The sequence below is a fragment of the Petromyzon marinus genome, chromosome 13 (genome assembly GCF_048934315.1).
Source record: "Petromyzon marinus isolate PM22_M1 ecotype Great Lakes invasive population chromosome 13, UKy_Petmar_22M1.pri1.0, whole genome shotgun sequence".
In the NCBI taxonomy this organism is placed as follows: domain Eukaryota; kingdom Metazoa; phylum Chordata; class Hyperoartia; order Petromyzontiformes; family Petromyzontidae; genus Petromyzon; species Petromyzon marinus.
Genome location: NC_133679.1, coordinates 15,578,138 through 15,866,495, shown reverse-complemented (window position 1 = coordinate 15,866,495; position 288,358 = coordinate 15,578,138). Strand labels below are relative to the sequence as shown.

At 53.8% G+C, this 288,358-nt stretch overlaps 5 protein-coding genes across 7 annotated transcripts; 2 read left to right on the top strand and 3 right to left on the bottom strand.

Moving 5' to 3' along the window:
- Positions 1–26,708: 26,708 nt before the first annotated feature.
- Positions 26,709–72,250, bottom strand: LOC116938304 (semaphorin-6B-like). The gene is made up of 18 exons (XM_076066913.1): positions 71,874–72,250; positions 63,958–64,108; positions 59,607–59,739; positions 58,601–58,661; positions 55,979–56,041; positions 54,736–54,855; positions 47,085–47,175; positions 46,378–46,530; positions 44,036–44,124; positions 40,717–40,934; positions 40,202–40,333; positions 39,901–40,056; positions 36,055–36,222; positions 34,250–34,384; positions 33,455–33,529; positions 32,872–32,930; positions 30,199–30,219; positions 26,709–29,009 (listed from the first exon to the last, which is right to left on the bottom strand). Exons 2-18 carry the CDS (start codon positions 64,091–64,093, stop codon positions 27,973–27,975), a joined length of 2,847 nt encoding a protein of 948 aa, XP_075923028.1. The 5' UTR covers positions 64,094–64,108; positions 71,874–72,250; the 3' UTR covers positions 26,709–27,972.
- Positions 72,251–79,323: 7,073 nt separating this feature from the next.
- Positions 79,324–85,904, bottom strand: LOC116938306 (beta-1,3-galactosyl-O-glycosyl-glycoprotein beta-1,6-N-acetylglucosaminyltransferase-like). The gene is made up of 4 exons (XM_032945408.2): positions 85,345–85,904; positions 84,779–85,078; positions 82,446–82,631; positions 79,324–81,105 (listed from the first exon to the last, which is right to left on the bottom strand). The coding sequence occupies exons 1-4, from the start codon at positions 85,699–85,701 to the stop codon at positions 80,464–80,466; spliced, it is 1,485 nt and encodes a 494-aa protein (XP_032801299.2). The 5' UTR covers positions 85,702–85,904; the 3' UTR covers positions 79,324–80,463.
- An 8,744-nt stretch (positions 85,905–94,648) lies between these two features.
- On the bottom strand, positions 94,649–166,462 carry LOC116942149 (proprotein convertase subtilisin/kexin type 6-like). 3 transcript variants are annotated; one of them, XM_076066909.1, is made up of 23 exons: positions 165,666–166,462; positions 164,402–164,506; positions 163,755–163,865; positions 162,110–162,253; positions 160,395–160,471; positions 160,159–160,247; positions 152,827–152,999; positions 148,276–148,488; positions 147,715–147,815; positions 145,469–145,572; positions 143,630–143,747; positions 142,887–143,075; positions 141,913–142,049; positions 141,286–141,477; positions 139,822–139,915; positions 106,860–107,125; positions 106,592–106,679; positions 105,060–105,160; positions 104,575–104,710; positions 103,583–103,692; positions 101,485–101,587; positions 100,702–100,820; positions 94,649–95,627 (listed from the first exon to the last, which is right to left on the bottom strand). In XM_076066909.1, exons 1-23 carry the CDS (start codon positions 165,828–165,830, stop codon positions 95,188–95,190), a joined length of 3,375 nt encoding a protein of 1,124 aa, XP_075923024.1. In that variant the 5' UTR covers positions 165,831–166,462; the 3' UTR covers positions 94,649–95,187. The 3 variants fall into 3 exon arrangements, with proteins under 3 accessions (XP_075923024.1, XP_075923025.1, XP_075923026.1); XM_076066910.1 differs by lacking the exons at positions 94,649–95,627; positions 100,702–100,820; positions 101,485–101,587 and adding an exon at positions 102,114–103,076 and having other exon boundaries at positions 165,666–166,458; XM_076066911.1 differs by lacking the exons at positions 94,649–95,627; positions 100,702–100,820; positions 101,485–101,587 and adding an exon at positions 102,756–103,072 and having other exon boundaries at positions 165,666–166,449.
- A 22,725-nt stretch (positions 166,463–189,187) lies between these two features.
- Positions 189,188–224,537, top strand: LOC116942099 (ciliary neurotrophic factor receptor subunit alpha-like). The gene is made up of 12 exons (XM_032953684.2): positions 189,188–189,313; positions 199,922–200,003; positions 210,196–210,334; positions 210,628–210,757; positions 211,300–211,409; positions 214,057–214,174; positions 214,411–214,625; positions 215,517–215,680; positions 215,991–216,129; positions 220,696–220,779; positions 220,988–221,090; positions 221,556–224,537. The coding sequence occupies exons 3-12, from the start codon at positions 210,196–210,198 to the stop codon at positions 221,728–221,730; spliced, it is 1,377 nt and encodes a 458-aa protein (XP_032809575.1). The 5' UTR covers positions 189,188–189,313; positions 199,922–200,003; the 3' UTR covers positions 221,731–224,537.
- Positions 224,538–235,518: 10,981 nt separating this feature from the next.
- On the top strand, positions 235,519–247,096 carry GOLPH3 (golgi phosphoprotein 3). Its single transcript, XM_032953689.2, has 4 exons — positions 235,519–236,008; positions 242,323–242,454; positions 243,655–243,769; positions 244,671–247,096. Exons 1-4 carry the CDS (start codon positions 235,772–235,774, stop codon positions 245,093–245,095), a joined length of 909 nt encoding a protein of 302 aa, XP_032809580.2. The 5' UTR covers positions 235,519–235,771; the 3' UTR covers positions 245,096–247,096.
- Positions 247,097–288,358: the final 41,262 nt, after the last annotated feature.

Genomic DNA, 288,358 nt, shown 5'->3' with positions numbered 1-288,358 from the left:
CTTCACCCAGCTCTTGTACAGTAGCTACACCCGGCTCTTGTTTAGTAGCTACACCCGGCTCTTGTCCAGTAGCTACAGCCGGCTCTTGTCTAGTAGCTACACCCGGCTCTTGTTTAGTAGCTACACCCGGCTCTTGTCCAGTAGCTACACCCGGCTCTTGTCTAGTAGCTACACCCAGCTCTTGTCCAGAAGCTACACCTGGCTCTTGTCTAGAAGATACACCCGGCTTTTGTTTAAAAGCTACACCCGGCTCTTTTCTTGAAGTTACACCCGGATCTTGTCTAGTAGCTACACCCAACTCTTGTCCAGTAGCTACACCCAGCTCTTGTCTAGTAGCTACACCCGGCTCTTGTTTAGTAGCTACACCCGGCTCTTGTCCAGTAGCTACACCCGGCTCTTGTCTAGTAGCTACACCCGGCTCTTGTTTAGTAGCTACACCCGGCTCTTGTCCAGTAGCTACACCCGGCTCTTGTCTAGTAGCTACACCCAGCTCTTGTCCAGAAGCTACACCCGGCTCTTGTCTAGAAGATACACCCGGCTATTGTTTAGAAGCTACACCCGGCTCTTTTCTTGAAGTTACACCCGGATCTTGTCTAGTAGCTACACCCAACTCTTGTCCAGTAGCTACACCCAGCTCTTGTCTAGTAGCTACACCCGGCTCTTGTCCAGTAGCTACACCCAGCTCTTGTCCAGTAGCTACACCCGGCTCTTGTCCAGTAGCTACTCCCAGCTCTTGTCTAGTAGCTACACCCAACTCTTGTCCAGTAGCTACACCCGGCTCTTGTCTAGTAGCTACACCCGGCTCTTGTCCAGTAGCTACACCCGGCTCTTGTCTAGTAGCTTCACCCAGCTCTAGTCTAGTTGCTACACCCGGCTCTTATCTATTAGCTACACCCAACTCTTGTCCAGTAGCTACACCCGGCTCTAGTCTAGTAGCTTCACCCAGCTCTTATCTAGTAGCTACACCCAGCTCTTGTCTAGTAGCTACACCCGGCTCTTGTCTAGTAGCTACACCCAGCTCTTGTCTAGTAGCTACACCCAGCTCTTGTCTAGTAGCTACTCCCGGCTCTTGTCTAGTAGCTACACCCGGCTCTTGTCCAGTAGCTTCACCCGGCTCTTGTCTAGAAGATACACCCAGCTATTGTTTAGAAGCTACACCCGGCTATTGTCTAGTAGCTACACCCAGCGATTGGCCAGAATCTACACCCGGCTCTTGTCTAGAAGATACACCCGGCTATTGTTAAGAAGCTAAACCCGGCTCTTTTCTTGAAGTTACACCCTGCTCTTGTCTAGTAGCTACACCCGGCTCTTGTCCAGTAGCTACACCCGGCTCTTGTCCATTAGCTACACCCGGCTTTTCTCTAGAAGATACACCCAGCTATTGTTTAGAAGCTACACCCAGCTCTTGTCCAGTAGCTACACCCGGCTCTTGTCCAGTAGCTACACCCAGCTCTTGTCCAGTAGCTACACCCGGCTCTTGTTCAGTAGCTACACCCGGCTCTTGTGTTGTAGCTACACCCGGCTCTTGTTCAGTAGCTACACCCGGCTCTTGTCTAGTAGCTACACCCGGCTCTTGTCCAGTAGCTACACCCGGCTCTTGTTCAGTAGCTACACCCGGCTCTTGTCCAGTAGCTACACCCGGCTCTTGTCCAGTAGCTACACCCGGCTCTTGTTCAGTAGCTACACACGGCTCTTGTCTTGTAGCTACACCCGGCTCTTGTCCAGTAGCTTCACCTGGCTCTAGTCTAGTTGCTACACCCGGCTCTTATCTAGTTGCTACACCCGGCTCTTGTCTAGTAGCTACACCCGGCTCTTGTGTAGTAGCTTCACCCAGCTCTTGTCTAGTAGCTACATCCGGCTCTTGTCCAGTAGCTACACCCGGCTCTTGTCCAGTAGCTACACCCGGCTCTTGTCTAGTAGCTACACCCGGCTCTTGTCCAGTAGCTACACCCGGCTCTTGCCCAGTAGCTACACCCGGCTCTTGTCCAGTAGCTACACCCGGCTCTTGTCTAGTAGCTACCCCCGGCTCTAGTCTAGTAGCTACACCTGGCTCTTGTCCAGTAGCTACACCTGGCTCTTGTCTAGTAGCTACACCCGGCTCTTGTACAGTAGCTACACCTGGCTCTTGTCTAGTAGCTTCACCCAGCTCTTGTACAGTAGCTACACCCGGCTATTGTTTAGTAGCTACACCCGGCTCTTGTCCAGTAGCTACACCCAGCTCTTGTCTAGTAGCTACACCCGGCTCTTGTTTAGTAGCTACACCCGGCTCTTGTCCAGTAGCTTCACCTGGCTCTAGTCTAGTTGCTACACCCGGCTCTTATCTAGTTGCTACACCCGGCTCTTATCTAGTAGCTACACCCGGCTCTTGTCTAGTAGCTACACCCGGCTCTTGTCTAGTAGCTTCACCGAGCTCTTGTCTAGTAGCTACACCCGGCTCTCGTCCAGTAGCTACACCCGGCTCTTGTCCAGTAGCTACACCCGGCTCTTGTCTAGTAGCTACACCCGGCTCTTGTCCAGTAGCTACACCCGGCTCTTGTCCAGCAGCTACACCCGGCTCTTGTCTAGTAGCTTCACCCAGCTCTTGTCCAGTAGCTACACCTGGCTCTTGGCTAGTAGCTACACCCGGCTCTTGTACAGTAGCTACACCCGGCTCTTGTCCAGTAGCTACACCCGGCTCTTGTCCAGTAGCTTCACCCGGCTCTAGTCTAGTTGTTACACCCGGCTCTTATCTAGTAGCTACACCCAGCTCGTCTAGTAGCTACACCCAGCTCTTGTCCAGTAGCTACACCCGGCTCTTGTCTAGTAGCTTCACCCAGCTCTTGTCCAGTAGCTACACCCGGCTCTTGTCTAGTAGCTTCACCCAGCTCTTGTCCAGTAACTACACCCTGCTTTTGTCCAGTAGCTTCACCCAGCTCTTGGCCAGTAGCTACACCCGGCTCTTGTCCAGTAGCTACACCCGGCTCTTGTCCAGTAGCTACACCCGGCTCTTGCCCAGTAGCTACACCCGGCTCTTGTCCAGTAGCTACTCCCGGCTCTTGTCTAGTAGCTACACCCGGCTCTAGTCTAGTAGCTACACCCGGCTCTTGTCCAGTAGCTACACCCGGCTCTAGTCTAGTTGCTACACCCGGCTCTTATCTAGTAGCTACACCCGGCTCTTGTCTAGTAGCTACACCCGGCTCTTGTCTAGTAGCTTCACCCAGCTCTTGTACAGTAGCTACACCCGGCTCTTGTTTAGTAGCTACACCCGGCTCTTGTCCAGTAGCTACACCCGGCTCTTGTCTAGTAGCTACACCCGGCTCTTGTTTAGTAGCTACACCCGGCTCTTGTCCAGTAGCTACACCCGGCTCTTGTCTAGTAGCTACACCCAGCTCTTGTCCAGAAGCTACACCCGGCTCTTGTCTAGAAGATACACCTGGCTATTGTTTAGAAGCTACACCCGGCTCTTTTCTTGAAGTTACACCCGGATCTTGTCTAGTAGCTACACCCAACTCTTGTCCAGTAGCTACACCCAGCTCTTGTCTAGTAGCTACACCCGGCTCTTGTTTAGTAGCTACACCCGGCTCTTGTCCATTAGCTACACCCGGCTCTTGTCTAGTAGCTACACCCGGCTCTTGTTTAGTAGCTACACCCGGCTCTTGTCCAGTAGCTACACCCGGCTCTTGTCTAGTAGCTACACCCAGCTCTTGTCCAGAAGCTACACCCGGCTCTTGTCTAGAAGATACACCCGGCTATTGTTTAGAAGCTACACCCGGCTCTTTTCTTGAAGTTACACCCGGATCTTGTTTAGTAGCTACACCCAACTCTTGTCCAGTAGCTACACCCAGCTCTTGTCTAGTAGCTACACCCGGCTCTTGTCCAGTAGCTACACCCAGCTCTTGTCCAGTAGCTACACCCGGCTCTTGTCCAGTAGCTACACCCAGCTCTTGTCTAGTAGCTACACCCAACTCTTGTCCAGTAGCTACACCCGGCTCTTGTCTAGTAGCTACACCCGGCTCTTGTCCAGTAGCTACACCCGGCTCTTGTCCAGTAGCTTCACCCAGCTCTAGTCTAGTTGCTACACCCGGCTCTTATCTATTAGCTACACCCAACTCTTGTCCAGTAGCTACACCCGGCTCTAGTCTAGTAGCTTCACCCAGCTCTTATCTAGTAGCTACACCCAGCTCTTGTCTAGTAGCTACACCCGGCTCTTGTCTAGTAGCTACACCCAGCTCTTGTCTAGTAGCTACACCCAGCTCTTGTCTAGTAGCTACTCCCGGCTCTTGTCTAGTAGCTACACCCGGCTCTTGTCCAGTAGCTTCACCCGGCTCTTGTCTAGAAGATACACCCAGCTATTGTTTAGAAGCTACACCCGGCTATTGTCTAGTAGCTACACCCAGCGCTTGGCCAGAATCTACACCCGGCTCTTGTCTAGAAGATACACCCGGCTATTGTTTAGAAGCTAAACCCGGCTCTTTTCTTGAAGTTACACCCTGCTCTTGTCTAGTAGCTACACCCGGCTCTTGTCCAGTAGCTACACCCGGCTCTTGTCCATTAGCTACACCCGGCTCTTGTCTAGAAGATACACCCAGCTATTGTTTAGAAGCTACACCCAGCTCTTGTCCAGTAGCTACACCCGGCTCTTGTCCAGTAGCTACACCCGGCTCTTGTCCAGTAGCTACACCCGGCTCTTGTTCAGTAGCTACACCCGGCTCTTGTCTTGTAGCTACACCCGGCTCTTGTTCAGTAGCTACACCCGGCTCTTGTCTAGTAGCTACACCCGGCTCTTGTCCAGTAGCTACACCCGGCTCTTGTTCAGTAGCTACACCCGGCTCTTGTCCAGTAGCTACACCCGGCTCTTGTCCAGTAGCTACACCCGGCTCTTGTTCAGTAGCTACACACGGCTCTTGTCTTGTAGCTACACCCGGCTCTTGTCCAGTAGCTTCACCTGGCTCTAGTCTAGTTGCTACACCCGGCTCTTATCTAGTTGCTACACCCGGCTCTTGTCTAGTAGCTACACCCGGCTCTTGTGTAGTAGCTTCACCCAGCTCTTGTCTAGTAGCTACATCCGGCTCTTGTCCAGTAGCTACACCCGGCTCTTGTCCAGTAGCTACACCCGGCTCTTGTCTAGTAGCTACACCCGGCTCTTGTCCAGTAGCTACACCCTGCTCTTGCCCAGTAGCTACACCCGGCTCTTGTCCAGTAGCTACACCCGGCTCTTCTCTAGTAGCTACCCCCGGCTCTAGTCCAGTAGCTACACCTGGCTCTTGTCCAGTAGCTACACCCGCCTCTAGTCTAGTTGCTACACCCGGCTCTTATCTAGTAGCTACACCCGACTCTTGTCTAGTAGCTACACCCGGCTCTTGTCTAGTAGCTTCACCCAGCTCTTGTCCAGTAGCTACACCCGGCTCTTGTCTAGTAGCTACACCCGGCTCTTGTCCAGTAGCTTCACCCGGCTCTTGTCTAGAAGATACACCTGGCTATTGTTTAGAAGCTACACCCGGCTCTTTTCTTGAAGTTACACCCGGCTCTTGTCTAGTAGCTACACCCAACTCTTGTCCAGTAGCTACACCCAGCTCTTGTCTAGTAGCTACACCCGTCTCTTGTCCAGTAGCTACACCCAGCTCTTGTCTAGTAGCTACACCCGGCTCTTGTCCAGTAGCTACACCCGGCTCTTGTCCAGTAGCTTCACCCGGCTCTAGTCTAGTTGCTACACCCGGCTCTTATCTAGTAGCTACACCCAATTCTTGTCCAGTAGCTACACCCAGCACTTGTCTAGTAGCTACACCCGGCTCTAGTCTAGTAGCTTCACCCAGCTCTTGTCTAATAGCTACACCCAGCTCTTGTCTAGTAGCTACTCCCGGCTCTTGTCTAGTAGCTACACCCGGCTCTTGTCCAGTAGCTTCACCCGGCTCTTGTCTAGAAGATACACCCAGCTATTGTTTAGAAGCTACACCCGGCTATTGTCTAGTAGCTACACCCAGCGCTTGGCCAGAATCTACACCCGGCTCTTGTCTAGAAGATACACCCGGCTATTGGTTAGAAGCTAAACCCGGCTCTTTTCTTGAAGTTACACCCTGCTCTTGTCTAGTAGCTACACCCGGCTCTTGTCCAGTAGCTACACCCGGCTCTTGTCCATTAGCTACACCCGGCTCTTGTCTAGAAGATAAACCCAGCTATTGTTTAGAAGCTACACCCAGCTCTTGTCCAGTAGCTACACCCGGCTCTTGTCCAGTAGCTACACCCGGCTCTTGTCCAGTAGCTTACCCGGCTCTTGTTCAGTAGCTACACCCGGCTCTTGTCTTGTAGCTACACCCGGCTCTTGTCCAGTAGCTACACCCGGCTCTTGTCCAGTAGCTACACCCGGCTCTTGTCTAGTAGCTACACCCGGCTCTTGTCCAGTAGCTACACCCGGCCCTTGCCCAGTAGCTACACCCGGCTCTTGTCCAGTAGCTACACCCGGCTCTTGTCTAGTAGCTACCCCCGGCTCTAGTCTAGTAGCTACACCTGGCTCTTGTCCAGTAGTTACACCCGGCTCTAGTCTAGTTGCTACACCCGGCTCTTATCTAGTAGCTACACCCGGCTCTTGTCTAGTAGCTTCACCCAGCTCTTGTCCAGTAGCTACACCCGGCTCTTGTCTAGTAGCTACACCCGGCTCTTGTCCAGTAGCTTCACCCGGCTCTTGTCTAGAAGATACACCCGGCTATTGTTTAGAAGCTACACCCGGCTCTTTTCTTGAAGTTACACCCGGCTCTTGTCTAGTAGCTACATCCGGCTCTTGTCCAGTAGCTACACCCAGCTCTTTTCCAGTAGCTACACCCGGCTCTTGTCTAGTAGCTACACCTGGCTCTTGTACAGTAGCTACACCCGGCTCTTGTCCAGAAGCTACACCCGGCTCTTGTCCAGTAGCTACACCCGGCTCTTGTCCAGTAGCTTCACCCGGCTCTAGTCTAGTAGCTTCACCCAGCTCTTATCTAGTAGCTACACCCAGCTCTTGTCTAGTAGCTACACCCGGCTCTTGTCTAGTAGCTACACCCAGCTCTTGTCCAGAAGCTACACCCGGCTCTTGTCTAGAAGATACACCCGGCTATTGTTTAGAAGCTACACCCGGCTCTTTTCTTGAAGTTACACCCGGCTCTTGTCTAGTAGCTACACCCAACTCTTGTCCAGTAGCTACACCCAGCTCTTGTCTAGTAGCTACACCCGGCTCTTGTCCAGTAGCTACACCCAGCTCTTGTCTAGTAGCTACACCCGGCTCTTGTCCAGTAGCTACACCCGGCTCTTTTCCAGTAGCTTCACCCGGCTCTAGTCTAGTTGCTACACCCGGCTCTTATCTAGTAGCTACACCCAACTCTTGTCCAGTAGCTACACCCAGCTCTTGTCTAGTAGCTACACCCGGCTGAGTCTAGTAGCTTCACCCAGCTCTTATCTAGTAGCTACACCCAGCTCTTGTCTAGTAGCTACACCCAGCTCTTGTCTAGTAGCTACACCCAGCTCTTGTCTAATAGCTACACCCTGCTCTTGTCTAGTAGCTACTCCCGGCTCTTGTCTAGTAGCTACACCCGGCTCTTGTCCAGTAGCTTCACCCGGCTCTTGTCTAGAAGATACACCCAGCTATTGTTTAGAAGCTACACCCGGCTATTGTCTAGTAGCTACACCCAGCGCTTGGCCAGAATCTACACCCGGCTCTTGTCTAGAAGATACACCCGGCTATTGTTTAGAAGCTAAACCCGGCTCTTTTCTTGAAGTTACACCCTGCTCTTGTCTAGTAGCTACACCCGGCTCTTGTCCAGTAGCTACACCCGGCTCTTGTCCATTAGCTACACCCGGCTCTTGTCTAGAAGATACACCCAGCTCTTGTCCAGTAGCCACACCCGGCTCTTGTTCAGTAGCTACACCCGGCTCTTGTCTTGTAGCTACACCCGGCTCTTGTTCAGTAGCTACACCCGGCTCTTGTCTTGTAGCTACACCCGGCTCTTGTCCAGTAGCTACACCCGGCTCTTGTTCAGTAGCTACACCCGGCTCTTGTCCAGTAGCTACACCCGGCTCTTGTCCAGTAGCTACACCCGGCTCTTGTTCAGTAGCTACACCCGGCTCTTGTCTTGTAGCTACACCCGGCTCTTGTCCAGTAGCTTCACCTGGCTCTAGTCTAGTTGCTACACCCGGCTCTTATCTAGTTGCTACACCCGGCTCTTGTCTAGTAGCTACACCCGGCTCTTGTCTAGTAGCTACACCTGGCTCTAGTCTAGTAGCTACACCCGGCTCTTGTCCAGTAGCTACACCCGGCTCTTGTCCAGTAGCTACACCCGGCTCTTGTCTAGTAGCTACACCCGGCTCTTGTCCAGTAGCTACACCCGGCTCTTGCCCAGTAGCTACACCCGGCTCTTGTCCAGTAGCTACACCCGGCTCTTGTCTAGTAGCTACCCCCGGCTCTAGTCTAGTAGCTACACCTGGCTCTTGTCCAGTAGCTACACCCGGCTCTAGTCTAGTTGCTACACCCGGCTCTTATCTAGTAGCTACACCCGCTCTTGTCTAGTAGCTACACCCGGCTCTTGTCTAGTAGCTTCACCCAGCTCTTGTCCAGTAGCTACACCCGGCTCTTGTCTAGTAGCTACACCCGGCTCTTGTCCAGTAGCTTCACCCGCCTCTTGTCTAGAAGATACACCCGGCTATTGTTTAGAAGCTACACCCGGCTTTTTTCTTGAAGTTACACCCGGCTCTTGCCTAGTAGCTACACCCAACTCTTGTCCAGTAGCTACACCCAGCTCTTGTCCAGTAGCTACACCCAGCTCTTGTCCAGTAGCTGCACCCGGCTCTTGTCCAGAAGCTACACCCGGCTCTTGTCCAGTAGCTACACCCGGCTCTTGTCCAGTAGCTTCACCCGGCTCTAGTCTAGTAGCTACACCCGGCTCTAGTCTAGTAGCTACACCCGGCTCTTGTCTAGAAGATACACCCGGCTCTTTTCCAGTAGCTTCACCCGGCTCTTGTCTAGAAGATACACCCAGCTATTGTTTAGAAGCTACACCCGGCTATTGTCTAGTAGCTACACCCAGCTCTTGTCCAGAATCTACACCCGGCTCTTGTCTAGAAGATACACCCGGCTATTGTTTAGAAGCTACACCCAGCTCTTTTCTTGAAGGTACACCCTGCTCTTGTCTAGTAGCTACACCCGGCTCTTGTCCAGTAGCTACACCCGGCTGTTGTCCATTAGCTACACCCGTCTCTTGTCTAGTAGCTACACCCGGCTCTTGTCTAGTAGCTACACCCGGCTCTTGTCCAGTAGCTACACCCGGCTCTTGTCCAGTAGCTACACCCGGCTCTTGTCCAGTAGCTTCACCCGGCTCTAGTCTAGTTGCTACACCCGGCTCTTATCTAAGTTGCTACACCCGGCTCTTATCTAGTAGCTACACCCGGCTCTTGTCTAGTAGCTACACCCGGCTCTTGTCTAGTAGCTTCACCCAGCTCTTGTCTAGTAGCTACACCCGGCTCTTGTCCAGTAGCTTCACCCGGCTCTAGTCTAGTAGCTACACCTGGCTCTAGTCTAGTAGCTTCACCCAGCTATTATCTAGTAGCTACACCCAGCTCTTGTCTAGTAGCTACACCCGGCTCTTGTCTAGTAGCTACATCCAACTCTTGTCCAGTAGCTACACCCAGCTCTTGTCTAGTAGCTACACCCGGCTCTTGTCCAGTAGCTACACCCAGCTCTTGTCTAGTAGCTACACCCGGCTCTTGTCCAGTAGCTACACCCAGCTCTTGTCCAGTAGCTTCACCCGGCTCTAGTCTAGTTGCTACACCCGGCTCTTATCTAGTAGCTACACCCAACTCTTGTCCAGTAGCTACACCCAGCTCTTGTCTAGTAGCTACACCCGGCTCTAGTCTAGTAGCTTCAGCCAGCTCTTATCTAGTAGCTACACCCAGCTCTTGTCTAGTAGCTACACCCGGCTCTTGTCCAGTAGCTTCACCCGGCTCTTGTCTAGAAGATGCACCCAGCTATTGTTTAGAAGCTACACCCGGCTATTGTCTAGTAGCTACACCCAGCGCTTGGCCAGAATCTACACCCGGCTCTTGTCTAGAAGATACACCCGGCTATTGGTTAGAAGCTAAACCCGGCTCTTTTCTTGAAGTTACACCCTGCTCTTGTCTAGTAGCTACACCCGGCTCTTGTCCAGTAGCTACACCCGGCTCTTGTCCAGTAGCTACACCCAGCTCTTGTCTAGTAGCTACACCCGGCTCTTGTACAGTAGCTACACCCGGCTCTTGTCCAGAAGCTACACCCGGCTCTTGTCCAGTAGCTACACCCGGCTCTTGTCCAGTAGCTTCACCCGGCTCTAGTCTAGTAGCTACACCCGGCTCTAGTCTAGTAGCTTCACCCAGCTCTTATCTAGTAGCTACACCCAGCTCTTGTCTAGTAGCTACACCCGGCTCTTGTCTAGTAGCTACACCCAGCTCTTGTCCAGAAGCTACACCCGGCTCTTTTCTTGAAGTTACACCCGGCTCTTGTCTAGTAGCTACACCCAACTCTTGTCCAGTAGCTACACCCAGCTCTTGTCTAGTAGCTACACCCGGCTCTTGTCCAGTAGCTACACCCAGCTCTTGTCTAGTAGCTACACCCGGCTCTTGTCCAGTAGCTACACCCGGCTCTTGTCCAGTAGCTTCACCCGGCTCTAGTCTAGTTGCTACACCCGGCTCTTATCTAGTAGCTACACCCGGCTCTTGTCCAGTAGCTACACCCAGCTCTTGTCTAGTAGCTACACCCGGCTCTTGTTTAGTAGCTACACCCGGCTCTTGTCCAGTAGCTACACCCGGCTCTTGTCTAGTAGCTACACCCAGCTCTTGTCCAGAAGCTACACCCGGCTCTTGTCTAGAAGATACACCCGGCTATTGTTTAGAAGCAACACCCGGCTCTTTTCTTGAAGTTACACCCGGATCTTGTCTAGTAGCTACACCCGGCTCTTGTCCAGTAGCTACACCCGGCTCTTGTCCAGTAGCTTCACCCAGCTCTAGTCCAGTTGCTACACCCGGCTCTTATCTATTAGCTACACTCAACTCTTGTCCAGTAGCTACACCCGGCTCTAGTCTAGTAGCTTCACCCAGCTCTTATCTAGTAGCTACACCCAGCTCTTGTCTAGTAGCTACACCCAGCTCTTGTCTAGTAGCTACACCCAGCTCTTGTCTAGTAGCTACACCCAGCTCTTGTCTAGTAGCTACTCCCGGCTATTGTCTAGTAGCTACACCCGGCTCTTGTCCAGTAGCTTCACCCGGCTGTTGTCTAGAAGATACACCCAGCTATTGTTTAGAAGCTACACCCGGCTATTGTCTAGTAGCTACACCCAGCGCTTGGCCAGAATCTACACCCGGCTCTTGTCTAGAAGATACACCCGGCTATTGTTTAGAAGCTAAACCCGGCTCTTTTCTTGAAGTTACACCCTGCTCTTGTCTAGTAGCTACACCCGGCTCTTGTCCAGTAGCTACACCCGGCTCTTGTCCATTAGCTACACCCGGCTCTTGTCTAGAAGATACACCCAGCTATTGTTTAGAAGCTACACCCGGCTCTTGTCCAGTAGCTACACCCGGCTCTTGTCCAGTAGTTTCACCCGGCTCTAGTCTAGTTGTTACACCCGGCTCTTATCTAGTAGCTACACCCAGCTCTTGTCCAGTAGCTACACCCGGCTCTTGTCTAGTAGCTTCACCCAGCTCTTGTCCAGTAGCTACACCCGGCTCTTGTCTAGTAGCTTCACCCAGCTCTTGTCCAGTAACTACACCCTGCTTTTGTCCAGTAGCTTCACCCAGCTCTTGGCCAGTAGCTACACCCGGCTCTTGTCCAGTAGCTACACCCGGCTCTTGTCCAGTAGCTACACCCGGCTCTTGCCCAGTAGCTACACCCGGCTCTTGTCCAGTAGCTACTCCCGGCTCTTGTCTAGTAGCTACACCCGGCTCTAGTCTAGTAGCTACACCCGGCTCTTGTCCAGTAGCTAAACCCGGCTCTAGTCTAGTTGCTACACCCGGCTCTTATCTAGTAGCTACACCCGGCTCTTGTCTAGTAGCTACACCCGGCTCTTGTCTAGTAGCTTCACCCAGCTCTTGTACAGTAGCTACACCCGGCTCTTGTTTAGTAGCTACACCCGGCTCTTGTCCAGTAGCTACACCCGGCTCTTGTCTAGTAGCTACACCCGGCTCTTGTTTAGTAGCTACACCCGGCTCTTGTCCAGTAGCTACACCCGGCTCTTGTCTAGTAGCTACACCCAGCTCTTGTCCAGAAGCTACACCCGGCTCTTGTCTAGAAGATACACCCGGCTATTGTTTAGAAGCTACACCCGGCTCTTTTCTTGAAGTTACACCCGGATCTTGTCTAGTAGCTACACCCAACTCTTGTCCAGTAGCTACACCCAGCTCTTGTCTAGTAGCTACACCCGGCTCTTGTTTAGTAGCTACACCCGGCTCTTGTCCATTAGCTACACCCGGCTCTTGTCTAGTAGCTACACCCGGCTCTTGTTTAGTAGCTACACCCGGCTCTTGTCCAGTAGCTACACCCGGCTCTTGTCTAGTAGCTACACCCAGCTCTTGTCCAGAAGCTACACCCGGCTCTTGTCTAGAAGATACACCCGGCTATTGTTTAGAAGCTACACCCGGCTCTTTTCTTGAAGTTACACCCGGATCTTGTCTAGTAGCTACACCCAACTCTTGTCCAGTAGCTGCACCCAGCTCTTGTCTAGTAGCTACACCCGGCTCTTGTCCAGTAGCTACACCCAGCTCTTGTCCAGTAGCTACACCCGGCTCTTGTCCAGTAGCTACACCCAGCTCTTGTCTAGTAGCTACACCCAACTCTTGTCCAGTAGCTACACCCGGCTCTTGTCTAGTAGCTACACCCGGCTCTTGTCCAGTAGCTACACCCCGCTCTTGTCCAGTAGCTTCACCCAGCTCTAGTCTAGTTGCTACACCCGGCTCTTATCTATTAGCTACACCCAACTCTTGTCCATTAGCTACACCCGGCTCTAGTCTAGTAGCTTCACCCAGCTCTTATCTAGTAGCTACACCCAGCTCTTGTCTAGTAGCTACACCCGGCTCTTGTCTAGTAGCTACACCCAGCTCTTGTCTAGTAGCTACACCCAGCTCTTGTCTAGTAGCTACTCCCGGCTCTTGTCTAGTAGCTACACCCGGCTCTTGTCCAGTAGCTTCACCCGGCTCTTGTCTAGAAGATACACCCAGATATTGTTTAGAAGCTACACCCGGCTATTGTCTAGTAGCTACACCCAGCGCTTGGCCAGAATCTACACCCGGCTCTTGTCTAGAAGATACACCCGGCTATTGTTTAGAAGCTAAACCCGGTTCTTTTCTTGAAATTACACCCTGCTCTTGTCTAGTAGCTACACCCGGCTCTTGTCCAGTAGCTACACCCGGCTCTTGTCCATTAGCTACACCCGGCTCTTGTCTAGAAGATACACCCAGCTATTGTTTAGAAGCTACACCCAGCTCTTGTCCAGTAGCTACACCCGGCTCTTGTCCAGTAGCTACACCTGGCTCTTGTCCAGTAGCTACACCAGGCTCTTGTTCAGTAGCTACACCCGGCTCTTGTCTTGTAGCTACACCCGGCTCTTGTTCAGTAGCTACACCCGGCTCTTGTCTAGTAGCTACACCCGGCTCTTGTCCAGTAGCTACACCCGGCTCTTGTTCAGTAGCTACACCCGGCTCTTGTCCAGTAGCTACACCCGGCTCTTGTCCAGTAGCTACACCCGGCTCTTGTTCAGTAGCTACACACGGCTCTTGTCTTGTAGCTACACCCGGCTCTTGTCCAGTAGCTTCACCTGGCTCTAGTCTAGTTGCTACACCCGGCTCTTATCTAGTTGCTACACCCGGCTCTTGTCTAGTAGCTACACCCGGCTCTTGTGTAGTAGCTTCACCCAGCTCTTGTCTAGTAGCTACATCCGGCTCTTGTCCAGTAGCTACACCTGGCTCTTGTCCAGTAGCTACACCCGGCTCTAGTCTAGTTGCTACACCCGGCTCTTATCTAGTAGCTACACCCGACTCTTGTCTAGTAGCTACACCCGGCTCTTGTCTAGTAGCTTCACCCAGCTCTTGTCCAGTAGGTACACCCGGCTCTTGTTTATTAGCTACACCCGGCTCTTGTCCAGTAGCTTCACCCGGCTCTTGTCTAGAAGATACACCTGGCTATTGTTTAGAAGCTATACCCGGCTCTTTTCTTGAAGTTACACCCGGCTCTTGTCTAGTAACTACACCCAACTCTTGTCCAGTAGCTACACCCAGCTCTTGTCTAGTAGCTACACCCGGCTCTTGTCCAGTAGCTTCACCCGGCTCTAGTCTAGTAGCTACACCCGGCTCTAGTCTAGTAGCTTCACCCAGCTCTTATCTAGTAGCTACACCCAGCTCTTGTCTAGTAGCTACACCCAGCTCTTGTCTAGTAGCTACACCCGGCTCTTGTCCAGTAGCTACACCCGGCTCTTGTCCGGTAGCTTCACCCGGCTCTAGTCTAGTAGCTACACCCGGCTCTAGTCTAGTAGCTTCACCCAGCTCTTATCTAGTAGCTACACCCAGCTCTTGTCTAGTAGCTACACCCAGCTCTTGTCCAGAAGCTACACCCGGCTCTTGTCTAGAAGATACACCCGGCTATTGTTTAGAAGCTACACCCGGCTCTTTTCTTGAAGTTACACCCGGCTCTTGTCTAGTAGCTACACCCAACTCTTGTCCAGTAGCTACACCCAGCTCTTGTCTAGTAGCTACACCCGGCTCTTGTCCAGTAGCTACACCCAGCTCTTGTCTAGTAGCTACACCCGGCTCTTGTCCAGTAGCTACACCCGGCTCTTGTCCAGTAGCTTCACCCGGCTCTAGTCTAGTTGCTACACCCGGCTCTTATCTAGTAGCTACACCCAACTCTTGTCCAGTAGCTACACCCAGCTCTTGTCTAGTAGCTACACCCGGCTCTAGTCTAGTAGCTTCACCCAGCTCTTATCTAGTAGCTACACCCAGCTCTTGTCTAGTAGCTACACCCAGCTCTTGTCTAGTAGCTACACCCAGCTCTTGTCTAATAGCTACACCCTGCTCTTGTCTAGTAGCTACTCCCGGCTCTTGTCTAGTAGCTACACCCGGCTCTTGTCCAGTAGCTTCACCCGGCTCTTGTCTAGAAGATACACCCAGCTATTGTTTAGAAGCTACACCCGGCTATTGTCTAGTAGCTACACCCAGCGCTTGGCCAGAATCTACACCCGGCTCTTGTCTAGAAGATACACCCGGCTATTGTTTAGAAGCTAAACCCGGCTCTTTTCTTGAAGTTACACCCTGCTCTTGTCTAGTAGCTACACCCGGCTCTTGTCCAGTAGCTACACCCGGCTCTTGTCCATTAGCTACACCCGGCTCTTGTCTAGAAGATACACCCAGCTCTTGTCCAGTAGCCACACCCGGCTCTTGTTCAGTAGCTACACCCGGCTCTTGTCTTGTAGCTACACCCGGCTCTTGTTCAGTAGCTACACCCGGCTCTTGTCTTGTAGCTACACCCGGCTCTTGTCCAGTAGCTACACCCGGCTCTTGTTCAGTAGCTACACCCGGCTCTTGTCCAGTAGCTACACCCGGCTCTTGTCCAGTAGCTACACCCGGCTCTTGTTCAGTAGCTACACCCGGCTCTTGTCTTGTAGCTACACCCGGGTCTTGTCCAGTAGCTTCACCTGGCTCTAGTCTAGTTGCTACACCCGGCTCTTATCTAGTTGCTACACCCGGCTCTTGTCTAGTAGCTACACCCGGCTCTTGTCTAGTAGCTACACCTGGCTCTAGTCTAGTAGCTACACCCGGCTCTTGTCCAGTAGCTACACCCGGCTCTTGTCCAGTAGCTACACCCGGCTCTTGTCTAGTAGCTACACCCGGCTCTTGTCCAGTAGCTACACCCGGCTCTTGCCCAGTAGCTACACCCGGCTCTTGTCCAGTAGCTACACCCGGCTCTTGTCTAGTAGCTACCCCCGGCTCTAGTCTAGTAGCTACACCTGGCTCTTGTCCAGTAGCTACACCCGGCTCTAGTCTAGTTGCTACACCCGGCTCTTATCTAGTAGCTACACCCGCTCTTGTCTAGTAGCTACACCCGGCTCTTGTCTAGTAGCTTCACCCAGCTCTTGTCCAGTAGCTACACCCGGCTCTTGTCTAGTAGCTACACCCGGCTCTTGTCCAGTAGCTTCACCCGGCTCTTGTCTAGAAGATACACCCGGCTATTGTTTAGAAGCTACACCCGGCTTTTTTCTTGAAGTTACACCCGGCTCTTGTCTAGTAGCTACACCCAACTCTTGTCCAGTAGCTACACCCAGCTCTTGTCCAGTAGCTACACCCAGCTCTTGTCCAGTAGCTGCACCCGGCTCTTGTCCAGAAGCTACACCCGGCTCTTGTCCAGTAGCTACACCCGGCTCTTGTCCAGTAGCTTCACCCGGCTCTAGTCTAGTAGCTACACCCGGCTCTAGTCTAGTAGCTACACCCGGCTCTTGTCTAGAAGATACACCCGGCTCTTTTCCAGTAGCTTCACCCGGCTCTTGTCTAGAAGATACACCCAGCTATTGTTTAGAAGCTACACCCGGCTATTGTCTAGTAGCTACACCCAGCTCTTGTCCAGAATCTACACCCGGCTCTTGTCTAGAAGATACACCCGGCTATTGTTTAGAAGCTACACCCAGCTCTTTTCTTGAAGGTACACCCTGCTCTTGTCTAGTAGCTACACCCGGCTCTTGTCCAGTAGCTACACCCGGCTGTTGTCCATTAGCTACACCCGTCTCTTGTCTAGTAGCTACACCCGGCTCTTGTCTAGTAGCTACACCCGGCTCTTGTCCAGTAGCTACACCCGGCTCTTGTCCAGTAGCTACACCCGGCTCTTGTCCAGTAGCTACACCCGGCTCTTGTCCAGTAGCTTCACCCGGCTCTAGTCTAGTTGCTACACCCGGCTCTTATCTAAGTTGCTACACCCGGCTCTTATCTAGTAGCTACACCCGGCTCTTGTCTAGTAGCTACACCCGGCTCTTGTCTAGTAGCTTCACCCAGCTCTTGTCTAGTAGCTACACCCGGCTCTTGTCCAGTAGCTTCACCTGGCTCTAGTCTAGTAGCTACACCTGGCTCTAGTCTAGTAGCTTCACCCAGCTATTATCTAGTAGCTACACCCAGCTCTTGTCTAGTAGCTACACCCGGCTCTTGTCTAGTAGCTACACCCAACTCTTGTCCAGTAGCTACACCCAGCTCTTGTCTAGTAGCTACACCCGGCTCTTGTCCAGTAGCTACACCCAGCTCTTGTCTAGTAGCTACACCCGGCTCTTGTCCAGTAGCTTCACCCGGCTCTAGTCTAGTTGCTACACCCGGCTCTTATCTAGTAGCTACACCCAACTCTTGTCCAGTAGCTACACCCAGCTCTTGTCTAGTAGCTACACCCGGCTCTAGTCTAGTAGCTTCAGCCAGCTCTTATCTAGTAGCTACACCCAGCTCTTGTCTAGTAGCTACACCCGGCTCTTGTCCAGTAGCTTCACCCGGCTCTTGTCTAGAAGATGCACCCAGCTATTGTTTAGAAGCTACACCCGGCTATTGTCTAGTAGCTACACCCAGCGCTTGGCCAGAATCTACACCCGGCTCTTGTCTAGAAGATACACCCGGCTATTGGTTAGAAGCTAAACCCGGCTCTTTTCTTGAAGTTACACCCTGCTCTTGTCTAGTAGCTACACCCGGCTCTTGTCCAGTAGCTACACCCGGCTCTTGTCCAGTAGCTACACCCGGCTCTTGTCTAGTAGCTACACCCGGCTCTTGTACAGTAGCTACACCCGGCTCTTGTCCAGAAGCTACACCCGGCTCTTGTCCAGTAGCTACACCCGGCTCTTGTCCAGTAGCTTCACCCGGCTCTAGTCTAGTAGCTACACCCGGCTCTAGTCTAGTAGCTTCACCCAGCTCTTATCTAGTAGCTACACCCAGCTCTTGTCTAGTAGCTACACCCGGCTCTTGTCTAGTAGCTACACCCAGCTCTTGTCCAGAAGCTACACCCGGCTCTTTTCTTGAAGTTACACCCGGCTCTTGTCTAGTAGCTACACCCAACTCTTGTCCAGTAGCTACACCCAGCTCTTGTCTAGTAGCTACACCCGGCTCTTGTCCAGTAGCTACACCCAGCTCTTGTCTAGTAGCTACACCCGGCTCTTGTCCAGTAGCTACACCCGGCTCTTGTCCAGTAGCTTCACCCGGCTCTAGTCTAGTTGCTACACCCGGCTCTTATCTAGTAGCTACACCCAACTCTTGTCCAGTAGCTACACCCAGCTCTTGTCTAGTAGCTACACTCGGCTCTAGTCTAGTAGCTTCACCCAGCTCTTATCTAGTAGCTACACCCAGCTCTTGTCTAGTAGCTACACCCGGCTCTTGTCTAGTAGCTACACCCAGCTCTTGTCTAATAGCTACACCCAGCTCTTGTCTAGTAGCTACTCCCGGCTCTTGTCTAGTAGCTACACCCGGCTCTTGTCCAGTAGCTTCACCCGGCTCTAGTCTAGTAGCTACACCCGGCTCTAGTCTAGTAGCTTCACCCAGCTCTTATCTAGTAGCTACACCCAGCTCTTGTCTAGTAGCTACACCCGGCTCTTGTCTAGTAGCTACACCCAGCTCTTGTCCAGAAGCTACACCCGGCTCTTTTCTTGAAGTTACACCCGGCTCTTGTCTAGTAGCTACACCCAGCTCTTGTCTAGTAGCTACACCCGGCTCTTGTCCAGTAGCTACACCCAGCTCTTGTCTAGTAGCTACACCCGGCTCTTGTCCAGTAGCTACACCCGGCTCTTGTCCAGTAGCTTCACCCGGCTCTAGTCTAGTTGCTACACCCGGCTCTTATCTACTAGCTACACCCAACTCTTGTCCAGTAGCTACACCCAGCTCTTGTCTAGTAGCTACACCCGGCTCTAGTCTAGTAGCTTCACCCAGCTCTTATCTAGTAGCTACACCCAGCTCTTGTCTAGTAGCTACACCCGGCTCTTGTCTAGAAGATACACCCGGCTCTTTTCCAGTAGCTTCACCCGGCTCTTGTCTAGAAGATACACCCAGCTATTGTTTAGAAGCTACACCCGGCTATTGTCTAGTAGCTACACCCAGCTCTTGTCCAGAATCTACACCCGGCTCTTGTCTAGAAGATACACCCGGCTATTGTTTAGAAGCTACACCCAGCTCTTTTCTTGAAGGTACACCCTGCTCTTGTCTAGTAGCTACACCCGGCTCTTGTCCAGTAGCTACACCCGGCTGTTGTCCATTAGCTACACCCGTCTCTTGTCTAGTAGCTACACCCGGCTCTTGTCTAGTAGCTACACCCGGCTCTTGTCCAGTAGCTACACCCGGCTCTTGTCCAGTAGCTACACCCGGCTCTTGTCCAGTAGCTACACCCGGCTCTTGTCCAGTAGCTTCACCCGGCTCTAGTCTAGTTGCTACACCCGGCTCTTATCTAAGTTGCTACACCCGGCTCTTATCTAGTAGCTACACCCGGCTCTTGTCTAGTAGCTACACCCGGCTCTTGTCTAGTAGCTTCACCCAGCTCTTGTCTAGTAGCTACACCCGGCTCTTGTCCAGTAGCTTCACCCGGCTCTAGTCTAGTAGCTACACCTGGCTCTAGTCTAGTAGCTTCACCCAGCTATTATCTAGTAGCTACACCCAGCTCTTGTCTAGTAGCTACACCCGGCTCTTGTCTAGTAGCTACACCCAACTCTTGTCCAGTAGCTACACCCAGCTCTTGTCTAGTAGCTACACCCGGCTCTTGTCCAGTAGCTACACCCAGCTCTTGTCTAGTAGCTACACCCGGCTCTTGTCCAGTAGCTTCACCCGGCTCTAGTCTAGTTGCTACACCCGGCTCTTATCTAGTAGCTACACCCAACTCTTGTCCAGTAGCTACACCCAGCTCTTGTCTAGTAGCTACACCCGGCTCTAGTCTAGTAGCTTCAGCCAGCTCTTATCTAGTAGCTACACCCAGCTCTTGTCTAGTAGCTACACCCGGCTCTTGTCCAGTAGCTTCACCCGGCTCTTGTCTAGAAGATGCACCCAGCTATTGTTTAGAAGCTACACCCGGCTATTGTCTAGTAGCTACACCCAGCGCTTGGCCAGAATCTACACCCGGCTCTTGTCTAGAAGATACACCCGGCTATTGGTTAGAAGCTAAACCCGGCTCTTTTCTTGAAGTTACACCCTGCTCTTGTCTAGTAGCTACACCCGGCTCTTGTCCAGTAGCTACACCCGGCTCTTGTCCAGTAGCTACACCCGGCTCTTGTCTAGTAGCTACACCCGGCTCTTGTACAGTAGCTACACCCGGCTCTTGTCCAGAAGCTACACCCGGCTCTTGTCCAGTAGCTACACCCGGCTCTTGTCCAGTAGCTTCACCCGGCTCTAGTCTAGTAGCTACACCCGGCTCTAGTCTAGTAGCTTCACCCAGCTCTTATCTAGTAGCTACATCCAGCTCTTGTCTAGTAGCTACACCCGGCTCTTGTCTAGTAGCTACACCCAGCTCTTGTCCAGAAGCTACACCCGGCTCTTTTCTTGAAGTTACACCCGGCTCTTGTCTAGTAGCTACACCCAACTCTTGTCCAGTAGCTACACCCAGCTCTTGTCTAGTAGCTACACCCGGCTCTTGTCCAGTAGCTACACCCAGCTCTTGTCTAGTAGCTACACCCGGCTCTTGTCCAGTAGCTACACCCGGCTCTTGTCCAGTAGCTTCACCCGGCTCTAGTCTAGTTGCTACACCCGGCTCTTATCTAGTAGCTACACCCAACTCTTGTCCAGTAGCTACACCCAGCTCTTGTCTAGTAGCTACACTCGGCTCTAGTCTAGTAGCTTCACCCAGCTCTTATCTAGTAGCTACACCCAGCTCTTGTCTAGTAGCTACACCCGGCTCTTGTCTAGTAGCTACACCCAGCTCTTGTCTAATAGCTACACCCAGCTCTTGTCTAGTAGCTACACCCGGCTCTTGTCCAGTAGCTTCACCCGGCTCTTGTCTAGAAGATGCACCCAGCTATTGTTTAGAAGCTACACCCGGCTATTGTCTAGTAGCTACACCCAGCGCTTGGCCAGAATCTACACCCGGCTCTTGTCTAGAAGATACACCCGGCTATTGGTTAGAAGCTAAACCCGGCTCTTTTCTTGAAGTTACACCCTGCTCTTGTCTAGTAGCTACACCCGGCTCTTGTCCAGTAGCTACACCCGGCTCTTGTCCAGTAGCTACACCCGGCTCTTGTCTAGTAGCTACACCCGGCTCTTGTACAGTAGCTACACCCGGCTCTTGTCCAGAAGCTACACCCGGCTCTTGTCCAGTAGCTACACCCGGCTCTTGTCCAGTAGCTTCACCCGGCTCTAGTCTAGTAGCTACACCCGGCTCTAGTCTAGTAGCTTCACCCAGCTCTTATCTAGTAGCTACATCCAGCTCTTGTCTAGTAGCTACACCCGGCTCTTGTCTAGTAGCTACACCCAGCTCTTGTCCAGAAGCTACACCCGGCTCTTTTCTTGAAGTTACACCCGGCTCTTGTCTAGTAGCTACACCCAACTCTTGTCCAGTAGCTACACCCAGCTCTTGTCTAGTAGCTACACCCGGCTCTTGTCCAGTAGCTACACCCAGCTCTTGTCTAGTAGCTACACCCGGCTCTTGTCCAGTAGCTACACCCGGCTCTTGTCCAGTAGCTTCACCCGGCTCTAGTCTAGTTGCTACACCCGGCTCTTATCTAGTAGCTACACCCAACTCTTGTCCAGTAGCTACACCCAGCTCTTGTCTAGTAGCTACACTCGGCTCTAGTCTAGTAGCTTCACCCAGCTCTTATCTAGTAGCTACACCCAGCTCTTGTCTAGTAGCTACACCCAGCTCTTGTCTAGTAACTACTCCCGGCTCTTGTCTAGTAGCTACACCCGGCTCTTGTCCAGTAGCTTCACCCGGCTCTTGTCTAGTAGCTACACCCGGCTCTAGTCTAGTAGCTTCACCCAGCTCTTATCTAGTAGCTACACCCAGCTCTTGTCTAGTAGCTACACCCGGCTCTTGTCTAGTAGCTACACCCAGCTCTTGTCCAGAAGCTACACCCGGCTCTTTTCTTGAAGTTACACCCGGCTCTTGTCTAGTAGCTACACCCAGCTCTTGTCTAGTAGCTACACCCGGCTCTTGTCCAGTAGCTACACCCAGCTCTTGTCTAGTAGCTACACCCGGCTCTTGTCCAGTAGCTACACCCGGCTCTTGTCCAGTAGCTTCACTCGGCTCTAGTCTAGTTGCTACACCCGGCTCTTATCTACTAGCTACACCCAACTCTTGTCCAGTAGCTACACCCAGCTCTTGTCTAGTAGCTACACCCGGCTCTAGTCTAGTAGCTTCACCCAGCTCTTATCTAGTAGCTACACCCAGCTCTTGTCTAGTAGCTACACCCGGCTCTTGTCTAGTAGCTACACCCAGCTCTTGTCTAATAGCTACACCCAGCTCTTGTCTAGTAGCTACTCCCGGCTCTTGTCTAGTAGCTACACCCGGCTCTTGTCCAGTAGCTTCACCCGGCTCTTGTCTAGAAGATACACCCAGCTATTGTTTAGAAGCTACACCCGGCTATTGTCTAGTAGCTACACCCAGCGCTTGGCCAGAATCTACACCCGGCTCTTGTCTAGAAGATACACCCGGCTATTGTTTAGAAGCTAAACCCGGCTCTTTTCTTGAAGTTACACCCTGCTCTTGTCTAGTAGCTACACCCGGCTCTTGTCCAGTAGCTACACCCGGCTCTTGTCCATTAGCTACACCCGGCTCTTGTCTAGAAGATACACCCGGCTCTTGTCCAGTAGCCACACCCGGCTCTTGTTCAGTAGCTACACCCGGCTCTTGTCTTGTAGCTACACCCGGCTCTTGTTCAGTAGCTACACCCGGCTCTTGTTCAGTAGCTACACCCGGCTCTTGTCTTGTAGCTACACCCGGCTCTTGTCGAGTAGCTACACCCGGCTCTTGTTCAGTAGCTACACCCGGCTCTTGTCTTGTAGCTACACCCAGCTCTTGTCTAGTAGCTACACCCGGCTCTTGTCCAGTAGCTTCACCCGGCTCTTGTCTAGAAGATGCACCCAGCTATTGTTTAGAAGCTACACCCGGCTATTGTCTAGTAGCTACACCCAGCGCTTGGCCAGAATCTACACCCGGCTCTTGTCTAGAAGATACACCCGGCTATTGGTTAGAAGCTAAACCCGGCTCTTTTCTTGAAGTTACACCCTGCTCTTGTCTAGTAGCTACACCCGGCTCTTGTCCAGTAGCTACACCCGGCTCTTGTCCAGTAGCTACACCCGGCTCTTGTCTAGTAGCTACACCCGGCTCTTGTACAGTAGCTACACCCGGCTCTTGTCCAGAAGCTACACCCGGCTCTTGTCCAGTAGCTACACCCGGCTCTTGTCCAGTAGCTTCACCCGGCTCTAGTCTAGTAGCTACACCCGGCTCTAGTCTAGTAGCTTCACCCAGCTCTTATCTAGTAGCTACATCCAGCTCTTGTCTAGTAGCTACACCCGGCTCTTGTCTAGTAGCTACACCCAGCTCTTGTCCAGAAGCTACACCCGGCTCTTTTCTTGAAGTTACACCCGGCTCTTGTCTAGTAGCTACACCCAACTCTTGTCCAGTAGCTACACCCAGCTCTTGTCTAGTAGCTACACCCGGCTCTTGTCCAGTAGCTACACCCAGCTCTTGTCTAGTAGCTACACCCGGCTCTTGTCCAGTAGCTACACCCGGCTCTTGTCCAGTAGCTTCACCCGGCTCTAGTCTAGTTGCTACACCCGGCTCTTATCTAGTAGCTACACCCAACTCTTGTCCAGTAGCTACACCCAGCTCTTGTCTAGTAGCTACACTCGGCTCTAGTCTAGTAGCTTCACCCAGCTCTTATCTAGTAGCTACACCCAGCTCTTGTCTAGTAGCTACACCCGGCTCTTGTCTAGTAGCTACACCCAGCTCTTGTCTAATAGCTACACCCAGCTCTTGTCTAGTAACTACTCCCGGCTCTTGTCTAGTAGCTACACCCGGCTCTTGTCCAGTAGCTTCACCCGGCTCTTGTCTAGTAGCTACACCCGGCTCTAGTCTAGTAGCTTCACCCAGCTCTTATCTAGTAGCTACACCCAGCTCTTGTCTAGTAGCTACACCCGGCTCTTGTCTAGTAGCTACACCCAGCTCTTGTCCAGAAGCTACACCCGGCTCTTTTCTTGAAGTTACACCCGGCTCTTGTCTAGTAGCTACACCCAGCTCTTGTCTAGTAGCTACACCCGGCTCTTGTCCAGTAGCTACACCCAGCTCTTGTCTAGTAGCTACACCCGGCTCTTGTCCAGTAGCTACACCCGGCTCTTGTCCAGTAGCTTCACCCGGCTCTAGTCTAGTTGCTACACCCGGCTCTTATCTACTAGCTACACCCAACTCTTGTCCAGTAGCTACACCCAGCTCTTGTCTAGTAGCTACACCCGGCTCTAGTCTAGTAGCTTCACCCAGCTCTTATCTAGTAGCTACACCCAGCTCTTGTCTAGTAGCTACACCCGGCTCTTGTCTAGTAGCTACACCCAGCTCTTGTCTAATAGCTACACCCAGCTCTTGTCTAGTAGCTACTCCCGGCTCTTGTCTAGTAGCTACACCCGGCTCTTGTCCAGTAGCTTCACCCGGCTCTTGTCTAGAAGATACACCCAGCTATTGTTTAGAAGCTACACCCGGCTATTGTCTAGTAGCTACACCCAGCGCTTGGCCAGAATCTACACCCGGCTCTTGTCTAGAAGATACACCCGGCTATTGTTTAGAAGCTAAACCCGGCTCTTTTCTTGAAGTTACACCCTGCTCTTGTCTAGTAGCTACACCCGGCTCTTGTCCAGTAGCTACACCCGGCTCTTGTCCATTAGCTACACCCGGCTCTTGTCTAGAAGATACACCCGGCTCTTGTCCAGTAGCCACACCCGGCTCTTGTTCAGTAGCTACACCCGGCTCTTGTCTTGTAGCTACACCCGGCTCTTGTTCAGTAGCTACACCCGGCTCTTGTTCAGTAGCTACACCCGGCTCTTGTCTTGTAGCTACACCCGGCTCTTGTCGAGTAGCTACACCCGGCTCTTGTTCAGTAGCTACACCCGGCTCTTGTCTTGTAGCTACACCCGGCTCTTGTCCAGTAGCTTCACCTGGCTCTAGTCTAGTTGCTACACCCGGCTCTTATCTAGTTGCTACACCCGGCTCTTGTCTAGTAGCTTCACCCAGCTCTTGTCTAGTAGCTACACCCAGCTCTTGTCCAGTAGCTACACCCGGCTCTTGTCCAGTAGCTACACCCGGCTCTTGTCTAGTAGCTACACCCGGCTCTTGTCCAGTAGCTACACCCGGCTCTTGCCTAGTAGCTACACCCGGCTCTTGTCCAGTAGCTACACCCGGCTCTTGTCTAGTAGCTACCCCCGGCTCTAGTCTAGTAGCTACACCTGGCTCTTGTCCAGTAGCTACACCCGGCTCTAGTCTAGTTGCTACACCCGGCTCTTATCTAGTAGCTACACCCGGCTCTTGTCTAGTAGCTACACCCGGCTCTTGTCTAGTAGCTTCACCCAGCTCTTGTCCAGTAGCTACACCCGTCTCTTGTCTAGTAGCTACACCCGGCTCTTGTCCAGTAGCTTCACCCGGCTCTTGTCTAGAAGATACACCCGGCTATTGTTTAGAAGCTACACTCGGCTCTTTTCTTGAAGTTACACCCGGCTCTTGTCTAGTAGCTACACCCAACTCTTGTCCAGTAGCTACACCCAGCTCTTGTCCAGTAGCTACACCCAGCTCTTGTCCAGTAGCTGCACCCGGCTCTTGTCCAGAAGCTACACCCGGCTCTTGTCCAGTAGCTACACCCGGCTCTTGTCCAGTAGCTTCACCCGGCTCTAGTCTAGTAGCTACACCCGGCTCTAGTCTAGTAGCTACACCCGGCTCTTGTCTAGAAGATACACCCGGCTCTTGTTTAGTAGCTTCACCCGGCTCTTGTCTAGAAGATACACCCGGCTATTGTTTAGAAGCTACACCCGGCTCTTTTCTTGAAGTTACACCCTGCTCTTGTCTAGTAGCTACACCCGGCTCTTGTCCAGTAGCTACACCCGGCTCTTGTCCATTAGCTCCACCCGGCTCTTGTCTAGTAGCTACACCCGGCTCTTGTCTAGTAGCTACACCCGGCTCTTGTCCAGTAGCTACACCCGGCTCTTGTCCAGTAACTACACCTGGCTCTTGTCCAGTAGCTTCACCCGGCCCTAGTCTAGTTGCTACACCCGGCTCTTATCTAGTTGCTACACCCGGCTCTTATCTAGTAGCTACACCCGGCTCTTGTCTAGTAGCTACACCCGCCTCTTGTCTAGTAGCTTCACCCATCTCTTGTCTAGTAGCTACACCCGGCTCTTGTCTAGTAGCTACACCCGGCTCTTGTTCAGTAGCTACACCCAGCTCTTGTCTAGTAGCTTCACCCGGCTCTTGTCTAGTAGCTACACCCGCTCTTGTCCAGTAGCTATGCCCCAGATTTATGAGCCCCATGCCCTCCGCACGTGAGGCCGTGGCCTCGCTACGCAAGCGTTGTAATTAACGGTGCCAGTTGCACGCACGACCATCAGTCCCGATTCCCTACATCGCGTCTCATGTGGAGCGGCAGAGTAGCCAACTAGGGGATGGGGGCGAGTTTAACATCAGGGGTCATGTGGGACCCACCATTTTGTGCCAGTGACATATCACACGTGTGTCATACCACTTTGGGAGTGGGATTACAGTGACATCATTATTGTGCCATGATAACGTGAGAGACAATCACGTTTTTTTTTTATTAAAGATGCTTTAGACTTGTGTGCTCGACACAGCTACAAGAGCTGCCCGTCTTTCAGTGCCTCGAATCACGGCACTCTTCCATACACCCCTCCCCTTATCGCAAGGGGGATCCGACTTGACCGCTATTGTGAACCCCATATCTCACAGGATCGCTGGGGTCTAAGAGTCGGACTTCAGGTGGTCTGGCATACCTTTTGACCCTCAATAAATCGCAATGATCGATAATAAATTAATTAATTACTACATAACCAACAAAGAGGGCTCACAGTGGGGGATTAAAAACAGGGTCCCCACACATTGGGGTCAGTGAGTCCCGGGGGGACCCAGGCCCCCCCAGCATAATTTTTCACTGAATGTTTTTTAGGTTACTGGTAAACTGAAGTCGTCATGCAACTGACCAGTCCTAGCCACGGCCGAAGTGAGAGGCAAACTGGATGTCATGTTCTGGGCAAGTAAATGTTTTCTGGGTCGCCAAACCCCCCAGGGGGCCCCAATGGAGGAGGTGCTGACCTTGCTAGGGTCTCAGCCCAGAGTAGTCTCAATTTTGCTAGGATAGTCCTGGTAGTCTCATAATCGTAGTCTCATAATGGCCATGTTCTGGCCTCGTGCCAGATTCATGACCACTCAGACGAAGGGCGGAGTTGCCTGAGTAGTGGGCGGAGTTACCTTAGTGGGCGGAGTTACCTGAGCAGTGGACAGAGCGACGCGAGCAGTGGGTGGAGCTACCTGAGTAGTGGGCGGAGTTACCTGAGTAGTGGGCAGTTACCTGAGCAGTGGACAGAGCAACCGGAGCAGTGGGTGGAGCTACCCGAGTAGTGGGCGGAGTTACCTGAGCAGTGGACAGAGCGACACGAGCAGTGGGTGGAGTTACCTGAGTAGTGGGCGGAGTTACCTGAGCAGTGGACAGAGCGACCCGAGCAGTGGGTGGAGCTACCTGAGTATTGGGCGGGGTTATCCGAGTCGTGAGTGGGCTAGTGGTTGAGTGGGCATGGCTATGTAAATGTGAGCAGGAGCTGACAGAGGAAGATCGGGGGCTGCCAGCTCACCCCCTTGTGTCCTGGTTGAGTTTCACAGATACATGGCAGCCTTACACCAAAACCTCCTGGGTCCGTGAGTCCACAGCTCCTCCTGAACAGCTCGCGGATGAGACCAGATTTGGTCAAGTTTAGGCTTGAGTCCAGGTCTCCCTGAGTGAGTCCCTCTGTCACCGTTACACAAATGCCTGACCCCCCTGGGTTCCCTCAGGGGTCTCCTCGAGGATCTGAGTCTAACATTGGTGTTTGTGTTGTGGGGTGGGAGTGGAGTAGGCGGGTCCGGGGTTTGGGCTTAGGGGGTGATTGGTTTGGGGGGGTGTGAATGTGGTCACTTTTGGAGTCGAAGCTGGAGTCAGGGGCAATTGTGGGGTCAGGATCGAGATTGGGGTCATTATTGGAATGGAGGTCAGGATTGGGGTCAGAGAATAGGTTAGGGTCAGTGTTTGGGTCGAGGTCGAGGCCAGGTGAAGGGTCGCCCCTGTGCCGCTGGATGGGAGTGATGAGGGCGCACGGGACACGACGGAGATGTGGCCGTGGCGGACACCCGTTTGGGGACACGGGTCGCTCCCCTTCCTCCCCCTCCTCATCTTCTCTTTGCTCCTCTTCTTCATCATCACACCCTCCTCCTCCTCCTCTCTGCTTCTCATTGTTTCTCACTTCCAAAGAGGTGCCAGGATGTGGGTCTTCTTGCCCATCGTCCCCCTCCTTCTCATAGCCTCCTCCACCTCCTTCTCCACATCCTCCTTCACCTTCTCCACCTCCTCCTCCCTCCTCTACCCGTGTACGGGGGGCCCCTCCCTCCACGCCGGCCACAGGGCCCTGACCCCGCTTGGGGTTGGCACCGGGGACCCCCTTGGGCCGCATCTCGGGGGTAGCATCCGGCGTGGGGAGCCCCAGCAGCAGCAGCTGACGCAGGGGCCCCGCGGCGGGGGGAGTCCAGGGCGAGCCGGGGTCCGGCCGGGGTTCTTCTAGAGAACCTTGGGGCCCATTCTCGGGGGTTCCCCCCCCACCTCCTTGACGTCTCCACAACCGGAGCCGCTCCCCCCAGGGGCGGCTGCGGGATGGGGGGGGGCACCGGCGAGGAGGGCGGCGGCGGCGGCAATGTCGGGAGGCGACGGGCAGGGCCAGGGCGACCCCCAGGAGGAATGCGCCCAGCGAGCAAGGGACCAGCAGGGAGGCAGGGACCCTGAGGGGGGGGCCCTCCTCTCCCAGGCCCCCCGATACGCGGCGCTCCCGGATGAGACCTGCAGTGACCACGTGACACCGCCGCCCGTTAACAAAGATAGACGCTTAGTTGGGATAGTCAGCCATGCCTACGAACCGCAAGTATGTTTTACACATCCCGTCTACCACGCATGAAGGAGGCACCACATCGTTTAGTTATTGCGTTATTCATTCTCCACAATGAGAATACATTTTCTTCGACTGATTATTCTGCGTTATGAATGCAGAGATTTTAGTTGAGCCAGGGACCCATGTCTAACAGATGGGGCTTTTGCCAGTAACATCTGGCAGTTCAAGAAAGGTGGCTCTATTGATGAGGCACTGAATGTTGAAACTGGTCCAGAGAATGCTTGCACTGGGATTATGCACTCCCAGAAAGAAGGCCGTGTGGCTGGTGGAATGTGTAAAACATGCTTTTGTTTTTTGACGTGCAGTGAACCCATACAGGAAGCAGGAGGTGGTGTAGCGCCTGCTGGTTTACACGTCGGTGACCTTCACCCAGTGTGGAGTTCACGGCCACCATATGCCCGGGGCCTGTTCTGCACGTGCCGTGTCCTGGCAACTCATCGTATTCTCCAGAGCGACAAACCCCAAGGACCTGTGACTGGAACTCTGTGAACTGGACGGGGGTGCCACATGACCATGGGGGCAAACTGTGGGACACAGTGCTGTTGTTAGTTTTCATTGTTGCCCTGACACACCTCGCCATTCAGGATAAGGGACTCCCCACTGACGCCCCACTCAGTTACTTTTGGTGGTATTGGTGGGGTTAATCAAGGGGGATTTTTTTTCAGCTGAGTTTTGGTATTTTATGTGGGGTGCGCACAGGAAGGACCGTGTGGGTGGACGTGGCGGAATACTAAAGGGGGAGACCTATACCCCCATTTCCGCCACAGATGGAGCACACGGTGGCTGAGAATGCTTCAGAACCCAAATACCCCAGCCTAGAGTCCACTGTTACGCCACAAACGTAACCAAGCGATGGGCCGCTTTGTATCGATATTCTTGGGCTTCCCTGCTCCCTGTCCCACTGGATCTCCGGGCAGCAGTACACGACCCCACGTGACTCCACATAACCCCACCAATTAACACAGACACCAGACTGTCGCTTTTGGGTGCTCAAATAAGGGTCACAGGGTCACAAGAGGGGTCATGAAAGGTCACATGGTCATGTGAGGGTGGTGGAGACTGGTGCAACTGCTGACTAACCCGTCTCTGTGATGCATTCATCTGTAACACGGACACACACACACATTGAGGCATTAAACACACACAAAGGCATGAACCATTAAGAGAGAGACATATGCAAAAATATAAATAAATGTGTACACATCCCATCAGCCACCAGGGCCTTCCTTTTATGAGTGCAAAATCCGAGCAGAGTCAGGCTTGCTCAATGGTGGAGCCAGTATTTTCAGGTAAGGGGGGCAACCCCTCCAGCAATAAAAAAATGAGTTGTTAGTAAGTAAGGACTTGTCCCTTGCTTTTTAATCGACGCGTGTGTGGCGATGGCGCAGCCATCAATCGAGGGTCGAATTCGAACCGCGTTGTGTGATCGGCATCGCGCTCGCTGAAGGTGTTGATGCCTTCAGGGAAGTCGTGTACTGTATACGCAACTGCGCACAATTCTGAGTCACTTATATTTGCTTTGTCGTTACCTATTGCCAATTATGGACTCAGGCTATTGTCCTATCATCTCATAGAGTCCCTGGCACATAATATGCTACACAGTGGCAGTGGGGGTCACAAAATGCCGATTTATTACTAATAAACCCCAATGATCCGATCGAAATGAGGGATTTCGATTGGATCATTGGGGGGGGCACGTGCCACCTCCCCCCCCTCCCATCCCACTTGCTTGAACCAATGCTGGTGAATTGCCAGATGCTTATCAGCAAAGATCCTCTCCGTTAGATGTGGGTCCGAGTTGGACGCAAAGCTATACAATATAGCAATTACATGTTATATAAAACAATGATGTGATGTGGTTATAATCAGCATCAGCCATGATCAATCCACCCCTAGATGAAGGCCTCCCCCCAAGTATGTTTAAGGTTCTAAAGTGTGGTATCTGTGTCTGGCTGTCTCTGCGAGTCTGCTCGGGGGTAGTGCTTAGTGTGAGTCTCTGTATGGCGAGTACGCTGCACCCTCTAGCACGGTGCCCCCCTCCGATTGCCAGATGTGGGGGGAGCGAGGGAGGCGGGGGGGGCGTTCGTCCCGTGTTTGCGTTCCCCTTGTGGAGCCACACAGCAGCAGCTGCCAGTGTCACTGGGTGGGAGGGACTCCGGCGTCTACACACGCATAGAGACAATGATCCCCCGTATAGCCTCAACAGACTGCTGGGGCAAGTGCTCTTGGTGAGCAACTATGAAGGCCGGTGCGGTAAATGGGTGGGTAGGTGGCCAAAGCTGCGTCCGGCCGCCTTTGTCTCCCCAGTGCCGATGTTCACACACTGCACCAGGTGCTCATTGAGACTGAGTCGACCTCGGAGAGGCATAGAACTGGTGCAGATAATTACCACCACTATTGGTGGTGGTGAGTAGGAATGATAATCTTTGTTTATCCTAGATAAATCGAACTCGGCTAACTGGTTTTGTAGTGCAGCGCGCTAATAACACTGTACCACCATTTACCCTATAAATAGAGATAAACACAATGACGCAAATAGACACGCACACTCACATACATAGACAGAGAAATACATGGAGATACAGAGAGATACAGACACATACTCTAACACAAAGACCCCCCCATACAGCCTGAACAGACTTTTAACTTTTAGTGCAAGTGCTGTTAGCAAACACCTATAAAAGCCGGCACGGCAGATGAGGGGGTGGGTGGCCAGCACCACGCATGACCGTCTTTGTCTCCCCATTGGCGATGTTTACACACCGCACCAGGTACTCAACCTAGGGGAGGCCCAGAACTGGTTCAGATAATCGCCACTGGTGTTGGTCGTGAGCGGGTTTGTAGCACGGCGCGCTAACCGCTGCACCATTGCTCCCCAGCACACAGACACACACACACAGACACATACCCGAACACACAGACACAACAACAACAACCGCCATTCGCCACTAAGTGGCGGTGACGTCACCACGACGCTTGTGCCAGGCTATGTGCACCCTGAGGCCACGTGAAGTGTCGAACGCCCGCTGGCAGAAGGTCACAGGGCAGACCCAGGTGCCACGGGTCGACTGAGATGACTGGCTGATGCACCACCTGTGCCCCCTACTGTGCCAACCCGCTGTGCTTCAGCCACCCGGCGCTCTGCTCGTTGTTCTGAGCGTCGCTCCTCCGCCCTCCGTTGTTGTTGGAGGGTGACTATCTCCAACTGCCCAGTAGCGTCCTTCACGAGCCTCCTCCACAGAGGCCGATCTTGACACCGCTGGTACCAGTCATCGGCAAGTCCACTCAGCTCCACGTCCTCCTGTACCACATCACTCCATCTCTTCTCTAGCCCATGCCGCGCCCGCTTAGCCCCCTCAATCCGGCCGAACAAAAGCTGTTTCGGCATGCGGTGGCTGGGCATGCGGGCTACATGACCCAGCCATCGCAGCCTTCCCCGCCGGAGGAGCTCACCGATGGGACCTTGCCCAGATCTTTCAAGGATTTGTGAGCTCCTCACACAATCCAGTCTGGTTAAACCCAGGATGGATCGTAGGGAGGGAATGACCGTGGCTGAGAAGACCTGAAGCTTCGTGCGGAGCGACAGACCAGGTAGCTTCGACACAGCGTTACGCAGCCGATGAAAAGATATTGCCGCTCGACTGATTCACACACAGACACATACACTAACACACAGACACACACACATACAGGCACATACCCTAACACACAGACACACACACAGACACACGCACAGATGCACAAGTACCCTACCTGCACACTCCTCCATTCCGCTTGTGTCACCATAGGCAACATCCTGTTCAAATGCCTCCCTGGTGGGTCCAGCAACACACAAAGATAAAACAAAGATCCCCCATATAGCCTGTAACAGACTGTAGGGGCAAGTGCTGTTAGCGAGCACCTATGAAGGCCGGAACCGTACACGAGGGGGTGGGTGGCCAGCACCACGCCCGACCGCCTTTGTCTCCCTAGTGGCGATGTTTACACACCGCACCAGGTACTCATTTGAGGCTGAGTCGACCTAGGGGAGGCCCGGGACCGGTTCAGATAATCGTCACTGGTGTTGGCCGTGAGCAGGAATCGAACCCGGGTCACCAGGTTCACAGCGCAGCGTAGCGCTAACCGCTACACTATCGCTCATAGACACACATACATAAGGACATGATGTAGATGTTGGTCAGAGCTGTGATGGTATTGATGGTGATGGTGGTGCTGGATGTGATATCGATTGTGGTGATGATAAAAGTTGTGGTAGCGGTGGTGGTGATGGTAGTGGTGAGGATGGTGATGGTTAGGGTGGTGATGGAGCCCCGTCGCTGCACGACACCCCCCTCACCTGGTCTTGGGGTCCAGGCGCTGGCACGACCCCCTGACCCAGCCGCAGTAGGGGTCCCGCGCAGCCACACACGCCCTGCACACCCCCAAAGCACAGAGCCCCCCCCCCCCCCCAAACACAACACGGAGGTCATTCTGCACTTCCTCATTCACTGCTCCCTCAGCCATCACTCACCCCTCACTCCTCCATCTCTACTCAACGCCCAGATTTCTCCTACCCATCCCATCACTGCCCCTCACTAACCAACATCCCCACATGCCCCATCACCACATGCCCATCACTGCCTTCATCACCACACGCCCCATCGCCGCCCCCATCACTGCCCCACATCGCCCCATCACCACATGTCCCATTAGCACATGCCCCATCACCACACGCTCCATCACCACAAGCCTCATCACCGCCCCATCACCACACGCCCCATCACCACAAGCCTCATCACCGCCCCATCACCACAAGCCTCATCACCGCCCCATCACCACATGCCCCATCACCACCCCATCACCACATGCCCCATCACCACCCCATCACCACAAGCCTCATCACCGCCCCATCACCACATGCCCCATCACCACCCCATCACCACAAGCCTCATCACCGCCCCATCACCACATGCCCCATCACCGCCCCATCACCGCCCCATCACCACATGCCCCATCACCGCCCCATCACCACACGCCCCATCACCACACGCCCCATCACCACAAGCCTCATCACCGCCCCATCACCACAAGCCTCATCACCACAAGCCTCATCATCACCCCATCACCACACGCCCCATCACCGCCCCATCACCTCCGGCAGGTGGCGTGGCGCTCGCAGCGGCTGAGCGGGAGCCGCACGAGGCACGAGGAGAAGGCGACGAGCAGCACGTGGGACGCAGCGTCCACGGAGAGCGCAACGATGCGCGCACCCCCAGACTCCCCGCACCTACGCACGCACCCACGCACATACATGCACACACACACATGCACACACACACACGCACACACACGCACATACATGCACACACACATGCACACACACGCACATACATGCACACACACACATGCACACACACACATGCACGCACATACATGCACACACACACATGCACACACACACACGCACACACACGCACATACATGCACACACACATGCACACACACGCACATACATGCACACACACACATGCACACACACACATGCACGCACATACATGCACACACACGCACATACATGCACACACACGCACATACATGCACACACACGCACATACATGCACACACACGCACATACATGCACATACACGCACATACATGCACACACACGCACACACATACATGCACACGCACATACATGCACGCACACGCACATACATGCACACACACACATACATGCACACACACGCACATACATGCACACACATGCACATACATGCACACACACGCACATACATGCACGCACACGCACATACATGCACACACACACATACATGCACACACACATACATGCACACACACATACATGCACACACACGCACACGCACATACATGCACGCACACGCACAAACATGCACGCACACGCACAAACATGCACGCACACGCACACATACATGCACACACATGCACACACACATCAACAACAAGAAGCGCCATTCACCACTCGGTGTCGGTGACGTTACAACAAAACGTGTGCCAGGCTGTGCACGTTGAGGCTGTCATGTGATGTGTGGAAGGCTCACGAGCAGGGGGTCATGGGACAGACCCAGGTACCATGGGTTGACTTACTGAGACGACTGACAGATACAACACCTACACTCCCCACTGTATTTTATCTCTACTGTGCTAACATTTTTCATCACGGGACCTCCCTTGCCAGTATCAAAATATAAGAATAGATTTCGATTTAAAGCTTTCGTGACTGCAGGGATTCATCTTCTTGGTTCTTTCGGTAAAGTCACGTAGAATGGAAATAAAATAATAAAAATAAAACATAAAAAATAAAAATGTTTTATTTTTATTATTTTATTTCCATTCTACGTGACTTTACCGAAAGAACCAAGAATATATGAGAATAGGTTTTACCTATTCTCATGTATTTTTCCTTGCAAAAGATTTCAGTTTGGCGTTTTAACATCTTAACACCTGTTTTATTGCGAGAAAGGGTAAAACCTATTCTTGTATTTTGCTGCATTGTAACTGCCCGGTGCTCTGCTTGTTGTTGTGTCGGTCCTCTGCCTTACGTTGTTGTTGGAGGGCAATTGCCTCCAACTTGCCCAGTAGCGTCCTTCACGAGCCTTCTCCACAAAGGCCAATCTTGACACCGCTGGTACCAGTCATTGGTAAGGCCAGTCAGCTCCATATCCTCATCAGTCCATTTCTTCTCTAGCCCATACCGAGACCATTTAGTCCGCTCTGTCCGGCCAAACAGAATCTGCATGGTCATGCGGTGGTTGGGCGTGCAGCCTACATGATCCAGCCAACACAGCCTCACCTGCCAGAGGAGCTGACAGATGATGGGACTGTGTACAGATATTTCAAGGATCCGAAAGCTCACACAGACACACAGACACAGTCAGAAGTTGTGGCCCCGTTCTGGTGTTGAGCGATGACTCTCACACTCGGGGGTTGAACGCCTCCAGCTGTTCCAGCACCACAGCCGAGCCCTCCAACTCCAGGGGGGGCAACGCCTTGATCACGTGGCCGCCCTCTGAACCCACGAACAGCACCGTCTCATTGCCGTAGGGACCCGCACTCGTATCCACGGCAACGTGGGTCAGCCTCCACCTGCGCCACGGCAATAGGTGGGTACCCAGACACACGGAGACAAATATACCCCAGGAAGCCCACACAATGTTGGGGCAAATGCTGTTAGCGAGCACTTATTAAGGCTAGCATGGCACATGAGGGGCGGTGTGGCTAGAACCACATACAGTCCCGTCATCCACACAGGAACACCGATACACCTCTACACGCCCCTGCACACCCCTATACTCCCCTACGCACCGACACCTACACACCCCTACAAACCCCTACAACAACCGCCTTTCGCCACTAAGTGGTGGTGACGTCATCACAACGCTTGTGCAAGTTGAGGCCACGTGAAGTGTCGAACGCCCGCTGGCACAAGGTCACGGGGCAGACCCAGATGCCAAGGGTCGACTGACTGAGATGACTGGCTGATGCACCACCTGTGCCCCCTACTGTGCCAACTTGCTGTGCTTTAGCTACCCGGCGCTCCGCTCGTTGTTGTGAGCATTGCTCCTCTGCCCTCCATTGTTGTTGGAGGACGACTGCCTCCAACTGCCAAGTAGCAGCATCCTTCACGAGCCTCCTCCACAGAGGCCGATCTTGACACTGCTGGTACCAGTCATCAGCAAGTCCCACTCAGCTCCACAGCCTGCTGTACCACATCACTCCATCTCTTCTCTAGCCCATGCCACGCAAGTTTAGCCCCCTCGATCTGGCCAAACAAAAGCTGTTTAGACATGTGGTGGCTGGGCATGCGGGCTACATGACCCAGCCAACGCAGCCTTGCCTGTTGGAGGAGCTCACTGATCGGACTTTGTCCAGATCTTTCAAGGATTTGTGAGTTCCTCACACAATCCAGCCTGGTTAAACCCAGGATGGATCGTAGGCAGACCAGCCTAAATGTTTCTAGCCGGTGAAGATGTTCCATGAAGAGGGTCCACATTTCGCAAGTGGAGAGAAGGGAGGGAATGACTGTGGCCGAGAAGACCTGATGCTTCGTGCGGAGCGACAGACCAGGTAAACTTCCACATAGCGTTATGCAACCGATGAAAAGATAATGCCGCTCGACTGATTTGGAGCGAGACTTCTGCTGTCAAACCGGAGCCAGTCATGAGTACACTGCCCAAGTATGGAAAACTCTCCACTGTCTCCAAAACTGCCCCATTACCAATTTGGAGTTGTGGGGGTGGAGTGTCCGATGGTACAAAATATCCAGGCAGGTGCTTAGTTTTGGCAGGGCTGATGGTAAGGTCCCACCTCTTAGTGGCAAGCTTCAGGTTCAGCAGCAGCACCTCCAACCCCTCTGAGTGAACAGCAATTACCATATCATCGGCATACATAACATGGTTGAGCAATAGGGAGCCATCCCTTGACCACACCCGGGCATCGATCAGCTTCCCATTGTATCTGTACCAGGTGGAAATTCCTCCGGTACAGTAATTGAAGGCTTCACAAACTACATGGTCGAAATAGATGTGAAATAATGTAGGAGCCAGAGGACATCCCTGTCACACCCCAAGGTGTACAGGGAATGGCTCCGACTCCAGGCCACGTAGGTTTACCCGGGCCTGCTCACCATCATGAAGATCCTTAATCATCGTGAGCAGAGGGTCAGGGACTCCGAAAGCACCCCAGAGCCCAGGCCTACTGATTGTATCATAGGCCTTTACCAGGTCAATAAAGCAGAGATGTAGGTCTTGTTGGAATTCCCTACACTTCTGCTGTAACAGACGGACAAAAAATATGGCATCTGTGCAGGACTGCCCTTTCCTGAAAGCGCATTGGGGCTCCGCAAACCTCTCCTCCTAGCAAGGCGATGTTGAATAGTCCTTGCCAGTACCTTTCCCGGCACACTGAGGAGTGAGATGCCCCTGTAGTTGTTACAGTCTGTGCGGTCCCCCTTCTTAAAGAGGGGGACCACCAGGGCATCCTTCCCATCCTGCGGAACCCGTCCAGTGGTCCAAACTGTTGTTATGATGTCACCTCAGCCAGCCACTCACAGCAGGTGACTTCTTCTTCCAATATTTGTTACACCGCAGCCTCAGCAGGGTCATCCCCACTTTGTCCCACGCAGGCTGAGGGATTTCCCTTCCCCCAGGACCTCACAGAAATGCTCAGCAAATATGCAAACCTGTTCCTGGGGGTCAGAATGATGGTAATAGGTATGGCACTGCAGGTTACTTTTTTGATGGAGTTAAAGAGCGATTTGTGATCGTGGGCCATTGAGGCAGACTCCATCTCCTCAGCAACCAGTGACCACTACCCATCCTTGCAGCACCTCACGGCTCTCCGAACCTCCGAGCGAAGGCTGCGGTAAGCCTCCTTATTCTCCAACGTGGGATGCTGTAGCCAATGAGAGTGGGCCTGTCGCTTTTTCTCAGCCAGCCTGAACACCTCCTCTGTCAGCTAGGGTCTCTGGCGAGGTCTGGACCGTGTACGCAAAGCAGCCATTGCAGCTACATGAGCCACAGTCCTAAATCTCGCCCATTTCCCCTAGACATCAGGAGGAGTGGGGGGCGATGCCAACCCCAGCCGCAAGCGATGATGGAATTCTCACTTGCAACTTTCATAAGCTAGCTGAGACTAGGCCACTTTAGGTTGAAATGGGGTCCTGGGTGTACACCCACCACCGGTGTGGGAGAATGGCAGGTGCATCTTACAGATGACAAGTCGATGGTCAGTGGGCAGATCAGCTCCACGGTTAGGTCCTGGTGTCAAGGACATGGGCCCACATCCGCTGTTCCGTCACTATGTAGTCCAGCAGATGTTCTTGCTTAGACCCGGCATGCATCCATGATGTTGTGTGGATGCGCCGATGCCGGAACAGCGTGTTGGTAATTACAAGCCCATGGGGCTGCACAAAAATCTAGCAGCCTCCTACCGTTGTTATTGAGTTGATCTGGCCCATGCCCTCCAATCACTCCAGACCAGGTGCCAGCATCATGACCAACTCGGGCATTGAAGTCACCCAACAAGATGACTCTATCCCGAGAGGCCACTTTAGCTAGCACCTGTGACAGGAGGTCATAGAAGGCATCTGACTCATCGGCCTTGCCTGCATCCCTCCACGGATGTTCGTGTTCGGTTGGGGCATAAGTAACCACGACCACCACTCCTCACCTCTGGTTGATGGGAAGGTGAGCCCAAAGTAGCCTGGGGCTTACAGCTTCCCACACCTCACCGCCATGCTCCCACGCCCCCTTCCTTCTTTTGTTCAGAAGAAGAGCCACTCCCTGTTGTTTAGCAGTCTCCTGCCCCAAGTAGAGGACTGTCCACCCCTCATGGTGGCAGCAGCCAGAGCCGGTCCACCGGACCTCCGGAATACCACAGAGATCCAGGCGGTACCGGTTCAGCTCCCAACAGAGGAGTGGCAGCCTCTCCTCCGCAGTGAGCATTCCAACATTCCCCATGGCGACCCATAGTGTTTTTTTGTTGTTTCTGGAGGAGCCTTGATGGTAAGGATTCAGTCTCCTGGCTCCGCCAAATGGGGTTTGGCCAGGAGACGTCAAAGATGCCTGTCTCCCCAGGGCCTCCGGCACAAGCTTATTAATTACATTTTTCAGTCGTGGTTTTGTGGTAATTGATTGAAGGTGGAGGGGTTACCAGCCCCTTCACTGCCCTACACACAGCTGCCCGCACTCACCTACACTCCCCTACACACCCCTACACACCAACACCTGCACTCTGCCACACACTGACAGCTGCTGCACGCACCGGTCGATGGAGCGGATGAGCCAGGGGCGTGAGCCCAGGCTAGCCACGGTCTCATCCAGCAGTGGATGGGACTTGACAAACTGGAGCGTCTCCTCGGGGAACTCGGCAGAACTGCGGAATCCCCTCGCGCATGGGTCCCCTATGCAGCAGCCGGGCCTGGGGTGGGGGTCGGGGGGGAGGACAGAGGGAAGCCCAGCGGGTGAGTCCAGGTGTGTTCCAGATGGGTGGCAGGGTGAGCCTGCGTGAGCGCAGGTGAGCCCTGGAGTGTTCGCAGAGTGCAGGTGAGTCCAGGAGAGCTCACCTGGGCGTGGGAAGCTTCTCCTCCGGCACGGTCGTCCAGCCGTGGTCTCCGGACCTCGGCTCCTTGAAACGGCCGGAGAACACACGGGCAACCTCCTCCATGTGGAACGCACACACGGCCGAGCCGGTGATGCTGCATGCAGACACACACGTACGCACACACCAAAGACAAAGGTCCCCCGTATAGCCTGAATGGACTTCTGGGGCAAATGCTGAGGGAAGACCTACGAAGGCCGGCACGGCAACGAAGGGGTGGTGATGTTTACACACCACATCAGCTACTCATTCGAGGTTGAGCAGACCTAGCGGAAGCCCAGGACCAGTTCAGATAATCGTCACCGGTGTTGGCCAGAATCAAGAATCAATCTCGGGTCATTGGGTTCGTAGCGCAGCGTGCTAACCGCTGCACCACTGCTCCTCACGTGCACCAAAGACACCTGTGCGCCTATTCAAAGAGACGCTAGAGGGGGCCCCCGTCTGCTAGTACCCCGCTGTGGGCGGTGGGGAGGGTCCCACCTGTTTGCCGGGGTGGTGAAGACCCCGACGAGGAGGTGGGGGCCCCCCGCGGGCTGCATCCCAACGAGGGCGTGGAGCTCGGGGAAGGGGAAGGGGGGCTCCCCGGGCACGGCACAGGCAAGCGACGCCTTCACGAACGAGCTCCAGTGGCGGTGCAGCACGCGCGGCGAGCCCCCCGAGTCGCTCCGGCACACGCGCGCCACTCGTGACACCACCGCCTGCAAAGACACCGCGGTGACCCCGGTATACGGGAGGAATTGGAGTCTGCATGTCTCTCTCTCCCTGTGGCAGCATGGATTTTCCTGCGGCTCCTCAGGTACCCCCCTCCTTTGCATCCCAAATGCTGTTGCTGAATACCGCACCAAGTACTGGACTCATTTAAAGCTGAGTCGACCTTGGGGGGAACCCAGGACAAGTTCGGATATCAATCACCATTGCTGTCAGGTGTCCACTTGTGCTGTGGTAGGGCAGCATCGTCCCACTGTCAGATATCACCATGAGATATCATAATCGGATATCATGCTGTGTTGGTCGCACTGCTGGGATTATTATCGTCACCATTCCGCCTGGTTACCCAGGAAACTCAGTCTCGTGACTATCTCCTGTATACCAGGTGAAATGTTAACTCCCTCGCCTGGTATACAGGAGGTCGTAGGTTCGACCTTGGCCCCGATGCCTCTATATTTGGAGTTTCTGGTCTCTTCTCTCTCCACGATTGTTCTACGTGTCCTCCGGTTTCCCCTCCCACATTTAAAATCAACATGTGGTTAGAGAATTTAGCTGGTATATATGTACAGTGAGGGAAAAAAGTATTTGATCCCCTGCTGATTTTGTACGTTTGCCCACTGACAAAGTAATGATCTGTCTATAATTTTAATGGTAGGTTTATTTGAACAGTGGGAGACAGAATAACAACAACAAAATCCAGAAAAACGCATGTCAAAATGCTATAAATTGATTTGCATTTTAATGAGGGAAATAAGTATTTGACCCCCTCTCAATCAGAAAGATTTCTGGCTCCCAGGTGTCTTTTATACAGGTAACGAGCTGAGATTAGGAGCACACTCTTAAAGGGAGTGCTCGCAATCTCAGCCTGTTACCTGTATAAAAGACACCTGTCCACAGAAGCAATCAATCAGATTCCAAACTCTCCACCATGGCCAAGACCAAAGAGCTCTCCAAGGATGTCAGGGACAAGATTGTAGACCTACACAAGGCTGGAATGTTCTTTGGTTCTTTCGGTAAAGGCACGTAGAATGAGAATAAAATAACACATTGATAAAATGAAATAACACAATAATATTCTCACAAAGTTTCGGCCTATCCTCCAGACAGTCTCGTCCCCTTCACCTGATGAAGGCCGCTTGTGTTGTGGCCGAAGCGTCGTGAGAATATTATTGTGTTATTTTATTTTATCAATGTATTATTTTATTCTCATTCTACGTGACTTTACCGAAAGAACCAAAGAAGATTAATCCTTGCAGTCACGAAAGCTATAAATCGAAATTTAAGGCTGGAATGGGCTACAAGACCATTGCCAAGCAGCTTGGTGAGAAGGTGACAACAGTTGGTGCGATTATTCGCAAATGGAAGAAACACAGAAGAACTGTCAATCTCCCTCGGCCTGGGGCTCCATGCAAGATCTCACCTCGTGGAGTTTCAATGATCATGAGAACGGTGAGGAATCAGCCCAGAACTACACGGGAGGATCTTGTCAATGATCTCAAGGCAGTTGGGACCATAGTCACCAAGAAAACAATTGGTAACACACTATGCCGTGAAGGACTGAAATCCTGCAGCACCCGCAAGGTCCCCCTGCTCAAGAAAGCATATATACATGCCCGTCTGAAGTTTGCCAATGAACATCTGAATGATTCAGAGGACAACTGGGTGAATGTGTTGTGGTCAGATGAGACCAAAATGGAGCTCTTTGGCATCAACTCAACTCGCCGTGTTTGGAGAAGGAGGACTGCTGCCTATGACCCCAAGAACACCATCCCCACCCTCAAACATGGAGGTGGAAACATTATGCTTTGGGGGTGTTTTTCTGCTAAGGGGACAGGACAACTTCACCGCATTAAAGGGACGATGGACGGGGCCATGTATACCGTCAAATCTTGGGTGAGAACCTCCTTCCCTCAGCCAGGGCATTGAAAAAGGGTCGTGGATGGGTATTCCAGCATGACAATGACCCAAAACACACGGCCAAGGCAACAAAGGAGTGGCTCAAGAAGAAGCACATTAAGGTCCTGGAGTGGCCTAGCCAGTCTCCAGACCTTAATCCTATAGAAAATCTGTAGAGGGAGCTGAAGGTTCGAGTTGCCAAACGTCAGCCTCGAAACCTTAATGACTTGGAGAAAACCTGCAAAGATGAGTGGGACAAAATCCCTCCTGAGATGTGTGCAAACCTGGTGGCCAACTACAAGAAACGTCTGACCTCTGTGATTGCCAACAAGGGTTTTGCCACCAAGTACTAAGTCATGTTTTGCAGAGGGGTCAAATACTTTTCGAGTTAAAGCTTTCGTGACTGCAAGGATTCATCTTCTTTGGTTCTTTCGGTAAAGTCACATAGAATGAGAATAAAATAATAAAATAATAAAATAAAATATGTGGCCGAAACGTCGTGAGAATTTCATTGTGTTATTTTATTGATTTATTATTTTATTCTCATTCTACGTGACTTTACCGAAAGAACCAAAGAAGAAGGGTCAAATACTTATTTCCCTCATTAAAATGCAAATCAATTTATAACATTTTTGACATGCGTTTTTCTGGATTTTGTTGTTGTTATTCTGTCTCTAACTGTTCAAATAAACCTACCATTAAAATTATAAACTGATCATTTCTTTGTCAGTAGGCAAACGTACAAAATCAGCAGGGGATCAAATACTTTTTTCCCTCACTGTACACATAAGCCACTTAGTTGAGCTGTCATTTGTGTCCAGGTCACTTGTGAAAAAGAGCTATATAGCTCAGTGGGCATAACCTGGTAAAATAGAAAGTTTAAAGTTTAAAGACGAATAACCCCTGTGCAGCCCACACAATCTGTTGGGGCAAGTGCTGTCAGTGAGTAGCAGCACCTAATGAAGGCTGGCACGGCACACAAGAGGATAAGGTGGCCAGCACCACACCCCAGGACCGAGTCAGATAATCGTCACTGATTTTGGGGGCCGAGCAGGAATCGAACTCGAATCGCTGGGTTCGTAACGCAGCACACTTCACGGCTGCGCCACCACTCCCCACAAGACACACACTCCTATTACCCCCCCCAACGCCCTCTGACCACCCCCTCACCGCACCACCCCAGCCGCCCCCTCACCGTCTCGTGAGCACCCATCTCCACCCCGAGCTCGCGGAAGAAGAAGAAGACGTGGGCTCCATGCTCCAGCACGTGGACAAAGTGTGGCTCTGTGCCACGCCACACCGCACACACAGAGACACCGCACCGTGGGACTCCGCGCCACACACCATGACACACCAAACACAAAAACACACACACCACACCACACACAAACACACACACCACACCACACACACAACACACCACACACACAAACACACACCACACCACACACAAACACACACACCACACCACACACAAACACACACACCACACCACACACAAACACACACACCACACACAAACACCACACCACACACAAACACACACACCACACCACACACAAACACACACACCACACCACACACAAACACCACACAAACACACACACCACACCACACAAACACACACACCACACCACACACGAACAAACACACCACACCACACACAAACACACACACCACACACAAACACACACACCACACACAAACACACACACCACACCACACACAAACACACACACCACACCACACACAAACACAACAACCGCCATTCGCCACTAAGTGGCGGTGACGTCACCACGACGCTTGTGCCAGGCTATGTGCACCCTGAGGCCACGTGAAGTGTCGAACGCCCGCTGGCAGGAGGTCACGGGGCAGACCCAGGTGCCACGGGTCGACTGACTGAGATGACTGGCTGATGCACCACCTGTGCCCCCTACTGTGCCAACCTGCTGTGCTTCAGCCACCCGGCGCTCCGCTCATTCTTGTGAGCGTCGCTCCTCCGCCCTCCGTTGTTGTTGGAGGGCGACTACCTCCAACTGCCCAGTAGCGTCCATCACGAGCCTCCTCCACAGAGGCCGATCTTGATACCGCTGGTACCAGTCATCGGCAAGTCCACTCAGCTCCACGTCCTCCTGTACCACATCACTCCATCTCTTCTCTAGCCCATGCCGCGCCCGTTTAGCCCCCTCAATCCGGCCAAACAAAAGCTGTTTTGGCATGCGGTGGCTGGGCATGCGGGCTACATGACCCAGCCATCGCAGCCTTGCCCGCCGGAGGAGCTCACCGATGGGACCTTGCCCAGATCTTTCAAGGATTTGTGAGCTCCTCACACAATCCAGTCTGGTTAAACCCAGGATGGATCGTAGGCAGGCCAGCCTAAATGTTTCTAACCGGCGAAGATGTTCCATTAGGGGGGTCCACGTTTCGCAAGCGTAGAGAAGGGAGGGAATGACCGTGGCCGAGAAGACCTGAAGCTTAGTGCGGAGCGACAGACCAGGTAGCTTCCACACAGCGTTACGCAACCGATGAAAAGATATTGCCGCTCGACTGATTCGGAGTGAGACCTCTGCTGTTAAACTGGAGCCAGTCATAAGCACATTGCCCAGGTATGGGAAACTCTCCACTCTCTCCACAACTGCCCCATCACCGATTGGGAGTTGTGGGGGTGGAGTGTCCGATGGTACAAAATACCCAGGCAGGTGCTTAGTTTTGGTGGTTCTGATGGTAAGGCCCCACCTCTTAGTGGCACGCTCCAGTCTCGGCAGCAGCGTCTCCAACTCCTCCTCTGAGTGAGCAGCTATTACCAAATCATCAGCATACATAACGTGGTTGAGCAATACGGAGCCATCCCTTGACCGCACCTGGGCATCGATCAGCCTCCCATTATATCTGTACCATATGGAGATTCCCCCGGTACAGCTATCGAAGGCTTCACGAACTACGTGGTTAAAATAGATGTTAAATAATGTGGGAGCCAGAGGACATCCCTGTCGCACCCCAAGGTGTACAGGGAATGGCTCTGACTCCCGGCCACGTAGTTTTACCCGGGCCCGCTCACCATAATGAAGGTCCTTAATGATCACACACGAACACACACACCACACCACACACACCACACACAAACACACACAGCACACCACACACAAACACACACACCACACCACACACAAACACACACCACACCACACACCACACCACACACACCACACACACACACCACACCACACACGAACACACACAGCACACCACACATAAACACACACACCACACCACACACGAACATACACACCACACCACACACACGGTGTGTGGCATTGTCGCTGTGCTGTGAGTGTTGTCGTTTCAGGCGGCATGTCTTGGTTTTTGTGTGCCGTGTTATGTATTGCAAGGTGCCGTGTTGTGCTGTGCCGTGGCACGTTGTGCTGTGTTGTGCCGCAGTGTGCCGTACTGCGTCATGCCCTGATGCGTTGTGCTGTGTTGTGGTGCGGTGTGTCACGGTGTGGCCGATGTTGTGTGCCGCGGTGTGGCTGGGCGCACCCTTGAGCCACCTGGAGTCGTGCTTCACGCTACGCAGCGTGGTGGTGGTGGTGGTGCTGGTGTTGGTGGTGGTAGTGCCATTGCCCAGGCTGCGGTAGAGAACGGCGTCGATCGCCAGGAAATCCGTGACCGTGCCCGAGTACAGGTGTCCGTCTACAACCACCACAACCATCACAACCACAATAACCACAACCACAATAACCACACCGTGCCCGAGTACAGGTGTCCGTCTACAACCACCACAACCATCACAACCACAATAAGCACAACCACCACAACCACAATAACCACACCGTGCCCGAGTACAGGTGTCCGTCTAAAACCACCACAACCATCACAACCACAATAACCACAACCACCACAACCACAATAACCACATCGTGCCCGAGTACAGGTGTCCGTCTACAACCACCACAACCATCACAACCACAATAACCACAACCACCACAACCACAATAACCACACCGTGCCCGAGTACAGGTGTCCGTCTACAACCACCACAACCATCACAACCACAATAACCACAACCACCACAACCACAATAACCACACCGTGCCCGAGTACAGGTGTCCGTCTACAACCACCACAACCACTACAACCACAATAACCACAACCACCACAACCACAATAACCACAACCACCACAACCACAACAACCACAACCACGACAACCACCAGGCTGCCCCCCCACCTCCCCCGGCCTCTCACCGGCAAACAGCGCCACGTTGCTGTGTGCGGGGTCGTACGGACACTTGGCCATCCCGCTCACATCGACCCCGCGCTGCTGCAGAGACCTCAGCTGGGGGTGGGGGGGGGGGGAGACCGTCACACACGTTGGTCTTGGTGTGTGTGTGTTGCGTGTGTGTTGGTGTATATGTTGGTGTGTGTGTGTTGGGGTATATTGGAGTTGGTGTGTTGGGGTATGTGTGTGTATAAAATATCTAACTAATAAGCTTGTGTCGGAGGCCCCGGGGGAACAGGCGTCTATGACGTCTCCTGGCCAAACCCCAATTGGCGGAGCCAGGAGATTGAATCTCTACCCTCGGGGCTCCTCCAGAAACATCGAAAAGCCACTTCGTGTGGCCAAGTGGAATGTTCGAATGCTCACTGCGGAGGAGAGGCTGCCACTCCTCTGTCAGGAGCTGGACCGGTACCGCCAGGATCTCTGTGGCATTCAGGAGGTCCGGTGGACCGGTTCTGGCTCCTGCCATCATGAGGGGTGGACAGTCCTCTACTCGGGGCAGCAGACTGCCAAACAACAGGGTGTGGCTCTTCTTATGAACAAAAGAATGAAGGGGGCGTGGGAGCGTGGCGGTGAGTTGTGGGAAGCTGTAAGCCCCAGGCTACTTTGGGCTCGCCTTCCCATTAATTGGAGGCGAGGAGTGGTAGTTGTGGTTACTTATGCCCCCAACGAAGACGAACATCCGTGGAGGGATGCAGGCAAAGCCGATGAGTCAGATGCCTTCTATGACCTCCTGTCACAGGTGCTGGCTAAAGTGGCCCCTCGGGATAGAGTCATCTTGTTGGGTGACTTCAATGCCCGAGTGGGTCATGATGCTGGCACCTGGTCTGGAGTGATTGGAGGGCATGGGCCAGATCAGCTCAATAACAACGGTAGGAGGCTGCTAGATTTTTGTGCAGCCCATGGGCTTGTAATTACCAACACGCTATTCCGGCATCGGCGCATCCACACAACATCATGGATACATGCCGGGTCCAAGCAAGAACATCTGCTGGACTACATAGTGACGGACCAGTGGATGTGAGCCCATGTCCTTGACACCAGGACCTACCGTGGAGCTGATCTGCCCTCTGACCATCGACTTGTCATCTGTAAGATGTGCCTGCCATTCTTCCGCTCCGGTGGTGGGTGTACACCCAGGACCCCATTCCAACCTAAAGTGGCCTGGTCTCAGTTATCTGATGAAAGTTGCAAGCGAGAATTCCATCATCGCCTGCGGCTGGGGTTGGCATCGTCCCCCACTCCTCCGGATGTCGAGGGTAAATGGGCAAGGTTTAGGACTGTCACTCATGCAGCTGCTTTGGGTACGCGGTTCAGACCTCCACAGAGACCCTGGCTGACAGAGGAGGTGTTCAGGATAGTTGAGAAAAAGCGACAGGCCCACTGTCATTGGCTACAGAATCCCACTTCAGAGAATGAGGAGGCTTACCGTAGCCTTCGCTCGGAGGTTCGGAGAGCCGTGAGGCGCGGCAAGGATAGGTGGTGGTCGCGGGTTGCTGAGGAGATGGAGTCTGCCTCAGTGGCCCGCGATCACAAATCTCTATTTAACTCCATCAAAAAAGTAACCTGCAGCGCCACACCTATTACCATCATTAGGGGAAAAACGGTGATCCAATCTCCGACCCACAGGAACAGGTTTGCAGATTTGCTGAGCATTTCTGTGAGGTCCTGGGGGAGGGAAAATCCCTCAGCCAGGAAAACATCATGGCACAAAGTGAGGATGACCCTGCTGAAGCTGCGGTGCCTCAAATATTGGAAGAAGTCACCCCTCGTGAGTGGCTGGCTGAGGTGCCATCTGTTAAGGAAGTACTGAAGGCGATCCGGAGTCTGAGACCAGGAAAGGGAGCGGGCAGAGATGATCTCCCAAGCGAAATGCTGAGGGAGGGTGGCGTTTGTGCACAGATTGCCCTATATGACATCATAACAACAGTCTGGACCACTGGACGGGTTCAGCAGGATTGGAAGGATGCCCTGGTGGTCCCCCTCTTTAAGAAGGGGGATCGCACAGACTGTAACAACTACAGGGGCATCTCACTCCTCAGTATGCCGGGAAAGGTCCTGGCAAGGATTATTCAACATCGCCTTGCCAGGCATGCTGAGGAGAGGCTTGCGGAGCCCCAGTGCGGTTTCAGAAAAGGGCGGTCCTGCACAGATGCCATATTTTCTGTCCGTCTCCTACAGCAGAGGTGTAGGGAATTCCAGCAAGATCTACATCTCTGCTTTATTGACCTGGTCAAGGCCTATGATACCATCAATAGGCCTGGGCTCTGGGTTGTTCTTCGTGCTTTTGGAGTCGCTGACCCTCTGCTCACGATCATTAAGGACCTTCATGATGGTGAGCGGGCCCGGGTAAAACTACGTTGCCGGGAGTCAGAGCCATTCCCTGTACACCTTGGGGTGCGACAGGGATATCCTCTGGCTTCCACATTATTTAATATCTATTTTTACCACGTAGTTCGTGAAGCCTTCAATAGCTGTACCGGGGGAATCTCCATATGGTACAGATATAATGGGAGGCTGATCGATGCCCGGGTGCGGTCAAGGGATGGCTCCCTATTGCTCAACCACGTTATGTATGCCGATGATTTGGTAATAGCTGCTCATTCAGAGGAGGAGTTGGAGACACTGCTGCTGAGACTGGAGCGTGCCACTAAGAGATGGGGCCTTACCATCAGCCCCACCAAAACTAAGCACCTGCCTGGGTATTTCGTACCATCGGACACTCCACCCCCACAACTCCCAATCGGTGATGGGGCAGTTGTGGAGAGAGTGGAGATTTTCCCATACCTGGGCAGTGTGCTTATGACCGGCTCCAGTTTAACAGCAGAAGCTACCTGGTCTGTCGCTCCGCACTAAGCTTCAGGTCTTCTCGGCCAAGGTCATTCCCTCCCTTCTCTACGCTTGCGAAACGTGGACCCCCCTAATGGAACATCTTCGCCAGTTAGAAACATTTAGGCTGGCCTGCCTACGATCCATCCTGGGTTTACTCAGGCTGGATTGTGTGAGGAGCTCACAAATCCTTGAAAGATCTGGGCACGGTCCCATCGGTGAGCTCCTCCGGCAGGCTGCGTTGGCTGGGTCATGTAGTCCGCATGCCCAGCCACTGCATGCCAAAACAGCTTTTGTTCGGCCGGATTGAGGGGGCTAAACGGGCACGGCACGGGCTAGAGAAGAGATGGAGTGATGTGGTACAGGAGGACGTGGAGCTCAGTGGACTTGCCGATGACTGGTACCAGCGGTGTCAAGATCGGCCTCTTTGGAGGAGGCTCATGAAGGACGCTACTGGGCAGTTGGAGGCAGTCGCCCTCCAACAACAACGGAGGGCGGAGGAGCGACGCTCACAACAACGAGCGGAGCGCCGGGTGGCTAAAGCACAGCAGGTTGGCACAGTAGGGGGCACAGGTGGTGCATCAGCCAGTCATCTCAGTCAGTCGACCCGTGGCACCTGGGTCTGCCCTGTGACCTCCTGCCAGCGGGCGTTCGACACTTCACGTGGCCTCAAGGTGCACATGGCCTGGCACAAGCGTCGTGGTGACATCACCGCCACTTAGTGGCGAATGGCGGTTGTTGTTGTTGTGTTGGTGTGTGTGTGTTGGGGTGTGTGTGTTGGGGTGTGTATGTTGGTGTATGTGTTGGTGTGTGTGTTGATGTGTGGCGAGTGGTCGGGTAGTGGTTAGCGCGTTGCGCTATGAACCCGGCGATCTGGGTTCGATTCCCGCTCACGGCCAACACCAGTGACGATTATGTGAACCGGTTCTGGTCGACTCAGCCTCAAATTAGTACGTGGTGCGGTGTGTAAACATCGCCACTGGGGAGACAAAGACGGTCGGGCGTGTTGCTGGCCACCCACCCTCTCGTGTACCATTCCGGCCTTCATAGGTGCTCGCTAACAGCAGTTGCCCCTACAGTCTGCTAAGGCTATATGCGGGATTTGTCTTTGTTGGTGTGTGTGTTGGTGTGTGTTGGTGTGTGTTGGTATGTGTGTTGGTATGTGTGTTGGTATGTGCGTGTTAGGGTGTGTGTGTTAGGGTGTGTGTGTTAGGGTGTGTGTGTTAGGGTGTGTGTGTTAGTGGTGATAGGGCATTTGTGGAGAGAGTGGAGAGCTTCCCATACCTGGGCAGTGTACTCATGACCGGCTCCGGTTTGACAGCAGAGGTCTCACTTCGAATAAGGCGAGTGGCATTATCTTTTCATCGTTTGCTTAACGCTGTGTTGAAGCTACCTAGTCTGTCGCTGCGCACGAAGCTTCAAGTCTCCTCGGCCACAGTCATTCCCTCCCTACTTTATGCTTGCGAAACGTGGACCCCCCGAATGGAACATTTTCGCCGGTTTGAAACATTTAGGCTAGCCTGCCTACGATCCATCTTGGGTTTAACCAGTCTGGATTGTGTGAGGAGCTCACAAATCCTTGAAACATCTGGACAAAGACCCATCGGTCACCTCCTCCAGCAGGCAAGGCTGCGTTGGCTGGGTCATGTAGCCCGCATGTCCAGCCACCGCATGCCTAAACAGCTTTTGTTCGGCTGGATCGAGAGGGCTCAACGGGCGCGGCACGGGCTAGAGAAGAGATGGAGTGATGTGGTATAGGAGGACGTGGAGCTGAGTGGACTTGCCGATGACTGGTACCAGCGGTGTCAAGATCGGCCTCTGTGGAGGATGCTCGCGAAGGACGCTACTGGGAAGTTGGAGGCAGTCGCCCTCCAACAACAACGGAGGGCGGAGGAGCAATGCTCACAACAACGAGCGGAGCGCCGGTTGGCTAAAGGGCAGAAAGTTGCCACAGTAGGGGGCACAGGTGGTGCATCATGCAGTCATCTCAGTCAGTCAACCCGTGGCACCTGGGTCTGCCCCGTGACCTCCTGCCAGCGGGTGTTTGATACTACACGTGGCCTCAACGTGCACATGGCCTGGCACAAGCGTCGTGGTGACGTCACTGCCACTTAGTGGCAAATGGCGGTTGTTGTTGTGTTAGTGTATGTCGGTGTGTATGTTGGTGTGTGTGTATTGGGGTGTGTTGGTGTGTGTTGGTGTGTGTTGGGTGCGTGTGTGTTGGTGTGTTTTGGTGTGTGTTTTTGTTGGTGTGTGTGTTGGGGTGTGTGTTGGTGTGTGTGTGTTGGTGGGGGTCTTACCACAAGCCCCACCAAAACTAAGTACCTGCCTGGGTATTTTGTGCCCCCAAACACTTCACCCGCTCAGCTCCTCATTGGTGATGTAGCAGTTGTGGAGAGATTGGAGAGTTTCCCATACATGTGTAGGGGTGTTGCGGGAGGGAAACACAGTTACATAGCGGTGGCCACAAACACGTCCGCTACAGCCACCACCCTGGGGGGCTGCGGGTGGATGTTTCGATACCTCACAGCCCCGCCACTCGGTGGCAAATTGGTATAAAAGGCGGACAGCTCGAGGCAGTGTGTTGGGGAAGCCAAGAGCGAATAACCCTGACCCGCTGTCCTTCTGAGGGCCGGGCAGGGCAAGCCAGTGGTGCGGTCCCAGAGCCTTTCAAGGGCTGGTCTGTCTGGATGGATGCCGTGATCTGTGCCATGACCAAGGCCAGGTCAGATAGCCTCCTCCAGCGCCTGTAGCGGAGGACCTGGGAGTATAGTAGTTAGGCTGTTAGCCTAGAGGGTGTCCCAGTGTGAATACGGATGAAGGGGCCATTACCCCTTCTCAGTGTAACCCTGCCAAATTGAAATAAATAGTGCTGCCTCTACTACACCGTCTCTGTGTTCCGTGAACCCCCTACACATGGGCAGTGTGCTTATAACCACCTCCGGTTTGACAGCAGAGGTCTCACTCGAAATCAGTCAAGTGGCATTATTTTTAATTGGCTGCGTAATGCTGTGTGGAAGCTACCCGGTCTGTCATACCTTCCCTTCTCTATGCTTGTGAAACGTGGACCCCTCTAATGGAACATCTGCCCTGGTTAAAAACATTCAGGCTGGCATGCCTATGATCCATCCGGGGTTTAACCAGGCTGGATTGTGTGAGGAGCTCGCAAATCCTTGAAAGATCTGGACACATTCCCATCAGTGACCTCCTCCGGCAGGCAAGACTGCGTTGGCTGGGTCATGTAGCCCGCATGCCCAGCCAATCCAACGGCGGAGCCAGGATTTTCAGGTAGGGGGGGCAACCCCTCCAGCAATAAAAAATGTTCGGAGTTGTTAGTAAGTAAGGACTTGTCCCTTGCTTTTTATTCGACGCGTGTGCGTCGATGGCACAGCCATCGATCGAGGGTCGAATTTGAACCGTGCGTGATCGGCATCGTGCTTACTGAAGGTGTTGATGCCTTCAGGGAAGTCGTGGACTGTATACACAACTGCGCACAATTCTGTGAGTCACCTATAACTGCTTTCCCGTTACTCATTGACAATTATGGACTCAGACTATTGTCCTGTCATCTCATAGAGTCCCTGGCACGTAATAATATGCTACATAGTGGCAGTGGGGGTCGCAAAATGCCGATTTATTACTAATAAACCCAATGATCCGATGAAAATGAGGGATTTCGATCAGGTCATTGGGGTGCCACGTGCCACCCAACCCCCCACTGGCTCCGCCAGTGTGCCCAGCCACCGAATGCCCAAGCAGCTTCTGTTTGGCCGCATAGAGGGGGCTAAACGGGTACGAGATGGGCTGGAGAAGAGATGGAGTGATGCGGTACAGGAGGATATGGAGCTGAGTGGAATTGCCCACGGCTGATACCAGCGGTGTCAAGATCGGCCTGTGTGGAGGAGGCTCGTGAAGAACGCTACTGGGCAGTTGGAGGCATTTGCCCTCCACCAACAACGGAGGGCGCAGGAGCAATGCTCACAACAACGAGCGGAGCGTCGGGCAGGTAAAATGCAGTGAGTTGGCACAGTAGGTTGTACGGCTGGTGCATCTACCGATCATCTCAGTCAGCCAACCTATGGAACCTCGGTCTGTCACGAGACCTCATGTCAACGAGATTTTTGACACTTCATGAGGCCTCAAAGTGCGCCTGGCCTGGCACAGGCGCCGTGGTGACGTCACCGTCACTTGGTGGCGAATCGCGGGTGTTGGTATTGGTGTGTTGGTATGTGTGTTGGTGTGTGTGTTGGTGTGTGTGTTGGGATGTGTTGGTGAGTGGGGGGCAGTGGTTCATGCTCTTGCTATGAACCAGGAAATCCGAGTTCGATTACTGCTAATGGCCAACACCAGTGACGATTATCTGAACCAGTGCTGGGCCTCCCCTAGGTCGACTCAGGCTCAAATTCATACCTGGTGCGTTGTGTAAATATGTTCACTGGGGAGACAAAGGCGGCCGGGTGTGGTGCTGGCCACTCACCCCTTCATGTACTATTGCCAGCCTTCATAGGTGCTCGCTAACAAGCTACACAGGGGCTCTTCATCTTTGTTGGTGTGTGTGTTCGTTTATGTGTGGGGAGCGGTGTTGCTGCCGTGAGAGTGCTGGGCTGGGAATCCTCCCTTATCCGGTGAGAAACTCGGGGTCCTGGGGTAATCGTGGCCGCGAAGCCCCAGCGACCGCGAGGTCTGTCGCTTCAATGAATGGATGAGGGAATTATTGATGGCACGAATGACTGACGGGACGATGTACTCGTGGAAGGAATGAAGGAATGACCGGTGAATGAAAGTCACCTCATAGTCGCGACACGTGGGGTTGAAGGCGTTGGTGCCACAGATGAAGAGGGTGGCCCCCTGCCCATCCCCGCTCCTCGGGCGGAGCAGCAGCACCTTGATGTAGTTGAAGCAATCGCGCTGTGTAGAGGGGGGAGATTGGAGAGGCGGTGTGGGATTAGGGGGAGGGCGAAGGGTTGAAGTGGGGGGGAGCAGTTCGTGAGGTGACAGTTGGTCACGACCACGTGGTATCACACAGATACCCATAGACTCACACAGAGACTCATAGACTCACACAGAGACTCATAGACTCACACAGAGATTCATAGACTCATGCAAAGACTCAGACTCACGCAGAGACTCATAGACTCACGCCAAGAAATGTAGACACACGCCGAGACACGAAGACTCACGTAGATACCCACAGACTCACGCAGAGACTCATAGACTCACGCCAAGAAACGTAGACTCACGTAGATACCCAGACTCACACAGAGATCCATAGACTCACACAGAAACCCACAAACTCACACAGGGACGCATAGACTCACACAGTGACCCACAGACTCACACAGTGACCCATAGACTCACACAGCGACGCATAGACAAGGGGTCATTACTCTGCTGCTGGTATGGTCATTGTCCCTGGGGCTCCACTCGTTGAGGTCTCTCTCTCATCCAAGGCCGTAATTATAATATATATTTGGGGACACACATCCCCCCCAATATTCCAATATGCTCAAAATCTCCCCCCCAATATATTGCTATAAAAATGAAATAATTGCTATACTATGTAAATAAAAAGAAACAATTTACTAAACCTTGGCCACAATATCTGAACTTGTCTTCATATAAATGAATGCATAGATTTCTGTTTATATTATTGTGGTTATGGTTGTACTTTATGAATCCCTAATCTCTGCCATTACATACAATGAAACAAGAAGTGGTAAAAAAGTTAAAACAGAGCAATGTAATACAATACACTAATAGACATTGTAAAAAATTAATTTAAAAAACTCCATCACAACTGTTAGTTATTTTTTGAATATTTTAGGCAGGAAATTAGTTATCAAATGTAGATATTTTTTCTGGGTTGGGACCCCCAGACACCCTGGAAGATTTGGTCCCCCCCAATGTTGACTCCATGGCTACGGCCTTGGTCTCACCACACTCTCACCACACTCTCACCACACTCTCACCACACTCTCACCACACTCTCACCACACTCTCACCACACTCTCACCACACTCTCTCTGCTCACCGCTCTCTTCCCCTTCCACGCGCACGGTCGCTGCTCGTCGATGCTTGCTCTCCATACGAGTCTCTGTGTGACACGGGGAGGACGTGTTGAGACCCACACCCTCACACCCTCACTCACACACTCAGTCACTGGCGGAGCCAGTGCGGGGGGGGGGGTGGCACGTGCCCACCAAATTATCCGATCGAATTCCCTCATTTCGATCAGCATTTTGCGACCCCCACTGCCACTGTGTAGCATATTATTATTATGTGCCAGGGACTCTATGAGATGATAGGACAATAGTCTGAGTCCATAATTGGCAATAAGTAACGGCAAAGCAGTTATAAGTGACTCACATAATTGTGCGCAGTTGCGTATAGAGTCCACGACTTTTCCTGAAGGCATCAACACCTTCAGCGAGCGCGATGCCGATTACGCGCGGTTCGAATTCGACCCTCGATCGATGGCTGCGCCATCGCCGCACACGCGTCGAGTAAAAAGCAAGGAACAAGTCCTTACTAACAACTCTTTACTCACTAACTACTTACTAACAACTACTTACCAACAACTACTTACTAACAACTACTTACTAACAACTACTTACTAACAGCTATACTCACTAACAAGTCCTTACTCACTAACAGCTCCTTACTAACAACTCCTTACCAACAACTCCTTACTAATAACTCCTTACTCGCTAACAACTCCTTACTTGCTAACAACTCCTTACTTGCTAACAACTCCTTACTTACTAACAACTCCTTGCTTACCAACAACTCCTTACTTACCAACAACTCCTTACTCACAAGTAACTCCTTACTAACAACTCCTTACTTACTAACTCCTAACTCACTAACAACTCCTTACTTACTAACAACTCCTTACTTTCTAACAACCCCTTACTAACAACTCCTTACTCACTAGCAACTCCTTACTAACAACTCCTTACTCACTAACAACTCCTTACTAACAACTCCTTGCTTACTAACAACTCCTTACTAACAATTCCTTACTAACAACTCCTTACTAACAACTCCTCATTACCAACTCCTCACTAACAACTCCTCACTAACAACTCCTTACTCACTAACAACTCCTTACTCCCCAACAATTCCTTACTAACAACTCCTTACTCACCAACAACTCCTTACTAACAACTCCTTACTTACTAACAACTCCCTACTAACAACTCCTTACTAACAACTCCTTACTTACTAACAACTCCTTACTTACTAACAACGTCTTACTTATTCTTAGTTTTTTCCGTTAAAGTCACGTTGAAGAGAAACAACAAAATAACAAAATATATATAAAACAATAAAAAATTCTCACGACGTTTCGACCATAACTCAAACGGTCATCATCAGGTGATATATATTTTGTTATTTTGTTGTTTCTCTTCAACGTGACTTTACCGAAAAAACTAAGAATATGAATTACTGCAGTCACGAAAGCTTTAAATCAAAACGTCTTACTTATTAACAACTCCTCACTAACAACTCCTTACTTACTAGCAACTCCTTACTTACTAGCAACTCCTTACTTACTAGCAACTCCTTACTTACTAACACGTCCTTACTAACAAGTCCTCACTAACAACTCCTGACTAACAACTCCTAACTAACAACTCCTTACCAACAACTCCTTACTAACAAGTCCTCACTAACAAGTCCTTACTAACAAGTCCTCACTAACAAGTCCTCACTAACAACTCCTTACTAACAACTTCTTACTAACTAACAACTCCTTACTAACAACTCCTTACTAACAACTCCTTACTTACTAACAACTCCTCACTAACAGCTCCTTGCTTACTAACAACTCCTTACTTACTAACAACTCCCTGCTTACTAACAACTCCTTACTTACTAACAACTCCCTGCTTACTAACAACTCCTTACTAGCATCTCCTTACTAACAACTCCTTACTTACCAGCAACTCCTTACTTGCTGACAACCCCTTGCTTACTAACAACTCCTTACTAACAACTCCTTACTTACTAACAACTCCGTACTAACAACTCCTTACTCACTAACAACTCTTTACTCACTAACAACTCCTTACTCACTAACAACTCCTTACTTACTAACAACTTCTTACTTACTAACAACTCCGTACTAACAACTCCTTACTAACAACTTCTTACTTACTAACAACTCCGTACCAACAACTCCTTACTAACAACTTCTTACTTACTAACAACTCCTTACTAACAACTCCTTACTAACAACTCTATCATTTTTCATTGCTGGAGAGGTTACCCCCCCCCCCCCCGACCTGAAAATGGTGGCTCCGTCATTGCACTCACTCATTCACACTCTCACTCATTCACTCTCACTCATTCACACTCTCACTCATTCACACTCTCACTCTCACTCATTCACACTCTCACTCATTCACACACTCACTCATTCACACTCTCACTCATTCACACTTGCACGCTCACTCACTCACTCGCACGCTCACTCACTCGCACGCTCACTCGCCCTCTCACTCACTCACACTTTCTCTCACACTCACTCCATCACTCCAAGAACTCCCCAGCACTCTCACACGCTCATGAACACATGAACCCCCCTGTCCCCCCTGTCCCACCCCCTCCTGCTCACCCCCCTGCTCACACCCCCCGCCCCTCCCCTCACTTTGCTGAACCCGATTTCTGCTCCGTGCCGCGCGTCCAGATCCAGGCTGTACACGTGATCCCTGTGAGACACAACCAGGTGAAAACAACCACGTGATCTCAACCAGGTGAACACAACCAGGTGAACACAACCACGTGAACGCGAACACGTGATCTCAACCAGGTGAACACAACCAGGTGATCTCAACCAGGTGAACACGACCAGGTGATCTCAACCAGGTGAACACAACCAGGTGAACACGACCAGGTGAACACGACCAGGTGATCTCAACCAGGTGAACACGACCAGGTGAACACAACCACGTGATCTCAACCAGGTGAACACGACCAGGTGAACACGACCAGGTGAACACGACCACGATCTCAACCAGGTGAACACAACCAGGTGAAAACAACCACGTGATCTCAACCAGGTGAACACAACCAGGTGAACACAACCACGTGATCTCAACCAGGTGAACACAACCAGGTGAAAACAACCACGTGATCTCAACCAGGTGAACACAACCAGGTGAACACAACCACGTGATCTCAACCAGGTGAACACAACCAGGTGAACACGGCCAGGTGAACACGACCACGATCTCAACCAGGTGAACACAACCAGGTGAACACAACCACGTGATCTCAACCAGGTGAACACAACCAGGTGAACACGGCCAGGTGAACACGGCCAGGTGAACACGATCTCAACCAGGTGAACACAACCAGGTGAACACAACCACGTGATCTCAACCAGGTGAACACGACCAGGTGAACACAACCACGTGATCTCAACCAGGTGAACACGACCAGGTGAACACAACCACGTGAACACAACCAGATGAGCACAAAACAGGTAATTTGAGGATGAAAGGAGACGAAGCACGTGGAGATGGCACCTTGAGATGGACAGAGGGGCGGGGCTGTGCGGAGGTGTGAAGGGCGGGGCTAGGGGGGCGGTGCTTTATGGGGGTGTGAGGGGCGGGGCTCTGTGGGGGGAAGAGGGGCGGGGCTCGGGTCCCCACCTGCCGCCCAGGAGGAGCTCCCTCCCCACCTGCGCCATCAGCTGCAAGTGAAGCGAGGGGGGAGCGCCGCCCCCCTCCGGGGTCGACACCCCCGGGGCTGGGCCCCCCACGAACACCGGGTACCGCGCCGTGTCTGCGCAGTACACACACAGCACACACACAGCACACACACACAGTATACACACAGTACACATTGCACACACACACGCAGTACACACACACACAGTATACACATAGTACACATTGCACACACACACAGTACACACACACACAGTATACACACAGTACACATTGCACACACACACACAGTATACACACAGTACACATTGCACACACACACAGTACACGCGCAGTACAAACACAGAGTACACACACAGTACACATTGCACACACACACAGTACACACACAGTACACACACAGTACACACACAGTACACACAGTACACATTGTACACACACAGAACACACACACACAGTACACACACCACACACACAGTACACACACACAGTACACACACAGTACACACACAGTACACACACACACAGTACACACACAGTACACACACAGTAAACACAGTACACATTGCATACACACACAGTACACACACACAGTACACACACACAGTACACACACCACACACACAGTACACACACACAGTACACACACCACACACACAGTACACACACACAGTATACACACACCACATACCCAGTAAACACACACACAGTACACACAGTAAACACACAACAACAACCGCCATTCGCCACTAAGTGGCGGTGACGTCACCACGACGCTTGTGCCAGGCCATGTGCACCTTGAGGCCACGTGAAGTGTCGAACGCCCGCTGGCAGGAGGTCACGGGGCAGACCCAAGTGCCACGGGTCGACTGACTAAGATGACTGAGATGACTGGCTGATGCACCACCTGTGCCCCCTACTGTGCTAACCTGCTGTGCTTTAGCCACCCGGCGCTCCGCTCGTTGTTCTGAGCGTCGCTCCTCTGCCCTCCGTTGTTGTTGGAGGGCGACCGCCTCCAACTGCCCAGTAGCATCCTTCACGAGCCTCCTCCACAGAGGCCGATCTTGACACCGCTGGTACCAGTCATCAGCAAGTCCACTTAGCTCCACGTCCTCCTGTACCACATCACTCCATCTCTTCTCTAACCCGTGCCGCACACCCCGTTTAGCCCCCTCGATCCGGCCGAACAAATGCTGTTTCGGCATGCGGTGGCTGGGCATGCGGGCTACATGACCCAGCCAACGCAGCCTTGCCTGCCGGAAGAGCTCACGCAAGCATAGAGAAGGGAGGGAATGACCATGGCTGAGAAGACCTGAAGCTTAGTGCGGAGCGACAGACCAGGTAGCTTCCACACAGCGTTACGCAACCGATGAAAAGATATTGCCGCTCGACTGATTCGGAGTGAGACCTTTGCTGTTAAACTGGAGCCAGTCATAAGCACACTGCCCAGGTATGGAAAACTCTCCACTCTCTCCACAACTGCCCCATCACTGATTGCGAGTTGTGGGGGTGGAGTGTCCGATGGTACAAAATACCCAGGCAGGTGCTTAGTTTTGGTGGGGCTGATGGTAAGGCCCCATCTCTTAGTGGCACGCTCCAGTCTCAGCAGCAGCATCTCCAACTCCTCCTCTGAATGAGCAGCTATTACCAAATCATCGGCACACGTAACGTGGTTGAGCAATAGGGAGCCATCCCTTGACCGCACCCGAGCATCGATCAGCCTCCCATTATATCTGTACCAAATGGAGATTCCCTCGGTACAGCTATTGAAGGCCTCACTAACTACATGGTCAAAATAGATGTTAAATAATGTGGGAGCCAGAGGACATCCCTGTCGCACCCCAAGGTGTACAGGGAATAGCTCTGACTCCCGGCCACGTAGTTTTACCCGGGCCCGCTCACCATCATGAAGGTCCTTAATGATCGTGAGCAGAGGGTCAGGGACTCCAAAAGCACGAAGAACAACCCAGAGCCCAGGCCTACTGATGGTATCATAGGCCTTGACCAGGTCAATAAAGCAGAGATGTAGGTCTTGTTGGAATTCCCTACACCTCTGCTGTAGCAGACGGACAGAAAATATGGCATCTGTGTAGGACCGCCCTTTCCTGAAACCGCATTGGGGCTCCGCAAGCCTCTCCTCAGCGCGCCTGGCAAGGCGATGTTGAATAATCCTGACCAGGACCTTTCCCGGCACACTGAGGAGTGAGATGCTCCTGTAGTTCTTACAGTCTGTGCGGTCCCCCTTCTTAAAGAGGGGGACCACCAGGGCATCCTTCCAATCCTGCGGAACCCGTCCAGTGGTCCAAACTGTTGTTATGTCATGTAGGGAAGTTTGTGCACACACGCCACCCTCCCTCAGCATTTCGCTTGGGAGATCATCTCTGCCAGGTGCCATTCCTGGTCTCAGAATCCGGATCGCCTTCAGTACTTCCTCAACAGATGGCACCTCAGCAAACCACTCACAGGGGGTGACTTCTTCTTCCAATATTTGAGACACCGCAGCCTCAGCAGGGTCATCCCCACTTTGTCCCACGTTGTTTTCCAGGCTGAGGGATTTCCCTTCCCCCAGGACCTCACCGAAATGTTCAGCAAATATGCAAACCTGTTCCTGCGGGTCGGAGATTGGATCACCGTTCTTTCCCCTAATAATGGTAATAGGTATGGCACTGCAGGTTACTTTTTGATGGAGTTAAAGAGCGATTTGTGATCGCGGGCCATTGAGGCAGACTTCATCTCCTCAGCAACCAGCGACCACCACCCATTTTTGCAGCACCTCACGGCTCTCCGAACCTCCGAGCGAAGGCTGCGGTAAGCCTCCTCATTCTCTGACGTGGGATTTTGTAGCCAATGACAGTGGGCCTGTCGCTTTTTCTCAGCCAGCCTGAACACCTCCTCTGTCGGCCAGAGTCTCTGGGGAGGTCTGGACCGTGTAACCAAAGCAGCCATTGCAGCTGCATGAGTCACAGTCCTAAACCTCGCCCATTTCCCCTCAACATCAAGAGGAGGGGGGGGCGAGGCCAACCCCAGCCGCAAGCAATGATGGAATTCTCACTTGCAACTTTCATAAGCTAGCTGAGACTAGGCCACTTTAGGTTGGAATGGGGTCCTGGGTGTACACCCACCACCGGAGTGGAAGAATGGCAGGTGCATCTTACAGATGACTAGTCAATGGTCAGAGGGCAGATCAGCTCCACGGTAGGTCCTGGTGTCAAGGACATGGGCTCGCATCCGCTGTTCCGTCACTATGTAGTCCAGCAGATGTTTTTGCTTAGACTCGGCATGCATCCATGATGTTGTGTGGATGCACCGATGCCGGAACAGCGTGATGGTAATTACAAGCCCATGGGCTGCACAAAAATCTAGCAGCCTCCTGCCGTTGGTATTTAACTGATCTGGCCCATGCCTTACAATCACTCCAGACCAGGTGCTAGCATCATGACCAACTCGGGCATTGAAGTAACCCAACAAGATGACTATCCCGAGGGGCCGCTTTAGCTAGCACCTGTGACAGGCAGTCATAGAAGGCATCTGACTCATCGGCCTTGCCTGCATCCCTCCACGGATGTTCGTCTTCGGTTGGGGCATAAGTAACCACGACCACCACTCCTCACCTCTGGCTGATGGAAAGGTGAGCCCAAAGTAGCCTGGGGCTTACAGCTTCCCCCACTTCACCGCCATGCTCCCACGCCCCCTTCATTCTTTTGTTCATAAGAAGAGCCACACCCTGTTTTTTGGCAGTCTGCTGCCCCGAGTAGAGGACTGTCCAACCCTCATGGTGGCAGCAGACAGAGCCGGTCCACCGGACCTCCGGAATACCACAGAGATCCAGGCGGTACCGGTCCAGCTCCCAACAGACGATTGGCAGACTCTCCTCCGCAGTGAGCGTTCGAACATTCCCCATGGCCACCCGTAGTGTTTTTTTGTTGTTTCTGGAGGAGCTCCGAGGGTAATGATTCAGTCTCCTGGCTCTGCCAAATGGGGTATGGCCAGGAGACGTCAAAGACGCCTGTCCCCCCAGGGCCTCCGGCACAAGCTTATTAATTTAATTTTTCAGTCGTGGTTTTGTGGTAATTAATTGAAGGTGGAGGGGTTACCCGCCCCTCGCACCCATCCAGAGCCCCCGTTTAGCCCCTGTGGTGGTCACAGACGCCATGAGACGAGGAGCCGATGGGAATTGGCCCTCCCCCCACAGCACTGTCCACGACAGAGTTCCCCGTCCGGCACCGCGAGGAGGTAGGGGGTTGTTTTGCATGGACAGTACACACACAGTACACACAGTACGCACACACAGTACACACACCACGCTGTACATGTGGTGGAGGTCACCACTCACACGAAGCCTCCACCAGGGAGATGGGCTCCACGTCGCGGGGGAAGGAGCCCCTCCCCTCACCCCCCCGCGGGGGCAGCAGCAGCAGCAGCGCCCCTGCCGGCAGCAGCCGCAGGAGGAGGGGGGGCGAGACCCCCATCGAGTCCAACGGCACCTGCAGGAAACAACTCAAAATTACTCACCCACACACTCACCATCACTCACCATTACTCACCCACACACTCACCATCACTCACCATTACTCACCATTACTCACCCACACACTCACCATCACTCACCATTGCTCACCTACACACTCACCATCACTCACCATTACTCACACACTCACCATTACTCAACATTACTCACCCACACACTCAACATTACTCACCCACACACTCACCATTACTCACCCACACACTCACCATTACTCACCCACACACTCACCATTACTCACCATTACTCACCCACACACTCACCATTACTCAACATTACTCACACACTCACCATTACTCAACATTACTCACCCACACACTCACCATTACTCACCATTACTCACTCACACACTCACCATTACTCACCATTACTCACCTACACACTCACCATTACTCACCATTACTCACCCACACACTCACCATTACTCACCATTACTCACCCACACACTCAACATTACTCACCCACACACTCACCATTACTCACCCACACACTCACCATTACTCACCCACACACTCACCATTACTCAACATTACTCACCCACACACTCAACATTACTCACCCACACACTCACCATTACTCACCCACACACTCACCATTACTCATCCACACACTCACCATTACTCACCCACGCACTCACCATTACTCACCATTACTCACCATTACTCACCCACACACTCACCATTACTCAACATTCTCACCCACACACTCACCATTACTCACCCACACACTCACCATTACTCACCCGCACACTCACCATTACTCACCCACACACTCACCATTGCTCACCATTACACGCACACACACTCACGCTTACTCACCATTACTCACCCACACACTCACCATTACTCACCCACACACTCACGCTTGCTCACCATTACTCACCCACACACTCACCATTACTCACTATTACTCACCCACACAATCACCATTACTTACCATTACTCACACACACACTCACCATTACTCACCATTACTCACCGACACATCCACCATTACTCACCCACACACTCACCAATACTCACCATTCTCACCCAGACACTCACCATTACTCACCCACACACTCACCATTACTCACCATTCTCACCCACACACTCACCATTACTCACCCACACACTCACCATTACTCACCCACACACTCACCATTACTCACAATTACTCACCCACACACTCACCATTACTCACCCACACACTCACCATTACTCACCATTAATCACCCACATACTCACCATTACTTAACATTACTCACCCACACACTCACCATTACTCACCATTACTCACCCACACACTCACCATTACTCACCCACACACTCACCATTACTCACCATTACTCACCCACACACTCACCATTACTCACCATTACTCACCCACACACTCACCATTACTCACCCACACACTCACCATTACTCACCCACACACTCACCATTACTCACCATTACTCACCCACGCACTCACCATTACTCACCCACACACTCACCATTCCTCACGATTACTCACCCACACACTCATCATTACTCACCATCACTCACCCACACACTCACCATTACTCACCATTACTCACCCACACACTCACAATTACTCACCATTACTCACCCACACACTCACCATTACTCACCCACGCACTCACCATTACTCACCCACACACTCACAATTACTCACCATTACTCACCCACACACTCACCATTACTCACCATTACTCACCCACACACTCACCATTCCTCACCCACACACTTACCAATACTCACCATTACTCACCCACACACTCACCATTACTCACCATTACACACCCACACACTCACCATTACTCACCATTACTCACCCACACACTCACCATTACTCACCATTACTCACCCACACACTCACCATTACTCACCATTACTCACCCACACACTCACCATTACTCACCCACACACTCACCATTGCTCACCATTACTCACCATTACTCACCATTCCTCTCTCACCCACACACTCACCATTACTCACCAACACATTCACCATTACTCACCCACACACTCACCATTCTCACTCACACACTCACCATTACTCACCCACACACTCACCATTACTCATGATTACTCAACCACACACTCACAATTACTCACCATTACTCACCCACACACTCACCATTACTCACCATTACTCACTCACACACTCACCATTAATCAACATTACTCACCCACACACTCATCATTACTCACCCACACACTCACCATTACTCACAATTACTCACCCACACACTCACCATTACTCACCATTTCTCACCCACACACTCACCATTACACACCCACACACTCAACATTACTCACCATTACTCACCCACACACTCACCATTGCTCACCATTACTCACCCACACACTCACCATTACTCACCATTACCCACACACTCACCATTACTCACCCACACACTCACCATTACTCACACTCACCATTACTCACCATTCTCACCCACACACTCACCATTACTCACCCACACACTCACCATTACTCACCATTACTCACCCACGCACTCACCATTACTCACCCACACACTCACCATTCCTCACCATTACTCACCCACACACCCACCATTGCTCACCATTACTCACCCACACACTCACCATTACTCACCCACACACTCATGATTATTCACCCACACACTCACAATTACTCATCATTACTCACCCACACACTCACCATTACTCAACCACACACTCACCATTCCTCACCATTACTCACCCACACACTTACCATTACTCACCCACAACACTCACCATTACTCACCATTACACACCCACACACTCACCATTACTCACCATTACTCACCCACACACTCACCATTACTTACCATCACTCACCGACACACTCACCATTACTCACCATGACTCACCCACACACCCACCATTATTCACCATTACTCACCCACACACTCACCATTACTCACCATTACTCACCCATACACTCACAATTACTCACCATTACTCACCCACACACTCACCATTACTCACCATTACTCACCCACACACTCACCATTCCTCACCCACACACTTACCAATACTCACCATTACTCACCCACACACTCACCATTACTCACCATTACACACCCACACACTCAGCATTACTCACCATTACTCACCCACACACTCACCATTACTCACCATTACTCACCATTACTCACCCACACACTCACCATTACTCACCCACACACTCACCATTGCTCACCATTACTCACCATTACTCACCATTCCTCTCTCACCCACACACTCACCATTACTCACCCACACATTCATCATTACTCACCCACACACTCACCATTCTCACTCACATACTCACCATTACTCACCCACACACTCACCATTACTCATGATTACTCAACCACACACTCACAATTACTCACCATTACTCACCCACACACTCACCATTACTCACCATTACGCACTCACACACTCACCATTACTCACCCACACACTCACCATTACTCACCATTCTCACACACACACTCACCATTACTCACCCACACACTCACCATTACTCACCATTACTCACCCACGCACTCACCATTACTCACCCACACACTCACCATTACCCCCACACTCACCATTACTCACCCACACACTCACCATTACTCACCCACACACTCACCATTACTCACCCCCACACTCACCATTACTCACCCACACACACACCATTACTCACCCACACACTCACCATTACTCACCCACACACTCACCATTACTCACCCCCACACTCACCATTACTCACCCACACACTCACTAATACAACCCCCACACTCGCCATTACGCAACTGCACACTCCCAATTACTCACCCACACACTCACCATTACTTACCCTCACACTCACCATTACTCACCCACACACTCACCATTACTCACCCACACACTCACCATTACTCACCCACACACTCACCATTACTCACTCCCACACTCACCATTACAACCCCCACACTCGCCATTACTCACCACCACACTCACAATTACTCCCAGCTCGTCAATCACACACTCTTACCCTCACCCCTAAACTCATTCATACCCTTACACTCACCATCGCTCACCCATACACGATCACTCCTCCCCACCCTTACACTCACCCACTAACAACCACCGTTAGCCCCCACCCACCCATGTGCCCCCTCGCCGCCCCCCCCCCCGTCAACCCCGCCCCTCGCATCCATCACTGGATCGATCCGAAATAATCATGAATACAGACACGGGCACTCGCGTGCACAAAGACAAAGATCCCCGTATAGCCTGCAACAGATTACTGTGGCAAGTGCTGCTAGCCAGCACCAATGATAGCTGGCACGGCACACGCCCGGCCGCCTTTCTCTAGTTTCCACATCGCACCAGGTACTAATTTAGTGCTGAGTCGACCTAGGGGAGGCACATGACCTGTTCAGATATTCACCACTATTACAGTATTTGCTCTGTGAGCGGGAATCGAACTTGGGTCGTCGGTTCCGTTGCGCTAACAACTGCGCCACCGCTCCCCACGCACGCGTGCACACACTCATGAGAACACACACGTGTACACGAAGGCATGAACAACACACGTGTTCATGTGTACATACATGAATGCTCCAACAAGGCACAGGTGTACATATACACACGTGAACACATGGGCATGAACGCAATACGGATCCTCTGTTTACACGGGAAGCCTTACCCAATCTCAAGACTGTTTTCAGGAGGGTGCTGATACATTGGGGATGTTTGGCCATGAATTATATTATTGAGTGTGGGTCTCACTGCGAGTATGAGTCTCTATGTTGAGTCTGGGTCTCCTTGTGAGTATATGTGTGTCTATGTGTGTCTATTTTTCTCTGTTTGAGTCTGTGTCTCTGTATGAGTCTATGGGCCCCTGAGTCTATGGGTCTCTGTGCTAGAATTTGGGTCCCTGTGCGAGTCTCTGAGTCTCTATGGATTCTATGAGTGACTTTAACTTCGTGTAGTGTATACCAGAGAACCTGGAGAAAACCCAGCGCCACGCTGCTGTATACGAGGGGGTAACTCTCAAAGCTCCGCACAGATGGATTCAATCATTTATAGCTGTACTGACATCGCCTGTGTTGCCACTTTGCAACTCAAGCCTATAACATCTGGTATTCCCTGCAGGAATTCTCCCAAGTAACAACCATGCTCAACGTCTTGCCGAGCTTTCAGGAGTCAAAACTCTCTGACACGGACAGCGCCCAGTCGCTCACGAACCCACGTGGTGTACTGCCACCTCGCGGCCGCCACCCCCCGGGCAGCCCTGCTTGGCTTTCCTGGGCTCAGATCCAGCGCCGCGAGCCCACGGGTCGATAGGGCTCACAGACGCACGTGGCTCTGCCCAGACGGACATGGGGTCAGCGGGGGAGGGGGGTAGCGGGTGGCAGGGAAAGCGGTGGGGGTCGCCCCCCGACCGCCTTATCCCCTTTCCTTTCCAACCCCCACCCCGTCCATGTGTCGCCCTGAACGCCCTTGGCGCCCGGATGAATAATGAATGAGATGGGGGCAGGGCGGGGCCTGGAGTTATTATCGACTCAGCAACCTGCATCCATCACTCAACATCCTGCATCCATTACCCAGCACCCTGCATCCATTACCCAGCACCATGCATCCTCATCACCGAGCACCCTGCGTTCAGCACCCTGCATCCATCACGCTGCATCCTCATCACCCTGCATCATCATCACCCAGCACCCTGCGTCCTCATCACCCTGCATCCTCATCACCCAGCACCCTGCATCCATCACGCTGCATCCATCACGCTGCATCCTCATCACCCTGCATCCTCATCACCCACCACCCTGCATCCTCATCACCCAGCACCCTGCATCTATCACCCTGCATCCTCATCACCCACCACCCTGCATCCTCATCACCCTGCATCCTCATCACCCAGCACCCTACATCCACCACTCAGCACTCTGCATACATTATTCAACAACATCACCCTGCTCCCTGCATCATCATCATGACTCAGCCTCCTGCATTAATCGTTCTGCACCCTGTATTAATCACCCAAGATCATCACCCTGCCTCTTCTATCATCACCATTCTGCATCATAGAATGTTTACTCCCCTCTCTGAGTCATCATCATCACCACCGCTCAGCGACCTCCATGCACCACAGCACCATCACCCTGCCAGCCTGTATTAGCACGCACACCGCCCCGCGTTCATCGCCACGTACAGTGCATTCATTATTCAGCGTTAACAAAACATGTGTTGAATCGTCTAGGGGCCAGAGGACATCCCTGTCGCACCCAAGGTGGACAGGGAATGGCTCTGACTCCCGGCCACGCAGCTTTGCCCGGGCCCGCTCACCATCATGAAGGACCTTAATGATTGTGAGCAGAGGGTCAGGGACACGGAAAGCACGAAGAACAACCCTAGCCTACTGATGGTATCATAAGCCGTGGCCACGTCAATACAGCAGAGATGTAGGTCCTGTTGAAATTCCCTACACCTCTGGCGTCGCAGGCGGAGAGATAATATGGTGTTTGTGCAAGACCGCCTCAGTCTGAAACCACATTGGGCCTCCGCAAACCTCTCTTGAGCATGCCTGGCAAGGTGATGTTGAATAATCCTTGCCTGGACCTTTCGCGGCCTCACACTTAGGAGGGATCTGCCCCTGTAATTGTTACAATCAGCGTGCCCCCCCCCCCCCTTCTTAAAAATGGGGCTACCAGGGCATCCATCCAATCCTGCGGAACCCGTCCTGTGGGCCAGGCAGTTGTAATTACTGTATGTCAGAGGAGAGTTCACTCACCTACCCATTCACCCCCTCATTCACAAGTTACTCAGTCACTCACTCACCCACCCACTCATTCACCCGATCACCCACCCACACACAATCGCCACACTCCCTCAGCATTTCGCTTGGGAGGTCATCTCTGGTCAGCGCTTTACCTGGTCTCAGGCTCTGGATCGCTCTTCGTCTCCTACCAACAGATGACACCAAAGCTAGCCACTCACTACTCACAAGGGTGGACCCTCAGGGGGTGACTAGTTCCCCCAATATTTGAGGCTCCTAACTGGGTCAATCCTGCAGAGGTGTCACCGCCTATACACGCAACTACAAAGAACCCCCCCGTGTAGCCTTAACTGGCTGTTGGGGAAAGTGCTGTTAGCGAGCACCTATGAAGGCCGGCATGGCAGACGAGGGGGTGGGTGGCCAGCACTACGCGCGACCGCCTTTGTCTGCCTAGGTATTAATTTGAGGCTGCGTCGACCTTGGGGAGGCCAAGGACCGGTTCAGACAATCGTCACTGGTGTTCGTCTGTGAGCAGGAATCGAACTCGGGTCGCCAGATTGGAATCCACGTGCGCTAACCGCTGCGAGAACTGCTCCTTCACACACACGTGAACACGCGCGCACGCACGTGAACACACGTGAGCACGCACCCCCACGGCTGTGTATTTTAACGACAACCGCACCTGCCCCACGCAACGCGGATGTCATGGATCTGGTTAATCTTACACCGACAGCACACAACCCACACGCACACACCCACACACACCCACACACGCACACCACACACTCACACACACAGTACACACACACAGTACCCACACACAGTACACACACAGTACACACACACAGTACACACACGCAATACACACACACAGTACACACACACAGTACACACAGTACACCCACACACAGTACCCACACACAGTACACACACACAGTACACACACACAGTACACACACACAGTACACACACCCCACACGCATACCCCGTACCTGTCTGTCGACCCCACGCAGAGTCCCAGCGGGTTCCGGGAGCGACTTCCTCGCCACCAACGCTCACGGGATAAGTCGAGGAGGTGACGAGGTGAGGGATGGGGAGAGGCGAGGAAGGTTCCTCCTGCTCCTCGCGAATGAGCTGATGGCACGGGGGATATCCCCCCTCCCCTCCCCTCTCCCCTCCCCTCTCTCCTCTCCCCTCCCCTCTCTCTCTACCTCGGGGCTAGCTCGCTCTCTCCCCTCCCTCTCTGCTCCTTTTTTTTACGATCAGAAGAAACAAGAAGATGCTCGGTGTAGTCGGCACTTTGCTCCGTTCATCATTTCGTTTTTTTTATGCTTTGCTTTATGTAACCCCCCCCCCCCCCCTTTTAAATGAAAGACCCAATTTTTTTTCCCTTCCCTCTCTCTCTACCCCCCTCTCTGCCCCCCTCTCTCTCTCTACCCTCCTCTCTGCCTCTCCTCTCTCTCTACCCCCTCTCCGCCCCCCCCCCTCTCTCTGCCCCCTCTCTTCCTAATCCATTTGGCTCTCTCTCGCTCTATCTTTTTTCTTTATAACTACGACAAGTGTTGCATCTGCACGCTGCCCTTCCCACAGTCAAACGGCCTCCGACGGGTAGCTTAGATCTGCATGCAGAGCTCTCCGTCATCTGCCACCGAGCACACGGCCTCCTCCAGCGCCCACTGCTCCTTGAAGGCCGGCACGGCGTGGGTCAGCCGCGCGTGGCGGAACTCCGGCCACACCCTGGCTCCGACCAGAGCGCGGAAGATGCCCAGGCTGCTGGCTGGACGTTGCCCCTCCAAGGCCACCTTCCTCGCCCTGTATATGGCGAGCTTGGCGTAGCCGAAGAGCACGTTGACCAGCCCCTGAAGATGTTGGGGTCCGTCGCCCTTCGCTCCTTTATCCTCTCTCCTCGCCCTCCTCTCCGCGCTCCTGTTCCTCCCCTCTTACTCCCCTCGTTCCTGCCTCTCCCCTCCTGCGCTGAGGGTCCGAGCTCTCCTCGCTCCCACCCCTCTCTCCCCTCTCCCCTCCTCGCCTCCCTCTCCCCTCCTCGCCTCCTCCATCTCTCGTCTCGGCCCGCCCCGAACCAATTACGAGCCGCGTTTAATCATTCATCAGTGCGGGGTGGGGGGGTCGCACGCGTGTACACGTGCGCGCACGTACACATGTGCAGAGACAAAGTACCCCCGTGTAGCCTCAACACGCTGTTGGGGCAAGTGCTGTTAGCGAGTATCTAGGAGTGACGGCCACAGCACACGAGGGCGGAAGGGTGGCCAGCACCACGCCCAGCCGTCTTTGTTTTTTTTTCTCGTGACGTATATTTACATAACGCTCCGGGTACTTGTTTGAGTCTGAGTCGACCTAGAGGAGGCCCAGGATTGCTTCAGACATTCTTCGCCGATGTTGGCCGTGAGCGGGACTCGGAACTCCGGACCGCAGGGTTCGTGACGCAGCGCGCTAACCGCTCCACCACCGCTCCCCACGTGCGCGCAATGCGTTTACGCACCCGAGTTCGAGTCCCGCTCACGGCCAACACACAGTGAGGATTAATCTGAACCGGTCCTGGGCCTCCCCGAGGTCAACTTAGCCTAAAATGAGTACTGTTCTCAGTGCGGTGTGTAAACATCCCCACTCGGGAGACAAAGGTGGTCGGGCGTGAGGCTGGCCACCCACCCCCTCATGTGCCGTGCCAGCATTCAGTGTCACGGTGCTCGCTAACAGCACTTGCCCCAATAGCCTGTTAAGGCTGTAGGGCCCATCTTGATCTTGCACACCGTGTCTGTGTGCATTTGTAGACACATTACAACACCGTGACATACACACAATGTAATGCCAGTGCACATTACACACCCCGAGAACACGCAATTCATATACAGCCGCACAGCCTGCTGAAGGCTGTGCGGGGTGGGGGGTCTTTGTCTTAGTGTGTACCGTTTTCAATGTACCCCCCCTGTTTTTGCGCGGGTTTCCTCGGGGCTCTCCAGTTTCCTCCCGCACAATGAAGCGGGCTCCTGGTCATAAGGTGCGCGAGTCTTGAAACTCGGCCTCTGCTGCGTCAACAACGCGGCAGTAACATTGCAAGCAGCCTTGGCGCCTCCAGCCCGTGTAGCCCACGCAGACTCTTGGGGCAAGTGCTGTTAGCGAGCAGCAATCAAGGTTGGCACGGCACACGAAGGGGTTGGGTGGCCAGCACTACGCCCGGCCGCCTTTGTCTCCCCAGTGTTGATGTTTACAGATCGCACCAGGCTGAGTCGGCACTCGTTTTAAGGCTAAGTCGGCCATCAAACAGGAATGGAACTCAAGTTCCGAGTGCAGTGCGCTAACCACTGCGCCACCACTCCCGACCAACTGCACACGCGCGCGCGTGCTCTGCACGTGCGTAGCGCTGACAGACGGATGGCATCGCCTGGCTGGGGCAAGTTCAGCAACAACAGAGAACACGTGTGTGTGTGTGCGCGTGCGTGTGGCACATTGCATCTGCCAGTTATCTCAGTCAACCCATAGCACCTGGGTCTGGCCCGTGACTTGCTGCCAGCAGCGGCAGCCTTCCACGCACCTAGTCTGGCACTAACGCCGTGGTGAATGGCGGCTGTTGTGTGTATGTATGCGAGTGTATATACGTGTGGGGAGTGGTGGTGTAGTGGTTAGCGCGCTGCGCTTTAAACCCCACGAATCGAGTTATATTCTCGCTCGCGGCTAACACCAGTGACGATTATCCGAAGCGGTCATGAACTTCCCCTAGGTAGACTCAGCCTCAAATGACTACCTGGTGCGATCTGTAAACATCGCAACTGGGGAGACAAAGGCGGCCGGGCGTTGTGCTGGCCACCCACCTCCTCACGTACCGTGCCGGACTTCATAGGTGCTCGCTAACAGCACTTGCCCCAACAGTGTGTTAAGCAGGGACGTGCGGTCAGGGGAGGCAGAGGAGGCAGAGCCTCACCTGTCATACTCCAATGAAAGTAGCTGTTATGAAAAGTAAAAAAAAAGAATAATCAAATAAAATAAATATTAAGATTTTTTCCACTGATCTGTATTATAAATGCCATTTCTGTACGATTCCAATCATTTTTAGAGTCAAAATCGCCAAATTTGCGGAGCTCCGCTACAAATACAGGAAGAGACGAGACATGAGGCAGCGGCGAGCTCAGCCTCCCCTCTGATTGTGCAACCGCTCAGTAACTGGATGGAGCGCGGCCAATAAGCGCGTGCCTGTTACTATCTCAGTATGTCACCAATGTAATATTTGTAGACCCCTTCATTTCATGTCCTCGCCTTCCATACTCCAGGTAACTTATTTCACGTATGTGTATAAAGATATTTAGGCTCGCTGGTCTCGTCATGCAACTGCAATGAAAAAGCACCAGGGGAGGCAGCTATCACATCTGCCTCACTGAGGGGGACGTGCCTAACACGCCCCCCTCCGTGAGGACACGCCCCCTCATTGAGGCCACGCCCCCTCCGTGAGGCCACGTCCCCCTCCGTGTGTGAATCTGGCTCTGACACGAGCCAGTGCCTCCCCAGCCGCCATTGCCCTCACCGCACGTCACTGTTGTGTTCAGGCTATCGGGGGGATTGTCATGCGTGTACGTGTGTGGGTGTGTGGTGTATCTGTGTACTGTTTATTTGGAGTATGGATGTTCTCCCCATGGTCGGGCTGATTTTTTCTCCGGATCCCAGAGTTTTTCCCTCCACATTTCGAAATATGCGTCGAGATTATTTTGTTGCTGTGGATTTCCACGTGATACGCCACTTTGTTGAGCTATCATTTGTGGCCAGGTCGCTTCTGAAAAATAAGCTAATGGCTCAGTGCGCCTAGGCGAGTAATATTTTAAAAAAATAGTTTAGTTGTATTTGTACAAATTGTAAAAGTGATTTGTATTGTAACTAGATTCGAAGCTTTCGTGACTGCAGGAATTACTCTTTGGTTCTTTCGGTAAAGTCACGTGTAGAAATAAAATACGATGTTTCGATTGCAACACAAGCAACCATTATCAGGTACGAATGAAGGAGAAAATAAACATAGCAAACTTAGAAAGATAATGCAATACAACCCAGACAGTCGGCTAACACAGCAGTCAACATCCTACTTGGTTGATTAACGTTCTTCCAAAGAATGCTAAATTTGAGAGACAAAACACAGACACGGAGACACAGACAGACACATAAGTAGAGACAACACACAGAGAGGGGGGGGGGACAGAGGGGGTCGAAAACAATGATAGAGTTGCGTGGAATTCCTGCCCATAGCGGCCGGAGGAGAGACAATCGACTTACAGACAAGTACGGAGAAAGCAAGTTTAGTAAAATTAGGAAGTGTAATGCAATGCAACACAGAGAGTCGGTTAGCACACAGTTAATGCATAGCCTGGTTGATTACGTTCTTCCAAACATTGCTAAATGCGAAGTGTGAAATAAACACGGCAATTCCTCCCCGTAAAGGTGGTTCAAACTAGATTCGAAGGTCCATCTCTCTATTTAAGGCCTCGACACAGGTGTTGTCTTTCTGTGTGTCTGTGTGTGTCCCTTTCTGTGTCTCTGTGTGTCCCTCTCTGTGTGTGTCTCTGTGTGTGTCCCTTTCTGTGTCTCTGTGTGTTCTCTCTCTGTGTGTCTCTGTGTGTGTCCCTCTCTGTGTCCCTCTCTGTGTGTCTCTGTGTGTCCCTCTCTCTGTGTCTCTGTGTGTCCCTCTCTGTGTGTCTGTGTGTGTCCCTTTTTGTGTTTCTGTGTGTTCTCTGTGTGTGTGTCTCTGTGTGTGTCCCTCTCTGTGTCGTCTCTCCGTGTGTCTCTGTGTGTGTCCATCTCTGTGTGTCTCTGTGTGTGTCCCTCTCTGTGCGTCTCTGTGTGTGTCCATCTCTGTGTGTCTCTGTGTGTGTCCCTCTCTGTGTGTCTCTGTGTGTGTCCCTCTCTGTGTGTCTCTGTGTGTCCCTCTGTGTCTCTGTGTGTGTCCCTCTCTGTGTGTGTCTCTGTGTGTGTCCCTCTCTGTGTGTGTCTCTGTGTGTGTCCCTTTCTGTGTCTCTGTGTGTGTCCCACTCTGTGTGTGTCTCTGTGTGTGTCCCTCTCTGTGTGTCCCTCTCTGTGTCTCTGTGTCCCTCTCTGTGTCCCTTTCTGTGTGTCTCTGTGTGTGTCCCTCTCTGTGCATCTCTGTGTGTGTCTCTGTGTGTGTCCCTTTCTGTGTCTCTGTGTGTGTCCCACTCTGTGTGTGTCCCTCTCTGTGTGTCTCTCTGTGTGTCCCTCTCTGTGTGTCTCTGTGTGTGTCCCTCTCTGTGTGTCTCTGCGTGTGTCCCTCTCTGTGTGTCTCTGTGTGTTCTCTCTCTGTGTGTGTCCCTCTCTGTGTGTCTCTGTGTGTCCCTCTCTGTGTGTGTCTCTGTGTGTGTCCCTCTCTGTGTCTCTGTGTGTGTCCCTCTCTGTGTGTGTCCCTCTCTGTGTGTCTCTGTGTGTGTCCCTCTCTGTGTCTCTGTGTGTTGTCTCTACTTATGTGTCTGTCTGTGTCTCCGTGTCTGTGTTTTGTCTCTCAAATTTAGCATTCTTTGGAAGAACGTTAGTCAACCAAGTAGGATGTTGACTGCTGTGTTAGCCGACTGTCTGGGTTGTATTGCATTATCTTTCCAAGTTTGCTATGTTTATTTTCTCCTTCATTCGTACCTGATAATGGTTGCTTGTGTTGCAATCGAAACATCGTATTTTATTTCTACACGTGACTTTACCGAAAGAACCAAAGAGTAATTCCTGCAGTCACGAAAGCTTCGAATCTAGTTACAATACAAATCACTTTTACAATTTGTACAAATACAACTAAACTATTTTTTTTAAAATATTACTCGCCTAGGCGCACTGAGCCATTAGCTTATTTTTCAGAAGCGACCTGGCCACAAATGATAGCTCAACAAAGTGGCGTATCACGTGGAAATCCACAGCAACAAAATAATCTCGACGCATATTTCGAAATGTGGAGGGAAAAACTCTGGGATCCGGAGAAAAAATCAGCCCGACCATGGGGAGAACATCCATACTCCAAATAAACAGTACACAGATACACCACACACCCACACACGTACACGCATGACAATCCCCCCGATAGCCTGAACACAACAGTGACGTGCGGTGAGGGCAATGGCGGCTGGGGAGGCACTGGCTCGTGTCAGAGCCAGATTCACACACGGAGGGGGACGTGGCCTCACGGAGGGGGCGTGGCCTCAATGAGGGGGCGTGTCCTCACGGAGGGGGGCGTGTTAGGCACGTCCCCCTCAGTGAGGCAGATGTGATAGCTGCCTCCCCTGGTGCTTTTTCATTGCAGTTGCATGACGAGACCAGCGAGCCTAAATATCTTTATACACATACGTGAAATAAGTTACCTGGAGTATGGAAGGCGAGGACATGAAATGAAGGGGTCTACAAACATTACATTGGTGACATACTGAGATAGTAACAGGCACGCGCTCATTGGCCGCGCTCCATCCAGTTACTGAGCGGTTGCACAATCAGAGGGGAGGCTGAGCTCGCCGCTGCCTCATGTCTCGTCTCTTCCTGTATTTGTAGCGGAGCTCCGCAAATTTGGCGATTTTGACTCTAAAAATGATTGGAATCGTACAGAAATGGCATTTATAATACAGATCAGTGGAAAAAATCTTAATATTTATTTTATTTGATTATTCTTTTTTTTTACTTTTCATAACAGCTACTTTCATTGGAGTATGACAGGTGAGGCTCTGCCTCCTCTGCCTCCCCTGACCGCACGTCCCTGCGCTAACCACTACACCACCACTCCCCACACGTATATACACTCGCATACATACACACAACAGCCGCCATTCACCACGGCGTTAGTGCCAGACTAGGTGCGTGGAAGGCTGCCGCTGCTGGCAGCAAGTCACGGGCCAGACCCAGGTGCTATGGGTTGACTGAGATAACTGGCAGATGCAATGTGCCACACGCACGCGCACACACACACACGTGTTCTCTGTTGTTGCTGAACTTGCCCCAGCCAGGCGATGCCATCCGTCTTTGTCTCCCTAGTGGCGATGTTTTTACACACCACACCAGGCACTCGTTTGAGTCGACCTAGGGGAGGCGCAGGGCTGGTTCAGATCATCGTCACTGGTATTGGTCGTGAGCGGGAAAAGAACTCGGGTATCCGGGTTCGTCGTGCAGTGTGCTAACAGTTGCGCCACCACTCCCCACGATCGGCTTCACACAGCAGCAGCAGCAGCAACATGGTCCCCCTGCTGCTAAAACGTGGCAGGACCCTCCTGAGAGAGGACTGAGCCCCGGTGAGGCTTTCCTGGGTCAACAAGCAGAGGGATAATTATACATAGATGGAAATTAGGTGGTTGACAAGGCGGTTTTACTGAGGTGGAACTGATGAAGTGGTAAGGAGGTGGTTGGGGAGATGTTAGGATGAGGTGATGATGGAGGAGGTGGTTATGTGGATGGGACATGGTGGATATGTGGTTGTGTTTACGAAAGTTTATTTAAACTGGATAATAGCAGCGTAATCAGTCACTCTTATGAAGACAAACCAAAGATTCCCCGTGTAGCCCACACAGGCTGTTGGGGCAAGTTCTATTAGCGAGCATCTATGATGGCCAGAAGGGCACACAATGAGGGCCGGTGTGGTCAGAAGCGCGTCACGCCCGGCCGCCTTTGTCTCCCTAGTGCTGATGTTTAATACCGCACCAGGTAAGATTTTAAAAGCGGAGTAGAACTAGGGTAGGCCCAAGATATCGGTCCTGATATCGATGGTGGCCGTAGACGGGATTCGAATTTGGGGTGGCCGGATTCGTGACGCAGTACGATAACCACTGGGCCACCGCTCCTCCACAATGCGTAATCTCTGCACAAGCCACGGTGACCTCCTGCTGCTCAATGAGCAGAGTCACTGGCGCTCATCTCCAGTCCACAACCTTGCAAAGCCACGTTTCCATGGCGGAGGCGAGTCTACCAATAGGACTCACATTAAGCACACCTGTAAACGCGTGTAAGCGCACTCGCTCACGTAAACATACGACACGCGGTCTGGCGAGTTGTTAGCGAGCGCCTATTAAGGCCATCACGGCTCGAGGTGGTGGTTGCCGGGCCACAAAACTGATAAAAAATCACCACAGTCACACGGCTGAGCGGACCAACGCTCGTGCCTGTCCCTCGTCCCACACGCTCCGCATTTGGCTCTGTTGATCTCACCATCACCGCCACCACGACCACCACATGGGGTGAACGCGTGGATCTCTTTCGAAGCCCAGCGGACCTAGCAGTGGTGAGGAGATTTGATCTCTCTCGCCGGGTGCGCAGGAGGTCGTGGGTTCGATCCCGACACCTGACCCCTCTATATTTGGAATCCGCGTGGTCTCTCTCTCCGCGTAGTGGTCGTGTGGATTGTTCTCCGGGTTCCTCCGGTTTTGCCTTTCTCCTCCACATTAACAATCAAAGCACGCTTAAATTATTTGGACCCTACTATAAATTATTCCCACGTGTGGTGATGATATCAGCCACTGCGATGAGCTGTCATCACGTGGGTCCAGGTCGCCTCTGAAACCAAGCCGATAGCTCAGTGGGCTTCACCTGGTAATAGAATAGTCGAGCTCTAGTCGAGCTCTAGTCGAGCTCCCGTTGCCGGATGGCAGTGCCCCGCACATGCTCCTCCAAGCACTGCACGGCCGCGGGCTCGACGCGGGAGTCCAACTTGTTAGCGAAGAGGTGCGGCTGGCGCAGCGCCCACGCCAGGTCTCCGGCGCCGAGCACGCACACCGAGCGCCGGTGGCGCCCCCTGCACGGGGGGTACGCGGCGGCCCCCATAGACTCGTCGCCCTCCAGGTAGCGCCACTTGACGAGGCGCGCCAGCGCGTTCATGTCGGACACGTCGTACTTGGGGTGCGCGGGGACCCCGCCGGGGGCCCCCGGCAGGCGGTGCAGCGTGGCCCACAGCTGCTCGTCGGGGCTGTATGCGTCGCTGAGCCACGACGACAGCGCCAAGGCCGCCGGCGCCCGCAGCGCGAAGCGCACGAACGCGCGCGTCCCCGCGAAGTACGCCGAGCCCGAAAAGACGGGGCCGGCGGGGGGCTCCTTGGTGACGTTGGTGGGCACCATGCGCGGGGCCCCGCGCACCAGCCCCTCCACGTGGCGGTAGCGCCAGCGCCGTTGCTTCTGCGGTGGCACGCGCTCGCTCTCAAGCGAGTTGCGGCCACGCAGGGCCCGCAGGGCGCGCACCATCTCCAGGTTGGTCTTGAGCGGCAGGTCCTTGAGGAGGGAGGGAAAAGGCAGGAGGTTGGAGGGAGAGTTCCACTCCCACACGACCCGCGGGCGGCACGGTGACCTCGGCTGCATCATCACCCACGGCAGCGTCACCGTCGTCGTCACCCATCGGGATCGCACGCAGCAGCAGCAGCAGCAATGATCGCCCCCTACTGACAGGAGACTCACGCCCGTTCGCAAGGCCAACTGCCGAGCCACCTCGTGCCGCACAGGGACAGCTGCCACTCCACACACCTCCACCTCTCGACTTCGGGCCACACACACCCACACGCGTGATGCTGTTGTTGACGCGGAGCGTGTCGAGTCGGCGGTGTTCGCTGTTGCGCGAGAAAGAGATCGCCGCGCCTGAATTTTGTTGAAGCGCCACGGGGGTCGGGCAGCAGGGTCCGGGCCGAGGGGGCGAGGGCGGTCAGGCCGGGCCCCGTGGGCCGAGCTCCAGGGTTGAGAGGGCGCGCGTCGTAGAGAGAGGGAGAGGAAGCGGTGGGAACGAGGGTGGAGGCGTACTGATGAGCTAGAGGTGAAGCGAAGCCCTGTCATTGAGAAAATTCAATTTGGAGATCTAGATTGTGTGACTATGTAGGGGTGGTGCCTGGTGTAAAACATTCGCTCTCTCTGTGCTGCTGTGAGAAAGTGCGCCTCTGACCCTCGGGTTGTCACTGTGCAGTAGTGTTGGGAGCCTGTTCGTGCCTGCTGTGTGCTGTTGGAGTTGGGTGAGGATTGAACTCCCCCCCCCCCCCTCGAGTCTCGAAGCCAGAGCCACCACCCCCACGTCTCCCCCATTCCGCCTCTGACAGCCTCAGTCAGCTGCAACCGACGGCTCTACTCTGAAAATCCCAAACCAGGTGCCACTTTAGGGGCTGTCCATAATGACGTCACGCGATTTTGGACGATTTTTGACCCCCCCCCGTCACACTGCGTCACAAAAAGTCAGACCCCCCCTCAAATATGTCGTCACAAAGCTCTGCCCCCTCCCCCCCCCCAAAAAAATATAAAACATGCTTCAAATCGCTTTAAACTATTGTCATTGTAATGTGTATTTAATGTGCCGCTGCACTCTGATGTTGTAGGAGAAAACATTTACTAAAAAGTCTATTTAATTAAGTAGAACGTGTTGTCTATGTTTATTTAAAGTTGCGCATTTTTATGTGACGTCACATTTCTCACCCCTCCCTCGTCACAAATCGTCACAAATGTCTGACCCCCCCCCCCCCCCAGGTGCGTGACGTCATTTATGGACGGCCCCTTACCCGTACTAACCATCCTCCTCACCCCCTTCTCCCCTTGCCCCCACCCCCTCCGCTCGGCCCTCCCCACCCACGCCTCACCTGTCCGCACAGGTTGATGAGATACTTCCAGGGCGTGGGGTCGGCGTCCAGCGCCTCCATGCACGCGCGGTCGGCCTCCACGCGGCTCCAAGCCGTGTAGGTGACGCGCACGCGGCGCGGCGCGGCCCGCAGCGCCGGGAGGCAGCGCGACAGCGCCTCCACAGTCGAGTACACGGCCTCCTCCGCCTGGCCGCGGGGCACGGGGCACGGGGGGGCACGGGGGGGGGCACGGGGGGGGCACGGGGGGGGAGAGGGGGGCACGGGAGGGGGGCACGGGGGGGGGAGAGGGGGGCACGGGAGGGGGGCACGGGGGGGGAGAGGGGGGCACGGGAGGGGGGCACGGGGGGGGGGAGAGGGGGCACGGGGGGGGGAGAGGGGGGCACGGGAGGGGGGCACGGGGGGGGAGAGGGGGCCACGGGGGGGGGGGGGCACGGGGTGTCAATCCCCGCCACGCGATGTAAGCGCGCGAGCCGTCGTTTAGGTTTGGCTGACTCGTGCGGCAGGCACCTCGATTGGTCGGTTACCGGCCAATGAGCGTTGGGCCGTGGTGGCCCAAGTTGCTCACTCTCCCCTTAATAATATTTAACGTTCATCTCCCAGCCTGCTCCATGGCTTCTCCCGTCTTGCCGTAAAATCCCCCCCCCACCAACCCACCTCGTCCACCTCCCCACCAACCCACCTGCTCACTCACCTCCCCACCAACCCACCTGCTCACTCACCTCCCCACCAACCCATCTGCTCACCCACCAACCCACCTGCTCGCCCACCTCCCCACCAACCCACCTGCTCACTCACCTCCCCACCAACCCACCTGCTCACCCACCAACCCACCTTCTCGCCCACCTCCCCACCAACGCACCTTCTCGCCCACCTCCCCACCAACCCACCTGCTCACCCACCTCCCCACCAACTCACCTGCTCACCCACCTCCCCACCAACGCACCTTCTCGCCCACCTCCCCACCAACGCACCTTCTCGCCCACCTCCCCACCAACCCACCTGCTCACCCACCTCCCCACCAACCCACCTGCTCACCCACCTCCCCACCAACTCACCTGCTCACCCACCTCCCCACCAACTCACCTGCTCACCCACCTCCCCACCAACGCACCTTCTCACCCACCTCCCCACCAACGCACCTTCTCGCCCACCTCCCCACCAACGCACCTTCTCGCCCACCTCCCCACCAACGCACCTTCTCACCCACCTCCCCACCAACGCACCTTCTCGCCCACCTCCCCACCAACCCACCTGCTCACCCACCTCCCCACCAACCCACCTGCTCACCCACCTCCCCACCAACCCACCTGCTCACCCACCTCCCCACCAACCCACCTGCCTATGCATACCCAGGTCCCTCTTACAAATGAGACTTCATCCTGTCCGCTCTAGCTCACCTGGTCGAACAAGATCATCTTGCACCCTGAACAATTTGGCGCTGCTACTACATTCGGCAGTCACGGCGCACAAATAAACACTCATCGCGTTCCGTGTCAAGTACAACGCCACGTGCGTGGCCTTAAAAGGAAAATAACTATTCAATAATAGGTGACGTTTCAGGCAATCGCCCTTCTTTCACGGAACAAAGAGAGAGGTCAAATTTTCACTCGAGGCGGACCCTACCCTGTCTGGCCTGTGTACTGTGAAGAATAAGAATAATTGCCCGAAACGTCGTCCTATTTCTATGCACTATCCCGAGGGGCCACCCTAGCCAGCACCTGGGACAGACGGCCATAGAAGGCATCTGACTGCAGCCTTGCGGCCTGAGTCCCTCAACTGCTGGAGGTATAAAAGCCACCACCGCCACCGCCACCAGCAGCAGCAGCATCGCTGACGCGGGTCGAGGCGAGCTCTCGCCGGGAGCCACCCAGCGCTGTATCAAGGAACCGGAGAGGCGCTCCAGACGGTGGAGAAGCAGCCCGTGTTGGCCGTCCATAAATGACGTCACGCGATTTTGGGACGATTTTTGACCCCCCTCCCCTCGTCACACGGCGTCACAAAAAGTCAGACCCCCCCTCAAATATGACGTCACAAAGCTCTGCCCCCCCCAAAAAAACATATACATTTTGAAAATAAAACATGCTTCAAATCGCTTTAAACTATTATCATTGTAGTGCGTATTTAATGTGGCGCTGCACTCTGATGTTGTAGGAGAAAACATTTATTTAAAAGTCTAATTAAGTAGAACGTGTTGTCTATATTTATTTTTAAAGTTGCGCATTTTGATGTGATGTCACATTTCTCACCCCCCCTCGCTCGTCACAAATGGTCACAAATGTCTGACCCCCCCCCCCAGGTGCGTGACGTCATTTATGGACGGCCCCTTGGTGCACCTTGGCGTCCACGTGAACGCAGTAGCGGTTGTGCGGCAGGTAGAGGAGGCGCAGCAGTCGCTCGACGGCGGCCGGGTCCTCGTGAACGACCACGGAGAAGGCGAGCGGGAAGTCGCGCTCCTCGGCGCTCGCCGACCCCGCGCCCGCGTAGCGCCGCGCGCGCACGAAGCGTTCGCATGCCGGGGCCGTGTCCGTCCCCGCGCGCAGGGCGGCGGAGAGCTCCTCCTGCAGGCGGGAGAGAGCCGCGCCCTGCCGCGCTTGCGAGGCGAGCAGCGCCGTCCGGTAGCCCGCCGTGCGCTCCTGGCCCGGGGGGAGAGGGCGGGGACGCGGGGAGCAGCGCGATCAGATGAGGAGGACGCGCACCATGCCTCGGCCCCCTCACACTTTGCAGGCCTGAGTTGGAGCCCCCGCTCTGGGATCAAAAACACTTCACGTCGCGACTACATCACTGGACCCCCTCCCACCTGGAACCCACTTCACCTGGAGCCCCCTGTTCCCTCTGACCTCACCTGGATCTCCCGCTCGTTACCTGCAGACTCCCCCCCCCACCACCCCCCGGCTCTCACCAGGCGCTTCGCTTCCTCCACGGCGGTCTCGTCGCCACTGACGATGGCCGCGCAGGGGAGACGCAGCGCGGGGTCTTCCTCCCGCAGGTCCGGCAGCCCCCCCGCAGGAGCCCCGCGGGGGGCCTCGGTCCCGGCGTAGGGACCCCCGTGGTGGCGCCTTCCCGCGTGGGGGTCCCAGGGTCCGTCGCGGGAGGCGAGCAGGTAGAACAAGGAGAGGAGGAGGAAGGCGATGAGTAGCAGGAGGCTGGAGGCGCGCGTGTAGAGAAGGCGGTGGCGGCACCAGCGGAACTGCCGATGCAGCCGTGAAGGCGAAGCCGATGAGGAGGGAGACGAGGAGGAGGGGATGCGAGGCGCCATTGCGGCCAGGAGGGCTCAGGGTCAGAGGTTCAGCAAAGGGGGTCAGTATAGGGGTTCACGAGAGCGGGTCTCGGGGTGTCGCGGTGTCCACGGAGCTACAGTGGATGGCGGGAGACCTACGCCCGCGTCTCCCCCTCGCTCCCCGCTGCTCCTCCTGCTCCCCGCGACTCCTCCTGCTCCCCGCTGCTCCTCCTGCTCCCCGCTGCTCCCCGCTGCTCCTCCTGCTCCCCGCGACTCCTCCTGCTCCCCGCTGCTCCCCGAAACTCCTCCCGTTCCCCGCGACTCCGCCTACTCCCGCCGTCTCCCAGAGCGGTGGCGCCCGCACGCACTCCAGGCACGCGCAGTGCACCGCTTGCAGGAGAGTGACCATGGCTGGCGGTGGTGGTGGTGCTGGTGGTGGTGCTGGTGCTTCCGCACCTGAGAAGAAGGGGGGAAGACGGGGGGGAGGGGCGGTGCGGGGGAAGGGGGGGGTGAAGGGCGGGGTTTGGCGCCCAGGTGAGTTCAGCTGCCGTCACGGGTCCATGGCCCGCGGCTTCCCACGTCCCCAGCGCCAGGTAGAACAGAGTGAAGCCCTCGGGGGAGGGAGGGGGATAAGTGGGAGTATGTGAGTGGGGGTAGATGAGTTGGGGTAGGTGAGTGGGGGTAGATGAGTGGGGGTAGGTGAGTGTAGGTGTGTGAGTGTAGGTGTGTGAGTGTAGGTGTGGAGTGGGGGTAGGTGAGTGGGTGTAGGTGAGTGGTGGTAGGTGAGTGGGGGGTAGGTGAGTGGGTGTAGGTGAGTGGAGGTAGGTGAGTGTAGGTGTGTGAGTGTACAGTGAGGGAAAAAGTATTTGATCCCATGCTGATTTTGTACGTTTGCCCACTGACAAAGAAATGATCAGTCTATAATTTTAATGGTAGGTTTATTTGAACAGTGAGAGACAGAATAACAACAACAAAATCCAGAAAAACGCATGTCAAAAATGTTATAAATTGATTTGTATTTTAATGAGGGAAATAAGTATTTGACCCCTCTGCAAAACATGACTTAGTACTTGGTGGCAAAACCCTTGTTGGCAATCACAGAGGTCAGACGTTTCTTGGAGTTGGCCACCAGGTTTGCACACACCTCAGGAGGGATTTTGTCCCACTCCTCTTTGCAGATCTCCAAGTCATTAAGGTTTCGAGGCTGACGTTTGGCAACTCGAACCTTCAGCTCCCTCCACAGATTTTCTATGGGATTAAGGTCTGGAGACTGGCTAGGCCACTCCAGGACCTTAATGTGCTTCTTCTTGAGCCACTCCTTTGTTGCCTTGGCCGTGTGTTTTGGGTCATTGTCATGCTGGAATACCCATCCACGACCCATTTTCAATGCCCTGGCTGAGGGAAGGAGGTTCTCACCCAAGATTTGACGGTACATGGCCCCGTCCATCGTCCCTTTGATGCGGTGAAGCTGTCCTGTCCCCTTAACAGAAAAACACCCCCAAAGCATATTGTTTCCACCTCCATGTTTGACGGTGGGGATGGTGTTCTTGGGGTCATAGGCAGCATTCCTCCTCCTCCAAACACGGCGAGTTGAGTTGATTCCAAAGAGCTCCATTTTGATCTCATCTGACCACAAACTTCAGACGGGCATGTATATGTGCTTTCTTGAGCAGGGGGACCTTGCGGACGCTGCAGGATTTCAGTCCTTCACGGCATAGTGTGTTACCAATTGTTTTCTTGGTGACTATGGTCCCAGCTGCCTTGAGATCATTGACAAGATCCTCCCGTGTATTTCTGGGCTGATTCCTCACCGTTCTCATGATCATTGCAACTCCACGAGGTGAGATCTTGCATGGAGCCCCAGGCCGAGGGAGATTGACAGTTCTTTTGTGTTTCTTCCATTTGCGAATAATCCCACCAATTGTTGTCACCTCACCAAGCTGCTTGGCAATGGTCTTGTAGCCCATTCCAGCCTTGTGTAGGTTTACAATCTTTTCCCTGACATCCTTGGAGAGCTCTTTGGTCTTGGCCATGGTGGAGAGTTTGGAATCTGATTGATTGCTTCTGTAAACAGGTGTCTTTTATACAGGTCACAAGCTGCGATTAGGAGCACTCCCTTTAAGAGTGTGCTCCTAATCTCAGTTCGTTACCTGTATAAAAGACACCTGGGAGCCAGAAATCTTTTTGATTGAGAGGGGGTCAAATACTTATTTCCCTCATTAAAATGCAAATCAATTTATAACATTTTTGACATGCGTTTTTCTGGATGTTTTTGTTGTTATTCTGTCTCTCACTGTTCAAATAAACCTACCATTAAAATTATAGACTGATAATTTCCTTGTCAGTGGGCAAACGTACAAAATCAGCAGGGGATCAAATACTTGTTCCCCTCTCTGTAGGTATGTGAGTGGGGGTAGGTGAGTGGGGGTAGGTGAGTAGGTGTAGGTGAGTGGTGGTAGGTTAGTGGGGGTGGGTGAGTGGGTGTAGGTGAGTGGTGGTAAGTGAGTGTAGGTGTGTGAGTGGGGGTAGGTGAGTGTGGGTGTGTGAGTGGGGATAGGTGAGTGGTGGTAGGTGAGTGGGGGTAGGTGAGTGGTGGTAGGTGAGTGGGGGTAGGTGAGTGGGGGTAGGTGAGTGGGGGTAGGTGAGTGGTGGTAGGTTAGTGGGGGTAGGTGAGTGGGTGTAGGTGAGTGGTGGTAGGTTAGTGTAGGTGTGTGTGGGGGTAGGTGAGTGGGGGTAGGTGAGTGGTGGTAGGTGAGTGGGGGTAGGTGAGTGGGGGTAGGTGAGTGGTGGTAGGTTAGTGGGGGTAGGTGAGTGGGTGTAGGTGAGTGGTGGTAGGTTAGTGTAGGTGTGTGTTGGGGTAGGTGAGTGGGGGTAGGTGAGTGGTGGTAGGTGAGTGGGGGTAGGTGAGTTTAGGTGTGTGTGGGGGTAGGTAAGTGGGGGTAGGTGAGTGGTGGTAGGTGAGTGTAGGTGTGTGTGGGGGTAGGTGAGTGGGGGTAGGTGAGTGGTGGTAGGTGAGTGGTGGTAGGTGAGTGGGGGTAGGTGAGTGGGGGTAGGTGAGTGGGTGTAGGTGCGTTCTGGAGGAGGGAGCGGGCGTTGTTCCGCCGCTCGGGTTTCCTCCCACACGAAGCCGAAGCTTTCATTCACCGATTTACATACAGGAGTGAAACATCCAGGCTGCGAGACGGCCAGGGGATTCTTGAATCCATCTGTGCAGGGGCTTTGTCACCCGCCTTCGTACGTATTGTTTTGGGGGGTCCCCCCCCCCCCGGGGTCTTCGCTTCCCCCCGCTCCACCAGCTCCGCACACAAGAAACCAAACGCTCATCACGAATAGAAATCGTCAAACATCGCAGCGACAGCGCCACCACTCTCCTGAAAACGAATCTTCATCCTCAGTGACGTTTTCCCGGGGTAAATAAACGAACGCGTTATTTATTCACGAATGAATCACTGATGTTCAGTCGTGCAGTGGATTGAGCATGGCCGACTAGGCTGGCGATGATGACAAATCACTGCGCAATGGCAACGCGACCCTGGGGGGTGGGGGGGGGGCACGGAGGCGGCCTCCAGGATCCTGCCAGGCCGGGCGACTCCGGCCCCTTCCCCTCTCTCTGCGCTCAGGGTGAACTTTGCCCTGGACAAAGCTTATCTCGGGCCCGCTGACGGGGCAAGGTGCACCGAGCCACCTTCGCTCAGTGGGAGGTCGCTCATTCTTCGCTTTGGAGCCCCCCCCCCACCACGGCCGTCCGTGCTGTCGACTTCGTGCTGCTGCTGCTCGAGTCCAAGCTCCCGTCCGTCCTCTTCTCCTCTTCCTCCGCCTTTGACTGCCTCTGTCGCTACCGGAGACTCACATGGAGAGCCGTAGACTCACTCCAACGGAGAGCCATTGACTCACACGGACAGAGAGCCACGACTGCTTTGCTCCATTAAATCAACACTACTGTTTCTGCTCAGCGCCTTCAAACGCTACAACACACTGAGTGCATCCCAACACAGTGAGTGCATCCCAACACAGTGAGTGCATCCCAACACAGTGAGTGCATCCCAACACAGTGAGTGCATCTCAACACTGAGTGCATCCCAACACAGTGAGTGCATCCCAACACACTGAGTGCATCCCAACACAGTGAGTGCATCCCAACACACTGAGTGCATCCCTACACAGTGAGTGCATCCCAACACAGTGAGTGCATCCCAACACACTGAGTGCATCCCAACACAGTGAGTGCATCCCAACACACTGAATATATCCCAACACAGTGAGTGCATCCCAACACAGTGAGTGCATCCCAACACAGTGAGTGCATCTCAACACACTGAGTGCATCCCAACACAGTGAGTGCATCCCAACAGAGTGAGTGCATCCCAACACACTGAGTGCATCCCAACACAGTGAGTGCATCCAAACAGAGTGAGTGCATCCCAACAGAGTGAGTGCATCCCAACACACTGAGTGCATCCCAACACAGTGAGTGCATCCCAACACACTGAGTGCATCCCAACAGAGTGAGTGCATCGCAACGCAGTGAGGGCATCCCAACACACTGAGTGCATCCCAACAGAGTGAGTGCATCCCAACACAGTGAGGGCATCCCAACACACTGAGTGCATCCCAACAGAGTGAGTGCATCCCAACACAGTGAGTGCATCCCAACACAGTGAGTGCATCTCAACACACTGAGTGCATCCCAACACAGTGAGTGCATCCCAACACAGTGAGTACATCCCAACACACTGAGTGCATCCCAACACAGTGAGTGCATCCCAACACACTGAGTGCATCCCAACACAGTGAGTGCAACCCAACACACTGAGTGCATCCCAACACAGTGAATGCATCCCAACACACTGAGTACATCCCAACACAGTGAGTGCATCCCAACACACTGAGTGCATCCCAACACAGTGAGTGCATCTCAACACACTGAGTGCATCTCAACACACTGAGTGCATCCCAACACAGTGAGTGCATCCCAACAGAGTGAGTGCATCCCAACAGAGTGAGTGCATCCCAACACAGTGAGGGCATCCCAACACACTGAGTGCATCCCAACAGAGTGAGTGCATCCCAATACAGTGAGTGCATCCCAACAGAGTGAGTGCATCTCAACACACTGAGTGCATCCCAACACACTGAGTACATCCCAACACACTGAGTGCATCCCAACACAGTGAGTGCATCCCAACAGAGTGAGTGCATCCCAACACAGTGAGTGCATCGCAACGCAGTGAGTGCATCCCCACAGAGTGAGTGCATCCCAACACAGTGAGGGCATCCCAACACACTGAGTGCATCCCAACAGAGTGAGTGCATCCCAACACAGTGAGTGCATCCCAACACAGTGAGTGCATCTCAACACACTGAGTGCATCCCAACACAGTGAGTGCATCCCAACACAGTGAGTACATCCCAACACACTGAGTGCATCCCAACACACTGAGTGCATCCCAACACACTGAGTACATCCCAACACAGTGAGTGCATCCCAACACAGTGAGTGCATCCCAACACTGAGTGCATCCCAACAGAGTGAGTGCATCCCAACAGAGTGAGTGCATCCCAACACAGTGAGTACATCCCAACACACTGAGTGCATCCCAACACAGTGAGTGCATCCCAACACAGTGAGTACATCCCAACACAGTGAGTACATCCCAACACACTGAGTGCATCCCAACACACTGAGTGCATCCCAACACAGTGAGTGCATCCCAACACACTGAGTGCATCCCAACACAGTGAGTGCATCCCAACACAGTGAGTGCATCCCAACACACTGAGTGCATCCCAACACACTGAGTGCATCCCAACACACTGGGTGCATCCCAACACAGTGAGTGCATCCCAACACAGTGAGTGCATCCCAACACACTGAGTGCATCCCGACACACTGAGTGCATCCCAACACAGTGAGTGCATCCCAACACACTGAGTGCATCCCAACACACTGAGTGCATCCCAACACAGTGAGTACATCCCAACACAGTGAGTGCATCCCAACACACTGAGTGCATCCCAACACAATGAGTACATCCCAACACAGTGAGTACATCCCAACACAGTGAGTGCATCCCAACACAGTGAGTGCATCCCAACACAGTGAGTGCATCCCAACACAGTGAGTGCATCCCAACACAGTGAGTGCATCCCAACACAGTGAGTGCATCCCAACACAGTGAGTGCATCCCAACACACTGAGTGCATCCCAACACAGTGAGTGCATCCCAACACAGTGAGTACATCCCAACACACTGAGTGCGTCCCAACACAGTGAGTACATCCCAACACAGTGAGTAGCGCGTTCACCACTGTTCCTTGCAGAGATTCGCGGTTCAATTGCAGAATGCCGCTCTGGTTAATACTGCCGTGTGTTGAATTAACCGTGAACATTTGGACAACCGGGTCCAGAGAGGACGTTAAAGATCCGGACGTGACGTCATTCGAAACAAGCAGGACATTGTGTGCCGGCGTCTCGGTTCGAATCCACGCCCCCCCCCGACCCCGACTGACCAGGTGCTGCGTCACCTTATGCCGCACAGGGACAGCTGCCACTGGGGGAAGGGGGGGGGGTGTCTAGGAATGGTTGATATGAGTCGCGAAGCGTGGTGCAGACATCGTTGTGAGCGAGGTGACCATGTCTCCGCCCGATCAGTACCGTCACGCATTTTATGACTGAGAACTCGGCTCGTCGTGCACGCGACCTTCGTCGTCAACGAGCCGAGCCAGCACGCCTGCCAGCGGCCGTGGAGACGCGGCACACCGAGCCGCGTGACGCCACCATCGTGGCCCAGACTAGCGGGCAGACAAAGACGCCTCCTCCTCCTCCTCTGTCCGCTGAAAGAATAAAATGAAAGCATTTTTTTGGACATCCCATCAGCAGCCCGGCCTTTCTCCTGGGCGTGTATTGCTTCAATAAAAGCAAAACAGGCTGGACCGGTTTCGACATTCGGCGTCTCATCAGCAGAGTCGCGACACCGGGGACGCGCGGCACGCGCGCGCGGGGTCGTGGCTGGGAGGGGGAGAGAGGTGGAGCCACGGGGGAGATGAACCGGTCCAGCCACTGGGGAGTTCCGTGGGGGGTTAGAGGAGTGGACATCGTGGTGGGGGTACGAGATGGAGGAAAGGGGCTGTTTAGGGTGGGTGTGGTGGGGGAGTCTACTCCGCGAGGGTTATGGGAACTCAATACCCAACCCAATTACTGCAACGCGCACAGTATGCTCCCACACAAAGACAAATATCCCCCGTATAGCCTAAAATACTGTAAGGGCAAGTGCTGTTCACGAGTAGCACATATGAAAGCCGGAACAGTACACGAAGGGTTGACTGGCCAGAACTACGCCCGACCGCCTTTGTCTCCCCAGTAGCGATGTTTACACATCACGCCGGGTACTCATTTGGGACTGAGTCAACGGAGGGGAAGCCCAAGACCTGTTCAGATAATCGTCACTGGTGTTGGCCGTGAGCGGGAATCGAACTCGGGTAACGGGGGTTCGAAACGCAGCGCGCTAACCCCCACGCCACGGCTCCCCCAAAATCCACACACACACCCTCGGTCATGCACACACACACACCCAACAACAACAACAAGAATAATTCACACACACCCACCCAACAACAACAACAACCACCATTCGCCACTAAGTGGCGGTGACATCACGGCGCCTGTGCCAGCCCAGGTGCACTCCGACGCCACGTGAGGTGTGGAAGGGTCGCTGACAGGTCACGGGACAGACCCAGGTGCCGTGGGCTGACTGCCTGAGATGACCGGCAGATGCACCACCAGCTGCGCTGCTCCCCACTGTGCCAACTTCTCTGTGCTTTGTCCGCCTGGCGCTCCGCTCATTGTTGTGAGCGTCGCTCCTCTGCCCTCCGCTGTTGTTGGGGAGCGACTGCCTCCAACTCCTGCACAGAGGCCGACCGTGTCTCCGCTGGTACCGCGGTCATCCGCAAGTCCAATTAGCTCCACATCCTCCTGCACCACTTTCATACATCTCTTGACCCTCACACACACAGGCACCCTCAACAACAACAACCGCCATTCGCCACTAAGTGGCGGTGATGTCACCACGACGCTTGTGCCAGGCCATGTGCACCTTGAGGCCACGTGAAGTGTCGAACGCCCGCTGGCAGGAGGTCACGGGGCAGACCCAAGTGCCACGGGTCGAGTGACTGAGATGACTGAGATGACTGGCTGATGCACGACATGTGCCCCCTACTGTGCCAACCTGCTGTGCTTTAGCCACCCGGCACTCCGCTCATTGTTGTGAGCGTCGCCCCTCCGCCCTCCGTTGTTGTTGGAGGGCAACCACCTCCAACTGCCCAGTTGCATCCTTCACGAGCCTCCTCCACAGAGTCCAATCTTGACACCGCTGGTACCAGTCATCAGCAAGTCCACTCAGCTCCACGTCCTCCTGTACCACATCACTCCATCTCTTCTCTAGCCCGTGCCACGCCCGTTTAGCCCCCACTCACTCTATCCTGCCGGAGGCTGGGCATGCGGGCTTCAGGACCCAGCCAAAGCAGCCTTGCCTGCCAGAGCTCACCGACGGGACTTTGTCCAGATTTGCGAGCTCCTCACACGATCCAGCCTGGTTAAACCCAGAATGGATCGTATGCAGGCCAGCCTAAATCTTTATAACCGGCGAAGATGTCCCATTCGAGGGGTCCACGTTTCAGTCACCCTCCCATATACACACACACACCCTTACATACACACCCTTACATACACACACACCCTTACATACACACACACCCTTACATACACACACACACCCTTACATACACACACACACCCTTACATACTCGCAGTGTACCGGTGCAACACGCACACACGATGTAAATCACGCAGCCATCTCTCACCGCGATTCAGCAGAAACACTTTGGGGCCTTTAATTACATCCACGGCAATCCCCCGAATTACTCATTCACCTAACACCCCCCCCCCCCACCAGAGGAACCAGCACACACACTGCCCCCCCCCCCCCAATCTCTCCCCTTACGGATCACAACATGAGAGCCTCCCCACCGCCCCCGATGATACTCGGCCTATTCGTCCACAGAACTTGCGCCCATTCTTTTAACTGCCGCTCCGGGATATGGGGTCGAACCGACACATCCAGGTCGCAAGTTCAGTGCTAGCGCCTGATCGTTAGGCGGTCCCTGGTGTGACGGACGTTGTGGGTAGTTTCATGAGCGGTCTCCGTGCTTCCACACGGCGGCCTAGCCCGCGCCGGCGCCTGGGCCAATCGGCTGAGCGGGTGCTCGGCCGGGGAACGGGGGGGGTGCAACCCAGGGGTCTCCGCCACCGTCCGGACGGCGTGGATGCGACGGTGGGTGGCGTCAAAGATGGCCGCGGTTCCGTTTGGGGGCCGGGCGGACGGGCACGGACCCCCCCGGTGCCGGTGGTGAACTCCAATCCACGGCGGTGGTGCAGCCAGGCGATGAGCTCCCACCTTGCTCTCGCCACTGCCTCCGACTCAACGCTCCTCTCCCCCCACCCCGTCCTCCTCCTCTTCCTCTTTGTGCTCACAGATCCTCCACCGCGCCTTCGTCGTCCGACCCGTAGTAGAACTTGCGGTAGACCTTCCCGTCGCCGGACACGTACATCACTTTGAACCCGGTCCCCGCCTCGTCCCCGCTGTCCCCTCCGTCCCCCTCCTCGGCCCCCTCCTCGGCCCCCACCAGCGTGACCCCCTCTCCATTCGCCCTGAACTTCAGGGGGGCCTCACTGATCCGCGAATTGGCGTGGCCCCCCCCCACGGCAGTCCGGAGGCGCCGGTAGCCAACGGGGCAACAATCACGAGAGAGCGGGGGGCAAGGGGGGCAGGCCCCCCAGCCACCGCGGCGGCACCGGGAGAAGATGAGGACCGCCGCGATCGCTGCCAATCCCAGGGCCAGCGAGACGATGACGGCGGCGTTGACGACGGAGCGATGGCGGGTGTCGGCGTCGTAGGCGGCACACGCATCTGGGATAGGGTTAAGGTAGCGTTAGGGTTATGGCACTCGGGGTAGGGCTAAGGTACCGGTTTGGGTTTGGTTACTAAGGTTACGGTATTAGGAGTAGAGTACCAGGGGTAGAGTACTAGGGGTAGAGTACTAGGGGTAGGGTACTAGGGGTAGAGTACTAGGGGTAGAGTACTAGGGGTAGAGTACTAGGGGTAGGGTACTAGGGGTAGAGTACTAGAGGTAGAGTAATAGGGGTAGAGTACTAGGGGTGGAGTACTAGGGGTAGAGTACTAGGGGTAGGGTACTAGGGTTAGTGTACTAGAGGTAGAGTAATAGGGGTAGAGTACTAGAGGTAGAGTACTAGGGGTAGAGTACTAGGGGAAGGGTACTAGGGTTAGTGTACTAGAGGTAGAGTACTAGGGGTAGAGTACTAGGGATATAATACTAGGGTTAGTGTACTAGAGGTAGAGTACTAGGGGTAGTGTTAGTGTACTAGGGTTAGTGTACTAGGGGTAGGGTTAGTGTACTAGGGGTAGGGTTAGGGTACTAGGGGTAGTGTTAGTGTACTAGTAATAGGGATAGTGTACTAGGGGTAGGGGTAGTGTACTAGGGGTAGGGTTAGTGTACTAGGGGTAGTGTTAGGGTACTATGGGTAGAGTACTAGGGGTAGGGTTAGGGTACTAGGGGTAGTGTTAGGGTACCAAGGGTAGGGTACTAGGGGAAGTGTACTAGGGGTAGGGTTAGTGTACTAGTGGTAGGGTTAGTGTACTAGGTGTAGTGTTAGTGTACTAGGGTTAGTGTACTAAGGGTAGGGTTAGTGTACTAGGGGTAGTGTTAGTGTACTAGGGATAGTATTAGTGTACTAGGGGTAGGGTTAGGGTACTTGGGGTAGGGTATTAGGGGTAGGGTTAGTGTACTAGGGGTAGTGTACTAGGTGTAGTGTTAGTGTACTAGGGGTAGGGGTAGTGCACTAGGGGTAGTGTTAGTGTACTCGGGGTAGGGTTAGTGTACTAGGGGTAGTGTTAGGGTACTAGGAGTAGGGTACTAGGGGTAGGGTTAGGGTACTAGGGGTCGAGGTAGTGTACTAGGGGTAGGGTTAGTGTACTAGGGGTAGGGTACTAGGGGTACGGTACTAGGGGTAGTGTTATTGTACTTGGGGTAGTGTACTAGGGATAGTGTTAGGGTACTAGGAGTAGGGTACTGGGAGTAGAGTACAAGGGGAAGGGTACTAGGGGTAGGGTGAGTGTACTAGGGGTAGTGTTAGGGTACTAGGGGTAGGATACTATGGGTCGGGTACTAGGGGTAGTGTTAGTGTACTAGGGGTAGTGTACTAGGGGTAGTGTTAGGGTACTAGGGGTAGGGTACTAGAGGAAGTGTACTAGGGTTAGGGTACTAGGGGTAGGGTACTAGGGGTTGGGTACTAGGGATAGTGTTAGGGTACTAGGGGTAGGGTAATAGGGGTAGGGTACTAGGGGTAGTGTACTAGGGTTAGGGTACTAGGGGTAGGGTACTAGGGATAGTGTTAGGGTACTAGGGGTAGGGTACGAGGGGTAGGGTACTAGGGGTAGGGTACAAGGGGTAGAGTTAGGGTACGAGGGGTAGGGTACTAAGGGTAGGGTGCGAGGGGTAGGGTACTAGGCGTTGTGTACTAGGGATAGTGTTAGGGTACTAGGGGTAGGGTACTAGGAGTAGTCTTCTAGGGATAATGTTAGGGTACTAGGGTTAGGGTACTAGGGGTAGGGTACTTGAGGTAGAGTACTAGGGGTAGAGTACTAGGGGTAGGGTACCAGGGGAAGTGTACTAGGGTTAGGGTACTAGGTGTAGGGTACTAGGGGTAGGGTACTAGGGGTTGTGTACTAGGGATAGTGTTAGGGTACTAGGGGTAGTGTTCTAGGGATAATGTTAGGGTACTAGGGGTAGGGTACTAGGGGTAGGGTACTAGGGGTAGTGTACTACGGGTAGGGTACTAGGGGTAGGATACTAGGGGTAGAGTACTAGGGGTAGAGTACTAGGGGTAGGCTACTAGTGGTATGGTACTAGGGATAGCTTACTAGAGATAGTGTTAGGGTACTAGGGGTAGGGTACTAGGGGTAGTGTGCTAGGCATAGTGCTAGTGTACAAGAGGGAAGGGTACTAGGGGTAGGGTCGTAGGGGTAGAGTTAGTATACTAGGGGTAGTGTTAGTGTACTAGGGGTAGTGTACAAGGAATAGTGTTAGGGTACTAGGGGTAGTTTACTAGGAGTAGAGTACTAGGGGTATGGTTCTAGGGGTAGGGTACTAGGGGTAGGGTACTAGGGGTAAAGTACTAGGGGTAGTGTACTAGGGATAGTGTTAGGGTAATTAGGGTAGGGTACTAGGGGTAGGGTACTTGGGGTAGGGTACTAGGGGTATGGTACTAGGGGTAGTGTACTAGGGGTAGGGTACTAGGGGTAGGGTACTAGGGGTAAAGTACTAGGGGTAGTGTACTAGGGATAGTGTTAGGGTAATAGGGGTAGGGTACTAGGGGTAGGGTACTTGGGGTAGGGTACTTGGGGCAGGGTACTAGGGGTAGGGTGAGTGTACTAGGGGTAGTGTACTAGGGGTAGTGTTAGTGTACGAGGGGTAGTGTACTAGGGATAGTGTTAGGGTACTAGGGTTAGGGTACTAGGGATAGTGTTAGGGTACTAGGGGTAGGGTACAAGTTGTAGGATGCGAGGGGTAGGGTAATAGGGGTTGTGTACTAGGGATAGTGTTAGGGTACTAGGGGTAGGATACTAGGCGTAGTGTTCTAGGGATAATGTTAGGGTACTAGGGGTAGGGTACTAGGGGTAGTGTACGAGGGGTAGTGTACTAGGGGTAGGGTACTAGGGGTAGGGTACTCGGGGTAGAGTACTAGGGTTAGGGTACTAGGGGTAGGGTACTAGGGATAGTGTTAGGGTACTAGGGGTAGGGTATTAGGGGTAGGGTACTAGGGGTAGGGTACTGGGAGTAGAGTACAAGGGGTAGGGTACTAGGGGTAGGGTGAGTGTACTAGGGATAGTGTTAGGGTACTATGGGTAGAGTACTAGGGGTAGGGTACTAGGGGAAGTGTACTAGGGTTAGGGTACTAGGGGTAGGGTACTAGGGGTAGGGTACTAGTGATAGTGTTAGGGTACTAGGGGTAGGGTATTCGGGGTAGGGTCCGAGGGGTACGGTACTAGGGGAAGTGTACTAGGGGTAGTGTACTAGGGGTAGGGTACTAGGGGTACGGTACTAGGGGTCGAGTTAGGGTACTAGTGGTAGAGTACTACAGGTAGAGTACTAGGGGTCGGGTAGTAGGGGTAGAGTTAGGGTACTAGGGGTAGGGTACTAGGGGTAGGGGACTCGGGGAAGGGTTAATGTACCAGGGGTAGTGTTAGGGTACTAGGGGTAGGGTACCAGGGGTAGGGTACTCGGGGTAGGGTTAGTGTACTAGGGGTAGTGTTAGGGTACTAGGGGTAGGGTACTAGGGGTAGGATTGATGTACTAGGGTTAGGTTACTAGTGGTAGAGTACTAGGGATAGTGTACTAGGGATAGTGGTAGGGTACTATGGGTAGGGTAGTAGGGGTAGGGTACTAGGGGTAGGGTACCAGGGATAGTGTTAGGGTACTAGGGGTAGGGTACTCGGGGTATGGTTCTAGGGGTAGGGTACTAGGGGTAGAGTACTAGGGTTAGAGTACTAGGGGTAGTGTACTAGGAATAGGGATAGGGTACTAGGGGTAGGGTACTAGGGGTAGAGTACTCGGGGTAGCGTATTACGGATGGTATTAGGGTACTAGGGGTAGGTTACTAGTGGTAGGGTACTAGGGGTAGACTACTAGGGGTAGTGTACTAGGGATAGTATTAGGGTACTAGAGATAGGGTTCCATGGGTAGGGTACTAGGGGTAGGGTACTAGGGGTAGAGTACTAGGGATAGTGTTAGGGTACTAGGGGTAGGGTACTAGGGGTAGGGTACTAGGGGTAGGGTACTAGGGGTAGAGTACTAGGGGTAGTGTACTAGGGATAGTGTTAGGGTACTAGGGGTAGTGTACTAGGGGTAGTGTACTAGGGGTAGGGCGCTAGGGGTAGGGTACTAGGGGTAGAGTTAGGGTACTAGGGGTAGAGTACTAGGGGAAGGGTATTAGGGGTAGAGTACTAGGGGTAGTGTACTAGGGGTAGGGCGGTAGGGGTAGGGTACTTGGGGTAGAGTTAGGGTACTAGGGGTAGAGTACTACGGGTAGAGTACTAGGGGTAGGGTACTAGGGATAGTGTTAGGGTAATAGGGGTAGGGTACTAGGAGTAGGGTACTAGGGGTAGGGTACTAGGGATAGTGTTAGGGTACTATGGGTAGGGTACTAGGGGTAGGGTACTAGGGGTAGGGTACTAGGGGTAGTGTACTAGTGGTAGGGCGCTAGGGGTAGGGTACTATGGGTAGGGTACTAGGGGTAGGGTACTATGGGTAGGGTACTAGGGGTAGGGTACTCTGGGTAGGGTACTAGGGATAGTGTTAGGGTACTAGGGGTAGGGTACTATGGGTAGGGTACTAGGGGTAGGGTACTATGGGTAGGGTACTAGGGGTAGGGTACTATGGGTAGGGTACTATGGGTAGGGTACTAGGGATAGTGTTAGGGTACTAGGGGTAGGGTACTAGGGGTAGGGTACTATGGGTAGGATACTATGGGCAGAGTACTAGGGGTAGGGTACTAGGGGTAGGGTACTATGGGTAGGGTACTATGAGTAGGGTACTATGGGTAGAGTACTAGGGGTAGGGTACTATGGGTAGGGTACTATGGGTAGAGTACTAGGGGTAGGGTACTAGGGGTAGGGTACTAGTGGTAGGGTACTATGGGTAGGGTACTATGGGTAGGGTACTATGGGTAGGGTACTAGGGGTAGGGTACTATGGGTAGGGTACTATGGGTAGGGTACTAGGGGTAGGGTACTATGGGTAGGGTACTATGGGTAGGGTACTATGGGTAGGGTACTAGGACTAGGGTACTATGGGTAGGGTACTAGTGGTAGGGTACTATGGGTAGGGTACTAAGGGTAGGGTACTAGGGGTAGGGTACTATGGGTAGGGTACTAGGGGTAGGGTACTAGGGGTAGAGTCAGGGTACCGGTTCGGCAGTTCAGGCATTCCGGCGGAGTGGTGCGGTCCGCACATGCGATGCAGCGGGCCCCCCACAAGAACGTGTCCCGAGGACACGAGTACACGCACTGCCCCTCCCACAGGCTCCTGGGGGGCGCGGGGCAGGGGACAAGGGGGGGCGGCGGAGGGTGTGCCGGGGCATTCACGTGGTACCCCCGCAGGGCAAGAGGATGATGGGCATCGTGAGAATCTTCATGATGGTGGAGGTGGTGGCTTGACTCGTGGTGATTATCGTAGTTTTCCTGTGTGCTGCTCTTTCCCCAGGAAAGCCTCGCCGAGTCTCAACACTCGTTGTCAGGAGGGTCCTGCCCAGTTTGGTGCCAATGGCACACGATGGCCTACCTCTTGCCAGTGACGCCACGGGATCTTTAACGTCCCTTGTGGGTGAAGCGGACGGCACGTAGTCTAGTTGTTACGCTTCAATACGGCCGCAGTATGAACCAGGTGGCCGCTGGATTCGAACCATGAAGCTCTGCACCGTTTATATTGAGGGAAGATGGCCACTGTTGGCCATGACGGCATCACTGCTGCTGCTAGTGTCAGTCGGTCACATTCGGTTCCATTTGGTGTCAGCGAATGTGAAGTTTCTGTATCCTGCTTAAATTCATGGTGATGATAATTGGCAGTGACGATGGCGGAGATGGCGATGATGGCGACGATGGTGGCGATGGGGGTGATGGTGACAATGTCAATGATGGCGATGATGGCGGTGATGGCGGCGGGATGGTGCGGTGCTGTGCGCGTCACTCACGTGCCCTCGCAGGACGTGCAGGAGTCACGGCCGCTCCCCGAACACGTGCGGCACGCGGCATCACACAGGTGGCAGCGCCGCTGCTGCTGGTCCCAGTACTCGACTGCGCCACGCACCGCGTGGCCAACCACCACAACCACAATTACCAGAACTAGCATCACCACAACCACCACAATTACTACAAACACCACCAGAATTACCACCACCACAAACACCACCACCACAATTACCAGAACTAGCATCACCACAACCACCACAATTACTACAAACACCACCAGAATTACCACCACCACAAACACCACCACCACAATTACCACAACCACCACCACTACCACCACCACAACCACCACAATTACCACACACAACACCACAATCAGCATCACCACAATTACCATCACCACAACCAGCAAAGTTAGCACCACAACCAACACGACCACAACCACGACAAACACGACCACAACTACAACAACTCGAATAACCACAACCTCTACATAACCACCAAAACCACAATAACAACCAACACAACCACAACGAACGTAACATACAGCACCACCGTTGCAACAACCAACCCTGCCACATCCACACAAACGCCCACCACTACTGCCACCACCGTTGCCTCACACACCATAGCGAGTTGAATTATTTATTCAACAAGTACTTTTTACAAAAAAGAAATCGGGAGCACAAACTCGTGACGTCGTAACCCCGTGACCTCGCCGTGTGCTCCCTGATGTGCGCGGTTGTGCACAGAGCGGAGGAGTACGGAGGTCAGGGTCACAGGGGCCAGGGTTGGACAGGGCAAGAGTGTCGGGGGTAAAGGTCACCTGGCCGAGGGTAATATTGGACAAGGCACCAGGGGCCAAGGTCATAGGGGGACTGGGGGCGTGGGGGTGAGGGTCAGGGTGAAGTCACGTGTCAGGGTCGTTTTGAGGTCAGGGGTCAGGGGTGATTGGGGTTAAGTGCTCTTGAGTTGGGGGTGGGGTCATGGTTTGGGGGTCACACCTTAGGTCGTGGGTAGGGGTCATATGGGGTCACGTGTGCTGGGCGCGGGTCGCCAGGGCCAGGGGGTGAGGAGGTTGAGCAGAGTGAGGAGGAGGAGGGTGAGGAGGCTGAAGATCTGAAGGGAGTGAGCAGGGTGAGGAGGTGGAGGGCGAGAAGAGTGAGTAGCGTGAGAAGGGTGAGGAAGGAAGAGGAGGTGAGGAAGGTGAGGAAGGTGATCAGGGTGAGAAGAGTGAGGAGGTGAGGAAGGTGAGGAAGGTGATCAGGGTGAGAAGAGTGAGGAGGTGAGGAGGGTGAGGAGGGTGAGGTGAGGAAGGTGAGAAGGGTAAGGAGGGTGAGAAGGGTGAGGAGGTGATGAGGGTGATGATGTGGGGCAGGCTGGGAGCTGGGGGCGGTCACAGCGGAGACGCCAAGGGGGCTCCGCTGTGGACCCCTTTGGGTCCTTTTTGTCCCCCTTGAGTCCTTGTGGGCCCCTGGGCAGGGGTCCGGCAGGACTGGCAGCACAGATTCTGGAGCAGGGCGTGCCCACACAGACCGCTGCGCTTCACCAGCGTGCAGAAGCCCCCACCGTCCCAGCTGTCGTCGTCCACTGCCTCGGGGTCACGGGGCCACGGGGTGCGGGTGGGGGTTGGGAGCAGGCGGGTCGCAGGCGAGGGGTCACGGGTGAAGGGTTACGGATGAGGGGTCACGGGCGAGGGGTCATGCAGTGGAGGGTCGTGGCGGGATGGAGTGGCGTTGGACGGTGGTAAAGCGGGGAGTTAAAATGAGAGGGGAGCAGTGAGCAGCAGGTCATGAGCAAGAAGGGAGTGAGACACGCACAGAGGGACACACACAGACACACACACGCAAACACACACACGCAAACACACACCATCGCATAATCACAGACACACACAAACAGGTGTCATTTGATTTGATTTTCACTTCAGATGTCACCGTTGCGACTCAAATCACCGTAAATCAAACACTGAAACACGAGACACTGAGACAAAGACACCGAGACACAAGACAAGAAGAGGAGGCTGCAGTGCTGGGTCCTGAGCGTTTATCAACGTCCTAACGTGTCCCCTCCACGTGTCCCGCCCCCGAGTCCCCGTACCGTCCAAACACGGAGTGTTTTTCTCGCACTTGTTCCCGTGCAGCTCGTGGTCTCTCTCGCAGAGCAGGCAGCGCTCGGCAGACTCGCAGCGCAAACAGTGAGCAGAGCAGCTGAGAGACACGGGGAGAGGAGTGAGACACGGGGGCAGTGAGACACGAGGACACGGGGCGAGTGAGACATGGGGACATGGGGAGAGTGAGACACGGGGACGCGAGGAGAGTGAGACACGGGGACACCGGGAAAGTGAGACACGGGAAGAGTGAGACACGGGGACACGGGGAGAGTAGGACACGGGGCGAGTGAGACATGGGGACATGGGGAGAGTGAGACACGGGGACATGGGGAGAGTGAGACACGGGGACACCGGGAAAGTGAGACACGGGAAGAGTGAGACATGGAGAGAGTGAGACACAGGGAAAGTGAGACACGGGGAGAGTAGGACATGGGGAGCATGAGATACGGGTATATGGGGAGAGTGAGACAGGGGGACACTGTGAAAGTGAGACACGGGGAGAGTGAGACACAGGGATACGGGTAAAGACACGGAGGGCGTGAGATGCGGGGAGAGTGAGACACGGGGACACAGGAGGAATGAGACACGGGGACACGGGGGGAGTGAGACACGGGGGAGTGAGGCACGGGGGGAGTGAGGCACGGGGGGAGTGAGACACGGGGACACGGGGGGAGTGAGATGCGGGGAGAGTGAGACACGGGGGGAGTGAGACACGGGGAGAGTGAGACACGGGGACACGGGGGGAGTGAGACACGGGGACACGGGGGGAGTGAGGCACGGGGGGAGTGAGGCACGGGGAGGGTGAGACACGGGGAGAGTGAGACACGGGGACACGGGGGGAGTGAGACACGGGGACACGGGGGGAGTGAGGCACGGGGGGAGTGAGGCACGGGGAGGGTGAGACACAGGGGGAGTGAGACACGGGGACATGGGGGGAGTGAGGCACGGGGGGAGTGAGGCACGGGGAGGGTGCACTTACCTGCTGCAGCAGCGCTGCTCGGGCGAGTCGGGGCAGGGTGCAGGGTAGAGCCCAGTCCCACACTCCTGCACGCACTGCCAGCCATCCCGCAGCACGTACGTGGGGGCACAGCGCGAGCAGTCCTGCTCCCGGGGGCCTGCGCAGGGGTTGGTGAGGGCAGGGGACGGCAGGAGGAGACATGCGGATATGTCGGATGTAAAAATAAAGTATTGTATTATCAGCCATGCTCAATCTGCTGCTGGGCAGTCGGAAGGCAGTCAACCCTCCGACAACAGCGGAGGGCCGAGCAGCGGCACTCACAAAGACGAGCAGAGCGCCGGACAGATAAAACACGGCGAGGTGGCGCCGTTGGGAGCACAGGTGGAGCTTGTGTCGGTTGTCTGGCACATGGGTCTGTCCCGTGGCCTGACAGTAGTCTTCCTCACTTCACGTCATGGCCTCACAAAGTGCACCTAGCTTGGCACAAGCACCGCGACGTGGCTCACCCCCACACACGCTGCACGTCTTGTGGCACGGGAGGCACTGCTGGTCTGCCCCGGGGAACGTTCCATCGGGGCAGGTCACGTGACACGATCCGGCCTGCACACTGGGCCACGCAGCACCAACACTACCATCACCACCATCACCACCAACACCACCATCACCACCAACACCACCATCACCACCAACACCACCATCACCACCAACATCACCACCAACAACAACAACCGCCGTTTGCCACGAAGTGGCGGTGACGTCACCATGGCACTTGTGCCAGGCCAGGTGCACTTTAAGGTCACCTCAAGTGTTGAATACCCGCTGGCAGGAGGTCATGGGACAAATCAAAATGCCATGGGTTGACTGACTGAGATGACTGGCAGATGCACCACCTGTGCCCCCTACTGTGCCAACTGGCAGATGCACCACCTGTGCCCCCTATTGTGCCAACTCGCTGTGTTTTTAGCCACCCGGCACTGCGTTCGTAAGCGTCGCTCCTCTGTCCTCCGATTTTGCTTGGGGGGTTCAGGAGTGGCGGTCGCAGACTCCAAGATTCAGTTGTTTACTCGGCACCATACACGACCTGAATATGTCATGTGATCACCACGTGCAGAACATAGTCAGGTCCTGCAAATTCCATATCAGGGCTCTACGACACATTCGACCACGATTGAGTTGTGACATAACCAACACGGTGGTTTGTAGCATCGTATCGACAAGGCTCGATTATTGCAACTTACTACTCTACGGGACGTCTGACAACAACATTACCAACCTGCAGCGTGTATAAAGCTGTTTGGCACGTGTCGTGACGGGTACTGCAAGATCCGACCATGTTCGTTTAGTGTTCACTAAGCTGCCGAACTAATACATTACAAGGTTGCGCTCATTACACACAAAGCGCTTGACACATATGAACCACAATACCTTAGAGATCTCGTCATGCGAACTCCGGTCATCCTCGCATCGGCTTTTGGCTGGCCATCGAACTAAGATGGTCACTGCACCGCGTGCTTTCAGATGCACTTTCAGATGTGCTTCTACGGCCGTCTGGAATGCTCTTCCGTCTGACATTAAGAAGCCACGGGAGCCATGCACTTTTAAATTTTGATTTAAAGCTTTCGTGACTGCAGGAATTCATATTCTTGGTTGTTTCGGTAAAGTCACGTAGAAGGGATGATGATTGCTTGTGTTGCAATCGAAACGTCGTGAGAATTTTATAGTTTTAGTTGTATTATTTTATTATTTCCATTCTACGTGACTTTACCGAAAGAACCAAGAATATTTTAAAATTTTGATTGAAAACTATGTTTTTTAACCTCCGATTAGCACGGTTGGCTATGTACGGTGCGAAAGAAGTTCAACATACATACACACATTATCACCACCACCATCACCACCACTCACATCCACGTAGCAACACCACCATCACCACTTACACCAACATCACCACACACACCGAGTCCCTATACCTGCGTGCTCCGGTATCTGTGTTCACCTGCGTGCTCCGGTACCTGTGTTCACCTGCGTGCGCCAGTACCTGTAACCCTCGGAGCACTCGGAGCATGAGTTGGGACCCCCCGAGCACCGGGTACAATTTGGTCGACACGATAAACAGCTGGAGGTGGCTGCGGAGAGGAAACGCACGCACAAAGACAAAGATCCCCCGTGTAGCCTTTAACAGACTGCAGTAGCAAGTGCTGCTAGCGAGCGGCACATATAAAGGCTGGCACGGCACACGAGGGGGTGGTGTAGCCGGAACCACGCCCGGCCGCCTTTGTCTCCCCAATGTGCACGTACGCACGCACCTGTGTCTTTGTAGAAGCCGTAGCCGCAGGAGGTGACGCAGTCGCGTGACCCGGGCAGCAGGAGGGTGCCGTTGATGCAGCGCGTGCAGGCGGGGGGCCCCGAGGGGGGGGCTTTGGTCACGTTGGTGGACCCTGTGGAGGGCCCCGCGGGGGGCCTCGTAGAGTGGGGGGGGGGCTCGCACGCCAAGCAGAAGTTCCCGCAGCGGAGGCAGCGCTTGAGAGCGATGTTGCCGTAGAAACCGTGCGGGCATGAGCGGACACAGACCCTGTACACAGGGGCACGGAACACGGTGACACAAAGACACGGTGACACGGTGACACTGAGACACGGTGACACGGTGACACGGAGACACGGGGACACTGAGACACGGTGACACGGTGACACGGTGACACGGAGACACGGTGACACTGAGACACGGGGACACTGAGACACGGGGACACTGAGACACGGGGACACGGTGACACGGTGACACTGAGACACGGTGACAAGGTGACACGGTGACACGGAGACACGGGGACACTGGGACACGGTGACACGGTGACACGGTGACACGGAGACACGGTGACACTGAGACACAGGGACACTGAGACACGGGGACACGGTGACACGGTGACACGGAGACACTGAGACACTGAGACACGGTGACACAGGGACACTGAGACACGGGGACACGGTGACACGGTGACACTGAGACACGGGGACACGGGGACACGGTGACACTGAGACACTGAGACACGGTGACACGGTGACACGGAGACACGGTGACACGGGGACACGGTGACACGGTGACACGGTGACACGGAGACACGGTGACACGGGGACACGGTGACACGGTGACACTGAGACACGGGGACACTGAGACACGGTGACACGGTGACACTGAGACACTGAGACACGGTGACACTGAGACACGGTGACACGGAGACACGGTGACACGGGGACACGGGGACACTGAGACACTGTGACACGGAGACACGGTGACACTGAGACACGGGGACACTGAGACACGGGGACACGGTGACACGGTGACACGGAGTCACTGAGACACGGTGACACTGAGACACGGTGACACGGAGACACGGTGACACTGAGACACTGAGACAGGGAGACACTGAGACACTGAGACACGGAGACACGGAGACACGGTGACACTGAGACACGGAGACATTGAGACACTGTAACAGGGTGACACGGTGACACGGAGACACGGTGACACGGTGACACGGAGACACTGAGACACGGGGACACGGTGACACTGAGACACGGGAACACGGAGACAAGGAGACTCAGAGATACGGTGACACTGAGACACTAAGGCACGGTGACACGGTGACACTGAGACACGGTGACACTGAGACACGGTGACACTGAAACACGGAGACACTGAGACACTGAGACACGGTGACACGGTGACACGGTGACACTGAGACACTGAGACAAGGTGACACTGAGACACGGGGACATGGTGACACTGAGACACGGTGACACTGAGACACGGTGACACTGAGACACTGAGACACGGTGACACTGAGACACTGAGACACGGTGACACTGAGACACGGTGACACTGAGACACTGAGACACGGTGACACTGAGACACTGAGACACAGAGACACGGTGACACTGAGACACGGTGACAGTGAGACACTGAGACACGGTGACACGGTGACACGGTGACACTGAGACACTGTGACACGGTGACACGGTGACACGGAGACACGGTGACACAGTGACACGGAGACATGGAGACACTGAGGCACTAAGACACTGAGACACTGTGACACGGTGACACGGTGACACTGAGACACGGTGACACTGAGACATGGAAACACGGTGACATGGAGACACTGAGACATGGAGACACTGAGGCACTAAGACACGGAGACACTGAGACACGGGGACACGGAGACACGGTGACACTGAGACACGGTGACACTGAGACACTGAGACAGTAAGACACGGAGACACTGAGACACTGAGACACTGAGACACGGTGACACTGAGACACGGTGACACGGAGACACGGTGACACGGGGACACGGTGACACTGAGACACTGAGACACGGTGACACGGTGACATGGAGACACGGAAACACTGAGACACGGGGACACGGAGACACTGAGACACGGTGACACTGTGACACGGTGACACGGTGACACTGAGACACTGAGACACTGAGAAACGGTGACACGGAGACACTGAGACACGGTGACACGGTGACACTGAGACACGGTGACACTGAGACACTGAGACACGGTGACACTGAGACACGGTGACACGGTGACACGGGGACATGGTGACACGGGGACACTGAGACACTGAGACACTGAGACACGGTGACACGGAGACACTGAGACATGGTGACACTGAGACACTGAGACACGGTGACACTGAGACACGGGGACACGGAGACACGGGGACACGGTGACACTTAGACACGGTGACACTGACACACGGTGACACTGAGACACTGAGACACGGTGACACGGTGACACGGGGACACGGTGACACGGTGACACGGTGACACTGATACACAGTGACACTGAGACACGGTGACACGGTGACACAGTGACACGGTGACACGGTGACACGGTGACAGGGTGATACTGAGACACGGTGACACTGAGACACGGGGACACGGTGACACGGTGACACTGAGACACGGAGACACTGAGACACGGTGACACAGAGACACTGAGACACGGAGACACTGAGACACTGAGACACGGTGACACTGAGACACGGTGACACTGAGACACTGAGACACGGTGACACTGTGACACTGAGACACGGTGACACTGAGACATGGAGACACGGTGACATGGAGACACTGAGACATGGAGACACTGAGGCACTAAGACACGGAGACACTGAGACACGGTGACACGGTGACACGGTGACATGGAGACACTGAGACACGGGGACACGGAGACACGGTGACACTGAGACACGGTGACACTGAGACACTGAGACACTAAGACACGGAGACACTGAGACACTGAGACACTGAGACACGGTGACACTGAGACACGGCGACACGGAGACACGGTGACACGGGGACACGGTGACACGGTGACACGGTGACACTGAGACACTGAGACACAGTGACACGGTGACACTGAGACACGGTGACACTAAGACACGGTGACACTGAGACACTGAGACACGGTGACACGGTGACACGGTGACACTGAGACACTGAGACACGGTGACACGGTGACACTGAGACACTAAGACACGGTGACACGGTGATACTGAGACACGGGGACATGGAGACACGGAGAGACGGAGACAAGGAGACATGGAGAGACGGTGACACGGAGACACGGTGACACTGAGACACTGAGACACTGAGACATGGTGACACGGTGACACTGAGACACTGTGACACACAGTGACACGGTGACACGGAGACACGGTGACACTGAGACACGGTGACACGGAGACACTGTGACACTGTGTCACTGTGACACTGTGTCACTGTGACACGGTGACACGGGACACTGAGACACTGAGACACTGAGACACGGTGACACTGTGACACAGTGACACTGAGACACGGAGACACGGTGACACGGTGACACTGAGACACTGAGACACGGTGACACGGGGACATGGGGACACAGAGACACGGTGACACTGAGACACGGCGACACTGAGACACGGAGAAACAGTGACACGGGGACACGGTGACACGGTGACACTGAGACACGGTGACACTGAGACACGGGGACACTGAGACACGGAGACACGGTGACACGGGGACACGGTGACACTGTGACACTGAGACACGGTGACACTGAGACACGGCGACACTGAGACACGGTGACACGGGGACACGGTGACACGGTGACATGGGGACACTGAGACACGGTGACACTGAGACACAGTGTCACTGTGACACTGTGACACTGTTTCACTGTGACACTGTTACACTGTGTCACTGTGACACTGTGTCACTGTGACACGGTGACCCGGTGACACTGAGACACTGAGACACGGTGACACTGTGACACAGTGACACTGAGACACGGAGACAGGGTGACACGGTGACACTGAGACACTGGGACACGGTGACACGGGGACATGGGGACACAGAGACACGGTGACACTGAGACACGGCGAAACTGAGACACGGAGACACGGTGACACGGGGACACGGTGACACGGTGACACTGAGACACGGTGACACTGAGACACGGGGACACTGAGACACGGAGACACGGTGACACGGGGACACGGTGACACGGTGACACTGAGACACGGTGACACTGAGACACTGAGACACGGTGACATGGTGACACTGAAACACGGTGACACTGAGACACTGAGACACGGAGACACTGTGTCACTGTGAAACTGTGTCACTGTGACAGTGTCACTGTGATACTGTGACACTGTGACACTGTGACACTGTTTCACTGTGACACTGTTACACTGTGTCACTGTGACACTGTGTCACTGTTATACGGTGACACGGTGACACTGAGACACTGAGACACGGTGACACTGTGACACAGTGACACTGAGACACGGAGACAGGGTGACACGGTGACACTGAGACACTGGGACACGGTGACACGGGGACATGGGGACACAGAGACACGGTGACACTGAGACACGGCGACACTGAGACACGGAGACACGGTGACACGGGGACACGGTGACACAGTGACACTGAGACACGGTGACACTGAGACACGGGGACACTGAGACACGGAGACACGGTGACACGGGGAAACGGTGACACGATGACACTGAGACACGGTGACACTGAGACATGGTGACACTAAGACACGGTGACACTGAGACACGGGGACACTGAGACAAGGAGACACGGTGACAGGGGGACACGGTGACACTGTGACACTGAGACACGCTGACACTGAAACACGGCGACACTGAGACTCGGTGACACGGGGACACGGTGACACGGTGACATGGGGACACTGAGACACGGTGACACTGAGACACAGTGTCACTGTGACACTGTGTCACTGTGACACTGTGTCACTGTGACAATGTGACACTGTGACACTGTGTCACTGTGACACGGTGACACTGTGACACAGTGACACTGAGACACGGAGACACGGTGACACGGTGACACTGAGACACTGAGACACGGTGACACGGGGACATGGGGACACTGAGACACGGTGACACTGAGACACGGTGACACGGGGACACGGAGACAGGGAGACACGGAGACACGGTGACACTGAGACACGGCGACACTGAGACACGGAGAAACAGTGACACGGGGACACGGTGACATGGTGACACTGAGACACGGTGACACTGAGACACGGGGACACTGAGACACGGAGACACGGTGACACGGGGACACGGTGACACTGTGACACTGAGACACGGTGACACTGAGACACGGCGACACTGAGACACGGTGACACGGGGACACGGTGACACGATGACATGGGGACACTGAGACACGGTGACACTGAGACACAGTGTCACTGTGACACTGTGACACTGTTTCATTGTGACACTGTTACACTGTGTCACTGTGACACTGTGTCACTATGACACGGTGACACGGTGACACTGAGACACTGAGACACGGTGACACTGTGACACAGTGACACTGAGACACGGAGACAGGGTGACACGGTGACACTGAGACACTGGGACACGGTGACACGGGGACATGGGGACACAGAGACACGGTGACACTGAGACACGGCGACACTGAGACACGGAGACACGGTGACACGGGGACATGGTGACACGGTGACACTGAGACACGGTGACACTGAGACGGGGACACTGAGACACGGAGACACGGTGACACGGGGACACGGTGACACGGTGACACTGAGACACGGTGACATGGTGACACTGAAACACGGTGACACTGAGACACTGAGACACGGAGACACTGTGTCACTGTGAAACTGTGTCACTGTGACAGTGTCACTGTGACACTGTGACACTGTGACACTGTTTCACTGTGACACTGTTACACTGTGTCACTGTGACACTGTGTCACTGTTATACGGTGACACAGTGACACTGAGACACTGAGACACGGTGACACTGTGACACAGTGACACTGAGACACGGAGACAGGGTGACACGGTGACACTGAGACACTGGGACACGGTGACACGGGGACATGGGGACACAGAGACACGGTAACACTGAGACACGGCGACACTGAGACACGGAGACACGGTGACACGGGGACACGGTGACACGGTGACACTGAGACACGGTGACACTGAGACACGGGGACACTGAGACACGGAGACACGGTGACACGGGGACACGGTGACACGATGACACTGAGACACGGTGACACTGAGACACGGTGACACTGAGACACGGCGACACTGAGACACGGGGACACTGAGACACGGAGACACGGTGACACGGGGACACGGTGACACTGTGACACTGAGACACGGTGACAATGAGACACGGCGACACTGAGACACGGTGACACGGGGACACGGTGACACGGTGACACTGAGACACGATGACACTGAGACACGGTGACACTGAGACACGGCGACACTGAGACACGGGGACACGGTGACAGGGGGACACGGTGACAGGGGGACACGGTGACACTGTGACACTGAGACACGGTGACACTGAGACACGGCGACACTGAGACTCGGTGACACGGGGACACGGTGACACGGTGACATGGGGACACTGAGACACGGTGACACTGAGACACTGTGTCACTGTGACACGGTGACACTGTGACACAGTGACACTGAGACACGGAGACACGGTGACACGGTGACACGGTGACACTGAGACACTGAGACACGGTGACACGGGGACATGGGGACACTGAGACACGGTGACACTGAGACACGGTGACACGGGGACACGGAGACAGGGAGACACGGAGACACGGTGACACTGAGACACAGAGACACGGTGACACGGGGACACGGTGACACTGAGACACGGTGACACTGAGACACGGTGACACGGGGACACGGAGACAGGGAGACACGGAGACACGGTGACACGGTGACACTGAGACACGGTGACACTGAGACACGGTGACACTGAGACACGGCGACACTGAGACACGGTGACACTAAGACACGGTGACACTGAGACACTGAGACACGGTGACACGGTGACACTGAGACACGGTGACACGGTGACACTGAGACACGGTGACACTAAGACACGGTGACACTGAGACACTGAGACACGGTGACACGGTGACACTGAGACACTGAGACACGGTGACACGGTGACACTGAGAGACTGAGACACGGTGACACGGAGACACTGAGACACGGGGACACGGAGACACGGAGAGACGGAGACAAGGAGACACGGAGAGACGGTGACACGGAGACACGGTGACACTGAGACACTGAGACACGGTGACACAGTGACACTGAGACACTGTGACACACAGTGACACGGTGACACGGAGACACGGTGACACTGAGACACGGTGACACGGAGACACTGTGTCACTGTGAAACTGTGTCACTGTGACAGTGTCACTGTGACACTGTGACACTGTTTCACTGTGACACTGTTACACTGTGTCACTGTGACACTGTGTCACTGTGACACGGTGACACGGTGACACTGAGACACTGAGACACGGTGACACTGTGACACAGTGACACGGAGACACGGTGACACGGGGACACGGTGACACGGTGACACTGAGACACGGTGACACTGAGACACGGGGACACTGAGACACGGAGACACGGTGACACGGGGACACGGTGACACGGTGACACTGAGACACGGTGACACTGAGACACGGTGACACTGAGACACGGCGACACTGAGACACGGGGACACTGAGACACGGAGACACGGTGACACGGGGACACGGTGACACTGTGACACCGGGACACGGTGACACTGAGACACGGCGACACTGAGACACGGTGACACGGGGACACGGTGACACGGTGACACTGAGACACGATGACACTGAGACACGGTGACACTGAGACACGGCGACACTGAGACACGGGGACACTGAGATACGGAGACATGGTGACACGGGGACACGGTGACACTGTGACACTGAGACACGGTGACACTGAGACACGGCGACACTGAGACACGGTGACACGGGGACACGGTGACACAGTGACATGGGGACACTGAGACACGATGACACTGAGACACAGTGTCACTGTGACACTGTGTCACTGTGACACTGTGTCACTGTGACAATGTGACACTGTGACACTGTGACACTGTGTCACTGTGACACGGTGACACTGTGACACAGTGACACTGAGACACGGAGACACGGTGACACGGTGACACGGGGACACGGTGACACTGAGACACGGTGACACTGAGACACGGTGACACGGGGACACGGAGACAGGGAGACACGGAGACGCGGTGACACGGTGACACTGAGACACGGTGACACTGAGACACGGTGACACTGAGACACGGCGACACTGAGACACGGTGACACTAAGACACGGTGACACTGAGACACTGAGACACGGTGACACGGTGACACTGAGACACTGAGACACGGTGACACGGTGACACTGAGACACGGTGACACTAAGACACGGTGACACTGAGACACTGAGACACGGTGACACGGTGACACGGTGACACTGAGACACTGAGACACGGTGACACGGTGACACTGAGAGACTGAGACACGGTGACACGGTGACACTGAGACACGGGGACACGGAGACACGGAGAGACGGAGACAAGGAGACACGGAGAGACGGTGACACGGAGACACGGTGACACTGAGACACTGAGACACGGTGACACAGTGACACTGAGACACTGTGACACACAGTGACACGGTGACACGGAGACACGGTGACACTGAGACACGGCGACACTGAGACACAGTGACACGGGGACACGGTGACACGGTGACACTGAGACACGATGACACTGAGACACGGTGACACTGAGACACGGCGACACTGAGACACGGGGACACTGAGACACGGAGACATGGTGACACGGGGACACGGTGACACTGTGACACTGAGACACGGTGACACTGAGACACGGCGACACTGAGACACGATGACACGGGGACACGGTGACACAGTGACATGGGGACACTGAGACACGATGACACTGAGACACAGTGTCACTGTGACACTGTGTCACTGTGACACTGTGTCACTGTGACAATGTGACACTGTGACACTGTGACACTGTGTCACTGTGACACGGTGACACTGTGACACAGTGACACTGAGACACGGAGACACGGTGACACGGTGACACGGGGACACGGTGACACTGAGACACGGTGACACTGAGACACGGTGACACGGGGACACGGAGACAGGGAGACACGGAGACGCGGTGACACGGTGACACTGAGACACGGTGACACTGAGACACGGTGACACTAAGACACGGTGACACTGAGACACTGAGACACGGTGACACGGTGACACTGAGACACTGAGACACGGTGACACGGTGACACTGAGACACGGTGACACTAAGACACGGTGACACTGAGACACTGAGACACGGTGACACGGTGACACTGAGACACTGAGACACGGTGACACGGTGACACTGAGAGGCTGAGACACGGTGACACGGTGACACTGAGACACGGGGACACGGAGACACGGAGAGACGGAGACAAGGAGACACGGAGAGACGGTGACACGGAGACACGGTGACACTGAGACACTGAGACACGGTGACACAGTGACACTGAGACACTGTGACACACAGTGACACGGTGACACGGAGACACGGTGACACTGAGACACGGTGACACGGAGACACTGTGTCACTGTGAAACTGTGTCACTGTGACAGTGTCACTGTGACACTGTGACACTGTTTCACTGTGACACTGTTACACTGTGTCACTGTGACACTGTGTCACTGTGACACGGTGACACGGTGACACTGAGACACTGAGACACGGTGACACTGTGACACAGTGACACGGAGACACGGTGACACGGGGACACGGTGACACGGTGACACTGAGACACGGTGACACTGAGACACGGGGACACGGTGACACGGTGACACTGAGACACGGTGACACTGAGACACGGTGACACTGAGACACGGCGACACTGAGACACGGGGACACTGAGACACGGAGACACGGTGACACGGGGAAACGGTGACACTGTGACACCGGGACACGGTGACACTGAGACACGGCGACACTGAGACACGGTGACACGGGGACACGGTGACACGGTGACACTGAGACACGATGACACTGAGACACGGTGACACTGAGACACGGCGACACTGAGACACGGGGACACTGAGACACGGAGACATGGTGACACGGGGACACGGTGACACTGTGACACTGTGTCACTGTGACACTGTGTCACTGTGACAATGTGACATTGTGACACTGTGACACTGTGTCACTGTGACACGGTGACACTGTGACACAGTGACACTGAGACACGGAGACACGGTGACACGGTGACACTGAGACACTGAGACACGGTGACACGGGGACATGGGGACACTGAGACACGGTGACACTGAGACACGGTGACACGGGGACACGGAGACAGGGAGACACGGAGACACGGTGACACTGAGACACAGAGACACGGTGAAACGGGGACACGGTGACACTGAGACACGGTGACACTGAGACACGGTGACACGGGGACACGGAGACAGGGAGACACGGAGACGCGGGGACACGGTGACACTGAGACACGGTGACACTGAGACACGGTGACACTGAGACACGTTGACACTGAGACACGGCGACACTGAGACACGGGGACACTGAGACACGGAGACACGGTGACACGGGGACACGGTGATACTGTGACACCGGGACACGGTGACACTGAGACACGGCGACACTGAGACACGGTGACACGGGGACACGGTGACACGGTGACACGGTGACACTGAGACACGATGACACTGAGACACGGTGACACTGAGACACGGCGACACTGAGACACGGGGACACTGAGACACGGAGACATGGTGACATGGGGACACGGTGACACTGTGACACTGAGACACGGTGACACTGAGACACGGCGACACTGAGACACGGTGACACGGGGACACGGTGACACAGTGACATGGGGACACTGAGACACGATGACACTGAGACACAGTGTCACTGTGACACTGTGTCACTGTGACACTGTGTCACTGTGACAATGTGACACTGTGACACTGTGTCACTGTGACACAGTGACACTGTGACACGGAGACACGGTGACACGGTGACACGGTGACACTGAGACACTGAGACACGGTGACACGGGGACATGGGGACACTGAGACACGGTGACACTGAGACACGGTGACACGGGGACACGGAGACAGGGAGACACGGAGACACGGTGACACTGAGACACAGAGACACGGTGAAACGGGGACACGGTGACACTGAGACACGGTGACACTGAGACACGGTGACACAGGGACACGGAGACAGGGAGACACGGAGACGCGGGGACACGGTGACACTGAGACACGGTGACACTGAGACACGGTGACACTGAGACACGGCGACACTGAGACACGGTGACACTAAGACACGGTGACACTGAGACACTGAGACACGGTGACACGGTGACACTGAGACACTGAGACACGGTGACACTAAGACACGGTGACACTGAGACACTGAGACACGGTGACACTGAGACACTGAGACACGGTGACACGGTGACACTGAGAGACTGAGACACGGTGACACGGTGACACTGAGACACGTGGACACGGAGACACGGAGAGACGGAGACAAGGAGACACGGAGAGACGGTGACATGGAGACACGGTGACACTGAGACACTGAGACACTGAGACACGGTGACACAGTGACACTGAGACACTGTGACACACAGTGACACGGTGACACGGAGACACGGTGACACTGAGACACGGTTACACGGAGACACTGTGTCACTGTGAAACTGTGTCACTGTGACAGTGTCACTGTGACACTGTGACACTGTGACACTGTTTCACTGTGACACTGTTACACTGTGTCACTGTGACACTGTGTCACTGTGACACGGTGACACGGTGACACTGAGACACTGAGACACGGTGACACTGTGACACAGTGACACGGAGACAGGGTGACACGGTGACACTGAGACACTGGGACACGGTGACACGGGGACATGGGGACACAGAGACACGGTGACACTGAGACACGGTGACACTGAGACACGGAGACACGGTGACACGGAGACCCGGTGACACGGGGACACGGTGACACTGTGACACTGAGACACGGTGACACTGACACACGGTGACACTGAGACACGGCGACACTGAGACACGGAGACACTGAGACACGGAGACACGGTGAAACGGGGACACGGTGACACTGTGACACCGAGACACGGTGACACTGAGACACGGCGACACTGAGACACGGTGACACGGGGACACGGTGACACGGTGACACTGAGACACGATGACACTGAGACACGGTGACACTGAGACACGGCGACACTGAGACACGGGGACACTGAGACACGGAGACAGGGTGACACGGGGACACGGTGACACTGTGACACTGAGACACGGTGACACTGAGACACGGCGACACTGAGACACGGTGACACGGGGACACGGTGACACAGTGACATGGGGACACTGAGACACGGTGACACTGAGATACAAGTGTCACTGTGACCCTGTGTCACTGTGACACTGTGTCACTGTGACAATGTGACACTGTGAAACTGTGACACTGTGTCACTGTGACACGGTGACACTGTGACACAGTGACACTGAGACACGGAGACACGGTGACACGGTGACACGGTGACACGGTGACACTGAGACACTGAGACACGGTGACACGGGGACATGGGGACACTGAGACACGGTGACACTGAGACACGGTGACATGGGGACATGGAGACAGGGAGACACGGAGACACGGTGACACTGAGACACAGAGACACGGTGACACGGGGACAAGGTGACACTGAGACACGGTGACACTGAGACACGGTGACACGGGGACACGGAGACAGGGAGACACGGAGACGCGGTGACACGGTGACACTGAGACACGGTGACACTGAGACACGGTGACACTGAGACACTGAGACACGGTGACACGGTGACACTGAGACACTGAGACACGGTGACACGGTGACGCTGAGACACGGTGACACTAAGACACGGTGACACTGAGACACTGAGACACGGTGACACGGTGACACTGAGACACTGAGACACGGTGACACGGTGACACTGAGAGACTGAGACACGGTGACACGGTGACACTGAGACACGGGGACACGGAGACACGGAGAGACGGAGACAAGGAGACACGGAGAGACGGTGAAACGGAGACACGGTGACACTGAGACACTGAGACACGGTGACACAGTGACACTGAGACACTGTGACACACAGTGACACGGTGACACGGAGACACGGTGACACTGAGACACGGTGACACGGAGACACTGTGTCACTGTGAAACTGTGTCACTGTGACAGTGTCACTGTGACACTGTGACACTGTTTCACTGTGACACTGTTACACTGTGTCACTGTGACACGGTGACACGGTGACACTGAGACACTGAGACACGGTGACACTGTGACACAGTGACACTGAGACACGGAGACAGGGTGACACGGTGACACTGAGACACTGGGACACGGTGACACGGGGACATGGGGACACAGAGACACGGTGACACTGAGACACGGCGACACTGAGACACGGAGACACGGTGACACGGGGACACGGTGACACGGTGACACTGAGACACGGTGACACTGAGACACGGGGACACTGAGACACGGAGACACGGTGACACGGGGACACGGTGACACGGGGACACGGTGACACGATGACACTGAGACACGGTGACACTGAGACACGGTGACACTGAGACACGGCGACACTGAGACACGGGGACACTGAGACACGGAGACATGGTGACACGGGGACACGGTGACACTGTGACACTGAGACACGGTGACACTGAGAAACGGCGACACTGAGACACGGTGACACGGGGACACGGTGACACGGTGACACTGAGACACGATGACACTGAGACACGGTGACACTGAGACACGGCGACACTGAGACACGGGGACACTGAGACAAGGAGACACGGTGACAGGGGGACACGGTGACACTGTGACACGGAGACACGGTGACACTGAGACACGGCGACACTGAGACTCGGTGACACGGGGACACGGTGACACGGTGACATGGGGACACTGAGACACGGTGACACTGAGACACAGTGTCACTGTGACACTGTGTCACTGTGACACTGTGTCACTGTGACAATGTGACACTGTGACACTGTGACACTGTGTCACTGTGACACGGTGACACTGTGACACAGTGACACTGAGACACGGAGACACGGTGACACGGTGACACTGAGACACTGAGACACGGTGACACGGGGACATGGGGACACTGAGACACGGTGACACTGAGACACGGTGACACGGGGACACGGAGACAGGGAGACACGGAGACACGGTGACACTGAGACACGGCGACACTGAGACACGGCGACACTGAGACACGGGGACACTGAGACACGGAGACACGGTGAAACGGGGACACGGTGACACTGTGACACCGAGACACGGTGACACTGAGACACGGCGACACTGAGACACGGTGACACGGGGACACGGTGACACGGTGACACTGAGACACGATGACACTGAGACACGGTGACACTGAGACACGGCGACACTGAGACACGGGGACACTGAGACACGGTGACACGGGGACACGGTGACACTGTGACACTGAGACACGGTGACACTGAGACACGGCGACACTGAGACACGGTGACACGGGGACACGGTGACACAGTGACATGGGGACACTGAGACACGGTGACACTGAGACACAGTGTCACTGTGACCCTGTGTCACTGTGACACTGTGTCACTGTGACAATGTGACACTGTGACACTGTGACACTGTGTCACTGTGACACGGTGACACTGTGACACAGTGACACTGAGACACGGAGACACGGTGACACGGTGACACGGTGACACTGAGACACTGAGACACGGTGACACGGGGACATGGGGACACTGAGACACGGTGACACTGAGACACGGTGACACCGGGACACGGAGACAGGGAGACACGGAGACACGGTGACACTGAGACACAGAGACACGGTGACACGGGGACAAGGTGACACTGAGACACGGTGACACTGAGACACGGTGACACGGGGACACGGAGACAGGGAGACACGGAGACGCGGTGACACGGTGACACTGAGACACGGTGACACTGAGACACGGTGACACTGAGACACGGCGACACTGAGACACGGTGACACTAAGACACGGTGACACTGAGACACTGAGACACGGTGACACGGTGACACTGAGACACTGAGACACGGTGACACGGTGACGCTGAGACACGGTGACACTAAGACACGGTGACACTGAGACACTGAGACACGGTGACACGGTGACACGGTGACACTGAGACACTGAGACACGGTGACACGGTGACACTGAGAGACTGAGACACGGTGACACGGTGACACTGAGACACGGGGACACGGAGACACGGAGAGACGGAGACAAGGAGACACGGTGACACGGTGACACGGTGACACTGAGACACTGAGACACGGTGACACGGGGACATGGGGACACTGAGACACGGTGACACTGAGACACGGTGACACCGGGACACGGAGACAGGGAGACACGGAGACACGGTGACACTGAGACACAGAGACACGGTGACACGGGGACAAGGTGACACTGAGACACGGTGACACTGAGACACGGTGACACGGGGACACGGAGACAGGGAGACACGGAGACGCGGTGACACGGTGACACTGAGACACGGTGACACTGAGACACGGTGACACTGAGACACGGCGACACTGAGACACGGTGACACTAAGACACGGTGACACTGAGACACTGAGACACGGTGACACGGTGACACTGAGACACTGAGACACGGTGACACGGTGACGCTGAGACACGGTGACACTAAGACACGGTGACACTGAGACACTGAGACACGGTGACACGGTGACACGGTGACACTGAGACACTGAGACACGGTGACACGGTGACACTGAGAGACTGAGACACGGTGACACGGTGACACTGAGACACGGGGACACGGAGACACGGAGAGACGGAGACAAGGAGACACGGAGAGACGGTGACACGGAGACACGGTGACACTGAGACACTGAGACACGGTGACACAGTGACACTGAGACACTGTGACACACAGTGACACGGTGACACGGAGACACGGTGACACTGAGACACGGTGACACGGAGACACTGTGTCACTGTGAAACTGTGTCACTGTGACAGTGTCACTGTGACACTGTGACACTGTGACACTGTTTCACTGTGACACTGTTACACTGTGTCACTGTGACACGGTGACACGGTGACACTGAGACACTGAGACACGGTGACACTGTGACACAGTGACACTGAGACACGGAGACAGGGTGACACGGTGACACTGAGACACTGGGACACGGTGACACCGGGACATGGGGACACAGAGACACGGTGACACTGAGACACGGAGACACGGTGACACGGGGACACGGTGACACGGTGACACTGAGACACGGTGACACGGTGACACGGGGACACGGTGACACGGTGACACTGAGACACGGTGACATGGTGACACTGAAACACGGTGACACTGAGACACTGAGACACGGAGACACTGTGTCACTGTGAAACTGTGTCACTGTGACAGTGTCACTGTGACACTGTGACACTGTTTCACTGTGACACTGTTACACTGTGTCACTGTGACACTGTGTCACTGTTATACGGTGACACGGTGACACTGAGACACTGAGACACGGTGACACGGTGACACTGAGACACTGAGACACGGTGACACGGTGACGCTGAGACACGGTGACACTAAGACACGGTGACACTGAGACACTGAGACACGGTGACACGGTGACACGGTGACACTGAGACACTGAGACACGGTGACACGGTGACACTGAGAGACTGAGACACGGTGACACGGTGACACTGAGACACGGGGACACGGAGACACGGAGAGACGGAGACAAGGAGACACGGTGACACGGTGACACGGTGACACTGAGACACTGAGACACGGTGACACGGGGACATGGGGACACTGAGACACGGTGACACTGAGACACGGTGACACCGGGACACGGAGACAGGGAGACACGGAGACACGGTGACACTGAGACACAGAGACACGGTGACACGGGGACAAGGTGACACTGAGACACGGTGACACTGAGACACGGTGACACGGGGACACGGAGACAGGGAGACACGGAGACGCGGTGACACGGTGACACTGAGACACGGTGACACTGAGACACGGTGACACTGAGACACGGCGACACTGAGACACGGTGACACTAAGACACGGTGACACTGAGACACTGAGACACGGTGACACGGTGACACTGAGACACTGAGACACGGTGACACGGTGACGCTGAGACACGGTGACACTAAGACACGGTGACACTGAGACACTGAGACACGGTGACACGGTGACACGGTGACACTGAGACACTGAGACACGGTGACACGGTGACACTGAGAGACTGAGACACGGTGACACGGTGACACTGAGACACGGGGACACGGAGACACGGAGAGACGGAGACAAGGAGACACGGAGAGACGGTGACACGGAGACACGGTGACACTGAGACACTGAGACACGGTGACACAGTGACACTGAGACACTGTGACACACAGTGACACGGTGACACGGAGACACGGTGACACTGAGACACGGTGACACGGAGACACTGTGTCACTGTGAAACTGTGTCACTGTGACAGTGTCACTGTGACACTGTGACACTGTGACACTGTTTCACTGTGACACTGTTACACTGTGTCACTGTGACACGGTGACACGGTGACACTGAGACACTGAGACACGGTGACACTGTGACACAGTGACACTGAGACACGGAGACAGGGTGACACGGTGACACTGAGACACTGGGACACGGTGACACCGGGACATGGGGACACAGAGACACGGTGACACTGAGACACGGAGACACGGTGACACGGGGACACGGTGACACGGTGACACTGAGACACGGTGACACGGTGACACGGGGACACGGTGACACGGTGACACTGAGACACGGTGACATGGTGACACTGAAACACGGTGACACTGAGACACTGAGACACGGAGACACTGTGTCACTGTGAAACTGTGTCACTGTGACAGTGTCACTGTGACACTGTGACACTGTGACACTGTTTCACTGTGACACTGTTACACTGTGTCACTGTGACACTGTGTCACTGTTATACGGTGACACGGTGACACTGAGACACTGAGACACGGTGACACTGTGACACAGTGACACTGAGACACGGAGACAGGGTGACACGGTGACACTGAGACACTGGGACACGGTGACACGGGGACATGGGGACACAGAGACACGTGACACTGAGACACGGCGACACTGAGACACGGAGACACGGTGACACGGGGACACGGTTACACGGTGACACTGAGACACGGTGACACTGAGCACACGGGGACACTGAGACACGGAGACACGGTGACACGGAGACACGGTGACACGATGACACTGAGACACGGTGACACTGAGACACGGTGACACTGAGACACGGCGACACTGAGACATGGGGACACTGAGACACGGAGACACGGTGACACGGGGACACGGTGACACTGTGACACTGAGACACGGTGACACTGAGACACGGCGACACTGAGACACGGTGACACGGGGACACGGTGACACGGTGACACTGAGACACGATGACACTGAGACACGGTGACACTGAGACACGGCGACACTGAGACACGGGGACACTGAGACAAGGAGACACGGTGACAGGGGGACACGGTGACACTGTGACACTGAGACACGGTGACACTGAGACACGGCGACACTGAGACTCGGTGACACGGGGACACGGTGACACGGTGACACTGAGACACGGTGACACTGAGACACGGCGACACTGAGACACGGTGACACGGGGACACGGTAACACAGTGACATGGGGACACTGAGACACGGTGACACTGAGACACAGTGTCACTGTGACCCTGTGTCACTGTGACACTGTGTCACTGTGACAATGTGACACTGTGACACTGTGTCACTGTGACACGGTGACACTGTGACACAGTGACACTGAGACACGGAGACACGGTGACACAGTGACACGGTGACACTGAGACACTGAGACACGGTGACACGGGGACATGGGGACACTGAGACACGGTGACACTGAGACACGGTGACACGGGGACACGGAGACAGGGAGACACGGAGACACGGTGACACTGAGACACAGAGACACGGTGACACGGGGACAAGGTGACACTGAGACACGGTGACACTGAGACACGGTGACACGGGGACACGGAGACAGGGAGACACGGAGACGCGGTGACACGGTGACACTGAGACACGGTGACACTGAGACACGGTGACACTGAGACACGGCGACACTGAGACACGGTGACACTAAGACACGGTGACACTGAGACACTGAGACACGGTGACACGGTGACACTGAGACACTGAGACACGGTGACACGGTGACGCTGAGACACGGTGACACTAAGACACGGTGACACTGAGACACTGAGACACGGTGACACGGTGACACGGTGACACTGAGACACTGAGACACGGTGACACGGTGACACTGAGAGACTGAGACACGGTGACACGGTGACACTGAGACACGGGGACACGGAGACACGGAGAGACGGAGACAAGGAGACACGGAGAGACGGTGACACGGAGACACGGTGACACTGAGACACGGTGACACAGTGACACTGAGACACTGTGACACACAGTGACACGGTGACACGGAGACACGGTGACACTGAGACACGGTGACACGGAGACACTGTGTCACTGTGAAACTGTGTCACTGTGACAGTGTCACTGTGACACTGTGACACTGTGACACTGTTTCACTGTGACACTGTTACACTGTGTCACTGTGACACGGTGACACGGTGACACTGAGACACTGAGACACGGTGACACTGTGACACAGTGACACTGAGACACGGAGACAGGGTGACACGGTGACACTGAGACACTGGGACACGGTGACACGGGGACATGGGGACACAGAGACACGGTGACACTGAGACACGGAGACACGGTGACACGGGGACACGGTGACACGGTGACACTGAGACACGGTGACACTGTGACACGGGGACACTGAGACACGGAGACACGGTGACACGGGGACACGGTGACACGGTGACACTGAGACACGGTGACATGGTGACACTGAAACACGGTGACACTGAGACACTGAGACACGGAGACACTGTGTCACTGTGAAACTGTGTCACTGTGACAGTGTCACTGTGACACTGTGACACTGTGACACTGTGACACTGTTTCACTGTGACACTGTTACACTGTGTCACTGTGACACTGTGTCACTGTTATACGGTGACACGGTGACACTGAGACACTGAGACACGGTGACACTGTGACACAGTGACACTGAGACACGGAGACAGGGTGACACGGTGACACTGAGACACTGGGACACGGTGACACGGGGACATGGGGACACAGAGACACGTGACACTGAGACACGGCGACACTGAGACACGGAGACACAGTGACACGGGCACACGGTTACACGGTGACACTGAGACACGGTGACACTGAGCACACGGGGACACTGAGACACGGAGACACGGTGACACGGGGACACGGTGACACGATGACACTGAGACACGGTGACACTGAGACACGGTGACACTGAGACACGGCGACACGGAGACATGGGGACACTGAGACACGGAGACACGGTGACACGGGGACACGGTGACACTGTGACACTGAGACACGGTGACACTGAGACACGGCGACACTGAGACACGGTGACACGGGGACACGGTGACACGGTGACACTGAGACACGATGACACTGAGACACGGTGACACTGAGACACGGCGACACTGAGACACGGGGACACTGAGACAAGGAGACACGGTGACAGGGGGACACGGTGACACTGTGACACTGAGACACGGTGACACTGAGACACGGCGACACTGAGACTCGGTGACACGGGGACACGGTGACACGGTGACATGGGGACACTGAGACACGGTGACACTGAGACACAGTGTCACTGTGACACTGTGTCACTGTGACAATGTGACACTGTGACACTGTGACACTGTGTCACTGTGACACGGTGACACTGTGACACAGTGACACTGAGACACGGTGACACGGTGACACGGTGACACTGAGACACGGTGACACGGGGACATGGGGACACTGAGACACGGTGACACTGAGACACGGTGACACGGGGACACGGAGACAGGGAGACACGGAGACACGGTGACACTGAGACACGGCGACACTGAGACACGGAGAAACAGTGACACGGGGACACGGTGACACGGTGACACTGAGACACGGTGACACTGAGACACGGGGACACTGAGACACGGAGACACGGTGACACGGGGACACGGTGACACTGTGACACTGAGACACGGTGACACTGAGACACGGCGACACTGAGACACGGTGACATGGGGACACGGTGACACGGTGACATGGGGACACTGAGACACGGTGACACTGAGACACAGTGTCACTGTGACACTGTGACACTGTTTCACTGTGACACTGTTACACTGTGACAGTGTCACTGTGACACTGTGACACTGTGACACTGTTTCACTGTGACACTGTTACACTGTGTCACTGTGACACTGTGTCACTGTTATACGGTGACACGGTGACACTGAGACACTGAGACACGGTGACACTGTGACACAGTGACACTGAGACACGGAGACAGGGTGACACGGTGACACTGAGACACTGGGACACGGTGACACGGGGACATGGGGACACAGAGACACGGTAACACTGAGACACGGCGACACTGAGACACGGAGACACGGTGACACGGGGACACGGTGACACGGTGACACTGGGACACGGTGACACTGAGACACGGGGACACTGAGACACGGAGACACGGTGACACGGGGACACGGTGACACGATGACACTGAGACACGGTGACACTGAGACACGGTGACACTGAGACACGGCGACACTGAGACACGGGGACACTGAGACACGGAGACACGGTGACACGGGGACACGGTGACACTGTGACACTGAGACACGGTGACAATGAGACACGGCGACACTGAGACACGGTGACACGGGGACACGGTGACACGGTGACACTGAGACACGATGACACTGAGACACGGTGACACTGAGACACGGCGACACTGAGACACGGGGACACTGAGACAAGGAGACACGGTGACAGGGGGACACGGTGACACTGTGACACTGAGACACGGTGACACTGAGACACGGCGACACTGAGACACGGTGACATGGGGACACGGTGACACGGTGACATGGGGACACTGAGACACGGTGACACTGAGACACAGTGTCACTGTGACACTGTGACACTGTGACACTGTTTCACTGTGACACTGTTACACTGTGTCACTGTGACACGGTGACACGGTGACACTGAGACACTGAGACACGGTGACACTGTGACACAGTGACACTGAGACACGGATACAGGGTGACACGGTGACACTGAGACACTGGGACACGGTGACACTGGGACATGGGGACACAGAGACACGGTGACACTGAGACACGGCGACACTGAGACACGGAGACACGGTGACACGGGGACACGGTGACACGGTGACACTGAGACACGGTGACACTTAGACACGGGGACACTGAGACACGGAGACACAGTGACACGGGGACACGGTGACACGGTGACACTGAGACACGGTGACATGGTGACACTGAAACACGGTGACACTGAGACACTGAGACACGGAGACACTGTGTCACTGTGAAACTGTGTCACTGTGACAGTGTCACTGTGACACTGTGACACTGTGACACTGTTTCACTGTGACACTGTTACACTGTGTCACTGTGACACTGTGTCACTGTTATACGGTGACACGGTGACACTGAGACACTGAGACACGGTGACACTGTGACACAGTGACACTGAGACACGGAGACAGGGTGACACGGTGACACTGAGACACTGGGACACGGTGACACGGGGACATGGGGACACAGAGACACGGTAACACTGAGACACGGCGACACTGAGACACGGAGACACGGTGACACGGGGACACGGTGACACGGTGACACTGGGACACGGTGACACTGAGACACGGGGACACTGAGACACGGAGACACGGTGACACGGGGACACGGTGACACGATAACACTGAGACACGGTGACACTGAGACACGGTGACACTGAGACACGGCGACACTGAGACACGGGGACACTGAGACACGGAGACACGGTGACACGGGGACACGGTGACACTGTGACACTGAGACACGGTGACAATGAGACACGGCGACACTGAGACACGGTGACACGGGGACACGGTGACACGGTGACACTGAGACACGATGACACTGAGACACGGTGACACTGAGACACGGCGACACTGAGACACGGGGACACTGAGACAAGGAGACACGGTGACAGGGGGACACGGTGACACGGTGACACTGAGACACGGTGACACTGAGACACGGTGACACTGAGACACGGCGACACTGAGACACGGGGACACTGAGACACGGAGACACGGTGAAACGGGGACACGGTGACACTGTGACACCGAGACACGGTGACACTGAGACACGGCGACACTGAGACACGGTGACACGGGGACACGGTGACACGGTGACACTGAGACACGATGACACTGAGACACGGTGACACTGAGACACGGCGACACTGAGACACGGGGACACTGAGACACGGAGACACGGTGACACGGGGACACGGTGACACTGTGACACTGAGACACGGTGACACTGAGACACGGCAACACTGAGACACGGTGACACGGGGACACGGAGACAGGGAGACACGGAGACGCGGTGACACGGTGACACTGAGACACGGTGACACTGAGACACGGTGACACTAAGACACGGTGACACTGAGACACTGAGACACGGTGACACTGAGACACGGTGACACTAAGACACGGGGACACTGAGACACTGAGACACGGTGACACGGTGACACTGAGACACGGTGACACTAAGACACGGTGACACTGAGACACTGAGACACGGTGACACGGTGACACGGTGACACTGAGATACTGAGACACGGTGACACGGTGACACTGAGAGACTGAGACACGGTGACACGGTGACACTGAGACACGGGGACACGGAGACACGGAGAGACGGAGACAAGGAGACACGGAGAGACGGTGACACGGAGACACGGTGACACTGAGACACTGAGACACTGAGACACGGTGACACAGTGACACTGAGACACTGTGACACACAGTGACACGGTGACACGGAGACACGGTGACACTGAGACACGGTGACACGGAGACACTGTGTCACTGTGAAATTGTGTCACTGTGACAGTGTCACTGTGACACTGTGGCACTGTGACACTGTGACACTGTTTCACTGTGACACTGTTACACTGTGTCACTGTGACACTGTGTCACTGTGACACGGTGACACGGTGACACTGAGACACTGAGACACGGTGACACTGTGACACAGTGACACGGAGACAGGGTGACACGGTGACACTGAGACACTGGGACACGGTGACACGGGGACATGGGGACACAGAGACACGGTGACACTGAGACACGGCGACACTGAGACACGGAGACACGGTGACACGGGGACACGGTGACACGGTGACACTGAGACACGGTGACACTGAGACACGGGGACACTGAGACACGGAGACACGGTGACACGGGGACACGGTGACACGGTGACACTGAGACACGGTGACACTGAGAAACGGTGACACTGAGACACGGCGACACTGAGACACTGAGACACGGTGACACGGTGACACTGAGACACGGTGACACTGAGACACGGCGACACTGAGACACTGAGACACGGTGACACTGATACACGGTGACACTGAGACACTGAGACACCGTGACACCGTGACACCGAGACACTGTGACACTGTGACACTGTGTCACTGTGACACTGTGTCACTGTGTCACTGTGACAGTGTCACTTTGACACTATGACACTGTGACATTGTGTCACTGTGTCACTGTGACACTGTGACACTGTGTCACTGTGACACTGTGTCACTGTGACTCTGAGACACGGTGACGCTGAGACACTGAGACACGATGACACTGTGACACGGAAACAGGAAGACACTGAGACACGGTACACAGACACACGGTGACACGGAGACACTGAGACACTGAGACACGGAGACACTGAGACACGGTGACACGGTGACACTGTGACACTGTGACACTGAGACACGGTGACAGGTTGACACTGTGACACTGTGACACTGAGACACGGTGACACGGAGAAACTGAGACACTGAGACACGGAGACACTGAGACATGGTGACATGGTGACACGGTGGCACGGTGACACTGAGACACTGAGACACGGTGACACTGAGACACGGAGACACGGAGACACGGAGACACTGAGACACTGAGACACGGTGACACTGAGACACTGAGACACTGAGACACAGTGACACGGTGACACTGAGACACGGTTACACTGAGACACGGTGGCACGGTGACACTGAGACACTGAGACACTGAGACACGGTGACACGGAGACACTGAGACACTGAGACACGGTGACACGGAGACACGGTGACACTGAGACACGGAGACACGGTGACACTGAGACACTGAGACACGGTGACACGGAGACACTGAGACACGGGGACACGGAGACACGGTGACACTGAGACACTGAGACACTGAGACACGGTGACACTGAGACACGGAGACACGGTGACACGGTGACACTGAGACACGGTGACACGGTGACACGGTGACACTGAGACACGGGGACACGGAGACACGGTGATACTGAGACACGGTGCCACGGTGACACGGTGACACGGAGACACTGATACACTGAGACACGGTGACACTGAGACACTGAGACACGGTGACACTGTGACACAGTGACACTGAGACACGGTGACATGGAGACACGGTGACACGGTGACACGGTGATATTGAGACACTGAGACACTGAGACACGGTGACAGGGTGACACGGGGACACGGTGACACGGGGACACAGAGACACAGTGACACGGAGACAATGAGACACGGTGACATGGATACACTGAGACACGGTGACATGGATACACTGAGACACGGTGACACGGAGACACTGAGACACGGTGACACTAAGACACTGAGACACGGTGACACTGTGACACAGTGACACTGAGACACGGGGACACGGAGACACGGTGACACTGAGACACGGTGACACGGTGACACTGAAACACGGTGACACTGAGACACTGAGACACTGAGACACGGAGACACTGAGACACTGAGACACGGTGTCACTGAGACACTGAGACACGGAGACACTGAGACACTGAGACACGGTGACACGGTGACACGGTGACACTGAGACACTGAGACACGGAGACACGGTGAGACTGAGACACGGTGACACTGAGACACTGAGAGACTGAGACACGGTGACACTGAGACACGGTGACACGGTGACACTGAAACACGGTGACACTGAGACACTGAGACACTGAGACACGGAGACACTGAGACACTGAGACACGGTGTCACTGAGACACTGAGACACGGAGACACTGAGACACTGAGACACGGTGACACGGTGACACGGTGACACTGAGACACTGAGACACGGAGACACGGTGAGACTGAGACACGGTGACACTGAGACACTGAGAGACTGAGACACGGTGACACTGAGACACTGAGACACGGGGACTCGGTGACACTGAGACACTGAGACACTGAGACACTGAGACACGGTGACACGGTGACACGGAGACACTGAGACACTGAGACATGGTGACACAGTGACACGGGAACACGGGGACACGGTGACACGGTGACACTGAGACACGGTGACACTGAGACACGGAGACACTGAGACACTGAGACACTGAGACACGGTGACACTGAGACACTGAGACACTGAGACACGGTGACACTGAGACACTGAGACACGGTGACACGAAGACACTGAGACACGGTGACACAGTGACACGGTGACACGGTGACATGGGGACACTGTGACACGGTGACACTGAGACACGGTGACACGGGGACACGGTGACACGGTGACATGGGGACACGGAGACACTGAGACACGGAGACACTGAGACACTGAGACACGGTGACACTGAGACACGGTGACACGGTGACACGGTGACACTGAGACACTGAGATACGGTGACACGGTGACACTGAGACACGGGGACACGGAGACACGGAGAGACGGAGACAAGGAGACACGGAGAGACGGTGACACGGAGACACGGTGACACTGAGACACTGAGACACTGAGACACGGTGACACGGTGACACTGAGACACTGAGACACGGTGACACTGTGACACAGTGACACTGAGGCACGGAGACACGGTGACACGGTGACACGGTGACACTGAGACACGGTGATACTGAGACACGGTGGCACGGGGACACTGAGACACGGTGACACGGGGACACGGTGACACTGAGACACGGTGACACTGATACACGGTGACACTGAGACACGGTGACACTGTGTCACTGTGTCACTGTGACACTGTGACACTGTGTCACTGTGTCACTGACACTGTGACACTGTGTCACTGTGACACTGTGTCACTGTGACACTGAGACACGGTGACACTGAGACACTGAGACACGGTGACACTGTGACACAGTGACACTGAGACACGGAGACACGGAGACACTGAGACACGGAAACAGGGAGACACTGAGACACGGTGACACAGAGACACGGTGACACGGAGACACTGAGACACTGAGACACGGAGACACTGAGACACGGTGACACGGTGACACTGTGACACTGTGACACTGAGACACGGTGACACGTTGACACTGTGACACTGTGACACTGAGACACGGTGACACGGAGACACTGAGACATGGTGACATGGTGACACGGTGGCACGGTGACACTGAGACACTGAGACACGGTGACACTGAGACACGGAGACACGGTGACACTGAGACACGGTGACACTGAGACACGGAGACACTGAGACACTGAGACACGGTGACACTGAGACACTGAGACACGGTGACACGGTGACACTGAGACACGGTGACACTGAGACACGGTGACACGGTGACACTGAGACACTGAGACACTGAGACACGGTGACACTGAGACACGGAGACACGGTGACACGGTGACACGGTGACACTGAGACACTGAGACACGGTGACACGGGGACATGGGGACACAGAGACACGGTGACACTGAGACACGGTGACACGGGGACACGGAGACACTGAGACACGGTGACACGGGGACACGGAGACAGGGAGACACGGAGACGCGGTGACACGGTGACACTGAGACACGGTGACACTGAGACACTGGGACACTGAGACACGGAGACACGGTGACACGGTGACACGGTGACACGGAGACACGGTGATACTGAGACACGGTGACACGGTGACACGATGACACGGAGACACTGAGACACTGAGACACGGTGACACTGAGACACTGAGACACGGTGACACTGTGACACAGTGACACTGAGACACGGTGACATGGAGACACGGTGACACGGTGACACGGTGACATTGAGACACTGAGACACTGAGACACGGTGACACTGAGACACGGTGACACGGTGACACTGAGACACTGAGACACTGAGACACGGTGACACTGAGACACGGAGACACGGTGACACGGTGACACGGTGACACTGAGACACTGAGACACGGTGACACGGGGACATGGGGACACAGAGACACGGTGACACTGAGACACGGTGACACGGGGACACGGAGACACTGAGACACGGTGACACGGGGACACGGAGACACGGTGACACGGTGACACGGTGACACTGAGACACGGGGACACGGAGACACGGTGATACTGAGACACGGTGCCACGGTGACACGGTGACACGGAGACACTGATACACTGAGACACGGTGACACTGAGACACTGAGACACGGTGACACTGTGACACAGTGACACTGAGACACGGTGACATGGAGACACGGTGACACGGTGACACGGTGATATTGAGACACTGAGACACTGAGACACGGTGACAGGGTGACACGGGGACACGGTGACACGGGGACACAGAGACACAGTGACACGGAGACAATGAGACACGGTGACATGGATACACTGAGACACGGTGACATGGATACACTGAGACACGGTGACACGGAGACACTGAGACACGGTGACACTAAGACACTGAGACACGGTGACACTGTGACACAGTGACACTGAGACACGGGGACACGGAGACACGGTGACACTGAGACACGGTGACACGGTGACACTGAAACACGGTGACACTGAGACACTGAGACACTGAGACACGGAGACACTGAGACACTGAGACACGGTGTCACTGAGACACTGAGACACGGAGACACTGAGACACTGAGACACGGTGACACGGTGACACGGTGACACTGAGACACTGAGACACGGAGACACGGTGAGACTGAGACACGGTGACACTGAGACACTGAGAGACTGAGACACGGTGACACTGAGACACGGTGACACGGTGACACTGAAACACGGTGACACTGAGACACTGAGACACTGAGACACGGAGACACTGAGACACTGAGACACGGTGTCACTGAGACACTGAGACACGGAGACACTGAGACACTGAGACACGGTGACACGGTGACACGGTGACACTGAGACACTGAGACACGGAGACACGGTGAGACTGAGACACGGTGACACTGAGACACTGAGAGACTGAGACACGGTGACACTGAGACACTGAGACACTGAGACACGGGGACTCGGTGACACTGAGACACTGAGACACTGAGACACTGAGACACGGTGACACGGTGACACGGAGACACTGAGACACTGAGACATGGTGACACAGTGACACGGGAACACGGGGACACGGTGACACGGTGACACTGAGACACGGTGACACTGAGACACGGAGACACTGAGACACTGAGACACTGAGACACGGTGACACTGAGACACTGAGACACTGAGACACGGTGACACTGAGACACTGAGACACGGTGACACGAAGACACTGAGACACGGTGACACAGTGACACGGTGACACGGTGACATGGGGACACTGTGACACGGTGACACTGAGACACGGTGACACGGGGACACGGTGACACGGTGACATGGGGACACGGAGACACTGAGACACGGAGACACTGAGACACTGAGACACGGTGACACTGAGACACGGTGACACGGTGACACGGTGACACTGAGACACTGAGATACGGTGACACGGTGACACTGAGACACGGGGACACGGAGACACGGAGAGACGGAGACAAGGAGACACGGAGAGACGGTGACACGGAGACACGGTGACACTGAGACACTGAGACACTGAGACACGGTGACACGGTGACACTGAGACACTGAGACACGGTGACACTGTGACACAGTGACACTGAGGCACGGAGACACGGTGACACGGTGACACGGTGACACTGAGACACGGTGATACTGAGACACGGTGGCACGGGGACACTGAGACACGGTGACACGGGGACACGGTGACACTGAGACACGGTGACACTGATACACGGTGACACTGAGACACGGTGACACTGTGTCACTGTGTCACTGTGACACTGTGTCACTGTGTCACTGACACTGTGACACTGTGTCACTGTGACACTGTGTCACTGTGACACTGAGACACGGTGACACTGAGACACTGAGACACGGTGACACTGTGACACAGTGACACTGAGACACGGAGACACGGAGACACTGAGACACGGAAACAGGGAGACACTGAGACACGGTGACACAGAGACACGGTGACACGGAGACACTGAGACACTGAGACACGGAGACACTGAGACACGGTGACACGGTGACACTGTGACACTGTGACACTGAGACACGGTGACACGTTGACACTGTGACACTGTGACACTGAGACACGGTGACACGGAGACACTGAGACATGGTGACATGGTGACACGGTGGCACGGTGACACTGAGACACTGAGACACGGTGACACTGAGACACGGAGACACGGTGACACTGAGACACGGTGACACTGAGACACGGAGACACTGAGACACTGAGACACGGTGACACTGAGACACTGAGACACGGTGACACGGTGACACTGAGACACGGTGACACTGAGACACGGTGACACGGTGACACTGAGACACTGAGACACTGAGACACGGTGACACTGAGACACGGAGACACGGTGACACGGTGACACGGTGACACTGAGACACTGAGACACGGTGACACGGGGACATGGGGACACAGAGACACGGTGACACTGAGACACGGTGACACGGGGACACGGAGACACTGAGACACGGTGACACGGGGACACGGAGACAGGGAGACACGGAGACGCGGTGACACGGTGACACTGAGACACGGTGACACTGAGACACTGGGACACTGAGACACGGAGACACGGTGACACGGTGACACGGTGACACGGAGACACGGTGATACTGAGACACGGTGACACGGTGACACGATGACACGGAGACACTGAGACACTGAGACACGGTGACACTGAGACACTGAGACACGGTGACACTGTGACACAGTGACACTGAGACACGGTGACATGGAGACACGGTGACACGGTGACACGGTGACATTGAGACACTGAGACACTGAGACACGGTGACACTGAGACACGGTGACACGGTGACACTGAGACACTGAGACACTGAGACACGGTGACACTGAGACACGGAGACACGGTGACACGGTGACACGGTGACACTGAGACACTGAGACACGGTGACACGGGGACATGGGGACACAGAGACACGGTGACACTGAGACACGGTGACACGGGGACACGGAGACACTGAGACACGGTGACACGGGGACACGGAGACAGGGAGACACGGAGACGCGGTGACACGGTGACACTGAGACACGGTGACACTGAGACACTGGGACACTGAGACACGGAGACACGGTGACACGGTGACACGGTGACACGGAGACACGGTGATACTGAGACACGGTGACACGGTGACACGATGACACGAAGACACTGAGACACTGAGACACGGTGACACTGAGACACTGAGACACGGTGACACTGTGACACAGTGACACTGAGACACGGTGACATGGAGACACGGTGACACGGTGACACGGTGACATTGCGACACTGAGACACTGAGACATGGTGACACGGGGACACGGTGACACGAGGACACGGAGACACGGAGACACGGAGACACTGAGACACGGTGACACTGAGACACTGAGACACGGTGACACTGTGACACAGTGACACTGAGACACGGGGACACGGAGACACGGTGACACTGAGACACGGTGACACGGTGACACTGAGACACGGTGACATGGTGACACTGAAACACGGTGACACTGAGACACTGAGACACGGAGACACTGAGACACTGAGACACGGTGTCACTGAGACACTGAGACACTGAGACACTGTGACACTGAGACACGGTGGCACGGTGACACGGTGACACTGAGACACTGAGAGACTGAGACACGGTGACACTGAGACACTGAGACACTGAGACACGGGGACACGGTGACACTGAAACACTGAGACACTGAGACACTGAGACACGGTGACACGGAGACACGGTGACACTGAGACACTGAGACACGGTGACACGGTGACACGGAGACACTGAGACACTGAGACACTGAGACATGGTGACACAGTGACACGGGAACACGGGGACACGGGGACACAGTGACACAGGAAACGGGCACATAAGGACAGACTGCAGCAACACTGGCTAACCTTCCCCCCTTCCTCCTCTGCTGCACCCCCCCATTCCCACCTCTCAGTGCCGTTTCTCAGGCTGAAGTGGACGCAGAAGAAGCAGTCTCTCTGGTTGGGTCCATCGCAGTACGGACACTCGGGGAAGCATTGTCCTGGGGGGCACGGCAGGGGGGGGGGGTGAGGTGCCAACAACACACGAAGCACACCGCAACCTACACCGCACCACGACACTGCGACACAACCTACACAACACCACCACACTACAGCACCACACTGCACGACCACACTGCACCACTGCTACACAACCTACACACCCGCCCCCAAAAGACAAAGATCCCCCATGTTACCTCAACAGCCTGTGGGAGCAAGTGCTGTTTGCGAGCATCTATGGAGGCCGGCACGGCACACGAGGGGGTGGGCGGCCAACACCACGCCCGACCGCCTTTGTCTCCCCAGTGACGATGTTTACACTCCGCACCAGGTACTCATTTGAGGGTGAGTCGACCTAGGGGAGGCTCGGGACCTGTTCAGATAATCGTCACCGGTGTTGGCCAGGAGCGGGAATCGAACCCGGGTGGCCCGGTTCGTAGTGCAGCGCGCTAACCGCTACACTACCACTCCCAATACACACACACACACAAACACAGACACACAGACCCCCCCCCACACACACACCCATACACACACACCCACACACAACAACAACCGCCATTCGCCACTAAGTGGCGGTGACGTCACCACGACGCTTGTGCCAGGCTATGTGCACCCTGAGGCCACGTGAAGTGTCGAACGCCCGCTGGCAGGAGGTCACGGGGCAGACCCAGGTGCCACGGGTCGACTGACTGAGATGACTGGCTGATGCACCACCTGTGCCCCCTACTGTGTTTTGTCTGGAAATACAACCCCCTACCTCCTCGCGGTGCCGGACGGGCAACTCTGTCGTGGACAGTGCTGTGGGGGGAGGTCCAATTTTGATTGGCTCCTCCCCTCATGGCGTCTGTGTCCACCACAGGGGCTAAACGGCGGCTCTGGACGGGTGCGAGGGGCTGGTAACCCCTCCACCTTCAATTAATTACCACTAAACCACGAGTTAAACTGAAATATGACACACACACACACACCCATACACACACCCACATACACACACACCCACACACACACACCCATACAGCAACAACAACCGACATTCGCCACGAAGTGGCGGTGACGTCACCACGACGCTTGTGCCAGGCTATGTGCACCCTGAGGCCACGTGAAGTGTCGAACGCCCGCTGGCAGGAGGTCACGGGGCAGACCCAGGTGCCACGGGTCGACTGACTGAGACCCATACACACACACACACACACCCATACATACACACACCCACACACCTATACATACACACACCTACACACACACACCCATGCATACACACACCCACACACACACACCCATACATACACACACCCACACACCCATACATACACACACCCACACACACACACCCATACATACACACACACACACACCCACACACACACACCCATGTATTCTTGGGGTTGCTGCAGATCGTCCTTGTCACTCCCCGGCCACCAATCGTACCACGGGGACCTTTTCCCCGACAGGGACCTCGCGTATTCCCTCTTCAGGGGAGACCTCGCCGCAGGGGGGGGCGCGTCTCCCTGGGGAGGCTCCTCCGTCCCGTACAGGATCAGGGACCACTCCTTCAGCTTCCCTGTGGAGCGGGGGAGGGGGAAATTAGCGAGCCCTCGAAGCGCTTCGGGCGTTTCACCAGGACCTGCATCTCCGCTCTATTGCCCTGGTCGAGACCTGGGTTATTCTTCTGGTACGGGAGGATGTGCAGGCTGAGTGGACTTGCCGAAGACTGGCACCAGCGGTGTCAAAATGGGCCTCTGTGGGGAATCTCGTGAAGGACGCTGCTGGGTAGTTGGAGGGCAAAGGAGTGACGCTCACAATAACAAAGCAAAACACCGAGTGGGTAAAACGCAGCGAGTTGTCACAGTGGGGAGCAACAGGTGGTGCATCTGCCGGTCGGCTCGGTCGGTCAACCAGTTACACCTGGGTCTGCCCCGTGACCTCCTGCCAGCGAGCCTCAAAGTACACCGAGCCTGGCACAAACGCGGTGGTGACATCATGGCGAATGTTGTACCCATGGCCTTGGGGTTGCGGGGCTGCGAGGGGGTGTCCAGGATTTCCAGGACCCAGACCCCCCCTGGGGCCTCCCCCCAGCAGTGCGAGGTCATGAACTCCCAGTCCTTGAACCCCTCCTGGGAGTGGTCGTACATCCTGCTCGCACGCACGGGCCAGAGCGCACACGTCTCTGTCTCTCTTCTGCCGCTACTACCGCGGTCACTCTTTCGGTAAACTTCACTCGTCGATTCCTCCAGCCGTGTTGATGACTCGGGAGCGAGATGCTAACTTCGTCACCTGGTATACAAGAGGTCGTGGGTTTGATCTCGAAGCTGACGCCTCTATATTTGGAGTTTGCGTGTTCTCCCCGTGGCCGCGTGGATTTTTACGGTCCTCTGGTTTTTCCCTGTTTAGAGTATTTGACTGCTATACATTTTCACGTGATAAGCCGCTTCGCTGAGCTATAATTTGTGGCCAGATCGCTTCTGAAAAAGAGCTATATAGTTTAGTGGGCCTTATATGTGGTAAAATAAAACTAGTTTAGAGTTGTTTTACAACAACACACTCACCCACCCACTCACTCACCCACCCTCCCACTCACCACACTGCAGGTCACTTCACCTCTCTCTGCTTCTTCTCTCGCACTGCTCCACTGTGGGATTCCCTCCTCCCACCATCGTCTCTCTCTCTCCACCAAGCTCTCATCGTCATAACCTCGCTCGATTAACAAAAAAAAACATGTTTCACTGGTATCTGTTACAACTTCAATAGTAGTGCTGTTTGTTGCTGGCCATTCAACGTTTGGGCCTTGGGGCCCCGGTTCTCAGCGACCGTGTTAACAAACAAAAACACCTATGCGCCTGCCCACCTCCATCGCCTACCCACCTGCTCACCTCACCTGCCCATTCATTTCCTCGCCCGTCCATCATCACCTTGCCGCTCCACCTGCTCACCTCCCACCTACCCACCCGTCCACCTCCTCACCCTCCTCACCGGTTGGCGAGCAGCTGTGAGCGCGTGCCGGCCGGCGAGGTGAGGAAGATGGCGAGGTCCCCGCGACGCACGTGGGTGAGCGTCACGCGCACCACCACGTGCTCCAGGTGAGCGACGCGGCTCGCCGGGTCGTCGCGGCAACCGCTCACCTTGGCGATCGCCACGAGCTTCTTCTCCGGCCGAATCCACCTGTCCACAGGATCAACGTAAACTTGACTATCTCGCGGCACGGTCGCGGTAGCGCTAGCGGCACAATCAACGTAATCTTGAGTCTCCCGCGGCACGCTCACGGCAGCGCTAGCGGCACAATCAACGTAATCTTGAGTCTCCCGCGGCACGGTCACGGCAGCGCTAGCGGCACAATCAACGTAAACTTGAGTCTCCCGCGGCACGGTCGCGGTAGCGCTAGCGGCACAATCAACGTAATCTTGAGTCTCCCGCGGCACGCTCACGGCAGCGCTAGCGGCACAATCAACGTAATCTTGAGTCTCTCGCGGCACGGTCACGGTAGCGCTAGCGGCACAATCAACGTAAACTTGAGTCCCTCGCGGCACGCTCACGGCAGCGCTAGCGGCACAATCAACGTAAACTTGAGTCTCGCACGGTCACGGTAACGCTAGCGGCACAATCAACGTAAACTTGAGTCTCGCACGGTCACGGCAGCGCTAGCGGCACAATCAACGTAAACTTGAGTCTCCCGCGGCACGGTCACGGCAGCGCTAGCGGCAGGCTGGTGCACTCACGTGTGAGTGCGGTCCGTGTGGCCCCGGCACGTGCGTTGCTCAGGCACGCGGCGCCACGACGCCGCGGCCACCACCATCGCCTCCGCGTTCATTAACCCGAACCCGTACAGGTGGCTCACTGCACGGGGCGGGGGGGCACGGGGGGAGCGGGGAACACAGGGGGCGGGGGGGGGGGGCGATGTTATTGCGTGGTATGAGTGCTGTGGTGTGTATGGTAAGTATGTTGAACTTCTTTTGCACCGTACGTAGCCAACCGTGCTAATCGGAGGTGCGGGGGAAGGACAACAAACTAAACACAAAAAGCAGCTCTAAAGAAATTAGTTTTCATTCTAGACGATTTAAAAGTGCACAGCTCCAGTGGCTCCCTAATATCGGAAGAGCGTTCCAGACGGCCCCAGAAGTGCATCTTAAAGCGCGCGATGCGGTGACCGTCCTTGTTCGATGGCTGAGCCAAAAGCCGCTGCGAGAATGACCACCGGAGTTTTAGTGATGATGGTTTCTGCTCCTTGACGAGGTCAGCGAGATATTGTGGTTCATTTGTGGAAAGCGCTTTGTGTGGAAAGAGTGCAATGGTGAGTGGGATTTGTGTATGGTGCGGTGTATGTATGGTGTATTATGGTGAGTGCGGTGCGGTGAGTGCGGTGTGGTGAGTGTCGTGCGGTGAGTGTGGTGAGTGCGGTGTGGCAAGTGTGGTGTGGTGAGTGTGGTGAGTGTGGTGAGTGTGGTGTGGTGAGTGTGGTGAGTGTGGTGAGTGTGGTGTGGTGAGTGTGGTGAGTGTGGTGAGTGTGGTGTGGTGAGTGTGGTGAGTGTGGTGAGTGTGGTGTGGTGAGTGTGGTGAGTGTGGTGAGTGTGGTGTGGTGAGTGTGGTGAGTGTGGTGTGGTGAGTGTGGTGTGGTGAGTGTGGTGAGTGTGGTGAGTGTGGTGTGGTGAGTGTGGTGAGTGTGGTGAGTGTGGTGTGGCGAGCGTGGTGAGTGTGGTGAGTGTGGTGTGGTGAGTGTGATGAGTGCGGTGAGTGTGGTGAGTGTGGTGAGTGTGGTGCGGTGAGTGTGGTGAGTGTGGTGAGTGTGGTGCGGTGAGGGTGGGGAGGGCGGTGAGTGTGGTGAGTGTGGTGAGTATGGTGCGGTGAGTGCGGTGAGTGTGGTGCGGTGAGTGTGGTGAGTGTGGTGCGGTGAGTGCGGTGAGTGTGGTGTGGTGAGTGTGGTGTGGTGAGTGTGGTGTGGTGAGTGTGGTGAGTGTGGTGCGGTGAGTGTGGTGCGGTGAGTGTGGTGAGTGTGGTGTGGTGAGTGTGGTGAGTGTGGTGAGTGTGGTGAGTGTGGTGTGGTGAGTGTAGTGAGTGTGGTGAGTGTGGTGAGTGTGGTGAGTGTGGTGTGGTGAGTGTGGTGAGTGTGGTGAGTGTGGTGTGGTGAGTGTGGTGAGTGTGGTGTGGTGAGTGTGGTGAGTGTGGTGTGGTGAGTGTGGTGAGTGTGGTGAGTGTGGTGAGTGTGGTGTGGTGAGTGTGGTGAGTGTAGTGAGTGTGATGTGGTGAGTGTGGTGAGTGTGGTGAGTGTAGTGTGGTGAGTGTGGTGAGTGTGGTGAGTGTGGTGTGGTGAGTGTGGTGAGTGTGGTGTGGTGAGTGTGGTGAGTGTGGTGAGTGTGGTGTGGTGAGTGTGGTGAGTGTGGTGTGGTGAGTGTGGTGAGTGTGGTGAGTGTGGTGTGGTGAGTGTGGTGAGTGTGGTGAGTGTGGTGTGGTGAGTGTGGTGAGTGTGGTGTGGTGAGTGTGGTGAGTGTGGTGTGGTGAGTGTGGTGAGTGTGGTGAGTGTGGTGTGGTGAGTGTGGTGAGTGTGGTGAGTGTGGTCTCACCACGCCGCCCGGCCCCGTTGGTCGTCCAGTCTGGAGCCACAAGGTGTGCAGGCCGGGAGGTCCTCACCACCAGGTGCTGCACGTCCCTCCAGGTGAGCCGCGGGCTGTGGGACACTCACCACAGTCACCGCCACGCTCGCCATCATAGGTCTTACTGCATGCAGTGGGTAATGTGTGTGTGGAGGTTGGACAGTGGTATACGTAGTGAGCGTGCGGTAGTAAGTGTGATATACGTGGTGAGTGTGAGTGTGGTGGTGAGTGCGGCACACGTGGTGAGTGCAGTGGTAAGTGTGGTGGTGAGTGCGGTAGGCGTGGTGAGTGTGGTGATGAGTGCGGTACATGTGGTGAGTGCGGTGATGAGTGTGGTGGTGAGTGTGGTGGTGAATGCGGTGGTGAGTGTGGTGGTGAGTGCGGTAGGCGTGATGAGTGTGGTAGTGAGTGCGGTGGTGAGTGCGGTACACGTGGTGAGTGTGGCGGTGAGTGTGGTGGTGGGTGTGGTGGTGAGTGTGGTGGTGGTGAGTGTGGTGGTCGTGAGTATGGCGGTGGTGAGTGTGGTGGTGAGTGCGGCGGTGAGTACGGTGGTGAGTGTGGTGGTGAGTGTGGTACACGTGGTGAGTGTGGCGGTGAGTGTGGTGGTGGTGAGTGTGGTGGTGAGTGTGGTGGTGAGTGTGGTGGTGGTGAGTGTGGTGCTGAGTGTGGTGGTGGTGGTGAGTACGGTGGTGAGTGCGGCGGTGAGTGTGGTGGTGGTGGTGAGTGTGTTGGTGAGTGTGGTGGTGAGTGTGGTGAGTGTGGTGGTGGTGGTGAGTGTGGTGGTAAGTGTGGTGGTGGTGAGTGTGGTGGTGGTGAGTGTGGTGGTGGTGAGTGTGGTGGTGAGTGTGGTGGTGGTGAGTGTGGTGGTGAGTGTGGTACACGTGGTGAGTGTGGTGGTGAGTGTGGTACACGTGGTGAGTGTGGTAGTGGTGAGTGTGGTGGTGAGTGTGTTGGTGAGTGTGGTACACGTGGTGAGTGTGGTGGTGAGTGTAGTGGTGAGTGTGGTGGTGGTGAGTGTGGTGGTGGTGAGTGTGGTACACGTGGTGAGTGTGATGGTGGGTGTGGTACACGTGGTGAGTGTGGTACACGTGGTGAGTGTGGTGGTGGTGGTGGTGAGTGTGGTGGTGAGTGTGGTGGTGGTGAGTGTGGTGGTGGTGAGTGTGGTGGTGAGTGTGGTGGTGAGTGTGGTACACGTGGTGAGTGTGGTGGTGAGTGTGGTACACGTGGTGGTGGTGGTGTTGGTGGTGGTGAGTGTGGTACACGTGGTGAGTGTGGTGGTGGTGAGTGTCGTACACGTGGTGAGTGTGGTGGTGGTGAGTGTGGTGGTGAGTGTGGTGGTAAGTGTGGTACACGTGGTGAGTGTGGTACACGTGGTGAGTGTGGTGGTGGTGAGTGTGGTGGTGAGTGTGGTACACGTGGTGAGTGTGGTACACGTGGTGGTGGTGTTGGTGAGTGTGGTACACGTGGTGAGTGTGGTGGTGGTGAGTGTGGTGGTGAGTGTGGTGGTGAGTGTGGTACACGTGGTGAGTGTGGTACACGTGGTGGTGGTGGTGTTGGTGAGTGTGGTACATGTGGTGAGTGTGGTGGTGGTGAGTGTGGTACACGTGGTGAGTGTGGTGGTGTTGGTGGTGAGTGTGGTGGTGAGTGTGGTGGTGAGTGTGATGGTGAGTGTGGTACACGTGGTGAGTGTGTTGTTGTTGGTGGTGAGTGTGGTGAGTGTGGTGGTGTTGGTGGTGGGTGTGGTGGTGAGTGTGGTACACGTGGTGAGTGTGGTGGTGAGTGTGGTGGTGAGTGTGGTGGTGGTGAGTGTGGTGGTGAGTGTGGTGGTGAGTGTGTTGGTGAGTGTGGTGGTGAGTGTGGTACACGTGGTGAGTGTGGTGGTGAGTGTGGTGGTGAGTGTGTTGGTGAGTGTGTTGGTGAGTGTGGTGGTGAGTGTGGTACACGTGGTGAGTGTGTTGGTGAGTGTGTTGGTGAGTGTGGTGGTGAGTGTGGTGGTGAGTGTGGTGGTACACGTGATGAGTGTTGTTGGTGGTGGTGAGTGTGAGTGTGGTACACGTGTTGGTGAGTGTGGTACACGTGGTGAGTGTGGTGGTGGTGAGTGTGAGTGTGGTACACGTGATGTTGGTGAGTGTGGTACACGTGTTGGTGAGTGGTGTTGTTGGTGTTGGTGAGTGTGTTGGTGAGTGGTGTTGTTGGTGTTGGTGAGCGCCGCTCACTTGGCCTCCAGGGCGAGGGCGATGATGGCCGCTGCCATGGGAGCGGAGGCCGAGGTCCCCGTGTGGTTCTCTGTGCAGCGCTGCCTCAAGTCCGTGGTGATCTGGGGGGGGGGGGCGGGGAGGGGGGCTGCTAGTGCCGGCTGGACATCGTGGATGGGGCGGGGTGCTGACGGTGTCAGCTGTGTGGCCTTGGGAGTTCAGGAGCGTCCGTAAGGGGGGGGAGCGGTGGTGCAGCGGTTAGCGCTGCGCTACGAACCCGGCGAACCAAGTTCGATTCTCACTCACGGCCAGCACCGGCGACGATTATCTGAGCCGGTCCTGGGCATCCCCTCGGTCGACTCAGCCTCAAATGAGCACATGCTGGGGCGTGTAGTAAACATCGCCACCGGGGAGACAAAGGCGGTCGGGCGTGGTGCTGGGCACTCAGCCCCCTCGTACGCCGTGCCTTCGCAGGTGCTCCTCGCTAGCAGCACTTGCCCCGGCAGTCTGTTAAGGCTGTACGGGGGACCTTTGTCTTTGGGGGGTCGTATTGGGGGGGGGGGGGGGGAGGGGGGGTCTCACGATCTTGCGGTCGGTGGCCTCCCCGCTGCTGTAGGTGGAGGCGAGCGTGGAGGCGCAGGCCTCGAGGTACCAGGGCGCGGCACCGCTCTCCGCTGTGCTGGACACGGACACCGTGGCCACGCTGTTGGTGTAGCCGTCGCACGAGCAGTGGTCGCGTCGACGGCCCCCGTTCCCAGAGGCCCACACGAAGATCGAGCCCAGACCCCCGCGGCCCTGCGGGGTGGGGGAGGGATGGGGGGGGGGGGGTGTTGAGCAGCCATCATCACCCCCCACCATCAACCCCCACCATCAACCCCCACCATCACCCCCACCATCAACCCCACCATCAACCCCCACCATCAACTCTCACCATCACCCCCACCGTCAACCCCCACCATCAACCCCCACCATCACCCCCCACCATCACCCCCACCATCAACCCCCACCATCAACCCCCACCATCAACCCCCACCCATCAACCCCTACCATCAACCCCCACCATCACCCCCACCATCAACCCCCACCATCAACCCCCACCATCAACCCCCACCATCAACCCCCACCCATCAACCCCCACCATCACCCCCCACCATCACCCTCCACCATCACCCCCCACCCATCAACCCCCACCATCAACCCCTACCATCAACCCCCACCATCAACCCCCACCATCAACCCCTACCCATCAACCCCCACCATCAACCCTACCATCACCCTCCACCCGTCAACCCCTACCATAAACCCCTACCATCAACCCCCACCATCAACCCCCATCATCAACCCCCACCATCAACCCCTACCATCAACCCCCACCATCACCCCCCACCATCAACCCCTACCATCAACCCCCACCATCAACCCCCACCATCAACCCCCACCATCAACCCCCACCATCAACCCCTACCATCAACCCCCACCATCAACCCCTACCATCAACCCCCACCATCAACCCCTACCATCAACCCCCACCATCAACCCCCACCATCAACCCCTATCATCAACCCCCACCATCACCCCCCACCATCACCCCCCACCCATCAACCCCCACCCATCAACCCCCACCATCAACCCCCACCATCAACCCCCACCATCAACCCCCACCATCACCCCCCACCATCAACCATGGGGCGATCGTCCGTGATGTCATCCCAACCTGGTGGGACACCTCCACCACGTGGAGTGAGTGAGTCACCCCCGGGGTGAGTGAGTGAGTGAGTCACCCCCGGGGTGAGTGAGTGAGTCACCCCCGGGGTGAATGAGTGAGTCACCCCCGGGGTGAATGAGTGAGTCACCCCCGGGGAGAGTGAGTCACCCCCGGGGTGAGTGGGCGAGTCACCCCCGGGGTGAGTGAGTGAGTCGCCCATTCCGATGAAACAAGTCCGCGATTAATTGAACTCCGGACCCGAGTGAGGGGGAGGCGTGGGGGGGTGGAATGGGCCGCCCCCCCCTCCCCCACGCCCCCTCCCCCACGCCCCCCCCCTCCCCCACGCCCCCCCCCCTCCCCCACGCCCCCCCCCCTCCCCCACGCCCCCCACTCCCCCCTTCTCTCTGTGGAATGAGATCTGCATCCCTTCCCCCCACTACCAAGATCGTCCTTGAGCACAAATTATATAATTACAACAAATCTACCAGAAGGCGTCCGTTCCTATAAACATCTATAAACATCTGGCAGTTCACCAGCGTTGGTCCAAGCCACCGTCGCTCTGCTGATGACACGATGAATGTCGAAAGCCGACCCCAGAGTTTCCCTTGTGTTGAACCGACACTGCTGCGTTGATTGCACTCCCGGAAGAGAGAAATACTCGGAGTTCTCGTCGTCTGTGTGTCTGTGTGTGTGTCTGTGTGTTTGTGTATCTGTGTGTGTGTGTCTGTGTGTGTCTGTGTGTGTGTCTGTGTGTGTCTGTGTGTGTGTCTGTGTGTGTCTGTGTGTGTGTCTGTGTGTGTCTGCGTGTGTGTCTGTGTGTGTCTGTGTGTCTGTGTGTGTGTCTGCGTGTCTGCGTGTGTCTGCGTGTGTGTCTGCGTGTCTGTGTGTTTGTGTGTCTGTGTTTGTGTGTCTGTGTGTCTGTGTGTTTGTGTGTCTGTGTGTTTGTGTGTCTGTGTGTCTGTGTGTTTGTGTGTTTGTGTGTCTGTGTGTCTGTGTGTGTGTTTGTGTGTCTGTGTGTTTGTGTGTCTGTGTGTCTGTGTGTTTGTGTAGCTGTGTGTATGTGTGTCTGTGTGTTTGTGTGTTTGTGTGTCTGTGTGTTTGTGTGTCTGTGTGTCTGTGTGTTTGTGTGTTTGTGTGTCTGTGTGTCTGTGTGTGTGTTTGTGTGTCTGTGTGTTTGTGTGTCTGTGTGTCTGTGTGTTTGTGTAGCTGTGTGTATGTGTGTCTGTGTGTTTGTGTGTTTGTGTGTCTGTGTGTTTGTGTGTCTGTGTGTCTGTGTGTTTGTGTAGCTGTGTGTTTGTGTGTCTGTGTGTCTGTGTGTTTGTGTGTCTGTGTGTTTGTGTGTTTGTGTAGCTGTGTGTATGTGTGTCTGTGTGTTTGTGTGTTTGTGTGTCTGTGTGTTTGTGTGTCTGTGTGTCTGTGTGTTTGTTTAGCTGTGTGTTTGTGTGTCTGTGTGTTTGTGTGTCTGTGTTTGTGTGTCTGTGTGTCTGTGTGTTTGTGTGTTTGTGTGTCTGTGTGTTTGGGTGTCTGTGTGTCTGTGTGTTTGTGTGTTTGTGTGTCTGTGTGTCTGTGTGTTTGTGTGTCTGTGTGTCTGTGTGTGTGTTTGTGTGTCTGTGTGTTTGTGTGTCTGTGTGTCTGTGTGTCTGTGTGTTTGTGTAGCTGTGTGTATGTGTGTCTGTGTGTTTGTGTGTTTGTGTGTCTGTGTGTTTGTGTGTCTGTGTGTCTGTGTGTTTGTGTAGCTGTGTGTTTGTGTGTCTGTGTGTCTGTGTGTTTGTGTGTCTGTGTGTCTGTGTGTTTGTGTGTTTGTGTGTCTGTGTGTTTGTGTGTTTGTGTGTCTGTGTGTTTGTGTGTTTGTGTGTCTGTGTGTTTGTGTGTCTGTGTGTCTGTGTGTTTGTGTGTCTGTGTGTTTGTGTGTCTGTGTGTTTGTGTGTTTGTGTGTCTGTGTGTTTGTGTGTTTGTGTGTCTGTGTGTCTGTGTGTTTGTGTGTTTGTGTGTCTGTGTGTTTGTGTGTTTGTGTGTCTGTGTGTTTGTGTGTTTGTGTGTCTGTGTGTTTGTGTGTCTGTGTGTCTGTGTGTTTGTGTGTCTGTGTGTTTGTGTGTCTGTGTGTTTGTGTGTTTGTGTGTCTGTGTGTTTGTGTGTTTGTGTGTCTGTGTGTTTGTGTGTCTGTGTGTCTGTGTGTTTGTGTGTTTGTGTGTCTGTGTGTTTGTGTGTTTGTGTGTCTGTGTGTTTGTGTGTCTGTGTGTTTGTGTGTCTGTGTGTCTGTGTGTTTGTGTGTCTGTGTGTCTGTGTGTTTGTGTGTCTGTGTGTTTGTGTGTCTGTGTGTCTATGTGTTTGTGTGTCTGTGTGTTTGTGTGTTTGTGTGTCTGTGTGTCTGTGTGTTTGTGTGTCTGTGTGTTTGTGTTCTCCACCATTACGCGGGCAAGCATCCTGAACTCGGGGGATCGACTCAGATGGGAGTCACGACTGGGGGCACCCTGTAGCTCCCCCACCCCCTGCACCCCCACCCCTTGCTCCCCCACCCCCTGCACCCCCACCCCCTGCACCCCCACCTCCTGCACCCCCACCCCTTGCTCCCCCACCCCTTGCTCCCCCACCCCCTGCCCCCAACCCCCTGCCCCCCCACCCCCTGCCTCCCCACCCCCTGTTCCTCCAACCCCCACCCCCTGCTCCCCCACCGCTATCCCCTCTCGGGGTTAATCAAACGCCCTCGAGGCCGGAGTCTCGCCCCCCCCCCAACCTCTTCCTGCTGCCCTTTTGCCCCAAGTGGACTTTGTATTGCCACGAAGCCGCGTCATAAACAAGTGGGGCAGGGGGTGGCGGAGCCCATGAGAGGTGACGCGCATCTCAGATAAACAACCATCAGGAGCGTCGCTATGGGAGAATATGGACAGCAACCGGGTTGGACATTCAGGGTTCTCATCCGCAGCCAGGCTTGACGTGAACCAATTGCTGGTGAACTGCCAAATGTTACGAGCAAGGGGCTCTCTCTGTGAGATACGCGTCCCTCCGCGCGAGGCAAATCTCATTGGCCGTGTGGTTGATGGGATGTGTAAAAACATATTTTTGTTAAACCCCACGCGTTTATGTTTAACGTGGAGATACCAAAGTGGGAAGGGTGGGCGGATTGTAGATTGCTCCTTCTTGGGATCTTTAAAGTCCACTGTGGGTGTAAAAGCGGACGGCAAACTGTGGAGTGCTGTGGTTACTTCGGTATTAACTATTGACTATATTTCACTATTGTTATTTCACGACGAGGGTGCTGAAGTTCTATTTCAGAAGCGACCTGGCGGTCACAAATGATAGCTCTCCGAGGTGGCTCAACATCACGTGGACATTCACAGCAGCATCCAAATACCCTCAACGCATTCACCAGGGCGAGCCCGCCTGATCCGAACCGCGGACTCCCCCCACCCCCCCTCCCCCCGTGGTACCTCTCGCACGCCGCGCAGCAGCGCCGTGCTGGCGAGCAGGCCGGGCCCGTCCACAGTGGCGCCGTCGTCGTCTGGGCCCCACGAGGCGCTGAACACGGCCACGTGCTGGGGGCCCACGCTCAGCGCGGCCCCCTCCACCGCGTCCGTCACCTCCCCGTCCAGCATGCGTACGCCTGGGGGTGGGGGGGGGCACGGCAGATCGTGCAGTCGGGTGGCACCGGGGCGGTGGGGAGGGGGCATGTCGGAGTGTGGGATACGGGGGGGGGCATGGGGGGGGTTAATGAGAAGACGTCAGCGTGAGAGTGATGACGTCGACGATGGTGATGTTGATGGTGATGGTAGTGATGGTGATGGTTTTGGTGATGATGGTGATGTTGGTGGTGATGGTAGTGCTGTTAATGTTGATGGTGATGTTGATGATGTTGTTGGTTATGGTAGTGATGTTAATGTTGATGGTGATGTTGATGACGATGCTTTTGGTGATGGTAGTGATGTTAATGTTGATGGTGATGTTGATGATGAAGCTATTGGTGATGGTAGTGATCGTGTTAATGTTGATGGTGATGATGAAGCTGTTGGTGATGGTATTGATCGTGTTAATGTTGATGGTGATGTTGATGATGAAGCTATTGGTGTTGGTAGTGATTGTGTTAATGTTGATGGTGATGTTGAAGCTGTTGGTGATGGTATTGATCGTGTTAATGTTGATGGTGATGTTGAAGCTGTTGGTGATGGTATTGATCGTGTTAATGTTGATGGTGATGTTGAAGCTGTTGGTGATGGTATTGATCGTGTTAATGTTGATGTTGAAGCTGTTGGTGTTGGTAGTGATTGTGTTAATGTTGATGGTGATGTTGAAGCTGTTGGTGATGGTATTGATCGCGTTAATGTTGATGGTGATGATGAAGCTGTTGGTGATGGTATTGATTGCGTTAATATTGATGGTGATGTTGAAGCTGTTGGTGATGGTATTGATCGCGTTAATGTTGATGGTGATGTTGAAGCTGTTGGTGATGGTATTGATCGCGTTAATGTTAATGTTGATGGTGATGTTGAAGCTGTTGGTGATGGTATTGATCGCGTTAATGTTAATGTTGATGGTGATGTTGAAGCTGTTGGTGATGGTATTGATCGCGTTAATGTTAATGTTGATGGTGATGTTGAAGCTGTTGGTGATGGTATTGATCGTGTTAATGTTGATGTTGAAGCTGTTGGTGTTGGTAGTGATTGTGTTAATGTTGATGGTGATGTTGAAGCTGTTGGTGATGGTATTGATCGCGTTAATGTCGATGATGGTGGTAGTGGTGATGTTGTTGGTGATGGTATTGATCGTGTTAATGTCGATGATGGTGGTAGTGGTGATGTTGTTGGTGATGGTATTGGTCGTGTTAATGTCGATGATGGTGGTAGTGGTGATGTTGCTGGTGATGGTAGTGATCGTGTTAATGTCGATGATGGTGGTAGTGGTGATGTTGTTGGTGATGGTATTGATCGTGTTAATGTCGATGATGGTGGTAGTGGTGATGTTGTTGGTGATGGTATTGATCGTGTTAATGTCGATGATGATGGTGGTAGTGGTGATGTTGTTGGTGATGGTAGTGATCGTGTTAATGTCGATGATGGTGGTAGTGGTGATGTTGTTGGTGATGGTATTGATCGTGTTAATGTCGATGATGGTGGTAGTGGTGATGTTGTTGGTGATGGTATTGATCGTGTTAATGTCGATGATGGTGGTAGTGGTGATGTTGTTGGTGATGGTATTGATCGTGTTAATGGCGATGATGGTGGTAGTGGTGATGTTGTTGGTGATGGTATTGATCGTGTTAATGTCGATGATGGTGGTAGTGGTGATGTTGTTGGTGATGGTATTGATCGTGTTAATGTCGATGATGGTGGTAGTGGTGATGTTGAAGCTGTTGGTGATGGTATTGATCGTGTTAATGTCGATGATGGTGGTAGTGGTGATGTTGTTGGTGATGGTATTGGTCGTGTTAATGTCGATGATGGTGGTAGTGGTGATGTTGCTGGTGGTGGTATTGATCGTGTTAATGTCGATGATGGTGGTGATGTTGAAGCTGTTGGTGATGGTATTGATCGTGTTAATGTCGATGATGGTGGTAGTGGTGATGTTATTGGTGATGGTATTGATCGTGTTAATGTCGATGATGGTGGTAGTGGTGATGTTGCTGGTGATGGTATTGATCGTGTTAATGTCGATGATGGTGGTAGTGGTGATGTTGTTGGTGATGGTATTGATCGTGTTAATGTCGATGATGGTGGTAGTGGTGATGTTGCTGGTGATGGTATTGATCGTGTTAATGTCGATGATGGTGGTAGTGGTGATGTTGTTGGTGATGGTATTGGTCGTGTTAATGTCGATGATGGTGGTAGTGGTGATGTTGTTGGTGATGGTATTGATCGTGTTAATGTCGATGATGGTGGTGTGGTGATGTTGTTGGTGATGGTATTGATCGTGTTAATGTCGATGATGGTGGTAGTGGTGATGTTGTTGGTGATGGTATTGATCGTGTTAATGTCGATGATGGTGGTAGTGGTGATGTTGTTGGTGATGGTATTGATCGCGTTAATGTCGATGATGGTGGTAGTGGTGATGTTGATGGTGATGGTATTGATCGTGTTAATGTCGATGATGGTGGTAGTGGTGATGTTGTTGGTGATGGTATTGATTGTGTTAATGTCGATGATGGTGGTAGTGGTGATGTTGAAGCTGTTGGTGATGGTATTGATCGTGTTAATGTCGATGATGGTGGTAGTGGTGATGTTGTTGGTGATGGTATTGGTCGTGTTAATGTCGATGATGGTGGTAGTGGTGATGTTGCTGGTGGTGGTATTGATCGTGTTAATGTCGATGATGGTGGTGATGTTGAAGCTGTTGGTGATGGTATTGATCGTGTTAATGTCGATGATGGTGGTAGTGGTGATGTTGTTGGTGATGGTATTGATCGTGTTAATGTCGATGATGGTGGTAGTGGTGATGTTGCTGGTGATGGTATTGATCGTGTTAATGTCGATGATGGTGGTAGTGGTGATGTTGTTGGTGATGGTATTGATCATGTTAATGTCGATGATGGTGGTAGTGGTGATGTTGCTGGTGATGGTATTGATCGTGTTAATGTCGATGATGGTGGTAGTGGTGATGTTGTTGGTGATGGTATTGGTCGTGTTAATGTCGATGATGGTGGTAGTGGTGATGTTGTTGGTGATGGTATTGATCGTGTTAATGTCGATGATGGTGGTGTGGTGATGTTGTTGGTGATGGTATTGATCGTGTTAATGTCGATGATGGTGGTAGTGGTGATGTTGTTGGTGATGGTATTGATCGTGTTAATGTCGATGATGGTGGTAGTGGTGATGTTGTTGGTGATGGTATTGATCGCGTTAATGTCGATGATGGTGGTAGTGGTGATGTTGTTGGTGATGGTATTGATCGTGTTAATGTCGATGATGGTGGTAGTGGTGATGTTGTTGGTGATGGTATTGATCGTGTTAATGTCGATGATGGTGGTAGTGGTGATGTTGTTGGTGATGGTATTGATCGTGTTAATGTCGATGATGGTGGTAGTGGTGATGTTGTTGGTGATGGTATTGATCGTGTTAATGTCGATGATGGTGGTAGTGGTGATGTTGTTGGTGATGGTATTGATCGTGTTAATGTCGATGATGGTGGTAGTGGTGATGTTGTTGGTGATGGTATTGATCGCGTTAATGTCGATGATGGTGATGTTGAAGCTGTTGGTGAGGGTATTGATCGTGTTAATGTCGATGATGGTGGTAGTGGTGATGATGTTGGTGATGGTAGTGATCGTGTTAATGTCGATGATGGTGGTAGTGGTGATGTTGCTGGTGATGGTATTGATCGTGTTAATGTTGATGATGGTGGTAGTGGTGATGTTGTTGGTGATGGTATTGATCGTGTTAATGTCGATGATGGTGGTAGTGGTGATGTTGTTGGTGATGGTATTGATCGTGTTAATGTCGATGATGGTGGTAGTGGTGATGTTGTTGGTGATGGTATTGATCGTGTTAATGTCGATGATGGTGGTAGTGGTGATGTTGCTGGTGATGGTAGTGATCGTGTTAATGGCGATGATGGTGGTAGTGGTGATGTTGTTGGTGATGGTATTGATCGTGTTAATGTCGATGATGGTGGTAGTGGTGATGTTGTTGGTGATGGTATTGATCGTGTTAATGTCGATGATGGTGGTAGTGGTGATGTTGCTGGTGATGGTAGTGATCGTGTTAATGGCGATGATGGTGGTAGTGGTGATGTTGTTGGTGATGGTATTGATCGTGTTAATGTCGATGATGGTGGTAGTGGTGATGTTGTTGGTGATGGTATTGATCGTGTTAATGTCGATGATGGTGGTAGTGGTGATGTTGTTGGTGATGGTATTAATCGTGTTAATGTCGATGATGGTGGTATTGGTGATGTTGTTGGTGATGGTATTGATCGTGTTAATGTCGATGATGGTGGTAGTGGTGATGTTGTTGGTGATGGTATTGATCGCGTTAATGTCGATGATGGTGGTAGTGGTGATGTTGTTGGTGATGGTATTGATCGTGTTAATGTCGATGATGGTGGTAGTGGTGATGTTGTTGGTGATGGTATTGATCGTGTTAATGTCGATGATGGTGGTAGTGGTGATGTTGTTGGTGATGGTATTGATCGTGTTAATGTCGATGATGGTGGTAGTGGTGATGTTGTTGGTGATGGTATTGATCGTGTTAATGTCGATGATGGTGGTAGTGGTGATGTTGTTGGTGATGGTATTGATCGTGTTAATGTCGATGATGGTGGTAGTGGTGATGTTGTTGGTGATGGTATTGATCGCGTTAATGTCGATGATGGTGATGTTGAAGCTGTTGGTGATGGTATTGATCGTGTTAATGTCGATGATGGTGGTAGTGGTGATGATGTTGGTGATGGTAGTGATCGTGTTAATGTCGATGATGGTGGTAGTGGTGATGTTGCTGGTGATGGTATTGATCGTGTTAATGTTGATGATGGTGGTAGTGGTGATGTTGTTGGTGATGGTATTGATCGTGTTAATGTCGATGATGGTGGTAGTGGTGATGTTGTTGGTGATGGTATTGATCGTGTTAATGTCGATGATGGTGGTAGTGGTGATGTTGTTGGTGATGGTATTGATCGTGTTAATGTCGATGATGGTGGTAGTGGTGATGTTGCTGGTGATGGTAGTGATCGTGTTAATGGCGATGATGGTGGTAGTGGTGATGTTGTTGGTGATGGTATTGATCGTGTTAATGTCGATGATGGTGGTAGTGGTGATGTTGTTGGTGATGGTATTGATCGTGTTAATGTCGATGATGGTGGTAGTGGTGATGTTGCTGGTGATGGTAGTGATCGTGTTAATGGCGATGATGGTGGTAGTGGTGATGTTGTTGGTGATGGTATTGATCGTGTTAATGTCGATGATGGTGGTAGTGGTGATGTTGTTGGTGATGGTATTGATCGTGTTAATGGCGATGATGGTGGTAGTGGTGATGTTGTTGGTGATGGTATTGATCGTGTTAATGTCGATGATGGTGGTAGTGGTGATGTTGTTGGTGATGGTAGTGATCGTGTTAATGTTGATGATGGTGGTAGTGGTGATGTTGTTGGTGATGGTATTGATCGTGTTAATGTCGATGATGGTGGTAGTGGTGATGTTGTTGGTGATGGTAGTGATCGTGTTAATGGCGATGATGGTGGTAGTGGTGATGTTGTTGGTGATGGTATTGATCGTGTTAATGTCGATGATGGTGGTAGTGGTGATGTTGTTGGTGATGGTATTGATCGTGTTAATGTCGATGATGGTGGTAGTGGTGATGTTGTTGGTGATGGTATTGATCGTGTTAATGTCGATGATGGTGGTAGTGGTGATGTTGTTGGTGATGGTATTGATCGTGTTAATGGCGATGATGGTGGTAGTGGTGATGTTGTTGGTGATGGTATTGATCGTGTTAATGTCGATGATGGTGGTAGTGGTGATGTTGTTGGTGATGGTAGTGATCGTGTTAATGTTGATGATGGTGGTAGTGGTGATGTTGTTGGTGATGGTATTGATCGTGTTAATGTCGATGATGGTGGTAGTGGTGATGTTGTTGGTGATGGTATTGATCGTGTTAATGGCGATGATGGTGGTAGTGGTGATGTTGCTGGTGGTGGTATTGATCGTGTTAATGTTGATGATGGTGGTAGTGGTGATGTTGTTGGTGGTGGTATTGATCGTGTTAATGTCGATGATGGTGGTAGTGGTGATGTTGTTGGTGATGGTATTGATCGTGTTAATGTCGATGATGGTGGTAGTGGTGATGTTGTTGGTGATGGTATTGATCGTGTTAATGTCGATGATGGTGGTAGTGGTGATGTTGTTGGTGATGGTATTGATCGTGTTAATGTTGATGGTGGTGGTAGTGGTGATGTTGTTGGTGATGGTATTGATCGTGTTAATGTCGATGATGGTGGTAGTGGTGATGTTGTTGGTGATGGTATTGATCGTGTTAATGTCGATGATGGTGGTAGTGGTGATGTTGTTGGTAATGGTATTGATCGTGTTAATGTCGATGATGGTGGTAGTGGTGATGTTGTTGGTGATGGTATTGATCGTGTTAATGTCGATGATGGTGGTAGTGGTGATGTTGTTGGTGATGGTATTGATCGTGTTAATGTCGATGATGGTGGTAGTGGTGATATTGTTGGTGATGGTATTGATCGTGTTAATGTCGATGATGGTGGTAGTGGTGATGTTGTTGGTGATGGTATTGATCGTGTTAATGTCGATGATGGTGGTAGTGGTGATGTTGTTGGTGATGGTATTGATCGTGTTAATGTTGATGGTGGTGGTAGTGGTGATGTTGTTGGTGATGGTATTGATCGTGTTAATGTCGATGATGGTGGTAGTGGTGATGTTGTTGGTGATGGTATTGATCGTGTTAATGTCGATGATGGTGGTAGTGGTGATGTTGTTGGTGATGGTATTGATCGTGTTAATGTCGATGATGGTGGTAGTGGTGATGTTGTTGGTGATGGTATTGATCGTTTTAATGTCGATGATGGTGGTAGTGGTGATGTTGTTGGTGATGGTATTGATCGTGTTAATGTCGATGATGGTGGTAGTGGTGATGTTGTTGGTGATGGTATTGATCGTGTTAATGTCGATGATGGTGGTAGTGGTGATGTTGTTGGTGATGGTATTGATCGTGTTAATGTCGATGATGGTGGTAGTGGAGATGTTGTTGGTGATGGTATTGATCGTGTTAATGTCGATGATGGTGGTAGTGGTGATGTTGCTGGTGGTGGCGGGGCACCTCCGATGCGGGCGTGGTACGCGATTCCCACAGTGCACTGCGAGTTGTTCGCCGTGGCCGCCACTTCTCCCGCGCAGCGCGTGCCGTGCCTGGGGAGGGCGGGGGGGGGTGACCCAGAATCGTGACCCCGTGACCCCGTTTTTTGACCCCGTGATGCGAACTCGTGACCTTTGTATCGTGATCCCGACAGGGACTGCCACCGCGAACCGTGACCCCGCGACCCCGTGACCCCTCACTTGTTCTCGTTGTTGGCGTCGTATCTCGGCATGGGGTCCCAGTCGTTGCCGTTGACGTCATAGCTCGCGGCGGGGTCCTGGGGGGGCGGGGGGGTCAGCACCGGGTAGTGACGGGGATGGCGATATTGGTGGTGATTATGATGATGGATTACACTGTGTAACAAAAACATTGTTGTCCCCGGGTACTAAGTGTTATTTCCTAATTGCTTGTGCCTCAAAAGTACAGAGAATGGCTATTATTTTATTATTATTCCTTACAAACTTTGCTTTTGTGACCAGAACAGTGATATTTTGAAATCGACCTAAAGTAATACAAACATGACTACAAAAGATGTAGACACCAAGGCGCACTACCAGAGGCGGGACTGGCCACAGCAGACAGACTTCTCTGTGGGGAGGAACAATCTCGAAAAAATACTCACGTCTAAATCTTTGACTTTAGTGTAAATACATGTTCATTTTGATTCATATGTTGTTGTTTTCTGACTTTATGTGAACGAAAAGACACAAATTCGCCCGTCTTCTCATCTAAATTATGTAAATTTTTATAAATATCACTGTCCTGGTCACAAAAGCAAAGTTTGTGGGGAATAATAATAAAATAATAGCCATTCTCTGTACTTTTGAGGCACAAGCAATTAAGAAATAACACTTACTACCCAGGAACAACAATTGTGTTACATAGTGTCATTCTTGATGGGAACGATGATGGTGGTGGTGACGGTGGTGGTCATGGTGGTGGTGGTGACAGTGGTGATGGTGATGACGGCACTGATCATGGTGGAAGTGACGGTGGTGGTCATGGTGGTGGTGATGGTGATGGTGGTGACGGTGGTGATGGTGGTGACGGTGGTGATGGTGGTGATAGTGGTGGTGATGGTGGTGACGGTGGTGATGGTGGTGGTGACGGTGGTGATGGTGGTGATGGTGGTGGTGACGGTGATGGTGGTGGTGATGGTGGTGGTGACGGTGGTGTTGGTGGTGGTGATGGTGGTGGTGACGGTGGTGGTGGTGATGGTGGTGGTGACGGTGGTGATGGTGGTGGTGACGGTGGTGGTGGTGACGGTGGTGATGGTGGTGATGGTGGTGGTGGTGACGGTGGTGATGGGAGTGGTGACGATGGTGATGGTGGTGACGGTGGTGGTGGGAGTGGTGACGATGGTGATGGTGGTGACGGTGGTGGTGGTGACGGTGGTGATGGTGGTGACGGTGGTGGTGGTGACGGTGGTGACGGTGGTGATGGTGGTGGTGATGGTGGTGGTGGTGACGGTGGTGACGGTGGTGATGGTGGTGATGGTGGTGGTGGTGACGGTGGTGATGGGAGTGGTGACGATGGTGATGGTGGTGACGGTGGTGGTGGTGACGGTGGTGATGGTGGTGACGGTGGTGGTGGTGACGGTGGTGACGGTGGTGATGGTGGTGGTGATGGTGGTGGTGACGGTGGTAACGGTGGTGGTGACAGTGGTGATGGTGGTGACGGTGGTGGTAACGGTGGTGGTGATGGTGGTGGTGGTGGTGGTGATGGTGGTGATGGTGGTGGTGACGGTGGTGATGGTGGTGATGGTGGTGGTGACGGTGGTGGTGATGGTGGTGGTGACGGTGATGGTGGTGGTGACGGTGGTGGTGATGGTGGTGGTGACGGTGGTGGTGACAGTGGTGATGGTGGTGACGGTGATGGTGACGGTGGTGGTGATGGTGGTGTCCCCGTCGCTCACGTAGTTCTGCTGAAGGTCCGGGTGGGTCCGCTCGATGCCATCGTCCAGGATGGTGATCACCACCCCCTTCCCCGTGAACCCGCGCCTCCACGCGCCCCCCACGCCCATGTCCGGCCGGCAGTGGGCAGCCCCCTCCTCGCAGTGCTACCCGCAACAAAGACAAAGATGCCTCCTATAGCTTGAACAGACTGTTAGCAAGCACCTATGAAGGCCGGAACGGTACACGGGGGGGGGGGGGGGGGGGGGTGGTGGTCGGAAACACGCCCGGCCACCTTTGTCTCCCCAGAATCGATCCAAAGGGAGGCCCAGGACCGAACTCGGGTCAGTGAGTTCGTAGCGCTGTGCGCTAACTGTTGCGCCACCGCTCCCCACACACAAACACACCATCACCACGACAATCACCATGATCATCGTCATCACCACCATAACCATCATCATCACATGGGCGGCCGGGCGTTGGCAGCGCAGTGGTGACGATCGCGGACCACTACAAGAGGCCCCTGGGTTCAATTCTCGACCCAGGCGCCGCCTCTCCGTGTGCAGTGCACGTGTCCTCCCCCTGTCCCGCATGGGTTTCCTCCGGCTTCTCCGGTTTCCTCCTCACCCCGTAGCTAAACCCACAAACACCGTGGAACTGGCATCGGCCAAACCACGTCCCCAATCGCTGAACAAGCTCCTGCCAAGCACTCAATCGGGATCACGCAGCAGCAGGAGCAGCAACATCGCCCGCTAGTACCGTGAACAGTTGGCAGGACCCTCCTAAAGAGGAGTCTTGAGACTCGTTCAGACTCTCTGGGTAATGACAATCGCTTAACATTTGGACTGCGCTGTCCACCCTTCGCAGCTCTCGGCAGACCTCTCGCCCAGGGGAACCCCCGGCGGCAGCTGCCCCTGTGCAGCGCACAGCGTATGCAGCTCCAACAAGCGGCAACCGCGCCTCCTCTCAGCCCTGTACCTCACCTGTGTACCGCACCTGTATACCACACCTGTGTACCGCACCTATATACATCACCTGTGTACCTCACCTGTATACTGCACCTGTGTACCTCACCAGTTTACCACACCTGCATGCCTCACCTGTGTACCACACCTGTATACCTCACCTGTATACCACACCTGTATACCTCACCTGTGTACCACACCTGTATGCCTCACCCGCCCAACTCACCTGTGTACCACACCTGTATACCTCACCTGTGTACCACACCTGTGTACCACACCTGTGTACCACACCTGTATGCTTCACCCGCCCAACTCACCATGTACCACACCTGTATACCACACCTGTGTACCACACCTGTATACCTCACCTATGTACCACACCTGTATACCTCACCTGTGTACTACACCTGTATACCACACCTGTGTGCCACACCTATGTACCTCACCCGCCCAACTCACCATGTACCACACCTGTATACCTCACCTGTGTACCTCACCTGTGTACCACACCTGTATGCCTCACCCGCCCAACTCACCATGTACCACACCTGTATACCTCACCTGTGTACTACACCTGTATACCACACCTGTGTGCCACACCTATGTACCTCACCCGCCCAACTCACCATGTACCACACCTGTATACCTCACCTGTGTACCACACCTGTGTACCACACCTGTATACCTCACCCGCCCAACTCACCATGTACCACATGTACGGCCACTTGGGGTCGTTGAAGGCCGTGGGGTCGCTGCCGGAGTCGAGGTCACGCTTCACGCGCCGCTTCACCGTCTGCTGCTGCATCCACTTCACCTGGTGGGGGGGGGGGGCAGTGGTGGTGGTGTGAGGCGGCACAGACCCCCACCTCACCCCCACCCCCACACTCCACCACCACCTCCCTTCAGGCCCCCTCATCACAGCCCGACCTCACACATAACACCCCCCTCAGACCCCCAGACTCTCACCCCCACACCTCCACCCATCTCATACCCTCAGTTCCCCCTCGTCCACACCAACCCCTCACCCCCCACACCCCTCCCCTCTCCAACCCCTCACCCCACGCCCCCCTCCCCTCTATCCCCTCAACTCCTTGCCCTGACGCCTCACCCCCCTCACCTCACCCCCCTAACCTCACCCCCCACACCTCACTCACCACACCCTCCACACCTCACCCCCCACACCTCACTCACCACACCCTCCACACCTCACCTCACCCCCCACACCTCACCCCCACACCCCACCCTCCACACCTCACCCCCACACCCCCCACACCTCACCGCACCCCCCACACCTCACCCCCACACCCCCCACACCTCACCCCCACACCCCACCCCCCACACCCCCCTTACCTGGGGCTCTGCGCGCAGGAAGAGGTGGGGGCCGTGGGAGGGGAGGGCGGAGCGCCGCATCACGTGACCGCGGTGGAAGTGGTAGAAGCCGTCAAGGGATCCGATCTGAGGTGGAAGCACGGAGGAGGGGGGGCACCCAGGTTAGCTCTGTCTCATACACACACCTGTGCCACACACCTGTGCCACACACGTGTCCCACACACACACACCTGTCCCCCACACACATATACCTGTCCTACACACACCTGTTTATACACCCCGCACCAGGTACTCAATTGAGGCTGAGTTGACCTAGGGGAGGCCCAGTACCGGTTCAGATAATTGCCACTGGAGTTGGGTTCGGAGCGCAGCGCGCTATCCGCTACACTACCACTCCCCAGACACCTGTTACACACACACTTGTCACACACACACCTGTCACACACACACACCTGTCCCACACACTTGTCCCACCCCCACAACCTGTCCCAAACACACACCTGTCCCACACACACACCTGTTACACACACACACCTGTCACACACACACACACCTGTTACACACACACACCTGTCCCGCACACACACCTGTTACACACACACACCTGTCCCACACACACCTGTCCCGCACACACACCTGTTACACACACACCTGTCACACACACACCTGTCCAACGCACACCTGTCCCACACAGATCTGTCACACACACACAACTGTCACACACCTGTCCCACACACACACCTGTCACACGCACACACACCTGTTACACACACACACCTGTCACACACACACACACACCTGTCACACACACACCTGTCACACACACACACCTGTCACACACCTGTCCCACACACACACCTGTCACACGCACACACACACCTGTCACACACACACACACACCTGTCACACACACACCTGTCACACACCTGTCCCACACACACCTGTCCCACACACACCTGTCACACACACACCTGTCCCACACACACACCTGTCACACACACACACCTGTCACACACACCTGTCACACACACCTGTCCCACACACACCTGTCCCACACACACCTGTCCAACGCACACCTGTCCCACACACACACACCTGTTACACACACACACCTGTCCCACATACACCTGTCCAACGCACACCTGTCCCACACACACCTATCCTACAGACACCTTTATCCCCATCTAAAGACAAAGGTCCCCCGTACAGCCCAAAAGTCTGTTGGGACACGTTCGGTTAGTCCGGCACGGCACACGGGACACCCCCCCCCCCCGTCCCCACTCACCTGCCCCAGGTTCACGAACCCGTGCTTATCCGCTAGTCGTTGCGCCTCAGCCGGGCCCCCCTCGATGCTCACGGCCCAGCGGTTCGTGTAGTGCTTGGGGGCGCGGGCCCCCCACGCGATTCCGAGCAGCAGCAGCGGCGCGAACAGGGGGAGCAGAGAGCGCATCCTGGCCAGGGGATGGGGGGCTCCCTGTCGGAGGGAGACGTGGGGGTTCCGGTAGGAGCGAGACAGGGGTCCCTGTAGGAGGGAGAGAGGGGTCCCTGTAGGATAGAGACGTGGGGGTTCCCTGTAGGAGCGAGACAGGGGTCCCTGTAGGAGGGAGAGAGGGGTCCCTGTAGGAGGGAGACGTGGGGGTTCCCTGTAGGAGCGAGACAGGGGTCCCTGTAGGAGGGAGAGAAGGGTCCTGTAGGAGCGAGGTTGACGGGTGGCCCTGTCAGAAGAAGGGGACCCTCTAAGAGGGAGACGGAGCAGAGGTTTATCGAGTCACGGAGTTTCACGAACGACCCCCCGATCGCTTTCGGGACCCCGTTTGGACCGCGGCAGCGCCTCTTCCTCTCCCCCTTTCTCCTCCTCCTCCTTCTTCCTCCTCCTCCTCCTTCTCCTCGTCTTCTTCTTCTGATCCTCGTCGTCGTCTCACCTGCTCCTCCACTCCTCCTCCTCCTCCTCGTGCATCTGCGCAGCGGAGTGAGAGCAGCGAGCGGAGCGAGGGCCAAGGGGGAGGGGGGGTGCTGGGTGCGTGTGGGGTGCCGTGGGGAGTGGTGGCGCGCTGATTAGCAGTTAGCTCACTGCACTATGAACCCTGTCGACTACTCGAGTTCAGTGACGAGTTATACATGAGCCGGTCACGAGCCTCCCCTAGGTCGATTCGACCTTAAATTAAATACCCGGTGCAGTGTGTAAACATCAGTACTGGGGATACAAAGGCGGCCGGGCGTGGTGGGCACATCAACTCCCTCGTGTGCCGCTAACAGCACTTGCCCCGACAGTCGGTTAAAGGTTATACGGGGCATCTTTGTCTTTCAGTGGTTAGGATGGATCGGAGTGTACGCGTGGTGAGTGGTGAGGATGGAGCGGGTGCTTTGTGATTTAAGTGAGTGGCATGTGGTATGTGGGTGTGTGTGTGTGCGTGGTATGTATGTGTGTTGCTGTGTCTGTGTTGTGTGTGTGTTGTGTGTGTTGTGTGTGTGGTGTGTGTGTTGTGTTTGTGCTGTGTGTGTGGTGTGTGTGTGCTGCGCGTGTGCTGTGTGTGTGTTGTGTGTGTTGTGTGTGTTGTGTTTGTGTTGTGTTTGTGTTGTGTGTGTGTGTTGTGTATGTGTGTTGTGTGTGGGTGTTGTGTGTGTGTTGTGTGTGTGTTGTATGTGTGTTGTGTGTGTGTTGTGTGTGTGTGTTGTGTTTGTTGTGTGTGTGTTGTGTGTGTGTGTGTTGTGTGTGTGTTGTGTTTGTGTTGTGTGTGTGTTGTGTGTGTTTTGTGTTTGTGTTGTGTTTGTGTTGTTGTGTTGATCTTTGTTTTTATCTTTGTTTTTTCGTATGTATGTGTGTTGCTGTGTCAGTGTGTGCGTGGTATGTATGTGTGTTGCTGTGTGTGTGTGTGCGTGGGGAGCTGGACCGGTACCGCCTGGATCTCTGTGGCATTCAGGAGGTCCGGTGGACCCGTTCTGGCTCCTGCCACCATGAGGGGTGGACAGTCCTCTTCTCGGGGCAGCAGACTGCCAAACAACAGGGTGTGGCTCTTCTTTTGAACAAAATAATGGCGTGGGAGCGTGGCGGTGAGGTGTGGGAAGCTGTAAGCCCCAGGCTACTTTGGGCTCGCCTTCCCATCAACCGGAGGCGAGGAGTGGTGGTCGTGGTTACTTATGCCCCCACCGAAGACGAACATCCGTGGAGGGATGCAGGCAAAGCCGATGAGTCAGATGCTTTCTATGACCTCCTGTCACAGGTGCTGGCCAAAGTGGCCCCTCGGGATAGTCATCTTGTTGGGTGACTTCAATGCCCGAGTTGGTCATGATGCTGGCACCTGGTTTGGAGTGATTGGAGGGCATGGGCCAGATCAGCTCAATAACAACGGTAGATTTTTGTACAGCCCATAAGCTTGTAATTACCAACACGATGTTCCGGCATCGGCGCATCCACACAACATCATGGATGCATGCCGGGTCCAAGCAAGAACATCTGCTGGACTACATAGTGACGGACCTGCGGGTGCGAGCCCATGTCCTTGACACCAAGACCTACCGTGGAGCTGATCTGCCCTCTGACCATCGACTAATCATCTGTGAGATGCGCAGTTATCTGATGAAAGTTGCAAGCGAGAAACATCATCGTTTGCGGCTGGGGTTGGCATCGTCCCACACTCCTCCTGATGTCGAGGGTAAATGGCCGAGGTTTAGGACTGTGACTCATGCAGCTGCAATGGCTGCTTTGGGTACGCGGTCCAGACCTCCCCAGAGACCCTGGCTGACAGAGGAGGTGTTCAGGATAGTTGAGAAAAAGCGACAGGCCCACTGTCATCGGCTACAGAATCCCACGTCAGAGAATGAGGAGGCTTACAGCAGCCTTCGCTCGGAGGTTCGGAGAGCCGTGAGGCACTGCAAGGATGGGTGGTGGTTGCAGGTTGCTGAGGAGATGAAGTCTGCCTCAGTGGTCCGCGATCACAAATCTCTATTTAACTCCATGAAAAAAGTAACCTGCAGCGCCACACCTATTACCATCATTAGGGGAAAAAACGGTGATCCAATCTCCGACCCCCAGGAACAGGTTTGCAGATTTGCTGACCATTTCTGTGAGGTCCTGGGGGAGGGGAAATCCCTCAGCCAGGGAAACATCGTGGTACAAAGTGGGGATGACCCTGCTGAGGCTGAGTGCCTCAAATATTAGAAGTCACCCCCTGTGAGTGGCTGGCTGAGGTGCCATCTGTTGAGGAAGTAATGAAAGCGATCCGGAGTCTGAGACCAGGAAAGGCACCGGGCAGAGATGATCTCCCAAGCGAAATTCTGAGGGAGGGTGGCGTTTGTGCACAGACTGCCCTATATGACATCGTAACAACAGTCTGGACCACTGGATGGGTTCCACAGGATTGGAAGGATGCCCTGGTGGTCCCCCTCTTTAAGAAGGGGGACCGCACAGACTTTAACAAGTACAGGGGCATCTCACTTCTCAGTGTGCCGGGAAAGGTCCTGGCAAGGATTATTCAACGTCGCCTTGCCAGGCACGCTGAGGAAAGGCTTGCGGAGCCCCAGTGCGGTTTCAGGAAAGGGCGGTCCTGCACAGATGCCATATTTTCCGTCCGTCTGCTACAGCAGAGGTGTAGGGAATTACATCTCTGCTTTATTGACCTGATCAAGGCCTATGATACCATCAGTAGGCCTGGGCTCTGGGTTGTTCTTCGTGCTTTTGGAGTCCCTGACCCTCTGCTCACGATCATTAAGGACCTTCATGATGGTGAGCGGGCCCGGGTAAAACTACGTGGCCGGGAGTCAGAGCCATTCCCTGTACACCTTGGGGTGCGACAGGGATGTCCTCTGGCTCCCACATTATTTAACATCTATTTTGACCACGTAGTTCGTGAAGCCTTCAATAGCTGTACCGGGGGAATCTCTATTTGGTACAGATATAATTGGGAGGCTGATCGATGCCTGGGTGCAATCAAGGGATGGCTCCCTATTGCTCAACCACGTTATGTATGCCGATGATTTGGTAATAGCTGCTAATTCAGAGGAGGAGTTGGAGACGCTGCTGCTGAGACTGGAGCGTGCCCCTAAGAGATGGGGACTTACCATCAGCCCACCAAAACTAAGCATCTGCCTGGGTATTTTGTACCATCGGACACTCCACCCCCACAACTCCAAATCGGTGATGGAGTAGTTGTGGAGAGAGTGAAGAGTTTCCCATACCTGGGCAGTGTTCTTATGACCGGCTCCAGTTTAACAGCAGAGGTCTCACTCCGAATCAGTCGAGCGGCAATATCTTTTCATCGGTTGCGTAACGCTGTGTGGAAGCTACCTGGTCTGTCGCTCTGCACTAAGCTTCAGGTCTTCTCGGTCTCGGTCATTCCCTCCATTCCCTACGCTTGCGAAACGTGGACCCCCCTAATGGAACATCTTCACCGGTTAGAAACATTTAGGCTAGCCTGCCTACGATCCATCCTGGGTTTAACCAGGCTGGATTGTGTGAGGAGCTCACAAATCCTTGAAAGATCTGGGCAAGGTCCCATCGGTGAGCTCCTCCGGCAGGCAAGGCTGCGTTGGCTGGGTCATGTAGCCCGCATGCCCAGCCACCACATGCCGAAATAGCTTTTTGTTCGGCCGGATGGAGGGGGCTAAACGGGCGCGGCACGGGCTAGAGAAGAGATGGAGTGATGTGGTACAGGAGGACGTGGAGCTGAGTGGACCTGCCGATGACTGGTACCAGCGGTGTCAAGATCGGCCTCTGTGGAGGAGGCTCGTGAAGGACGCTACTGGGCAGTTGGAGACAGTCGCCTTCCAACAACAACGGAGGGCGGAGGAGCGACGCTCACAACAACGACCGGAGCGCCGGGTGGCTAAAGCACAGCAGGTTGGCACAGTAGGGGGCACAGGTGGTGCATCAGCCAGTCATCTCAGTCAGTCGACCCATGGCACCTGGGTCTGCCCCGTGACCTCTTGCCAGCGGGCGTTCGACACTTCACGTGGCCTCAAGGTGCACATGGCCTGGCACAAGCGTCGTGGTGACGTCACCGCTACTTAGTGGCGAATGGTGGTGGTTGTTGTTGTGGTATATATGTATGTTGCTGTGTCTGTGTGTGTGCGTGGTATGTATGCGTGTTGCTGTGTCTGTGTGTGTGCGTGGTATGTATGTGTGTTGCTGTGTCTGTGTGTTGTGGTAGCGCTGTAGGTGGTCTACCCCCCCCCCCCCCCACTGGGCCCCCTCATATCCCCCGCCCCCCGCTGCACGTGTGTAGGCAGGAGTACATGGTCCGGGGCCAGCACTGGGGCGTGTGTGTGTGTCAGTCTGTGTGTGTGTCAGTCTGTGTGTCAGTCTGTGTGTGTGTCAGTCTGTGTGTCAGTCTGTGTGTGTGTCAGTCTGTGTGTCAGTCCGTGTGTGTGTCTCAGTCTGTGTGTCTGTCAGTCCGTGTGTGTGTGTCAGTCTGTGTGTCAGTTTGTGTGTGTGTCAGTCTGTGTGTGTGTCAGTCCGTGTGTGTGTCTCAGTCTGTGTGTGTGTCAGTCTGTGTGTGTGTCAGTTTGTGCGTGTGTCAGTCTGTGTGTGTGTCAGTCCGTGTGTGTGTCTCAGTCTGTGTGTCAGTCTGTGTGTGTGTCAGTCTGTGTGTGTGTCGACTCAGCCTCAAATGAGTACCTGGTGCGTGTGTAAACATTGCCACTAGGGAGACAAAGGCGGTCGGGCGTGGTGCTGGCCACCCACCCCCTCGTGTACCGTTCCGGCCTTCATAGGTGCTCGCTAACAGCACTTGCCCCTACAGTCTGTTAAGGCTATACGGGGGATCTTTGTCTTTGTCTCAGTCTGTGTGTGTCAGTCCGTGTGTGCGAGTGGTAGTGTAGCGGTTAGCGCGCTGCGCTGCGCTGCCAACCCGGCTACCCGAGTTCAATTCCCGCTCATGGCCAACACCATCAATAACGATTATCTGAATCGGTTCTGGACCTCCCCTAGGTCGACTCAGCCTCAAATGAGTACCTCGTGCGGTGTGTAAACATCGCCACTGGGGAGACAAAGGCGGTCGAGCGTGATACTGGCCACCCACCTCCTCGTGTGCCTTGCCGCTAATTATAGGTGTTCGCTAATAGCGCTCGCCCTAACAGGCGGCTCAAGGCTATACGGGGGGGTCTTTGTCTTTGCGTGTCAGCATGGTGCCCGCTGACAGCAATTACCCATCAGCCCCCTCGCCTCTTTCCCCAGCTCGTAACAACAACCTCACCCGATGATCTTCTACAGAGTCTCCAATTCTTCACAGAGAGCAGCAGACACGTGGGTGGGTGGGGTGGGGTGGGGGGCTTCATTCCCACTGGGTTACTAAGGAGAGGGCACGTGGCCCACAACGTTCAAAGGACAGCGACAAACAGCACTGATACGGACGTCGCCATGGAAACGAGTGTAACGCGCGTCTTGATTCGAGCGAGGTGATGATCGTAACAGTTTGCTGAGCACAGCGCCCCCGACAGCAGCGATATTGAAGTTGTAACAGATAAAGAGTGCGACACGTCGTTATTATTATTACACGCTTTTTATTAACTCACTCTGTCTGTTGTTGTATCCTCAAATCTTGTAACTCAATTTTAACCCACTTCCCAATGTGGTATCGACTGCAAACTTGGTATACTTATGGCATACTGATGACAATGACAATTCTATCATAAAAATATATTAAAAAAACATTTTAAAACATTTTTTATAAGTTATGTTTCGGCTTGGGTCTAATTGTCCACTCTCAACTGATGTTGGCTGTAAATCACCACAGTCCATTACGTTGTGGCAAGCTATTACTAGTACGGTACATTTCATTAAAAGCGTGGTTTACAAAAAGTTAATTTTGAATATTACTTATTTAATTGAGCGAGGTTATGACGGTGAGGCGATATTGGGAGGAGAGAATTTCCCATTGGAGCTGTGCGCGGGAAGAAGCAGAGAGAGAAGTGAGGTGACATGCAGTGTGGTGAGTGGGTGACTATGAGTGGGTGACTATGAGTGAGTGACTATGAGTGGGTGACTATGAGTGGTGGGTGAATGGTCGAGTCGGTGTGGGAGTGGGTGACTTAGGCGGTAGGTGGTTGTGTTGTTGTGATCTGCAGTGTGGTGGTGGTCGACCACAGTATGGTAGTGGTGGTTGACTACAGTGTGGTGGTGATGGTGGTTGACCACAGTGTGGTGGTGGTGGTTGTTGACCACAGTGTGGTGGTGGTTGACCACAGTGTGGTGGTGGTGGTTGACCACAGTATGGTGGTGGTGGTTGACCACAGTGTGGTGGTGGTGGTTGTTGACCACAGTGTAGTGGTGGTTGTTGACCACAATGTGGTGGTGGTGGTTGACCACAGTGTGGTGGTTGACCACAGTATGGTGGTGGTAGTTGTTGACCACAGTGTGGTGGTGGTGGTTGACCACAGTGTAGTGGTTGACCACATTATGGTGGTGGTTGTTGACCACAGTGTGGTGGTGGTGGTTGTTGTTGACCACAGTGTCTGGTTCCTCAACACGATACAGTGAGGGAAAAAAGTATTTGATCCCCTACTGATTTTGTACGTTTGCCCACTGACAAAGAAACGATCAGTCTATAATTTTAATGGTAGGTTTATTTGAACAGTGAGAGAAAGAATAACAACAACAAAAATCCAGAAAAACGTATGTCAATAATGTTATAAATTGATTTGCATTTTAATGAGGGAAATAAGTATTTGACCCCATCTCAATCAGAAAGATTTCTGGCTCCCAGATGTCTTTTATACAGGTAACGAGCTGAGATTAGGAGCACGCTCTTAAAGGGAGTGCTCCTAATATCAGCTTGTTACCTGTATAAAAGACACCTGTCCACAGAAGCAATCAATCAATCAGATTCCAAACTCTCCACCATGGCCAAGACCAAAGAGCTCTCCAAGGATGTCAGGGACAAGATTGTAGACGTAGACAAGGCTGGAATGGGCTACAAGACCATTGCCAAGCAGCTTGGTGAGAAGGTGACAACAGTTGGTGCGATTATTCGCAAATGGAAGAAACACAAAAGAACTGTCAATCTCCCTCGGTCTGGGGCTCCATGCAAGATCTCACCTCGTGGAGTTGCAATGATCATGAGAACGGTGAGGAATCAGCCCAGAACTACACAGGAGGATCTTGTCAATGATCTCAAGGCAGCTGGGACCATAGTCACCAAGAAAACAATTGGTAACACTACGCCGTGAAGGACTGAAATCCTGCAGCGCCCACAAGGTCCCCCTGCTCAAGAAAGCACATACATGCCCGTATGAAGTTTGCCAATGAACATCTGAATGATTCAGAGGACAACCGGGTGAAAATGTCAGATGAGACCAAAATGGAGCTCTTTGGCATCAACTCAACTCGCCGTGTTTGGAGGAGGACGAATGCTGCCTATGACCCCAAGAACACCATCCCCACCGTCAAACATTGAGGTAGAAACATTATGCTTTGGGGGTGTTTTTCTGCTAAGGGGACAGGGCAACTTCACCGCATCAAAGGGACGATGGACGGGGCCATGTACCGTCAAATCTTGGGTAAGAACCTCCTTCCCTCAGCCAGGGCATTGAAAATGGGTCGTGGATGGGTATTCCAGCATGACAATAACCCAAAACACACGGCCAAGGCAACAAAAGAGTGGCTCAAGAAGAAGCACATTAAGGTCCTGGAGTGGCCTAGCCAGTCTCCAGACCTTAATCCCATAGAAAATCTGTGGAGGGAGCTGAAGGTTCGAGTTGCCAAACGTCAGCCTCGAAACCTTAATGACTTGGAGAAGATCTGCAAAGAGGAGTGAGACAAAATCCCTCCTAAAATGTGTGCAAACCTGGTGGCCAACTACAAGAAACGTCTGACCTCTGTGATTGCCAACAAGGGTTTTGCCACCAAGTACTAAGTCTTGTTTTGCAGAGGGGTCAAATACTTATTTCCCTCATTAAAATGCAAATCAATTGATAACATTTTTGACATGCGTTTTTCTGGATTTTTTTGTTGTTATTCTGTCTCTCACTGTTCAAATAAACCTACCATTAAAATTAAAGACTGATAATTTCTTTGTCAGTGGGCAAACGTACAAAATCAGCAGGGGATCAAATACTTTTTTTCTCTCACTGTAAGATCAGGAATCCGTGAGTAAAGATCACGGGAACAGTCACCATGAGCCAAGGTGGTGAGGATCTCACGCGTGAAGAACGCGAGGTTAGGGCCCCTTTACAAGCCCCAGGTAACTCGCGATTTATCGGCTGTTTGGGGCAAGTACTGTTTGCGAGCACCTCATAACCCGAGACGTCACACGCGGGGGTGGTGTGAAGCAACACCATGCCGCCTGTATTCCCCCCACACAGTGTCCATGTTTACACACTGCACCGCCTACTCGTTTCAGGCTCAATTCGACCTCGGTAAGGCCAAGAACTGGGTCAGAGTATGGTTCAGATATTCGCCACTGACGCTGGCCGTAGACATCGAATTCAGGTGGCCTGGTTTGCAGGTCAGCGCGGTCGCCACTGCAACACACAAAACAACAACACCACGCCGTGGTGACGTAGCGGTGACGTCACCACGGCGTTTGTGCCAGGCGAGGTGCACTTTGAAGCCACGTGAAGCGTGAAAGGTTCGCTGACGGGAGGTCACGGAACAGACCCAGCAGGTGCCATGGGTTGATTGGCTGAGATGACTGGAAGACTGACCCATCTGTGCCCCCCATAGTGCAAAGTTGCTTCGTTTTATCCGCCCAGCGCTCCGCCCGTTATTGTGAGCGTCGCTTTTCCACCCTCCGCTATTGTTGGAGGGATGACTGCCTCCTCCATAGAGGCCGATCATGACACCGCTGGTACCAGGCATTGGCAGGTCCACTCAGCTCCACGTCCTCCTGTACCACATCACTCCATCTCTTCTCTAGCCCGTGCCTCCTGTACCACATCACTCCATCTCTTCTCTAGCCCCGTGCCTCCTGTACCACATCACTCCATCTCTTCTCTAGCCCGTGCCTCCTGTACCACATCACTCCATCTCTTCACTAGCCCGTGCCTCCTGTACCACATCACTCCATCTCTTCTCTAGCCCGTGCCTCCTGTACCACGTCACTCCATCTCTTCTCTAGCCCGTGCCTCCTGTACCACATCACTCCATCTCCTCACTAGCCCGTGCCTCCTGTTCCACATTACTCCATCTCTTCTCTAGCCCGTGCCTCCTGTACCACGTCGCTCCATCTCTTCTCTAGCCCGTGCCTCCTGTACCACATCACTCCATCTCTTCTCTAGCCAAGTGCCTCCTGTACCACATCACTCCATCTCTTCACTAGCCCCGTGCCTCCTGTACCACGTCACTCCATCTCTTCTCTAGCCCGTGCCTCCTGTACCACATCACTCCATCTCTTCTCTAGCCCGTGCCTCCTGTACCACGTCACTCCATCTCTTCTCTAGCCCCGTGCCTCCTGTACCACGTCACTCCATCTCTTCTCTAGCCCGTGCCTCCTGTAACACGTCACTCCATCTCTTCACTAGCCCGTGCCTCCTGTACCACATCGCTCCATCTCTTCTCTAGCCCGTGCCTCCTGTACCACATCACTCCATCTCTTCTCTAGCCCGTGCCTCCTGTACCACATCACTCCATCTCTTCTCTCGCCCGTGCCTCCTGGACCACATCACTCCATCTCTTCTCTAGCCACGTGCCTCCTGTACCACGTCGCTCCATCTCTTCTCTAGCCCGTGCCACCCACCCACTCACCCATCACTCCATCTCTTCTCTAGCCCGTGCCTCCTGTACCACATCACTCCATCTCTTCTCTAGCCCGTGCCTCCTGTACCACATCACTCCATCTCTTCTCTCGCCCGTGCCTCCTGTACCACATCACTCCATCTCTTCACTAGCCCCGTGCCTCCTGTACCACGTCACTCCATCTCTTCTCTAGCCCGTGCCAACCACCCACTCACCCATCACTCCATCTCTTCTCTAGCCCGTGCCGCGCCCGTTAAGCCCCATTTATGCCGCCAAACAGAAGCTGTTTGGCCATGCGGTGGCCAAACATGCGGACGACATGACCCAGCCAACGCAGCCTTGTCTGCCGGAGGAGTTCATTGATAATGGGACTAATAATAAAATAGTTTAAATGTAGAAAGTTCCCTTAAACAATCGTTCTCAGCACGTCTATGTACTGACGTTCAAGGATCTGTGAGCTGCTCACACAATCCAGCCTGGTTAAACCCACGATGGACCGTAGGCAGATGGGCCTGAATGTTTGAACCGGTGCAGATGTTTCCTTGAAAGACAAAGATCCCCCGCGTAGCCTGCGGAGGCTGGTCGGGCAAGTGCTGTTATAAATACTTCTCTAGAGTTGTTCACACACACATAGCTCTCCTGTGTAAAACACAGACACCATTGGCGGAACAGGGAGTGGGAACAGGGAGGGGGCAGAAGGGAGGGGGGAGCAGGGAGGGGAAAGGAACCAGGAAGGGGACATCAGGGGTAGAACAACGAGGCGAGGGGGGGTGAGCGAGTGAGGGGGTGAGCGAGTGAGGGGGTGAGCGAGGCGAGGCGGGTGTCATTCTCGGTCAAGGTCTCGTCCCAGACCCCCGAGACCGCGGTGCTTCCCCCCTCGTCCGCTGGGGGGCGTCCCCCACCCGCGTGGGGGCCCCGAGGTCTCTCTCCCTCTCCCCCTCTCCCTCTCTCTCTCGAATGAAACGCAAATATTACGCAACTGACATGCAAATGAGGGCGAATATCTCCACGAGACTCAATTAGCGGAGCGTGCGAGACGAACACGGCCCAGAATCGAATCAATTTATCATCAGCCTCAACGCGAACATCACCCCCACCCCTACCATCACCCCTACCATCACCCACACCCCTACCATCACCCCCACCATCATCCCCACCATCACCCCTACCATCACCCCTACCATCACCCCCACTATCATCCCCACCATCACCCCACCATCACCCCTACCATCACCCCCACCATCATCCCCACCATCACCCCTACCATCATCACCATCACCCCTACCATCACCCCTACCATCATCACCATCACCCTCACCCCTACCATCACCGCTACCATCACCCCCACCATCATCCCCATCACCCTCACCCCTACCATCACCCCTACCATCACCCCACCATCATCCCCACCATCACCCCCACCATTATCCCCACCATCATCCCTACCATCACCCCTAACATCATCACCATCACGCTCACCCCTACCATCACCCCTAACATCACCCCCACCATTATCCCCACCATCACCCCTACCATCACCCCTACCATCATCACCATCACCCTCACCCCTACCATCACCCCCACCATCATCACCCTCACCCCTACCATCACCCCTACCATCACCCCCACCATTATCCCCACCATCACCCCGATAATCACCCCTACCATCACCTCTACCATCACCCCTACCATCACCCCTACCATCATCACCATCAGCCTCACCCCTACCATCACCCCTACCATTATCCCCACCATCACCCCTACCATCACCCCTACCATCACCCCTACCATCATCACCATCACCCTCACCCCTACCATCACCCCTACCATCATCTCCACCATCACCCCCACCATCACCCCCACAATCACCCCTAACATCACGGCCCCCCATCACCCCCACCCCTACCATCACCCCCACCATCACCCCACCATCACCCCCACCATCACCCCCACCATCACCCCTACCATCACGGCCCCCCATCACCCCCACCATCACCGCCACCCCTACCATCACCCCTACCATCACCCCTACCATCATCCCCACCCCTACCATCACCCCACCATCACCCCCACCATCACCCCACCATCACCCCCACCATCACCCCACCATCACCCCCACCATCACCCCTACCATCACCCCACCATCACCCCCACCATCACCCCCACCCCTACCATCACCCCCACCCCCACCATCACCCCCACCATCACCCCACCATCACCCCCACCCCTACCATCACCCCCACCATCACCCCACCATCACCCCCACCATCACCCTCACCATCACCCCCACCATCACCCCTACCATCACCCCACCATCAAATACCCCCCGTGTAGCCTGTAACAGACTGTTGGGGCACGTGCTGTGTGGTGTGAGCGAGCACTCGCAATGGCTTGAACGGCACACGTGGGAGCATCGCGCCTGGCCACCTTTGTCTCCCCAGTGGTGATGTTTACACACAGCACCAGGTGCTCATGTTAGACGGATTAGATCTAGGAGAGGCCCAGGACCCATTCAGATGATCGTCGCTGGTGTTGGCCGTGAGCGGGAATCGAACTTGCGTACACGGGTTCGTAGCGCAGCAGACTGACCGTTTCACTACTGCTCCCCACGCCCACCAACACCACAACTCCCACCATCTCCCCCCCCATCTCCCCTACCATTACCCTACCCCCACCATTACCCCCACCATCAACAACAACGACTGCCATTCGCCACTAAGTGGCGGTGACGTTACAACGGCGCTTCTACCAGGCTAGGTGCAGTCTAACACCACCATCATCACCCGCCACCATCATCACCCCCCACCATCACCTGCACCATCACTCACACCGTCACCCCCACCCTCACCATCACCCCCACCCTCACCATCACCCCCACCATCACACGCACACTCACCATCACCCCCAACATCACCCCCACCCTCACCATCACCCTCACCATCACCCCCACCATCACCCCCACACTCACCATCACCCCCACCCTCACCATAAACCCGCACCCCCACAATCACTCTCACCATCACCCCCACCCTTACCATCAACCCCCACCATCACCCCCACCATCACCCTCATCATCATCCCCACCATCAATCCGCACCACCACCCTCACCATCACCCGCACCATCACCATCACTCCGCACCCCCACCATCACCCCGACCATCACCCCCACCATCACCATCACCCCCACCATCACCCCGCACCCCCACCATCACCCCCACCATCACCCCGACCATCACCCCCACCATCACCATCACCCCGACCATCACCCGCACCATCACCATCACCCCGCATTCCCACCATCACCTCGATCATCACCCCCACCATCACCATCACCCCGCACCCCCACCATCACCCCGCACCACCACCCTCACCATCACCCCGCACCACCACCCTCACCATCACCCCCACCATCACCCCGCACCCCCACCATCACCCCCACCATCATTCCGCACCCGCACCATCACCCCACCATCACCATCACCCCCACCATCACCCCGCACCCCCACCATCACCCCCACCATCACCATCACCCCACCATCACCATCACCCCACCATCACCATTACCATCACCCCCACCATCACCCCACCATCACCCCACCATCACCATCACCCCCACCATCACCATCACCCCACCATCACCATTACCATCACCCCCACCATCACCATCACCCCACCATCACCATCACCCCCACCATCACCATCACCCCCACCATCACCCCACAATGACCATCACCCCCACCATCACCATCACCCCACCATCACCCCACCATCACCATCACCCCCACCATCACCATCACCCCCACCATCACCATCACCCCCACCATCACCATCACCCCACCATCACCATTACCATCACCCCCACCATCACCCCACCATCACCATCACCCCACCATCACCATCACCCCACCATCACCATCACCCCCACCATCACCATCACCCCACCATCACCCCACCATCACCCCACCATCACCATCACCCCACCATCACCATCACCCCACAATCACCATCACCCCCACCATCACCCCACCATCACCATCACCCCCACCATCACCATCACCCCACCATCACCATTACCACCACCCCCACCATCACCATCACCCCACCATCACCATCACCCCACCATCACCCCACTATTACCATCACCCCACCCCCACCATCACCCCCACCATCACCATCACCCCACCATCACCATCACCCCACCCCCACCATCACCCCACCATGACCATCACCCCCACCATCACCATCACCCCACCATCACCACACCATCACCATCACCCCCACCATCACCATCACCCCACCATCACCATCACCCCACCATCACCATCACCTCACCATGACCATCACCCCCACCATCACCCCACCATCACCATCACCCCACCATCACCATCACCCCACCATCACAATCACCCCACCATCACCACACCATCACCATCACCCCCACCATCACCATCACCCCACCATCACCATCACCCCACCCCCACCATCACCCCACCCCCACCATCACCCCACCATCACCATCACCCCACCATCACCATCACCCCCACACGTGTTCCTCGCTCACAAACGCAGAACAGCTGCCTCCTCTCCCCCACCCAGCTCGCCCCCTCCCTCAACCCCCGCGGATCTCATTACCGTGGACATCACTGAGTTGGGAGGGGGCTCTTGACAACTTAAAGACCCCAAACGCGAACCACGTGTCCAAAGACTCCCAAACCGCCGGGAGGGGGGGGGGGGGTGAGGAGGTGAGAGGGGGGGTCTGAGATCCTCACTCGGAGTCGAACCCTCACCAAGGGCGAGAGAGCAGCAGCAAGAGGAGGAGGAGGCTCTGCTCGTGGATGGACTCTCGACTCCAACCTTGAACATCACCCTTACTCTCACCATCACCATCACTCTCACCATCACCATCACTCTCACACTCACCATCACTCTCACCAACACCATCACTCTCACCATCACCATCACTCTCACCATCACTCTCACCATCACCATAACTCTCACCATCACCATCACTCTCACCATCACCCCCACCATCACCATAACCCTCACCATCACCATCACTCTCACCATCACTCTCACCATCACCATCACTCTCACCCTCATTCTCACCATCACTCTCACCATCACCCTCACCATCACCATCACTCTCACCATCACCCTCACTCTCACCATCACCATCACTCTCAACATCACTCTCACCATCACTCTCACCATCACGCTCACCATCACCATCACCATTACTCTCACCATCACCCTCACCATCACTCTCACCCTCACCATCACTCTCACCATCACCCTCACCATCACCATCACTCTCACTATCACCATCACCCTCACCATCACTCTCACCATCACCATCACTCTCACCATCACCATCACTCTCACCATCACTCTCACCATCACCATCACTCTCACCATCACCCTCACTCTCACCATCACTCTCACCATCACCCTCACTCTCACCATCACCCTCACTCTCACCATCACTCTCACCATCACTCTCACCATCACTCTCACCATCACCCTCACCATCACCATCACTCTCACCATCACTCTCACCATCACCCTCACCATCACTCTCACCATCACTCTCACCATCACCCTCACCATCACCCTCACTCTCACCCTCACCATCACTCTCACCATCACCCTCACCATCACCCTCACCATCACCATCACTCTCACTCTCACCATCACCCTCACCATCACCGTCACCATCACCATCACTCTCACCATCACTCTCACTATCACCATCACCATCACTCTCACCATCACCCTCACCATCACTCTCACTATCACCATCACTCTCACCATCACTCTCACCCTCACCATGACTCACCATCACCTTCACCATCACTCTCACCATGACTCTCACATTCACCCTCACCATCACTCTCACCATCACCCTCACTCTTACCATCACTCTCACCATCACTCTCACCATCACACTCACCATTACCCTCACCATCACCCTCACCATCACCCTCACCACCACTCTCACCATCACCCTCACCATCACTCTCACCATCACCCTCACTCTCACCATCACCCTGACCATCACTCTCACCATCACACTCACCATTACCCTTACCTTAACCATCACTCTCACCATCACTCTCACCATCACCCTCACCATCACCCTCACTCTCACCATCACTCTCACCCTCACCCTCACCATCACTCTCACCCTCACCCCTCACTCTCACCATCACTCTCACCATCACCCCTCACTCTCACCCTCACCCTCACCATCACTCTCACCATCACTCTCACCATCACCCTCACCATCACCCTCACTCTCACCATCACCCTCACCATCACCCTCACCATCACTCTCACCATCACCCTCACCCCTCACTCTCACCATCACCCTCACCATCACCCTCACCATCACCCTCACCATCACTCTCACCATCACCTTCACCAGCACCCTCACTCTCACCATCACGCTCACTCTCACCATCACCCCTCACTCTCACCATCACCCTCACTCTCACCATCACCCTCACCATCACTCTCACCATCACCCCTCACTCTCACCATCACCCTCACTCTCACCATCACCGTCACCATCACTCTCACCATCACCCCTCACTCTCACCATCACCATCACCCTCACCATCACCATCACTCTTACTCTCACCATCACTCTCACTCTCACCATCACTCTCACCATCACTCTCACCCTCACCCTCACCATCACTCTCACCATCACCATCACCCTCACTCTCACCATCACCCTCACCCTCACCATCACCCTCACCATCACCCTCACCATCACCCTCACCATCACTCTCACCATCACTCTCACCATCACCCTCACCATCACCCTCACTCTCACCATCACTCTCACCATCACCATCACTCTTACCATCACCATCACCCTCACTCTCACCATCACTCTCACCATCACCCTCACCATCACGCTCACTCTCACCATCACTCTCACCATCACTCTCACCATCACCCTCACCCCTCACTCTCACCCTCACCATCACCCTCACCATCACTCTCACCATCACCCTCACCCCTCACTCTCACCATCACCCTCACTCTCACCATCACCATCACTCTCACCATCACACTCACCATCACTCTCACCATCACTCTCACCATCACTCTCACCATCACCATCACTCTCACCATCACCCTCACTCTCACCATCACCCTCACCCTCACCATCACCCTCACCCTCACCATCACTCTCACCATCACTCTCACCATCACCCTCACCATCACCATCACTCTCACCATCACCATCACTTCCTGGCAACCCCCCCACCACCCACACCCTCACCATCACCCTCACCCTCACCATCACCCTCACCATCACCCTCCACCATCAACCTCACCATCACCCTCACCATCACTCTCACCATCACCCACACCCTCACTCTCACCATCACCTCACCCTCACCATTACTCTCACCTCTACCATCAATCTCACCATCACCCTCACTCATCACCATCACTCTCACCCCATCACCCTCACCATCACGCTCCACTCTCACCATCACTCTCACCATCACTCTCACCATCACCCTCACCCCTCACTCTCACCCTCACCATCACCCTCACCATCACTCTCACTCTCACCCTCACCATCACTCTCACTCTCACCATCACCCTCACCATCACCATCACTCTCACCATCACCCTCACCATCACCCCTCACTCTCACCATCACCCCTCATTCTCACCATCACTCTCACCCTCACCATGACTCTCACCATCACCCTCACCATCACCATCACTCTCACCATCACCCTCACCATCACCCCTCACTCTCACCCTCACCATCACTCTCACCCTCACCATCACTCTCACCCTCACCATCACCCTCACCCTCACCATGACTCTCACCATCACCATAACCCTCACTCTCACCATCACTCTCACCCTCACTCTCACCATCACCCTCACCATAACCCTCACCTCACCATCACTCTCACCCTCACCATTACTCTCACCATCACCCTCACTCTCACCCTCACTCTCACCATCACCCTCACCATCACCCCTCACTCTCACCATCACTCTCACTCTCACCATCACTCTCACCATCACCCTCACCATCACCATCACTCCACCATCACCATCACTCTCACCATCACCCTCACTCTCACCATCACCCTCACCCTCACCATCACCCTCACCATCACACTCACCATCACTCTCACCATCACTCTCACCATCACCCTCACCATCACTCTCACCATCACCATCACTCTCACCATCACCCTCACCCTCACCATCACCATCACTCTCACCATCACCCTCACTCTCACCATCACCCTCACCATCACCCTCACCATCACCCTCACCATCACTCTCACCATCACTCTCACCATCACCCTCACCATCACCCTCACTCTCACCATCACTCTCACCCTCACCATTACTCTCACCATCACTCTCACCATCACCATCACTCTCACCATCACTCTCACCATCACCCTCACTCTCACCATCACTCTCACCCTCACCATTACTCTCACCATCACCCTCACCATCACGCTCACTCTCACCATCACTCTCACCATCACCCTCACCATCACCCTCACCCCTCACTCTCACCATCACCCTCACCATCACTCTCACTCTCACCATCACCCTCACCATCACTCTCACTCTCACCATGACTCTCACCATCACCATCACTCTCACCATCACCATCACCCCTCACTCTCACCATCACCCCTCATTCTCACCATCACTCTCACCCTCACCATGACTCTCACCATCACCATCACTCTCACCATCACCCTCACCATCACCCCTCACTCTCACCATCACCCTCACCCTCACCATGACTCTCACCATCACCCTCACCCTCACCATCACTCTCACCATCACCCCTCACTCTCACCATCACTCTCACCATCACACTCACCATCACCATCACTCTCACCCTCACCATCACTCTCACCCTCACCATCACCCTCACCCTCACCATGACTCTCACCATCACCCTCACCATCACCATAACCCTCACTCTCACCATCACTCTCACCCTCACTCTCACCATCACCCTCACCATAACCCTCACTCTCACCATCACTCTCACCCTCACCATTACTCTCACCATCACTCTCACCATCACCCTCACTCTCACCATCACTCTCACCATCACCCTCACCATCACCCCTCACTCTCACCATCACTCTCACCATCACTCTCACCATCACCATCACCTTCACCATCACCCTCACCATCACCCTCACCATCACTCTCACCCTCACCATCACTCTCACCATCACCCTCACCATCACCCTCACTCTCACTCTCACCTCACCCTCACCATCACCATCACCCTCACCATCACTCTCACCCTCACTCTCACCCTCACCATCACCCTCACCATCACCCTCACCATTACCCTCACCATCACCATCACCCTCACTCTCACCATCACTCTCACCATCACCATCACCCTCACCCTCACTCTCACAATCACCCTCACCATCACCATCACCCTCACCATCACTCTCACCCTCACCCTCACCATCACCCTCACCATCACCCTCACTCTCACCATCACCCTCACCATCACCCTCACCATCACCCTCACCATCACTCTCACCCTCACTCTCACCCTCACCATCACCCTCACCATCACCCTCACCATCACCATCACCCTCACTCTCACCATCACTCTCACCATCACCCTCACCATCACCCTCACCATCACCCTCACTCTCACTCTCACCATCACCATCACCCTCACCATCACTCTCACCCTCACTCTCACCCTCACCATCACCCTCACCATCACCCTCACCATCACTCTCACCCTCACCATCGCCATCACTCTCACCCTCACTCTCACCCCTCACCCTCACCCCTCACATCTCACTCTCACCCTCACTCTCACCATCACTCTCACCCTCACCCTACCCAAACGAAATGAACACGTAGGATTTCGCGACCAATATATGATTGATAATAAAAGGTTTTGGGTTCGAGCGCGTAAATATAAATGTGTCGTTAACCCTCCACCACCCGAATGCCAGTCAGGTTTGTCACGTGTACAAAATGTGCCAATTAGAGACTACTCAGCACATCGGTATGATGGAAGAAAACTCACATTTCTTTTGAACTGATTTTTGTGTTTAGTGTTGTCCTTGTGCACACCTCCGATTTGCACGGTTGGCGACGTACGGTGCGAAAGAAGGTCAACATGCATACATTTACCATTTGAGTCCGACGTTTCCCTACCGCAACGCTATCCCTAACCCTCACTCAAACTCGACCCCTAACTATACCCCTACTCCCTTGACCATCTCACCCCTCAGTGTAAGGCAGGGAAAGGTCCTGGCAAGGAATCCTGATCATCGCCCTGCCAAGCACGCTGAGGAGAGGCTTGCAGAGTCCCGATCTGGTTTCAGCCCGAGGCTGTCCTGCACATATGACATTTTCTCTATCTGTCTGCTACAGCAGTGGTGTAAGGAATTTCAACAGGACCCACATCTCTGCTTTATTGACCTGGTCAAGGCCTGTGACACCATCAGTAGGCCTGGCTCCCTCCTTTCGGTGCAAACGAAGTTCAACACACATCATCAAGGGCCTTTATGATGGTGGTCAGACCCAGGAGTTGCGGGGGCAGTTAAGGAAGCAGTGGGCAAGTTTCCATAGCTGGGCAGAGTGATTATGACCAGTTCTGGTATGGGGCCGTCCATAAATGACGTCACGCGATTTTGGGTCGATTTTGGACCCCCCTTCATCACACGTCACAAAACGTCAGACCCCCCCCCCCTCAAATATGGCGTCACAAAGCTCTCCCCCCACCCCCCCCAAAAAAAAACAAGCTTCAAATCGTTTCGATTTAAAGCTTTCGTGACTGCAGGGATGATTATATTTTATTTCCAGATGCTTCAAATCGCTTTAAACTATTGTCATTGTAGTGCGTATTTAATGTGGCGCTGCACTCTGATGTTGTAGGAGAAAACATTTACTAAAAAGTCTATTTAATTCAGTAGAACGTGTTGTCTATATTTATTTTTAAAGTTGCGCATTTTGACGTGACGTCACATTTCTCAAACCACCCTCCTCGTCACAAATGTCTGACCCCTCCCCCCCCCCTAGGTGCGTCACGTCATTTATGGACGGCCCCTATGGCAGCGGAGGTCTCGCTCCAAATCAGTCGTGCGATCGATACATTCTCTTTGGTTCTATTGGGTAAAGTCACGTAGGTAAAAAAAAATACGTGACTTTACCCAATAGAACCAACGAGTATGGATCCTAGCAGTCATGAAAGCTTTAAATCTAGAATCGATCGATACATTGTTCATCAGCAGCATAACGCTGTGTGGCCTGACGCCCCACACGAAGCTCCTGGTCTTCTCGGCCACAGTTTATACCCTCGATTTTCTATACTTGCGAAACGCCGATTTGAAACATTCAGGCTAGCCTGCCTACAGTCTACCCTGGGTTTAACCAGACATGGCTGGGTCATGTCGTCCTCCGTATGCCCTAGCAGCTTCTGTTTGCCCGGACAGAGATGGCGAAATGGGCGCGGCACGGACTGGAGACGAGATGGACAGATATGGGGCGGAGTGTCTGGAGCTGAGTGGACTTGCCGATGACTGGAACCGGCGGTGTCAAGATCGGCCTCTGTGGAGGAGGCTCGTGAAGGACGCTGCTGCTGCTGCTACTGGGCAGTTGGAGGCAGTCGCCCTCCACCAACTGCGAAGAGCAGAGGAGCGACGCTCACAACAACGAGCGGAGCGCCGGGTGGCTAAAAGGCAGCAAGTTAGCACGGTGGAGAGAACAGGTGGTGATTCTGCCAGTCACCCATGGGCCCCTGGCAATGTCCCCTGACCTCACGTGACCTCAAGGTGCACATAGCCTGGCACAAGCGCCGTGGGCACGACGTCGCCGGCACTGAGTGGCGAACGGCGGCTGCTGCTGTTGTTGTTTAGTTCGGGATGGGTGGCCTCCGCTCTGCACCCAGTGAGTGTTGTGGGAGCGGTGGCGCAGTGGTTAGCGGACTTCACGCTATGAACCCCGGCGACCCGGGTTCGATTCCCGCGTATGATCAACACCGGTGGACGAATACCTGAAACGGTCGTGGGCCACCCCTAGGTCGACTCGGCGTCAAATGAGCACCTGGCTCGGTGCGTAAACATCGCCACTCGGTGCTGACCACCCACCCCTCGTGTGCCTTACCACGCAACTCCGTAGTACAGTACTTGTTGTGTCGGCTATGCGGGAGAGATCTTTGTCGGGGCACGCTCCGAAAGGAAACTCAGGAGCGTTGATAAATACGAGGGGATGGGGGGCAGGGGAGGACAAAGGGAGAGGGGGAGGTAGAGTGGGGAGGGTCCCCCCACCCCCTCCCCGCATCTCCCATCATACCTCGGGCCTATGCGGTGACGACCAAACCCTCGAGCGCACGGACACACGCACGTGCCGAGAACATCACCACAACACCACCACCACCGTCGTTACCATCATCACCCCGTAAAACCATCGTCATCAATATAGGATCACCATAACATGAACCCCTTCGGCAGCGCCCAGCATTAGATGACGTCGCGGTCCACTGGGCCGCTATCTGCACAAAAGCTGCAGGGGAGAGAGAGACAGGGAGAGAGAGGGGAGAGAGAGAGGGGAGAGAGGGACAGGGAGGGAGTGTGGAGAGAGAGGGGAGAGAGAGAGAGAGGGGGGAGAGGGACAGGGAGGGAGTGTGGAGAGAGAGGGGAGAGAGAGAGAGAGGGGGGAGAGGGACAGGGAGGGAGTGTGGAGAGAGAGAGGGGAGAGAGAGGGGAGAGAGGGACAGGGAGGGAGTGTGGAGAGAGAGGGGAGAGAGGGACAGGGAGGGAGTGTGGAGAGAGAGGGGAGAGAGAGAGGGGAGAGAGGGACAGGGAGGGAGTGTGGAGAGAGAGGGGAGAGAGGGACAGGGAGGGAGTGTGGAGAGAGAGAGAGGGGAGAGAGAGACAGGGAGAGAGGAGAGAGAGAGGGGAGTGGGGGACAGGGAGGGAGTGTGGAGAGAGAGGGGAGAGAGGGACAGGGAGGGAGTGTGGAGAGAGAGGGGAGAGAGGGACAGGGAGGGAGTGTGGAGAGAGAGGGGAGAGAGGGACAGGGAGGGAGTGTGGAGAGAGAGAGGGGGGAGAGAGAGAGGGGAGAGAGAGAGAGGGGAGAGAGAGAGAGGGGAGAGGGGGACAGGGAGGGAGAGGCTGAAGAGGGGAGAAAAGACGACGGGAAGAGGGAGCCGCGGAACCGACTGGACTCTACGGGACACTGGTGTGTGCGCCCCCTCGCTGACGTGAGTGAACACACACACCAACACACACACACATCAACACACCAACACACAGACTCACACACACCAACACACACACACCAACACACACACTCACACACACCAACACACACACACCAACACACACACACACACACCAACACACACACCAACACACACACACCAACACACACACCAACACACACACACACCCCAACACACACACATCAACACACACACATCAACACACACACACACCAACACACACACACACCTCACACACACACCAACACACTCACACACACATCAACACACACACCAACACACACACACCAACACACACACATCAACACACACACCAACACACATCAACACACACACACCAACACACACCCACCAACACACACACATCAACACACACACACACCAACACACACACTCACACACACACCAACACACACACACCCCAACACACACACATCAACACACACACATCAACACACACACACACCAACACACACATCAACACACACACACCAACACACACACTCACACACACACCAACACACACACCCCAACACACACACATCAACACACACACATCAACACACACAACAACAACAACAACAACCGCCATTCGCCACTAAGTGACGGTGACGTCACCACGACGCTTGTGCCAGGCCATGTGCACCTTGAGGCCACGTGAAGTGTCGAACGCCTGCTGGCAGGAGGTCACGGGGCAGACCCAGGTGCCACGGGTCGACTGATTGAGATGACTGGCTGGTGCACCTACTGTGCCAACCTGCTGTGCTTTAGCCACCCGGCGCTCCGCTCGTTGTTGTGAGCGTCGCTCCTCCGCCCTCCGTTGTTGTTGGAGGGCGACTGCCTCCAACTGCCCAATAGCGTCCTTCACGAGCCTCCTCCACAGAGGCCGATCTTGACACCGCTGGTACCAGTCATCGGCAAGTCCACTCAGCTCCACGTCCTCCTGTACCACGTCACTCCATCTCTTCTCTAGCCCGTGCCGCGCCCGTTTAGCCCCCTCGATCCGGCCGATCAAAAGCTGTTTCGGCATGCGGTGGCTGGGCATGCGGGCTACATGACCCAGCCAACGCAGCCTTGCCCGCCGGAGGAGCTCACCCATGGGACTTTGCCCAGATCTTTCAAGGATTTGTGAGCTCACACAATCCAGCCTGGTTAACCCCAGGATGGATCGTAGGCAGGCCAGCCTAAATGTTTCCAACCGGCGAAGATGCTCCATTAGGGGGGTCCACGTTTCGCAAGCGTAGAGAAGGGAGGGAATGACCGTGGCCGAGAAGACCTGACGCTTAGTGCGGAGCGACAGACCAGGTAGCTTCCACACAGCGTTACGCAACCGATGAAAATATATTGTCGCTCGACTGATTCGGAGTGAGACCTCTGCTGTCAAACCAGAGCCGTTCGTGAGCTCACTGCCCAGGTATGGGAAACTCTCCACTCTCTCCACAACTGCTCCATCACCGATTGGGAGTTGTGGGGGTGGAGTGTCCGATGATACAAAATACCCAGGCAGGTGCTTAGTTTTGGTGGGGCTGATGGTAAGGCCCCATCTCTTAGTGGCACGCTCCAGTCTCAGCAGCAGCGTCTCCAACTCCGCCTCTGAATGAGCAGCTATTACCAAATCATCGGCATACATAACGTGGTTGAGCAATAGGGAGCCATCCCTTGACCGCACCCGGACATCGATCAGCCTTCCCATTGTATCTGTACTAGATGGAAATTCCTCCGGTACAGCTACTGAAGGCTTCACGATCTATGTGGTTGAGATAGATGTTAAATAATGTTTGAGCCAGAGGACATCCCTGCCGCACCCAAGGTGTACAGGCAATGGCTCTGACTACCAGGCACGTAGTTTTACCCGGGCCTGCTCACCATCATGAAGGTCCTTAATGAGCGTGAACAGAGGGTCGGGGACTCCGAGAGCACGAACAACAACCAAGAGCCCAGACCTACTGATGGTATCATAGGCCTTGATCAGGTCAATGATGCAGAGATGTAGGTCTTGTTGGAATTCCCTACACCACTGCTGTAGCAGACGGACAGAAAATATGGCATCTGTGCAGGACCGCCCTTTCCTGAAACCGCATTGGGGCTCCGCAAGCCTCTCCTCAGCGTGCCTAGCAAGGCGATGTTGAATAATCCTTGCCAGGATCTTTCCCGGCACACTGAGGAGTGAGATACCCCTGTAGTTGTTACAGTCTGTGCGGTCCCCCTTCTTAAAGAGGGGGACCACCAGGGCATCCTTCAAATCCTGCGGAACCCGTCCAGTGGTCCAGACTGTTGTTATGATGTCATGTAGGGCAGTTTGTGCACAACCGCCACCCTCCCTCAGCATTTCGCTTGGGAGATCATCTCTGCCTGGTGCCTTTCCTGGTCTCAGACTCTGCATCGCCCTCAGTACTTCCTCAACAAATGGCACCTCAGCCAGCCACTCACAGGGGGTGACTTCTTCCAATAGTTGAGGCACCGCAGCCTCGGCAGGGTCATCCCCACTTTGTCCCACGTTGTTTTCCTGGGTGACGGATTTCCCTTCCCACAGGACCTCACAGAAATGCTCAGCAAATCTGCAAACCTGTTCCTGGGGGTCGGAGATTGGATCACCGTTCTTTCCCCTAATGATGGTAATAGGTGTGGCGCTGCACGTTACTTTTTTGATGGAATTGAAGAGCAATTTGTGATCGCGGGCCACTGGGGCAGACTCCATCTCCTCAGCAACCCGCAACCACCACCCATCCTTGCAGTGCCTCACGGCTCTCCGAACCTCCGAGCGAAGGCTGCGGTAGGCCTCCTCATTCTCTGACGTGGGATTCTGTAGCCGATGACAGTGGGCTGCAGGTTATTTTTATGGAGTTAATGGGCGATTGGGGTTGGCATCGTTCCCCACTCCTCCTGATGTCGAGGGTAAATGGGCGAGGTTTAGGACTGTGACTCATGCAGCTGCAATGGCTGCTTTGGGTATGCGGTCCAGACCTCCCCAGAGACCCTGGCTGACAGAGGAGGTGTTCAAGCTGGCTGAGAAAAAGCAGCAGGCCCACTCTCATCGGCTCCAGCATCCCACGTCAGAGAATGAGGAGGTTTGGAGAGCTGTGAGGCGCTGCAACACACCAACACTAACAAAAACAAAGATCCACCGTATTGCCTGAACAGATTGTCGGGGCAAGTTCTGTTAGCAAGCAGCACCTATGAAGGCCAGCACGACACATGGGGGAGTGGGTGGCCAGCACCACTGCCCGGCCGCCTTTGTCTCCCCAGTGGCGATGTTTACACACTGCACCAGATACTCATTTGAGGCTGAGTCGACCTAGGGGAGGCTCAGGACCGGTTCAGATAATTGTCACTTGTGTTGGCCGTGAGCGGGAATCGAACCCAGGTGGCCAGATTTGTAGCGCAGAGCTATAACCGCTACACCACCGCTCCCCACAACATACACAGTAACACACACACTAAACACACCAACATGCACACCAACACACACCAATACACCAAAACATACACTAACACAAATGCAAAGATACCCCGTATAACCTTAACTGACTGTGGGGGCAAGTGCTGGTAGCGAGCACCTATGAAGGCCGGAACGGTACACGAGGGGGTGGGTGGCCAGCACCACGCCCGACCGTCTTTGTCTCCCTAGTGGCGATGTTTACACACTGCACCATGTGCTCATTTGAGGCTAAGTCGACCTAGGGGAGGCCCAGGACTGGTTCAGATAATCGTCACTGGGTGTTGGCCGTGAGCGGGTTCAAAGCGCAGCACGCTAATCGCTACACTACCGCTCCCCACACAGTAACACACACACACCAACACACTAACACATACACACCAACACATACACACTAACACACACACCAACACAACAACAACAACCGCCATTCGCCACTAAGTGGTGGTGACTGACACCACGACGCTTGTGCCAGGCTATGTGCACGTTGAAGTCACGTGAAGTTAGGGATGGAAAAAAACACATTTTTTCAGATCCGAATTTGAGGGTTAAGGTTCAAACCTTAATAAACCAAATAAACCTCGTGGTTTTATTCGCAATACTTCCAGATCAGTACTTGTCCTCCTCCGACGAGTTCCTGTCGTAGCTTTCGGACATATAACTGTATTCGGCGAATGCCGCAAGTTGCTCTTAAGGTAGTCTAGCTTCTCCACCGAACTGGGCGCCAAGCTGTTCTTGAGCTCGCTGTGTATGAAACCCATAGTTGAGAAGTTGCGCTCCGAGGCTACAGTGGATGTCGCCATCGTGAACAGCTTGAAGCCGATCTTCTGAAGATTGGGCCAGGCCACGCCGTCACTGCCAATACTGCAAAGGTGTTTTACATCCCTTGAGCAGCATAATGAATCTAAATCCACCGGCATCCTTCTGCTGCGCTGAAATGACGTACTCGGTGAGCTGCATAAAGAGCGCCTCTTGTCATCAACTGCCATCTCATCGTCGATCGGTGTCTCCAGTAAGATGTTATCCAGCTCTTTTCGATTAGGCGGGCTAAAGCCCTCTCCAATGAAGCGAGGATCTAACAGATACGCCAGTCCATCGACCTTTCCGTACATGAACTGAAAGCGACTTGCTGCCACCTTGATCAGGTAGTTGATATCTTCAGTGTTCACATGACTGTCTTCGTGCAGCTTGGCAAACTCAGCATGGAGGGCGTGAAAATCCGGCAAGACTTCAGAGACTGGTACGGAATCGGATTTATATTTTACAATCAATGCGTCGATGGGCGTGAGAATGGAAAGGGACTTCTGCAACAGAGAGACGAAGTCGTCACTCGTAATGATGGTCTTGATTTGCATTCGCTCGGATTCCTGAGCTGCCATCCCCTTGATGAAGCTGCGAGCTGTGACAATAGAATGCAGAATCCTCTCCGACAACAACAGCGTCTCGCAACAGCCTTTGATCATTCCCAAACGTGTAAGAGCTGGCCGGACCAACGCTCAAACGCCAGCGATCTTCTGTTCAGCCTGCAGCTGTGCCTTAAGAATGTGACTGTTGTGAAACAATTTGAGCGTGTCCTTGCACCCCACGATGAACTCAAGCTGGTACTCGAACGGATAGTCAATCGGGTATGTGTGTTTTGATTGGCCGGCTTTCCTCGTCTTCGTGGCAGAGAATATGTCCTTGACAAGCAAATGCAGACCATGCGATGTACAGCCTTGGAAATAGGATGGGTGAGCCTTCGAGAGCTGTTCCCACACATTCTTGTTGGTGGATGTGTTGTCGGTAACCGCGCCAGCAAATGTAGTCTTCGGATGGGACGCCATCACACGTTGAAGATCCGAGGCGATCCAGTCAGCGTTGTCGCCCTGCTCTCCAGTGGACACCGACTCGAAAAACAACGTTGTGGACGGTGATGTGACCATGTAGTTCACAATCGGATCATTCTTGATGTTTGACCACGCATCAGATGTCAGGAAATTGGTCTTATTGTCCAGGACGGTGTCAACCTTCTTTTTCATGTCAATGTACGCCCTGTCGAACAATGGTCCGGCCAGCCTCTTCCTGTTCGGCAGCACTGCATCTGGGTGAAGGGCCTTTACAGCAGGTTCTCCTCGTCGACTCGCTGGAACGACGTGCCCGAGACAAAGTAATATTGCCGTGGCCTGCTCCAACTTCCCCTTCGTTCGCTTATCAAGTTTGGGTATTAGGTGATCTTTGATCGATCCTTGCTTCATCAACGAAGCATTCAATGTAGATGGAGTTGAGCTGCCGCTTGCCTTCGATGGCTTTGCCCGCTTACCATTGGGACGATCATCTATCTCGGTGCATTCATTGTCCTCCGAAAAGCGGAGAATTAATTCAGGTGCCTCATCACCCGCTCACTCTTCTTGTGATGGTTGAATCTGGTGCGACAATGGTTGCAGACGGCACTCTTCAACTTGTACGGTTCCGGATCATCGGTGAAGTAGTGCCAAAACTGGCCCATCGAGCGTCCTCTGGCCTTCCCTCCACTCCATCCTTCTTCGCGTCGGCCACTCCATTCTTCTCCATCACGACATTACTATCACATTCTTCAGAATCGAGTGAATCCTCATCCAGGTCCTGATCGATGATCCTGCTTGCGGTGGACATTGGGTTCGTTAGATGACACTAGTAACTCAGTAATGCCAAGATTTCTGATTTCTGAGCTCCAGCCTTCCGCAGTCCTGTGCCCCCGAATGTGCCAACTTGCTGTGCTTTAGTCACCTGGCGCTCCGCTCGTTGTTGTGAGCATCGCTCCTCCGCCCTCTGTTGTTGTTGGAGGGCGACTGCCTCCAACTGCCCAGTAGCATCCTTCACGAGCCTCCTCCACAGAGGCCGATATTAACCCCGCTGACACCGGTCATCGGCTAGTCCACTCAGCTCCACATCCTCATGTATCACATCACTCTATTTCTTTTTCAGCCCGTGCCATGCCCGTTAAGCCCCATTTATGCCACCAAACAGAGGCTGTTTAGGCATGCGGTGGCCAAACATGCTGACTACATGAACCAGCCAATGCAGCCTAGCCTGCCGGAGCTCACCGATGAGACTTTGTCCACATCTTTCAAGGATTTGTGAGCTCCTCACACAATCCAGCCTGGTTAAACCCAGGATGGATCGGAGGCAGGCCAGCCTAAATGTTTTTAACCGGTGAAGATGTTCCATTAGGGGGTCCACGTTTCGCAAGCGTAGAGAAGGGAGGGAATGACTGTGGCCGAGAAGACCCGAAGCTTCGTGCGGAGCGACAGACCAGGTAGCATCCACACAGCGTTACGCAACTGATAAAAAGATAATGCCGCTCAACTGATTTGGAGTGAGACCTCTGCTGTCAAACCAGAGCCGTTCGTGAGCTCACTGCCCAGGTATGGGAAACTCTCCACTCTCTCCACAACTGCCCCATCACCAAAATGGTACAAAATACCCAGGCAGGTGCTTAGTTTTGGTGGGGCTGATGGTAAGTCCCCACCTTTTAGTGGCAAGCTCCAGGTTCAGCAGCAGTGCCTCCAACTCCTCCTCTGAGTAATCAGTAATTACCAGATCATCGGCATACATAACATGGTTGACCAATAGGGAGCTATCCCTTGATCACACCCGGGCATCGATCAGCCTCCCATTGTATCTGTACCAGATGGAAATTCCTCTGGTACTGCCATCAAAGGCTTCACGAACTACGTGGTCGAGATAGATGTTAAATAATGTGGGAGCCAAAGGACATCCCTGTCGCACCCCAAGGTGAACAGGGAATGGCTCCGACTCCTCGCCACGTAGTTTTACCCGGGCCCGCTGAAGGTCCTTAATGATGGTGAGCAGAAAGTCATGGACTCCGAAAGCACGAAGAACAACTCAGAGCCCCAGCCTACTGATGGTATCATAGGCCTTGACCAGGTCAATAATGTTGGATTCCCTACACCTCGGCTGTAGAAAACGGACAGAAAATATGGCATCTGTACAGGACCGACCTTCCCTGAAACCACATTGGGGCTCCGCAAGCCTCTCCTCAGCTTGCCTGGCAAGGCAATGTTGAATGATCCATGCCAGGACCTTTCCCGGCACACTGAGGAGTGAGATGCCCCTGTCGTTGTTAGAGTCTGTACGGCCCCCCTTCTTAAATAGGGGGACCTCTAGGGGATCCTTAAAATCCTGCGGAACCCATCCAGTGGTCTAGACTGTTGTTATGATGTCATGTAGGGCAGTCTGTGCACAAATACCATCCTCCCTCATCATTTCACTTGGGAGATCATCTCTAACCACTATGTTTCCTGGTCTTTGACTCTGCATCGCATTCAGTACTTCCTCAACATATGGCACCTCAGCCAGCCACTCACAGGGGGTAACTTCTTCCTCCAATATTTGAGGCACGGCAGCCTCAGCAGGGTCATCCCCACTTTGCCCCATGATGTTTTCCAGGCTGAGGGATTTCCCTTCCCCCAGGACCTCACAGAAATGTTAATCAAATCTGCAAATCTGTTCGTGGCGGTCGGAGATTGGATCACCGTTTTTTCCCCTAATGATGGTAATAGGTGTGGCACTGCAAGTTACTTTTTTGATGGAATTAAAGAGCGATTTGTGATCGCGGGCCACTGGGGCAGATTCTATCTCCTCAGCAACCCGCAACCACCACCCCTCCTTGCAGAGCCTCATGGCTCTCCGAACCTCCGAGCGAAGGCTGCGGTATGCCTCCTAATTCTCTAATGTGGGATGCTGTCGACGATGAGAGTGGGCCTGTCGCTTTTTCTCAGCCAGCCTGAACACCTCCTTTGTCAGCCAGAGTCTCTGGGGAGGTTTGGACCATGTATCCAAAGCAGCCATTGCAGCTGCATGAGCCACAGTCCTAACTCTCACCCATTTTCCCTCGAAATCAGGAGGAGAGGGCACGGTGCTAACCCCAGCTGCAAGCGATGTTGAAATTCACGCTTGCAACTTTCATCAGCTAGCTGAGACCAGGCCACTATGGGTTTGAATGGGGTCCTGGGTGTACATCCACCACCAGAGTGGAAGAATGGCAGGCGCATCTTACAGATGACAAGTCGATGGCCAGTGGGCAGATCAGCTCCACGGTAGGTCCTGGTATCAAGGGCATGAGCCCGCATCTGCTGTTCCATCACTATGTAATCCAGCAGATTTTCTTGCTTGGACCCGGCATGGATCCATGATGTTGTGTGGATATGCCGATGCCGGAACAGTCTGTTGGTAATTACAAGCCCATGGGCTGCACAAAAGTCTAGCAGCCTGCTACCCTTGTTATTGAGCTGATCTGGCCCATGCCTTCCAATCACTCCAGACCAGGTGCCAGCATCAGGGCCAACTCGGGCATTAAAGTCGCCCAACAGGATGACTCTATCCCGAGGGGCCACTTTAGCTAGAACCTGTGGCAGGTCATAGAAGGCATCTGACTCATCGGCTTTGCCTGCATCCCTTCACGGATGTTCGTCTTCAGTGGGGGCATAAGTAACCATGACCACCACTCCTTGCCTCTGGTTGATGGGAAGGCGAGCCCAAAGTAACCTGGGGCTTATCACTTCCCACACCTCACCGCCACGCTCCCATGCCCCCTTCATTATTTTGTTCAGAAGAAGAGCTACTCCCTGTTGTTTGGCAGTCTCCTGCCCCGAGTAGAGGACAATCCACCCCTCATGGTGGCAGGAGCCAGAGCCAGTCCACCGGACCTCCTGAATACCACAGAGATCCAGATGTTACCGGTCCAGCTCCCGACAGAGGAGTGACAGCCTCTCCTCCGCAGTGAGCGTTCGAATATTCCACGTGGCCACCCACAGTGTTTTTTTCTGTTTCTGGAGGAACCCCAAGGGTCAGGATTAAATCTCCTGGCTCCGCCAAATGGGTTGTCCCCCCGGGGCCTCCGGCACATAATTCGATTTTTATTCCATGGTATCGTGGTAATTTATTTGAAAGTGAAGGGATTACCAGCCCCTCGCACCCGTCCAGAGCCCCCATTTGGCCGCTGTGGTGGTTCCAAACGCCATGAAGGGAAAGGTCAATCTAAACTGGCCCTTTCCCCATGGCACTGCTCACCACAGCGTTGCCATCTGGCACCAATGAGGAGGTAGGGGGTTGTTTTGCCGGACCATCAACACACACACACACTTGTATACACACACCCACTCACACACACACACTCACACACTCACACACACACAGACACACTCACACACACACAGACACACACAGACACACACACAAACTCACACACAGACACACTCACACACAGACACACACACAGACACACACACAGACACACCCACACACACAGACACACACAGACTCACACATAGACACACACACACAGACACACACACACACAGACACACACACACACAGACACACTCACACACGCAGACACACACAGACACACACACACCAAAACACACACACACACCCACTCACACACACCCACGCACACCCACACACCAACACACACACAAATACACCAAAACACTCCACAACACACACCCAATACACACACCCAAATCACCCCCCCCCATCACGCTCCAAAATACAGACGCCCACGCACAAACCATCACACACAATCACACACACACATCATCACACACGGATACATCCCATCACTCACATACACCATCACACAAAGATATCCCGTATAGCCTTAACAGACTGCTGGGACAGGTGCTGTGTAGCCTCGTCCCTTTGTTATGGTTAAGGGGGCGCACGAGCGCCTCCCGTCCGGCCGCCTTTGTCTCTGCAGCAGTGCCAAGTTCCTAATTTAATTAAGGCCGAGTCTACCTAAGGGACGGCCCAGGAACGGGCCTGATGTAATTCGCCACCGTTGGCCGTGAATCTTACTTCAAGTCGCTGGGTTCCTCGCGCAATGCGCTTAACACTGCACCGCCGCTCCCCAATCCGTAACGCGTGCACACTCCTCGTGTAGCTTTTAACGGCCTGGTGGGGCAAATGCTCTTAGCGAGCACATATTAAGGCCTGAACGACACACGAAGGGGGTGGTGTGGCCATAGCCACGCCCGTTCGCCTTTTTCTCCCCCATGCTGAGTCAATCTCATGTGGCCCGGTTCGAATGCGCAGTGCGCTAACCATTGCGCCACCGCTCCCCCATTCGGCTTCTCTGTTCAACCGCCTACCACGTCCCTGACGCCCAGGAGCAAGAGTCGCCATTCGCAACGCAGCGGCGCTGACATCCGCAAGGCTGTCCGTGCCAGGCTACGTGCACCAGGTGCAGAGGTAAATACAGCTTTGGGATATGAACCAGAATAATTCCCAGAATAGATAAGTGGACGATTCGACTCCTCCCCATATCAGTTTTAACTCCCCACCGCTCTCGACATGCAGTGCCTCATCAGCAGAGTCAGGCTCGCTCAGCACCATCTCCAGGCATGGATTCGACATTGAGAGTCTCATCAGCGTAGGCTCGCTTGAACCGCTGCTGGCGAAAGTGCCTGCAGGTGTTTAGAGGTGAGGTCCTCTCCGTGAGACCACGGCTCCCAAGTTTGACGCGGGGCTCCAATGTGCACCATGCTCGCTCGTAATCATCAGCAGAATCGGCGTTAGAATTCCGAGAAGTGACCGCGTCAAATGTGGGTGGCCCGGTGCCTATTTGCATGTCTGGATTCTTGAGAGTTATCGTTGGTGGTGGCGGTGGTGACGACGAGGATGCATCAGCGATCCGCGTACCGATTATTACCGACCTCGAGGCAGAGAGGAGACGCATTTTCAGGTAGGGGGGGGCAACCCCTCCAGCAATGAAAAATGATAGAGTTGTTAGTAAGTAAGGAGTTAGTAAGTAAGGAGTTGTTAGTAAGTAAGGACTTGTCCCTTGCTTTTTATTCGACGCGTGTGCGGCGATGGTGCAGCCATCGATCGAGCGTCGAATTCGAACCGCGTTGTGTGATCGACATCGCGCTCGCTGAAGGTGTTGATGCCTTCAGGGAAGTCGTGTACTCTATACGCAACTGCGCACAATTTTGTGAGTCACTTACAGTGAGGGAAAAAAGTATTTGATCCCCTGCTGATTTTGTACGTTTGCCCACTGACAAAGAAATGATCAGTCTATAATTGTAATGGTATGTTTATTTGAACAGTGAGAGACAGAATAACAACAAAAAAATCCAGAAAAACGCATGTCAAAAATTTTATAAATTGATTTGCATTTTAATGAGGAAAATAAGTATTTGACCCCTCTGCAAAACATGACTTAATACTTGGTGGCAAAACCCTTTTTGGCAATCACAGAGGTCGGACGTTTCTTGTAGTTGGCCACCAGGTTTGCATACATCTGAGGAGGGATTTTGTCCCACTCCTCTTTGCAGATCTTTTCCAAGTCATTAAAGTTTCGAGACTGACGTTTGGCAACTCGAACCTTCAGCTCCCTCCACAGATTTTCTATGGGATTAAGGTCTGGAGACTGGCTAGGCCACTCCAGGACCTTAATGTGCTTCTTCTTGAGCCACTCATTTGTTGCCTTGGCCATGTGTTTTGGGTCATTGTCATGCTGGAATACCCATCCACGACCCATTTTCAATGCCCTGGCTGAGGGAAGGAGGTTCTCACCCAAGATGTGACGGTACATGGCCCCGTCCATCGTCCCTTTGATGCGGTGAAGTTGTCCTGTCCCCTTAGCAGGAAAACACCCCAAAAGCATAATGTTTCCACCTCCATGTTTGACGGTGGGGATGGTGTTCTTGGGGTCATAGGCAGCATTCCTCCTCCTCCAAACACGGCGAGTTGAGTTGATGCCAAAGAGCTCCATTTTGGTCTCATCTGACCACAACACTTTCACCCAGTTGTCTTCTGAATCATTCAGATGTTCATTGGCAAACTTCAGACGGGCATGTATATGTGCTATCTTGAGCAGGGGGACCTCGCGGGCGCTGCAGGATTTCAGTCCTTCACGGCGTAGTGTGTAACCAATGGTTTTCTTGGTGACTATGGTCCCAGCTGCCTTGAGATCATTGACAAGATCCTCCCGTGTAGTTCTGGGCTGATTCTTCACCGTTCTCATGATCATTGCAACTCTACGAGGTGAGATCTTGCATGGAACCCCAAGCCGAGGGAGATTGACAGTTATTTTGTGTTTCTTACATTTGCGAATAATCGCACCAACTATTGTCACCTTCTCACAAAGCTGCTTGGCAATGCTCTTGTAGCCCATTCCAGCCTTGTGTAGATCTACAATCTTGTCCCTGACATCCTTGGAGAGCTCTTTGGTCTTGGCCATGGTGGAGAGTTTGGAATCTGATTGATTAATTGCTTCTGTGGACAAGTGTCTTTTATACAAGTAACAAGCTGAGATTAGGAGCACTCCCTTTAAGAGTGTGCTCCTAATCTCAGCTCGTTACCTGTATAAAAGACACCTGGGAGCCAGAAATCTTTCTGATTGAGAGGGGGTCAAATACTTATTTCCCTCATTAAAATGCAAATCAATTTATAACATTTTTGGCATGCGTTTTTCTGGATTTTGTAGTTATTCTGTCTCTCACTGTTCAAATAAACCTACTATTAAAATTATAGACTGATTATTTCTTTGTCAGTGGGCAAACGTACAAAATCAGCAGGGGATCAAATATTTTTTTCCCTCACTGTATATTTGCTTTGCCGTTACTTATTGCCAATTATGGATTCAGACTATTGTTCTATCATCTCATAGAGTCCCTAGCACGTAATAAAATGCTACACAGTGGCAGTGGGGGTCGCAAAATTTCGAATTATTACTAATAAACCCCAATGATCCGATCGATATTAGGGATTTCGATCGGATCATTGGGGGAGCACGTGCCACTCCACCCCCACTGGCTCCGCCAGTGCTACCACCACCCTCTCATCATCACCATCACCCTCTCATCATCATCACCACCACCCTCTCATCATCATCATCACCACCTCTCATCATCATCACCACCACCCTCTCATCATCATCACCACCACCCTGTCATCATCACCACCACCCTCTCATCATCATCACCACCACCCTCTCATCATCATCATCATCACCCTCTCATCATCATGACCACCACCCTCTCATCATCATCACCACCACCCTCTCATCATCATCATCACCCTCTCATCATCACCACCCTCTCATCATCACCATTACCACCCTCTCATCATAATCATTATCACCCTCTCATCATCACCACCACCCTCTCATCATCATCACCACCACCCTCTCATCACCACCACCACCCTCTCATCATCACCATTACCACCCTCTCATCATAATCATTATCACCCTCTCATTATCACCACCACCCTCTCATCATCATCACCACCACCCTCTCATCACCACCACCACCCTCTCATCATCACCACCACCCTCTCATCATCATCACCACCACCCTCTCATCATCACCACACTCTCATCATCATCACCACCACCCTCTCATCATCATCACCACCCTCTCATCATCATCACCACCACCCTCTCATCATCATCACCACCACCCTCTCATCATCATCACCACCACCCTCTCATCATCATCATCACCACCCTCTCATCATCACCACCACCATCTCATCACCATCACCACCACCCTCTCATCATCATCACCACCACCCTCTCATCACCATCATCATCACAACCCTCTCATCATCACCACCCTCTCATCATCACCACCACCCTCTCATCACCACCACCACCCTCTCATCATCATCATCATCACCACCATCCTCTCATCATCATCACCACCACCATCTCATCATCACCACCACCCTCTCATCATCACCGCCACCACCATCTCATCATCATCACCACCCTCTCATCATCACCACCACCACCCTCTCATCATCACCACACTCATCATCATCACCACCACCCTCTCATCATCATCACCACCACCCTCTCATCATCATCACCACCCTCTCATCACCACCACCATCTCATCACCATCACCACCACCCTCTCATCATCATCATCATCACCACCCTCTCATCACCACCACCACCCTCTCATCATCACCACCCTCTCATCATCACCACCACCCTCTCATCATCATCATCATCACCACCCTCTCATCACCACCACCACCCTCTCATCATCACCACCCTCTCATCATCACCACCACCCTCTCATCATCACCACCCTCTCATCATCATCACCACCACCCTCTCATCATCATCACCACCACCCTCTCATCATCATCACCACCACCCTCTCATCATCATCATCATCACAACCCTCTCATCATCACCACCCTCTCATCATCACCACCACCCTCTCATCACCACCACCCTCTCATCATCATCATCACCACCACCCTCTCATCATCACCACCACGACCCTCTCATCATCATCACCACCATCCTCTCATCATCACCACCACCATCTCATCATCACCACCACCCTCTCATCTTCACCGCCACCACCATCTCATCATCATCACCACCCTCTCATCATCACCACCACCACCCTCTCATCATCACCACACTCATCATCACCACCACCCTCTCATCATCATCACCACCACCCTCTCATCATCATCACCACCCTCTCATCATCACCACCACCATCTCATCACCATCACCACCACCCTCTCATCATCATCATCACCACCACCCTCTCATCATCATCATCACCACCCTCTCATCATCACCACCCTCTCATCATCACCACCACCCTCTCATCACCACTACCACCCTCTCATCATCATCACCACCACCCTCTCATCATCATCACCACCACCCTCTCATCATCATCATCACCCTCTCATCATCACCACACTCATCATCATCACCACCACCCTCTCATCATCATCACCACCATCCTCTCATCATCATCATCATCATCACCACCACCATCTCATCACCACCACCACCACCCTCTCATCATCACCACCCTCTCATCATCACCACCACCCTCTCATCATCATCACCACCACCATCTCATCATCACCACCACCCTCTCATCATCACCACCACCCTCTCATCATCATCACCACCACCCTCTCATCATCATCACCACCACCCTCTCATCATCATCACCACCATCCTCTCATCATCATCACCACCACCATCTCATCATCACCACCACCCTCTCATCATCACCGCCACCACCATCTCATCATCACCACCCTCTCATCATCACCACCACCACCCTCTCATCATCATCACCACCACCCTCTCATCATCACCACCACCCTCTCATCATCACCACCACCCTCTCATCATCACCACCACCATCCTCTCATCATCACCACCACCCTCTCATCATCATCATCACCACCACCACCCTCTCATCATCATCACCACCACCCTCTCATCATCATCACCACCACCCTCTCATCATCATCACCACCATCCTCTCATCATCATCACCACCACCATCTCATCATCACCACCACCCTCTCATCATCACCACCACCACCATCTCATCATCATCACCGCCCTCTCATCATCACCACCACCACCCTCTCATCATCATCACCACCACCCTCTCATCATCATCACCACCACCACCACCCTCTCATCATCACCACCACCACCCTCTCATCGCCACCATCCTCTCATCATCATCACCACCACCCTCTCATCACCACCACCACCACTCTCTTCTTGATCCCCTACATCTGGGCCCGGCCATTCCTTCTCCCTGTCCTCATAAGAGAGATGATAGTGGAAGGGGGGTAGATGAAATAGAGGGAGCTGATGGGAGAGAGGAGGCAGAGAGAGATGAAATAGGGGGTGGGGAGAGAGCTGGGAGAGACAGCGGAGAGAGCGGGTTGTTCTGTGATTCCCCCGCTCTCAGCTCCCTCTCTTCCCAGGACCCTACAAGAGGACGGAATGTCTCTGCCCACCCCGCCCCGTATAGGATGTGTTTGTGACGGTTTCGCGTGACCCATTAAGCCAATTTAGGCCGCTACATTGACACGGGCGTTAAAATAAATCCATGCGGGAATGATGTACAATCACAGAGTACTGTAAGTGCCAACGGAACGCTCTCAATTAGTGAACCCATTGACTGTACTGAGGACTGCTCACCCCCACCCCCTGCTGCCTTCCCACTCTGTCTACCCCCCTGCTTCTAAACAAAGCCATTCCAGGAAACAACATCAACAGAGACTCCATACTCTCTCCCCTGTCACTCTCCCCTCGCCTTCTCCCTCCTGTCCCACCCCCTCTCTCACTCTCCATCCTCAATCTCCCGTCACACTCTCCTTCCTGTCACTCTCTCCCCGCTTAATGATTTATTCAGTTCATGTAAGAGCTGCATGTTAGGGGAGAGGCCCTAGGAGGAGGGCCCTGAAAGAGGGGGGAGGGGCCTTGGAAGGGGGGGGGCTTTGGGAAGGGGGGGAGGAGACTGTAGGGAGGGGGCTGTTGAGATAAAATCAAGAGTGGGGAGTGGAGGGGAAGCTGTGTAGTAGGGGGAGAGCGGAGTGGGGCAGTGTGGTGTGGGAGGCTCACAACCGCACAATACAAATACAATACCAATACCCGCCTTTCGCCACTAAGTGACGGTGATGTCACCATGGCGTCTGTGCCAGGCCAGGTGCACTTTTAGGACACGTGAAGTGTCGAAGGCTCGCTGACAGGAGGTTTCGGGACAGACCCAGGTGCCAAGGGTTGGCTGACTGAGATGACCGGTAGATGCACCAGCTGTACCCTCTACTGTGCCAACTTGTTACATTTTATTATCCTCCCGGCGCTCCGCTCGTTGTTGTGAGTGTCGCTCCTCTGCCCTCCATTGTTGCTGGAGGGCGACTGCCTCCAACCGCTCAGCAGCAGCATCCTTCACGAGCCTCCTCCATGGGGGCCGATCTTGACACCGCTGGTATAAGTTGTCGGCAAGTCCACTCAGCTCCACATCCTCCCGCACTGCATCAATCCATCTCTTCTCCAGCCCATGTCGTGCCCGTTTAGTCCCCTCTATGTGACCAAACAGAAGCTGTTTGGGCATGTGGTGGCTGGGCATGCGGGGTACACGACCCAGCCAACGCAGCCTTATCTGCCATGAGGAGCTCACTGATTGGAATGTGTCCAGAGCGTTCAAGGATTTGTGAACTCCTCACACAATTCAGCCTTGTTAAATCCAGGATGGATCGTAGGCATGACAGCCTGAATGTTTCTAACCAGTGCAGATGTTCCATTAGAGGGGTCCATGTTTCACAAGCGTAGAGAAGGCAGGGGATGACTGTGGCCGAGAAGACCCAAAAATTAATGCAGAGTGACAGACCGGGTAGCTTCCACACAGCATTGCACAGCAGATGAAAAGATAATGCCACCCGACTGATTCGGAGAGCTCTGCTGTCAAACCGGAGCTGATCATAAGCACACTGCCAATGTATGGGAAACTCTCCACTCTCTACACAACTGCCCCATCACCAATGGACAGCTGAGGGGGTGAAGTGTTTGGTGGCACAAAATACCCAGGCAGGTGCTTAGTTTTGGTGGGGCTGATGGTAAGACCCCGACTCTTAGTGTCAAGCTCCAGGTTCAGCAGCAGTGCCTCCAACTCCTCCTCTGAGTGAGCAGCAATCACCAGATCATCAGCATACATAACATGGTTGACCAATAGGGAGCGATCCCTCAACTGCACCGGAACATCGATCAACCTCTCGTTGTATCCATACCACATGGAAATGTCTCTGGTAAGCCATGCAAAGCTTCTCGAACTGCGTGGTCAAAGATGATCTTAAATAATGTGGGAGCCAGGGACATCTCTGTCGCACCCCAAGGTGAACAGGGAATGGCTCCAACTCCTGGCCACGCAACTTTACCCGGGCCTGCCCATCATTGTGAAGGTCCTTAATGATAGGGAGCAGAGTTAGGGACTCTGAAACACGAAGAACTGCTCACAGCCCTGGCCTGTTGATGGTATCATAGGCCTTGACCAGGTCAATAAAGCTAAGATGTAGGTCGTGTTGGAATTCTCTACACCTCTGCTGTAGCAAACTGACAGATAATATGCCATCCGTACAGGACCGCCCTGATCTGAAACAATTTCCTTGCCTGGCAAGGAAATGTTGAATAATCCTTTCCAGGACCTTTCCCAGTACACTGAGATGAGAGATGCCCCTACAGTCTGTGCGGTCCCCCCTCTTAAAGGGGGGGATCATTAGGGCATCCTTCCAATCCTGTGGAACCCATCTTATGGTCCAGACAGTTGTGGTGATGTCATGTAGGGCAGTCTGCACACAGATGCCACCCTCTCTCAGCATTTCGCTTGGGAGATCGTCTCTGCCCGGTGCTTTTCCTGGTCTCAGACTTTGGATCGCCCCTCACACTTCCTCCACAGATGGCACCTCACCCAACCAATCAGAAGGGGTGGATACTTCTGCTCTGCAAATCTGCAGATCTGGTCCTGGGGGTAGGAGATCGGATTACTGTTCTTTCCCTTAAGGATGGTGATAGGTGAGGCACTGCAGGTTACTTTTTTGATGGAATTTAATATTGATTTGTGATTGCAGGCTATTGAGGCAGATTCCATCTGCTCAGCAACCCACCCTCACCACTCATCCTTGCAGCGCTGCACGGCTCTCCGAATCTCTCAGCGAAGGCTGCGGTAAACCTCCTCATTCTCCGATGTTGGATTTTGTAGACGGTGGGAGTGAGCCTGTCGTTTTCTCTCAACCAGCCAAAACATCTCCTCCTTCAGCCAGGGTCTCTAGGAAGGTCTGGACCGCATACCCAATGCAGCTGTTACAGCTGCATGAGCCGCAGTCCTGAACTTCACCCATTTGCCCTCAGCATCAGAAGGAGAGGGCATGATGCTAACCCCAGCTGCAAGCGATGTTGAAATTCCTGCTTGCAACTATCCTCACCAGAGTGGAAGAATGGCAGGAGCATTTTACAGATGACAAGTCGATGGTCAGTGGGCAGATCAGCTCCATGGTAGGTCCTGGTGTCAAGGACATGGGCCCGCATCCACTGGCCTATAATTACATAGTCCAGCAGATGTTCTTGCTTGGACCTGGCGTGCATCCATGATGTTGTGTGGATGCGCCGATATTAGAACAGTGTGTTCGTCATTACGAGCCCATGGACTGCACAGACGTCGAGCAGCCTCCTTCCTTTATTATTGAGCTGACCTGGCCCATGCCAGACCAGGTGCCAGCATCATGACCAACTTGGGCATTAAAGTCACCCAACAGGATGACTCTATCCCGAGGAGCCACTTTAGCTAGCACCTGGAACAGGAGTTTACAGAAGGCATCTGACTCAACAGCCTCCACTGATGTTCACCTTCGGTTGGGGCGTAAGCAACCACCACATTCCTCACCTCTTGTTGATGGGGAGGTGAGCCCACAGTAGCCTAGGACTTACAGCTTCCCACACCTCACCACCACGCTCCCACACCACTTTAATTATTTTGTAGTTTTCTGCCCCGAGTGGACAACTGTCCACCCCTCATGATGACTGGAGCCAAAACCGGTCCACCAGATCCGCCTGTATTCCGCAAAAGTCCAGGCAGAACCAGTCCATCTCCCGACAGAGGAGTGGCAGGAGTGGCAGCCTCTCCTCCGCAACGAGAGTCTGAACATTCCACGTGGCCAATGGCACGATCACAACAACCACAACCACCACCGTCGTTCACAACTAAGTGGCGGTGACGTCACCACGGTGCTTGTGCCCGGGCAAGTGCACTTTGAGGCCACATGAAGTATCCAAGGCTAGCTGACTGGTCACGGGACAGACCCAGGTGCCATGGGTTGACTGATCGAGATGACTGGCAGATCAGAAACAGAATATGTTTTCAGAATCAGAATATGTATTTATACTGAAGCTGTAACGCTCTTTTTCACAGCTGTCCAGGAGGACACTTTGCCACACACACTCACACTCAGCTACACCGTACAGCCACACACACTCAGCTACACCGTACAGCCACATACACACTCTAAACACATTCCTCAATAACACTGCGTGTGTGTGATAGACCTTAAAATAAAAATATAATCAGCTGCATTTCGGGCAATGATCCTTCATCATAGCCCATCATAATACTCGGCTGCACAACCACAGCAGCATAAGCAGTTGATGTATATATATATACACACATACCGATACACATGCTCCACATTTGCGAAATCTACCTGCAGACAGGTCAATTGGGATCGCACTACAGCAACAACAACTATCGATCCGCTGCTCCGAGGACTTGGCAGGTTCCTCCTGAAAAAGCGCCACGAGACTCTAGTTACTTATTTTGACCAGATGAGAACGCCTTTGTCTCCCCAGGTACACATTTAAAGGCGAGTCGACCTAGGGGAGGCCCAGGACCGGTTTCAGATATTCATCACTGGATGTTAGCCATGGGCAAGAGTCAAACTGGGGAACCGGCCGCTAACAACTGCGCCACTGCGCCCTTTACACACACACGACAACATCACAACCACAAATCCACAATCTCACAACCACAAACCCAGGGCACTACCCACCGCCTCACCCACAAGCACCATGCTCCCTCCCCCCCTTCTCTCCACAGATGCCCATGCTCCTGCCGCTCCTCGCCCTCCTCCTCGTCACTTCGGGCATCGCGACCCCTGCCCAAGAGCTACGTTTGGACGCGAGGGCTGCCCCCCTCACGACGGGGAGCCCCCCTCACCACCCCCAACCCTCACAAGGTGAAGGGCATGGTCGTGATGATGATGATGATGATGCTGATAACGAAGGGCATGGCCGTGGTGATGATGATGAAGGGCATGGCCGTAATGATCATGAAGGGCATGGCTGTAGTGATGATGAAGGGCATTGCCGTAATGATCATGAAGGGCATGGCTGTAATGATCATGAAGGGCATGGCTGTAGTGATGATGAAGGGCATGGCCGTAATGATGATGAAGGGCATGGCTGTGGTGATGATGAAGGACATGGCCATGGTGGTGATGATGAAGGGCATGGTCGTGTCGCTTGGCAGGGCCCCCTGTACTTCACGTGCGTCGTGGGGACTCCGTGAACCTGAGCTGCAGGGCGAGTACGCATCGCGTGACCTGGCGACTCCACCCGCTGGGGGGCGTGCCCCCTGACCCCGTGACCTCCACCGTCGGGTCAGCACACACACACACACGTACTGTACACGCACAGACAAAGACCCCCCTTGTAGCCTGAACAAACTGTTGGAACAAGTGTTGTTACAGTCTGTGTGGTTCCCCGCTCTTTAAGAGGGGGGTCACCAGGGCATCCTTCCAATCCTGCGGAACCCTTCCAGTGGTCCCGACTGTTGTTGTGATGTCATATAGGGCAGTCTGCATACCAACGCTAACCTATGAAGGCGGGCACGGCACACGAGAAGGTGGGGGCGGGTAGCACCACGCCGGGCTGGCTTTATGTCCCCTATGCTGAAGTTTACACACCACACCACGTACTTATTTAAGGCTGACTCAACCTAGGGTAGGCCCAGGACCGGTTCAGATAATCGTCACCGATGTTGGTGGCCACTTAAGGGAATCAAACCGGGGTCTCCGGGCTCGGAGCGAAACGCGCTTACCGCTCCACTTCTGCTCCGCCACACACACACAGTGACTTGCACATATATAGCTCCCCCTAATTAACTAATTAACCCGATGACCCCCCCCCCTCCACTGCCCAGCCCCCCCGTGCTGGTACTGCAATCGGTGCGCGCCACCCAGGCTGGGAAGTACGAGTGCCTGGAGTGGGGCACCTCCACACTCCTGGACGTGGTGGAGCTCAGGGTCGGAGGTGAGGGGGTGCGGGTGGGCAAGGGGGAGCTGAGTGGGGGTCGGATGGGGAGTAAGTGATGACAGTGGTGGTAGTTGTGATGGTGGTGATGGTGGAGGTCGTGATGGTATGGTGATGATGAAGATGGTGGTGATGGCGGTGAGGAATGGTGGTGGTGGCTTATGCCCCCACTGAAGACAAACATCAGTGGAGGGATGCAGACAAAGCCGATGAGTCAGATGCCTTCTATGACATCCAGTCACAGATCATAGCTAAAGTGGCCTCTCGAGATATCCTATTGGGTGACTTGAATGCCCGAGTTAGTCATGACGCAGGCACCTGGGCTGGAGTGATTGGAAATCATGGGCCAGATCAGCTCAACAACAACGGTAGGAGGCTGCAAGACTTCTGTGGAGTCCATATGCTTGTAATTACCAAGACACTGTTCCCCCAGATGTAATCTGCCTCAGTAGCTCGTGATCACGAATCACTCTTTAACTCGATGAGAAGTGTAACTTGCAGCGCTCCACCCATCGCCATGCTTCGCAGAAAGAAAGGTGACCCGATCTCCAGCCCCCAGAAACAGGTTTTTCAGATTTGCTGTGCATTTCAGTGAGGTCTTGGGGGAGGGGAAATCCCTCAGCCTGGAAAACATCATAGGGCAACGTGGGGATGACCCTGCTGAGGCTGCAGTGCCTCAAATATTGGAAGAAGTAGCCACCCCCTGTGAGTGGCTGGCTAAAGTGCCATCTGTTGAGGAAGTACTGAAGGTGATCCAGAGTCTGAGACCAGGAAAAGCGCCGGGCAGAGATGATCACCCAAGCGGACTGCTGAGGAAGGGTGGCGTTTGTGTGCAGACTGCCCTATATGACATCGTAACATTCTGGATCACTGTATGGATTCCGCCGGATTGAAAGGATGCCCTGGTGATCCCCCTCTTTAAGAAGGAGGACCGCACAAACTACAATTACAGGGGCATTTCCCTCCTCAGTGTGCCAGGAAAGATCCTGGCAATGATTATTCAACGTCGCCTTCCCAGGCACGCTGAGGAGAGGCTTGTGGAGCCCCGATGTGGTTTCAGGCCAGGGTGGTTCTGTACAGATACCATATTTTCTGTCCGTCTGCTACAGCAGTGGTGTAGGGAATTCCAACAAGACCTACATCTCTGCTTTATTGACCTGGTCAAGGCCTATGATACCATCAGTAGGCCTGGGCTCTGGGTCGTTCTTCGTGCTTTTGGAGTACCTGACCCTCTGCTCACGATCATTAAGGACCTTCATGATGGTGAGCGGGCCCGGGTAAAACTACGTGGCCGGGAGTCAGAGCCATTCCCTGTACACCTTGGGGTGCGACAGGGATGTCCTCTGGCTCCCACATTATATAACATCTATTTTGACCACGTAGTACGTGAAGCCTTCAATAGCTGTACCGGGGGAATCTCCATATGGTACAGATATGATGGGAGGCTAATCAATGCCCGGGTGCGGTCAAGGGATGGTTCCCTATTGCTCAACCACGTTATGTATGCTGATGATTTGGTAATAGCTGCTCAGTCAGTGGAGGAGTTGGAGACGCTGCTGCTGAGACTGGAGCGTGCCACTAAGAGATGGGGCCTTACCATCAGCCCCACCAAAACTAAGCACCTGCCTGGGTATTTTGTACCATCGGACACTTCACCCCCACAACTCCCAATCGGTGATGGGGCAGTTGTGGAAAGAGTGGAGAGTTTCCCATACCTGGGCAGTGTGCTTATGACCGGCTCCAGTTTAACAGCAGAGGTCTCACTCCGAATCAGTCGAGCGGCAATATCTTTTCATCGGTTGCGTAACGCTGTGTGGAAGCTACCTGGTCTGTTGCTCCGCACTAAGCTTCAGGTCTTCTCGGACACGGTCATTCCCTCCCTTCTCTACGCTTGCGAAATGTGGACCCCCCTAATGGAACATCTTCGCCGGTTAGAAACATTTAGGCTGGCCTGCCTACGATCCATCCTGGGTTTAACCAGACTGGATTGTGTGAGGAGCTCACAAATCCTTGAAAGATCTGGGCAAGGTCCCATCGGTGAGCTCCTCCGGCAGGCAAGGCTGCGATGGCTGGGTCATGTAGCCCGCATGCCCAGCCACCGCATGCCTCAACAGCTTTTGTTCGGCCGGATCGAGGGGGCAAAGCAGGCGCAGCACGGGCTAGAGAAGAGATGGAGTGATGTGGTACAGGAAGACGTGGAGCTGAGTGGACTTGCCGATGACTGGTACCAGCGGTGTCAAGATCGGCCTCTGTGGAGGAGACTCGTGAAGGATGCTACTGGGCAGTTGGAGGTAGTCGCCCTCCAACAACAACGGAGGGCGGAGGAGCGACGCTCAGAACAACGAGCGGAGCGCCGGGTAGCTAAAGCACAGCAGGATGGCACAGTAGGGGGCACAGGTGGTGCATCAGCCAGTCATCTCGGTCATCTCAGTCAGTCGACCCGTGGCACCAGGGTCTGCCCCGTGACCTCCTGCCAGCGGGCATTCGACACTTCATGTAGCCTCAGGGTGCACATAGCCTGGCACAAGCGTCGTGGTGACGTCACCGCCACTTAGTGGCGAATGGCGGTTGTTGTTGTTGTTGATGGTGGTGGTGATGGTTTGGTGGTTATGTTGGTGGTGGTGATGGTTTTTGTGTCCTGGCACAGAGCCCCCCGCGGTGCCCGAGCTGCACTGTCGCTCGCGGAGTTACCCCGAGAGCTTCACCTGCTCCTGGCGCGTGCCCCCCACAGGGGGGCTAGCCGACACCGTGGTCGCCACGTACTGGTGAGTCCGGCACCGGGGGCCTGTCCGCACCGTCTCTTCATCCGTCTGCCGCTCCATCCATTCGTCTGCCTTCTCATCCGTGCACGCGTGGCGTGTCTGTGGGCGCGGCGTGTCTGTGGGCGCGGCGTGTCTGTGGGCGCGGCGTGTCTGTGGGCGCGGCGTGTCTGTGGGCGCGGCGTGTCTGTGGGCGCGGCGTGTCTGTGGGCGCGGCGTGTCTCTGCGCGTGGCGTGTGCAGGCACGCGTCCAACGGCTTGGAGTTGCCGTGCCCCCCCGAGGCCCCCCCCAGCGGGGCTCCCTCCACAGGGGCCCCTCCTGCTGCCACGGTGGGGACCTGCACGGTGCGCGATCCGTTGCTGTTCAGCACGAGCCGGTACCGTGTGAGCGCCAGGGCCATCAACGCCTATGGCCACAGCCGCACGGCCACCACGTTCTTCCTGCTCGATTCCATTGGTACGGGGGGGCGGGGGGCCTGGGGGAGACGGGGTGTCCTGGAGCTGGTCTGCCAGTGTCTCCCCCTAAGTCTTCCCGTGTTTCCCCCTAAGTCTCCCCGTGTCTCCCCCTAAGTCTCCACGTGTCTCCCCCTTCTCCACGTGTCTCCCCCTAAGTCTACCCGTGTCTCCCCCTTCTCCACGTGTCTCCCCCTAAGTCTCCCCATGTCTCCCCCTAAGTCTCCCCGTGTCTCCCCCTAAGTCTCCCCGTGTCTCCCCCTAAGTCTCCCCGTGTCTCCCCCTAAGTCTCCACGTGTCTCCCCCTTCTCCCCGTGTCTCCCCCTAAGTCTCCCCGTGTCTCCCCCCAAGTCTCCCCGTGTCTCCCCCTAAGTCTCCCCGTGTCTCCCCCTAAGTCTCCCCGTGTCTCCCCCTAAATCTCCCCGTGTCTCCCCCTAAGTCTCCCCGTGTCTCCCCCTAAGTTTCCACGTGTCTCCCCCTTCTCCCCGTGTCTTCCCCTAAGTCTCCCCGTGTCTCCCCCCAAGTCTCCCCGTGTCTCCCCCTAAGTCTCCCCGTGTCTCCCCCTAAGTCTCCCCGTATCTCCCCCTAAGTCTCCACGTGTCTCCCCCTTCTCCCCGTGTCTTCCCCTAAGTCTCCCCGTGTCTCCCCCCAAGTCTCCCCGTGTCTCCCCCTAAGTCTCCCCGTGTCTCCCCCTAAATCTCCCCGTGTCTCCCCCTAAGTCTCCCCGTGTCTCCCCCTAAGTCTCCACGTGTCTCGCTATGTGTACCTATCGGTCTCTCACTCTGCTGCCCCACGTTGTCTCTTCCTCCTGTACTCCTACATTCCCCCATGTATAAACCCTCTGCTCCCCACCTTCTCTCTCATGAACAATCCCCCCACCCCCTTCCCTCTGCAGTGATGCCGGACCCCCCCATCGGGGTGACGATGACACCCGTGTCCGGACAGCCACGCCAACTGCTGGTTACGTGGCAAATGCCGCCCACGTGGTCCAACGACCCCGGGTTCCAGCTGCTGTACGCCGTGCGTTCGCGCCACCCGCAGCATGAAACATGGAGGGTGGTGAGTTGGGGGGGGGGGGAATGGGGGAGGGTTAGGGAAAGAGAAAGGAAGCCCTGCACACTGGGTAGGGAAGCCTGCATCCCGCAGTGGATTGAAAAATGCCCGTGCGTGTCAGTGTCTCTGTGTGTCAGTACGTCTCCCTACGTTTCTATACGCCCACGTATCTGTCTCTCTGCATGTTTCTGTGCGACTCTACACGTGTCCCTGCGTCTAGTTCGCCACTCTGCGCGTCACCGCGTCTTACCGCGTGTCTCTGCGTGTCTCCCCCGTGCGGTGCCACCCCCCCGCTGCCCCTCCTACACGGCCCCAGTTGGACGACAGGCTGGACGAGCCGCGGTTCCTCGTGAAGGACGCTCGGCCCGGCGCGCCGCTGCTCGTCGAGGTGGCAGCGCGCGACCGCTTCGTGGGCAATTGGAGCGAGTGGAGCGGTGCCGGGAGCTCCTGGGTCGGTCAGTCCTGTCCCGGTGGTGACGCTCGCCTGCGCCACCGCGCTTGTTAATTTGGCGGGCCACCCCGATTAATACTCGAGTCCAGGGTATTGACCGTGACATTTTTACTTGCCACCGCCTGCTTCACTTGCGGTGACATCGTTCACGGGAGTGTCACGAATCGGAATTTGTACAAAGTCGAAAAATTGCGCCGCATATCTCTGAATTGGTATCACACGTTCAGCAGGAACCGCACAGGGATGGCGGTTTAGCTGCCACTGGGGGCACGCTTGGAATGTTTTAGACATAATGTAAGGCTCTGAGTACAGTAACCCGCGGGGTATACCACTTTTTACAAATAAAACAAGACCCTGCGGGGTATATGGAGGTGACATGTCATACAGTAAGGGAAAAAGTATTTGATCCCCTGCTGATTTTGTACGTTTGCCCACTGACAAAGAAATGATCGGTTTATCATTTAAATGGTAGGTTTATTTGAACAGTGAGAGGCAGTTCTAGATTTAAAGCTTTCGTGACTGCAAGGATCCATACTCTTTGGTTCTATTCGATAAAGTCACGGAGGTAAAAAATAAAACAACAAAAATCACGACGTTTTGGCCACAACACAAGTGGCCTTCATCAGGTGAAGGGACCGGACTGTCTAGAGGACAGCGCTGGAGTGAACACAGCCAAGCTCAGACCGTGACCTTTAAGCTGTGTGAGAGGAAACAGAGCGCCTTGACAAAGGAATTAGCATGAAAATTAGCATTTAATTGGTGGACTTAGCATGATGAACGGTGTAGAGGGGGTGAACATGTGCAGGCCGGCGAGGTGGGGAGGGGGAGTTTACATGTTGATGGTGTGAAAAGGGAATTTAAGCAGCTGCGAAAGTTTGGGATACCACTACTTGAAAAAATATACTGTACCATTGAAAATTAGTTTAATGTTTGGCTTGATTCAGAACATCTTTCCAATGGTTGCTTAATTTGAAACCATCCTCTCGGTTGAAATTGTGTCTGTGTTTGTAAATCTGAATTGCCTCGTGAGATTTGTTCACTCCAGCGCTGTCCTCTAGACAGTCTGGTCCCTTCACCTGATGAAGGCCACTTGTGTTGTGGCCGAAACATCGTGATTTTTGTTGTTTTATTTTTTACCTACGTGACTTTACCGAATAGAACCAAAGAGTAGTGAGAGACAGAATAACAACAACAAAAAAATCCAGAAAAACGCATGTCAAAAATGTTATAAATTGATTTGCATTTTAGTGAGGGAAAAAAATATTTGACCCCTCTGCAAAACATGACTTAGTACTTGGTGGCAAAACCCTTGTTGGCAATCACAGAGGGCAGACGTTTCTTGTAGTTGGCCACCAGGTTTGCACACATCTCAGGAGGGATTTTGTCCCACTCCTCTTTGCAGATCTTCTTCAAGTCATTAAGGTTTCGAGGCTGACGTTTGGCAACTCGAACCTTCAGCTCCCTCCACAGATTTTCTATGGGATTAAGGTCTGGAGACTGGCTAGGCCACTCCTTTGTTGCCTTGGCCGTGTGTTTTGGGTCATTGTTATGCTGGAATACTCATCCACGACCCATTTTTAATGCCCTGGCTGAGGGAAGGAAGTTCTCACCCGAGATTTGACGGTACATGGCCTCGTCCATCGTCCCTTTGATGCGGTGAAGTTGTCCATTCCCCTTAGCAGAAAAACACCCCCAAAGCATAATGTTTCCACCTCCATGTTTGACGGTGGGGATGGTGTTCTTGGGGTCATAGGCAGCATTCCTCCTCCTCCAAACACGGCGAGTTGAGTTGATGCCAAAGAGCTCCCTTTTGGTCTCATCTGACCACAACACTTTCACCCAGTTGTCCTCTGAATCATTCAGATGTTCATTGGCAAATTTCAGACGGGCATGTATATGTGCTTTCTTGAGCAGGGGGACCTTGCGGGCGCTGCAGCATTTCAGTCCTTCACGGCATAGTGTGTTATCAATTGTTTTCTTGGTGACTATGGTCCCAGCTGCCTTGCGATCATTGACAAGATCCTCCCGTGTAGTTCTGGGCTGATTCCTCACCGTTCTCATGATCATTGCAACTCCACGAGGTGAGATCTTGCATGGAGCCCCAGGCCGAGGGAGATTGACAGTTCTTTTGTGTTTCTTCCATTTGCGAATAATCGCACCAACTGTTGTCACCTTCTCACCAAGCTTCTTGGCAATGGTCTTGTAGCCCATTCCAGCCTTGTGTAGGTCTACAATCTTGTCCCTGACATCCTTGGAGAGGTCTCGTCTTGGCCATGGTGGAGAGTTTGGAATCTGATTGATTGATTGCTTCTGTGGACAGGTGTCTTTTATACAAGTAACAAGCTGAGATTAGGAGCACTCCCTTTAAGAGTGTGCTCCTAATCTCAGCTCTTTACCTGTATAAAAAACACCTGGGAGCCAGAAATCTTTCTGATTGAGAGGGGGTCAAATACTTATTTCCCTCATTAACATAACATTTTTGACATGCGTTTTTCTGGATTGTTTTGTTGTTATTCTGTCTCACTGTTCAAATAAACCTACCATTAAAATTATATACTGACCATTTCTTTGTCAGTGGGCAAACGTACAAAATCTGCAGGGGATCAAATACTTTTTTCCCTCACTGTAACTCGTTAAAATTTTCATGGTAGGACCATTCACTATGCAACACTTACCTTTGACTAAAGCACTGCTGAACAAACCACTCACACAGAAATTGCACATGTTATCACGTTTTTAATTATTCGAATGGTTTGTACAATGAAACGACAATGTTTGAAGTGGGGGTAGAGAGAGGTGGGGGTTGGGGGCGAGGCAATGGCGTAACCGTAGTGCCGCTATTGTCTGCGCAGTGCGGAATCTACCAGTGCTAAAACTGTACAGACGTAACTACCGGTCATATGATGAGGTCGAATGCTGGTAAGCCTCACAGTACGCTTACTTACTTACTTATCTACAAGTTATGTGTTACTTATTTATTGGATATTTACTTGTGTTACTTATTTACTGTTTTAAGTTAACTCGTTTCCGGTTAGTTTTTCTTTGTGCACGTATTTTAATGTTAACAACTGAAAGTGGAATGTATTACAAATGTAAACTTCGTATTAATATGATGGAATTAAGCTATGGTAACGACGTTATAGATATGAATGAATGTGGGGTATATGGAGGTGCGGGCTCTCTGAAATTTGTTTTACACAAAACGCAATTTTTGCAGGGTATATGCGTCTGCGGGTTATATGTGTATGCGGGCTATATGCGGGAAAATACGGTAACTGGAACCTTTCAGCCAACGCCATGAAGACTTAAGAGATTAGATTAGAATATAAAGGTCTCCGTTGTAGCCTGCATAGGCTGTTGAGACAAGTTCTGTTTACGAGCAGCACCTACGAAGGCCGATTCGACTTAGGCGAGGCCTATGGCTGGTTCAGATAATTATCAATAGCCATGGCCAGGAATCGAACTAGGGCCACTGGGTTCAATGCGCTAACCATTCTGACAGCGCTACCACAAAACACACCAATACAAAGATCACCCGTGTAGTCTCCACAGGCTGTTTGAGGCAAGTGCTGTGTGCGAGCACCGATGAAGGCCAGAATGGCGCTTGAGGGGGCAGTGCTCGACCACCTTCGTCTCCCTAGATTCTCAAATGCACGATGCATTTGTCTGAATCCATGAATAAATGTTTACCCATCCTACAAGCCACACTGCCTCCCCACTGCAATTCCATAAGCGCAGTAGTATTGGTGCAATACAGGAGTTCCTCGGTTAATAGTGACATCGGTTCACGGTTTTTCGGTTCATGTTTTGCTTCCCATAGGACCCCATGGTTTCGACTAACGTTAACATTTTGACGAGCGGTAATGTGTTTACGTTATGCACGCGGGCGCCAATTTACAATCCGAGCGCTCGTAAGTGGGCTGAGGATGCATCAGCCAAACAGCGACGCCCATTTGTGACCCTTCATACCTCGACTGGCTTTGTTTACATTTCGTTTTCTGTTTTGGCAGTGGAAACAGTTAACATGCAGGCTCCCATATTGGATTAACCGTTATTTCGGTGAGCAGTAGTTTTCGTGGAACTGATTAAAAACGTTAACCGACGGACTACTATACAGGCAAATTCTGGACTGTTTTCCAGGTTCTGTGTTTTATCAGCAAAGCCAGGCTCACATCGGAACCAATGCTGGTGAACTGCCAGATGTCATCGGCAAGGGCCTTCTCTGTGAGCTATGCGCCCTCTGGTGGTGGTGCTACGGATTTTTATTTGTATCAAAGTTTCCAAGCACGTGGCCAGCAACAGACAGCGTTGAGCGAGGTTATGACAACAGCTTGTGGGGGTGGAAGAGATGAAGGGAGGACATTCCAACGTGAAGCAGTGAGAGGGAAGGAGCGGAGAGAGAAGTGAGGTGACCTGCAGTGTGGTGAGTGGGTGACTTAGTGAGTGGGTGAGTGAGTTGTTGAGTGAAGGCTCTGGGTATATGGATGAATCGTCATGTGTGGTTGGGTTCAGTTTTGTAAAGTTGCATGTGGTTGCGTAAGGTTGTGTGTGATTGCGTGTGGTGGCACAGAAACCACCACCTCAGAGAATGTGACGACGGCCGGGATATTAACAGCATCGCCCAACGAAGAGTGGGGGGAGTGCTTCACAACAGGTAACATTATGATCATCGTTACTATCATTGTAATTATCATCGTCACAATCAGCATCATAACTGTCATCGTCACCATCAGCATCTCCATCATCATCACCATCATCATCGTCACCATCATCGTCATCATGGGTGTGGATTATGTGGTTGATGAGTTGTGGTTGGTGTGGTTTATAAAGTGTGGTTGGTATGGTGCGGCCTGGTGTGGCAGATCCTCCAAAGTGTACTAAACTCCTCTGCTCCAACCTCTTCATCCTCGCCATCTTCCTTGGCTTCCTGACCCTCATCACGGCCTCCGTGCTCCTCTACACTTGGTGAGGACGAGGACCTCACCTCATCACTCACACTTCATTACAAAGACAAAGATCACCCGTATAGCCTTAACAGACCGTTGGGGCAAGTGCTGTTAGCGAGCAACTATGAAGGCCAGAATGGCGCACGAGGGGGTGGGTGGCCAGAACCATGACCGGCCGCCTTTGTCTCCCCAGTGGCGATGTTTACACACCATACCATGTACTCATTTGAGGCTGAGTCGATCTAGGGGAGGCCCAGGATCGACTCAGATAATCGCCAATGATGTTGGCCGTGAGCGGGAATCGAACTCGGGTCGCCGGGTTAGCAGCGCAGCGTAGCGCTAACCGCACTCACACCTCGTCACACACTCGCACCTCATCATACACCTCATCACACAACTCCATACCTTCATGACAAAGCCATGACTACATGACACCCGTTCACGTGACATCTCCCCCCCCACCCACCCCCGCTCCTTCTGCCAGTCGCCGCCGCCTCAAGTTCCTCGCTCTGCGTTGCTCCGGGAAGGGGGGCTCCACTGTGGGAGGAGGGGTGGAGGACCCCCCCTGCTCCACCCCTCTGGAGGGAGTCACGTGCTCCGGGGGGGGCGGGAGTCTGGGCTATCACGCGCTCAAGTCGCCCTCGGGGCCCGTACACTGACCCCCCCCCCTCGCCTACCCCCACGTGGTAGCCCTTCACCAGGGCGGTGGTGGAGGTGTGGGGGGGGGGGTGACACCTCCCCCCACGCCCCCGCAAATAACACGGGTGACGTCACGGAGTTGCGACATCCGAGTTAATTAATGCGGCGTACCAATTGACCCCGCGTGCCGGCCGTGTCCGACTTCAACGTGCCGCTGATGTTGATGGCGATGTATCACGTGAATATTATGAAGTTAAACATGATGATATTAATATTACTGATGATGATAATCGTAAAAATGTTAATGGTGATGATGGTGACATGGTGATTAGTTATGACGTCACGGAGCCTAGGATGAGATTCCAGATTCGTGTTCTGATGCTGCCCCCTCACCTGGTCTCTCACTCCTTACCTTTGCCTCACCTGTGTCTCACCTGTTTCTCTTCACCTGGTGCCTCACCCCCACGTACACACACACCTTAATTCTCACCTGTGCTTCACCCGATGCCGCATCTCCCGCCTGTTCCATACTCCTCACCTAGTCCATCACCTGTTGCCTCACCTGGTCCCTCACCTCAGCTCTCTCCTGTGCCTCACTTGATTCCTCACCTCTCTCGTATCTCACCTGTTCCCCATGCCTTACCAGGACAGACCAAAGCAAATGAGAGAAACCGAATGCTCAAAGGGTAACAATGCTACATTCATGTACAAAATGAACGTGGAATGAGGGCGGCTGTCTGTGGAGTGCGAGGCCTGGAATCATGACCACCCAGTGGAACCCAACATAGACAAGGGATGGCGCTGGGCATCTTGACCTCCTTAATAAGTCGCCTTCAAATACCTTCACCCACCGCTCCGTAGTCTCATGGAACCTTCTTCCCAACGGCTACCATTCGAGGGTCCCCTCCAGACTCGGGAAACCTCTGCTCCGAGGCGTTTGGTGTGCCTTGGGCGCATGTAAGATACAGGCGGAGGACGGGGTCGGACACCGGGCTAGGCTAGGTGATACGGGGCCTGCTGAGACGAGACCAGGCAAGGACGAGACTTCACCTCATGGAAGGCACCCCACCACTACCCCCCCTCCCCCACCCCAGGGCAGGCAGCTCCAGGTGAAGACCCAGGTAGTGTTAAGTCTCTGAGTAGGTCCAGGTAGGTCTCCAGGGAGTTCCAGGCAGATCCCAAGGTAGTGTTAGACAGGTCTCTGAGTAGGTCCAGGTATTTCTCCAGGGAGGTCCCCAAGTAGTGTTAGACAGGTCTCTGAGTAGGTCCAGGTAGGTCTCCAGGGAGTTCCAGGCAGATCCCAAGGTAGTGTTAGACAGGTCTCTGAGTAGGTCCAGGTATTTCTCCAGGGAGGTCCCCAGGTAGTGTTAGACAGGTCTCTGAGTAGGTACAGGTAGGTCTCCAGGGAGTTCCAGGCAGATCCCCAAGTAGTGTTAGACAGGTCTCTGAGTAGGTACAGGTATTTCTCCAGGGAGGTCCCCAGGTAGTGTTAGACAGGTCTCTGAGTAGGTACAGGTAGGTCTCCAGGGAGTTCCGCAGGTAGTGTTAGACAGGTCTCTGAGTAGGTCCAGGTATTTCTCCAGGGAGGTCCCCAGGTAGTGTTAGACAGGTCTCTGAGTAGGTACAGGTAGGTCTCCAGGGAGTACCAGGCAGGTCCCCAGATGGTGTTAGACAGGTCTCTGAGTAGGTCCAGGTAGGTCTCCAGGGAGTTCCAGGTAGGTCCCCAGGTAGTTTTAGACAGGTCTCTGAGTAGGTACAGGTAGGTCTCCAGGGAGTTCCAGGCAGATCCCCAAGTAGTGTTAGACAGGTCTCTGAGTAGGTACAGGTATTTCTCCAGGGAGGTCCCCAGGTAGTGTTAGACAGGTCTCTGAGTAGGTACAGGTAGGTCTCCAGGGAGTTCCGTAGGTAGTGTTAGACAGGTCTATGAGTAGATCCAGGTAGGTCTCCAGGTGGTGTTAGACAGGTCTCTGAGTAGGTCCAGGTAGGTCTCCAGGGAGGTCCCCAGGTAGTGTTAGACAGGTCTCTGGGTAGGTACAGGTAGGTCTCCAGGGAGTTCAAGGCAGGTCCCCAGGTAGTGTTAGACAGGTCTCTGAGTAGGTACAGGTAGGTCTCCAGGGAGTTCCAGGCAGGTCCCCAGGCAGTGTTAGACAGGTCTCTGAGTAGGTCCAGGTAGGTCTCCAGGGAGTTCCAGGCAGGTCCCCAGGCAGTGTTAGACAGGTCTCTGCGTAGGCCCAGGTAGGTCTCCAGGGAGGTCCCCAGGTAGTGTTAGACAGGTCTCTGAGTAGGTCCAGGTAGGTCTCCAGGGAGGTCCCCAGGTAGTTTTAGACAGGTCTCTGAGTAGGTCCAGGTAGGTCTCCAGGGAGTTCCAGGCAGGTCCCCAGGCAGTGTTAGACAGGTCTCTGAGTAGGTCCAGGTAGGTCTCCAGGGAGGTCCCCAGGTAGTGTTAGGTCTCTGAGTAGGTCCAGGTAGGTCTCCAGGGAGTTCCAGGCAGGTCTCTGGGTAAAGCTCACGTTGAAAGACGTCTTCCAGAAGAACGGGCCTCGTGTTTTTGGCCGAACGTTTCTTCCGTCTCCGCAGGAAAATGTCTTCTGGAATGGGGGTTCCTCATCGTTTGGAGGAGCCGTCCTCGGTGCCCTCAGGAGATGTCGTCTTAAAGTCAGGGATTAGTCAGCCTACTGAAACAAAATCTTGCGGCGTCAGCTACTGATGTGATGATGGTAGACGTCAGATTTAGGGACTTAGGATCTAAAGCTGTTTGAATCACGTGTGGGTTAAAAGACGACGTCGTATCTACGGCTTATGATATAAATAAACATCTATAAAAGGAGCTTGCCATAAATGTCTTAAATGTGACTCGGGGTGGAAACCCGCTTGCCTGCTGCCTGTGAATTTCCAATAGCACAAGGGGAGAGTGTTGAAAGACTCGGGCGTGTGTGCTCTATGAACAATAATGCCATCAGCAGTTCCTCAAGAACTGCATTGTAGGCATCTTGCTCGGTGTCCATCACAATAAATGTGAGCGAATGTGACTGACTGACAGCAGCAGCAGGTGACGCAGTGGACCGGTTTCATCATCACCAGGACTCATCAGCACGGTACAGTCACCGATCCTCACTGCTGCAAAGTCTCCCTCTGGCAAGCGTATACTGTATGTGTGGAGTGCCCACATCCACTCTTGAGACCCATGAGCTTGGTGACAGCCAACAACAATCACAACATCTGCATTGACGAGAAAGCCCCACCATCACACCATCACGGCGCACGCTGCTGGGATGAGTGTCGCACAGCAACACAGAGTTGTGTACACACGGGCTGGCGATGGTGGCAGTGCTGCACGTGGCCTGTGACCCTGCACTGTGGAGGCAACGTCGAGGGTTGGTGGATCACACACAGATGGTGTGAAACTCCCTTCCTGTGGGTGGGCGTCGAGGAGGTACCATGCCCTGGCTCGCCATCAGACAGTGGTACAGCAAGTGGACTAATCGCCATCTGTTTCAATCTCTACGGGGATAGAGCATTGCCCCCTCGCCCAAGCCCTGGGTTTTCTCCGGGTGCTCTGAGCTTCTACCTCCCCCCCACGTGAATGATAAACACAACTCGTCATTGGTTGGCTGAACACAACTCGTCATTGGTTGGCTGAACACAACTCGTCATTGGTTAGCTGAACACAACTCGTCATTGGTTGGCTGAACACAACTCGTCATTGGTTGGCTGAACACAACTCGTCATTGGTTGGCTGAACACAACTTAAAATAAAAACCCAATTCAGCATACTCCTTAAAAGGAGTCCTTTGAGTCAGGGTGGTCTTTCTGAATAAATACATTGTTTATGAGACAAGGGGGCCACAATGTAGTTGTTCAGGAATTGCCGATGGTTGTTTTGCATCGAGCACCAGAGCCGAGTGCTTCGTGTACACGAGTCCGTGTGTGTGCTGCTGTTGTTGTTTACACTCGTGGTTTATTTACAATAAACACCGGGCACCAAACAAAACTCAACATGGTGCGTGCCGATAACACCGCGTGTGTGTGGCCTTAAAAGGAAACATTGGTGACGTTTCGGGCAATGGCCCTTCATGGCACATAAAATAGTGATGCCAGACACAGTGGACAAGAAGAGCTGGAGACAGCCCTTGTTTGTTTACACAAGGGGGGGGGGGAACTGATCAGAACCACTAGAACTTGTTTCCCGATCAATAGTTGTGTAAATAGGCAGGCACAATGCTACCGTGAGAGGGTCTCCTCCAGACTCGCGAAACCCGAGTCGGTCCCCTCGGTGGCTAGGAGATGTTAACTCCCTCGTCTGGTGTACAGGAGGTCGTGGGTTCGACCCAGACCCTGACGCCTGCTGCTGTATAGTTTGAGTCTGCGTCTCTCATCATCATCATCATCACGGTGGCTATGAGATGTTAACTCCCTCGCCTGGTGTACAGGAGGTCGTGGGTTCGACCCCGACCCTGACGCCTGCTGCTGTATATTTTGAGTCTGCGTGTCTCTGCCTCTCCTCGTGGTCGTGTAGCGTTGATTTTCTTCAGGCGCTGCGGGTTTTCATTCCACATTTAGAATAAACATGCTTTCAGAGTATTTGGCTGCTTTACATTTCAACGCGACAAGCCACTTCGTTGAGCTATCGTGTGTGGCCAGGTCGCTTCTGAGAAAGAGCTACGTAGCTTAGTGGGGGCTTACTTGGTAAAATGTAAACGAGTTTAATAGTTTTTAGTTTTACATGCAGCATAGCTACACGATTAGTGATTATTGGGTAACAGACACACCTTTCAATAAATAGCCAAGATGAACTGAGTAAAGTCAAAGGATTACAAAGTAAATAATACCGTGTAAGTGAACCTGCCTGGTGTGACGTGGAGGGCCCGCGGGGGCAACGTCGCGGATGTTTCTGGGGTTGAGTTGAGTTCGTGTGACCACAACTCAAGAGGCCATCATTTGTCTTATTTGCGTGGGTGGGTGAGTGAGTGGGTGAGTGAGTGGGTGAGTGAGTGAGTGGGTGAGTGAGTGGGTGAGTGAGTGGGTGAGTGAGTGGGTGAGTGGGTGGGCGAGTGAGTGAGTGGGTGAGTGAGTGGGTGGGTGAGTGAGTGGGTGAGTGGGTGGGTGAGTGGGTAGGTGGGTGAGTGTGTGGGTGGGTGAGTGGATGGGTGGGTGAGTGGGTAGGTGGGTGGGTGAGTGGGTAGGTGGGTGGGTGAGTGTGTGAATGGGTGAGTGGTTGGGTGGGTGAGTGGATGGGTGGGTGAGTGGGTGGGTGGGTGAGTGGGTGGATGGGTGAGTGAGTGATTGGGTGAGTGAGTGGGTGAGTGAGTGAGTGGGTGAGTGAGTGGGTGAGTGAGTGAGTGGGTGAGTGGGTGGGCGAGTGAGTGAGTGGGTGAGTGGGTGGGTGGGTGGGTGAGTGAGTGGGTGAGTGGGTGGGTGAGTGGGTAGGTGGGTGAGTGTGTGGGTGGGTGAGTGGATGGGTGGGTGAGTGGGTAGGTGGGTGGGTGAGTGGGTAGGTGGGTGGGTGAGTGTGTGAGTGGGTGAGTGGATGGGTGGGTGAGTGGATGGGTGGGTGAGTGGGTGGGTGGGTGAGTGATTGGGTGAGTGAGTGAGTGGGTGAGTGAGTGGGTGGGTGGGTGGGTGAGTGGGTGGGTGAGTGGGTAGGTGGGTGGGTGAGTGGGTGACTGAGTGGGTGGGTGAGCGAGCCAGTGAGTGCTCAGAGTAGGTGAGTGAGTGGGTGGATCCGAGTTCGACTCTCGCTCACGGCCAATAACGCCTCAAAATGAGTACCTGGTGCGGTGTGTAAACATCGCCGCTAGGGAGACAAAGGCGTCCGAGCATGGTGCTGGCCACCCACCCCCTCGTGTGCCATTCCGGCTTTCATAGGTACTTGCTAACAGCACTTTGCATCCCCAGTGGCGATGTTTACACTTCGCACCAGGTACTCATTTGAGGCTGAGTCGACGTAGGGGAGGCCCAGGACCGGTTAAAATAATGGTCACCGGTGTTGGCCGTGAGCGGGAATCGAACCCGGGTTGCCGGATTCATAGCGCAGCGTAGCGCTAACCGCGACCGCTTCCTATCACACACACACAGACTGACACACACAGACAGACACACACATAGACACACACAGACAGACACAGACAACAACAACCGCCATTTGGCACTAAGTGGCGGTGACATCACCACGACGCTTGTGCCAGGCCATGTGCACCTTGAGGCGACGTGAAGTGTCGAACGCCCGCTGGCAGGAGGTCACGGAGCAGACCCAGGTGCCACGCGTCGACTGACTGAGATGACTGAGATGACTGGCTGGTGCACCACCTGTGCCCCCTACTGTGCCAACCTGCTGTGCCTTAGCCACCCGGCGCTCCGCTCATTGTTGTGAGCGTCGCTCCTCCGCCCTCCGTTGTTGTTGGAGGGCGACTACCTCCAACTGCCAAGCAGCATCCTTCACGAGCCTCCTCCACAGAGGCCGATCTTGACACTGCTGGTACCAGTCATCGGCAAGTCCACTCAGCTCCACGTCCTCCTGTACCACATCACTCCATCTCTTCTCCAGCCCGTGCCGCGCCCGTTTAGCCCCCTCGATCCGACCGAACAAAAGCTGTTTCGGCATGCGGTGGCTGGGCATGCGGGCTACATGACCCAGCCAAAGCAGCCTTGCCTGCCGGAGGAGCTCACAGATCTTTCAAGAATTTGTGAGCTCCTCACACAATCCAGCCTGGTTAAACCCAGGATGGATAGTAGGCAGGCTAGCCTAAATGTTTCTAACCGGCGAATATGTTCCATTAGGGGGGTCCACGTTTTGCAAGCGTAGAGAAGGGAGGGAATGACCGTGGCCGAGAAGACCTGAAGCTTAGTGCGGAGCGACAGACCAGGTAGCTTCCACACAGCGTTACGCAACCGATGAAAATAAATTGCCGCTCGACTGATTCGGAGTGAGACCTCTGCTGTTAAACTGGAGCCGGTCATAAGCACACTGCCCAGGTATGGGAAACTCTCCACTCTTTCCACAACTGCCCCATCACCGATTGGGAGTTGTGGGGGTGAAGTGTCCGATGGTACAAAATACCCAGGCAGGTGCTTAGTTTTGGTGGGGCTAATGGTAAGGCCACATCTCTTAGTGGCAGGCTCCAGTCTCAGCAGCAGCGTATCCAACTCCTCCTCTGAATGAGCAGCTATTACCAAATCATCGGCATACATAAAGTGGTTGAACAATAGGCAGCCATCCCTTGACCGCACCCGGGCATCGATCAGCCTCCCATTATATCTGTACCATATGGAGATTCACCCGGTACAGCTATTGAAGGCTTCACAAATGACGTGGTCAAAATAGATGTTAAATAATGTGGGAACCAGAGGACATCCCTGTCGTACCCCAAGGTGTACAGGGAATGGCTCTGACTCCTGGCCACGTAGTTTTACCCGGGCCTGCTTACCATCATGAAGGTCCTTAATGATCGTGAGCAGAGGGTCAGGTACTCCAAAAGCACGAAGAACAACCCAGAGCCCAGGCCTATTGATAGCATCATAGGCCTTGACCAGGTCAATAAAGCAGAGATGTAGATCTTGCTGGAATTCCCTACACCTCTGCTGTAGCAGACGGACGGAAAATATGGCATCTGTGCAGGACCGCGCTTTCCTGAAACCACATTGGGGCTCCGCAAGCCTCTCCTCAGCGTGCCTGGCAAGGTGATGTTGAATAATCCTTGCCAGGAGCTTTCCCGGCACACTGAGGACTGAGACGCCCCTGTAGTTGTTACAGTCTGTGCGGTCCCCTTTCTTAAAGAGGGGGACCACCAGGGCATCCTTCCAATCTTGCGGAAACTGTCCAGTGGTCCAGACTGTTGTTATGATGTCATATAGGGCAGTCTGTGCACAAACGCCACCCTCCCTCAGCATTTCGCTTGGGAGATCATCTCTGCCCGCTGCCTCTCCTGGTCTCAGACTCCCGATCGCCTTCAGCTCTTCCTCAACAAATGGCACTTCAGCCAGCCAATCACAGGGGGTGACTTCTTCCAATATTTGAGGCACCGCAGTCTCAGCAGGGTCATCCTCACTTTGTGCCACGATGTTTTCCTGGCTGAGGGATTTTCCCTCCCCCAGGACCTCAGAGAAATGCTCAGCAAATCTGCAAACCTGTTCCTGGGGGTTGGAAATTGGATCATCGTTTTTTCCCCTAATGATGGTAATAGGTGTGGCGCTGCAGGTTACTTTTTTGATGGAGTTAAATAGAGATTTGTGATCGCGGGCCACTGAGGCAGACTCCATCTCCTCAGAAACTCGCGACCACCACCCATCCTTGCAGCGCCTCATGGCTCTCCAAACCTCCGAGCGAAGGCTGCTGTAAGCCTCCTCATTCTCTGACGTGGGATTCTGTAGACGATGACAGTGGGCCTGTCGCTTTTTCTCAACTATCCTGAACACCTCCTCTGTCAGCCAGGGTCTCTGGGGAGGTCTGGACCGCGTACCCAAAGCAGCCAATGCAACTGCATGAGTGACAGTCCTAAACCTCGCCCATTTACCCTCGACATCAGGAGGAGTGGGGGACGATGCCAACCCCAGCTGCAGGCGATGTTGAAATTCTCGCTTGCAACTTTCATCAGATAACTGAGACCAGGCCACTTTAGGTTGGAATGGGGTCCTGCGTGTACACCCACCACCCGAGTGGAAGAATGGCAGGCGCATCTTACAGATGACTAGTCGATGGTCAGAGGGCAGATCAGCTCCCCGGTAGGTCCTGGTGTCAAGGACATGGGCTCGCACACGCAGGTCCGTCACTATGTAGTCCAGCAGATGTTCTTACTTGGACCCGGCATGCATCGATGATGTTGTGTGGATGCACCGATGCCGGAACAGCGTGTTGGTAATTACAAGCCCATGGGCTGCACAAAAATCTAGCAGCCTCCTACCGTTGTTATTGAGCTGATCTGGCCCATGCCCTCCAATCACTCCAGACCAGGTGCCAGCATCATGACCCACTCGGGCATTGAAGTCACCCAACAAGATGACTCTATCCCGAGGGGCCACTTTAGCCAGTACCTGTGACAGGTGTTGTATATGTAGGTTATGAAATTTTGATGAAAATAATGAAAAATAAATGAAATTTGAAATTTGCATAATTTATCCGAAATTATGTTAATTATGCTAATTAAGAGATAATCGTATTAATTTATGCGAGTGGGCGTGGTTATGATAATGCAGGTCGTTATGAGAATAAGGTCCAGCCTCGGTGACGAGGATTGTGTTATGAATTGGAATAACGGAATTGATCGTATGCAGTTCTGTAGGTGTTGTGAGCATGAATGAGAGAGAGTCGATTCGACTCTGCTATTTAATTCCGTATTATCGATAAGGATACGATTACTCTCAATTGAACATTATGAATTACGTGTGTTATGGATTATGTGTGGTGATAGGTCCCCCAATAGTTCAAATCTCATACGCAGAACAATTTTACGCAGAATTTCAGGAAGAATCACACACAAACCTTCTGCTTTAATCAATTTTATTTTCTAGCTAAACTTAAATTTTTGGATAATATGAAAACTCAATCTCGGGATTTTAACACAACATTAACACGGTGACCATCGCGATTGCGTTGTTTCACTTTGATAACGGCACCTGTGGTTAATTCCCGACGCGTAACGCAATCGATCGGTTGTTGAGAGAGATTAAAAACATGCAAACTATTCTATCAAAACCTTAACCTTATAATATGCGAATTAGTATACTTGAATTGTTCCACAACACGGCACTCGGTCTTTGATTCGTGTCCAATCCTTAACACATTCTGATATGCGAAATTATTATGCTTGAAATTGTCAGCACAGTACCACGGCGATGTTCGTTCATTGATTCATAAACGATGATGCAATTAAAGCGTTCAACTGAAATACTTCTAATTGCCTCATCAACGTAACTCAATGGGTGGCGATGTTTTTCGTTATCAGCTAATAGTTGACGCATTTATCATGAGTCTTGTATGTTTAATGTGAGCGTTGTTGATTTCTTGCGTTGAGCAAACGCCTAGGTTGATATTCCTTGTCAAAAAAAAATGTTTGTTCGTTGTGTAGCGGTGGGGGAGTGAGGAGGGAGAGAGTGTGGGGGGAGGGCATACGAACGGCTGCCAGTTTCTGTCCACCGCTGGCTGGAAGTGTCAGCACGACGCTCACCGTCGTGCGCCGATGGGTGTTGAGTGCTGGGCCGCTGCCCTCTCAGCGCTGGTGACGCGAAGTTGCGCGCTGTAGCACGCTGGTGGCACGCTGTTGGCACGCGCTGGTGCTGATGCTGGTGCTGATGGCACGCTGGTGGCACGCGCTCCCTCTCCTTGAAGATGCGCGATCGCGCCCGTGCTGGTTCGCTGACAGCAGTTTCTCTCCACTGCTGGCTGAGCTGCTGCACGCTCTTGCTTGGCATTGCTGGCCGCGCTCTTTCTCCTTGAAGATGCGCGAACGCGCCCGTGCTGGTTCGCTGACAGCAGTTTCCTCTACTGCTCGATGAGCTGCGCCGGCGCACGCTCTTTCCGCTGCTGTAATATCTGACGCTGCGCTCGCGGGCGACAGGTCAAGTTTTTCTTCTGCTGAGTGAGCCGAGTCGCACGCGCTCTCTTTGTTGAGGTTGTTGGCGGCTCTCTGACAACAGGTTTCCTCCACTGCTGTATGACTCAAGTCGCACGCGCTTGGTCACTGGTTTGCTGAAGTTGTTGGCGGCTGTCGTGCTGGCAGATACAGGCTCTTTTCCGCTGCTGGATGGCTGCTGCACGTGCTTGCTTGGCGGTGCTGGCGGTCTTTTTCCTCTGCTGGATGGCTGAGTCGGCACAACGCTTGGCCGATGGTTGGTTGACTCTTTGTTTGTTGGCGCTGGACGTTCCGCTCTGCCGCTGCTGGATGGCTGGCACTTGATGTAGGAATAATGTTTTGATTGATACTTTGCCTTTTGCTCTGAACTACGCTCGTTGATACATCGTGACTCAGCGATCCTCGCTACTCAGCGAGGCTCGCTCCTTGGAGCCAGTCGCTCGCTGCGACTGCTCGTCTTGTGGACGTCTTGAATCGCTGATCTGTCTTGACTGCTTTTTGAAAATGCGGCTGACCGTTATATTCAAATACATTCTTCTCTCTGTGCAGTGAAGGGGGGGGGCGTGGTCTGTGTGTGTGTGTGAGTTTGTGTGTGTGTACAGATGGCGCCTGCGATAACGATCTGTTTGCCCTGGCGTGAATTTCCTCTCTCGCGCTCTGCGGGAGAGACAAAGATGGTCGGGAGCACCTTCTCCTCTCTATACTTTGAGTTAACATCGCTCAAATACCATTTGGTCCCATGTTCACCAAGACTCGTGTTTGTGACTACGTCCTCCCGACGCACCTCTCGGGTTACCGAGATTCGCATTATGATGGAGTTATTAAAAAGAAAAATAATTTTCATCCTGAGTTTAAGAGGTCCGTTTCCAGATTGTTGGAATCCATTTCCCTTGGTTCTGTAAGGTTCTATAATGGAATATCGTTTAAGGTAAACACGTTATTATTAATGTTATATTGCAATTTTCTTTAAAACTTTGTTTGCCTGGTTGCCGTGTGTGGGGTGGAGTGTGTTTTCTCATTAAACCCGGCTGGCTTTTCCAGATGGCCCCTTGTGATAAGGTGTAATTCCTGCTTCTCCGCGTTGTGAGAGAGACAAAGGTGGTCGGGGTTGCTTGGGATATTGTTTAAACTCTTTCGTGAGTTTGCCCTTTCGCCGCATTCCTTCTCGGTATTCCTGCTCCCAAGTTTGTGATTTAACAGTAAGAGTATTAAAAGGTGAAAATCATTTGATGTCGAATTAATAATTGGATAAGGATTCACTGATGTGTCTGGTGGCCTGTTCTTAATTGGAGTGAGCGTTAGGACCGCTAATTTTATCTTATTCTTGTTGCCCTTTTAAATTTTAACCGTTGTTTCAAATAGCAAATAAGAAAAATATATGGTTGAACCCGTTGGAGTCCTCGTGTCTGGCTTGGCGGATCTGACCCCTGAGAGACCCCCCTCCCCCCTTCCTTAGGGCACATCAAACTCTTGTTCATCTGGAGATCTTCGCAGATAGCTGCTAACATCCTCGCCTCGAGAGTTTTATTATTTCTTTATTTATTTGTGGCCTGTTTACGATCGACATCTGGTTTCCTGTGTGGCTTACATGTTTCTTTATTTATATAAAAAAACATATCTATAAGCAAATATTATTAATATCAATTTTGGAAAAGCCTCATATATCCAACACAGGTCATATAAGGCATCTGACTCATCGGCTTTGCCTGCATCCCTCCACGGATGTTCGTCTTCGGTGGGGGAATAAGTAACCACGACCACCACTCCTCGCCTCCGATCGCCACGCTCCCACGCCCCCTTCATTCTATTGTTCATAAGAAGACCAACACCCTGTTGTTTGGCAGTCTGCTGCCCCGAGTAGAGGACTGTCCACCCCTCATGGTGGCAGGAGCCAGAACCGGTCCACCGGGCCTCCTGAATGCCACAGAGATCCAGGCGGTACCCGTCCAGCTCCTGACAGAGGAGTGGCAGCCTCTCCTCTGCAGTGAGCATTCAAACATTCCACGTGGCCGCACGTAGTGGCTTTTCGTTGTTTCTGGAGGAGCCCCGAGGGTAGAGATTCAATTTTCTGGCTCCGCCAATTGGGGTTTGGCCAGGAGACGTAATAGACGCCTGTCCCCCCGGGGCCTCCGGCACAAGCTTATTAGTTAGATATTTTAGACGTGGTTTAGTGGTAAATTTTTGAAGGTGGAGGGGTTACCAGCCCCTCGCACCCGACCAGAGCCCCCGTTTAGCCCCTGTGGTGGTCACAGACGCCATGAGAGGAGGAGCCAATCGGAATTGGCCCTCCCCCCACAGCACTGTCCACGACAGAGTTGCCCGTCCGGCACCACGAGGAGGTAGGGGGTTGTTTTGCCGGACTAACACACACAGACACACATACAGACAGACAACAACAACCGCCATTCGCCACTAACGTCACCACGACGCTTGTGCCAGGCCATGTGCACCTTGAGGCCACGTGAAGTGTCGAACGCCCGCTGGCAGGTCACGGTGCAGACCCAAGTGCCACGGGTCGACTGATTGAGATGACTGAGATGACTGACTGATGCACCACCTGTGCCCCCTACTGTGCCAACCTGCTGTGCTTTAGCTACCCGGCGCTCCGGTCGTTGTTGTGAGCGTCGCTCCTCCGCCCTCCGTTGTTGTTGGAGGGCGACTACCTCCAACTGCCCAGTAGCGTCCTTCACGAGCCTCCTCCACAGAGGCCGATCTTGACACCGCTAGTACCAGTCATCGGCAAGTCCACTCAGCTCCACGTCCTCCTGTACCACATCACTCCATCTCTTCTCTAGCCCGTGCCGCGCCCGCTTAGCCCCCTCGATCCGGCCGAACAAAAGCTGTTTCGGCATGCGGTGGCTGGGCATGCGGGCTACATGACCCAGCCATCGCAGCCTTGCCTGCCGGAGGAGCTCACCGATGGGACCTTGCCCAGATCTTTCAAGGATTTGTGAGCTGCTCACACAATCCAGTCTGGTTAACCCCAGGATGGGTCGTAGGCAGGCTAGCCTAAATGTTTCTAACCGGCGAAGATGTACCATTAAGGGGGTCCACAGACACACACACAGACATACACAGACACACACACAGACATACACAGACACACACACTTTCCCCTCCCCCCGCGGCCAGGCCGCAGACGCACTCGAGAGATTGCCGATCGGGTCGATCCCCGCTTCGTAGAGACGGCGGAGCGGGAGTGGTGGTGGGGGGGGGTGCAGGCGGGGCCCGGATCGACTCGCTCGGGCGAGCCACTGCCCCGCCTGGACGCCGCCGCCGCCGCTGCCGCCGCTGCCACATCCCGCGTGACGTCACGGCCGCCATGTTGTTGTCGGGCCGCTGAGCCGCGGCTCCTCGAGTCTCCTCCACCGCCCGCGCCGTCCACCTCCTCGTCCACACCTCCTCGTCAACACCTCCTCGTCCACCACCACCGCCGCCGCCCTCCATCGTATCGCCTCATTCTCTCTCTCTCTCTCCGTCCCATCTCGTCGCGGCCATGACGACCACGCTCACACAGCGCAGCTCGGGGCTCGTGCAGAGGCGCTCGGCGGCCACGGCGTCGTCGGCGGGCGGCGAGTCGGGCGAGGAGGGCCCCGAGGACCTCGCGGGGGGAGGCGCCGAGCTCGGCGGCGGCGGCACCGGGGCGCGCGACGCCGACGACAAGGGCGACAGCAAAGAGACGCGCCTCACGCTCATGGAGGAGGTGCTGCTGCTGGGCCTCAAGGATCGCGAGGTGAGGGGATGTGGCGGGGGGCACCCTTGGGGGGGGGCATGGGGAGGTGGAGGGGGAAGGCCACTCAATTTGGACCCCCCCACCACCCCCGCCGTTTTCGTTTCATTCGGAGCCCCCCTTTCTTCCTCACCGATACCCCAGCATCCGAGTCCCCTCACCAGTCATGTGTATTTCCAGCGCCCCCACCACCACCTACGTACCGTGAACCCCCCTCAACTGGGGGCCCTCAAATGGGGCCCATTACCCCCTCTATGGAGGAGAAGCTGCTGCAGCTGTTATTGATGGGGCCCAAAACTATGATATCTGGGGAGACTCGGGAAGAAAGGCGTGGGGGGGGGATAAAGGGGTAGGGGGCAGAACCGGTTACAGTGGCACAACGTGGGTCCCTTTGACCCCTTCACGTGGGTCCCTTTGACCCTTTCACGTGGGTCCCTTTGACCCCTTCGCGTGGGTCCCTTTGGCCCCTTCACGTGGGTCCTCGTCCCCTACGCCGAGTCCCCACACGCTCGCTTGTATCCACTTCCTGCTTCCCCATGGCTCCCTCGGCCCTCTCGCCAGAGTTGCGTCACCCGTCTCAGCCGGGTCACTTGGGTCATCTCACCTGAGGTCACACGGCTCAGCCGGGTCACCTGGGTCACCTCACCCGAGGTCACCCGTCTCAGCTGGGTCACCTGGGTCATCTCACCCGAGGTCACCCGAGGTCACCCGTCTCAGCCGGGTCACCTGGGTCACCTCACCCGAGGTCACCCGTCTCAGCTGGGTCACCTCACCCGAGGTCACCCGTCTCAGCTGGGTCACCTGGGTCACCTCACCCGAGGTCACTCGTCTCAGCTGGGTCACCTCACCCGAGGTCACCCGTCTCAGCCGGGTCACCTGGGTCACCTCACCCGAGGTCACCCGTCTCAGCTGGGTCACCTCACCCGAGGTCACCCGTCTCAGCCGGGTCACCTGGGTCACCTCACCCGAGGTCACCCGTCTCAGCTGGGTCACCTGGGTCACTTCACCCGAGGTCACCCGTCTCAGCCGGGTCACCTGGGTCACCTCACCCGAGGTCACCCGTCTCAGCTGGGTCACCTGTCACCCGACGTCACACGGCTCAGCCGGGTCACCTCACCTGGCTTCTGCCATGGCAACTCCTCGCCTAGGACCAGTCTCGTCCCCCCCACCTTGGACCCCTTTACCTGGAATCCCTCTCACCCGGATTCCCCTCACTCACTCGATTTACGTCATCTGCCACCCACTTTACATAAACCCTCTTTACCTGTGTCCCCATGGCCAGGTTGGCAATGAATATGTACACTATACACACGGTGGGGGTGGTGGGCAGTGTACACTCAGGTATTTAGGTATTATGTATACGCGTCCTTGTACATACCTGTGTGTACACATGGGTGTGGACACGGACATGTGTATACACTGGCAGTGTAGCAGCGGACCTGGTAAACCTGCTTACACACGCGTTGTGAACGTGTACTGGAGTAATGTAAAATTACAATCACAACCATTTAGGAAACTACTGCTGGATGATGGCCTCATTACGGGGTTTCTTTGACCATACTTCGCCACTGGCCAGTGCTGGTTGATGGACTGTTTCATGTATCACACGCGCCACTGGTGTTAGCCGTGGCCGAGAATCGAACTCAGCTGGGTTTCTCGTGCCGTACGCTCACCATCTCCGCCCCTCTTCGGGGGTCAAATGTTGGCAGATATGGGTGTATGCGAGTGTGTGTTTGACGTGTTCACTGCCGTGTCTTGTGAGTGTGTAACGCAATATTTACGTACTGTGTGTGCGCGCGTGCTGTTAAAAGGCCAAGAGCACTGGCGTGACCGCGATTAAAAGAGAGCGGATGGGATTAATACAGAGTTTGGATTGCTGTCATTTACATGAGGTGCAGTAAGGAGGGCCAGAGATTGTGGAGAGAGTGGCTGAGATTGTTTTGAGAGGATCCTGGAGTTTTAATAAAAGGGCCTGGGTAATATAGAGGCAGTGTGGAATTGTGATTTGATATAGGGCATGGCATTTTAATGTGAGTAGCCACAATGTGAAAGCGTATCAGTGTAAAAGTGGGCCTGATATTTCTAAAGTCAGTTTCTGGGATTGTAATGTCTCAGAGTGGAATAATTTTAAACAGACGCCCATGGATTCGCGAAGACAGCTGCTTGGATTATCACTAGACAACCAGGTGTTGGATGAGAGATGAGAGATTGGGATTGTGTAGTGAGTGGGATTGTTTCGACGGCAGCAGGGATTGTGAAACAGCTTGTGGTCGTATTTCAGAATCGCTGATTTTGAGGAGCAGCCCAGCCCCAGGGGCGCCCCTTGCTTCTGTCGCCCAACAACGACAAGAATGAGCTGGAGGGGGGCGCCGGGTTTTAAATGAGTTGACTTTCCGCTCTTAAAGAAAAGCCATCCCGCTTTAGTAGCCGGAGCGGTCCAACCGGTTGGTGTGCGTTGCCCAGTGTCTAGGCGTGAGCGGTGGTAACGTGCCACCACTGCCGAGTCCCGCTTCCCTCCCCGTGGGGACCGGCAAGGCCCACCGGGAAGTGGCGACACAATGCTGTGCCCTGAGAGCATGGAGGGCGTGAAACTGGTGCCGTACGTGATACTCTCACGTGCTGTGCAAAGGTCGCTGCTGATTTTCGCCGCGGTGGTGATGCCGAGAGTCAAAACACTGCTCGCCTGCGCATCGTCCACTAACCGCCTGCACATCATCCAGTTACCGTGTGGCAGTGCCAGCAATGGTACTGGTGGAGGGCACAACTTCCCCTACCCACCAGAGTAAATGGTATGTGCCAGTGTCCTGTTACCTGGGGGCAGGTGCACGCCACACCTTACCCCTCCCCTCTTTGCTCCACAGCGACAGGACCTGTAACATGAGGTGGGCTAATCCAGTGTACCTGTGTGTGTGTAGTATCTACCTCTGTGTCTACTGAGTACCTGTATGTGTGTCTACTGTGTACCTGCGTTTGTATGTGCTGTGCCTGCTCAATTTAGTACGTGGCATGCATTTCCCAAATTCCTATTTCTTATTTTTACAGTAATCGTGACATTGTTCAAACGTGAAATAACTAACATCGCCTGCCTTGGCAGTGTGGAACACTCAGAGATCAACTCGCCATGTTCACCGTTAAGACCGCCTAAAGAATGGGAGTGGGGCAGCGGCACGGCAGTTAGTGCACTGCATCAGGAACCCAGCCGCCTGAGTACGAGTCGTGGTCACGACCAACGTCAGCGATGGAGAGTGACTTGACATCTGGACTGGTCCTCCCCACCCCCCACCACCTTCCCCAACCCACACTAGCTTGGTAAAGTATGGTCACGCAAAGCCCTGGACAACCTGCAAGAGAAGACCTTTTCTGTCTTGTTTATTATCACAATTGCCAAACACTGGTCCAAAGTCCTGTAATTTGCAGCTGCAGAGAGCACTGGCGATCGCATGTAAGATAAGAATGGGCGAGTTTCTTGAATTGGCGAAGGTTATATGTAGGTGCTGCCTGTGACCAAACCACCGAGAGTGCGTCCCATCTCGTTTGCTGCTGGGAGCAAGGATTGAGCCCTGATGGTGAGGCGATGCGTGACCGCCGTGTGCAAAACAGGCTGCTGTGGAACTACGTGGTGGGCAGCAGAGAGCAGTGTGGCAAATTGTGTTTTGTACTTTACTATGCTCTTGATATCTATGTCCCTCATCTTTACCAGCCAGCAGTGACTTGGGTGGTGAAAGATTTACTTCAGTGATGTGCTTTTGTTGTGCTTTTGTCCGTCGTTTTGGTGACTCGGGTCGCTCATGCAAATGAGATTCACCGTGGTCTCTAGACTTCTAACGTGGTTACACAAAATCAACCTGACACTCATCTCATCTCACTCATTCACTCATTCTTATCTTGATCTCTTGACTTCTCACCTCGTTAAACAGAATACACTTTAAAGTGGTCTCACATCCCCCATATCTGACATGGTATGGTTTAGGCCTTCATCCAGCAGTGAATCGACAGAGGACTGTCAATTACATTTACGTCAGATCTCTGCTCTGAGAGAAAGGTCATTTCCTGAAAAGCCATCCTGCCGCACGCCTTCGTTGCCGAAAGACAGTGATGGCGATGAGCATATTATTATCAGAGTTGTCTCTTTTGTTTGCATTTTGACTGCTTGTGTTGTGGTTATTGCCAACATGATGCCTTGAATAAAGGTGTCAGTTTTTGTGCCAGTTAAAAGGGTAAAACCTATTACTAGAGCACGTTTGTTGTGACGTGTCCCTTTTGTTAAGTATCTTGTCGCTAGCGTGACATCACGGGTCGTCGCCGTGGCGGTGAGCGTTTTCTTTGCTCACCGTGCGTGCGTTCCGTTGTACAGCCCTGCTTCAACGCCGTCGTCGAGGCGGTGGGTAGTGGGAGCCAGGCCCTGCCCACGGGGTTCGGCCAAGCGGTTTAGACCGAGGCCGCGTGAAGCGCAGTCGCACGTCCTGTGTGGCGCAGCCGCACGTCCAGTGTGGCGTCGGCACGACCGCGAGCGGAGCAACCCCCCTGCTGACAACTTTTTTGTCTTCGTTTAAACATTGGGCAACGTGTCCCTTGGGTTTGACGTTGCAAGTCCGTTGCTTTTACTTGCGAGACGCCGCAGGACGCGACTGAGCCATGAGACTCGAACAAGGTCCAAGTTTGAGTGCGATCGAGGCTGGGAAGCCCCACTCCCCTCCCTCCCTTCTCACCTGGACGGCCAGGCAGATGGAGTCTGGCAGGGGATCTAGGCATTAAAAGGTGTAAAATTGGCCTTTGAATAAAAATTAATTAGGGAATTTTCGAGATGTCATTTCGGTTATCAATAGGAAAATATGCAAAAAGTAACTAGGGGGAGTTTGTAAGTTCCATTTATAAATAAAGATTCATCTTCATAAATTACAATGTCTACGCTGAAATTTTTACTTTTTTTAGCATTGTCTTGACGGTCACGTGACCCCATCCAGCTATTCGCAGCGCCTTAGGTAAAAAAATATATTAAAGCGAAGTTTTGAACACATCTGCTTTATGTTGTTGAACCATGAGCAGCTTGAGTCTCCCAGGGGTCTCCTTCGTGTTGCGTGTGGCTGAACAAATATGAACCTATTTTGTGTATGGTTTAGACGGGCAGGACTTGGCTTCCTGAGTAGATGTGCGCTGGATTGCTGCTTCAATGTCTCTGCAGCATTCTGAGAGGTCACAGCGGGTCACTACTGTGTGGTCTCACAGTGTCACTCATAGACTCGCACAGAGACACATAGACTCACATGGAGATCACAGCGGGTCTCGTCTGCGTGGTCTCGCACAGAGACCCCCTTGCCTCTAGACATTGTACAGGAATTGTCGCTCATGTACACCATCTAGAGATTATTATAACATTAAGAAGCTATTTAGACAAAGTGGGGATTCCCATCAGCTTGCATGGAGACTCGTAGACTTATATAGGCTCACAGACTCACATAGACACCCACAGCCTGGCGTGGCATTCACAATGATGGTCTGGTCAATGTTTCCGCAATTGCGTGCCAGCGTCGTAGGTGGCCTAAAAAGCAGGAACAATTACGTTTTTCCAGTGACGTTATTCCAAGAAATTTTGGATTGCAGAGATCTTCATCTGCAATGCTGAGCGTCAGTGCTACCCTCCCTGCCTCAGGGACACCCTAACGATGAGGTTTGGTTCTACTTTTATCGGTAGCGTCGTCATCGTCATTTTCAAGCAAATTGCATCTTACAATCGGCGAGGAACTAGAGACGAGCTGGAAGGCTGTCAGGCAGTGAGCCCGCACCAACAATAGCCAAGTTTTGCGGTCCTCTATATTAAGGTGTTTTTAGCCAATTGTATGTATGTTGAACTTATTTTACACTGTACGTAGCCAACCGTGCTCATTGGAGGTGAGTTCATAAATGTGGGAGGAAAACAGACTACCCTGAGAAAACTCACATGTACAAGGGGGCAACACTGTATCCCCATACAGATGGCACAGATGATATTTGCACTTTTATGTACTGCCTTCTGGCGAGCTAAGGTACAGCTCCTCCTCGACACCCACAGGAAAGGAGTTTTACAAAATTTATGCGGTGTTCGACCAACCCTCGCCGCTTCCAGAGTGCCGAATCACAGTCCGCTTGCATAGCCACCAATCCCCTTCAATTAACAGCGCCGTCACCGTGGCAGCGGCGTCATTGTTACCGTTATGGGAGCGGCGCCGCCTGAGTTGTGTGTGCGTCTGTTCGCGTGTGCGTGCCTGCGCGCGTGCATGCATATATCTGTGTGCACATGTTGTGTGCGTCTGTCCGCGTGTGCGCGCGGTGCTCGGCAGGGCTACACGTCGTTCTGGAACGACTGCATCTCGTCGGGACTGCGTGGCTGCATGCTGGTGGAGCTGGCGCTGCGGGGCCGCATCACGCTGGAGCCTTGCGGCATGCGACGCAAGAGCCTCCTGTCGCGCAAGGTCCTCCCCCTCCCACACTTGCCGCCGCTGCACTTTGTGCGGTTCAGGGTGTTGCTGCGCTGTGCAGGTTGGGGTGTTGCTGTGCGGGTTGTGGTGTTGCTGCGGTGTGCAGGTTGGGGTGTTGCTGTGCGGGTTGTGGTGTTGCTGCTCTGTGCGGGTTGTGGTGTTGCTGTGCGGGTTGGGGTGTTGCTGTGCGGGTTGTGTTGCTGTGCGGGTTGTGTTGCTGCGCTGTGCGGGTTGTGGTGTTGCTGTGCAGGTTGTGGTGTTGCTGTGCGGGTTGTGGTGTTGCTGTGCAGGTTGTGGTGTTGCTGTGCGGGTTGTGGTGTTGCTGTGCGGGTTGTGGTTTTACTGTGCAGGTTGTGGTGTTGCTGTGCAGGTTGTGGTGTTGCTGTGCAGGTTGTGGTGTTGCTGTGCAGGTTGTGGTGTTGCTGTGCGGGTTGTGGTGTTGCTGTGCGGGTTGTGGTGTTGCTGTGCGGGTTGTGGTGTTGCTGTGCAGTGCGGGTTGTGGTGTTGCTGCTCTCTGCGAGTGTTTATTTGTGTAGGGTGTTTGTTGTGGTGTTAGTTGTAGTTAAGTTATTTTGTTGAGTGTGTTGGGCTCAGGTGGTGCTGTTGTCGGGTTGTAATTTATTAGTTTACGGTGTTTGTTGGGTTAGGGCGTTTTGGGAAGTTGGTTTGTTGTGCTTGGCTGTTTATTGTGTGTGTGGATAGGGTGTTATTGCTTAATTGCATCATGGTATTTGTTGGGCTGTATTCGTAGTGCCTCAAACAAGCATCACAAGTTTCTGAGCGCAAAGAGAATCCAGAAGCACGGTTACACAGCGCACTTTTGCATGGAGAGTCACACGGGGTGTCCAGGACAACCAGTCAAGGCGTATACACACAACACTGTCGGAGATTGGGGTGTGGGTTTCCTGGGTAGGGTGTGTATGGGCATAGTTGGATTGGTTATGGTTAGTTGGTTGATGGTATTAAATTACATTGTTTTGGAGTTGTGGTGTTTATTGGTTGACGGTATTGGTCAGGTTGTTGCGTGAGTAGTGTTGGGGTTGGTTGAAGGGGCTGGATTAGTGGGTTAGGGGTTCTCTTCCTCAGCTCCATTCAACTCCTCTTCTCTCCTCTCCCTTTATCTCCCCTCTTCTCCCTCAATTTATTTAACGCCGCTGTCTCCCCGCATGTCTCCCCACGCATCCCCCCGGTCAGGTGATGTGCAAGTCGGACGCCCCAACAGGCGATGTGCTGCTGGACGAGGCCCTGAAGCACATCAAGGAGACGACGCCGCAGGAGACCGTGCAGACCTGGGTCGAGCTGCTGAGTGGTGCGCCTCACTCGCACGCTCACTCGCACGCTCACTCGCACGCTCACAGGCACGCTCATACGTACTCGCACGCTGTCTTACTCACTCGCTCACACGCTCATTCACATGGTTACTCACTCACTCGCATGCTCACTCACTTGCTCACTCACTCGCTCACTCACTCGCTCACTCACAGATTCACTCTCGCACGTTCACTCTAGCATGTTCACTTTTGCACGTTCACTCGCTTGCTCACGCACACACTCGCGTATTCACGCTCACAAGTTCACGCTCGCACGTTCACGCCTGCATGTTCACGCTCACAAGTTCGATCTCGCATGTTCATTCACTCACGCTTACTCACACTTTTTCACTCCCACGGTCACTCACTCGCTTACTCACTTGAATGTTCACTCTAACATGCTCCTTCACCAATTCTATTTCCTCAATTCAAATGCCTCAGCCCTCACCTCTAACCCCTTTCCTTTAACTCATGACCTCTAACCTTGTAATCCTTCCAGCTCGACTTAACGCTCAAGTCTCCCCTCTCACATCTAACACCTTACCTTGAATTTTTAACCCCACACTTAACACCTCGCCCTTCTCTTCTCACCTCCAGCCTCTCGCCTCTCCCTTCACCGCTGTACACCTCAGCCATCACTGCTCACCCCCCCCCCCCCACATCCACGTCTCACCTCTCTTCCCGTCTCTCTCCCTCGCTCACCATCGCCTTCCCCTATGGTGGAACCGTTGTCGAGCAGCCGCCCGCCCCGTTCCCACCACGCCTCGCGGCCCACGTCCGCGTTGTCCTGCGCCCGTAGTGGCACGCGGACATAAGGCGGCGCCCCCTTCCCCCCCCCCATCTCCCCCCCGCTCCGCTGCCCCCTCCCCGCGCTGAGCGGCGTGCGACTGTGCGGCGCAGGCGAGACGTGGAACCCGCTCAAGCTGCACTACCAGCTGCGGAACGTGCGCGAACGCCTCGCCAAGAGCCTGGTGGAAAAGGGGGTCCTCACGACGGAGAAGCAGAACTTCCTGCTCTTCGACATGACCACCCACCCGCTCACCAACAACAACATCAAGCAGCGCCTCGTGCGCAAGGTGCAGGAGTCGGTGCTCGACCGGTGGAGCAACGACGCGGCGCGCCTCGAGCGCCGCACGCTGGCGCTCGTGCTGCTGGCGCACGCCAGCGACGTGCTCGAGAACGCGTTTGCGCCGCTGGCGGACGAGCAGTACGAGACGGCCACCAAGCGCGTGCGCTCCCTGCTCGAGCTCGAGCCCGAGGTCGAGAGCGCCAAGCCCGGGGCCAGCGAAGTGCTCTGGGCCGTCGTGGCCGCCTTCACCAAGTAGCGGCCGCGGCGGCGCCGCGACCAGGGGGCGGTCGCGCGGAGGCGGTCGCGGCGTCGGGAGGGCGGGGGCGGCGGCGGGGATGACGGTGACGCCACCCTCCCCCCCCCCCACTCCCCTTCCCTCCGCGCCCCCACGCCGCGCGGACGTCGTCCCCGCGAGGACTTGCGGCGAACGCCGTGCGCTCGGGGCGCCGCTCCCCCCGGCCGCGGGCGCCGCCGCCGTCTCCGTTCCCGACGTCTCTGGGCGTCCCGAGTTGGCGATGGCGTTGCACGACGCGGGGGAGGTGCCTCTGGGGCCCGGGGAGAGGGGCGGTGAAGTGTGGGTCGCCTCGCTCGTTCGCAGAGCCGAGTGCGTCCGTAGCGAGCGAGGGATTTTTTGTTTTGTTTCATTCTTCCGAGACGGTGGGGGGCACGGGGCCTCCGCTCCGCCACCAGCTCGCCCCTCCGGCGCGGCGGAGGTCGTGCCCGGCAGCAGGAGAAGCTTGAGGTTTTTATGCAAAATCGGAGCAGTGCCTCGTTGCCAGCGACTGAGATCGGGTGCCCGGTCACGACGGGGGGTGGGAAGGGGATTGGAGGGGAGGCGCCGGCGGCGCTGGGAGGGTTGCGTCGTGGCTGCCTCGGCGAGTTTCCGTGCAGCAGAGGGAATCCTGTAAATTTCCAAATGGAGCTCCAGCGGTGTGGAGGCCCGAGGGATGGGTGGACACAGCGACGGACGTCACCACCCCCCCCCCCCCTCACTCTGCACCGCCACCCCCGCCTGGTGCTCTGCGGACTCGGAAAAGACTGTGCGCACAGCGGCCATGGACGGCGCTTGCGTAGAAGAAGAAGGAGAACCATGCGCCTGCTGCAAGCGTGGGCGAGCGAGCGTGCGAGTGTGGAGGAGCGAGCGAGCGACGAGGGAGTGCGGCAGAGTGGGCGTGTGGGCTGAGGCGCTGGCGGTCGTGGTGCTCGTGTCGTCTGGACCATGAGGAAAGCCGCGGTTTTATGCTGAGTGCCGTCTCATCAACCCCCCCCCCCCCACCACCTCTTGACTGTGTGCCCCCACTTCTGCTGTCCCAAGGCGACCGGGCTCCCCTCGGTCTTAATAACCTCACTTAGTTCGGTCATTCGGAGGCCGTGGATTTATCGGTGAGCGCCCTCGCCGTGCCCGAGTGACTCGCAACTCGACCGCACCCGTAAGAGGGAACTCGCCAGGGTTTAACTCGCTCCCTCGATGCTTCTAAATCAATGCGATGTCACATCGCGTGGACCAACAAACGTCACGGATTATTCATCGATGTTTGCCCTATTTGTTGCTGTTTGGAACGCCCCAGCCCCGATTAGCCCGTTGCCACCCCTGGCGCAGCAGCGAGCAGTCGAGTCCTGCCCAGGTTGAGGGTCGGGGAGCGAAGCGGCTAGGGAGGAGGGGGACCCAGCAGCAGCCATCATTCACTCCGCGTTTGTGGGAGCTGGGATTCTCGTGCTGTTAGATTGGTTAATTGCTGTATTTGTAATTAGTGGCCATGAGCAACGATCCCGCTCCCCCCGGCTTCACGTTAACGGGCCGGACTTCTGTCCCCCGCCAAGGCCCCCTTGCTGCTCCCCTTTGCGCTCCGCCCCTCCCTCCTCCGCTGTAAGAGGCTCGAGCGGGAGAGCGTGCGGATGTGTGCGCGTGTGTACAGGCTCGGTTATTCTCCCCTCTGTCCGCGTTGCTGGGCGTCGGCTTGATTTTTAAGGTGCGGTCGTGGTACTCGGGTTCATTTCGCCGACGTCTCGTCGGCAGCCGCGGCGTGGGGTCACGGCCGGGGGGTTGGGGTCACGGCCGGGGGGTTGGGGTCACGGCCGGGGGGTTGGGGTCACCGTGGCCCCCCCGCGGTGGAGCGCCGTCAACTGATTTGGGTTTTGTTGGGAGTCCTGTGTTCTCTAATCCTTCCGAACTGCATCTCTTTCTCGTGTATCAGCCAATCTTACTACAATAATAATTATGATGATGATGATAATAATAATAAAGCTTTCCTCGGTATTTGGGCGCACGCACACCACATGGGATTGATTCGCGGGACATGACTGCCCGTGACTGGCCTCGTGTCCACAACCTGTGCACCTGTTCCTGCGTGTTCTATGCTGATGGGTGTTTGTGGGCGAGTGTGTGCGTGTGCGCGCGTGTGTTTGTGGGCGAGTGTGTGTGTGTGCGTGGGTGTTTGTGTGTGAGGAGCGGTAGTGTAGTGGTTAGCGCACTGTGATATGATCCTGGCAACCCGAGTTGGAATCCCGTAAACGGCCAATACCAGTGACGATTTTCTGAACCGGTCTTGGCCCTTCCCTAGGTGGACTCAGCGTCACGTGAGTCCCTGGTGCAAAATGTAAACAGCCACGATGGAGACGAAGGCAGCCCGGCGTGGTGCTGGACATTCACCCCCTCATGTGCCGTGCTGCTGTCAAATAGGTGCTCGCTAACAGCTCTCGCCCCAACAGTCAGGGCTATGCGGGGAATTTTTATACATGCGAGTGGTAAACAAAGTATCTGGTGATGCTGCATTCGCAGTGGTGCACAAGCACAACCAAGAGCAACAACTCAACACAGTACACACAACGTGACGGGTCAGGGGAGGTTGATACTGCTACATCTTGCAGAGCCTCCGAAGTTGAAGTACCCTCAACCCCTTGTGAGTGGCTGACGTATTAGTCCATGGGCGAGAGCATGAGGTGGAACATCTAGGCGCACCTATTACATGGTCAATGGGAGTGAGTTACCTGATAAACGCAACCATTTGACGTGGTAATCACGTGATTAACTTGTTGGCCACATTGAGAAATCGGGTCCGCAAAAGTGATGCCGCCTCGTGTCGTACAGACAGGTGGGACATCTGTTGTGGGCTCGAAGACTCTGCCATCTGCCGAGGAGGTGCGAAGAGCGAGCATGGAGGCTGAGAGTCCATATCCAGTGCCACGTGGAGGTTGAGCGCAGGCTGGATGGGGGTTCCCTGGGATTTGGAGTCACGGTGCCCCATCCAAGGGGGGTGGCCACGATAATAGCAACAACCAGTGATGGACTGGGACTCAAAATTGGCCCCGGCATTTGTAACCACGCCGGGCCCAAATGGCCGTGCGATCTCAACTTTCCCATTTGGGCTGGCCCAAAAAACAAGTGGGCCGATGAAGAATCTTTGGGGCTGCCAAATATGGGAACTTGATGCCAACTGAGCGCGTAAATAAGAAATGAAGCGTACACAGAGGTAATATGTTAATAGGCAGACCGTCCAGGCCTGACGGCAACCAGCGGGCATCTCAAGAGAGCCGGCAAAGGCTCTGGCGACGATGACTCCACATCGCCTTGCCAGGCAGCACGCCGAGGTAACCTGGCACGGTTGCCGTGGTGAGGGTAGTACCGCCACTTGATTATTGCTGCGTGTGTGCCTGCCCTTCATAGCTTTCGCTAACGGCACTTGCCCCAGCAGTCTTATAAAAGGCTTTACGGGGATCTATTCCGCTGTGTGTGAGTACGAGTTCAGGAGTGTGTACGTGTCGCGGGGAGCGGTGACGAAGTAATTGGCTCGCTGCTCTTCAAACCCTGCGACCTAAGTTCTAAATTAAACAACTTTTATTAGGTAAGGCCCACTGAGCTAGATAGCTTTTGTTGAGAAGCCACCGAGCCATAAGTGATGGCCTCACGAAGTGGCGAATGTGGAAATGCAACGCAGCAAAGACCACGGTGCTTGCATCCTATCAGCAGAGGGTTACATCGTCTCTTTGTCAAGGTCTGAATGTCTGGCATGGTACCTACTGATTGGAGAGACGGTATCATCTCGACAAAGGGAAAGGATCTCATGGCATGCAGTAATTATAAACCAATATCCCTACTTTAGTACCGGGAAAGGTTTTTGCACGTCTGCTTCTGGGCAGGCTGCAACCATTCCTGTGCTTGTACTCCGCCTACTTGCAGAACTACAGCGACTGCCCATTGCACGTCGCTTTTACTTGGATTTTAAGGCGGCTTTTGACTGTGGATCGATCAACTCTGGTCTGCTTTGAGAGGTCCGATGCATCCTGCTGAACCTTGTAAAAGATCTACTTGCAGGCACAAGCGCAAAGATTCATGTCTGGTCCGGACTTTCGCCACGATTCTAAACACATCTGGAGTATGTCAATGATGCGTCCTCACACTGTCGCTCTTCTATCGGGCGATCGACTGGAGCTTTTAAAACATGACCCATGACCTTGGAATCAGGATTAGCCGCAACCACTGACCTCGACTACGCTGATGATGCAGCCTTGTTTTTTGAGAAGCCTGAAACAGACGCACAACAGTCCGATAGTTCCACAACAGTGCAAGAAAAAGAGGACTAAATTAAAACAAAAGTCCAGAACTTGGGATCCGGACCTCCACAGTCACCCTGCGTAATCAACGGCAATGCTGTCGAAGCAACGGAGGAACTTCTCTGCCTAAGATCTGCAGAGACCACTGATGGACGATGTACACCTGATGTCATGCGACGTTTCGGCCTGGCCTCAGGAATAATTAACGGTCTGAACTGCATTTGGTCCCGGAAACGTTTAAGTCTGGGTACCAAATTGAGAGTCTACCAGTGATGCGTTTTGTCAGTTTTTTGTAATTGTGCGGAGGCCTGGACATTGCTTGAAGCTTATCTGGATCGGCAGCAGTCCTTCCACGTGCGATGCCAAAGATGGCTTTTTGGCATCCATTGATTCGACTTCGTCAGAAATGTCACGGTTGCATCTGCGACCGGCCTCCTGGCCATTGAGAGCTCATTTCGAGGGAGATGGTTGTCGCTTATTGGACGCGTTACCCCATCTTGATGCGCAAACTGCGGGCTTCAGTTGGCGGTCGACGTTCGAAGCGAGGACTGCGACCCTCAAAGGAATGGCGCCCCCCCCGTGGTCACCCCCTTGAGACGTGGATCAAACAGACCGCTCGAGACGCCGGTGTATGGCAGCAAGAGCAGTTGATGCGAATACTGTCGCAAGAGGCCACGTTTTGCGCCACGCTCCTTCGCTGACCATGTGTGATGTTTGAATGAAACACGAAACGCATGTTTCTAAATGTCGAGGGAAAACCAGAGGACCCGGAGAACAATCCATGCGACCACGGGGAGCACAAGCAAACTCCAAATATGCAGGTGTCAGGGTCGGGATCGAACCCACGACCTATATACCAGGTGAGGGAGTTAACATCTCGACACCGCTCATATCTGAACCGATCGTGGACCCCAGCCCCTAGGTCGACTCAGCCTCAAATGAATACGTGGTGCGGCGTGCAAACATCAGTCGAGTTCTGCGAGGACCGGGTGGGGTGGTGTGCCGACCTTAATAGGACCGGGTGGGGTTGGTAATAGGACCGGGTGGGGTGGTGTGCCGACCTTAATAGGACCGGGTGGGGTGGTGTGCCGACCTTAATAGGACCGGGTGGGGTGGTAATAGGACCGGGTGGGGTGGTGTGCCGACCTTAATAGGACCGGGTGTGGTGGTGTGCCGACCTTAATAGGCGTTCGCCGACAGTACTTGTCAAGATTGTTTCACCAGGTAAGTATTTGAGAGACGAGGATGGAGGAGTTGCATTCACAGTAGTGGCCTGGGTCTCCACAATGACAAGCACAGCCATACAGTACAGCAATGGAGCAAAAACAACCAAATAGGGTTCAGCAAAGTAACACAACCGTGTAAATCAGTGTACAACAGGGAGCCAAGGAGCGGCGTGGATGTGATGTTAGGGTGAGGTTATGGTGAGAGGAGGTTCGGGGGAGGTGAGGTTAGGGGGAGGTTAGGGTGAAGTCGATGAGGTTAGGGTGAGGTTAGGGTAAAGTGAGGTCAGGGTGTGGGGTCAGGGTGAGGTGAGGGTCGGGTCAGGGTGAGGTGAGGGTGTGGGGTCAGGGTGAGGTGGGGTCAGAATGAGGTGAGGATGTGGGGTCAGGGTGAGGTGGGGTCAGGGTGAGGTCAGGGTGAGGTGGGGTCAGGATGAGGTGAGGATGTGGGGTCAGGGTGAGGTGAGGGTGTGAGGTCAAGGTGAGGTGGGGTCAGGGTGAGGTCAGGGTGAGGTGGGGTCAGGGTGAGGTTAGGGTGTGAAGTCAGGGTGAGGTGGGGTCAGGGTGAGGTCAGGGTGGGGTCAGGGTGAGGTCAGGGTGTGTTTTGGGGGAGACGGCAGCAGGTGGCGCCCGTGTAAAGGCGGCGCGTCACGTGGCCAGGTGAAGAGGCGGTCAGCTGGAGTCACCGCTGAATACACCGTGTGTGTTGTACACGTGTGTGTGTTATACACGTGTGTGTGTTATACACGTGTGTGTGTGTTATACACGTGTGTGTGTGTTGTACACGTGTGTGTGTTATACACGTGTGTGTGTGTTATACACGTGTGTGTGTTATACACGTGTGTGTGTGTGTTGTACACGTGTGTGTGTTATACACGTGTGTGTGTGTGTGTTATACACGTGTGTGTGTGTTATACACGTGTGTGTGTGTTATACACGTGTGTGTGTTGTACACGTGTGTGTGTGTTATACACGTGTGTGTGTGTGTGTTATACACGTGTGTGTGTTATACACGTGTGTGTGTGTGTGTTATACACGTGTGTGTGTGTTGTACACGTGTGTGTGTGTTGTACACGTGTGTGTGTTATACACGTGTGTGTGTTGTACACGTGTGTGTATTATACACGTGTGTGTGTTATACATGTGTGTGTGTGTTATACACGTGTGTGTTATACATGTGTGTGTGTGTTATACACGCGTGTGTGTGTGTTGTACACGTGTGTGTGTGTGTTGTATAGGTGTGTGTTAACACGTATGGATAGGTGTATTATACACGTGTGTGTTGTACACGTGTGTGTCTTGTACACGTGTGGGTTTAACACGTTTGTGTGTTGTACACGTGTGTGTGTTGTACACGTGTGTGTGTGTGTGTTGTACACATGTGGGTTTAACACTTTGTGTTGTACACGTGTGTGTGTGTTGTACATGCGTGTGTGTTGTACACGTGTGGGTTTAACACGTTTGTGTGTTGTACATGTGTGTATTTTGTACACGTGTGTGTGTTGTATAGGTGTGTGTGTTAACACGTACAGTGAGGGAAAAAAGTATTTGATCCCCTGCTGATTTTGTACGTTTGCCCACTGACAAAGAAATAATCAGTCTATAATTTTAATGGTAGGTTTATTTGAACAGTTAGAGACAGAATAACAACAAAATCCAGAAAAACGCATGTCAAAAATGTTATAAATTGATTTGCATTTTAATCAGGGAAATAAGTATTTGACCACCTCTCAATCAGAAAGATTTCTGGCTCCCGAATGTCTTTTATACAGGTAACGAGCTGAGATTAGGAGCACACTCTTAAAGGGAGTGCTCCTAATCTCAGCTTGTTACCTGTATAAAAGACACCTGTCCACAGAAGCAATCAATCAATCAGATTCCAAACTCTCCACCATGGCCAAGACCAAAGAGCTCTCCAAGGATGTCAGGGACAAGATTGTAGACCTACACAAGGCTGGAATGGGCTACAAGACCATTGCCAAGCAGCTTGGTTAGAAGGTGACAACAGTTGGTGCGATTATTCGCAAATGGAAGAAACACAAAAAAACTGTCATCTCCCTCGGCCTGGGACTTTATGCAAGATCTCACCTCGTGGAGTTGCAATGATCATGAGAACGGTGAGGAATCAGCCCAGAACTACACGGGAAAGCACATATACATGCCCGTCTGAAGTTTGCCAATGAACATCTGAATGATTCAGAGGACAACTGGGTGAAAGTGTTGTGGCCAGATGAGACCAAAATGGAGCTCTTTGGCATCAACTCAACTCGCCGTGTTTGGAGGAGGAGGAATGCTGCCTATGACCCCAAGAACACCATCCCCACCGTCAAACATGGAGGTGGAAACATTATGCTTTGGGGGTGTTTTTTCTGCTAAGGGGACAGGACAACTTCACCGCATCAAAGGGACGATGGACGGAGCCATGTACCATCAAATCTTGGGTAAGAACCTCCTTCCCTCAGCCAGGGCATTGAAAATGGGTCGTGGATGGGTATTCCAGCATGACAATGACCCAAAACACACGGCCAAGGCAACAAAGGAGTGGCTCAAGAAGAAGCACATTAAGGTCCTGGAGTGGCCTAGCCAGTCTCCAGACCTTAATCCCATAGAAAATCTGTGGAGGGAGCTGAAGGTTCGAGTTGCCAAACGTCAGCCTCGAAATCTTAATGACTTGGAGAAGATCTACAAAGAGGAGTGGGACAAAATCCCTCCTGAGATGCGTGCAAACCTGGTGGCCAACTACAAGAAACGTCTGACCTCTGTGATTGCCATCAAGGGTTTTGCCACCAAGTACTAAGTCATGTTTTGCAGAGGGGTCAAATCCTTATTTCCCTCATTAAAATGCAAATCAATTTATAGGATTTTTGAAATGCGTTTTTTCTGGATTTTTTTGTTGTTATTCTGTCTCTCACTGTGCAAATAAACCTACCATTAAAATTATAGACTGATCATTTCTTTGTCAGTGGGCCAACGTACAAAATCAGCAGGGGATCAAATACTTTTTCCCTCACTGTATGGATAGGTGTGTTATACACGTGTGTGTTGTACAGGTGTGTTGTTGTACATGTGTGTGTTGTGGGCAGGTGTGTGTTGCACGAAAAGTCGCCTATTATAAACAATGTTTTAGTGTTGCTGACACGGGGCGTGCCCAGTTGTTGTTGGTTGTGCTTTTGTGCACCACTGCCAACGCAGCAGCACCAGGTGTGGTGGAAAGGTGTGTTGGACAGGTGTGTTCTAGACAGGGGCGTGTTGTACAGGTGTGTTGTACAGGTGTGTTGGACAGGTGTGGAGGACAGGTGTGGAGGACAGGTGTGTTAGGCAGGTGTGTTGGACACGTGTGGAGGACAGGTGTGCTGGACAGGTGTGGAGGACAGGTGTGTTGGACAGGTGTATTGGACAGGTGTGTTCTAGGCCGCGGTGTGTTGGACAGGTGTGTTGGACAGGTGTGTTCTAGACAGCGGTGTGTTGGACAGGTGTGTTGGCCCGGGGTGTTGGACAGGTGTGTTGGACAGGTGTGGAGGACAGGCGTGTTGGACAGGTGTGTTCTAGACAGCGGCGTGTTGGACAGGTGTGTTGGACAAGTGTGTTGGACAGGTGTGTAGGACAGGTGTATTGGACAGGTGTGTTGGACAGGTGTGTTCTAGACAGCGGCGTGTTGGACAGGTGTGTTGGACAGGTGTGTTCGACAGGTGTGTTGGACAGGTGCGGAGGACAGGTGTGTTGGACAGGTGTGTTGGACAGGTGCGGAGGACAGGTGTGTTGGACAGGTGCGGAGGACAGGTGTGTTGAACAGGTGTGTTGGACAGGTGTGTTGGACAGGTGCGGAGGACAGGTGTGTTGGACAGGTGTGTTGGACAGGTGTGTTGGACAGGTGCGGAGGACAGGTGTGTTGGACAGGTGTGTTGGACAGGCGTGATGGACAGGTGTGTTGGACAGGTGTGTTGGACAGGTGTGCGCGTGAGCCGTGTGCTGGTGCTCTGTCCGCGTGACATCGCTCTTCAACAACACCCCTCGCTGTCCCCGTGTGGTGCACAGCACCAACACGCTGTTCTCGTGTGGTCTGTGCGAAGAGTGCACACGTGTACTGTGTGTGCTGTGAAGAGTGCACTGTGTACTGTGTGTACCGTGTTTGTCTCTATAGTGAAAGAAAGAGGCCATATCACAGCTGAGGCATCGAGACCCATAGACTACACAGAGACCCATAGAATCGCACAGATGCCCGCAAATTGGGCACACGTGTGGTGCACTCTCACACACGTGTGTGAGTGTGCACCGCACGTGTGAGTGTGTGAGTACACCACACGTGTGGTGCACACACACACGTGTACACCGCACGTGTGTGTGTGTGGACCGCACGTGTGAGTGTGCGAGTACATTACACGTGTGTGTGAGTGTACACCGCACGTGTGTAAGTGTGTGTGTGCACCCCACGTGTGTGTGAGTGTGTGTGTGTACACCACACATATGTGTGTGTGAGTGTGTGTGTACACCAAAACAACCCCCTACCTCCTCGCGGTGCCGGACGGGCAACTCTGTCGTGGACAGTGCTGTGGGGGGGAGGGCCAATTCCGATTGGCCCCTCCCCTCATGGCGTCTGTGACCACCACAGTGGCTAAACGGGGGCTCTGGACGGGTGCGAGGGGCTGGTAACCGCTCCACCTTCAATACATTACCATGAAACCACGAATAAACATGTAACTAATAAGCTTGTGCTGGAGGCCCCGGGGGGACAGGCGTCTATTACGTCTCCTGACCAAACCCCAATTGGCGGAGCTAGGAGATTGAATCTCTACCCACGGGGCTCCTCCAGAAACAACGAAAAGCCACTTCGTGTGGCCACGTGGAATGTTCGAACGCTCACTGCGGAGGAGAGGCTGCCATTCCTCTGTCGGGAGCTGGACCGGTACCGCCTGGATCTCTGTGGCATTCAGGAGGTCCGGTGGACCGGTTCTGGCTCCTGCCACCATGAGGGGTGGACAGTCCTCTATTCGGGGCAGCAGACTGCCAAACAAAAGGGTGTGGCTCTTCTTATGAACAAAATAATGAAGGGGGGTGTGGGAGCGTGGCGATCGGAGGCGAGGAGTGGTGGTCGTGGTTACTTATGCCCCACCGGAGACGAACATCCGTGGAGGGATGCAGGCAAAGCCGATGAGTCAGATGCCTTCTATGACCTCCTGTCACAGGTGCTGGCTAAAGTGGCCCCTCGGGATAGAGTCATCTTGTTGGTTGACTTCAATACCCGAGTTGGTCATGATGCTGGTACCTGGACTGGAGTGATTGGAGGGCATGGGTCAGATCAGCTCAATAACAACGGTAGGAGGCTGCTAGATTTTTGTGCAGCCCATGGGCTTGTAATTACCAACACACTGTTCCGGCATCGGCGCATCCACACAACATCATGGATACATGCCGGGTCCAAGCAAGCACATCTGCTGGACTACATAGTGACGGACCAGCAGATGCGAGCCCATGTCCTTGACACCAGGACCTACCGTGGAGCTGATTTGCCCTCTGACCATCGACTAGTCATCTGTAAGATGCGCCTGCCATTTTTCCACTCCGGTGGTGGGTGTACACCCAGGACCCCATTCCAACCTAAAGTGGCCTGGTCTCAGTTATCTGATGAAAGTTGCAAGCGAGAATTTCATCATCGCTTGCGGCTGAGGTTGGCATCGTCCCCCACTCCTGATGTTGAGGGTAAATGGGCTAGGTTTAGGACTGTGACTCATGCAGCTGCAATGGCTGCTTTAAGTATGCGGTCCAGACCTCCCCAGAGACCCTGGCTGACAGAGGAGGTGTTCAGGATAGTTGAGAAAAAGCGACAGGCCCACTGTCATTGGCTACGGAATCCCACGTCAGAGAATGAGGAGGCTTACCGCAGCCTTCGCTCGGAGGTTCGGAGAGCCGTGAGGCGCTGCACGGATGGGTGGTGGTCGTGGGTTGCTGAGGAGATGGAGTCTGCCTCAGTGGCCCGCGACCACAAATCTCTATTTAACTCCATCAAAAAAGTATCCTGCAGCGCCACAGCTATTACCATCATTATGGGAAAAAATCGGTGATCCAATCTCCGACCCCAAGGAACAGGTTTGCAGATTTGCTGAGCATTTCTGTGAGGTCCTGGGGGAGGGGAAATCCCTCAGCCAGGAAAACATCGTGGCACAAAGTGATGATGACCCTGCTGAGGCTGCGGTGCCTCAAATATTGGAAGAAGCCACCTCCTGTGAGTGGCTGGCTGAGGTGCCATCTGTTGAGGAAGTACTGAAGGCGATCCGGAGTCTGAGACCAGGAAAGGCAGCGGGCAGAGATGATCTCCCAAGCGAAATGCTGAGGGAGGGTGGCGTTTGTGCACAGACTGCCCTATATGACATCATAACAACAGTCTGGACCACTGGACGGGTTCCGCAGGATTGGAAGGATGCCCTGGTGGTCCCCCTCTTTAAGAAGGGGGACCGCACAGACTGTAACAACTACAGGGGCATCTCACTCCTCAGTGTGCCGGGAAAGGTCCTGGCAAGGATTATTCAACATCGCCTTGCCAGGCACGCCGAGGAGAGGCTTGCTGAGCCCCAGTGCGGTTTCAGGAAAGGGCGGTCCTGCACAGATGCCATATTTTCTGTCCGTCTGCTACAGCAGAGGTGTAGGGAATTCCAGAAAGACCTACATCTCTGCTTTATTGACCTGGTCAAGGCCGATGATACCATCAGTAGGCCTGGGCTCTGGGTTGTTCTTCGTGCTTTTGGAGTCCCTGACCCTCTGCTCACGATCATTAAGGACCTTCATGATGGTGAGCGTGCCCAGGTAAAACTACGTGGCCGGGAGTCAGAGCCATTCCCTCTACACCTTGGGGTGCGACAGGGATGTCCTCTGGCTCCCACATTATTTAACATCTATTTTGACCACGTAGTTCGTGAAGCCTTCAATAGCTGTACAGGGGGAATCCCCATTTGGTACAGATATAATGGGAGGCTGATCGATGCCCGGGTGCGGTCAAGGGATGGCTCCCTATTGCTCAACCACGTTATGTATGCCGATGATTTGGTAATAGCTGCTCATTCAAAGGAGGAGTTGGAGACGCTGCTGCTGAGACTGGAGCGTGCCACTAAGAGATGGGGCCTTACCATCAGCCCCACCAAAACTAAGCACCTGCCTGGATATTTTGTACCATCGGACACTCCACCCCCACAACTCCCAATCGGTGATTGGGCAGTTGTGGAGAGAGTGGAGAGTTCCCCATACCTGGGCAGTGTGCTTATGACCGGCTCCAGTTTAACAGCAGAGGTCTCACTCCGAATCAGTCGGTTGCGTAACGCTGTGTGGAAGCTACCTGGTCTGTCGCTCCGCACTAAGCTTCAGGTCTTCTTGGCCACGGTCATTCCCTCCCTTCTCTACGCTTGCGAAACGTGGACCCCCCTCATGGATCACCTTTGCAGGTTAGAAACATTTAGGCTAGCCTGCCTACGATCCATTCTGGGTTTAACCAGGCTGGATTGTGTGAGGAGCTCACAAATCCTTGAAAGATCTGGGCAAGGTCCCATCGGAAAGCTCTTCCGCCCAGCCACCGCATGCCGAAACAGCTTTTGTTCGGCCGGATCGAGGGGGCTAAACGGGCGCGGCACGGGCTAGAGAAGAGATGGAGTGATATGGTACAGGAGGACGAGGAGCTGAGTGGACTTGCCGATGACTGGTACCAGCGGTGTCAAGATTGGCCTCTGTGGAGGAGGCTCGTGAAGGACGCTACTGGGCAGTTGGAGGAAGTCGCCCTCCAACAACAGCGGAGGGCGGAGGAGCGACGCTCACAACAACGAGCGGAGCGCCGGGTGGCTAAAGCACAGCAGGTTGGCACTGTAGGGGGCACAGGTGGTGCATCAGTCAGTCATCTCAGTCATCTCAGTCAGTCGACCCGTGGCACTTGGGTCTGCCCCGTGACCTCCTGCCAGCGGGCGTTCGACACTTCGAGTCGGCTCAAGGTGCACATGGCCTGGCACAAGCGTCATGGTGACGTCACCGCCACTTAATGGCGAATGGCGGTTGTCGTTGTTGTACACCACACGTGTGTGAGTGTGTGTGTGTACACGGCACGTGAGTGTGTGTACCGCACGTGTGAGTGAGTGTGTGTGTACACCGCACGTGTGTGTACACCGCACGTGTGAGGGAGTGTTTGTGTAAACCGCACGTGTGAGTGTGTGTGTACACTGCACGTGTGTGAGTGTGTGTGTGTACACCGCACGTGTGAGTGAGTGTGTGTGTACACCGCACGTGTGTGAGTGTGTGTGTACACCGCACGTGTGAGTGAGTGTGTACACCACACGTGTGAGTGTGTGTGTGTACACCGCACGTGTGTGAGTGAGTGTGTGTGTACACGACACGTGTGTGAGTGCGTGTGTGTGTACACTGCACGTGTGTGAGTGTGTGTGTGTACACCGCACGTGTGAGTGTGTGTGTACACCCCACGTGTGAGTGAGTGTGTGTGTACACCGCACGTGTGTGTGTACACCGCACGTGTGAGTGAGTGTGTGTACACCACACGTGTGAGTGTGTGTGTACACCCCACGTGTGAGTGAGTGTGTGTGTACACCGCACGTGTGTGTGTACACCGCACGTGTGAGTGAGTGTGTGTACACCACACGTGTGAGTGAGTGTGTGTACACCACACGTGTGTGTGAGTGTGTGTACACCACACGTGTGAGTGAGTGTGTGTAAACCGCACGTGTGAGTGTGTGTGTACACCGCACGTGTGTGAGTGTGTGTGTGTACACCGGACGTGTGAGTGTGTGTGTGTACACCGCACGTGTGAGTGTGTGTACACCACACGTGCGTGTGTGTATACACACACACGCACGTGTGAGTGTGTGTGTACACCGCACGTGTGAGTGAGTGTGTGTACACCGCACGTGTGAGTGAGTGTGTGTGTACACCGCACGTGTGTGTGTACACCGCACGTGTGTGTGTGTGTGTGTACACCGCACGTGCGTGAGTGTGTGTGTGTGTGTACACCGCACGTGTGTGATTGTGTGTGTGTGTACACCGTACGTGTGAGTGTGTGTGTGTGTACACCGCACGTGTGAGTGAGTGTGTGTGTACACCGCACGTGTGTGAGTGTGTGTGTACACCGCACGTGTGAGTGTGTGTGTGTACACCGCACGTGTGAATGTGTGTGTGTACACCACACGTGTGTGTGTACACACACACGCACGTGTGAGTGAGTGTGTGTATACCGCACGTGTGAGTGTGTGTACACCGCACGTGTGAGTGAGTGTGTGTACACCGCACGTGAGTGTGTGTGTACACCGCACGTGTGAGTGTGTGTGTACACCGCACGTGTGAGTGTGTGTGTACACTGCACGTGTGAGTGTGTGTACACCACACGTGTGTGTACACCGCACGTGTGAGTGTGTGTGTACACCGCACGTGTGAGTGTGTGTGTACACTGCACGTGTGAGTGTGTGTGTGTACACCACACGTGTGTGTGTACACCGCACGTGTGAGTGTGTGTGTGTACACCACACGTGTGAGTAAGTGTGTGTACACCACACGTGTGAGTGAGTGTGTGTACACCGCACGTGTGAGTGAGTGTGTGTACACCGCACGTGTGAGTGAGTGTGTACACCGCACGTGTGAGAGTGTGTACACCACACGTGTGAGTGAGTGTGTGTACACCACACGTGTGAGTGAGTGTGTACACCGCACGTGTGTGAGAGTGTGTGTGTACACCGCACGTGTGAGTGTGTGTACACTGCACGTGTGAGTGTGTGTGTGTACACCACACGTGTGTGTGTGTATACACACACGCACGTGTGAGTGAGTGTGTGTACACCGCACGTGTGAGTGTGTGTACACCGCACGTGTGAGTGAGTGTGTGTACACCGCTCGTGTGAGTGTGTGTTTACACCGCACGTGTGAGTGAGTGTGTACACCGCACGTGTGTGAGAGTGTGTGTGTGTATACCGCACGTGTGTGAGTGTGTGTGTACACCGCACGTGTGAATGTGTGTGTACACCGCACGTGTGAGTGTGTGTACACCACACGTGTGAGTGTGTGTGTGTACACCACACTTGTGAGTGTGTGTGTGTACACCACACGTGTGTGTGTACACCGCACGTGTGAGTGTGTGTGTGTACACCGCACGTGTGAGTGTGTGTACACCACACGTGTGTGAGTGTGTGAGTGTGTGTACACCACACGTGTGAGTGAGTGTGTGTGTACACCGCACGTGTGAGTGAGTGTACACCGCACGTGTGTGTGTGTACACCACACGTGTGAGTAAGTGTGTGTACACCACACGTGTGAGTGAGTGTGTGTACACCGCACGTGTGAGTGAGTGTGTGTACACCACACGTGTGTGTGTGTACACCGCACGTGTGTGTGAGTGTGTGTGTGTGTATACCACACGTGAGTGTGTGTGTACACCGCACGTGTGAGTGAGTGTGTGTGTACACCACACGTGTGAGTGAGTGTGTGTACACCACACGTGTGTGTGTACATCGCACGTGTGAGTGTGTGTGTGTACACCACACGTGTGAGTGTGTGTGTGTACACCACACGTGTGAGTGTGTGTGTGTACACCACACGTGTGAGTGTGTGTGTACACCACACGTGTGAGTGTGTGTGTACACCACACGTGTGAGTGTGTGTGTGTACACCACACGTGTGATTGTGAGTGTGTGTGTACACCACACGTGTGTGTGTGTGTACACCACACGTGTGAGTGTGTGTGTACACCACACGTGTGAGTGTGTGCGCTACTTTCACCCCCAACTTCCCCTCCCCCCACCGCCCACCCTTCGGAGCCCCTCCCTCCCACTCCTGAGTAAATAACTGCGGATGGATGTAAGTGGTGACCATGACAACGGGCAGCTCTTGCTCACCAGTCAAGTGCCAGTGTCACGGGGGGGGGGGGGGGTGACGGCTTCTCAAGGCCCCCCACTACCCCCCCCACCACCCCTAACTCCTCCCTCCCAGTCGACAACTCAAGAGGGCAGTGGTGAGGTGGCGGAGAAGTCTCAATTGGTGAGACAGTGAGAGAGTGTGTCAGTGTGACAGTGAGTGAGTGTGTCAGTGTGACAGTGAGTGAGTGTGTCAGTGTGACAGTGAGTGTGTCAGTGTGATAGTCAGAGAGTGTGTCAGTGTGACAGTGAGTGAGTGTGTCAGTGTGACAGTGAGAGAGTGTGTCAGTGTGACAGTGAGTGAGTGTGTCAGTGTGACAGTGAGTGAGTGTGACAGTGAGTGAGTGTGTCAGTGTGACAGTGAGTGAGTGTGACAGTGAGTGAGTGTGTCAGTGTGACAGTGAGTGAGTGTGTCAGTGTGACAGTGAGAGAGTGTGTCAGTGTGACAGTGAGTGAGTGTGTCAGTGTGACAGTGAGTGAGTGTGACAGTGAGTGTGTCAGTGTGACAGTGAGTGAGTGTACGTGTGAGTGAGTGACAGTGTGACAGTGTGTGTGTGCGTGTGTGTGTGTGTGTAAACGTGTGTCAGTGTGACAGTGAGTGAGTGTGACAGTGAGTGTGTCAGTGTGACAGTGAGTGAGTGTGACAGTGAGTGAGTGTGTCAGTGTGACAGTGTGACAGTGAGTGAGTGTGTCAGTGTGACAGTGAGTGAGTGTGTCAGTGTGACAGTGTGACCTGTGTGTGTGTGACAGTGTGTGTGTGCGTGTGTAAACGTGTCAGTGTGACAGTGTGACAGTGTGTGTGTGTCAGTGTGTGTGTGTCAGTGTGACAGTGTGACCTGTGTGTTTGCGTGTGACAGTGTGACTGTGTGACAGTGAGTGAGTATGACAGTGTGACTGTGTGTTGCGTGTGCGTGTGAACGTGTGTCAGTGTGACTGTGTGACAGTGAGTGAGTGTGACAGTGAGTGAGTGTGTCAGTGTGACAGTGACTGAGTGTGTCAGTGTGACCTGTGTGTGTGTGTCAGTGTGACTGTGTGACAGTGAGTGTGTCAGTGTGACAGGGTGACTGTGTGTGTGTGTGAACGTGTGTCAGGGTGACTGTGTTACAGTGAATGAGTGTGTCAGTGTGACAGTGAGTGAGTGTGTCAGTGTGTCAGTGTGACTGTGTGTGCATGTGTGTGTGAACGTGTGTCAGTGTGACTGTGTGACAGTGAGTGAGTGTGTCAGTGTGTCAGTGTGACTGTGTGACAGTGTGACAGTGAGTGTGTCAGTGTGACTTGTGTGTGTGTGTGACAGTGTGACTGTGTGACAGTGAGTGTGTCAGTGTGACAATGAGTGAGTGTGTCAGTGTGACAGTGTGACCTGTGTGTGTGTGACAGTGTGACTGTGTGTGTTGCGTGTATGTGTGTGAACGTGTGTCAGTGTGACTGTGTGACAGTGAGTGAGTGTGTCAGTGTGACAGTGAGTGAGTGTGTCAGTGTGACAGTGTGACCTGTGTGTGTGTGTGTCAGTGTGACTGTGTGACAGTGAGTGAGTGTGTCAGTGTGACTGTGTGTGTGCGTGTGTGAACGTGTGTCAGTGTGACAGTGAGTGTGTCAGTGTGACAGTGTGACTGTGTGTGTTGCGTGTGTGTGTGTACGTGTGTCAGTGTGACTGTGTGACAGTGAGTGAGTGTGACAGTGTGACTGTGTGACAGTGAGTGAGTGTGCCAGTGTGACAGTGAGTGAGTGTGTCAGTGTGACCTGTGTGTGTGTGTCAGTGTGACTGTGTGTGTGTGTGAACGTGTGTCAGTGTGACTGTGTGACAGTGAGTGAGTGTGACTGTGTGTGTGCGTGTGTGTGTGAGTTGTGGGGAGCGGTGGGGTAGCGGTTAGCGTGCGGCGCTACGAACCTGGCGAACCGGGAACGATTCCCGCTCACGGCTAACGCCAGTGACGATTATCTGAACCGGTCCTGGGCCTCCCCTAGGTCGACTCAGCCTCAAATGAGTACCTGGTGTGGTGTGTGAACATCGCCACTCGGGGAGTCAAAGGCGGCCGGGCGTGGTGCTGGCCACCCACCCCCTCTTGTGCAGTGTTGGTCTTCATAGGTGCTCGCTAACAGCACTTGCCCCAACAGTCTTAAGGCTATACGGGGATCTTTGTTTTTCGTGAGTTGTGGAGAGAGTTGAGAAGTTTTCGTACCTAGGCAGTGTGCTTATGACCAGCTTCGGTTTGACAGCAGAGGTCTCACTCCGAATCAGTCGAGCGGCATCTTTCCATCGGCTGGAACATCTGCGCCGGTTAGAAACATTCAGGCTGACATGCCTACGATCCATCCTGGGTTTCACCAGCAGGCTGGATTGTGTGAGGAACTCACAAATCATTGAAAGACCTGGACACATTCCCATCGGTGAGCTCCTCCGGCAGGCAAGGCTGCGTTGGCTGGGTCATGTAGCCCGCATGCCCAGCCACCGCATGCCGAAACAGGTTTTGTTCGGCCGGATCGAGAGGGGCTAAGCGGGCGCGGCACGGGCTAGAGAAGAGATGGAGTGATGTGGTACAGGAGGACGTGGAGCTGAGTGGACTTGCCGATAACTGGTACCAGCGGTGTCAAGATCGGCCTCTGTGGAGGAGGCTCGTGAAGGACGCTGCCGGGCAGCTGGAGGCAGTCGCCCTCCAACAACAAAGCAACGAGCAGAGCGCCAGGCGGCTAAAACACAGCAAGTTGGCGTAGCAGGGGGCACAGGTGGTGCATCGGGCGGTCATCTCACTCAGTCCATGGCACCTGCAGGGTCTGTCTCGTAACCTGCCAGCGGGCATTCGACACTTCACGTGGTCTCAAAGTGCACGTAGCCTGGCACAAGCGCCGTGGCGACGTCACCACCACTTAGTGGCGAAGGGCGGCACGTGTTGTTGTGTGTGAGTACTTTGTCACGGTGTCACGGTTCGCGCACTCTGCTACGAACGTGGTGACCCGAGTTCGAATCCGCTCACGGCTGACACCAGTGACGATTATCTGAACCGGTCCTGTGCATTCCCGAGGTCGACTCAACCTCTGTGTCTGTGTCACTGTGTCACTGTGTCAGTGTGTGTCTCTGTGTCACTGTGTCAGTGTGTGTCTCTGTGTCACTGTGTCACTGTGTCAGTGTGTGTCTCTGTGTCACTGTGCCAGTGTGTGTCTCTGTGTCACTGTGTTAGTGTGTGTCTCTGTGTCACTGTGTCAGTGTGTGTCTCTGTGTCACTGTGTCACTGTGTGTGTCTCTGTGTCTGTGTCATTGTGTCAGTGTGTGTCTCTGTGTCACTGTGTCACTGTGTGTGTCTCTGTGTCTGTGTCACTGTGTCAGTGTGTGTCTCTGTGTCACTGTGTCAGTGTGTGTCTCTGTGTCTGTGTCACTGAGTCAGTGTGTGTCTCTGTGTCTGTGTCACTATGTCACTGTGTGTGTCTCTGTGTCACTGTGTCACTGTGTGTGTCTCTGTGTCTGTGTCACTGTGTCAGTGTGTGTCTCTGTGTCTGTGTCACTGTGTAACTGTGTGTGTCTCTGTGTCACTGTGTCAGTGTGTGTCTCTGTGTCACTGTGTCAGTGTGTGTCTGTGTCACTGTGTCAGTGTGTGTCTCTGTGTCACTGTGTCAGTGTGTGTCTGTGTCACTGTGTCAGTGTGTGTCACTGTGTCACTGTGTCAGTGTGTGTCTGTGTCAGTGTGTGTCTCTGTGTCACTGTGTCAGTGTGTGTCTGTGTCACTGTGTCAGTGTGTGTGTCTGTGTCACTGTGTCAGTGTGTGTCTCTGTGTCTGTGTCACTGTGTCAGTGTGTGTCTCTGTGTCACTGTGTCAGTGTGTGTCTCTGTGTCACTGTGTCACTGTGTCAGTGTGTGTCTCTGTGTCACTGTCAGTGTGTGTCTCTGTGTCACTGTGTCAGTGTGTGTCTCTGTGTCACTGTGTCAGTGTGTGTGTCTGTGTCACTGTGTCAGTGTGTGTGTCTGTGTCACTGTGTCACTGTGTCAGTGTGTGTGTCTGTGTCACTGTGTCAGTGTGTGTGTCTGTGTCACTGTGTCAGTGTGTGTCTCTGTGTCACTGTGTGTGTCTCTGTGTCTCTGTGTCACTGTGTCAGTGTGTGTCTCTGTGTCTGTGTCACTGTGTCAGTGTGCGTCTCTGTGTCTGTGTCACTGTGTGTCTCTGTGTCACTGTGTCAGTGTGTGTCTCTGTGTCTGTGTCACTGTGTCAGTGTGTGTCTTTGTGTCACTGTGTCAGTGTGTGTCTCTGTCTCTGTGTCACTGTGTTAGTGTGTGTCTCTGTGTCACTGTGTCAGTGTGTGTCTCTGTGTCACTGTGTCACTGTGTGTGTCTCTGTGTCTGTGTCATTGTGTCAGTGTGTGTCTCTGTGTCACTGTGTCACTGTGTGTGTCTCTGTGTCTGTGTCACTGTGTCAGTGTGTGTCTCTGTGTCACTGTGTCAGTGTGTGTCTCTGTGTCTGTGTCACTGAGTCAGTGTGTGTCTCTGTGTCTGTGTCACTGTGTCACTGTGTGTGTCTCTGTGTCACTGTGTCACTGTGTGTGTCTCTGTGTCTGTGTCACTGTGTCAGTGTGTGTCTCTGTGTCTGTGTCACTGTGTCACTGTGTGTGTCTCTGTGTCACTGTGTCAGTGTGTGTCTCTGTGTCACTGTGTCAGTGTGTGTCTGTGTCACTGTGTCAGTGTGTGTCTCTGTGTCACTGTGTCAGTGTGTGTCTGTGTCACTGTGTCAGTGTGTGTCACTGTGTCACTGTGTCAGTGTGTGTCTGTGTCAGTGTGTGTCTCTGTGTCACTGTGTCAGTGTGTGTCTGTGTCACTGTGTCAGTGTGTGTGTCTGTGTCACTGTGTCAGTGTGTGTCTCTGTGTCTGTGTCACTGTGTCAGTGTGTGTCTCTGTGTCACTGTGTCAGTGTGTGTCTCTGTGTCACTGTGTCACTGTGTCAGTGTGTGTCTCTGTGTCACTGTGTCAGTGTGTGTCTCTGTGTCACTGTGTTAGTGTGTGTCTCTGTGTCACTGTGTCAGTGTGTGTCTCTGTGTCACTGTGTCACTGTGTGTGTCTCTGTGTCATTGTGTCAGTGTGTGTCTCTGTGTCACTGTGTCACTGTGTGTGTCTCTGTGTCTGTGTCACTGTGTCAGTGTGTGTCTCTGTGTCACTGTGTCAGTGTGTGTCTCTGTGTCTGTGTCACTGAGTCAGTGTGTGTCTCTGTGTCTGTGTCACTGTGTCACTGTGTGTGTCTCTGTGTCACTGTGTCACTGTGTGTGTCTCTGTGTCTGTGTCACTGTGTCAGTGTGTGTCTCTGTGTCTGTGTCACTGTGTCACTGTGTGTGTCTCTGTGTCACTGTGTCAGTGTGTGTCTCTGTGTCACTGTGTCAGTGTGTGTCTGTGTCACTGTGTCAGTGTGTGTCTCTGTGTCACTGTGTCAGTGTGTGTCTGTGTCACTGTGTCAGTGTGTGTCACTGTGTCACTGTGTCAGTGTGTGTCTGTGTCAGTGTGTGTCTCTGTGTCACTGTGTCAGTGTGTGTCTGTGCCACTGTGTCAGTGTGTGTGTCTGTGTCACTGTGTCAGTGTGTGTCTCTGTGTCTGTGTCACTGTGTCAGTGTGTGTCTCTGTGTCACTGTGTCAGTGTGTGTCTCTGTGTCACTGTGTCACTGTGTCAGTGTGTGTCTCTGTGTCACTGTGTCAGTGTGTGTCTCTGTGTCACTGTGTCAGTGTGTGTCTCTGTGTCACTGTGTCAGTGTGTGTGTCTGTGTCACTGTGTCAGTGTGTGTGTCTGTGTCACTGTGTCACTGTGTCAGTGTGTGTGTCTGTGGCACTGTGTCAGTGTGTGTCTGTGTCACTGTGTCAGTGTGTGTCTCTGTGTCACTGTGTGTGTCTCTGTGTCTCTGTGTCACTGTGTCAGTGTGTGTCTCTGTGTCTGTGTCACTGTGTCAGTGTGTGTCTCTGTGTCTGTGTCACTGTGTGTCTCTGTGTCACTGTGTCAGTGTGTGTCTCTGTGTCTGTGTCACTGTGTCAGTGTGTGTCTTTGTGTCACTGTGTCAGTGTGTGTGTCTGTGTCACTGTGTCAGTGTGTGTCTCTGTCTCTGTGTCACTGTGTTAGTGTGTGTCTCTGTGTCACTGTGTCAGTGTGTGTCTCTGTGTCACTGTGTCACTGTGTGTGTCTCTGTGTCTGTGTCATTGTGTCAGGGTGTGTCTCTGTGTCACTGTGTCACTGTGTGTGTCTCTGTGTCTGTGTCACTGTGTCAGTGTGTGTCTCTGTGTCACTGTGTCAGTGTGTGTCTCTGTGTCTGTGTCACTGAGTCAGTGTGTGTCTCTGTGTCTGTGTCACTGTGTCACTGTGTGTGTCTCTGTATCTGTGTCACTGTGTCACTGTGTGTGTCTCTGTGTCACTGTGTCAGTGTGTGTCTCTGTGTCACTGTGTCAGTGTGTGTCTGTGTCACTGTGTCAGTGTGTGTCTCTGTGTCACTGTGTCAGTGTGTGTCTGTGTCACTGTGTCAGTGTGTGTCACTGTGTCACTGTGTCAGTGTGTGTCTGTGTCAGTGTGTGTCTCTGTGTCACTGTGTCAGTGTGTGTCTGTGTCACTGTGTCAGTGTGTGTGTCTGTGTCACTGTGTCAGTGTGTGTCTCTGTGTCTGTGTCACTGTGTCAGTGTGTGTCTCTGTGTCACTGTGTCAGTGTGTGCCTCTGTGTCACTGTGTCACTGTGTCAGTGTGTGTCTCTGTGTCACTGTGTCAGTGTGTGTCTCTGTGTCACTGTGTCAGTGTGTGTCTCTGTGTCACTGTGTCAGTGTGTGTGTCTGTGTCACTGTGTCACTGTGTCAGTGTGTGTGTCTGTGTCACTGTGTCAGTGTGTGTGTCTGTGTCACTGTGTCAGTGTGTGTCTCTGTGTCACTGTGTGTGTCTCTGTGTCACTGTGTGTGTCTCTGTGTCTCTGTGTCACTGTGTCAGTGTGTGTCTCTGTGTCTGTGTCACTGTGTCAGTGTGTGTCTCTGTGTCTGTGTCACTGTGTGTCTCTGTGTCACTGTGTCAGTGTGTGTCTCTGTGTCTGTGTCACTGTGTCAGTGTGTGTCTTTGTGTCACTGTGTCAGTGTGTGTGTCTGTGTCACTGTGTCAGTGTGTGTCTCTGTGTCTGTGTCACTGTGTCAGTGTGTGTCTCTGTGTCACTGTGTCAGTGAGTGTCTCTGTGTCTGTGTCACTGTGTCACTGTGTGTCTCTGTGTCTGTGTCACTGTGTCAGTGTGTGTCTCTGTGTCACTGTGTCAGTGTGTGTCTCTGTGTCACTGTGTCAGTGTGTGTGTCTGTGTCACTGTGTCAGTGTGTGTGTCTGTGTCACTGTGTCAGTGTGTGTCTTTGTGTCACTGTGTCAGTGTGTGTCTCTGTGTCACTGTGTCAGTGTGTGTCTCTGTGTCACTGTGTCACTGTGTGTGTCTCTGTGTCACTGTGTGTGTCTCTGTGTCTGTGTCACTGTGTCAGTGTATGTCTCTGTGTCACTGTGTCAGTGTGTGTCTCTGTGTCTGTGTCACTGTGTCAGTGTGTGTCTCTGTGTCTGTGTCACTGTGTCAGTGTGTGTCTCTGTGTCACTGTGTCAGTGTGTGTCTCTGTGTCACTGTGTCAGTGTGTCAGTGTGTGTCTCTGTGTCACTGTGTCAGTGTGTGTCTCTGTGTCTGTGTTACTGTGTCACTGTGTGTCTCTGTGTCTGTGTCACTGTGTCAGTGTGTGTCTCTGTGTCACTGTGTCAGTGTGTGTCTCTGTGTCACTGTGTCAGTGTGTGTCTCTGTGTCTGTGTTACTGTGTCACTGTGTGTCTCTGTGTCTGTGTCACTGTGTCAGTGTGTGTCTCTGTGTCACTGTGTCAGTGTGTGTCTCTGTGTCACTGTGTCAGTGTGTGTCTCTGTGTCTGTGTCACTGTGTCAGTGTGTGTCTCTGTGTCACTGTGTCAGTGTGTGTCTCTGTGTCACTGTGTCACTGTGTCAGTGTGTGTCTCTGTGTCACTGTCAGTGTGTGTCTCTGTGTCACTGTGTCAGTGTGTGTCTCTGTGTCACTGTGTCAGTGTGTGTGTCTGTGTCACTGTGTCAGTGTGTGTGTCTGTGTCACTGTGTCACTGTGTCAGTGTGTGTGTCTGTGTCACTGTGTCAGTGTGTGTGTCTGTGTCACTGTGTCAGTGTGTGTCTCTGTGTCACTGTGTGTGTCTCTGTGTCTGTGTCACTGTGTGTCTCTGTGTCACTGTGTCAGTGTGTGTCTCTGTGTCTGTGTCACTGTGTCAGTGTGTGTCTTTGTGTCACTGTGTCAGTGTGTGTCTCTGTCTCTGTGTCACTGTGTTAGTGTGTGTCTCTGTGTCACTGTGTCAGTGTGTGTCTCTGTGTCACTGTGTCACTGTGTGTGTCTCTGTGTCTGTGTCATTGTGTCAGTGTGTGTCTCTGTGTCACTGTGTCACTGTGTGTGTCTCTGTGTCTGTGTCACTGTGTCAGTGTGTGTCTCTGTGTCACTGTGTCAGTGTGTGTCTCTGTGTCTGTGTCACTGAGTCAGTGTGTGTCTCTGTGTCTGTGTCACTGTGTCACTGTGTGTGTCTCTGTGTCACTGTGTCACTGTGTGTGTCTCTGTGTCTGTGTCACTGTGTCAGTGTGTGTCTCTGTGTCTGTGTCACTGTGTCACTGTGTGTGTCTCTGTGTCACTGTGTCAGTGTGTGTCTCTGTGTCACTGTGTCAGTGTGTGTCTGTGTCACTGTGTCAGTGTGTGTCTCTGTGTCACTGTGTCAGTGTGTGTCTGTGTCACTGTGTCAGTGTGTGTCACTGTGTCACTGTGTCAGTGTGTGTCTGTGTCAGTGTGTGTCTCTGTGTCACTGTGTCAGTGTGTGTCTGTGTCACTGTGTCAGTGTGTGTGTCTGTGTCACTGTGTCAGTGTGTGTCTCTGTGTCACTGTGTCAGTGTGTGTCTCTGTGTCACTGTGTCACTGTGTCAGTGTGTGTCTCTGTGTCACTGTGTCAGTGTGTGTCTCTGTGTCACTGTGTTAGTGTGTGTCTCTGTGTCACTGTGTCAGTGTGTGTCTCTGTGTCACTGTGTCACTGTGTGTGTCTCTGTGTCATTGTGTCAGTGTGTGTCTCTGTGTCACTGTGTCACTGTGTGTGTCTCTGTGTCTGTGTCACTGTGTCAGTGTGTGTCTCTGTGTCACTGTGTCAGTGTGTGTCTCTGTGTCTGTGTCACTGAGTCAGTGTGTGTCTCTGTGTCTGTGTCACTGTGTCACTGTGTGTGTCTCTGTGTCACTGTGTCACTGTGTGTGTCTCTGTGTCTGTGTCACTGTGTCAGTGTGTGTCTCTGTGTCTGTGTCACTGTGTCACTGTGTGTGTCTCTGTGTCACTGTGTCAGTGTGTGTCTCTGTGTCACTGTGTCAGTGTGTGTCTGTGTCACTGTGTCAGTGTGTGTCTCTGTGTCACTGTGTCAGTGTGTGTCTGTGTCACTGTGTCAGTGTGTGTCACTGTGTCACTGTGTCAGTGTGTGTCTGTGTCAGTGTGTGTCTCTGTGTCACTGTGTCAGTGTGTGTCTGTGCCACTGTGTCAGTGTGTGTGTCTGTGTCACTGTGTCAGTGTGTGTCTCTGTGTCTGTGTCACTGTGTCAGTGTGTGTCTCTGTGTCACTGTGTCAGTGTGTGTCTCTGTGTCACTGTGTCACTGTGTCAGTGTGTGTCTCTGTGTCACTGTGTCAGTGTGTGTCTCTGTGTCACTGTGTCAGTGTGTGTCTCTGTGTCACTGTGTCAGTGTGTGTGTCTGTGTCACTGTGTCAGTGTGTGTGTCTGTGTCACTGTGTCACTGTGTCAGTGTGTGTGTCTGTGTCACTGTGTCAGTGTGTGTGTCTGTGTCACTGTGTCAGTGTGTGTCTCTGTGTCACTGTGTGTGTCTCTGTGTCTCTGTGTCATTGTGTCAGTGTGTGTCTCTGTGTCTGTGTCACTGTGTCAGTGTGTGTCTCTGTGTCTGTGTCACTGTGTGTCTCTGTGTCACTGTGTCAGTGTGTGTCTCTGTGTCTGTGTCACTGTGTCAGTGTGTGTCTTTGTGTCACTGTGTCAGTGTGTGTGTCTGTGTCACTGTGTCAGTGTGTGTCTCTGTCTCTGTGTCACTGTGTTAGTGTGTGTCTCTGTGTCACTGTGTCAGTGTGTGTCTCTGTGTCACTGTGTCACTGTGTGTGTCTCTGTGTCTGTGTCATTGTGTCAGTGTGTGTCTCTGTGTCACTGTGTCACTGTGTGTGTCTCTGTGTCTGTGTCACTGTGTCAGTGTGTGTCTCTGTGTCACTGTGTCAGTGTGTGTCTCTGTGTCTGTGTCACTGAGTCAGTGTGTGTCTCTGTGTCTGTGTCACTGTGTCACTGTGTGTGTCTCTGTGTCTGTGTCACTGTGTCACTGTGTGTGTCTCTGTGTCACTGTGTCAGTGTGTGTCTCTGTGTCACTGTGTCAGTGTGTGTCTGTGTCACTGTGTCAGTGTGTGTCTCTGTGTCACTGTGTCAGTGTGTGTCTGTGTCACTGTGTCAGTGTGTGTCACTGTGTCACTGTGTCAGTGTGTGTCTGTGTCAGTGTGTGTCTCTGTGTCACTGTGTCAGTGTGTGTCTGTGTCACTGTGTCAGTGTGTGTGTCTGTGTCACTGTGTCAGTGTGTGTCTCTGTGTCTGTGTCACTGTGTCAGTGTGTGTCTCTGTGTCACTGTGTCAGTGTGTGCCTCTGTGTCACTGTGTCACTGTGTCAGTGTGTGTCTCTGTGTCACTGTGTCAGTGTGTGTCTCTGTGTCACTGTGTCAGTGTGTGTCTCTGTGTCACTGTGTCAGTGTGTGTGTCTGTGTCACTGTGTCACTGTGTCAGTGTGTTTGTCTGTGTCACTGTGTCAGTGTGTGTGTCTGTGTCACTGTGTCAGTGTGTGTCTCTGTGTCACTGTGTGTGTCTCTGTGTCACTGTGTGTGTCTCTGTGTCTCTGTGTCACTGTGTCAGTGTGTGTCTCTGTGTCTGTGTCACTGTGTGTCTCTGTGTCACTGTGTCAGTGTGTGTCTCTGTGTCTGTGTCACTGTGTCAGTGTGTGTCTTTGTGTCACTGTGTCAGTGTGTGTGTCTGTGTCACTGTGTCAGTGTGTGTCTCTGTGTCTGTGTCACTGTGTCAGTGTGTGTCTCTGTGTCACTGTGTCAGTGAGTGTCTCTGTGTCTGTGTCACTGTGTCACTGTGTGTCTCTGTGTCTGTGTCACTGTGTCAGTGTGTGTCTCTGTGTCACTGTGTCAGTGTGTGTCTCTGTGTCACTGTGTCAGTGTGTGTGTCTGTGTCGCTGTGTCAGTGTGTGTGTCTGTGTCACTGTGTCAGTGTGTGTCTTTGTGTCACTGTGTCAGTGTGTGTCTCTGTGTCACTGTGTCAGTGTGTGTCTCTGTGTCACTGTGTCACTGTGTGTGTCTCTGTGTCACTGTGTGTGTCTCTGTGTCTGTGTCACTGTGTCAGTGTATGTCTCTGTGTCACTGTGTCAGTGTGTGTCTCTGTGTCTGTGTCACTGTGTCAGTGTGTGTCTCTGTGTCTGTGTCACTGTGTCAGTGTGTGTCTCTGTGTCACTGTGTCAGTGTGTGTCTCTGTGTCACTGTGTCAGTGTGTCAGTGTGTGTCTCTGTGTCACTGTGTCAGTGTGTGTCTCTGTGTCTGTGTTACTGTGTCACTGTGTGTCTCTGTGTCTGTGTCACTGTGTCAGTGTGTGTCTCTGTGTCACTGTGTCAGTGTGTGTCTCTGTGTCACTGTGTCAGTGTGTGTCTCTGTGTCTGTGTTACTGTGTCACTGTGTGTCTCTGTGTCTGTGTCACTGTGTCAGTGTGTGTCTCTGTGTCACTGTGTCAGTGTGTGTCTCTGTGTCACTGTGTCAGTGAGTGTCTCTGTGTCTGTGTCACTGGGTCAGTGTTTGTCTCTGTGTCTGTGTCACTGTGTCAGTTTGTGTCTCTGTGTCTGTGTCACTGAGTCAGTGAGTGTCTCTGTGTCTGTGTCACTGGGTCAGTGTGTGTCTCTGTGTCTGTGTCACTGGGTCAGTGTGTGTCTCTGTGTCTGTGTCACTGAGTCAGTGTGTGTCTCTGTGTCTGTGTCACTGTGTCAGTGAGTGTCTCTGTGTCACTGTGTCAGTGAGTGTCTCTGTGTCACTGGGTGACTGAGTCAGTCTCTGTGTCTGTGCCACTGTGTCAGTGTCTTTGTTTGGCACAGAAGCGGAGTCCGTGCCAGTGATGTGTTGTGGGTATTGTGCGCGGCCGTGTGCCGCCTGGCAGCACAGCCGCTCTGCGTGTCAGCGTTTGTTCTGCGCGTTGGCAGTTCGAGCTAAAGCCCCTTCTGTGTGTGCATTTGTGCACAGTGTGCATGAGTGTGTGCGAGCGGAGCAGCGACGCAGTGTTGAAGCCTCTCCGGGGGATCTTTGTCTTTGTGTCACATAGTCGCTCGACTTCGTCACCTCCTGGGCGGTGCGGCAGTCGGGTCAGGTGGGGGGCCTCAACATCGTTGAAAAGAGACCTCGCTCTGGTTGTCGAGGGGGGGCCCCAACTCGTAGATTTGGGCACCAGGGGTGGGGAGCAAGGCCCCCCCCCCCCCCCCCACTGCGCGAGACGTATTCTTAGTCACGTCATAACAAGCAAAAAACCAGCGACGTTTCGATCGCAACACAAGCGGTCTTCTTATTTAACATTTTTATTTTATTTTCCATCCACGCGACTTTACCGAAAGAACCAAGACTCTGAATTCCGGCAGTCACGAAAGTTTCGAGTCCAGTGTGTTGTTGTTGTTGCGCGAGACGTCTTCCCCAACAATGGGACAAACGCGGAGATTGTGCGAGAAGGTCTCCTCCCGTCCACAACGCGCGCCTTGCCGCGCCAGGCAGCGGCAGCCCACGGGTGCCAGAGGGCAGAGGCCGAGCGCTGGAGAAGAGTGAGAGCCGTTCTCTCAACAACAACAACAAATCCACCACCACCAGCACAGAGCGCTAGAGAAGAGTGAGAGCCGTTCTCTCAACAACAACGACAACGCCACCACCAACACCACCACCTCCAACACCACCACCACCACCTCCAACATCACCACCAACACCACCACCGCCACCACCTCCAACACCACCACCAACACCACCACCGCCACCACCACCACCTCCAACACCACCATGGCCAGGGCTGCAGCAGCACCGGGGCCGTCTGTGTTCGCTGGGGCGAGGAATCAGACGTTTCGCACACAACCCTAGCGCTCCGGCTCCAGCTGCGCGCTTCCCACGAGCCACGCAAACTGCCCGCCCCCCCCCCGCTCTGATGATGCAACCCCAAACAAATAGGGACAAAGGTCCCCCGTGTAGCCCACGCAGGCTGTTGGGACAAGTGCCGTTCGCGAGTAGCAGCAGCGCCTATGAACGCCGGCACGGTGCACGGGGGGATACTATGGTCAGAAGCTACGCACGCCCGGCCGCCTTTGTCTCCCCAATGGTGTTTATACACACAGCACCAATTACTACATCACAACATGGATGTTGTTTGTTGCTGGCCACATGACGTGTTGGGCCTGTGATACGTGACTCCACCACGACCCCACAATAACCACAATAACCACCACCACAATATCAACGAACACCACCACAATAACCACGACCACCACAATAACCACCACCACCACAATAACCACGACCACCACCACAATAACCACGACTAACACTACCACAATAATCACGACCACCACCACAATAACCACCACTACAATAACCACAATAACCGCCACCATCACAATAACCGCCACCACCACCACAATAACCACCACCACCACAATAACCACGACCACCACCACAATAACCACGACTACCACAATAACGACCACTACAATAACCACCACCACAATAACCACCACTATAATAACCACCACCACAATAACCGCCACCACCACAATAACCACTACTATAATAACCACCACGACAATAACAACCACTACACCAACCAACAGCAAAATAACCACCACTACAATAACCACCACTACAATAACCACCACTACAATAACCACCACTACAATAACCACCACTACAATAACCACCACTACAATAACCACCACCACAATAACAACCACCACAATAGCTAGTATCATTGTAACCACTATCAACACCACAATAAACACAACCACCACCACAATAACCACAACCACTACCACAATAACCACCACCACAATAGCAACCACCACAATAGCTAGTATCATTGTAACCACCATCACCACCACAATAACCACCACCACAATAACCACCACAACTACTACCACAATAACCACCACAATAACCACCACAACTACTACCACAATAATTACCACCACCACAATAACCACCACAATAACCACTGGAACTACTACCACAATAATCACCACCACAATAACCACCACAATAACCACTACAATTACTACCACAATAACCACCACCACAATAACCACCACAACTACTACCACAATAACCACCACCACAATAACCACCACAATAACCACTACAACTACTACCACAATAACCACCACCACAATAACCACCACAATAACCACTACAACTACTACCACAATAACCTCCACCACCACCACAATAACCACCACAATAACCACTACAACTACTACCACAATACTCTTTGGTTCTATTCGGTAAAGTCACGTAGGTCAAAATAAAATAACAAAAATCACGACGTTTCGGCCACAACACAAGTGGCCTTCATCAGGTGAAGGGACCGGACTGTCCAGAGGACAGCGTTGGAGTGAAGCCAGCCAAGCCCAGGTCGCGTCCTTTAAGCTGTGTGGGAGGAAACAAAAAAACGCCTTGACAAAGGAATTAGCATAACAATGATGTACTGGACCGGCACGGTGGGGGGGGGAGTTTACATAATGTTGGTGTGAAGGGAAATAAGTGGCTGTGAAAGTTTGGGATACCACTACTTGAAAAAATATACTGTACCATTGAAAATTAGTTTAATGTTTGGTTTGATTTAGAACATCTTTCCAATGATTGCTTAAGTTGAAACCATCCTCTCGGTTGAAATTATGTCTGTGTTTGTAAATCTGAATTGCCTCGTGGACAAATCTCTGATAAAAACCCGTGGGTTTGCAGAGAACCTTGGTATCGGAGAAAACTACCACAATAACCACCACCACAATAACCACCACAATAACCACCACCACAATAACCACCACAATAACCACTACAACTACTACCACAATAACCACCACCACAATAACCACCACAATAACCACTACAATTACTACCACAATAACCACCACCACAATAACCACTACAACTACTACCACAATAACCACCACCACCACAATAATCACCACAATAACCACCACAACTACTACCACAATAACCACCACCACAATAACCACCACAATAACCACTACAACTACTACCACAATAACCACCACCACAATAACCACCACAACTACTACCACAATAACCAACACCACAATAACCACCACAATAACCACTACAACTACAACCACAATAACCACCACCGCAATAACCACCACAATAACCACTACAACTACTACCACAATAACCACCACCACAATAACCACAACAATAACCACTACAACTACTACCACAATAACCACCACAATAACCACCACAATAACCACTACAACTACTACCACAATAACCACCACAATAACCACCACAATAACCACTACAACTACTACCACAATAACCACCACAATAACCACTACAACTACTACCACAATAACCACCACCACAATAACCACCACCACCACAATAACCACCACAATAACCACCACCACAATAACCACCACAATAACCACCACCACAATAACCACTACCACAATAACCACCACGACCACAATAACCACCACAATAACCACCACCACAATAACCACCACACAATAACCACCACAATAACCACCACCACAATAACCACCACCACAATAACCACCACCACAACCACCACAATCACCACTACAACTACTACCACAATAACCACCACCACAATAACCACCACAATAACCACTACAACTACTACCACAAAAACCACCACCACAATAACCACCACAATAACCACTACAACTACTACCACAATAACCACCACAATAACCACTACAACTACTACCACAATTATCACCACCACCACAATAACCACCACAATAATCACCACCACCACAATAACCACTACCACAATAACCACCACCACTACAATAACCACCACAATAACCACCACAATAACCACTACAACTACTACCACAATAACCACCACCACAATAACCACCACAATAACCACCACCACAATAACCACCACAATAACCACTACAACTACTGCCACAATAACCACCACCACAATAACCACCACCACAATAACCACCACCACAATAACCACCACCACAATAACCACCACCACAATAACCACCACAATAACCACCACCACAATAACCACCACCACAATAACCACCACCACAACAATAACCACCACAATAACCACCACCACAATAACCACCACCACCACAATAACCACTACAACTACTACCACAATTATCACCACCACCACAATAACCACCACAATAATCACCACCACCACAATAACCCCTACCACAATAACCACCACCACTACAATAACCACCACAATAACCACCACAATAACCACTACAACTACTACCACAATAACCACCACAATAACCACCACAATAACCACCACCACAATAACCACCACAATAACCACTACAACTACTGCCACAATAACCACCACCACAATAACCACCACCACCACAATAACCACCACCACAATAACCACCACCACAATAACCACCACCACCACAATAACCACCACAATAACCACCACCACAATAACCACCACCACAATAACCACCACCACAACAATAACCACCACAATAACCACCACCACCACAATAACCACCACCACCACAATAACCACCACCACAATAACCACCACCACAATAATCACCACCACACATAGAGGCACTGTGAGCGCCTGCGTGGAAATTTTACGAGAGAGCGGCAGAGCGGGAGAGCGAATAGCGGGAGAGAGAGGGAGAATGGGGGAGAGCGGGGAGAGGGGGGGAGAGAGAGGGGGGGGGAGGGAGAGGGGGAGAGAGGGGGGGAGAGGCGGGGAGAGAGAGGGGTAGAGAGTGTGAGAGAGAGAGAGTGAGAGAGAGTGAGAGGGTGAGGGAGTGTGAGAGAGTGTGAGTGAGAGAGTGAGAGAGAGTGAGAGGGAGAAGGAGTGAGTTCTGGTCTGTTCGCCAGCGGGAAGTCCGTGACACTCAGTGACCCCCAGAGGTCAAGCGACGGGGTAAGTGAGATGCGAGTTCACGTGTGTGAGAGATGCGGGTTCATGTGTGTTAGAGACGCAAGTTCATGTGTGTTAGAGACGCAAGTTCATGTGTGTTAGAGACGCGGGTTCATGTGTGTTAGAGACAGACGCGAGTTCATGTGTGTTAGAGACGCGGGTTCATGTGTGTTAGGGACGCGGGTTCATGTGTGTGAGAGACGCGGGTTCACGTGTGTGAGAGTGAGACGCGGGTTCATGTGTGTTAGAGACGCGGGTTCATGTGTGTGAGAGACGCGGGTTCATGTGTGTTAGAGACAGACGCGGGTTCATGTGTGTGAGAGTGAGATGCGAGTTCATGTGTGTTAGAGACGCGGGTTCATGTGTGTGAGAGACGCGAGTTCATTTGTGTGAGAGACAGACGCGAGTTTATGTGTGTTAGAGACGCGAGTTCATGTGTGTGAGAGTGAGACGCGGGTTCATGTGTGTGAGAGACAGACGCGAGTTCATGTGAGTTAGAGACGCGAGTTCATGTGTGTTAGAGACAGACGCGGGTTCATGTGTGTGAGAGACAGACGCGAGTTTATGTGTGTTAGAGTGAGACGCGGGTTCATGTGTGTTAGAGACAGACGCGAGTTCATGTGTGTTAGAGACGCGGGTTCATGTGTGTGAGAGCCAGACGCGAGTTCATGTGTGTTAGAGTGAGACGCCAGTTCATGTGTGTGAGAGACAGACGCGGGTTCATGTGTGTTAGAGACAGACGCGAGTTCATGTGTGTTAGAGACGCGGGTTCAAGTGTGTTAGAGACGCGAGTTCATGTGTGTTAGAGACAGACGCGAGTTCATGTGTGTTAGAGTGACACGCGGGTTCATGTGAGTGAGAGACAGACGCGAGTTCATGTGTGTGAGAGAGAGACGCGGGTTCATGTGTGTGAGAGACAGACGTGAGTTCATGTGTGTGAGAGACAGACGCGAGTTCATGTGTGTTAGAGACAGACGCGAGTTCATGTATGTGAGGGACAGACGCGGGTTCATGTGTGTTAGAGACGCGAGTTCTTGTGTGTTAGAGAGCGTCGCGGGTTCATGTGTGTGAGAGAGAGACGCGGGTTCTTGTGTGTTAGAGACAGACGCGAGTTCATGTGTGTGAGAGTGACACGCGAGTTCATGTGTGTAAGAGACAGACGCGAGTTCATGTGTGTTAGAGACGCGAGTTCATGTGTGAGAGAGAGAGACGCGAGTTCATGTGTGTTAGAGTGAGACGCGGGTTCATGTGTGAGAGAGAGAGACGCGAGTTCATGAGTGTTAGAGTGAGACGCGGGTTCATGTGTGAGAGAGTGAGACGCGGGTTCATGTGTGTTAGAGACAGACGCGGGTTCATGTGTGTTAGAGACAGACGTGAGTTCATGTGTGAGAGACAGACGCGAGTTCATGTGTGTGAGAGACAGACGCGAGTTCATGTGTGTGAGAGACAGACGTGAGTTCATGTGTGTGAGAGACAGACGCGAGTTCATGTGTGTGAGAGACAGACGTGAGTTCATGTGTGTGAGAGTGAGACGCGGGTTCTTGTGTGTGAGAGACAGACGCGGGTTCATGTGTGTTAGAGACGCGAGTTCATGTGTGTGAGAGAGAGACGCGGGTTCATGTGTGTGAGAGACGCGGGGTAATGTGTGTGAGAGACGCCAGTTCATGTGTGTGAGAGTGAGACGCGGGTTCATGTGTGTTAGAGACAGACGCGAGTTCATGTGTTAGAGACAGACGCGAGTTCATGTGTGTTAGAGACAGACGCGAGTTCATGTGTGTTAGAGACAGACGCGAGTTCATGTGTGTTAGAGACAGACGCGGGTTCATGTGTGTTAGAGACAGACGCGAGTTCATGTGTGTGAGAGAGACGCGAGTTCATGTGTGTTAGAGACAGACGCGAGTTCATGTGTGTTAGAGACAGACGCGAGTTCATGTGTGTTAGAGACAGACGCGGGTTCATGTGTGTTAGAGACAGACGCGAGTTCATGTGTGTGAGAGAGACGCGGGTTCATGTGTGTGAGAGAGAGACGCGGGTTCATGTGTGTGAGAGACGCGGGGTAATGTGTGTGAGAGACAGACGCGGGTTCATGTGTGTTAGAGACAGACGCGGGTTCATGTGTGTTAGAAACAGACGCGAGTTCATGTGTGTGAGAGACAGACGCGAGTTCATGTGTGTGAGAGTGAGACGCGAGTTCATGTGTGTGAGAGAGAGACGCGGTTTCATGTGTGTGAGAGACAGACGCGAGTTCATGTGTGTGAGAGTGAGACGCGGGTTCATGTGTGTTAGAGACAGACGCGAGTTCATGTGTGTTAGAGTGACACGCGGGTTCATGTGAGTGAGAGACAGACGCGAGTTCATGTGTGTGAGAGAGAGACGCGGGTTCATGTGTGTGAGAGACAGACGTGAGTTCATGTGTGTGAGAGACAGACGCGAGTTCATGTGTGTTAGAGACAGACGCGAGTTCATGTATGTGAGGGACAGACGCGGGTTCATGTGTGTTAGAGACGCGAGTTCTTGTGTGTTAGAGAGCGTCGCGGGTTCATGTGTGTGAGAGAGAGACGCGGGTTCTTGTGTGTTAGAGACAGACGCGAGTTCATGTGTGTGAGAGTGACACGCGAGTTCATGTGTGTAAGAGACAGACGCGAGTTCATGTGTGTTAGAGACGCGAGTTCATGTGTGAGAGAGAGAGACGCGAGTTCATGTGTGTTAGAGTGAGACGCGGGTTCATGTGTGAGAGAGAGAGACGCGAGTTCATGAGTGTTAGAGTGAGACGCGGGTTCATGTGTGAGAGAGTGAGACGCGGGTTCATGTGTGTTAGAGACAGACGCGGGTTCATGTGTGTTAGAGACAGACGTGAGTTCATGTGTGAGAGACAGACGCGAGTTCATGTGTGTGAGAGACAGACGCGAGTTCATGTGTGTGAGAGACAGACGTGAGTTCATGTGTGTGAGAGACAGACGCGAGTTCATGTGTGTGAGAGACAGACGTGAGTTCATGTGTGTGAGAGTGAGACGCGGGTTCTTGTGTGTGAGAGACAGACGCGGGTTCATGTGTGTTAGAGACGCGAGTTCATGTGTGTGAGAGAGAGACGCGGGTTCATGTGTGTGAGAGACGCGGGGTAATGTGTGTGAGAGACGCCAGTTCATGTGTGTGAGAGTGAGACGCGGGTTCATGTGTGTTAGAGACAGACGCGAGTTCATGTGTTAGAGACAGACGCGAGTTCATGTGTGTTAGAGACAGACGCGAGTTCATGTGTGTTAGAGACAGACGCGAGTTCATGTGTGTTAGAGACAGACGCGGGTTCATGTGTGTTAGAGACAGACGCGAGTTCATGTGTGTGAGAGAGACGCGAGTTCATGTGTGTTAGAGACAGACGCGAGTTCATGTGTGTTAGAGACAGACGCGAGTTCATGTGTGTTAGAGACAGACGCGGGTTCATGTGTGTTAGAGACAGACGCGAGTTCATGTGTGTGAGAGAGACGCGGGTTCATGTGTGTGAGAGAGAGACGCGGGTTCATGTGTGTGAGAGACGCGGGGTAATGTGTGTGAGAGACAGACGCGGGTTCATGTGTGTTAGAGACAGACGCGGGTTCATGTGTGTTAGAAACAGACGCGAGTTCATGTGTGTGAGAGACAGACGCGAGTTCATGTGTGTGAGAGTGAGACGCGAGTTCATGTGTGTGAGAGAGAGACGCGGTTTCATGTGTGTGAGAGACAGACGCGAGTTCATGTGTGTGAGAGTGAGACGCGGGTTCATGTGTGTTAGAGACAGACGCGAGTTCATGTGTGTTAGAGACGCGAGTTCACGTGTGTTAGAGGGAGACGCGGGTTCATGTGTGTGAGAGACAGACGCGAGTTAATGTGTGTTAGAGACGCGAGTTCACGTGTGTTAGAGGGAGACGCGGGTTCATGTGTGTGAGAGACGCGGGTTCATGTGTGTTAGAGACAGACGCGAGTTAATGTGTGTGAGAGACGCGGGTTCATGTGTGTGAGAGTTAGACGCGGGTTCATGTGTGTGAGAGTTAGACGCGGGTTCTTGTGTGTTAGAGACAGACGCGGGTTCATGTGTGTGAGAGACAGACGCGAGTTCATGTGTGTTAGAGACGCGAGTTCATGTGTGTGAGAGAGAGACGCGGGGTAATGTGTGTGAGAGACGCGGGTTCATGTGCGTGAGAGTGAGACGCGGGTTCATGTGTGTTAGAGGGAGACGCGGGTTCATGTGTGTGAGAGACGCGGGTTCATGTGTGTTAGAGACAGACGCGAGTTCATGTGTGTGAGAGACGCGGGTTCATGTGTGTGAGAGACGCGGGTTCATGTGTGTGAGAGTTAGACGCGGGTTCATGTGTGTGAGAGTTAGACGCGGGTTCTTGTGTGTTAGAGACAGACGCGGGTTCATGTGTGTGAGAGACAGACGCGAGTTCATGTGTGTTAGAGACGCGAGTTCATGTGTGTGAGAGAGAGACGCGGGGTAATGTGTGTGAGAGACGCGGGTTCATGTGCGTGAGAGTGAGACGCGGGTTCATGTGTGTTAGAGGGAGACGCGGGTTCATGTGTGTTAGAGACGCGGGTTCATGTGCGTGAGAGTGAGACGCGGGTTCATGTGTGTTAGAGACAGATGCGAGTTAATGTGTGTTAGAGACGCGAGTTCATGTGTGTGAGGGAGACGCGGGTTCATGTGTGTTAGAGACGCGAGTTCATGTGTGTGAGGGAGACGCGGGTTCATGTGTGTTAGAGACGCGAGTTCATGTGTGTGAGGGTGAGTCCCACACGCGTCAACTCGAGTGCATCTTCTTTCCATGAGTGTGGAATGCGGTGCTGAGAGGGAGAGTGACACAGACTCACACGTGGTGTGACACAGACTCACACGTGGTGTGACACAGACTCACACGTGGTGACACAGACTCACACGTGGTGTGACACAGACGACTCACACGTGGTGTGACACAGACTCACACGTGGTGTGACACAGACTCACACGTGGTGTGACACAGACTCACACGTGGTGACACAGCCGACTCACACGTGGTGTGACACAGACTCACACGTGGTGACACAGACTCACACGTGGTGACACAGACTCACACGTGGTGACACAGACTCACACGTGGTGTGACACAGACGACTCACGCGGGTGACACAGACTCACACGTGGTGACACAGACTCACACGTGGTGTGACACAGACTTACACGGGGTGACACAGACTCACACGTGGTGACACAGACTCACACGTGGTGTGACACAGACTCACACGGGGTGACACATACGACTAATGGGGAGCGGTAGTGTAGTGGTCAGCGCGCTGCGCTATGAACCTGGCGACCCGGGTTCGATTCCCGCTCACGGCTAACGCCAGTGACGATTATCTGAACCGGTCCGGGGCCTCCCCTAGGTCGACTCAGCCTCAAATGAGTACCTGGTGCGGTGTGTAAACATCGCCACTGGGGAGACAAAGGCGGTCGGGCGTGGTGCTGGCCACCCACCCCCTCGTGTACCGTTCTGGCCTTCATAGGTGCTCGCTAACAGCACTTGCCCCTACAGTCTGTTAAGGCTATATGGGGGATCTTTGTCTTTTGTGGTGAGGGGGAGTGAGTTGGTGTGTGTGTGTGTGAGTGTGTGGTGAGTGTGTTGGTGTGTGTGTAAGTGTGTGGTGAGTGTGTTGGTGTGTATGTGAGTGTGTGGTGAGTGTGTGGTGAGGGGGAGTGTGTTGGTGTGTGTGTGAGAGTGTGGTGAGTGTGTTGGTGTGTGTGTGAGTGTGTGGTGAGGGGGACTGTGTTGGTGTGTGTGTGTGTGGTGAGGGGGAGTGTGTTGGTGTGTGTGTGAGAGTGTGGTGAGTGTGTTGGTGTGTGTGTGGTGAGGGGGAGTGTGTTGGTGTGTGTGAGAGTGTGGTGAGTGTGTTGGTGTGTGTGTGAGTGTGTGGTGAGGGGGAGTGTGTTGGTGTGTGAGTGTGTGTGGTCAGGGGGAGTGTGTTTGTGTGAGTGTGGTGAGTGTGTTGGTGTGTGTGAGTGTGTGGTGAGGGAGAGTGTGTTGGTGTGTGTGTGAGTGTGTGGTGAGTGTGTTGGTGTGTGTGAGTGTGTGGTGAGTGTATTGGTGTGTGTGTGTGTGTGGTGAGGGGGAGTGTGTTGGTGTGTGTGTGATTGTGGTGTGTTGGTGTGTGTGTGTGAATGTGGTGAGTGTGTTGGTGTGTGTGGTGAGTGTGTTGGTGTGTGTGTGAGTGTGGTGAGTATGTTGTAGTGTGTGTGTGAGTGTGGTGAGTGTGTTGATGTGTGTGTGTGAGTGTGTGGTGAGTGTGTTGGTGTGTGTGTGAGTGTGTGGTGAGGCATATGATACCATCAGTAGGCCTGGGCTCTGGGTTGTTCTTCGTTCTTTTGGAGTACCTGACCCTCTGGATCACGATCATTAAGGACCTTCATGATGGTGAGCGGGCCCGGGTAAAACTACGTGGCTGGGAGTCCTAGCCATTCCCTGTACACCTTGGGGTGCGACAGGGATGTCCTCTGACTCCCACATTATTTAACATCTATTTTGACCACGTAGTTCGTGAAGCCTTCAATAGCTGTACCGGGGGAATCTCCATATGGTACAGATATAATGGGAGGCTGATCGATGCCCGGGTGCGATCACGGGATGGCTCCCTATTGCTCAACCACGTTATGTATGCCGATTATTTGGTAATAGCTGCTCATTCAGAGGAGGAGTTGGAGATGCTGCTGCTGAGACTGGAGCGTCCCACTAAGAGATGGGGCCTTACCATCAGCCCCACCAAAACTAAGGACCTGTCTGGGTATTTTGTACCATCGGACACTCCACCCCCACAACTCCCAATCGGTGATGGGGCAGTTGTGGAGAGTTTCCCATACCTGGGCAGTGTGCTTATGACCGGCTCCAGTTTAACAGTAGAGGTCTCACTCCGAATCAGTCGAGCGGCAATATCTTTTCATCGGTTGCGTAACGCTGTGTGGAAGCTACCTGGTCTGTCGCTCCGCACTAAGCTTTAGGTCTTCTCGGCCACAGTCATTCCCTCCCTTCTCTACGCTTGCGAAACGTGGACCCCCCTTATGGAACATCTTCGCCGGTTAGAAACATTTAGGCTGGCCTGCCTACGATCCATCTTGGGTTTAACCAGACTGGATTGTGTGAGGAGCTCACAAATCCTTGAAAGATCTGGGCAAGGTCCCATCGGTGAGCTCCTCCGGCAGGCAAGGCTGCGTTGGCTGGGTCATGTAGCCCGCATGCCCAGCCACCGCATGCCGAAACAGCTTTTGTTCGGCCGGATCGAGGGGGCTAAACGGGCGCGGCACGGGCTAGAGAAGAGATGGAGTGATGTGGTACAGGAGGACGTGGAGCTGAGTGGACTTGCCGATGACTGGTACCAGCGGTGTCAAGATCAGCCTCTGTGGAGGAGGCTCGTGAAGGACGCTACTGGGCAGTTGGAGGCAGTCGCTCTCCAACAACAACGGAAGGCGGAGGAGCGACGCTCACAACAACGAACGGAGCGCCGGGTGGCTAAAGCACAGCAGGTTGGCACAGTAGGGGGCACATGTGGTGCATCAGCCAGTCATCTCAGTCAGTCGACCCGTGGCACCTGGGTCTGCCCCGTGACCTCCTGCCAGCGGGCGTTCGACACTTCACGTGGCCTCAAGGTGCACATGGCCTGGCACAAGCGTCCTGGTGACGTCACCGCCACTTAGTGGCGAATGGCGGTTGTTATTGTGTGGTGAGGGGGAGTGTGTTGGTGTCTGTGTTAGTGTGGTGAGTGTGTTGGCGTGTGTGTGTGAGAGTTTGATTTCTGCTCACGGCCAACACCAGTGACGATTATCTGAACCGGTCCTGGGCCTCGCATAGGTCGACTCAGCCTCAAATGAGTACCTGGGGCGGTGTGTAAACATCCCCACTGGGGAGACAAAGGCGGTCGGGCGTGGAACCCCCTCGTGTGCCATATCGGGCATCGTAGGTGCTTGCTAACAGCACTTTCCACAACAGTCTGTCAGGCTATACGGGGATCTTTATCTTTTGATATCTGTGCTGTGTACATCAGTGCTGTGTGTGTGACAGTACTGTGTGTGTGACAGTGCTGTGTGTGTGTGACAGTACTGTTTGTGTGACAGTGCTGTGTGCGTGTGACAGTACTGTTTGTGTGACAGTGCTGTGTGTGTGTGACAGTACTGTTTGTGTGTCAGTGCTGTGTGTGTGACGGTGCTGTGTGTGTGACGGTGCTGTGTGTGTGACGGTGCTGTGTGTGTGACAGTACTGTTTGTGTGACAGTGCTGTGTGCGTGTGACAGTACTGTTTGTGTGACAGTGCTGTGTGTGTGTGACAGTACTGTTTGTGTGTCAGTGCTGTGTGTGTGACGGTGCTGTGTGTGTGACGGTGCTGTATGTGTGACAGTACTGTTTGTGTGACAGTGCTGTGTGTGTGTGACGGTGCTGTGTGTGTGAGACGGTGCTGTGTGTGTGTCAGTGCTGTGTGTGAGACAGTGCTGTGTGTGTGACGGTGCTGTGTGTGTGTCAGTGCTGTGTGTGTGACAGTGCTGTGTGTGTGTCAGTGCTGTGTGTGACAGTGCTGTGTGTAACAGTGCTGTGTGTGACAGTGCTGTGTGTGTGTGACAGTGCTGTGTGTGACAGTGCTGTGTGTGACAGTGCTGTGTGTAACAGTGCTGTGTGTGACAGTGCTGTGTGTGACAGTGCTGTGTGTGTGACGGTGCTGTGTGTGTGACAGTGCTGTGTGTGTGTGACGGTGCTGTGTGTGTCACAGTGCTGTGTGTGACAGTGCTGTGTGTGTGACAGTGCTGTGTGTGTGACAGTGCTGTGTGTGTGACAGTGCTGTGTGTGTGACAGTGCTGTGTGTAACAGTGCTGTGTGTGACAGTGCTGTGTGTAACAGTGCTGTGTGTGACAGTGCTGTGTGTGTGTGACAGTGCTGTGTGTGTGACAGTGCTGTGTGTAACAGTGCTGTGTGTAACAGTGCTGTGTGTGTGTGACAGTGCTGTGTGTGTAACGGTGCTGTGTGTGACAGTGCTGTGTGTGTGTGACAGTGATGTGTGTGTGTGTGTGACAGTGCTGTGTGTGTGACAGTGCTGTGTGTAACAGTGCTGTGTGTGTGACAGTGATGTGTGTAACGGTGCTGTGTGTGACAGTGCTGTGTGTGTGTGACAGTGCTGTGTGTGACAGTGCTGTGTGTGTGTGACAGTGCTGTGTGTAACAGTGCTGTGTGTAACAGTGCTGTGTGTAACAGTGTTGTGTGAGCGGAGTGGGGGGAGATTTTAGCGGCGTGAAATCAGGCGGCCGCTTCCACTTGGAGATCATAAAAACAATGCGGGGGGGTGAGGGGGGATGAGGGGGGTGAGGGGAGGGGTAAGGGGGGTGGGGGGGGGCGAGGGGGGGTGAGGGGTGGGGGACGCGGGTGGAGCGTGCCGCGCACCACCGGCTACGCTGCTGCACCTCTGGGCCGTGAGCGGCACTGAGAGACGAGGAGGTGGAGGAGGTGGAGGAGGTGGAGGAGGTGGAGGAGGTGGTGGAGATGGAGGAGGTGGAGGAGATGGAGGGGGTGGAGGAGGTGGTGGAGATGGAGGAGGTGGAGGAGGTGGAGGAGATGGAGGAGGTGGAGGAGATGG

Coding starts and splice junctions, on each gene's coding strand:
- LOC116938304 (XM_076066913.1), bottom strand. CDS start 64,093: ATGGGGGTCTCGCCCCCCCTCCTCCTGCGGCTGCTGCCGGCAGGGGCG. Junction 58,662..59,606: donor GAGCTCCTCCTGGGCGGCAG/GTGGGGACCCGA, acceptor TGTGTCTCACAG/GGATCACGTGTACAGCCTGG. Junction 44,125..46,377: donor CGACTCCAGGTGGCTCAAGG/GTGCGCCCAGCC, acceptor GGCGTGGCACAG/AGCCACACTTTGTCCACGTG.
- LOC116938306 (XM_032945408.2), bottom strand. CDS start 85,701: ATGGCGCCTCGCATCCCCTCCTCCTCGTCTCCCTCCTCATCGGCTTCG. Junction 82,632..84,778: donor GCGTTCACGTGGACGCCAAG/GTGCACCAAGGG, acceptor CCCCGCGGCCAG/GCGGAGGAGGCCGTGTACTC. Junction 81,106..82,445: donor TCATCAACCTGTGCGGACAG/GTGAGGCGTGGG, acceptor TCCCTCCTCAAG/GACCTGCCGCTCAAGACCAA.
- LOC116942149 (XM_076066909.1), bottom strand. CDS start 165,830: ATGCGCTCTCTGCTCCCCCTGTTCGCGCCGCTGCTGCTGCTCGGAATC. Junction 160,248..160,394: donor GACGCCAACAACGAGAACAA/GTGAGGGGTCAC, acceptor CGCCCTCCCCAG/GCACGGCACGCGCTGCGCGG. Junction 139,916..141,285: donor GCAACCCCAAGAATACATGG/GTGTGTGTGTGT, acceptor CGTGCCCCCCAG/GACAATGCTTCCCCGAGTGT.
- LOC116942099 (XM_032953684.2), top strand. CDS start 210,196: ATGCCCATGCTCCTGCCGCTCCTCGCCCTCCTCCTCGTCACTTCGGGC. Junction 211,410..214,056: donor GGTGGAGCTCAGGGTCGGAG/GTGAGGGGGTGC, acceptor GTCCTGGCACAG/AGCCCCCCGCGGTGCCCGAG. Junction 221,091..221,555: donor TCCGTGCTCCTCTACACTTG/GTGAGGACGAGG, acceptor TCCTTCTGCCAG/TCGCCGCCGCCTCAAGTTCC.
- GOLPH3 (XM_032953689.2), top strand. CDS start 235,772: ATGACGACCACGCTCACACAGCGCAGCTCGGGGCTCGTGCAGAGGCGC. Junction 242,455..243,654: donor AGAGCCTCCTGTCGCGCAAG/GTCCTCCCCCTC, acceptor CCCCCCGGTCAG/GTGATGTGCAAGTCGGACGC. Junction 243,770..244,670: donor CTGGGTCGAGCTGCTGAGTG/GTGCGCCTCACT, acceptor TGTGCGGCGCAG/GCGAGACGTGGAACCCGCTC.